This window comes from Euwallacea fornicatus, chromosome 5 (genome assembly GCF_040115645.1).
Source record: "Euwallacea fornicatus isolate EFF26 chromosome 5, ASM4011564v1, whole genome shotgun sequence".
Taxonomy (NCBI): Eukaryota; Metazoa; Arthropoda; class Insecta; order Coleoptera; family Curculionidae; genus Euwallacea; species Euwallacea fornicatus.
In genome coordinates, this window is record NC_089545.1 from 1 (window position 1) to 247404 (window position 247404).

Sequence of the window (247404 nt, forward strand, 5' to 3'; positions counted from 1 at the left end):
TAACCTGAACTAACCTGAACTAACCTGAACTAACCTGAACTAACCTGAACTAACCTGAACTAACCTGAACTAACCTGAACTAACCTGAACTAACCTGAACTAACCTGAAACTAACCTGAACTAACCTGAACTAACCTGAACTAACCTGAACTAACCTGAACTAACCTGAACTAACCTGAACTAACCTGAACTAACCTGAACTATGATAACCTGAACTAACCTGACTAACCTGAACTAACCTGAACTAACCTGAAACTAACCTGAACTAACCTGAACTAACCTGAACTAACCTGAACTAACCTGAACTAACCTGAACTAACCTGAACTAACCTGAACTAACCTGAACTAACCTGAACTAACCTGAACTAACCTGAACTAACCTGAACTAACCTGAACTAACCTGAACTAACCTGAACTAACCTGAACTAACCTGAACTAACCTGAACTAACCTGAACTAACCTGAACTAACCTGAACTAACCTGAACTAACCTGAACTAACCTGAACTAACCTGAACTAACCTGAACTAACCTGAACTAACCTGAACTAACCTGAACTAACCTGAACTAACCTGAACTAACCTGAACTAACCTGAACTAACCTGAACTAACCTGAACTAACCTGAACTAACCTGAACTAACCTGAACTAACCTGAACTAACCTGAACTAACCTGAACTAACCTGAACTAACCTGAACTAACCTGAACTAACCTGAACTAACCTGAACTAACCTGAACTAACCTGAACTAACCTGAACTAACCTGAACTAACCTGAACTAACCTGAACTAACCTGAACTAACCTGAACTAACCTGAACTAACCTGAACTAACCTGAACTAACCTGAACTAACCTGAACTAACCTGAACTAACCTGAACTAACCTGAACTAACCTGAACTAACCTGAACTAACCTGAACTAACCTGAACTAACCTGAACTAACCTGAACTAACCTGAACTAACCTGAACTAACCTGAACTAACCTGAACTAACCTGAACTAACCTGAACTAACCTGAACTAACCTGAACTAACCTGAACTAACCTGAACTAACCTGAACTAACCTGAACTAACCTGAACTAACCTGAACTAACCTGAACTAACCTGAACTAACCTGAACTAACCTGAACTAACCTGAACTAACCTGAACTAACCTGAACTAACCTGAACTAACCTGAACTAACCTGAACTAACCTGAACTAACCTGAACTAACCTGAACTAACCTGAACTAACCTGAACTAACCTGAACTAACCTGAACTAACCTGAACTAACCTGAACTAACCTGAACTAACCTGAACTAACCTGAACTAACCTGAACTAACCTGAACTAACCTGAACTAACCTGAACTAACCTGAACTAACCTGAACTAACCTGAACTAACCTGAACTAACCTGAACTAACCTGAACTAACCTGAACTAACCTGAACTAACCTGAACTAACCTGAACTAACCTGAACTAACCTGAACTAACCTGAACTAACCTGAACTAACCTGAACTAACCTGAACTAACCTGAACTAACCTGAACTAACCTGAACTAACCTGAACTAACCTGAACTAACCTGAACTAACCTGAACTAACCTGAACTAACCTGAACTAACCTGAACTAACCTGAACTAACCTGAACTAACCTGAACTAACCTGAACTAACCTGAACTAACCTGAACTAACCTGAACTAACCTGAACTAACCTGAACTAACCTGAACTAACCTGAACTAACCTGAACTAACCTGAACTAACCTGAACTAACCTGAACTAACCTGAACTAACCTGAACTAACCTGAACTAACCTGAACTAACCTGAACTAACCTGAACTAACCTGAACTAACCTGAACTAACCTGAACTAACCTGAACTAACCTGAACTAACCTGAACTAACCTGAACTAACCTGAACTAACCTGAACTAACCTGAACTAACCTGAACTAACCTGAACTAACCTGAACTAACCTGAACTAACCTGAACTAACCTGAACTAACCTGAACTAACCTGAACTAACCTGAACTAACCTGAACTAACCTGAACTAACCTGAACTAACCTGAACTAACCTGAACTAACCTGAACTAACCTGAACTAACCTGAACTAACCTGAACTAACCTGAACTAACCTGAACTAACCTGAACTAACCTGAACTAACCTGAACTAACCTGAACTAACCTGAACTAACCTGAACTAACCTGAACTAACCTGAACTAACCTGAACTAACCTGAACTAACCTGAACTAACCTGAACTAACCTGAACTAACCTGAACTAACCTGAACTAACCTGAACTAACCTGAACTAACCTGAACTAACCTGAACTAACCTGAACTAACCTGAACTAACCTGAACTAACCTGAACTAACCTGAACTAACCTGAACTAACCTGAACTAACCTGAACTAACCTGAACTAACCTGAACTAACCTGAACTAACCTGAACTAACCTGAACTAACCTGAACTAACCTGAACTAACCTGAACTAACCTGAACTAACCTGAACTAACCTGAACTAACCTGAACTAACCTGAACTAACCTGAACTAACCTGAACTAACCTGAACTAACCTGAACTAACCTGAACTAACCTGAACTAACCTGAACTAACCTGAACTAACCTGAACTAACCTGAACTAACCTGAACTAACCTGAACTAACCTGAACTAACCTGAACTAACCTGAACTAACCTGAACTAACCTGAACTAACCTGAACTAACCTGAACTAACCTGAACTAACCTGAACTAACCTGAACTAACCTGAACTAACCTGAACTAACCTGAACTAACCTGAACTAACCTGAACTAACCTGAACTAACCTGAACTAACCTGAACTAACCTGAACTAACCTGAACTAACCTGAACTAACCTGAACTAACCTGAACTAACCTGAACTAACCTGAACTAACCTGAACTAACCTGAACTAACCTGAACTAACCTGAACTAACCTGAACTAACCTGAACTAACCTGAACTAACCTGAACTAACCTGAACTAACCTGAACTAACCTGAACTAACCTGAACTAACCTGAACTAACCTGAACTAACCTGAACTAACCTGAACTAACCTGAACTAACCTGAACTAACCTGAACTAACCTGAACTAACCTGAACTAACCTGAACTAACCTGAACTAACCTGAACTAACCTGAACTAACCTGAACTAACCTGAACTAACCTGAACTAACCTGAACTAACCTGAACTAACCTGAACTAACCTGAACTAACCTGAACTAACCTGAACTAACCTGAACTAACCTGAACTAACCTGAACTAACCTGAACTAACCTGAACTAGTATATTTTGTAAATTATTCTATCAGTTAGAGTTTTCAAAATATTTCTCATTTTTTGGGCGTGGATTTCCCTCTATTTTCAGTTTTTCTGAACTAACCCGGGTTGTTTATTGTTTGTTTTTCTGAACTAACCTGACTTGTTTTCTTTTTGTTTTTTCTTACCAACCCGGGTTCTTAATACTAAGTAAAACAACTGGAGGTATTTTTTCTTTGTTTCTTATTGCAAAAATACAATTCCACAAACATACAACAAAATAGCAATAATTAAACAAATAACAATTAAAAAAAACTTATAATAAAAAGAATAAATAAAAGAAAAGAAATATAACAAAAAGAACAATAAAGATAAAATTAAAATAAATAAAAGAATAATAAAGAAAAAATGATAAAGATAACGAAAGAATAAAAAGAATTAAAGAAAGAATGTTAAAAATATAAATAAAGAAGAAATTAAAATGAAAAGTAATATGAATTAAAAAAAACAATTAAACAAACAAAAATGATGAAAGAAAAAGAATAAAAAGTACAGAAAATAAAATAATAAAAATTAAGAAATGAAATAATCAATTAAAAACATAAAAGAAAAAAAATGATTTAAAAATTTGAATAATAAAATAATTAAGGAACGAAAGTTAGAAATCTAAATAGAGAAAAAAAATTAAATGAATAAAAAACACTGATAATAAAAATTAAGAAAATAATAAGAGAAAGAATAAAAAATAGACAGTAAGAATTAACAAAAGAAAGAATAAAAATTAAGAAAAGAAAATGAACAATGAAAAAAACGAATGAGAATAACAAATAAATGAAGACAGGAACATGAATAATAAGAAAACGAAAGAAAAAAAATGAACAATTAAAAAGGTAAAGAAAAAGATTATAAAAACGAAAGAACAAAATAACAATTAAAAAATGAAAAACGAATGAGAATAACAAATAAAACAATTAAGAATGGAACATGGATAATAAGAAAACGAAATAAAAAAAAAGAATGAATTAAAATAAGAAAATGAGAAAAGCAAAATAAAAAAAAGAATAAAAAATTATGAAAGGAAAATGATAATAAAAAACAAAAAAAAATGAGCAATTAAAAAGGTAAAGAAAAAAAAGATAATAAAAGCGAAAGAACAAAATAAAAATTAAGAAAGGAACATGAATAATAAGAAAACGAAAGAAATAAAAATGAACAATTAAAAAATGAAAAAAGAATAAAATAAAAATTAAGAAAAGAAAATGAACAATGAAAAAAGTAAAGAAGAATAGATAATAAAAACGAAGGCGAAAAATATAAAAATTAAACATTATAAAAAAGAAAGAAAACAAAATTAAAGAAAAATAAATGAATATTAAAAACCAAAGAGAAAAAAATAAAAATATTTAAAATAAAAAGACATGATAAATAAAGAAAAAGAATAAAATATAAAAATTAGAAAGAGGAAAAATTAAGAAAACAATAAGTAGCAACAAATAAAAAATGATCAAGAGAAAACAATAAATTAAAAAACAAAAATGATAATAAAACTGAAAGAGAAAAAATTAAAAATAAAGAAATAAGAATTACAAAATAAAAATAGACAATAAGAATTTTTAAAAAATGATAAAAGAAAGAATTAAAAATAAAGAAAAGAAAATGAATAAATAATTATGTAATACAAATTATACAAATCAAATTTAAAAAATATATATGTGTGTCGGAGATTTGTTAGTTCTTAAGTTTTTAATGTAAAATTTGAGTTAGCAATGAGGCTGAAGAACAGGTTGACAGGTTGACGGGTTTATCGTGGAGATGAAGAGAACGTAGGACGAGGTCACTAGTCACTATTACCGACGCAATTAAGGGCCGTGTGTGAAGTTTCAGTCCGTGGCAAAAACCAGGACGAACGGGTACCTTTCCCTTGAGTCCAGAGGACCACTGGGAATGAGAACTGTGAAGAAGGCAGTAATTAAAAAGAAGGGAAGTGAATTCGTTAGTCTTGCCTTACTATCCATTTACTTAATAAAGCATTAAAATTATCAATGACATATATGTGTCGAAGAAATGTTAGCAATATTCTCCTACGTTGGTAATTTTATGTTTCTATGATATCGATTGATAGTGAGACAAGGCTTACGAATTCGCTACCTTTTCCTTCCCAGTTCCGTTTCCCCATGGTCCTACGACTCCAGGGAATGGCACCTGTTCGTCCTGGTTTTCACGAATGGCCCTTAATGCTAACTCACGTTGTACATTTCCACACTTCAGAACTGATAAATCTCCGAAATATATATATATATGATACAAATTATACAAATCAAAATTAAAAAAAAAAAAATTTCAAGAGTACAGCGTGATTCTAGTTAAGGGGTACAAAAACAGATATCTTGAAATCGGAAGGAGGTCCTTACGACAAAAAAATAGACAGGATGTCCCACAAGTGTTTCATTATATTTCAGTGGGTAATAGTGCATTGAAAAATAATATGACTCCCTATATAAACCATATTCCAATAACGCTTCGTTAAGAAGATACAGGGTGATATGTTCAAAACCGTTTGAGATATGTAAGTGAAATTTGGCATGTTTTGAGAGTTAATGTAGACGCATTTATTTATGCAAAAGGGCTAGTTTTCGTTTCGCCAGTGACGTGCGTACGGACACCTCTCGGCACATTTTTAAAGAAAAACATGGTGCGCCACTGCTTTTTATCAAAATAAAAATTATTTTTAGAAGTTTAATTTCGTTTAGAAGAAAAATGCTCGCTCGACTCTTTTTCGTCCGACGTATCGTTTGCCAGTAAAAAATTGAATACCGTCTATATGCACGATATTCTCTAAATGGTTTTAATAGTTAGTTAATAATAAGTTTGTTTTAAATATTATTAATTTGCTATAACATTATAGAAATTGTTCAAATTGGCGGCCAATTTGTTCAATACATAATTGAGCTCGCCTGTTCATTGATACTCTGATACGTTGAAATATTCCAGGTGTGTTTTAAATTTAACACCCTGTATCTTCTTAATGAAGCATTATTGGAATATGGTTTATATGGGGAGTCGTATTATTTTTCAATGTACTATTACCCACTGAAATATAACGAAACACTTGTGGGACACCCTGTATATCCAGGGTGAGTCGGGAGGATCGTGCCAAACTTCGGGAGCGTGTCGTACGTGAAAAATAAATGTAAAAAAAAATTCTAATGTTATCCGATTTTCGTTTGTTCGTGAGTTATGGCGTAAATCGAATTTTTTAACTAGGATTCTATTTACCATAAACGTACTTTTGGTATTGGTAATGTTGATGTATTAGTTGGCTTTCGAGGTCTCCAGACCTCACGCCGCTACCCAACATTTACTACGATATCCAAACGTTAATTTATAATTTGATTTACGCCGTAACTTGTAAACAAACGAAAATCGGATAACGTTTGAATTTTCTTTTACATTTATTTTTCACGTCTCACGCGCTCCCGAAGTTTGGCACGATCCTCCTGACTCACCCTGTGTGCGATACAAATTATACAAATCGAATAAAAAAAAAAATTCGATGGTATGCGGTGATTCTAGACAAGTGGGGCAAACGGATGTCTTGAAAATCGGAGAGATGTGCGTGCGGAAAAAAATTATTATTTTTTTTAATTTTTAAAAATTTGGAAGTCTTCATTTTCGTTGCCTCAACTTTTTCTAACGTCGTATGAAGAGTACACCGTGATTGTAGACAAGTGGAACGAACCGATTTGTTGAAATCGGAAAGATACGAATGCAAAAAAAAAATAATGACAATTTTAAAAAATGCAAGTCTTCGTTTACGTTGCCTCAACTTTTTATGACGTCGATTAAAAAAAAATCGCCTGCTCTTTCGGTATGATATCCCAAACCCGGCGCTTTCGCCATTTTTAGATATTTGATCTGGTATTAAAAACAAGCTTCCGTAATGATCCTTTTCAAAATTACTTGTATCTGCAGTCTTGAGTTTACATTTAGTTCCTATTTATGTAGGTTATTATTGCAGTAGTAAGGAATGTCGTTCGACATCAAACTCTTTATGATCTAAATAATTTTCAAAGTAATTCAATTTTGTTTGAAAGTACTAGAGTTGACATTCGAAAAATAAATAATACGTTACCTATCGCAAATTAAAGTTATTACCGAATTCAAATAATAAAACTTAATTATTTCGAACCGTGGTTTGGAACGACATGGGTAACTCTGATGATAAGCTTTGATCGAGAATTAAATTTTCTAGTTACGATTGTTTAAAGTTAATATGAATGGTGTTTCGTTTTAAAAAATTCACGTTTACGACTTCGAAAAAAATATATAAATGTTAGGAACGGTACGGTACTGCAATACTAAAACCTATAATTGTCAAGAGTGCGAACTAAAGATTATGCGTTGTATTGACGTTTTGCGAAATGTTTCGTTCGCGTTTACTGTACCTGTGGATATTTGCACAAATTGAAGATTCCTCGTTACGAAGACGCGTTTCTAATTCGACGTTGAATGTTTCAAAAGTGATAAGGAATCTAAGTATGGGACTTTATACCGAAAATGTTACGTAGAATTTAAAAACAAATTAATATACTAGAGACCCCGTTTGAAATAGGCAAGCCAGAACGACTATTTCTTGTTGAATTGAAAATTTGTGTTCGAGTTAACTTAATTTCCAATTTCCAAAATTCCGGATCGATTTTACATTTACGTCCTAATAATCTTTTAACGAACGAGTTGGGCCTATGACCCTGTGTATACGAAGTTCACCATTCGTCCGAGCTCGGCTCGGTTACTGTTATTTTTGTATCGAATGTCAAAATATCGATATGAAAACTTTAGTATTGTACTTCTTTATGTTAGAAAGCTGTGTGATTTAATAAAATTTTCGTTAATGTGGAATGTTCGGTTTTCGCTGAACGGCATTAATTCGTACTTTTTTAAATGACAACCCACAGTTTTTTCCATGTCTGTCTTTCTAATGTAATATTTAATTCTCTCCGATTTGCAATAACATTTTTTTTCAAACGTTACGGTTTTGGAAGTTATCTTATGATGAACCTTCGGAACTCGAAAAATAATTAGTTTTGTAAAAAAATCATTTTAGATGAAAGTCGACGAAGTAGAATACGTGGTGACTATTAATGTGTGATGACTCGATAAATCGAGTTACTTGTTCTTTTGTTAAATAGAAGCAAAGCCTACTAGAATAAATATCTTGATTTACACAATGATGCCTGCTGTGACTGTGAATATCGAATGAAAAGATGTCGTTGCAAATCGTGGATAAATTAAAATAAAAACAATGAGTTGAGGCAACTTGAAAATTTTTCGAGAAATTGCTTTGGTGTGGCAAATGCTTTCGTCGATATAAAATTTGTTTTATGTATTCTTTTCTAAATTGAGTAAATCGAAACTTCTTCGAATGGCGTGACCGAGGACGGATATAAATGGCGAACCCTCTATATATGTACGTGTGGCTAACACGAATAATGGCTAACCGGAACCATGATTAACCCGGAAAATGCTTAATCTAAACTTAAATACTAAATAAAATACAGGGTCGTTCACGCCATATCAGATACTCTGTGGAATGTATTGTAATCGACTTGAACGTTAGAGAGATTAAAGTATTGAAGTTATGTTTTTACAAAATACTATGATGAGTTTTGAAATTACTGGAAAATTATTGTCAAATGGTGTGAACGATCCTGTACCTATGATATTTCTTCTCTGTAGGTGACGTGAATCGGCTGTGAGAAAATCTTCTTTCTGTTCTTGTTTAAATCCTCCTTATCCACTGCAGAGTCTCGAAGCTATGTAACTATGTAACTATGTTGCTACGTTGCTACGTTGCTGTTGTTTTTTGTCTTTGTGCTGCTGCTGCCGTCGTATTCTCCTCCTTCTCCTCCTCCTCCTTCTTCTTTTATATCCTTTGGTTAACCTAAAAAGGCTTGTATTAACATTTGTGCATTTACAAAACAAAAAGAAAAAAAGTAAAGTATTGAAATTATTTCTTAATGCAAACTGTAAATCTACTGGATGTTTCGTGTTTGGTACTTCGATGCAAATATTTAAAGGAATGAAGAAGAGAATTAAAATTATTTTTTGACTGGACGTTTTGGTAATAATTTAGGTGATCTCACCTCCAGAATCAAATGTGTGTATTTACAGTGTGTTTCCTACATAATAATAGGTGAATTAGTAGTTAGGAGTTGGATTGTTCTTTGAGTAATTTTAAGTATTTTGTTCTTCAACAGTTTTAGGAAATTTTAAAATTAATTCATTTTAAATAATCCAGTGAGAAACTGTAGCTGTAAATTTTGATAAATTTCGTATAAAACATTTTCCTTACCTTTAGGAAATACACTGTATTCGAGTATTTAAAAATATATACATGTTGGGTGCAAGTTAAGTGAGATCATTAATTTTAAGAGAAGGTTCCTTCACATATTTTCTCATATTTTATGAAAAAATATTCATTTAAACATGTCCCCTAATTTGCATTAGTTTTATTAATTGTGCGGTTTAGCCCCGATTTTTTTTAAATTATAGAGCTGTATAAACTACACATTTTCATCGAAAATGGAATCGTACCTTTGATAAACTTTTTACGGACTACCTCTGAAACAAATGAGTCAGTGTATGAACGTGTATATGTTTACCAAAACAATAATAATATACAAGTAAAAATTCTCTCTACGTTGAACTTTCTACTGAAATATAGTAAACTATCTACTTGTTGTAAATAATGGTTTTTGTTAAAATAGCTGTGTAAAAAATAAAAGGAAAGATCCTATTGTTTAAAGAAACAATAATATCTATAAAAACTTGAAGTTAAAAAAAATAATTCCTTTTATTTGTCTATATTTTACAGCTTCTTACGTTCCCTATAAAATTAAAAAAAAAACTAAACTAACCTTGAAGATGTTTTATTGTTAAAATGGATGAATGCCTACTTTTTCAATTAAAAAATTCAGTTATTAATGTAATACACACTTTGTATAACTGTTGTATTTTGAATTTTAAATTAGTTCCCTGTATAGAGACACTACTGCTGTATGATAGACTTGTACCTTGTTGGAAATAAGCACTCGATATTCAAATTAAAACCAAATTTCTGTGCTTACCTTGGATATTTTCTTCTCCGACAAGTTCTGCTCTCTGCTCCTTTTTACCTTGCTTACGCCAAATGCACCTTACAAATTTACCCAATGCCATTTCAGCTGCTAAAAAAAAGTTACTAAAAAATTATTAACAAATACCAACTCCCTGTTCCTGCTGAAAGAGTCGATGCCTATGAAACTTCGATGTGTCCCTGGCCCCCCTTGATCTCGTCGTAGAGAACCCTTGTAAAAAACATGTTACGTGTTCAGTGTTTGCTAAAGGGGGCAAACGATGACATCCTGTCTCTTCGTTGGTCACTCAGACTCTTTCGAGTCAAAGTTCTGGTCGAGCTAAACCTACCTACCTATTGAAAATGTATCAAAGTGTGTCTTTTGTAAAAGCTAGATGTGTGAATCGATTGATTAGGAGCGAATTTATGCAAATGTGGAAATTTTTGCCCAAAATTTACCTGTACCCCTTGCTTACTTGCTCGTTAAGGTTCTTCGAGAACCTTAAACTTGAAGTTGGTGGTGCAATCTTCTTTCTAGGTGACCAGGATTTGAGGTGCTGCGTCCTGTGAACCCTACGTTTTACCTATTTTAGCGAGTCGCCCCCTACCGTGTGTAGGTGACACCCTCACTACCTGCAGCCTCGATAACCATATCGAGCCACTTCCCAATGGTGTGCCCCCTTGCTGCTGGTGCCCCCTTGCTGCTGCTGCTGCTAACCTGAACCAAATTTTCCTCTTCTCTGCTCTGTTAGTTTTATTTTGGGTTCTTACCTGATGTACCTTAACGCCCTTTTTCCGATCCTCCGTCTCGGCCCCCATTTTGCCCCCCATCCCATTTTGAACCCCCCGTTCTGTCGACGACGTTTTTGTCATCTTTATTCCCTCTAAACGTTTGAATCTGGATCGTTCCTCTTGAAATAAGTGGATTGATCCGTTTTTGATTCAAGAACAAGGAATTAATCCTTTGTTCGTTACGTTGTGAGGATAGAAGAACGGGTGGTTCCCGACGATTGCGTCGAATTGAATTGCAACGAATTGCCGTCTGGGACCTTCCCTTTCGCTGACTTTCCGACTTGTGACGATCAGCACCAGCTCCCTCTGAGATGGCCCTTCGGTACCGTTCGATTCCTATCGTGGCCGCAGATGGAACCACCGGTAAAAAACCGTCTCCTCGCAAAATCCTAGAACTTAGACTAGTAAAGTTTTCGGTGGCTGTCGCCGTCTTTTCCCTCGGGATCTGGACCAGTTAACGACAGCGGCACTTGTTGCTGCACCTCTTCGGGGGGCGTCGTGAACGAAGGCCTCATCGGTGCTGGCCCCATTGATGATTCCTCCGTTTGCCCGTTCACCGGGGGGCGACTCCGGCTTGTGGTCGTTGTTGTTCTGCCGGATCTAACAATTGGGTTAAGACCCCCAAAGAGGGGTCGGTCGAGAGGCCGACTCCTCGTCAAGGTACCTGGAGGGTTTCTTCTCCACGTATCTTTGCGTTGCGTCCGTTTCTTTGCCGGGCCCTCTTTGGGCCCGGTGTCGTACAGTGTTGCCGGATTGGGCAAGAAATCAAAAAAATAAGGGAATTCTTCCAATGAATGCTTTTCTGAAAATTATTGGGTTTCCTCAGTAATTTTCATCATTGTGGATGTTGGGGGTCAGTTTACATTAACGAATAATGCAAATTAACCCTTCAACATCCCCTTTTTACCCCCCTTTGTACCATCTCTCTCATTCACCTTCTTTTGTTAAATCTTTACCTGTAAATCGATTATTTTACATTAACAAATTCCATTAAACCAGTGCTAAATAAAGCTTCAATTATTAACAAAATATTTTAGTTTTAACAACTTCAAAATCATATTCGGATGTATCTCTGTGTAATGAGTTTAAAGCACTTATCGCTTTGAAAAATGGGAAACGAAATATATTGAGGAATCTATCTTTTCTATCTTTCCCCAATGGCAAATTAAACTTTCTAATACCAAAAACTTCTCGTTTAAATAAAATTAAATGTTTGTTATAACGAGAGAAGGTGAAAATTATTGCAATTTTCGGAGAGAGACAAAAATGGCAACGTCGCCGCCACCGCGGATACAAAGCGAGGTAACGACGATTCTTAGGAAGAATTCCCCGAATGGAATGTTTAAGTGTTTAGTATTCACCTATGATGGATTTCTTTAAATGGCAATTTTTAAAGAAAACCATTGCATGAAATCCTGAAAATAATTAATTATATGTATATTAATTAACACTGTTTCTTTATCTATGACTGTTATATTTTAAGCCACTATTTAAAATGTGTTGTTATGTTACAATTTTCAATTATTAAACTATCACCGAAGGGTTGGTGGATGGTTTCGAAGACACATTGGTGATACAATGTATGAACTGATTTACTATAAAGGAAATTTAAACAAATATTATTGTAATTTTGCTAAAATAAATATTGGTGATATAATGTGTCTTCGTTCATAGAATGTAACTTGGTGATACAACGTATGAACTGATTTACTATAATGGAAATTTAAACAAAGATTATTGTAATTTTGCTAAAATAGATAGTCCCTTCCGATAAACGTTTCTCACATTGTTAATAAAACAATACCCTAAGATAAAATAAGCAAATTTCTCCAGATAAATGCTAAATATAGGAGAACCTTTGAAAGTATAAAATTGGTTGCTTTCGAAAGAGCCAAAATTGACAAATGATTAGGGCTTGAATCACCGAAAAGGCAGGCGCGCCCCATTCACACTTGAAACGCGAGAAAGTCCAATTTTACTTGTTCTAAATTGTAATTGAAAATGATAGACCAAAGTTGACTGTACCTACCTTGGTGAAGACCGTGGAGCCGTGGAAAAGCCCTACTTTCTCGACCATCCCAGAAATTGAGGACCCAACCGATGCTATATCTCGAGAACTCTGAAGGATAATGATAGTTGCTTGCTGTGGTGGGTAGTAGAATTCTTTTCGCTTCGTCGGGGTGGAACGCTTCGGTTTCTGTACTAAAACCAGAGGAATAGTTTTGGGTAATTTCCAATTGCAGGAGCACAAATCGATGAATATAATGTGGTCCTCTACGAAAGGAATGCTACTTTGGGACAATGTCAACGATAAGTTTTGATTGCGTTTGAAGGAGGGGAAATTTTATTATTAGTTCTCATATTTCGGGAATAGAGGAGCCTATACTTTGCAAAACAGGACTTTTTGGAAGATCCTCTAGGAACGGGTTTCCTTTTTTTTTCTTACCTCTTTCGTGGTTCCGTAGATAGTCTTTTAATCTACAGGGAAGATACCCGTTCTTATTATTTGCTTTTCGGTTTTAAATGAGATTATATTTTTATTTCAAGTCTAAAACTTTCAACTAATTTCCACTTTTCGTTTATTGAAAACAAATGAAGAACTTTCGCGGTCCGATTACACTGACGCGCGCATGTCATAATTGTCATTCGAAATGTTCGGATAATTACCGTGAAAACAACTCTGATAGCGTTGACGAGAAACAGGTTTACGGATGGCGCCACACACCAACACCAAAAATCAATAACTCGGAGGAAATTCCGTTGTTTCGTTTAATTATAAAAACGATTCATAAACGATAGCCAAAACCATCCTGTCGTTTTCTTGCAAGAACCATTGTTCCTCCAACAAGCCGTTGAAAATTCAGAATTTTATTCATAACCCGCTTGAGACTTATGAAGGAGAAAATTACATATTTAGATGTGTATATATATTTAAAATTAGTACTTCAAAAATTTAAATGATTGAATTCGGAAAATATCAATGATATTATATTCTAACGAAACATATAAACATTATTTCCCAAAAATTAATAAAATATTAATGAAGTTCTAATTACGATTAAGATGTATTTTTGTAGTTATCAATAAAAAAAAGGCAGTTCAATTATTAAATGGAGACATTATTAACCCTGGAAGAATTTATTTCTATACTTCTACTACTAACATCGAACGAATCGCTTTATACAACGTACAATCTTAAAAAAGGAGCACCATTTTTTTGTCATTTTTCATTCATCCTCTCTAAGAGTATCCTTTGAGTGCAGCAGTGGCATTCGATTCGTGTAACTTCCGAAGATAAAATCGTTCAACTTTATAATTTGTAAAAATAAGTTGTTATCTTAATCCCCTTTTTTTACTAGTTGATTAGAGATACTGCATACAAAACAAAAAAAGTGCGATTGTTGTAGATCCCAGTTCTATCAAATTTTTTTATGTGCTTGAAAATGTATTATATCTCCACTCTATTTTTATTCTATATAATAAACGAAGATGTATAAAATTCGAGTGAATTTCCCGCCATTTCTGATGACACATGTGCCAATTGTTCTGTCAACTTTCAATTTCATTAATAAATAATAAATATAACTCTTATTTCTCGTCGTTTTACTGGTTTTATTTAATTAAAAAGTAGTTTTAAATCTCCTCCATCGAGTTTTAACGATATATTAAATCATATACATCTATCGTTACGATGGATTTCTTAGAATACTCGGACATATCGTCCGAAGTAAAGGGATGCATGGTAAGCAAGTGATTTCTCAATTATACCACATGTTATCTACGGTATACCGACAAATTTTCGATCTTTTAGACCTTGGGAAGATTGAAAATTACCAACCAAAGCATTATTTTCAAGAATAGTAAGACAGGCAAAGTGGATCAAATCTCTTCCTCTGATTTTGATGCTGTTAATTTTCAAAATTTCGCGGGTGCTTGGGGCATCAGAGTGTTCCTGAAAAATGGGTCTTTGCACAGATATGCGGGTTTCAAAGAGTCGGATAAAGAAAAAATAGCCAAATTTTTTTCAAACACCTACAAAATCGATATGTTGGAAAAGGAGCTTTGTCTCAAGGGTTGGAACTGGGGCACTGCCAAGTTCAATGGATCAGTATTAAGTTTTGATATAGGAGAAAAAAGTGCGTTTGAAGTACCACTGAATAATGTTTCACAGTGCATTGCTGGGAAAAATGAAATTACTATGGAATTTCATCAGGTAAGTGTATTTTAAGAGTGACTTTAATGATACCCTAAAGCTGTGTCTTACAGAATGATGATGCCCCAGTAAGCCTTATGGAAATGAGGTTTTTCATACCTGCAAGTGAACTGGCAGGGGATACAGATCCAGTTGAAGCTTTTCAGGAACAAGTTATGTCCAAAGCTAGTGTTATCAGCATATCTGGAGATGCTATTGCCATTTTCAGGGATTTGCTTTGTCTTACTCCTCGGTAAATTTGTAGTAAAAAAACGCACATATACAGATTATTGAAATATTTCTATTATTTTCTCAGTGGCCGCTATGATATCAAATTGTATCAATCTTTCTTTCAACTTCATGGAAAAACATTTGATTACAAAATTCCTATAACGACGGTGCTTCGACTATTTATCTTACCGCATAGAGACGGCAGACAAGTGTTTTTTGTGGTGAGTTTAGATCCACCCATCAAGCAAGGGCAGACTAGATACCATTTTATTGTGTTTCTATTCAATAAAGAGGATGAGACCTCTTTGGAACTTCCTTTTTCTGAGTAAGTATTTTTGCCTATTTTAATATTTTGAGTGATCATCATTTTATAAACTTTTATATTGTATTATGTCTTTTGTGCGTCAGTACTGTACTCATATTATCGTTAACTTATGTGTTAATATCATTATGTCAAAGTGGTAGATGATGAATTGAAGTTCCCCGTTACATAAATTTATTTCAGGCAAGAATTGAAAGAGAAATATGAAGGCAAATTAGAAAAAGAAATGTCCGGTCCAACGTACGAAGTATTAGGGAAAATCATGAAGCACATTGTAGCCAGGAAACTTACTGGCCCTGGAGGTTTCATAGGGTTTGTGCAAGTTGAAATTCTTAAAGGCATAAAAAAATATCTCATGTGTTACGCAGGCATTCTGGCACTGCCGCCGTAGGTTGTTCCTTTAAAGCAGCCGCTGGGTTCTTATATCCTTTAGAAAGAGGGTTTATATACGTTCACAAACCTCCGCTTCACATTCGCTTTGAGGAAATCGCATCGGTGAATTTCGCTAGAGGGGGCGGTAGTACTAGATCTTTCGATTTTGAGATCGAGTTGAAGTCGGGAACCGTACACACTTTTAGTAGTATAGAAAAAGAAGAGTACTCAAAGTTGTATGATTTCATCATGTCCAAGAAACTGAATATTAAAAATAGAGGCAAAGGTGTAAGTAGGAAGTATTGTTCAGGAATATTTCGTTTTTTTTTATATCATACGTATGTATGTTTAATTTAGGATAAAGCTTCCTATAAGGATGACTTTGGAGATTCAGACGAAGAGGCCGCTCCAGACGCGTATCTTGAAAGAGTCAAGGCGGAAGGACAAGAAAGAGATGATGATGATGACGATGACGATGATGATGAGAGTACCGATGAGGACTTCGATCCGAACGCGATTAAAAAGAAAGGCAGCGATGATGAAAGCGGCAGTGGAAGTGAAGTTTCCGAAGAATTCGATAGTAATCCGAGCACAAGTGAAAATGAAGGAGGATCGGGTACGTTTTTTACGCCGAGAAGCCGAAAAAGTTATTTAAAAAAATGTCTAGGTGGTGAAAGGAAAAACAACAAAAAAAAGAAAATGGAGAAAAAAGATAAGAAAAGTTTGGATAAGCCGCCGACTAAACGTAAAGGAAAAAAGGAGAAGGATTCCAATAAGCCCAAAAGAGCTTCGACTGCGTTCATGTTATGGTTGAACGCCACCAGGGATCAAATAAAAAAGGATAACCCCGGAATTAAAGTGACGGAGATTGCCAAAAAAGGAGGGGAAATGTGGAGGGAATTGAAAGATAAGAGTGAATGGGAAGCGAAAGCCGCCAGGGAAAAAGAAGAGTATGTGAAAGCAATGGCAAAATATAAGGAAACTGGAGGAGGCAAGTTGTCCTATATTTAATTGGATTTAATTATGTTTTACTCACGTTAGTTATCTTTATTTCTTTCCTTTTTCTCTTTTTTTTTAGGAGAGTCTGAAGGAAGTAAATTGAAAAAAAGCAGTACCAAAAAGTCAGCTGTGGTCCCTTCTTCTCCCTCCAAATCGGGAGTTTTCAAAAGTAGGGAAATTATCGAGGAGGATGACAGCAGTTCGGACGACGATAAAAAATCGAAGACCGCTACCAACAAATCCAAGAACATCGACTCGGAAGGTGAGGAAACCAAAGGAAAAAGCAGCAAAAGGAAGAAAGACAGTGACGATGAGAAATCTAAAAAGAAAAACAAGAAAACTGAAGACAGTGAAGAGGAAGAAATTCTCAGCAGCCCTGAAGCCAGTGATGAAGATGATGATTAATTTTGAGAAATGTCTCTCAAGTTTAGTTTTTATTTTTTTCTTGTTCTGGAAATTGTCATTTATAATTCCAAAATTATTTCACAGTAGATATTTAATAGGTTGTTAATGATATTTTTGAAAATTAGCTTAAAACAATAAAAATAAATAACTGTTTTTGCCAAAAACTGACGTGGTTGTATGCAAAATGACGTCCAGAACGTAAATAACGAATAAATATACGGTGTGTTCAAATTAACATACGAAAATTGTTTAAGTTGGATATGATTGTGAACATTAGTTTCGGGGAGAGAAATTAAGAAAAAAGTTATAAGCGTACACGCTTTCCCTTTGACGACGATTCAATAGATTGTATGGGAATGTTTTTCGAGATTCGTACCTCGACAGACAAGATTCATGACGGATTCAGTTGAACGTTCCGACCTATAAAAGTACGTGCTACCACAGTGATGAATGTCGAGTATTAGGAATATCTGTATCTTCAAAACACAACTTGTTCGTTTTAGTAATATATTTAAGAAATGAGATAATAAACAAACACTGGATACTTATACAAAAATAAATATCGTGGAAACTAAAGATCACAAGGATGTACAGGACGATCGGATCTGTATAAAAACAAATAGAAGCTGTTAACGTTTTTAAATCCAATAATCAACGAGACCTACACATCACGTTAGTGCAAAATTACATACTTTCTTATGCGTAGCAACACTTAACAACGAACGACGAAATTATAATATACTTTTCGACAATTCTTGTTTGGTATTAAAAATGTTTAGTAGTTATTTTGTGTGTACTTCTGATTGATGGAGAAATGTAGCATGAGAGCTTCGTGAAAAAAACTATGATAGAATAACATAGGTGTTCAAAATTTAAAAATGAATCCCAATCAATTAATTAAATGAGTAGTTCGTGTAAAACGTGTAAGCGCAAAGGCTTAATAGTCTATCGGCCTGTTCGCTTGAAAGTAAGGGATAGAGGCGATTGAAAAATTAAGGTAACCTCGCCTTATACCTGTTACCGAAAAGATGGGTATTTAGATTTTTGCAAGGTTTTACTTCACTGAATTTGAAATTTGAGTTAGTCGACCAGAGAAGCCCGCTTTTAAGGCCCTGTACTCTTAAAAAAACAAAAAAAAAAAAACAAAAAACTATTAGTAGACGATATATATATTAGATGACCTTTTAAAATACAGACACGGCCTCTTTCCAAGAGCTACTAGTTGTCCTTGAAAATTGACCCTATTACGAAACTGATACAAAACTAACGACGGTGCTGTAACTAAAAATTTTCCCTTCCTGTGTGTGTTGAAAATATACCTAATAGCTTTTCTTCAAGTTCCTATATTCCCTAATATGTAAAAAGAAATAAGTTAAAAACTGGACACGCGAGTTCCTCAAAATTGCGTCTGACCTGGTATTCGTACAATTATCTATTTAAATAATAGTAGATTTTCCTCACTTAGAACGAAGCACAAATAATGCGAACGACTTACCTAAACGTATTACACTATTGGGGTACACATTGCATTCCGCGACCGTGGGAATGATCCTCATCATCGCTAGCGTACACCTCGCCTCGATTTGCTGAATCGGAATTCCTTTCGTGAGGATTATATTCCAGTAAATCTACTTCTTCAACGTGCTCGCCATCGGGCACCGTGAAGTCCGGTCTAGGCCCCAAAATCGACTCTAGATTCTTCAAAACCGGTTCCGCCGCAAAATGATTATCGGGAAATTTAATAGTGAAAGTTATATACAATTGTCCCTTTTCAAATGGATTCTTGTACATTGGCATTCCCTCGCCACTAACGACTTTCACATCTCCCGGCTTAATGACCTGACCGGCAGGATGTTTAATTAATAAATCGCGTTTGTCTAAATGATGAACGACGAAAGAAAAACCACAAAGGGCCTCTGTAAGTGAGACGGTATGTTTCATATGCAAGTCGTTGCCGTTCCTCTCGAATCTCTCGTGAGCTTTTTGTTGCAGGACAATCACCACATCGCCAGTTTCGATGTCAGGCTGCTGGTCACCCTCACCTCGTAAAATGATTTTTTGATTATCTTTCATACCCTTGTCCACGTGAACTTCAAGGGTTTTCGTCTCATTGCACACTTTCTTGCCTTTGCAGGTTGTGCACCTGTCTTTTTCTTTTATGATTTCGCCAGATCCTCGACAGTCGCAGCAGGCAGATTGAACCTGGAAATTATTGACCAAACTCAAGAGGCACAATAGATATATATGTTTAGAAAAATTAAATAAAAGGACATTCTGGTTACAATCGTCTATTGATATAGAATAGAATTGAGCATGATTACAAAATAAAATAAATAATTAAAGAGATAAACCAAAAAAATAGATATGATTCAGACCTGAGTGAGTTGAAGTTAACATATACTATAATTTGAATTTTCAGTGCTTTTCACTCACCAAAAAAACTAAAAAATTATTCAGATGTCTAACATGTATTACAACTATTTATTATTAAAACTCTAAATAAATCTTAGGTTGATTTAGGATAGGTGAAATTTTTAAATTTTCAATTGGTCCCAGATTAACTGCAATGAAACATCTGTTAAAACATTGACTCACCTGCTGTACCATGCCTGGACCAATAGCACGATAGGTAATTTTCAAGCCACAGCCATTGCAAGCTGGACATTTTTCAGCAGGTTGTCCATTTTTACTGCCCTTGCCACTGCACTGGCTGCAGACCACATTCTTACTAAGTTGCAATTTGGAAGTCTTTCCGTTGTATAAATCTTCTAGTGTGACTTTCAGTGGGTATACAGTATCTTCACCACGCTGTCTTCTTCTGCTCCCACCTCCACCAAACCCACCAAATCCTCCAAACAGTCCGCCCCCAGAAAATAAGCTGGAGAATAAGTCGTCACCCTCGTGATGCCCACCCTCTTGTAGACCCTTCAACCCCACTCTATCATACAATTGCCTTTTCTTAGGATCTGACAGAATTTCATAGGCATAGCTAATTTCCTTGAATTTCTCTCCCGCTTCCGGATTCTTATCGGGATGAAATTCTTTGGCTAATTTTCGGTATTGCTGAAAATATAAAGCGATTATATTGGATTTTTCTTTGCAAACTCATCTCGGTCTAGCCTTGAAAACTATACATTTAAATGTGGGCTGTGAAGGTAGCATCACGGTTTCTTTTAAAATTTTGGTCGATAATATTGAATAACAATTAGAGGTAGTTACTCACCTTTTTTATTTCGTTATCTCCGGCATTTCTGCTAACACCAAGAATTTCGTAAAGTTTATCGTCTGCCATCTTTCTAAACAAGGAAATGAAGGGAAATGAAAATGCATACGAGGGGCATGGGCTAAGCAATGACGTTTGTTTGATTGCCTGACGTTGACGTACATACTGACATTCCGTACTAAGAAACGTGGATAGAATAGCGTTACTACAAAGGAACTATTCCAATTTTGACATTTGAGAGTAGAAGGAACACCGTACCTTGTACATCGAGTATCGGGGCTTTGATAGTAATTAAGGTTAAGTTAGTAATGGGAAGAGTTTGCCCATCTCCAACATATCTAAAATGCTCTGAAATTATTTTTATCCAGATCCTTACAATTGACAAAAGATCGGCGACCGGCGATAGGCATGGTTGCGACCGAATGAACTAGACCGCTTCGTATCTGATATAATTGAGCAAAATTTTGGAAACAAAATTGCCATTATTGTCATTTTTATTCATCCTAACCTCAACTTTCTCAGTTAGATTTTTTTTGTTTTAATCGTTCATTAATGATTTTAATCTATTTTCGTCAATATTTTAAGCCCTCAGTGCTTGACAATTTTCTCTTGATGCGTCTCATCTGAATTGACCCGCCGACCCAAGTAGATAAAATTATCCAACTCGCTAAATATACACATATTGATATTAGGCTGGATGTTGAAAAAATTTTATGTCGTATTGTTTTATTTTTAAAAGTCTTAAATTCTTCCTGAAAATGTTATTAACAAGAACCTTCCAAAGTGCCGGGATTACTTTTTTAAATAGGTCTTTTACTAAAAGTGCACAGAGACTAGATTATAACAAAAGAGGTCAATATGAAAACCCTTTTTCTCGTACTATTAGGGTGTTAAAGGGGGATGTAGTAAATACTTTCAAGAATATTAAAAAGGGACCTTCGGCTTTGATTCGTGAAGTACCAAGACAAGTTGATATTATAATTATAGGGGGTGGAGCGATTGGGAGTTCCATTGCTTACTGGCTTAAAGAAAAGGCAAATGCTACTTCTTTCGATGTAGCGGTCATTGATAAAGATCTTTCTGTAAGTTACCAAATATGAGTGATTGATTTGTTAATAAGGTATACAAGGTTATTCACCCAATCCATTAAAAATTAAAACATCACTAGGATCTAAAAGTGATATGAATTTGAAAATTTGGAATTAAGTCAATTTTGACATATACTATGTTTAAAAAGTATTTACAACTTCCTGTTTAATGGGAAATATCTGTCAACTTGTTTATTTTAACTGTGCCCCCAACATATTATTTTATTTTTAAATTCTGTCTAATATTTCAGACACATTTTCTGTATAATCTCCCCTATTTAGTCTTTTAGTCTACTATTTTTGTGATACCTTCTTTGACCTTGAACTAATAGCATGGTGGTAATTATTAATTTTAAAATTACACATCTCCACAGTTATTAAAGACATTATTTTCATATTTTGCAGAATGTTAATACAGTCTTAAGTTTACACTTTTGGTATTTATGTGGCTTAATATTGCACAGTGTGTCCAATATGCAACTTTTAGTATTCACATTTTTTAAGTCGCCGAAGTCTATTATTTCAAATGAGATACACACCCTATAACTTCAAGCATTATCAAGTAGAAAATGTAATTCTCGATCAAATTGTATCACACTTACCTGTATTTAATTCAAACCATTTTTGAAATAATTAATTTTTATGTGAAACTAGTAGTATGTATTCATTGTAGTAAATTTTTACTCGTTTCATACTTGATCATGGAAAAATAAATAATGTGTCGCCTATTATAGATGATAGTTATTTAAAAAAAAATTTAAGTTGCTAAAAATTTACTGAAATGAACATGTACATACATACATGTAATACTACTAATTTCACATAATAAAACAAAATTATTACGAAAATGGTTTAGAATAGGCATAGGTAACGTTAATATCGTCCGATAGAGAAGTAAATTCTCTAGTTGTTATTGCTTAAATAGTGTTTCATTAAAACAATTAAAAAAACACTTGCTATTTCAAGAATACGAATGTTAGGAGTTTAATTTTGATTATAATATTACGACATATAAATGGTAAGAGGGCAAATTTAAAACCATGTATTGACATTCTGCGAAATACTAATATTATATCTTTAATACCTGCGGAGATATGCGATTTTAAAATTGATCATTAATGAGGCACGTTTTTAATTCAAGGTCAAATACCTCAAAAACGATAAGGACTAAGTATAGGACAATATACAGAAAAGGTGTCCGAAATATTACGTAGAATTTAAAAATAAAATAATATACTAAAAATCTCGTTTAAATTTAAAGCAAGTTGACAGCTATTTCCGATTAAACCGAATTAATGAACGGGTTCAGTGAACAACCCTGTATAATAAGTTGTACCTAGAATATACTCTATAGAGGTGTCTCCAAGAACTAGCCAAGGAATCTTTTTTACTCAATCTTATAACCATTTTAGTTTTCGAAATGTACCACATCGCTTTCAGTTGGTGGTTTGAGACAACAGTTTTCCCTGCCAGAAAACATTGAAATGTCCCTTTTTGGATATGAATTTATAAGAAATTTGAAGCAAAGATTTGGACCAAATGCCGATGTTGCATTCACACCACATGGATACCTTGTTTTAGCCAGCGAAGAAGGTGTTGAACAATTGATTGAAAATAGTAAATTACAAAATGAGTTAGGTGCTATAAATGTAATTTTGCAAAAGCCGGAACTGAAAGACAGGTAGGTATGGTTTAGATTCTTAGCACATAATCTCATGATTCTTTATCTATTAAGGAAAGTTAATAATTTATTTTGTCTAGTACAGATTTCCTTGGATGAACGTTGATGATGTTGAACTGGGTTGTCTGGGGTTAGAAAAGGAGGGTTGGTTTGACCCTTGGTCACTACTGCACTTGCTTAAGCAAGGGGCTGAGGAAAAAATGACTCATTATATTCAAGGAGAAGTAATTGATTTTGGCTTCCGGGAAAGGCATGATTTAATTATAGAAGGTGTGCATCAGTCTACTATTCATCAGCCAGATTCTGTTGTTGTAAGTTAATGAGCGAAGAATATTGTTAATTAATGTAGTTAAACTCAAAGCTAAATATGACAAATATAAAAATAACGTCTATCTGCAGGTGAAAATGGCCGACGGAACAGAAAATACTATACAGTTTTCGTTATGTGTCATTGCTGCGGGGCCGGATTCCGGGCAAGTAAGTAGGTATCTTAAAATCGGCGAAGGGGACGGAATATTGTCTGTATCATTGCCAATAGAAAGGCGGTAAGTAATGAGAGAATTATTATTAATTGCACACAATTTAAAGAATTTTGTATATTTTTGATATTTCATAATTTTATATTTTAAATGATAACAACAAAAAAAACATTTCCATTCATTGTTTCACAGGCTGTAACGCCTACTTTCATTTTAGAAAACGTTACGTATTTGTCTTCGACTGCGAAAAGAACCCACCAGGTCTGAATACACCGATGACAATCGATCATACCGGAGCTTACTTCAGAAGAGAAGGTTTGGGCGGTAAATTTATCGCTGGAATTTCTCCTGAGCCCCAAAACGAACCGGAAACGACCAACTTGGACGTTAACTTTAATTATTTCGATGATCATTTGTGGCCAACGTTGGCCAATAGGGTGCCTGCGTTTAATGCTGTAAAGGTACGTTAGATCAGTTTGGTGTACTGTAAAAATACGTGTTTTTGGATTAAAGAAATAAAAATTTAATATCGCTGACCTGACATTATTTTTAGAAAACTTTTTCCCGTGAAGTGATTTGGTGTTTGATTTTTCGATTTACATCATTTCAGGTAAGAGGTGCCTGGAGTGGGTTTTACGAATACAATAATTTTGACGAAAACGGAATCGTCGGTCCACATCCGTTTTACTCTAATATTTATATAGCGAGTGGATTTAGCGGACATGGTAAGTTGTTTATCTTATTAAAAGGTTTGTAATCGTCTTGTTAAAAAAAACAATTTATCTTTACAGGAATTCAACAGGCTCCTGCTATTGGGAGGGCAGTGGCAGAAATGATATTAGATGGCAAATTTCAAACTATAGATTTAACCAGGTTTGGGTTCGATAGACTTTTATTAGAGAAACCGTTGATGGAGTCTGCAATTATTTGAGGAATTGTTAAAAATATATTATAATAGGTACATACATAAAGTTAAATATAAATTATAAGATTATTAGATTCTTCATTTTCAGGCACATCCTTTTTTAGTGATAATTAAAAAAAAACTTATAGTAGACAGTAATCTGTAAACGTAAGGCAGAGATCAAGCCACTTGCTATTTATCATTAAATATCTTACGAATTAGAGTTAGAGTGGATGGCTTATACGATTCGGGGTATCGATAAGGAATCCTTGCAGTTTTAGTACTGTTAAATACGGCTATGTAGGCAGGTGGAGAAATCACGCTTATAAATTAAAAATAATTTCGAATCCTCTACTACTCTCGCTTTACATTTTCGCATTAATCAGTCTTTGAGTTGCTGGTGTGGTGATTGGCATTTTAACATGATGGTGCTTAATTTACAGGCAAATGTCTCCCATAGTGTGTAGTATATGTACCCACATAGGTACTCGTTTGGACTGCCTATAACAACCATGGGTATATATGTACAGTATTTTTTTCGTCGCTATGCACATGGAGTTTTAGTAAGTGCAAGCGAAAGGCGATTAGGTAATTACCAAATGCGAAAGAAACAGGCTACCGTTTTCGTTTTTATTATCAACGATCGGCTAGCGTCGTTGGCTCGCAAGCAGTACGCCTTAATTTAAGAATGGAGGCAGACGCAGTTTTACGTGATTTTAAAGAATGCATTTTACGCACATGTATGCAAATTTGAATGCGTTCTTCGAGAACAAATTCTATGATAACTTTTAATATGGCCTTGTCTACAAAAACTAAGATATAAACGGTAATTTCGAACGCATTAATTGAAAAAACAAACTATTTTTGTAGCATAATCCATTTTTGCATTAAGGCGTACTACTTGTGAGTCAACGACGCTAATGGATCGTGGACAATGGAAAGGGGAACGACACCCTATGTCGCTTACACTCAGTAAAGCTCTATGTGCATAGCAGCGAAAAAAGTATTCTATATGAATGACAGAGACGATATATTGCTTCAGTCGTACTAAATTTTACAATAAAATATACAAAACACTGTTGTCAAATTTAATTTCACAGTTTGTTAGATACAGACGGTTATGATCTGTCGGTAAATTTGCCATATTAAAATTTTATCGCATCCTTCAACTTTTTGGTTGGCGCCAGATGAATTGTATATCATTTGGGGAAGTTATCATCTATATACGTTTAGTTTCCATTGTTAAAAATCGTCATGTCTGATTTGCGACAATCTCAAAGTGAAATGGCTCATTACAAACAAAAATCGGCTTTCAATAGTCTGGAGGAATTCGAAAGAGCTTTCAGACAAATAAACACTGAGCTTTGTGTGAAAAGGAAGGAGGTAGAAAAACTGAGATCACAACTAGAGGAAACTCAACGTGAGAATTATAATTTAAAAGAATCATTCGAGAAGTCAAATGGATCCTCAGAAGAAAAACGAATTATTCTTGAAATGTTAAAGGTACAAATTCAAGACTTGGAGCCGAAATTGTCTGAAAAGAGGAATGCATTTGCAAAGCTGGAGATGCAGTATAAAATGGAGATGGTGAAAAACAAAACGCTAAAAGAAGATTCTCTGCGGATTGGCAAGGAACGTGAGGAATTGATCAGGAAAATTGAGGTTTTAGAGGAAAAAGCCAAACATGATAGGATGTATATTAATGATATATCTTACAAATTGAGCCAGTTCAAGAATGTACTTTCGTACGTTAAAGACGACGTGCTGAATATGAAGGAAAATTATCATTCTGTTACATCACTGTCACAAACATTGGACTCGATTAAGGAAAGTTTGAGAAAATATGAAGAATTTTCGAATATTAATGAAAATTTAAAGAAGGAGAAATCAAAACTTGAAGAGCAAGTTATTTGCTATAAAACCAAATTCGAAAAATTCGAATCGTTTGTTAATAGCAATGAATATTCGATAGTTTACAAGAATTTGATGGCAAAAACTTTGTTAGTACGTTGCAAGAAACAAGTCGATCATTACAGTAAAATAATGCAAATGAAAAACGAAATTATTACTAATTTAAATTTCAATCTACAACAAGAGAAAAAGACTAATATAAAACTAATACAGCAAGTCAAAGATGTGTCCAAACAAAATGAACTTTTGACAGTAAATATCTCAGAACTTGAAGCAAAATTATTAAATAAGGGGATGATTAAATAACCAATACAAAATAAAATAAAAAATATATGGCAAATGTTTATTTGAGCTTAAGTAATAAAAAAACCAACGTTGTTTATATTGCAGATAGTCCCTAAAAGACACAATTCAATTATTAACATGATAATTTTACTATTATAGTTTCTGGAAAATGAATGATATAGAGTAACATACATGATATAGTACATGTGAACTAACATTCATGTAGTAAATAAAATATATTTATGTTTTTTTGTCACATAAGGAACGTACATAGGTACCTACTTAAATAACTTGTCGTGTAGGTGGCACCGTTTACAAAGGCAATGTATGAATATTCCTAGGTCTCAAACCTCTTCTTGAGTGTCCCAGTGCCGCAGCTATAATATAAATAGCGGCATCTACAGTCTTTTTCACATCCTGTTCGCTACCAATGAAGGGATTCACTTCTACCAAATCCAAAGCCCCCAAGCGACGAGTTCGATGAACCATTTCCATTAATTGAATCCCTTCTCTGAGGGTCATACCACCCCTAACTAAATGAATTATAAGAAAACCTGAAGGAAAAAGATCATCTAGTTTTACCTGCAGTTCCAGTACTTGGAGCCTCCAAGGAATCCAATGAGTCAATGTCAAAACTTACGTGAATAGATTTCTCTCTTTCAGGGTCAATTTTATTCAAAGCCATGTCCAGAACAGTGCTTATCCCATAATTTTCGATATCTTCCATTCCGAACGCATTGATCCCTATAGGAATCCATTTAGTTTTGAAAATCGGGGTTGGTTTAATTATTTACCTAGTTCGTCAATTATCAGTCTTTCGTATGAATCCACAGATCGCAGCCCGATATAAGCAATATTCCTCAACGAAATGATCGGTCTCTGCCAGTCCATTCCTGGCAAATAAGGCCAGTAATCTGATAGTTCCTTGACTAAAAGAGCCATAGGCATTCCGTGAACATTTCCGGAACTTGAGGTTTTGTTAGTGTTTAGGTCCCCATGAGCATCCACCCACAGAACACAAACGTTTTCATCTTTTGCTTTTATGTGACCGTCTACAGTCCCGAGACCTAAAACAAAGAAATATTTTGAAGTTTTTTTTTCAAGTATAGGTAGGTACTTACCAAGAGAATGGTCCCCTCCTAGTGTTACACATATTCTACCTCTACTCAAGATGGATTTTACTGTTTTAGACACTTCGTAATTGCAGGATGCAATGTGTGCGTATTCCTTCATGTTCGGGATATTTTCATTTTTTAGGTCTGGGGGAATTTTGTAGGAAATATCTCCATAGTCTTTCACATCCAGTTTGTTCTCTGCATTAACTCAGTTGTTAAAAAAAAACAATTCTAAATTGATTCATATAACACGTACCAATTTCTTCAAGCCTTTCGATCAGTCCCATTTGTCTTATTACTGAGGGACCATTAGCGACTCCCTTTTTGGCCTGCCCTTTATCAAAGGGCACCCCCAGTATGCCCACTTTAATGGAACTATCGTTGGTATGCAACTTTCTTTTTAATAGTTCAAACCCTCTGATTAGTTTTGTTTGCATTTTTGTAGTGTAGCAAATTCGTTTCACCACACTAAAGAGCAAGTTTATCAAAAGGTCGAACCTAATAATCGGAGTTTCTTGATAATAATGTAGTTTACCATATCATAAAATTAATTTTATTTGTCAAGATATTTTAAAATGTTGATAATATGTTGATACTGCTATTCATTACCAAACTGATTGGGAATGGCTTGCGTGCATACATTTTTGAATTGCACGATCCTGAATTACTGTAGATGTGGAACCGTACACAAAGCTGGTCATGAATATACTTAATCTCTCATTGATAATTTGAAAACATAAAATTACGTTATTCATGCAATTTATAACAATCTTATAGCCACGGTCTCCTTTTGATGCCTTGAATTTTTTTTTCCTAAAATTGGGTTCACCTACTGTACTGGTCTACAAATTAAAACTAGAAATTGTAAATTACTGTGTATTAACAATTTTTTCGCCAAATATAAAAACAGACAGAAAGCATTTTACAGCTAAAATATTTAACAACAAAATCATAACAAAAAAAAAAACTTCACTTAGGTCCCAGCATTTCTTCGGGTTTCACCCATTCGTCAAACTGCTTTTCTGTCAAGATTCCTAGCTTAATCGCAGTAGCTTTAAGAGTAGAATTCTCTTTATGGGCAGTCTTGGCAATTTGCGCCGCTTTGTCATAGCCAATGTGAGGATTCAGAGCTGTCACTAACATCAAACTCTCGTGCAACAACTTGTCAATCCTGTTTTTATCGGCCTGAATTCCATCGATACAATGCTCGGTGAAGCTCTTGGTGCAATCCCCAATCAAGCGGATTGATCTTAGGACATTCGCGGCCATCATAGGTTTAAAAACGTTTAATTCAAAGTGGCCGTTGGATCCGCCAATGGTAGTGGCTACGTGATTTCCCATAACTTGAGCTGCAACCATAGTGACTGCTTCACATTGAGTAGGATTTACTTTTCCAGGCATTATGGAGCTGCCCGGTTCGTTTTCTGGGAGAATTAGTTCGCCAAGACCGCAACGCGGCCCTGATGCCAAAAATCTGAATATTTATGAGATTTGCCAAATTCCAAAATGTAAGTGGTATGCATTTACCTAATATCATTGGCGATCTTCATGAGGGAGCACGCTAGGACATTAAGAGCTCCCGACACTTCAACTAAAGCATCATGACTTGCTAAGGCCTCAAATTTATTTGGGGCGGTTATGAATGGTAAACCGGTAAGTTCTGAGATTTTAGCCGCGCATTTTTCTGCAAATCCTTTTCTCGTATTCAATCCAGTGCCTACGGCCGTGCCACCTAAAGCTAACATGTAAAGGCGCGGGAGAGTCGCTTTTACTCTAAAATGTGAAAACATTATCAAAAACTTGGAGCTTAAGTCTCGAATGGGGAACGAATCAAAGCTGGGAAAGTTCATATTATGTATTAGTATCAATACATTGCTGTGCCTTATTTTTATATGATTTATTCAAATCTACGGTAATGGGAAATTGATCTTTGATATTTAATCTGTTTAAAAGTAATGAAGCGGGTGGTAAAATCACTATGAATGCAAAACCCAAAATAATTACCTTTCGATTCCAAAAGAGGCTTGAGTAACATATCCGCTAAATTCCTGGCCTAAGCTCAAAGGTACCGCGTCTTGGGTATGTGTGCGACCTATTTTAATTATTTCAGAAAATTCGTTTGCTTTTTTGTTTAGAGAAGCAGTGAGCATCTTCAGTCCTGAAATATATTTTATCAAAAAATTTTAGATTATTCAGGTTATCCGCAAAAATAAAGGTACAACAAAACCTCAAATAGCTTGACTTTCAGGTCGTTACTCTTGAGGCATTTTACATTGTAGGATGATGCTGCATTCAACAAATTTAGGTGTATCCACACTCATTAAACACTGAAATTCAAGTATTTATCAAAGTTTAAGTGATATTCGTTAATTTGCTAATAGTTAATTGGTTAATGAGAGCGGAAAGTAATACTTTACGGCACGCTGACATGAACAAGTTCTAATTTGCACACTGGAGGATCCTTCAGAAATCGCTTTAGATTTTGACACAATATATCACTTGCTGTCAAAAGTGAAAAACAAGAAACTCATATTACAACAGGCGAGAAAATAAATACTTCTCAAAGACCTATTACCTACCAGGCATTAGGGTGTGTTCGATTTCCATTGCGACGGCAATATGCATTGCAGTGGGGAATGTGTCATTGCTGCTTTGACTCTTGTTGACATGGTCATTGGGATGCACTGGTGTCTTTGAACCTAACGTGCCTCCTAAAATTTCTATTGCCCTATTACTGATCACCTAAAAAAATGCTTTCAGTATAGATGACAGACAGATAGATAATCTTGAAACATTTCAAATATGAAATATCAAACACTCAACAAAATTATACTAATGTTGAGTTCACATAGAATTACTCATGTCGACCAGTTCATAAGTCGCCCAGTTTGCTCAATTTTATCCGAAACGATAGCAAGAAGTAAAAGAAATCACTACTTTCTATTTTCTTATCCATTTATAATCAGTTGAGATGATATGGGCTGATATCCATATCTTTAGGAATGCAATTTATCCCACTCACCTTTAATAAGTATCGTCAAGTAAGCACTTCAGAAAATTAATAAAAAATTATACATATTCTTTGCATGGGTAAGACAAGGGTGGTTACAACTAATGAACGTTGATTTTTAACTGACAATTCTTTATTTCTATTCGATATATCACGCGATACTCGAAGTAAGCTTCTAGTAGTTACATCGCTTAGTGTCAAGGCCAAGTAAATTCGGCGGATACAGCGAGACAATGTGTAAAGACACTAATGTTTCTGCAAGCAGAATAATACTTATTTCGCTGTCTAATTAATTTTAAATAATACATGTTACTAATAATTGTGCAATTTGGTGACTATTTTTGCGTGATGGTTTCCAATTTTGCTTATTTTAACTTAATATAACAAAATTTTATGTTTTATTGTATACATTTTATATAAAAGTATGAAATTATAGTTACCTAAAAAATGAATGATACACCAGCAAAAAACACAAAAATCACAAGTGCTTTTGTAGGAACGAATTTAAAAAATGACTGATAAAAATTTCGTAAGTAGAGTGTACAGTAAAACTAGTTAAAATGTTAATCCAGTCATTCCATGGAGCATTTCTAATTAGAAACAGATTAATTAAAGACAAGGTAACCTATATGCTTTTGAATACTTAAAACTTACCCTGCATATAATTTTTTAATTTTTGTTTTATATGCTTTTTTTAAGTAACATTATGCCTTGTTATTGGTCTATGAAATAACTTAATATTTTGGTTAATAAAAAGACATTTCTTACCTCATTTGTGTTCATATTTGTTTGAGTGCCAGAACCAGTCTGCCAAATAACCAAAGGGAAATGATCACAATATAATTTCCCTGAAATCACTTCATCGCAAGCCTTTGAAATTGTTTCTGATATTTTAGGGTCCAATCCATAGTCTTTGTTAACTTCAGCTGCAGCTTTTTTCAATATTCCCATTGCAGTAATAATGGGGTACTGTGAAGTCATAGCAAATGCAGGAAGAAAGAAAACATTATACGAGTGTAGTAAAATACTTTAAAATGGCAATGAAAAAGAAAGTCTTTTAGTTATCAACTGCTTTTTTCTTGTATTTCCCATGTTTCTAAATGTCTCAACTTTGAATGAATTATGCATGAATAACATACTCATAAGTGATTGTCAAGCAGTTGATGAAATAAGTGTTATAAGATAGTTTCCTTATTCTGTGGCAACAGTTAGAGTACAAAGTATAACTTTTTGGAGCATTGAAATACTAACCGGCATCCTCTCAAATTCCCCTCCAATAGCAAAATTAATGGTGGATCGAACTGTTTGGGCTCCATAGTACTTGTTTGAAGGTACTTTTACTTCGCCAAATGTATCTTTTTCAATCCTAAAATCTGCCTACAAATTAAACATGAATTATGTAGTTATTGGGCTTAAAACATTATACTGCACAGTTTGGTAAATGATAATGGTAATTGAAGGTAGTAGTGATATAAGTAATCTTTTTGGATTATCTATGATTCATATCACCTACTAGATGTCGGAATATGATAAAAAAAGTCGGCTAGTTCAGTGGTACCTATATATTAAAAATAACCTAACAAATCAATTATAATAGGCAATAATGCAAAAAATTAATACATCATTAGAATTGACCGGTATTAAATCCTTACAGTTTTTGCCAAAAATGATGACATAACGTCCAAACTTACCATGGTTGCTTTGAAAATTAAGGGTTCTTGGCGAGATTGCAGTAAAACCTTTACGCCTGTCGATGCGCGACTGCCTAGAAATCTAGAGAAAGTCATTGCTGTTGTTATTCTCTTTATCTGCAACCTCGATCCTCCTCGGAATCGAAACTTTGCGTGAAAAAGAATAACGTAATCAAGATGAAAATTGTTGGAAAGCTACAATAAAAACAAAACCCAATTGACATTGACAGTGACTTGTGGAAACTGCGAGTCAATAATACACAAGGTGTTTTTAAATTGTAATAAATCTATTGTTACGGTATAGCTTAAAACGGTTAACAACATGGCTTGAAATTCTTCGTCCTCTGCGATGTGAAACGTTTCTCAGCAAATGAGTATAATTTACAATGAGAGTTATTAGCGTAACTTGCATTAGTTATTTGTTTCACTGACTAAACCTATGCGCACGTTTATTTAGGGGAGGTAGGTGACCCTGCTGCGGTTTCTTGTTCATCGGTGGCGAAAGAATTGGTGCAGGTTTGAGGTTTCGGAAAGGTCGGTATTGGTCTTGAGTCCCCTATCGTTTTTTGTTTATTTTAATGATCGATTCATTATTGATTTATCAAGAAACTTTACAACATTAGTTGTTTTCATGTGATACGCTGTATGTTCTATCATAACAATATCAAAACCTTTTTTTTTCTTAGGAAACAATTTTATTGCTAAAAACAGTTATAAAAATAACTCTACGTAAATATAAATACTTAAATATTAAGTACTTATTGCTTTTCTAATAACAATTTGTAGAAAAGTAATTTACAAGGTAAAATATCAGAGTATCAAGTATCATCTATCGCATATTAGAAGGTTGACAGGGAAGAACACGTTTAGCTCCATTAATGAGGCAAAAACTAGGAATGCTACATACATAATTAGGCAGGCAAAACTTATTTTTCGATCCAATCTGAAACGAAAAAAGAGATTTTCATCATATAAGAAACGCATAACATCGTTGGAAATTATGGAAGGACCAAAATTTGTACAACTTACTTGAACCGGTTAAAGTATATTAACGTATATAATAACACCAGAGTAGTCAGCAAACAGAAAGCGCTGTAGTTAATTCCTTGTGAATTTATAATGATCCAATGCTCTCCCTTTACTTTAGGGTAGTATGCCGATTTAATAAACCACGGTACACCAAGACAGAGTAGTATATCAAATGTGTTTGAACCAATGGAACTACTTATACCCATCGAACCATGTCCTATAAAATTTACGCACAGTGCATTAGGTGTTTTTGAAAGGTGGATAATCCTATCATACCTTGGTTGCTCACTATAACACTTGATACGGCTTCAGGTACACTACTTCCAGCAGCGAGGAAAGTTAGACCTATAACCGAATCAGGAATTTCTAAAGTATCTCCTGAAATCCATCAAATAAAAATATTGTATAATTGAAATGATTCGTATAAATTTATATTTTGTTTACCTATTATGGTAATTAACCATGTTACAATATAGGACACACCTCCAATCCAAATCACGCACATTATAAAGGTAATAATGTACATTTTTGGGTAGTTTTTTGTAGTGGGCGTGGTCATGTATAAAACAAAAGAAATGGGCCATGTAATCGTCCACCAGAACTTTTGTTTCTTGCTGCAATTCTTGTCAGGAAATTGCCAAATATTCACGGACTCCTCTATACAAATAATTATATTTTTACACGTTGAAGAATTCAATATTACATTGGATTCATACCTACTTCTTCAATATCTCGGAGAGTGACATCAGAACTCAGAATTTCTTCAATATCACTATTGTAATGGTTCACTTTTCCGCTAGAATTAAACAGCAAAGGATGATTTTCAGTCGATATTTCTTTATAATACCCCCTCAGATTTACTTTGGCTGCCACTTTGTGAAAATATGCACATATGCTCTCGTTGAATAGCATGGCTGAAAAATCATCAGGTTTCGTATAATATCATTCACTTTTTCATTAACGCACTAACTTATCAAGTAAAATGCATAAAACAGAACTAAAATCAGTGCTTCGTAATAGTAGATTTTGCCATCTTGCAAAAATGCTATAAGTAGAATAACTGAGCACGCATACACCAAGCTGTCCCGAGTAATTGGGTACCACTCTAGATTTAAGACCTAGAATATTCGTGCTTTTTCGGAGCAATGGTTCAAATAGACAACTTACAACACTGGCGAAGAAACCACAGCAGGCCGGAACTGCCAGAATATTAAACACCGCAGAGCCAACGATAGTACCTACTCCTAGGTCTCCTTGAGTAATAAAAGTACCAACACTATTGATGAAGATTTCCGCACTTGAACTTGCTGTTGCCATGAAGGTAGCTCCTGCTATATCTTCCTTTAGATGCAGGACTGCAATAAAAATTACGGTATGTCCTTGTAACGGTCAAAGTTTATTTAAGATTATGACTTAAAGCTATTACGACTCACCATCACACAATTTTTTAATGCAAGGTATGAAATAATCCTCACAAACAATTGCTAAAAATATAAATAAATAGCAAGCTAATGTGACATGTATTATCACCCATCCATGCTTCCGTTCCTCCCTTGTGAAGCCATCGGGGGGAAATTCGTTTATAGCTGCGGGGGTACAGTTTCGGAAAGTCGTCGAATTGCTACGCAAAGAATCCAATGGAATTGAGGTGCGAAGAGTGGTATGAATTGTAGTCTCATTGCTACTTGAAAGAGTTGCGTTTAAGTCTACTGCTAGTAAGTGTCGAGAATGGTAATTATGTCCATTTCCTATGGTAATTGAAACATAGAGTAAGTATTGGAATGAACGATTTGAGGTACTTGATAAATGTTAGTAAAAAAGTATGGTACATTGTGTTTTTATGATATCCGTCAATTTAGCGTCCAATTCTCTAGGCTAATGAATTTAGTGTTGCCACAAAGTTTCGTAATTACAGGCAAATCAACCTGATAAAGTGTATACCTTAGCCCATTATTCACCGCTTAAAAGGTTTTATTTTAATCTTGATTATTGTGTGAACTTCCCATGCGTGAGTTCCTCATCTAGTCTTGTTCCGACGTTATTGCGTCGAACAAAACAACTACTTGGTACTTATCCGAAGCACCCTGTGAATGTGTGGCACTTGCCATTCTTCTCGACAAGAGCCCTTGAAAAATACATGTAATTATTTTTTCCTCATGTTACGTAAACTAACATTTATATAAATAGTCGATAATGTTACGGTAATATTTATTTTTATGATCGCATTGAAACAATACTTGAAGCATAAAATTCTTCGGTGTGTGAAAAGTAAACAATTGATTCATTGTTAGGCGCGTTTAAATCAAAAACATTTTTTATCGCTCAACATTAAAAATTTTGGTTTTGCAACTATAAACTTTCAAATCTCCAAATATTAATAGAAATTGATATCGAAAAATAGCTCGTGAATTACAACACAATCTGAAGTTTAAATAATGAACAATATGGAAATTTTGGATTTCTCTATCTTTCTTAATAGGTCCATTGGAAACCTCCGAGTTCAAGAATTTCAGTCGAAAAATCTGGGTTTAATATAAGATTCATATGTTTCGATAACAGTGAAAAATCCAATCAGAAAAATTTTGATTTTAAAGGAGGATAACTTGCTTAACTTTAGTAATGGAACACAAAGTTTTTCAACCGTCGAGCGTGAAATTTTGAAATATTTCAAATTAATATTTCGACTTACCCAAAGGTATTGTAACATCGAATGGAGCTTTCCTATTGCCAACGGAGAGCAATGCAACAATCAAGTAAGCACAACTGATAAATAATACAGAAGTAATTCTTAAAATTAGAGCTATTTGCGTGTTCTTAGTCCGTAACGATATTCCCATAATGCAGGAACTCTACAAGTATCTTCGCTAAAAGTGTCACATAGGAAATTTAAATTAACAAATCCACTACAAATAGATGTTTGCTTGATTGTCTTCGACCTGTTAGAGCGAATAAAAGTTGAAATAATCTTCTTGATCGAATTTATATACATATTTATTCTTATCTTGACACCTCAAACAAGTGGAAGGAAACCCATTGATAGTGGAAAATTTCATACGATCCGGTGGTATAAATAAGTACATACTCAAATGGTTATCAATATATTCTTGTATTGTGTTTGAGAATGTGCTGGTTTTGAATTATTTACTCATGTGTGTAAATATACCTCAGTGGCGCATGGAGGTGATGTGAGCAGAATCACCGTGAATCAAGTTACTACGGAATCAAAGAACGATTTGCAACGCCTATGATTAACGGTAGTTAAGAAATAGACCTACCGTAAAACAACAATTCTAAAACTAAATCATAATATTTACCTGTTCAAATATAGTCCGAAGTAAATTCTACGACTCTAAAACGCAGCGGGTATATGTATACACAATATTAAGCGTATTACATTACCCATTTAAATTATACTCTAAAATCCATTTTTGCAATAATATTGGTAGTGTTAGTTTAGATTTTGATAACATTGTTCAATTTGGTCTTGAAAAAAAAAATGAATTAACGCACATCATTATGACTAAAGTTTTGCTCAATAAATGGTCTATAAGGTTGTAAGGTGCTATTGAATCACGAATACAGGGTGTTTCAAATTAAAACTGTAAAATTAAAAACTAATTTTTATAATTCAAAAAATACAAACAGAAATGATTTAAAAATTTGTTATTTTCTAAGGATTTCTTTAAAAAGGCGACCCGTTGAAAACATACTGGAAGGCCTAGCTTCTCTATCGACGAGCACCATCTTTATTATTGTCTTCGCTATAATATATCACAATTTCTGTTTTCCTAAATAAGTACTTATTCTTCATTTGATAGCAATAAAACTATGCGAATCTTCATCATCTGTTTACTGTTTTAACCTTCTATGACAGGTTCCCTTAAATAATTTACATACAGACGATCCCCTGACTGAACTCACAATTAATGTGACAAGGCACGGTATCAGCTCTGGTTCCGACAATGAAGGTGCTGATCAAAAAAAATTACCTCGAACAAAGAGTTCGGTTGTTTACGATTGTGTCGGCTCTCGGACAATGAGCCTGTTATAAAAGTACAATAGAGCTGCTTCAGTGGCTGCTAAGCGTTCCATATAAGTGTATAATAGAGCCGATGAGTGATACGGATCCTATTAAGCTCAGGGCGGGGGTTAAAAGTGACTTCAGCACCACCAGAGAACAGAATGGATTTCGGAACTTTGGCAGCAGGTAAGTTTGTATAAATAAACCTGTGTGGATTTATATTTAAATCATATAAATTAAAGCTACATTAACAACCGGTTGAAATTTTTTTTCGTATGGTGTATAATTAAATATATATAGAGGCCAAATGGTTACATGGATAATTGAATCGGAAACGACATTTTCATATAGTTTATTATAGTGGCCGGCGATAAATTAAGCTGTTAAATTCTGTTTACTAAGTGAATGATTGGTCTTACAATAGTCTTTAGCTACACCTAAAAGCAAGCTTGGAAAATGGTTTGATGTATCAGCGAAATTGAGAGCAGTTTTGCTTTTATATATTAAAGTATTATAATATACTAATACAAGTGTATTGTCTTTTTTGAATTCCTTGGAATAAATATCATCTATAACTCAGTAAAAACAATATATCTAACTTAAAAAATACAATTCTCGACCTACGTATATAGTACATGATAATTGCAATATTTTAGAAATTTATTTATATTTGATCTTGATATATAATGATAAATATTTAGAATCCTTAAAGAAGTTACAATCAGTATTGATACTGCTTCCAGATAATTTTTTCATTAAATCTACATAAATAATAGTATGTTATCTCATGTCTCGATTGGTATAATACGTATTATGAAGGTACATGGACATTAAAAATTATATGATTTAAATAAGTTAATAAGATCATTCACCCGGTGGTTTCTCTTCTTGAAAACTAAGATGATTCCCAAGAATTGTGAAAAATCAAATAACTGATTAAAAATTTGAATTAAACCGAAGCTAAACAAATTAGTGTTAAATTAATTAAAAAAATAAAACAGTTCAATTCACGTGATATTGAAAGAATTTATAGATTAAATATTTTTTTAACAGGTTTAAGTAGATCCTACATTTATTACATTTGTTACTAGTTTTTAGAAATGTTTGATTAAGGAAGTTACTAAATATGTTCTGTGAGTTTGAAGTAGAATATTTATTTTTTTAATTTTTGGGAATAACACTTAATATTTTAAACTTGCCGTAGCAGTGTAATTTCTCAGGTAAAACTCATTTAGAATAACACCCGCACTTCAAGAAGCGCTCACATAGACACCCTTATAAATATTTTGGTGACGACTTTATTACCGCGTTTGAAATCAAGAAAAAGGACTAGAAAAAAAAACAGTAAACTAGAGTGTATCATAAGTAAATATTTAAATTATCGGAAGCATTTCTCTTTTTTAGTTACTAATATAAATAATACGATCCGTGTTTGTTTAGAATCGAATAGGTATTTCGCACTTTGAACTAAAAATACTTTTGGCGTTAATAACTTCTTTTCGTATAAACTGAAAAAATGCAAAACAAACTATAAAATTATTTCAGCCTTAGTTGGTTGTTAATTACCTATTAAATTATAAATCGACATCATCCACAAATTTTAAAGTAAATACAGGCTGTACAAACTACATATAAACAAGTTTTAGGTGGAAAGTGTAAAATATTCTCACTTTCAATTTATGAAATTTGCATCCATAACAACCCATTTGTCAGGTTTATTTAACAGCAATTTAATTTGAAAGAACAATTTGATTTATTTTTAATGTATTGTAAAGTACGTTCTTCGGTACGTAGAATTTTAGTGAGTGCAAGCAAAAGAAAATTAAGTGATAGATAAGCGCGAGGGAGACAGGCTATCGTCGTTAACTCGCAACCAGTATGCTGTAATCAGAGGACGGATCATGTTGTAAAAAGGGCTTGTTTTTCAATTGATGTGTTCTAAAAATAGCATTTTTACTGTGATGTTTGTAGAGGTAAGGCTACATTAAAATTTATTGTGGAATTTTTTCTTGAAGAAAGCATTTAATTTTGCATGTACGCACATAATTTACATCCCCCAAAATCACGTAAAATCGCATTCATATTTGGACCAAGAAATACTTCTTGCAAATTAAAAGCGTCAGTCGATCGTTGACAAAGGGAGGGGAAACGGTAGCCTCTTTTCCTCGTACTTATCAATCGCCTAATTGTGTTTTGCTTGCAATCACTAAAAACCCCATGTGCATAGCAACGAAAAAGGTACAGTATATTAATCATATTAAAATATATTTCAATGTATATAAATTAAAAAAATAACACACTGACAATTCAAAATAAAACTTCTTTCAAATTAGGTTTTACGCGACATAATGTCATTGGAAATTCTAAAGTGAATGTATCTTCGTGAAGAGGCTTATTTTGGTGAATCTTCAGCTAATGCTAAAATGTATTTCACTCAAAAACGAAATCTACGCATTCCGGCAATTGCTAATATTTTGATAGCAATTCAAAATAAGCCGAGTTAAAGTAAGTAAATTTTCAGTGGTACACCCTGAATATTGTTAAGAAATTGTGTGAATAAAATTATCATGAATGTCACTCTCTTTGAGAAGATAAAATTTGTTTTAAGTTGAAAATTCTTCTCATAAATTTATTTTAAAACGTTTACTTCACCCCAAAATTTAGTCTGGGCAAAATAATTCACGTTTATGCCAATTTTGCACAAATAAAATTAGTGAAAATTGAGTGCTTCTATTTCGGCGAGATTGGGTTTCGTAGTAGACGTACGATACAGCTTCGATGGGGTTCAGTCCAAATTCGAATCGGACAACTTCGATTTTTGGGTCAAAAAATAGAAGTTGTTGTTGAAGACTAAATCGTGGTAAAAATTCTAAAATTTGAGGCAAACAAATTTTAGTTACTCTGGTTTCAAAATTATTTGCATTCAATAGTTGAAATGTAAACGCTGTCGTTCAGCACTAACCAAATTAATAACTTCTTTTTGAAATTAAAACTCCGGATTATAATATATTTAGAACAAGTCTTCCGCTTGTCAATAACAAAAATTATAATTATAAAAAAATATACACTATAAGTAGTCACGTGAACAATACTAATTTCTGTTACGAGTTGTTTGAAACTTGACGTGGTTGTGTCTACGTATCGCTACGCCAAGTATTGCTAGTTTCGTGTGGCGCCATCTGGGGGTGAATAAGCAAACCAAGTATTGTGCAATAGAAGAAATCGGTCCTTATTTAAAAGCTAATGCTGTGCATGATGTTTAGGTGTTGGTACCAATCAGGACAAAAACGAAGAATGTCACAAGCGATGGTATACTGATGCGCTTTTTCAAAACTTTTTTTGTCTTTAAGAGCTGGGGCTCAATAAAAAAAGATTCATATTTTTAAGATCATCGATAAAAAAATCACTTCGAACAGGCTATTGAACCCTTGGATGCCAAAGAAATGTGTAATTATGATTTTTTATTCGAACTTGTTTCCTTTAATTTCCGCTTATGAAAAAGGAAACGAAAACACACATTTAAAGATAATATACATGTATATATGGAAACAGTTCTGCAGCTTGTAATTAAATTGTTAACTCAATCTAAAACAGTTAGACGCCAGGCAATAACACTCTCCTTAATAGCTTCAATTAAAACCGATTTAATATTTCTCCTATAAAATTTAGTATGTTGGTTGCAAAGAACTATTCGATGGGTCGGGTAAAGATATGAAAAATGTTCAGTTCAAAAAGCGGTAAGTATAAATGTAAAATAATTAAATATTTGTGGGAAAGGTATAAGTTAAAAGTGTATGACAAGTTGGAAAAGCAGTGTGGAATTAAAAGGAAATATCAGTAGTCGTTCATATTGCACTTACAAGAGATTTTAAAAAATTATTATTAGGTACCTACAAATTTCAAAAACTTTATAATATGATTTAAGGAACAGAAACGTAGGATAGATCGCGGATCACGAATTTTAGAGAATGAATTTTGGAGCATTAAAAGAAAATTCTGTACAATTTTAATTCCTGCAAGTTTTGTGCAAATACAATAATAAATGAAACTGTACGATTACAATGAAACTATTATACTCAAAGACCGGTAAACTAAAACGTTTACCATTCCCTTAGGGAATTATAAAAGGCCGCTACCTACAAATTATAATCAATTGATTGTATCGTAAACATATAGATACAACAATAGCACAACATGAACTTGATTTGTGACGCATCTATAGTCTCATCACAACAGAAGTTAGAATTAGATCAATTGAAGATAGGTACTGTTTATATGGCGGCATAATAGACACTTGTGTACCACAAAAAATATTAGAAAGAATGATATAAATAAAAAAGAATTCGTAATTTAAACACACCAGAGGTGAATTTTGTTCAAAAGCTTTTTTCGTTACGGCAACATTCAAATTATACTTATACAGCTATAAATTAATAGATCATTTATTTGCACCATTAAGCACATGTAATTGATGTAATTATTGGCGCTACATAAAATGACTCCGTACCTGCTTACATTCAGTTTTCAATATTCTATTCTGAAATGATACTACTAAGTGCCATTGTGATACAAATGTGGACTACGTTGGAATAATTAAAATGGAACAAAATGTTCGGACGATTTTGCAATATTTAGGTTTGTAGTCAGTTGGAATAATATATATTTTTAAATACACGAACTTTATAACCCTGCATCAACAGCTACCGTTAGTTAGATACTTCAACAGAACTATATTGGCAAATAAACTTCCTAACTAAACAGAGCATGCAATATAAACCTCAATAAAGATTGTTGCGTGATTAATACACCTAATTCTTGGAGTCATGAAGGTCAATTTAAGATTAACAGGTATCGTTCCCTCAGAAAGAATTAGAGTCTTCAATGAAATAGAGCTGAATTTCAAGTGCATCAATGATGGAGGTGATAGGTACATGTTTTACATTAAACTGGATGGATGTAGAATTCAAACTGCTGCTGGAGACATTAATAACATGTTTGCCTTTGTTTCAGGACTTAATTGTACTCCACCGGCCATTGATGATTTTCCTCCGGATTTGTTCACAGAAGGTCAAAGACGAGAAGGAGCCATCTTAGTTCATATAATAGTTTCGTTATATCTATTCGTTGCTTTAGCTGTAGTCTGTGATAATTACTTCGTACCAGCAGTAGAAAAAATCTGCCATGGTAAGTATCTACTTGCCGAGGCTGTAAATTGTTGACGTAGATCATTGATTTTGAAACAGTAATACGTTTTTTTTGCGATTGTTTTATAACGATAAATGTCTTTTTCAGCATTTAACATGTCAGCCGACGTCGCTGGTGCCACTTTCATGGCGGCAGCCACTTCGGCGCCTGAACTCTTCGTCAATGTTATCGGAACCTTCATCACCGAAGGTGACATAGGGGTAGGAACCATAGTAGGATCTGCCGTATTTAATATCCTAGCAGTAGCTGCGTGTTGTGGCGTTAGTGCTGGAATAGTCAGTATTCCCTAAGATATTGATAATTTGGAAATAATAATTTTTCGTTACAGTGTGGAGTCAAAGTGATTCCATTGGACTGGTGGCCATTGACTAGAGACTGTTTAGCGTATGGTATCACAGTTTCTATTCTTATATGCATAATCCACGATGAGAGAATCGAGTGGTACGAGGCTCTGATTTTAGTGTTTCTCTACGTTGTTTACATATTGATAATGTACTTCGATAAGTCCATTCAAAAGTTTGCCAAAGGTGAGTGTCAAAACTTTTCAGACTAGAAAAAACGCAATAGTGAGGCACAAATTTAGGGCACCACTGAGTTTGCAAACTACACCAGGCAGTTCATCGCGGGCTTTCCATCCGTTTGAGTTATCATATTCTCGCAAAATAAATTAGCAGGTCTATTAGAAGCTCATTTCACTTTACAATAATAGTGTTTGAAAAAGTAATAAATGAACCATCTTAGTACGAAACTATTTGATTATATATTCTTGTTTAAAAAATACATATATTTCAGCTTCACTAAAGCACGTACAAAGACTACCAAAATCAGAGAGGAAAAATTCAAACTCGCAGGAAAATAACAGAAATAACAAAGGTGAGCAATGAAAAGAATAAAAAGGAATGAAATTGATTTAAAAAATATGCAGAATACTTCGACGATTGTTCCAAAACTTTCGTTGAACGCGTTATGTACCCAATTTTCCAATTACAAGAAATCATCATGACACATCGATTTTAAGAGGCTGTAAAAAAGTTCCTTCCTTGATTCTGCTGATATTTAAAAATGTCCAACCAGTAATGATAATAACATAATAGATCACGCTTCAGAAATTGAGTCGAACATCAATCCCTCACATCTAAATGGATCATTGAAGGTAGATGCCCTGGAAATTAGTGAATTGAGGGAGGAACCTCCAAAATTGGAATTGAGCAGTAGAGACATTGAGGAGGAATTGCCCTTTTGGAAGTGGCCCAAAGATAAAGGAAGTTTCAGTCAGGTAAACATTTACAAGTGTAGTTAAACTCATATAAATTGCATTAAATACAAACGTGGACATAATTGAATAAATATAATCTGACTAACCATAAAATATTACCTTTGCTTCAAATGGAGTTGATTTCCTATAGTTCTGGAACACACAACTGTCTTTAAAACATGAAATTAACACTTTTAGATCACATGGATTATTACTTGGCCAATTCGCCTCATTTTCTTCTTGACCATACCTGATTGTGAGAAACCCAACTTAAAAAAATGGTTTCCTGTAACATTTCTGATGTGTATCATCTGGATAGGATCGCTGTCTTATATTGTGGCTTGGATGATTACTATTATAGGTACGACAGCTCACAAAATAAGGAAAAATATAATTTTATTTGTTCTTGTTTAGGAGATACCTTACGAATCCCAGATTCGGTAATGGGAATAACTTTCTTGGCAGCTGGAACCAGTGTTCCCGAAGCAGTATCCAGTGTTATCGTAACTAGACAAGGTGATTAAATTCACTTAACGGGTATGAAGTAATGAGGAATATTGGTTAAATTTCAGGTCACGGCTCTATGGGTATAAGCAACTCGATCGGCTCCAACACTTTTGACATCCTGCTATGCTTAGGTCTACCATGGTTCATTAAAGCCACTTTTATGCCCACAATTGCAGGGAAACAATGGGTGATTCTTATTCAACAAGAGTGATTGTAAGTGTAAACTTACTCACATTTTTCAGGTTGGTATCAACTCGGCTGGCATAGAATACAGCGCCATTTCACTGCTCTCCTCCCTGCTTATGCTATACGTGGTGTTTGCCCTTAACAAATTCAGATTGGATAAACGCGTGGGGGTGATTTGCCTGTTGATGTATGCGGTGTTTCTTATTTTAGCGAGTTTGATCGAACTCAACGCATTCTTCAGGGTTAACTTGCCGACATGCGGACGATGAGGAATCATTTATTTAGCAAAGAAACGTTGCAGGCAAGGATTAGAGTATGGTGTTTAATAAGTGCGCGCGGACATTATTGGATTGAGAAATTTTGAAGAAATAAATTGCTCATGAATAGGAATTTGCACTCTCAATTTTCGAGGAATGTAATTAGAAAATAATTGATTGAAAACCTATATTTCCTTCCAATTTGTAATTTTAGCAACAATTAACATGTTTGCAGGTAGTAAACCATAACGCATCATTAAATAATAATTCTTGGACTCGCTATTCTTAAGACTACTGGTCTATACGAGTATACTCGTTAGTCATACTCGTATATTGTTTGATGATGGAGCTGTCCGCATTCGACCAGCACCTATTCCAGCTGCCAGATGTTTGAGAAAGCATTCGAACTCGTTTATAGCGTTTGCAAATTATGACTATAGTGTGGATTATTCTAACCTACGAACAACCAATTTACTATATGATTTATCCTATAAATCTCGCGTAGGTATCGGGATATTTAATAGGCCAGTGTTATTAATCGAAGCGTACTTTTACTTAATTATGTAGCGCATTGTATTTTGCTATAATAATCATTAAATAAGTTTATTGTTTTGGTATTATAGTGATTTGAATGTAGATTGAATATAATATTTAAAGCGAAGATGTTTTAAGTTTTGTACCTACATAAATATAAAAATATTCCTCTAAATACAGGGGTGTTTGTTCCAATTTTGTAAAACTTGGTTATTTGAAGAATTCCAATGTTTGACAATCAAGGGCAAAATTGGGTCATTAGGACTGTAACATAAGTATAACGCTGTTTTATAATTTAATAAATACTTGCTAGTTAAGCATGCATAAAATCAGTGCCTGTGTTATTGGACGAGTAATAATGAAGGCTAACACGACGATTGAAAAGCTTGCGTCGAGAGCAAAACGGACGACACAGTTATCCCCAGGAGATGATGCTCATTATATGTAAATGCAATGGTAAACTTTGTCTACGGCTAAATATCAGCAAATAACCAAAGAAGTCATTGTTATTTATTTTATAATTTTAAAGGCGGATTCAGTGAAAAATACTCTATACATATTGGTATATTTTGGTTTCACTAATGTGAATGAACGGATTCGACTTAATAATATCCTTACACATACATTTTCTCTTAATCGATTATTATTAATATAAAACCATGGTAAAAATTTTACTAAGTTTAAAATACTATTAAGATCTTTAAAATTTTTAATGAATACTCAACAAGACCGAATAGAACCGTCATAATAACCTATTTTCTATACATATAAGTTTATATATGTGTTTACTGAGATTCAAACTGAATTACAATGTATTTAAATTTGAACACAAAGTATGTGTAAATTCTTCAAAATAATTCCTAGTAGGTAGGTAGTAGGTATTCAATCCAATAGTAAAAACATATTACCTACACATTAATCTGTTTTACCTGGGATCTAACTTCAACAAGATAGGGCCATCCGGCGAATTAATCAGTAACGATTTTGAATCTAATATAGACCCACTCCATTCTATTTTATAATTCCTTATGAGCTGAAAATTAAAAACAGGTTATATGTTAAATGCACAAATAAGCCAAAGCCACTCACTTTTAACAATAAAATTAAAATGTTTTGCTCAGCTAAATGTCTTGCTATACAGGTCCTTGGCCCGTATCCGAACGGAATTAAAAGAAAAGGGTGTGACTTTTGATATAAAGGATGATTTTTCAACCATCTTTCAGGTTTAAATTCATGTGAAGATGGAAAATATTTGTCCAATCTGCAAGAAATTTGGTTTTGGCTCACGACAACAGTCTACAATATTTACTAAACTTTAAAAATAATCAAACAAAACAGCATATTAGCATACATCTTGGGGAACTTCATAACCCGAAAATACAGCAGTTTCATCTAGCACTCTGCCAATTCCTACAGATATTGGCCTTAGTCTAAACAACTCTTTTAAAGTGGCTTTTGCATAATAAGCATCGTTCAATACTTGTTCCGTTACAGGACTATTTTTATTGGGCAAAAGTTTATGAGCTTCTTTATATAACTCCATTTGTACCCCTGGTTCCTTACCAATGTGGTACAGCAAAAAGCTGGTTGAGTAAGTGGCCTGAAAGTTATTAAATTATCATTGTTTTATATATGTAACTTTAAAAGCGTTAACTTACAGTATCAATACCGGCAAGAAGAAAGTCACAGATCATGCCAATAATATCCTTGAAATCCAAATCAGGGCAAGACAAATATTGTTCAAGCAATGTCAGATCTTTGTTAATGTTTCTTTCTGAGAACAAGGACATTTTTAATGAGAGAAGATCAATGGCAACACTAAAAATTAGGTGTAGAATATAGTTGAATAATTAAATTTTTATTAAGCACATAAAATGTTTATAAAACCAAGAACACATTTATCATTATATTAGATGAGTTGCTGATTATTAATAATCTTACTCTTCCATATACAGTTGGGCATTTTTCAGTTTTTTATACAGGAAAGTATCGAACTTCCTCCACAATTGAGGACCATTGTCTAGTTTTAATATAATTGAGTTGGTGTCATATGCAGATTTAATCAACCTAGAGGTTCTAGAGTTCTTATTTAGCTCCTCTTTTGAAAAGCTGTTTAATCTCAAGTCTAGAACAGCATCTCCAGTTACTAAAAAATTATTTGTTTTATTTTAAGAATTAACTTAATTTCATTTTAATATAACCCCATATCTTTACTTTTATGAGATACATACATTCTAAGAATAGCCTGCTTAACTCTGGTAAATAATCTACATTCGTTTTTTTCCTCACACATTTCACTCTCTCTAACCATTCGCTAGTTATGCTATTGGATCCTCTTAATAACTTTTTTACTGCCACTGGGCCACTGAGACCTTTTTGAAATATTTTGCGCAATCTAAACCAGTCTGGTCCATTTCTAAAAAGTGTATGGTCGTAAATAAGGGGAATTTCATATATAAGGTAGTTCAATGAGCAGTAGTTGTGACATCTCTTATCTTACAAATCATAAAAGACACAACTAACAACTTACATGGTCAGTTAAATGAGACCAAATGCTGTCAGATTTGATGACAAATGTGCCATGTATTGAAAATCAAGTTGTTTCTGTCTGCTAATAGCTGAGATTACAATTAGAAATGACAGTTATTTTTAGAGCTCAGCTCAATAAGATATTAATACTTACATTGGGAGCAAGCCTCCAGTGTTATAAATGTAAGGTCTATCTAATCTAAATTTTTGCAGTGCTAAATGGCTCCTCCTTTGAGGGTATTTTCCTTCACATCGGAACATCATTTCCATATCATTAGGATCAAAAAGCCAGATGACATTGACTCCAGGCACAATTTCTTCCCTTACAACAGGACCATGCTTTTGATATTTTTTAAGGCCATTGTGGTGAAGTTCACTGAATTTAAATTTACCTAAATTATGAGTTAAAACCATGACATATACAACCTTAATTGAAAGAAATTCACTTACCGATAAGTGGCAAGTAATGGTGTAAAGTACCAATAAAGGGCATTGACTTTGGACCAGGAATCTCCTTAAACGTCTTTAAATATCTCTGAATAGTGATTAACACCCATTTTCGTTTATTTAAAACAGTCATATTAGAGGAAAATTAAATACTTAGTATCACTGAGGAACTGAAGGAGATTTTATCGCCCGAGTGAAGAATACTGCTCAGTTTGAGGTAATGTTTGCTTAATCGTAACGATTTTGAATTAGGTTTATTTAAATTAGATGTATTGAGGAACTGTATTCAATAGACAACAGACAGAAGACCACAATAAATTTGGTATTTTAAAAATCTTGAATGTTCAACTATAGAAGTTTTAACATAATTTTACATATTTCTAGTGTATTAGATGTTCAGTTTTACGCTATTGCCTTTTAATTACTGAATTTCCGTTTTAATAATTTACTGATTAAACAATTAAACTAACGTTTGTCAATAACTATGTAACGATACCATTTCTAGGGAGTGGTAATTAAGTCAGACTAAAATAAAGACGTTTTTATTTGATAGCTTTAATTTTCCCGCCGTTCTTCATTATCTACTCGAATCAGGATTCATATTTATTATTTTAATTCTTTACATAGTCGACATAAGAAGGTGACAATTTACTTATAGCTTTTTTTTTGTCTAAAATGTGTTGTAAAATAAGCTAAATAGTATATTTTCAAATTGAGTCAGTCTTCTAATCATATAATAGTTTCTTGTGTTAAATATTCAGCTAGTAAGTCCGCCTTTAATTCAAATGAATGTATTATTTTATTTATTACAAATACACTTTGCTAGGATAACTAATTGTTACTTTTAAGGAAATTTTCAAGACCCCATGATGAAAGGAATAGAAAGAAATCCAGGATGTGAATTAGGTAGGTAATATAAAGTTTTTTTGCAAAGTTGGATCACTTACCAGCATAAGCTACAGTAACCTCACATTGCCCAAAAGTAAATTGCTATTCTATTCCTGTGGTGATTGAATAAACCCTAGTGATTATCAAAAAAAAAATTATACATATATATAGTTTTTTAACTAACCTAATCCCTTGCATGAGTATTTAATAACTATTAAGCTAGATTTATAGCTCTGCTATTGTTAATCTTAAGCGGTATCAATAAAATTTTGCATTAGCAATAATATTGACAATAATTTTCAATGGTTTATGAATGGCAACAAAATATTGGTTACAGTTATTTTTCCTCCTTATATTTCTTGGATTTTGTTGTTACATCTTATAGCTTGCATTAATCAAATCATAAATTCAACTTTTTATACGCATAAATTGTCACCTTTTACAGAATTCTATGGTTTTAGACTTGGGCTGGTTAAACAATGTAAATATGAATCTAACAGCTATAAATGAATTAGCTAAAAAACTAGCTGTATCAAAAGAGCTAAAAGGTGAATATCGCACTGCTTGGATTTTAAAGGCTGTCACTTGTATTGATCTAACTACATTGGCTGGAGATGACACTTGTAGTAACGTTTCTAGGCTGTGTTTTAAAGTAGGTTACTAGCTTAAGTAATAATTAATTGAGACTTCTAAGAATTTGAGAGGTTTATACGGGGGATCATATTATATACAGGGTGCTAGAAACTCAGAGGAATGTATAAGGATCCTCTATATTGTGAGATAAGAATGATGTGTTGGATTAAATTAACACAATCTAATGGTAATTTAAAATCTGCTTTAAGATTACAAAAAAAATTGGAATAGCTCTGAAAATTCTATAAAAACGTGAATGTTTAAATTTTTTTCTTTTTTAAAGATTATAAGAACTATTTATTTTATGAAAATGAAACTAGGACACTTTTATAATGAATTTAAATATGGTGCAAAATGGATGCTAATGGCTAAAGGTTTATGGAAAACTTCAGATAATCAACTTCAAATTTTGCAGGCAGTAAATTTATTATTTTATCAGCATTGTCTCAGAATTTTTGTGTCAAATCTATTAAAGGATGCGTGCAATCAGTTTTTAAAATTTGGAGTTATCTAGTTTTTTTAGCATTAACTCTCATTAAAATAGGCCACAAAACCGATAGCTGAAGATTTACTCCCAAGATTTGGATTTCAATATGATGAAAATTGTCCCATTCGAACTGCAGCAGTATGTGTGTATCCTTCCAGAGTTGAGGATGCAGTGCAGACTTTAAAAAAACTAGGCTACTATGATAAAATCAGTGTGGCATCAGGTACTACTTATGCTTCATAGACACAAAAGTATTACAATAGATTAATTTTTAAAAATATAGTTGCAACTGGTTTTCCTTGCGGGCAATCACCCTTAAAAACTCGTTTAGAAGAAATCAAATATGCAGTGGAGAAAGGAGCAACAGAAATAGATATTGTAATCAATCGGACTTTAGTTTTAACCGGGCAGTGGGAAGAGCTCTACAGGGAAATTCAGCAAATGAAAGAAGCGTGCTGTACTGCCCATTTAAAATCGATTTTAGCCGCAGGTGAACTGGGTACACTCAATAATGTAATAGAAAAAAAACCCAAATAAATACCTTTATGATAAATTTTGTACTCCGAAGGTGTACAAAGCGTCCCTAGTATCTATGATGGCTGGCTCAGATTTTATTAAGACTTCCACCGGAAAAGAAGCAGTAAATGCCACTCTTCAATTTGGGATTGTCATGTCAAGGGCCATTAAAGAGTACCATCAAAAAATGGGTTATAAGGTTGCAATATTGTGTTACTTAATTACGTTAGTTTTGTTAATAATGTTTCTTAGGTGGGTTTAAAGCCCGCTGGAGGTGTAAGAAACACCAAGGATGCCTTATCTTGGTTGATACTAGTCAAAAAATTGCTTGGCGATGATTGGCTGACTCCCGATTTGTTCAGAATTGGAGCGTCTGATCTTTTGAGTGATTTAGAGCATAACTTATATGAATTTTCAACCAAGAAATATCCAGCTTCTTATGAATTTTCTATGGGATGAAATGAACGTTTATAACTGTATTTACATGTGATATAAAGAAATAAAAGATCGTATTATACGTAAAGAAATATTACTGTTTTTGTTTGCGTCTATAACCTCTAATATTATTCAAATTAAGCAAATTAGTCAAAACTTGCATTTAATTATTTACAATTTAAAATGTTTGCTATCAAAAAGAGCTTTAGCACTAATTCTTTACGTAATCTTCATCAAATTGAAAATCCGATTTCATGGTCAATTAAACAAATCTTGGTGAAGAAGTTGAAAAAGCAATAAGCAATATTGGCATGCTAAAACCCAATTTTTACGTTTTTACTCTTTTACAGAATTGATTTGAGTCAAAATAATTTTTGGTTTTTATAAATGAATGGTTATTGCTAAATCTGAATTCAGGTTGAGTACAGTAAATTTACATCAAAAGTGTTTCGAGATTCTCTAAATTTGATCTTCAGTTAAAATTTCATATTTTATTATTAATTTCGATAGAAGTAGTTGATTCGGATTAAATGTGATGCCAACTAGCCGTTTTTATAAAGCTTAAAAGCATCGATATTACAATGTAACTGCATCAATTATAATATTTAATCTTGTATAAAAAATACTAATTGTGACTTTCTTGCAATTAAAAGTATTTTAAAATGCGTTGCAGATCAGTAATATGTATATTGTGGATATATCCAAATACACTTGTCATGTGTATTCATAAATTGTAAGTTGATGCAGTTACAGAATGTAAGACGAGCAAAAATAAATTCATGTAGGTACGTATAGACAATATTATTTATGATCCATTTGCATCTACATGTACACATGTATATTTTTATGCGGTAAGACTGAGAAGCTTGTTAGTTTTTAACATAAAAAAGAAAACACAGAGCTAATTGATCACATTAAGTTTTTTTGTCTCTATGTGGTGTAGGGTGGTGGTTCATAAAAAGTTTTCAAGGATTGCCGTGATCCAGTTTATTAGAAAATATTTATCAATCACTTAATCGAGATTCCATAGGGATTTAGAAATTAGTAAGAGGTACAGTTGGAAGACTAAATCTATCTTCGAGGAAGCCAATAACATAATCTCTCTTGTTCAATTTGGCACATTCGTAAATTACATAAACTCAGGAAATACTTTCAAATTTCTGATTATGTCGAAACAGGTAAGTACCTTTATACTTACACTCATGATCCATTGTTCTGCGCCGTACTTAAATTAGACGGATTAAAGTGAATTTCCTTTATCTAAACAAACCTGCATATCAATGCTTTGCCGACTCATTTAATGGGTTAACGAGACAAGGTCCAAACACTAAACCTGTGGTTAATTGGATTACTAATGTTAATACTGAAGTTTTGAGGCTCAAACCTGGTACTTAGAGCAGACTTAGAGATTATACAACCCCGATAAATATCTTCTGCGAAAAATTATATACTTAATGACACGACTTAATGTTCTAGTATAATTATTTATTTACAAATTACTTATTTTTGTAAAATATAAAACAAGGTCAAGCGGCATTGTGCCTTCAAATCATGATCTTATTAATATAAAGTATAATAATTTCGTCATTATTAGAGGCCACTTATACTGCTTGAAAGTATTTTTCCTAGAAGATCTCAATTTTGTTTCTATTACGATGTTATTTTTTTCACAAAAGTTAAATTACGGTTTATTTACATTGCAGAAGTCGGATTTAAAACATTTTTACCACAGAAGCGAATAAGAACTTACCGATGACAGTTTTTCCTTCGCGGGGCAATTTTAGTAAAATTACTTAAACCTCAAAAAAATATTACTGTTTGTGGATTAGCTTTGGACAGGAGTTCCCAATAATGGACAAGAAAGTTGGTATTTATCCAATGAAATTAAACCACATCGAAGCATTTTGTTGGTAATAAGTGCTCTTAATGACGACTGGCCAACTCATTGCACAACTGCGTAATAATTGTCAATTAAAACAAAAATGTCAGACAATTTGATAGTTAATATCTATATGAACATGTAAGAAAATGTGCAATTTACGGAATACAAGTTGGTTTTTTTATTTGAGTTTAAGGCCATTTTTTTCGAGATATCCAATCACGGCATCGATAAAAACACATTTTTTTTTTATCATGAAACAATAAAGCTAATTGTTAATCATTGTCGTTAAATTCATATGACCAGTTTACATCTCTTTACTACGTCAAATTGGTCGTTTCTTAAAAGAGGGAAGCAACGTTTCGTGTACTGAAATTTTTTTAAATTATAAATTTTAGGGTTTCAGTATGTAGTGAATCCGCATTACACTCGTTAACTTGAAATTGTGCAAAATGGGGCGAGACTCCAACTCCAAGTTAATTGTTAAAACACATTTTATTAAAAAAAAATTGGTAAATCTATGTCTGTATAAATTAACAAACCTATGAATTATCCTTAACGTACATAGGTATATGAATTTTGATATTTTATAACTGCAGATGGATATGACAAACTTAATTTCACACGATGTTGAGTAAAACAATAAGCTATATAATATCCCAGCCACGCACTTGTAAGATACACGGACTTACTTCAGTTCTGTCTGTACCAAGGAAAGCCGAAGGAGAAATGGTAACGAAATCTATTTAAGCAAGCGTACAACAAATAATGTGTTATTGTTGTATTCTACCAGTGGAGAAGTTTTAGCGAATAAGTTTCCAATAGTTTCTTGCGGTGCTGATCAAAATGAGTTTACCATTTGTACTGGTGAGTGAATGGATTTTTTCGTCTAGTTTAGAAGTGAATTTATGGTTGTTAAGTGCGTAATGGATTTAAAGACACGGATTTAAATTTTAACGACTGAGAGACCATTGATTACTTTTGATGAGCGTACGAAACTAATGGAAATCTGAACATTCTACTTTCTACAAAAATTTTCAGGAATTTATTTTGTCGATAAATTTGTCAACAACTGAATAATTATGCCCTAATTCATTGCATTAAATTGAACCAAGCAAAAACTAAATTATTTCATAATCGACTTTTAAATTTCTTGGCATACATTATGACAAAAAGTGTTTTGTGAAATCAACTTGAAAATTGGGGTTACTTGAAATAGTAAGCATAAAGGCGAATTACACTATGCTTAAACCTAAAGTAACAGCCGCAGGTTTACCAAAAATACATTTAAAATTCTTATCCTTCCGGGTAATAATTCAGAAAAAAATTAATGAATTAAGAAGTTTGTCGCGGTATAGGTACCATACCACTATTGTTCCTTGTATAAATATAATATTTAAAAAAGGTTTGAATGCCTTTTTGGATTGAATTCAAAAAGCTCAATTATAATTACTTTAACCGATTTAACACTTTGCAAATTGCCTAAAGTAAACACAATTCACATAATATCGCCGGTTACTAATTAAAAATTCTTTACACTTGTAGATTTCCTGAATGCTATATCATGTGCACCAAGCGTGAATGAAAAAAATACATCAGAGAAACTGTTCCTAGGAATTAAGTTAAATGAGGGGTGTAGATGTATGTGTAATATGTTATGTAATAAAGAGGGAATATTTCTAGCAAAAAAAAATGGAATACGTGTTAGAAAGTTAGACCTATCGGGATAAACTCAGAATTTGTTACAACTTGGTTTTTAAGAATGCTCTTTAAGACATCGTAAAAGAAAAACCATAAAAACTATCAAATATGTTGAGGAGTTTAATGAGTTTTTAGCTCATAAAATAACACTTACATGGCGAGAAAAACAATTAGTAATAAATCCGACTCGATAATTAAATATGTATTTTTCGAATCATTTGAAGTAATTTTGAGCGCAACATAAATTATAAATATACAACGTGCATATCAGTAAGATGATCTTAGACATGAAGTATTTAGTATTTTCATTTAAATTTTACCAATCATGTGACGGTTGTTTACACAAAATTCCTCCTATGAGACAAACAAAACTGTTCTACAAAATCGGGATATAAAATCTACTGAGTTATATTAATTCCCCTTCTTAACTCGCGAGTTTTTAAAATAGAAAAAAATCATTAACCTCTGATGCATTTAATTACATTATTTTCTACTCCCAAATATTTGTCGAATCAATCTGTTTATCCATATCTTACGTCCACAGAAATAGCAAAACTCTTATAACAATAATGTAACAATGCGGCTCGTTTAGTGCAAGCGATGATACGTCTAATTATCGTCAACATTTTCCTTTCACTTGAGATTGAATATCGAATTTGTTTATTGTTTAGCAGTGAACTTGAAGATAAAAGAAACGTCCACAGTGTGGCATTCAATCATTTTGATCTGCTTTCTCTTCATATTGTTATAAATTACGTCAAAAACTACGTTCGTCGTTATTTTTTGACCGAACAGTGGTCTGGTTTCTCTTTTAGGAATTCTTTATTTTTACAAGTGGAAGGCTGTTCGCTTAAAAGTACCTAATTAAGATGTAATTGTATTTTTTACTGTCTTCTTTAAATTTTTTATTGTCTTAATGTAAAAATATTTTTTGTGGGCGGGTTTTTTTAAGTTTATTGACTTTCACATGGAATTTCTAAAAATTTCAAAAAGTCATCCATAAACATGCAAAAGATACGTTATCTTTAACATTTAATTTTGAAATGAATGCGTACGTCTATTAATTTAGTAAACATATAAATTTAAACGTGTGTAATTAAATAATATTATAGATAGCTAATTTTGTTCACCGTGTCACTCTAGGCAGCTGGCATGTGAAAGTACATATTATATTACCAATACCTCCTAAATGACCCCTTTTTAGCAATAAGTTAGAAGCAATTTCCTTCTTAATGTTATTATTGAATGTGTTTTATAACGACTGAATAATAACGTTAAAACGAAAGTAAATTCAAAAATGTAATGCACTTTACATTATTGTATCATCATTAGTATTCCATTTTGGTTTTATCGATATCTGCGCAGTATTTAACATGCCCGTTTTCCAACGATGAATTAATTACCAATTCTCAAATTGGACGAAAACAATGTTGCGTAGGTGTCTATGGATATCTCAAGCAAAATCGTTTCCTTTGTACCTGTAATTTGCTGCATTAATGCATTATTCATGCATTAATAACGTTAAAACGACCTTCCATTTGGAGACCAAGTTTTCCTGCAATGATTAATCATTCCTTGCGTTATCGCCGATAGCTATAGATCCGCAAATGTGTTTTTACATCAGGTGCGCCGGAATGCGTCCTTTTAAGCGCATTACAATGCATAAAACTCTTATTGAATTTATCTATTCTTTATCCTTGCACTTTTAGAAAAAGGATTAAAATTAATGCTATTTTCAGATATGTACGGTGGCCTTAGCAACGCTTGCCTTATCAGCATCAGTTTCTCAGGCCAAAACTGCAACCGACACTGCCGTCGAAACATTCGACTCGGCTTTAGTGCGTAGCCTGCCCGAACAGTTACCAATGACCATTCAGCTGCCAAAAGAAGAGACCTCACTGCCATTTTATCAAGGGCAGCCGCCTCCGTACTTGAGCGCCTCGCAAATATTACCAAATTACTATCAAGTGCCAGTACCTTCAGAATTCCTTATTGCACCCACAGAAGGTTCCTGGAACCCATACAACGATCCCACTTTGTACTACGAGCTGCCGGCGTCTATAACCAAGGAAGTTCTTCCTACAAACCAATTTCCAAAGAAGTTCAATAAAGATATCCACCTGAAGGGCAAGCCCATATCGACTGTGCCGAAACAAGAAATTACTTTGGAGCCCATTGACGAATCACAATACATCCAGAAAAATAAAGAGTTATATAAGACCATGCAGCAACTGAATAAGAAAGAAAACCAGAGGAATGTTGAAAAGAAAAAGGTACCTAATTATAATCATAATTTAAAGATGCAGGTTAAACAAGCCAGCGAGGCTTTATTGACGAACACTAAATCTCGGCAGACAAAACCGAAAAGTTCAACTTCGCGTAAAAATTTTCCAAAACCGACTACTTTGCGCTCTATTCAAAATCAAAGACCTCACATTGGAACTCACGTTTCAAGAAATATTGACTCGACTGCAGAACAAACTGTCGACACCAATTATGAACATGACACGAATAAATACACAAAAGGACTTTCACCTCAAATTACTGACTCACTGGGAGTTCAAAGCAAGCAAGGTTCAAGAGGGAATGGAAATGACAGGGTGTTGTTTCACATGGTGGGACAAGACGGCCCGATGAGCTACAAATGGGGATATGACACTGGCAGAGGGTAATTTTGGTTCTAGTTTCATTTATTTTCAGTGTACATACATATATGCATCATATTCATTGTATTTCAATGTACATACACATATAAAATTGAAAAAAAAACTACATGATTATAATCAGAATCAAAAATCCTTTCAAATGAAGTGTCATTCGACCTATAGTGTCATTTGACATTTTAAAGTTGAATGCATCACCGCAAAGGGGATTGTTTTAGTGAATCTACATTTAACACTAAAACGTGCCCCCTTTGAAAGCAAAGTTGAAGAGTGCCGACAATTTTTAATATTTTGATCGCAGTTCAAAATAAGCTGGGTGCAAAAATTTCAATGGTACACCCTGTATAAAGTAACAGAATCAGACCGTTCGCACATAATGTTTACTGTTTTGGCACCTGTATCAAGTATTATCACATTACGATTAGTCAAAACTACACTGATCGTTTTATCAGACAACGGCTGTTCGTTACAGTTCAAAAGGTTTTTTTGAAACATAGTTCTTGATAATTTAGCAGGTAAGCTTGATGTGTCTAATATTAGACATAGAATTATTACATTTTTCGTAATACAGAGTAAATTCAGAAAAATACCAATACATGTTTACTGATTTAGTTTCTTAAGTACTCCAGTCTAATATGTACTTTTTATCACAATAATACCTAGTCATTTTCGATATTAAATGTTTCAATATCTGAGCCATCTCAATAATTTGTATTTGCCGTGCAACTTTGCTTTTAATCACAATTTAATCTCCCTCTATATAAACTTCCTACCAAACCCATTCAATAAGTATATAAATTATGAAGTAAATTAATAATCATAACTTTAAGGTTTTTTTTTTTGTTTTAACCATAACCTAAAACGTTTATAATTGCAGTTATGTTTGTGAATATTAACGCTTAAAGTCACTTAGAAGTAACAATTATGGTCGACTGAATTTAAACAAATGAAGATTTCCTACGGAATTTTGTTCCACTACTGTAGAGAACTTATCTTTTTTCAAAGGTAAAACGTATGGGCCCACATCAAGATCTATTTCCAGTTATTTGACTCACCAAACCATTTCAAATTTATAATAGACACCTATTAGTGGAACATAACATAATGTTAATTGTTACAATTTACCTCCTACAATTCTAAATTTATCGATAATATTGTCCTAATTAAAAATGCAACACTACTCGGGTATAAACTTTAAATTTGCTATCAGTCTAATAAAACAAGAAGGAAATATTTATATTCTTCACATGTAAACAAACTTTTTTTCGTATAACGTCATGCACAATTTTTTATGACATTTTTTTAATTTCATTTTAGCCCCAACAGGCAATTCAGGTTTGAAGAGCGAGATAGAGAGGGTGTAGTGAAAGGTCAATACGGCTATTACGATACAAAAGGAAAATTTCGAATGATGAACTACTTTGCACATCCTGAAACCGGCTTTCGCATGGAACCTGCACCCGAGAGCGATATTGACGAATCTTCCGAAGATTAGAAACCGCACAAAAAAGGTGCAACTTAGAAAAACGATTTGCGAATTTATATGAAATTTCGAAGCCTCCATGAAAGATACGTTATAAATTTAAAATAGATGTAACTAGGTACACGCTATTTTTGAAAAGAAAAAAACAAAGACTTGCGATGAAAGTTTATAGCGAAAAGGTAGATTCATATTTAATGCTATTTCTAAGAGTTTCGCTCATGTAATGTTTAGGTTATTTATTAAACAAATTTTATAAGTTCATACGATTTGTCACTATCTGTCTCTGATTGTGTATGGATGAACGAATGTGTTGTAAATATTCTTTTATAAACAAAATGTGGTTTTAAAGCGAAACAGGCTTTAGATAAAAATGTATCCTATTATTATACCTTGGGATGTTACCGATGGCTACTTTTCTAATAACTGTTAACATATAAAAAAATATGATTAAGGGATCATTGTGCAAGGTTTATCAAAACTAATGTTTTAATTACTATATTTTGTTATCAACATTCAATACATTTTTTTATTTTTTGATAGTGCGCTTTATTTTAATCTCCGTGCAAAAAATAGCATGTTCCATCATCAAATAAACAGAAGTTCATCACATGGATGATTCTAAAATCTATATACCGAGATGTAAGTAACAGATGACTTGAGCAAAAATATTGTCATTTACTCCCAGCGATCAATTAGCCTAAACCATTTCACGTAAAACGCACTTTGATACAAAATTGTCATTTCATATATCGGAATTCTAAGATAACTGATAATATTTTATATATGCATAACGTACTTTTCCATTAAGGTTTATTTTATAAAATCAATATATAACAAATGTCTCATTTAACTGCAGATATATTCAAGTCTCCATTTCACTATTTGCACAGCTTATCATTAAACCTTCGTAGGTCCATTTGGGAAATACGCGTTTATACAGATTTAAAAGTACAGTGTCCTGGGACTTTAATTGACCGTCGAATATGCATTTCATGTGTCCATGTGTACCTGAAAAATAAAAATATATGTAGGTACTTGTTTCAATCTTTATTAACATAAACTATAAGCAAAAATGCAAGATTTTAAATTTATTAATTATTACGTGTATTTAAGAAGAAAAGTAACTTGATATATTTTGTAAAAAAGTGGTTTCCAATAAAAGCGACAAATTTAAAATGTATGAGATGAGGAATTAAGAGAGGTGGCCGATTGTACCTCGAAAAATGTCAGAAGAAAAATATTGAAAGCATTAGTTGTTGGTTAATAAAGGATATTTTAAATTTCAAGCATCATGTCTTGAGTCAAAAAATGAAAAATACAATTAAAGATTTGATTGCAAGGTTTCAAAAAAGAACTACTGAGCTTCTTTTTGATGGAAAATTTTTTTCTTCTCTTCAAAATAATAGATAAGTGGATATTCATATACAAATTTCCAACTTTTTTGAGAAAAAATGCTATTATTACACGGTCAATGCATATCAATGATATGTGAATGGCAAAGAGTGAAGATTAGTCGCTGATTTCTTATTTAATCCATTGATCACCTATTTGATGTTAACAATTGAATTTAGTATATAAACTAACTTAAACCAGTCGGGTGCACCAACGTTTTATGCTGCTTGGCATTTCAAAACTCTATAAAATAAACGCTTTTTGTTAAGTTGACTTTCAAGCCCTCTTGTACAAGAAAAAGTATTTTTACCTGAGAAATTTGTGGTACTTTTTTGTTCATGTCTATAAAAAAATAATTAAAAAAATCGTTGCCTTGAGAATACATAGTAATACGGCGCAAATTGTAGATACATTTAATAGATATCTACTTACCTAACGCTTCTTTGATATGTCCAATCCGACCCATTTTTGTGCGGAGCTTGCAAGGTTTAAAATATAAAATGTCCTCTCTATTAAAAAACATAAATCGAATCACTGCAGACCTCTTGTAAATCTTCAATGGATGACCTAAAAACATGAATCCAACCAATTAATTAATAATAATCATATTGAGAAACACACATACCTGAGAGCACAATTCTTTTTATTATAAGCCTGTCCGGATTGCAAGACATCAAACTTCCAGTTGCGACTAAAACTAACGTACCCAATATTTCTTTATAACATAATACCGGTGCAGGAGGAAAAGTAATTGGTGCGTAAAATGTGGCAACGGCTACAGAGCCTGGTTGAAAAAATCGTTCAAACTAAACCAAAATTCGTTGAAATTAATTATAAACATTTATTAGAATTGTACCTTATGTTTTTGCCCGTTCGTATGTTCACTAAATATGGGGTTGACAATAAAACGTCTAAAGCCACATTGGAATATTAATCTTTCTTTAGATTTTATAGCCAATCCGTGATTTTGTGTGCGTTTTAAAACCACATTCATGATGGACATTTTATGCTCATGGGGATAAAGGCCTATAATTACTATGGGAGACTTAGTTCTTTCAAATGTAGACCACATAAGTTGAGACACATTTTTAATGTGAATCGTTATGTACAATCCAGGCTGTAAAGGGATATATGTATTACAATGATCAAAAGTTTGCCATAAAATGGAGTGCTGTGAATTCTGTTATAGGCAAAAAAACAGGAACTAAGAAATAACTAACCATAACTCCACTTTTAGTTTCTTCTTCCTTCAAGACTCTCTTTCTAGATCTGTTAAAATTCTGAAATTGGAATATTCTAGCATAATTACTTGGAAGATTTTCCTTTGGGTCCCAAGGAGAAGTTCTAAAATACAGTAATTTTTTCAGATGTCTGTCAAACCTATAAAGCCAATATTGGTAGCTATTACCTGAAGCTTTCCAATCCTCGGTACTTCAGAAATCTTTCTCTTACAGGAATATTGGCGGGAGTGTCAATTTCATCAGGAAACATCATGTCAGATTTCGACTCTTTTATTTTATTTAATTCGTCTTTTTCCGCATTCAAATCCATTTCTTGGTCATATTTATCGTCATTAATGGCTAATTCTAGACAGATTTAACCTCTTAGAAAATATGTATATGAGTAGTGATTTTATGAGAAAAGCAAATAAATAACGGAAATCATTACATACTCTTATGTTGATGAAAGTCTCGAAGGCTCAACGATCCAATGTTAAATATATATTCATGAAAAGTTTTAACGTTGACACGCATCATTTTATTTGCACGTGATAAAATCACATTATCGTACGTTGGTGTGAAAACAATTAAAATTGTAACATTTGTAATTACCTGATTCCTCCGCAACGGTTTCTAAATCTTGATCTCCATCTTCAGCATTTGAATAACACGAACTTTCATCTGACCTCGCATCCATAAACTCATCATCGTGGCTTTGATCACCATCACTAAATGCATCTTCCTGAAATCCTACGTCATCATCGGGAATCCACGCAGCTTGATAATCTGACCAGCCTTTTGGAACTGTTTTTGCTTTCCTCAACTAAAGTTATGAATTTTTCAATACTTTAGATGATCAACAGCATTATTTAGCAGCTCAAAGTAACAGGTTTACCTGTAGGTCTTTTTCTGCCATCTCATAGTCTTCGTTTGTAGGCCATGTTTGCTCAGCGTCCATTAGATCTACTGCATTCTCAGAATCCAAAGATTCTTGCTTAGAAGGATCACATTGCTCTAATACTTTTATTGTGATATTTTCATCATGCAGTGATGTAGAATCTTTCTTTCTATATATTGTTAACAAGAAAAAGAGAAACAAATTAATATCCACCTCTTCCCTAATTTTGTATAATAAATTTAATTAAAATTCTTTCATAAGTTAATATTTAATATTCTGATATACAAAATTAATCTTTGAACAAATTGGCAAACTTTCAAATAAATCCACAATATATTCAGGAAGTGTTTGCCATAAATACTTACCTAGTTTTATCAACCTTGTTAGGATCAGACACAGCATCAATTTGCAACATCTGAAAATCTCCCAATCCAGGAATATGAACCAACTGATTTACAGATAACACTGAACCTCTAAGGTAACCAGTAACTTTTAATGTTCCCATGGGTCCTAAGTTTTATTTATTAAAAAGATTTAGTTGAAAACTTGTTTTAAATTAATGAAAACTACTAAACCTTTAATATCTGGAACATATTCTACCTCCTCCCCATATATATATGGACGTTTGTCTCTATAGAAAACATGCTTCCTTTTTTGATTACCAATTCTCCTTAAAATATTTATAGCATCTGCATTTTTATCTAAAACCATAAGTTTTTCATCTGGCAACCATTGATTGACTATTTTTTGAACATTTTGTTTAAATTCGTTGCGCTTTTTTGGAGTTATGCTGTCAAGATCTGTGAGAATCACTACTGGAGTCGGCAAACCCTAATTGAAATATTTCATTAATAACAAGGAAACAATTATTCAAATAAAGACCACCTGTGCCAAACACGACATTAACAATTTGTTTCCCCATTTATCAACAATTTCTTCAATATATTCAGCTCCATTAACTGAAGACAACAAAAATACAACAACATCTGACACTTTTAATGAATCCAAGACATCTAATTCATTGTCGTTTGCAGGGACAATTAATGAGAACCTCTTTTTAAATCTCGGCACGCTGAAATTATTTTCTCAATAAACAAAACTAACCCTTCCGATGAAAAAAAAAACCAAATATGTGTTACTCCTGCAGATGTTCTCCTTACTACTGCCTCATCATCACACTGAGTCAATATGGAGATGGTAGAAGTAGAATCAAAATCCTTGTTTAATGGAATCACAGAGACCAAAAAAGGGGCAAAATCAAGCCCACCCAATGAGCGTTTTTTTGCCAAAACTTCGTCCTTTTTTTTCTGGCGAATCTGTGCTGATTGATGACGTCTCTGATCCCGGTTTAATTCTCGTTTATTTGTTTTTGAAATCTTTTTAACTGACACTTTCCCTAAGATTAAATGAAAATGAAGAGGTTAACATAAATTAAACTAAAACTTACCTTTCGCGGCTATACTAATAGAGCTCTTGGATCTATGCCTTCCATGTTTGTGTTCCTTATTTGTTTGTTTATATGGTCCAGGTCTGTGCACCTGGGTTTTATTAGATGACATTTTACGAATTTCAAAATGTGAACTACAACTTTGAGTTACGTTAAAATTCTGAATTTTAGAAAAAGCTTTATCCTGATGAAGAAAATAAATAATTTGTTTCTAACCTCAAATTGAGCACGTTTTTTTGACGTTTATTAATTGTGGCAATTTCGTTTCCACATCTGGTTCAAATTACTTTATCTACATTGTGAAAAATATAAAAAGATTATTTTCACAAAGGTACATATATTTTAAACTGTGAAATAAACATTTATTGAGAAAAACACACAGTGTTATTGGATCACATGAACTACAAGGCTTTGAGCAAAGTAGATGTACCAACTAAATCCACGTTTTTTTCTTTGAGGTTATGCTATACCGCATATTTTGATGTTAGAATTGGGTAGAAATTTGTAATTGCTTCCCGTTTTTTTCTTACTATTTTCCTCAATTATTGGAAATTTTAAGGATAAAGAAATTCAGAACCAATTAAAAATGGAGGACTTATCAGAATTGTTTCAAAAATTGGGGAACTTTTGCAAAATCAATGAACAATTCAATATATTCTTTAAGGTAATCTTGAGTTTCTCATCTAACAACTTCTTATTTCTAAATTCAAAAACTATTTCTTCAGGATCTAGATTCAAAAAAGAACCTAAACAACGAGACGAGGGTTAATTTAATGTTGGTTTATATTGCCAAAGAAATAATAATCATTCCTCAATATTTTGAAAAAGTTTTGGAGCATTTTGCTAAAGAAACTCCAAAGCTGCTCATAGAAGCTGTTGCCTTTTCAAAAGACTTTCCCTTTAGTCAACCCAGGCACATTATAAATTGCATATTACTATCTAAGATTACTAAAGCCAGACCAGATTTGAAAAGGTAAGTATATTATTAAATTTGTTTATTGAGCTTGTGAGAGTTTAAAAGTATGGACTTACTTAGTAGATATATACTTAGCAAAGTTATGTCTTTCTTGCAGTTATGCCCAAAAATATTTTCAACAATATGCATCTCCATTTGAAGAAGATTTGACAAGTTCGTCAAAAGCTAAAAAATGTCGAATTACATTGCCTTATAATATCTACTTAAAAGATTTAAATATTGTTGAAGCCTGCTATTTTTTATTAAAAAGTGATGCAAAGTTTTATAGGCGAAAGTGGAAGTGGAGCATATTTATTAAAAAGTATTCTTTGCACACTGATTATAAAGTGTCTTGGTAAGTATGTCCAACATTGAAATTTGTTCTGTTAATAAGAAAATTTTGTATTTTTTTATCAGTTAAATGTTGTTTTCTCTTATTAATAATTGTTTGCAGGTTAGCCTGCCAAACAATAGCAATTATCTTAGGTCTCAATGAATCCAGTTTAAAATCGTTAATATCTCAACGATTATCTGAAGACTTAAATTTAAAACTCACTATTGAATTTGACAAGCATGAAAGTTTCACCAAAAACCTAAAAGATATTAACACATTAGACCAACATCCACTTATGCCTCGAGATTGTAAAAAAGCTCAAGAAGTTGTCAACATCTCTGGAATTTACATCTTAGCCCTGAGCAAACCAAAAAGGCCACTTTTGATAGAAGTTCCTTCAACTCATAATAATCTAAGAAAAATTGCTATTAGTTTATCTTGTGGCAAAGCCTTTTGTCTTCAAGGGCCTGTTGGGTCTGGAAAAACTGGACTTATAGAGCATTTGGCTGCATGCTCAGGCAGGGAATTGGGGGATACTTTCATTAAAGTACAGTTAGGTGATCAAACTGATAGTAAAATGTTATTAGGCACTTATAGATGTTCTGAAATTCCTGGGGAATTTGTTTGGCAACCTGGAGTTTTAACTCAGGTTTGTTTTAAGTCACTTATTAAAATAATTGGAAGAAATTTTTTTGGTTTCTCTTTAGGCAGTAATTGAGGGCAACTGGTTGCTTTTAGAGGATATAGACTTAGTGTCTATGGACATAGCTTCAGTTCTTGCCAGCTTATTGGAAAACAATGCTCTTACTGTACCAGGATATAGAGATTTAGTCCCAGTTACTCCTGGGTTTCAGTTGTTTTTAACTCAAAGGTACTTAATTTTAGATAAAAATTAAGTTTTAAGTTATTTATTTTTTTGCTATTTATCAGGCTTATCATCTCATCTTCTGGACAACACAAGCGTCATTCAAATGCCATGTACCTTCTTGAAAAACATGTTCTGCAAATAACTATTGATCCATTGACTGTTGCAGAGCTAAGGCATATTTTACATGTCAAATACCCTCAATTTGATACAATTGCTGAAAGGTTGAATAATGTGTTTGCATTATTCTGCTCAAGTAGAAATGATGAAAGTTATTTGGTCAAAAGGCCCAGCAGACTCATATCAATCCGAGATTTCTTTAAATGGTGCTCTAGAGCAGCCATTAATTATAATGTTAAAAGTCCAGAAAGTGCTTTGAGGGTTCTACAGGATGCCATTGATGTGTTTTGTTGTTCTATTCCAAGTGTAGATGAGGCACTTGGTTTGGCTAAAGAAATAAGCACTCAGTTGGGTATAATTAACCAAAAAGCTGAATACTTTTTCAGCAATTACAAACCTACAATGAAACTTACGTCAGACAGTTTCCAATCAGACAGAGTTAGTTTAAATAGAGAACATTCCATTTACAGCAAACAAACCAGGTTTTGTTTTACCCGTCCCTCTGCTGTTTTATTAGAGAGAATAATGTGTTGCGTAAATTTAAAAGAACCTGTATTGTTGGTAGGAGAAACTGGTACTGGGAAAACCTCTTCTGTCCAATACCTAGCCCATACTCTTGGCAAAAAACTCACTGTGATTAACATGAATCAGCAATCCGATTCTGTTGATCTTTTGGGCGGGTTCAAACCTGTAGATCTAAGAATCATACTAGCTCCCATTCGAACAGAGTTTGAGGCTGTGTTTAAGGATTTTTTTAACACCGAGTCAAACAAGGAATTCCTCAATAAAATTGCATTTGCGTTTAACAAGCAAAAAGTCCTTCATTTGATTTCAATGATGCAGAAAAGTACGGTCGCAGCTTTAAAACGATTGTCTACTTCACTAGAAGCCGTCAATGAATCAAGAAAAAAGAAAAAGGATCAAGATTTTTGCGCGAGATGGCAGAGTATCAATGAAAAGTTGAAGAAGGTGGAAGTCCAGTTGAAGCAAGGGAATGCTTTGTACTTTGCGTTTATAGAGGGAAGCTTGGTGAAAGCTGTGCAGGAGGGTTCGTGGGTTCTCTTAGATGAGATTAATCTCGCCACTGCTGAGACGTTGGAATGCTTATCGGGTATGGTTTGATGTTTTGAACAGTTGGTTGTAGTGATTTTTAAAGCTGTTTTTTTTTTATATAAAATACTAATAGTAACAATTTCAAAGGAATTTCTTTGTAGTTTAATAGACTAAATTATCTCTACTAAAAGTAAAAAAGTAAATAACTTCCTAAGTAATCAAAAAAATAGAGCGCAATTATTAAGGAGGTTTTCCATAATTTCAGGTCTCTTAGAAAATACATGTGGATCTGTATGCCTATTAGAAAGAGGTGATAAAACCCCTATAAAACGACACCAAAATTTTACCCTTTTCGCCTGTATGAATCCTGCAACAAATGTGGGTAAAAAGGACCTCCCGACTGGACTCCGAAATCGTTTTACTGAATTTTATGTGGACGAACTTACTGAAAAATCAGATCTAATATTGTTGGTCAGCAGCTACCTTGAAGCTATGGCTTTAGATGATCGAGAAGTGTCGAAAATCGTAGATTTTTATTTGCGTATCAGGAAAGAAATGAATTTGTCACTCTGCGATGGTATGGGGCACAAACCGCATTTTTCCTTGAGGTCTTTATGTAGAGCCTTGATGACTGCTTCAAAAAATCCGTGTGGAACTTTCAAAAGAAGTTTATATGAAGCGTTTTGTCTTAGTTTTTTAACTCAGTTAGATGCACGTTCATATGATATGGTGCAAGGATTGGTAGGAAGGTAAAAAAATTATGAAGTGATTCAGTTTCTGCATAAAATTGTTTTTTACTGTTATTTGAATTATGATTATACTTTTATTTCGTTTTTTCAGTTATTTGATTGGCGATGAAAAAAAAGTAAGAGCAATCCTTAAAAAAGGCATGCCAGAACCTAAAGAATCAGGAAATATTTTTCTTGAGTTTGAAGGCTACTGGATCAAAAAGGGCAACTTAGAACCCATATCACCTGATAATTATATATTAACTTCTTCTGTTAGAAAAAATTTAAAAGATTTAGCTCGAGTGGTGTCTATAGGCAAATTGCCAGTTTTACTTCAGGTAAACCTTTTTTCTAAAATTCTTAATTTAAGTTAAAATATGTAAACTTAAAAACATTTTTACAGGGCGATACTTCAGTAGGTAAAACTAGCTTGATAACTTACCTAGCCAAATCTAGCGGCAATAAGTGCGTGCGAATTAACAATCATGAGCACACAGATCTTCAAGAATACATAGGCTCATATGTGGCCGATTCCAGTGGAAAACTGGTTTTTAGAGAAGGCGTTTTAGTGGACGCCATGCGAAATGGCAATTGGATAATTCTGGATGAACTTAATCTGGCTCCTACCGATGTGTTGGAAGCGTTAAATAGGGTTTTGGATGACAATCGGGAACTGTTCATACCAGAAACTCAGGACACTGTAAAAGCTGACCCTAATTTTATGCTCTTCGCCACTCAGAATCCTCCAGGAGTTTATGGAGGGAGGAAGATGCTTTCTCGGGCTTTCAGAAATCGCTTTGTAGAGTTACATTTCAATGAAATTCCGCCTTCGGAGCTAGAGTCTATATTGCATCAAAGATGCGCAATGCCACTGTCTTATGCAAAAAAAATGATTATTGTGATGACTGATCTTCAGGTGAGAAAATGTTTTTTACATGACTTGATGATGTATTAAAATTCAATAATTGTATGGATTTATTATCTTCGACTTCTAATCCAATTTAGGTTCCGTTTTTTATATACAGCGTAGTTACAAAAAAATATTCGAATGGAATGTAAATATGTGTAGATGTGTAGAGTACCTTCTTTGCTGCAATGCACATGTAGTTTTAGTGAATGTTTCCAGGTACGACGTAGAGGTTCCGCAGCTTTTGCAGGAAAACAAGGATTCATTACCTTGAGGGATTTGTTTAGATGGGGTGAAAGATATCGTCTTGCTCAAAACTCTGCAAAACTTTATGATTGGGACCAACATCTGGCAGATGAAGGATATTTGGTTCTTGCTGGAAAAGTGAGAAAAAACAACGAGAAAAAGGAAATCGTGGACGTATTGCAAAAGCACTGGCGTAGAAAAGTTATATTAGAACGTTTGTTCTCCCGTGAGTTTTGGTCTTAAAATTTTACATAGAAATTAAAAATCTTTGTTGCAGTAAACGATAAAACTTCTACAGTTACTAAGCACATTTTGCAAAAATTCTACAATAATAGTGCTCGCTATCCAAACATAGTGTGGACATTCAACATGCGTAAATTGGCTGTTTTGATAGGGAAAGCTTTGGAGTTTAAAGAGCCCGTTTTATTAGTGGGTGAAACAGGGGGAGGCAAAACGACAATGTGCCAGTTAATAGCAGAAATTAATGGGCAGGAACTTACAGCTGTTAACTGTCATATGCACACTGAAAGCAGTGACTTTATAGGTGGTTTGAGGCCTGTTAGGGAACATTCAAAAGACGTAATGCGCATTGGAATTTTCTGAATCATGAATTCTTGTTAAATCAGTAAACGTTTTTAGAACAATTCTCTGTTTGAATGGGTAGATGGTCCTTTATTGAACGCCATGCGAAAAGGCAGTGTTTTCCTGGCTGATGAAATCTCGTTGGCCGACGACAGTGTTTTAGAGAGATTAAATTCACTTTTAGGTAACAATTCTCATAAAACTTTAGAGTTTAAAATAATTCAAATATTCTAGAGCCTGAACGAACTCTTTTGCTGTCCGAAAAGGGTATCGATCTTAATAACCCAAATAACTCTGAAACCTTAGTGGCACACCAAAATTTCATATTCATTGGCACGATGAATCCTGGCGGTGATTTTGGAAAGAAAGAGCTCTCCCCGGCTTTGAGAAATCGTTTTACTGAAGTTTGGTGCGAGTTGTGCACTGACCGAGATGACCTAGTGGCGATTATTAATAAAAATTTGCAAATTAACCCTGAATTTAATTTTGGGGAAAAGATGATTGAATTTATTGATTGGTTTAGGAATACTGAAATTGGAAAAAGGTGCGCTTTTGCCGTAGCAAATATGACTAAGTAGGATATATTTATGATTTTAGGTATACAGTGAGTATACGAGACATTTTGACGTGGGTGAATTTTATCAATCAGTGCACTGCGAAAATGTGTTCTGATAATGCTTACATACATGGTGCTCATTTAGTGTTTTTGGATAGTTTGGGATCTGGGGTCAGCAGTAATGAAAGGTAAGATCATACTATGTTCATGCAACTTAATAGTATCTTCTTTGATTTAATTATTTTAGTCTTCCTGTCTTGGAAACATTCAAAACCCAGTGCCTAAAATTTCTTAATACCCAATTCAGAAACTCTAAAGCTTCAAATTCACTCTCCATTTCTTTGAAAATTGTTAGTACCGACTTGCATTTTGGTATTGAGCCCTTTTACGTCACTATGGGTGAAGAAAAATCGGCATCAGAGATGTTTTCCTTTGACGCACCTACTACAATATCGAATACGCGTAATCTGCTCAGAGGAATGCAGTTGAATAAGGCCATTTTACTGGAGGGTAGCCCTGGTGTTGGAAAAACAAGCCTCATTACTGTATTAGCGAAATTGACTAGACACAAGATTTTTCGCGTAAATTTGTCCGACCAGACGGTAAGATGTATTGTTGATTGTTTTTTCTCAATAAAGTTTGGAAACTACATAAAAACCTTTCCCCACCTCTCAACTTTTTGTAATTTAAGGACATTTCTGATCTGTTCGGAGCCGATCTCCCACTAGAGGGTGGCACTGGCGGCCAGTTCACTTGGAGAGATGGTCCACTTTTACAAGCTTTAAGAGAGGGATGTTGGATATTGCTAGATGAACTTAATCTGGCATCTCAATCAGTTCTAGAAGGGCTCAATGCTTGCCTGGATCACAGGGGAGAGATATTTATACCAGAATTGGCGAAAACTTTCCATGTCCGGCCAGGTAAAACGATTAAGTGATATACAGTGTATCTTGGTAGAACATAGACAAAGGGGTACCAGAAATTCCTCAGGTAAAAATTAAGGCCGGATATCAATATCATAGCAAAAATCTTATTGTTCGTCATTTTTAACCGACTTCATATCTCTCACAGTTTTCGATATCTTCATGTAGTGCATCTTAATCTGGTAGACACTGTGTAAAAAAAAATATTTTTAGATTAATTTTCAAGCCCCCTACCGCCAAATCAAAACAATTTGTTGAATGTGTGATAAATCAGCCTTCTTCTCTTGACAAATTTGTGGCATTCTTTTGTCCATGTTTTTCAATAACACTTCGCGATCTAATTTTAATCGCTCTATATCTTTTTGAAATAGATTTTTTCTACCTTTTTAAACAGAAAATATTTAAGGATGTAATTACCAATATTTGTCTTATAGGAACCCGCTTCTTCGCCTGTCAAAACCCGATGAAAGAAGGTGGTTCTAGAAGAGGTCTCCCTAAGTCATTCCTCAACCGATTTATACAAGTATACATCAGTGCTTTCTCATTTCACGATATGGAAATAATCCTCACAAATCAATTCCCCTCAATACCTGATGAAATACTTAAGAAAATGATCGACTTCAATTACAAATTGGCAACGAGGCTTAACGAGCGTTCGTTCGGAAACAAAGGTTCCCCGTGGGAGTGCAATTTGCGCGATTTAATCCGGTGGTGCCAGGCTACATTACGCCATTTCGAAAGCAATCCATCTTCAGCCAAAAGATTAAGTCCTGAATACACTGCCCAGCTAATATACATCGACAGAATGCGTAGCATTGCCGATAAAAAACAGGTTGAGGAGTTGTACAAGGAAGTTATGGGCTGTGCTATCAAAGGATCGAACCCTGTAGGCTATATTGAAGAAGATCAAGTGCATTTCGGGGAGGTTTGTCTGAAGAGAGGTCAAGACAAGCTGAATGACAGCGTTTTGAAGCAAGGCGAAGGACATTTGATTTTGAGGGGACAACAGGGGGTCTTGCGAAGCTTGACGTATTGCGTGAACCAGAATTGGATGGCCATTTTGGTAAGGCGTTTTTTTCGCTTAAAGTAAATGGCAATTTCATGTTCCAAAATCATCTGCACAACTTTTTAGAAGTTTTTCTTTCAAATGTATAGAACACACTAACCTTTCAGAACTTTACTAAAACTATTAAAAGAATGCAAAAGTTTTTTTCGTTTCAGGTTGGAAACTCAGGCGTGGGCAAGAGCAGCGTGGTTAAAACTTTGGCCAATCTCGCCGGAAAAAGTTTAAGAACTTTGCCGGTGACTTCAGCGATGGATACTACTGATATCCTCGGCGGTTTCGAACAGGTAAGTGGGTTATTATAGTTTTCGGTTCAAGCTATGAAGTGTATCGTGAACATATGTTGTCACCGGTCCCATTGTTCAAATTTCTATTTCAAACATATAGAAATGAAAATTCATGTTGTCAATTTAATATTTTTATTCACATATTTCTCATATTTCTTCAACATTTTACAATAACTTACTTATTCTGTCATTTACACAGATTATTTATTTATAACAAAATTCCCTGGTTTTAAATTCTGTTAAATTATAAAATTTGCTATTAAGCCGATTTGCAATGTTCCCTTATTTGATTCATTTTATTGCAAGATATGTTACACTTTTTATATCTGGTGTTTCCGGAAGAACGTTTGATATATCTTTTTTTATTCGATTAATAGTTCTAATTATTTGTTATATTTACATTGACAAATGTCTCTTGTTTTTCACCAAACGGGACTGAGTTTTTGTATTAGTATTAAATATCGTCCATCGCAATTGAAGTCGTTATAAAAATTGTGATCATGCGAAACAAAACTCAGAAATTTTGTTAATTTAGCTGCAAATCTCCGCAAAAAAGCCAAATATAGTATTAAATCAGTATGTGGTGACGCCAGTTAGTATTTAACAAAATTAACTAAATATTCATAAAGAATGTAATAATGAATAAAGTAAAAAATGCAATTCAAACAAAATTTCTTCGAGTTAATATCTGCCATTTTGGAGGTATGGCATTCAGCTGAAAAAAATCTGTGAAAGTTTCTCTTGAGAAGTTTAAATGTTAAGATTGGCGTCTTATGAGATTCAAATCGATGTTTCCACAGACACCCTTTTTTACGATAAAAAATAATTATTGGGGGATCTCCTTCCAGAAACATCCAGTGCATCTAACGTATTAAGTTTATCGTGGTTGTAAAATGCACGTTAACTTATTAATTGCACTAAAGCAAAAAAAATGCGGTATTTTAATTGACAGAATTGGACAGTTCATAACATTAATTTAATAGAATGTTTTTCTTATAACTTTACATTTTTATTTACATTAATAACTTTCCAGTTTCATTTCGTTTGAGTTTAAATGTACTGACATTTTAGGCACATCGTTTGAGTTTTCTTAATTTATTAAGAAAAAGATTTGTTGATCGAGGATTGTGTTTGATTAATAGGTATTTTTTAGAATTTCTTCGTGGGAACAATACGAATTTATTGCTTCTTAAGTTGGTTTTTGTAACTATATAAATCTAGAAAATTCAGTGTTTCTTGAACCGTGCAATTAGATGAACTTTCAATTCACCTTTATTGAGTCAAAACTTTAGTTGCATTTTTTTTAATGAAAACACACTTATTAAGTTTTATGTCTTGCGATTTTTATTCGTAAATGTGGGTAAAATATAATTTGCAGTGCGCGTCAATGAAAATTCACTTAAACCTATTGAAGATCACAGAAATTGTATGGAACTAGATACGTGAATCAATCTCTAGCAAAACTAGTATTTATCATAGTGCATAACTTCCAGATTTTTTTCCACACTGTTTAAGTGTAACTAGTTGTGGACAAACTGTAAGAAATCTAATAATGATTATTGCCACTGCCATCAAGTGGATAACTAACAGATAAATAATAGTCATTCTTAAATGTTCGTTAATAGGATAAGTACTCTATTCTCTGCCTTTAAAGTTAATATTATAGTCAATTCCTTCCCGTACATAGTGCTTTTTGATTTGTTTAAAATAATTATTCCTATATTAGTCGTTTGTGTCTTAAAGTTTCATAAGTTGCATAGTTTCTTCTCCTTTAAATAAACTCTGAAATAACGAACGTATTGCAGAACTTATCCATGATTGTAATAATCCTGCTCGTTTTGTTCGCATTGTAATTAGTTATATTTTTGTTGAGCGATTCCAATCCGGCTTGTCCTTAACTTCATTATCTGTCGGTGATCCAAATCCGAATCTCTCCAAATCCGGACTGGCAAAGCGAGGTATTTCAATGTCTCCATTTAGGGGATCCAGGGGCAGTACCGAATCGGTGGTACTATCCGGCGACCAAAGACTCAAATCGGTGTTTCCCTGAAATTGCCACAACTGAACTTTTTAAATACATTTTTCCATAAAATCCAGTAATCTCCATTAAAACTTAAACTTAAAGTCGGTTAAAGCACACGAGAGCTTAAATAAGTAACGATTAGCCTGGCTTTAAACTCTTAAAGAAATTATTACCTACCAGCACAAAACCCCAAAAGTTTGATAAATTATTTAGCCTTCTTAACATAAGCATCCGCCTAACTCGAAACACAGCGAGTATCTAAAGTTTAAAAGCTTTTAAATGAAGTAAGAGGACAAAAGCAAGTATCTATAAAATATCTTGGGTAAGGGCTGTAAAGGAAGGAAGAGCTGCATAACTTAAATTTTCATATTGTTAAAGGGCGGCCTTAAGGAATCAGAATTTCAGGCATGTTTACTATTTCGTTCGTGTGCAAATTATAGACAAAAAATCAGTGGAGCAATTAATAAATTGCTAAGAATTCCTTGGCCAGTCGAAATGCATTTCCAAAAATTTATCGTATATGGTGTCTTTCGTTTACATTAGTGGAGGACGTAATCGAAATTCCTTCAAAGAGTTGACACACTCTTTTCAGAGAAATCCATACAAAATTTGATGTATTCTTTAGCCAAGAACGGCAATTTTCACAAGAATAATCAAGTTATTCCATTAAAACTTGTCACCATATGTTTTTAGTGGAGAAGCAGTTTATATGAACAAATCTATGTGGTTCAGTAGTGAACAACTACTTTATGGTGATCTTTGAAAAGAATATTTTGGACACCGCTATGAAAAAATCGAAGTACTTGATATGTGGATGACTTTTGTGTCATTTGAAGTCATGAGAAAAACACCAGGAAAACTAACTTGGAAATTTTTTAACATATACTTCAGTCTCACATATCGAAACATCAGTTTTGCAATGAAAATGCAGAAAGATAAACTGTTGTCTTTTTTAGATGTTCCTCTATGTAGACCAAATGAAAAATTAAGACTCACGGTTACCCAATAGAAACACATTTCGAAAACACAAGGTATAAACCACAGGTTTAATCATTTATCGAAAAGAGCTAACTTGAACAAAAAACAAAAAAATTAAAACGAGTAAAGATAAATTGTGAACCGTGGGAACTAAAAAAAGAATTAATAACGATTAAAAAGAGCTGGAATGAATATGGAACACATTATTTCTAAACAAACAATTCGTTCTATGAATTCTGAAGTTAGTGGAGGGAGTAAACACGAACTCAGACGTTATTTCTCTGACTCCTTTTTTGAATCCGATGTTATTTTAACTATCGTTCAAATGGTGACCAGTGAGAACAATTGGATGCGCTAACAAATTTCCTAGTTAGTTTGCTCCGTACCTCCAAAAAGGAAAAAATGTAATCACCATACAGAGAGAATACGCCACTTCTTCAGAAACGATGATTAAGGTGTTACGTTTTTAAAGTTAAAAAACTACGTGAAACCTAATGCTACCATCTAAGGCTTACCAGAGAGATCGTTAAAACCGCTTAGAAGTTTGGCAAATATTTCCAATTGTAGTGTGACAATAATCGAGTGATGCAGGATATACTATTGAAACATGTAGCTACACATGCAGCGCATTTTGTTACACCACTTACATATAATATTTAATTACCATTGCACTGTCGGGATGGGCGGGCATGGGTGGTTTGAGGCAGGCGATTTCGGGCACAGTCGTGCGTCTGGGCGGATCAGGTGGCGTGGGAACGGGCGGAGGACCTAACCAAATCGGAACCCACCCGCAGCAGGCATCAAGAGCGGCCCTTCGTAATCCTCGGTGCAGAACCAGGAACAACGTGGGATTCACGATTGCGTGTACATAGGATATGTGAAGGGTTATCTGTGTTACGAAAAAAAAAATTTACGTTTATGTCTAAAAATATATATATATCTAAAAGGTCAAAACTTGTATTGAATTTTATACGGGAACTCCTGAAACTTGATGCAGCATTTTACCGCAGACAACACTTGAACTGATATTATCTTGTGCTTGCAGTAAGTTTAATTGAAGTGGAGTTCTAGAAGGTTTGAATGTCGCTGCTTATTTGAGTGAGCTATATTTAGAAAATTAGTAGGCCGCGTAAATTGACTGAATAGAACAGCGAGACTATTTAAATGCACTATTCTGGGGCAAAAGCTTCATTAAGCTCTGTTAATGGTAAAGTGTATTATTTAAGAGAACTTTGCCTATAGCTGAATTAGGCATATGTTAATGAGAAGAAAAACGGAAATTTAGATTAGCATTTGTCTCCACTATAAGGTTGACAGTCGTAATTATTTAGCAGGGAAGAAAACTCTACTTTGCAGGCACATGTGCCTGATGGTTATGTTACATCTTTCATTTTCTCTTTGAACGCTTTATTCTTTTTATGATCTCGTTACTAATTTTTTTGACATTATTTTTTTTTTACTTCAACGCGTTTAACAAGCTGCAAGATCATCGAGTTTCACATAATAATTAGGTTTCCTTGTCAAGTATAAATCTGCACCCTACATCAACCAAACTAGTATAAATATTCATAATTATGTATTAGCGGTTCGTAAATTTTCCCCTAAGGTATTGCTTAATAATTAAATTGGCCCTACTGGTCAAAGGGCGCTCATCATCTCGCGCTAACTAATTATTATTATGACATGCCGACATTCTGAGGAAATTGACGAATTTCGTAAGGCGCCCGTTCTGCTTACCTCGTGCCCCAAAGGGTTGCTCCCGACAATGGGATGATTAATGAGGGTAACAATGAATAACGGTCCCCAAAACAAGACGTAGGCTGCTGTAATGACCAGGAACATTTTGACTCTTTGCACCCCTTCCCTCTCCATTTTTCTTAAATACTCCCTCATCCGCCTCTGTTCTTCTACCGCTCCGTTACTAGCCTAAAACGAACCACAAAATAATGTAAATACCCATTCAACAAACATAAATATACAAATTAAATCTTATTCTTCTTGCTTTTTTTTTGATAAATTGCTTTAATTTTGCAATTATACTTTTTCCGGTGCATATTCGCACATGAAAATAAATAAGGAAAGAACAATATGTAGCAATATCACAGACATGCCTCTATTCTTTGTTGTAATGCGTTAAATAGTTTTTCAATAAATGTATACTGCACAAAGAAGTCTTCGGTTTTTGCTTGGGCAATCAAAGAGGATTTTAAACTAATCCAGCAATAATTAAGAGACCTTGAAAGAACTCATTTAGAGCAGTGCAATTAATGCCATATGCAGCAAATGCACCAGAGCATAGCGTTTCGCCTTGGCAAACTGGGTTAAAAGGATTCTTGTTGACTAGCAGATACAACTTCAGGGGGATTAAATTAGTTTTTGTCATTTAATCGATATCTGATAATAGCTGGAGCCCTATATTGTAGCCGCGGAACAAATAAAACTCTATATCAATGATAATTTATAAGTGGCAAAGTTTCTCTATTACATCAAAAACGAGATAATGGGGGTTTTCTTTGGGATAAGTATCAAAAACAAATAAATGTATTTGGTTAGAAATTAACAGTGGAGGTGATGAGGTAGGTTTTTTAAAATATTTTGTTAGTACGATTATATACATTTCAAGGATATTAATTTATCAATACCTGTTTTGAGACAAGATAATTCAAATCTTTACGTAAGCCAAGTTGTTTTTTAGGATAATCTTACCTGGATATGTCATCAGATTTTAGTTGGTTTCAATTAAGACATAAAAAAAATAGAATTGAGACAAAATACAAACATATTTCAGTAGAGAACGATGTCAAGAGAAATTTCTGAAGTATCTGATTGGTCCAAAAGGAGGAAAAATACCTCCGTTCACTCCCGATTTGATTTAATCACGAACCGTAACAGCAGAGATGGCAATGTAAAGCTGGCATTTTTCGGAAACCATTTTCGAAAAATAAAGAAATTGCGGATCGATGATTTCGCTAAAAAGTTTCAAGTCTTTGTATAAAGAAAGAACAATTTTCAGCTTTTGGCTCTTTAAGTTGCTCCTTCTGTAATTTTTACGTAGTGTATCGATCTTTTCAACTTCTGATTAAAGCACCGGATTTTCATTTTGTGAAAGAATATTTGACTTGCCTACTCGAAACCTAACAAATATTCTCCAAATTTAGATGAGTTAGCAAAAATACAACAACAAATTTCGCTGAAGAAATTAAACAATATGCTTCCAGTATTCGTTGATCCGGGAACCCTTTTGTGAAGTTCTGTTCTGCGAGATGTGATATTAAATTAAAAGCTAAGCTTCCTAAATGTTTCATATTTCCAGCACGAGAAGTGATTAATCTTTCTTACTAGCACCATTAAATCATTACTAATTTCGACTTCACTCGTTTATGCAGTTTACACAATTATTTACTGTAGAAATCGACTGAAATTTGTTCTTAGTTATTGTTAATTTCATTAATTGTTACTAATTTCTATACAAATGGTGAGAGAAGAGCAATTTGCCCGTAATATATTAAAACTATGTATCGGCTTGTTTAACAACATTTTTCTTGAACTTATCACTGCTCTTTTGAACTTTTCCGGCGAATAAGCCCCTTGAGGTAGGTTTTTAACTGCACGCCTCATTCTTGGACTTTTAAACAAGCAATTTTATAAACTTTCTTTAAAACTTTCTTAATATTTTGCAATACTTTTCATGAAAAGTTACGTCATAGTTTAGAAAACTTTATCATTTCCAGGAACATAGAAGGTTTCAAGGTTTTCTCTAACATGAAATTTTTATCAACATCAGTGTTTTATTTTGTTCAGCAGGCGGAATTACATTTAAGTCTACTTGAAATTATTTATTTAAAAGATGAGATGAAGCAAAACAAATGCTCCCTTTTCTGCCTTTATCTGTATCAAGGAAGTGAAATATTTGAGGTAATTAACTTTTAACGTTACCTTCCTCTGCGCTTTGGAAGATGAAACGAGGGCAATTAGCTATAAAAAAGTAATTGTATTAAACAGCTTATCTCAATTTCAATGTTTTTGGGTTCGTTGCTGCCTGTACCTGGGAAAGAAATATCCAATTTCACATATAATTATTAAGACATTATTTTACTCACAGTGTGATAAAAGAAAAACTTTATTATTTATTTATAAAGTTTTATTAACTCATGCAAGACCAATTTTACGAATAAATTAGCAAATTTTACAGAACAAACTAATTTTGTTCAAGCACCCTTTGCCGACAACTTAACTCCTAAGTGCAAAACTTCGTTGGAGTCATTAAGAGTATCGTGATCAAGATGTAAATGTGTCCACCACATGGAAGTTTACCTCTCAGAATTGTGTAGTAAATTTTATTAAAGAATTACTATTCGTGCCACATGTTAAAAGAATGCATCGACTCATTTCTTTTCGTTTTTTTTTCATATCTATCGAGCAATTTCCATAAAATAGATAATCGATCAAGGAAGTAGGTAATTGCACGTTCAATATTAATCTGCTTATGAGAATAAATTTCCTCCATCCAGATCGATTCCATAATACTCTCTTTTTAAACCATTTATTTTCGAGTATAATAATGACGGGGAAAACAGACGCCTGACTTTTATATGATACGCTCAAACCAAATGGGATTATTATCTTTTGCGTCGGAAATATATTAAATTTTCCATGAAAAATGTTACCGAGGAAAAAAATTGGTGTTATTAATCATATATGTGGAATATTCACCGAATTTTCTGGACAAGCATTTTATTTAAACGCAAAAGATTTTTTGTATAGAAAAATATGTTCAAGTAGTCGCCATTGGGAAATCTTCTCACACTTTCGGAGGAAAAATTTAAATTTTATTTGAGTTTATAAGCATAAAAGAACCATGAAATCTGTGGCTCTTGTGGTTATGGACAATTCTGGAAAATAGTGAAATCACTCATAAATCTCATTCCAGATGGTCATATATGCAAATTGAATTTGGATACCTAATTCAAGCTTTTTGCTTATGTATTCGATTTATTATAATAGAGTTGACCTTTACTACTTGAACATCTAACGTAATATCTAACTGTTTTTAATCATTTGCATTTGAGAAGGTGTATTTTATCGTCGTGCAATTGAAGTATTCTTTGTCGACATTTGTTAATGGAATACCATGAATGATTTTTACCATGAATGTTTATGTAACACAGGGTTTTACACATACAGGATATCGATACAGGGCCAGGCTGAATGGGACTCGAATGAATTCGGACCTGAACGTAAATATTAAAAATATCCCCCATAGATCGGTACTAATGGAATTCAAAAATGTTTATTTGTGGGTATTATTTGATGGTGGACTGATGTGGATAGGGAGTTTTCTAACGTCATTTAATAATTTATGTTTTTTTCACTTTTGAATGTACCTTTATGGTAAATTTGTAAACTAAATAGTGTCGTACTGACATACGTATATTGTATTATATCTTAAAAATAATCAATTTTTAAATAAATCTGATAAAAATCCAATACAAAAAACGAGCACTAAATATATAACGAAAAGATCATTGATATGCGGATTCTGTTTTGTTTGCTGTAATATCAAAGTTGGTGTCTCCTGATATATCATTCCACACGAGAAACGATAGCCTACGACATTTTATCGATTGGAAAGCTAGAGTACGAGATAAATGTTTATTTTCTATATCGATAAAGGGAACTTTGATAGGCTCCTGCCCTAAAAATCCCCACAAGACGATAAAACGTTTTTATTTTGAAAAATCGACGTGCTCTAAGAAATCTAAGATTACTCTTTGGTCTTGCGTGTTATCGAGAGCCCAATAAAAGGTGTCTGGTGGTTTATTTCTACGTCGTTGAGTCCAGCAAAGGTTTTGTACTCTTTGTGATAATTAACGATTAGGGGATAAAATATTCGGGTCACTTTTGTTAGCATTAGCATTAAAACTTTTTGTCGCAGAATACGTCATTATTTTATCTAATTGAATGAGTCCTAACCTCAAAATTGAAACAATAACAAAAGGAAAATTTAATTCATTCCGTAACACCCAAGAAACGCTAAGACTGTCTAATTAGGTTTTTGTTCAAAGCATTTCTCGCTTTTTGGGAGGGTTAAATTAGATTCTATCCGTTCCGAATTTCTAATTAGCCCGATTTTAAATTTGTTTACCAAGAATTGAGGAATATGAACAAGAGATCTTGTGTATTGGCGTTGGGTTTTCGTCAAGAAAGAAGAAAAATCATTTCTCAACTAACATTGCACGTACAACACAAATATTGATTATGATATTATATCGGTTAATTTAGGTTTCAATGGGGATTATTTAGTAGACAACAGAGCTGAAAAAAATAGAAAGATAAGTTCAATTGAACTTGTATTGATTTAAGACCGTTCAACTTTGAAGATTCTTTTTGCTCTTTATTTACAGCTTCTATAATTTTTGAGATGTTCAAATCAAAATTTAAGTGTTTCACGTTGGTCACATCGTCACACTCAAATTTCATTAAACAAAAATTTGATACACTTGAATCATCCTGAATACTTACCGAATGATCGACAGAGTTAATCTGATTGGAACCACCGGTGGCGTTTACCAAGGTCGTTACCAACCCAGCCACTCTAACCGCCTCTACATTAGCTTTTGTTAAATCTCTATGTAATTTCCTTAGATGGAAAAGAGTCAGGGTCACACACACTAAGTTTACTGCTATCCATAACGCATTTAGGATGTAGTGCCTTAATGGTCCGTATATTAAGGGGCACGATGGGTGTTTATGGCCGGCTTCACCTTGTGCCGCTAGTGCACCTAAAATGAGAAAAATAAGTTTAATATAAGCACGAGTGACATCTTATCTCGCGTTTTTTTATGGGTTATGGGTTACGATTTTATGGAATTTAGCTCAATTATTCATCAAAATTTATAACTTGTAAATATAGTAAAGTGCGGCAATAGCAAACTAAAGTTTTTATAAGTAGTTGAAGGGTTAACGCCATTCGACTGGACTTATAAGTCAAAATTGGAAGTTTTGCATCAAAATAACAATTTAATTAAATAAAAGTATTTATGTTTGAAAATTTTAACATTTTGGTAAATGTCCAAATTTCACAGTTTAAATTTTTTTTGTTTTTTTTTTTGTAAAAAGTTCACAACTTTTTTTTAAGTATTAGTCAATGCCCCACATTTATCAATTGCTGCAATTTATTTTTAAGCTAATTTTCAAATATAAAGAATTTTTCAAGAAGATCCTTACCGGATAAAAACGTAGGCCCCAAGTTAATGGTAATTGATGCAAACCAAATCATCGAGGTACCAAAAAGTACACATTGAGGGGAATCCATGAGTAGAGGTGCCTCTGAAAACATCCTTCCCGCATCTTCATCATCTGGAAACACTGGAGAATCGTTCAGTACCGTAGTGAGCATATTTACAGTGGCTACAGTGACAAGAAGTAGGAACGCCGTTTCGACTAGTGAACATTTATGAACCGGTTGGCAGTGAAGTATTGAAGCCCCTAAAGGGAGGAGAAGGGCCGCTCTGGCGCAATCCACCGCCCCTTGATGGAACAGAAGGCCCTGCGACCATCTGAAAACAAAATTGCTACTCCAACCAGATGGTAATTCAAAAACTAATGCTAATATAAATCATTTGTGTGGTTTAGGTTAATGTAATTAAATTAGCTGGCATTATTTTAACATAATCTGGGCGATTAATTGTGAGGTCGTAAAGTATCTTTGCCGGGCAAACAGATAAGGTAATCCACGTAACCATTGGACAATGTATACATTAAATATTGCGTCCCCTAAATTTACGGGGGATCGGGAAATCGGCTGTAAACCCTCTCGTTTAGAACTGATGCAAAGTTACTGCTGGAACAAATTAATTTGAAAGGTGTTTTTTCGAGCCCGAAGAAGAATTCATTAAACGTGTCTCGGCTGGTAAAGGCTACAAGGAAATACTTTTTATTAAGCTTACAATGGTGCGATAGGCGACGATGAGTTTTTTTTCTGAAAGTTCATAACAACTTTATCCTTAAATAATTTTAAAGAATTGAATATTAGACTTCTCGTTATTTTTAATGCTCTAAAAATCTGTCTAAAACCTCCATCATTTACAAGAAATTGAGTTGAAAGTATGTTTCCATTGAGACAGTTTGGAAACCGGTTAAACTCATAAACTTGGCAGGATTTTAAAAGCTATTAAGGATTTTTAAATGATTTAGTGCTAAACTTTTTATGCCCCCATTGAAGTTCATTGGGTATGAACTTGATTTTTGAGAAGTAAACTCAAGAATCTTTGCTTTGCAGACCTATCTCTACATAATGCTTGTCTTTTTAATTTAATATAAATTTTCCTTCATTTAATGTGGGAATTTCTACAACAAACTACAGAACTGAACCTCTTAATTCATGTTGACATTATTTTAATATCCTAACAGTCAGCAAAAACGGACATTTCCGAGGCCTAAGGCGAATCAAAGACAAAGCGTTGGTCAAATTGATCATTCGTCATTTCACCTGCACTGACACATAACAAACTACCTTCCCACTGATTGGGAATTGCTTTCATTTTGTCAAATTATCTGGCAATTTACTTTCGTTTAAACGTTTCCATTTTGTGTGACGATAAATCATTTACCAAATTATTCCCCTGACACCCTACATTGTAGAACAGCCCTTATCTTTCCCGTGTAATTAACAGAAAGTGGTGTATACCACGGATATTAATGGGTATCGCGATAAGGAGACGGTGCACATTACTTTCAAAGTCCGATGAAAATTCTCGTGTTTACCCTTACGTTCTTGTGCCAGCCAAAATGATGGTGTGGAAAATCAATTATTATCACATCGTACAACGAAAATATGCAACAATAACCAAAATAGACATCGACTCTATAATAATAGCATTTAGACACTCCTAGGAGACTAGCAGATAACATGGGAATATGCAGAGTTCCTTACATTAAACTACGCACTTTAAAAGTCATATAAAAACTTTCTAATAATAGTAAAAAAAAGCTTTTGTTGTACTAATATAGAGGATGTTTAGAAAAGACGCGGCAATATTTAAGGGGGTAATTTCTCAGGTCATTTTATGAAAAAAAGCTTCTATAAACATGGGTCCGGAAATGTATTATTTCCATATTACAGAATGTAATTTTTTTTTTAATAAATCATATTAGCGATTTTTTTAGAACAAATCTTTGCAAGCCACTGGATTGACCACCTCTCAAAACTAGGCTGTACAAAATTTTATCGAAAAATTTTGAGTAATAACGATTTTGTAGAAGAATTAAAAATGCATCCTCAGTATTTGTTTATTTTCAAAAATTTATAGTGGGCTATGGAGAATAAGTGAAGCATTTAGCTGTCAAACAAACGCAACAAACACCAACATCGATATTAGAATTTATTTGTACTTGATTTCTTAAAATTTCGCTCCTAGAAACTGTCATAGTAGGCTTTGAATTTTATATCAATCAGGCCATTTTTGCTGAAAATGTGCACTTTATCAAGCTTTAGAATGGAAAAATATCCGGGCTAAATCGCACAATCAATAAACTTTTTATAGACTGACCCCAAAACAAATGGGTCACACTGTATGTTAATAGGAAAGTTTTTCCATAAAATTAGCTGAGAAATCACTTTATTAAATATTGCCGTGCCTTTTTTATACACCCCGTATGACTAATTCTATGCGATTTGTTATTAATTTAGATAACTATTGAACATTTAGAAGACATAGTTCCAGCGTTTAATTTAAAAAAAATTATCTGACATTTAAAGTGCATAATCTAATATGAGGAAACCTGTATGTATAACAAACATATCACAAATTCCCAAATTCTTTAAGTCTCTATTTCTAACTCAATGTGTTGATAAGATTTTCCCTAAATGAACGACATCCCTTATAATAATTCGGAACCGAATAATAAATATATTAAAACATCGTCCCTTCACTTATATTACTTCAGGTCTGTTAAGCGTCAGTGTTACGTGCGAGACAAGGAAATGTAAGGTCACCCCGAATTATCCGGTTTCATTTTACTGATTTCTTAGAGGAGAATTTAAATTTCTATTGGTGCTTTAGAGCAATGCATTTTGTGAGTCTTTTTTGTTTTAGTTCTTCGTTTTGAACTTAAAAAAATAATAATACACTATAGAGAAGGGGCTGGGTTTTAAAATAATTACACATTCTTCTGGTTAACATGGTGAAGGCAACTTTTTTTTTTGGATGACGTGGTGAATGATTTTTTATGAGGCAGTTGCAACTAAATAGACTTTGTGAAATGTAAATTTTACATTAAAATTATATTTAGGCACATTCTCATTAAAGTACTGTTTGAGAGCTGACCCAATTTCCAATCTCGCGAATTCTGCTTCGACGTAAGGCAATCATCTTTTCTTCTCCCACAATAAAGCCTCTCTTTAAAATGTCGGCAAGAATATTCGATTATATTAGAGCTCTCGTTCCTCGCCTAAAGACCTGAATCGAATGCGGCCACCGAAGATCCATCGCCGCAAAAATGATAAAAGGCAATACGAGTTTTTGTCTGAGCCCGGATAAGCGAGATCTATTGACAATAGACGGCAATAGAATATCTATGTACTTAGAAATGAGCACCTGTATCTGATCAAGAAACCCAATCGTCTATTTATTTAACTACACTTTTTTTATGTGGAAAATTATGCTATACGGGGTGTTTCGGAATAATATGTAATAAATTTAAGGGGTGATTCTATGAGTGATTTTGAGAAAAAAAGTTTATATGAATCTAGGTCCGTTTTCGCTTTCTGTCTGAAATACGGGGTGTTAAAATTTTCTATATTTTCTTGTTTTTTTTTAATAAGTCCGGATTTGCATTCAATATTTTTATCAAATTTAATGGACGTAAGTTAGGTGTAGAAACACATCTTTTAAGAGAAAAACAAATTTTTAAATGCAAGCAGTGACGTCCCCAAGGCCATGACCCAGATTATTTTTTGTGAAAAATATGTTACGCCTCTGCTTTTTCAAAAAATAAAAATTGTAAATTCATATAAACATTTTTTCTCAACATCACCCATAGAATCACCCTTTAAATTTATGACATACTATTCTAAAACACCCTGTATACTAGGTATGAACCAAATGAATGAACATCATGATGATGAAACCATATACTGTCACATAAGAATAAATAGCAGAGATTCTTAGAAATAATCATGCATATGCAAGGTTGATTACTTGGGGGAGAAGTTGCGCATTTTAGAACTTAATGGAATACAAATATCAATATTTGTTTGCTTTTGGTTTTTGAAAACATTTAGCTTTAAATTTATATTGAATATTATGTGAAATTAACGAACGCGTCAGATAATTAAACATGGCGTACCTAATCGCAAATCTATTGACTTTATTGTGATATTGGACAAAAATTTATTAAATTGAAAAAATAGCCCTTTGATGTGATTGGATATATTTCAAGTGCGGTAAAAATTAATTCCTAATTTTTATTTGCTTGAGATAGGATTAAAGTTTCGATACGATGAAACTATTTGGTTGCCATGGCGAACCTAGAATTTTTTTCGGTTGAAATAAGATACTATAACACAAATAACTAACCAACACTAACCTATTTGTTTCATCCATCGCTTAATTTTTGTCAATTTATCGATCATCGTGACACAGTTAGTATTAATAATGATTCCTGAGAAATCTAAATAAAGCCCTTAAAATTCCATGACGGTAAAAGAGTCTGACGTATGTATACTCTGGAAGTTGTTGGCATTTTACCAAATAACACCAGTGAATTGTCAGTGTGGTATGCGGATAAGCACAAAAATCCGGAAGTCAAAAATTTTGCTCTTAGAGAAAAACGTTGGCTTTGTGGCAACTGGAAAACTAATGGGTTTGGTGTAATAACATTGCGGCATTATAAAGTAAAACCACACTCGATTTTTATTTATATTTTTTTTATTATTTAGTTTTATTTTAACCTACAAATGTCTTGGTTATGATGGATTTTGAAGGCTCCCATGTATCAATTGAAATATCAATGAAAATCCGAAACTACGCATTAAAAATAATCTGCCTCGTTCCTCTACCTTCTATTCTTAAACGCGTTACGTGCGCCGTAATCATGGCTATTTTGAAACAACAGAGCGATGTATTGTTATTACTTTTTTGTGGATTATTCATTTAATTATAAATAAATTTGAATCAGGAACTTAGCTTAGAACTTAAATCATACAAAATCATAATACTCTCAAAAAGATCTGAAGGATAAGAGTCATGATATCAACATTATGCTATAATACGTCCATGCTCCAAATACAAGAATAATAACAATCCAGTTTTAAATCCAAAACTGTTCATCTATGCATAAAAGTAATAATTTTGAAATTATAATTAATAGTATGTTTAGGATTTATTATCGTATTGCTACGGATATTACGTGCGTGCGGTTATTAAATATTAAAAGTGGTTTACATATGCCTATTAAATGATAATTCAGGACAGAAATTATGTGCGGTTTCACGTTCGTATAATCTGTAAATTAGGAGTATAGATTAACCAAAACCGTGTAAATGTGGCTGGCTGAAATGCCTGAAACCATATTACCGTTATTAACAGCTATTTACCACAGTTTTTGGCAAGTAAGGCTATTTAGTGGCAAATATGGGAAAGTTTTAATAATGCTTTAGCCATAGAGCAATTGTAAATCTCGAAATTGGAGCTCTTCATGATTGTACCGAGTTGCGCGCCTTTAAAAAGCAATTCCTATTTCTACCCGACATGTAGAAAATTGATGACATCGACGTCTGCGGCACAGTAAACATAATTTTGCAAAAGACATGAAAAAAATTATTAACAGACATCCTACAACAAGAACACCATATATTATTAACATTTTGCGAACGTCGAACAGTTTGTGTTAAGTAAACCTCATTTCGTGGATGGGATCTTAAGCCTAAAACTTATCAAGCTTAATCGATCAATCCTTTATACGACAGTCACTGATTCGAGAAAATATTCTTTTTCCTTTAACTCAGATTAAATAGAATCCGTTTTATGTTTTATTACATCTTCATTAACAAAATGGATTTATCGTTAAATTTTTCAAAGGAAAAATCTTATAAGCATGTCATAGTGTTTGGAGACTTTAAGTGGACTAGATTTGGACTCAAGGGCGATTTAATGCCAAGGTTTAATTATTTGGTGACAAACTTCGAATAAGATTGAATTTTAAGTCCAATATAAGTTTTTCTAATTTGATATTATCTCCCTATTTTTAGGGATTATCTCAAGATAATGATGTGAAACAACAGTGTTGTTTGTCAGGTCAAAGAGAAATCTCATCTTCATAAACAATTATTAATTTTGTCAAAAAAATTACAACACCTTCGAATTTTTGGTACAAAAAGGGTCATCCATCACCAGGGTTATTGTTTTCCGAGCAACACGATAGTAAAGTACGGTGAAAAGACGCGCTAATTAATTAAAGTTATCCTTTTTCACGTCCCCTTCCCTCTCCTCGAGCTCATTATTTAACAGGCTCTTTATATTCACCAGGGAAACCCATTTGTTCCACAACAGACACCGGACGGAACTCCTAAAATTTTATTATTTATGATAAGCTTTTTATCGTTTTGTATGAGTATGTCGTCAGGTCTTAATGTGCTGGAATCCATTGTTTTTTGGACAATAAATATCTCCTCTACTTTACCATCAGAAATTTCATTAATTCGGTCATTTGTAAATGATGGTGCATACATCCCATATTTCACATGAATCAAGCGAACCATAAATAGTTCATTGTCCTCTTGCCATTATGACGTAACTCCCTTTTTGAGCATTAGCAGGCGATTTTTATAAAGGAGATTGGAAGCAGAAACTTCAGAAGAAAATCGCATCATCAGGGAACAATAAAAGCAAACAGTCTGGCTTGTAAAAACCCAGAGAACTGTATTCAGTGACCTGTTCACGGAAATAATTTGGGTCTGGTGCAACGTCAGCGGAGAATTATTTTTATTATTTTCTTAGGGAAAGTAGTAGCCCAATCTCCTTAGAGGGAAAAATATTCCGGCAGCTGTTCTTGAACTTATTACAATGAAATTCCATTTACCTTTTACAATTGAGGATGATTTGCATAAAAGGAAAAGGTTTTATTTCTTTTTTTGTTGCTAATATCTGTCTTCATCAAATCGTAAACCTCTAGCGCCACTTTGCTACACAGGCGTATCCGCCTCAGGTCGAGTTATGCAGTCGCAGTTAATAAGTTTAAATCTGCTGAAGAACCTGGACATAATTGAATACAATTTATATAATTATAATTTTGATATATTGATACACTGCTTATTATATTACGGTAGATCTGCAAAAGTAGCCAGAATGCGATATATACATAGATAGGTTAAAATTTCGAAGCATCGTTTTAATTAACCTTGTTTCGCTAGTCGTTTATGACATTCTCCATAGTGGACATCTTTATCTTGAATACAATATATATATTATTTCAAAACTTTAGCGAGGGAATATAACCCTTAAAGTTTTAAAAGGGGAGAAACTCGAATGATACATCCTTGAAGGCTTTTCAATTATCTTTCGGGTCGTACAGGGCGTACCGTATTTTTGTACCGGAGGTGTTAAAATGATTAAATTAAAAAGAGAAATTATTGCTCCATCTTAGATAATACCAACTCAAACGTCGGTTTTTGGTAAATTTTATGATCTTAGATTATTGTTTGTCTATCTTAGAACTTCCTAAATTAATAATTTTATTAACGTGTAGACAAAACATGAAAGCAGCAAAAAGAAGCTTTCCTCAAAGACACAGAAAAAGTCGGTCTGTCCCTGCCTTCCCATGCCTTAGCCTTCGTGCCAATGAACAATCTGAACTTATCTATTCTCATTATTATTCATATTCTAATTTTCCGGCAAACCCTAGTTCAACTTACATATTACAAAGGGAATGAACGATGTAACAAGATAACAAACATACATTGTCCTTAGGAGCATATTTTTAGAGCTTCCTTTGTGTTTCTTTATTTAGATTTTTTCACGCATAAAAGGACATTTTGTATTTACATATATTTTATGAAAAGAATCTCCCCTATTTCACACTCGACAATAAAACATTTTTACTGACACTTAACGTGAAACATGAATATAAATGGAATACGAATGACGTATTTGCCAGGACTGTGTTATATTTCATGATTTGTCTTCGTTGATTCCAAAAAAGAAAACTATAGTTTTGCAACTGCACTACAATGTGTATGTGCCCCGAAATGAATGCTTTTGTCGCAAGAAATTGTGAAAGCTCTGCTGTGGAAACACGTTCTTCTCGTGCATACATATGACCGCATTATTCAAGTGCCCTTCGCGCAGTTTTCGTGTGGTATGGGGTTAAAATAAACTGCTGGCCAAATCAACCGCATAATTGCTAATTTTACCGCATGCTCATATTTAATTGAACTTACTGAAAACAACAAATTTGACATACATGTGCTTGTGGGAAAAATATTGTTCCTAACACGTGCCGATGTGCCATTGCTGGTTGAATTCGGTTTCGCGTTTCTCCTGCAATCGGCGTGTTTTAGTATCATTTTTGGTGCGAGTTAGATAAATGATCGTTTTCTATTGATATCGGACAGTTATAATAAAAATTTAAAAGAAATTATAAATTTGACACATCTAGTAATTCTAAGAGTGTCAAAAATTAGGTTGATAGTACTACGGGAAAATATTTGACACTTTCGAGCGGTACTGTCAATCAAACAATTGTTTTGAATTAGAAAAATTAAATACCCATCAGCGTATATTTTTAACACAGTCGATATGACCGGCACGGTTCGTTTGTTTAATTATAGTCATTCGGCCATTTTGTGCTTTTTGAAATAAAGAAGTTTCAAATTAAATTGTTTGATTCTACTAGATCGGCCGGATGATTTTGTTCAATTTTTCCATTATTGTAATTGAACAAATTCTAATTTTATTCTATTAAATTTCAGTTGTTACAAAAATGGGATACAAAACATGTATAAAATAATTTTGCAAGTTGTTTAACAATATCACCAAGAGATGTCACTTTGAGGGAACTTTTGTAAGTAGGCGTTTCTCTTCTTTTGACCATAAATATCAATTAAAAAATAAATACCTTCTAAGTTGTCTATTCGACAATATGACTCCCATCAAGGCCAGATTGGCAGCCATCCCCAATGTCCCTAATGCGAAGATCAATGCCGCTTCGGCCGTCCCTCCAGGATGGCACTGAAAGACCCTCGTCACGTTAGAAGTAGCATTCGCACTACTGCTTCCGAAGCGCAGATTCGCCCCTATCATTGCCACTGCCGAACCTAAAATTTTAATTTTTTTTATTAACATTAGTTCCTTTCGAATCGGCAAGAATAAAGTAAAATGACGATAAGCTACAGTGCAATTTTTTAATACAGGTTAAAAATTAAGCATATATCAGTATGTCAAGAATATCGCATTATTGGCTAAACAAAATCTTAATATTGCCTATTGTCGTATTGTGAGGAACCCTTCTTGCTACTTGATTCACTCATAAATTCTATTTAATGTTTTCCCACATAGTTGATGTCTTTAATTCATCCCTAGTTTATGCCCCGCAATTTCGTAGCTCATTTTCGAATAAAATCAAACCCATGAAAATTTCGATCAGTCCATCAATAAATGCCAGCTCATCCCCTAGAAAAACACATAAAACCTCCGAAACCATTATTGACCATTCCTTTACGGTCCTTCAAATGGACAATCCTTTACGGCATCGGGATATCAATCTTTACCGGCATTAAGCGGTGCAGATTCTTTACCGGTTCTCGATAAATGTCGTTCGCGAAAAGCAAAAAACACTATTTTTTTATTGGAAATCTTGTAAAGACATAACATTCGGCATTGAGGAATTTTCGGAAATGATCGTATGAATAAGGATTATTTTTAAGACTGACACTTAGCGGATAATTTTGATTCAAAATTGCGTCTTTATTTAAAATAAATCAGTCAAATTCCATCCAATTTAGGATGATAGCTTTATTTAAAATTTTAAATTCCATTAAGTGATAGGAAAGGAAGTTCATAATCCATAGCGTTAAATTGAGAATTATCTCTACATCTCGGTTATTGCCTCTGTTAGAAAGCGGAAGCCTTAAAAGTTTGAATCACTATCTCGCTTAATTCTCTTGATTTGACATTTACTGCCATGGTATTTATATTGCTTGCTTCTTAGGTCGAATTTTTTGAATTTTCAAATGAGTTTACTAAAAGTTTTGAATATGTTATAGAGTAGAGATGTAAGTTAAGCTGGAGCGATAATTAAGACACGATTTAAAAGAGAAAAAGTGAACATAAACAAATATGAAGCAGCTTTCACATCAAAACGTTATTTCTTTCGTAAATGTTTCTCCACCTTTTTTCCATGATTTCCTAAAAGCGAAATAAAGTTAAAACGTTTTCGGTTTACGTCACAAAAGGGAAAAAAAGTCGAAACATAATACGCCAAAGAGGACAAATAAATCCGGGGCACGTACACGACGTTTGGGGCAGGGAATAAAAATTACTTTCGCTTGCTGAAGCGGGCATATCATTATGAAACCTCTTGGTGACAGTGTCATTGGAAAAAAGAAAACGACATTGTAATGCTTTAGAAAATTGCCTGATGTTAACCATTGCAATAAGTGCCGACTAACTTTACATTTTTGTTCTAGATGTGTTTAAGAAGGAAATTATTGCATGTTTATTATTGGGTAATTTATAACAAAAACTGTAGCTTTTAACAGAAAATATTGAAGTGCTTGTCTAAAAAAATTATATTCCCTATTATTTGTTGTATGTGTAATGTCCTTTTATTAAGGATCTATGTCAAGTTCAGCGAAAAAAAAAAGCCGTACGGAGAAAATCTTCATTCAATAGATAATTTAATAAGTTAACCAGCTACATTTTTACAGCGTAAATTAGAAACAAAAATTAATGAAAACATTGTGTTGTTGACCTACAAGGCTAACGAGCAAATGAAAATGAATCAAAAATTGATCTTTCGTGACACAAATGCAATTGCTTAAATAGAATGTTTTCTCAATTTGGAAAGTTGCCATCCCCAGTTTTGCTCTAATAAATCCAATAAAAACCTAGACACGTCAATAGCTATATCTAAGAAGTTTCTGCACTTGCCTTATTGTCATGTTTCGCCGTTTGAGTTTGTCTTGTGTAAAAGCTTAATTTCTTCCTTCCATGATATATGACTGTTTTCACTTAAGTTCAATTTAAATTCCCCGATTGTGTTTCTAATCTAAAAACCTGTTATATAGAGCGGAATAGATAGACACGTAATTCCGCTGAGACTGAAAGAGTACTCGATCTTCCTCCGTGATTAATAACTCTAAGCTCGGCGGAGATCTAGGGACTACATATAGAATGGAACGATGGACGTCATAAATTTCTTTTATACGAACGTGTAGTCATAGAAAGATCATAACAGGTTGTTTTTCAGAAATTCCAAATTCTTATCGTTCAAACTAAAACGCAAATGCCCAGAGTTGAATATAAGAAATGTGAAGTTGCAGTGTAGAGGTAATTCGGCATTAAGGCACATTTCCATAAGAACGAGGAACAAAGACGGTGGATCCGGATACAATTTAAAGTAAGGCATTTTAACCCTCAGAAAGATAAATGACCTCTCTTTCTTTTTCTTGTTCAGGCGGAAATCCGTCTTTTCGACGATGCTTATCAGCAGCTTGACGAGTAGTTGGAGGAAGAAATACTTTTAACAGGGTGGCATTGTAGTTTTAATGCACCTTATTGTACTGTTCGTGATGGCTGGGTTTAGTGTTTGTCTTGCACTTTGAGTTGGACACACTAAACGCCCCCTTCCTTGCATAGACAGAAAGTTTTCGCTATAAAATTGTCAGGAAATAAAGTGTGCTATTTTGAAATAAAACCTCAACCGGTCAATACACTTATAAAATCCATGGAGTTTTGACTGTTTTTGGGTTTATCCAAAATTTTCGGTGGTACGTAAAGAATAAATATCCACACAAATATATATAGAATAAATCATTATTGATGGGTAAATAAATCATCCCACTAAGATAAAACATTGTCATGAATGATATCCGTTTTTTCTGAAAATTCGTTAATATCCATATATTGAAAACGTTCGACCTTTCAAATGCCGATTAACCACGGAAAAATTTATGATTTTGAGTTACGATAAAAAAATCTTGAAAGAACATTTTTATTTATTGCCTTTCGACGCACATCCCACATTGTTCTAGTTTCACAGTTTCCATGAATATGAAATGAAAAACATGGAAGAATTGGAGAAAAGAAAGGAGTTGTGTAAAGAAAATATCCCCCAACTACCATGCAAATGCTACAGTATTGTATGAAAGCCTAATTGCCAAAAGCCCATCTGTGAGCCCATCAGGGTTTTGTGCAAACTAATTTGAGTATTCTAATGTGATGAAGACGAATAAGTCCATTCATTTCCAAGCTTTAAGCGTGGATCTAAAACTATTTGAAATTTAAATTTACCCTTCTGGAGCGGTGTTTTAATCATTATCTTGTGCCACGTGTGTTCTAAGCTACTGCGTTGTTAATTAGATTTTGCTTACCTTTGACCGATGGTACTGAAAAAGAAAGAGGAGAGTGGATTAAAACCAGGAATCTATGTTATAAATTTGCAAATATATGGGATATCAGAACGTGCTAATATAGAAATTTTTTAATAAATAAATTAAGTTTTAAAATCAAATAAAAATTGTAATTGAAGGTAAATCAAGTCGGGTTTGTTAAGTACATTATTATTTCCCCTGCCCACCGATTGGTCTTGAGGGGATTAATAAAATGCATTTCTTTGTTTGTTCTTGATTGTAGTTTTAAAATAGTTCTGTTTTCCTTTACTCAGAATTCTGAAAGTTGGTAATAATCTGAAAACATATTTAAATTAACATCTTCTTAAATTAATGATTTAATCAAAAATTTCGGTTTGGTTTCTATCATAGTTTTTATCATCCATCAATTTATCCAATCTCTTGTTGTCTCTTCTCTCCTTTTTCCCCTCGCCTTGTTCAATTTATTCTAAAAGCCATTTTTAACGAATTCTCACACTGTCCTAACTGAGGCTTACTAAATCCCTATCGTTAGTAACAATAACATTTCAAGGAAAAAACCAAACTGTTATTTATTAAAGATTCTCCTCTGAACTTAAACTCGAGAGAAGCACGATTTCAAGGGAACTTTTCATATTTATGACACCTAGGGGCGCAATAAGAAACCATTGTTCTTTGTCGTTTGTTTTTCGCCCTATTCAAACTCTTGTTTGAAATGTGGGTCCGACCGAACGGGAGAAGCTCGAGGTCCCTTGTAATGATCTGTAGAACAAAAACCAGCATTGACCTGTCTGGGTTAAGCCCCCCTGGGCATGATGGGTAAAAGGATTTATTAAACGGGAAGGATGGTATAGGTTTTGAATACAAAGATTCAGTTATTTGGTTTTTCCATTTCACGGCAGAATATAACGAAAAAGTTTATTCGAGAGACGTTCTCAGTGTAAGACCAAACCAACAAGATTTACAATATTTCATGAAATGATTTCTAAATTGTTTATTTTGGATGCAAATAAGAACCTCTAGCAGTTTTACTTACCCGCTGACATGAGGGCAGTGTTCTCACCACTGGGAATCTTCTTTTCTACAGCAGTAATTTCTCTCCCAATGTCCCATTGGCGTCGGTCGTTTCGTCTTCCATTTCCCAAAATTAGCACATTTCGGCCAGACTAAACTGTATTTTGTCTCTGTTTTCTCCTGAAAGAAAGAAGGTTTTTTCTCATATCTGGCCTTTTTTTATTACATTCTTTGTGTTTCTAAACACAAAAAAGAATTGGAGGAATTGTGTTGTTGATACGTGTTTTTATGAGCTTATATGCCCGCTGGAAGTGATCTTGAGGGAAATATTAATGTTTTCAAGGTACTGCCTCCTGAAAACGAATCATTGGGTGGAATTAATGTCTTAGCTTTATGGTGAACGTTTTTTTTCCCGAATCAATGCCTAATCAATCTCAAGATGTTCTATTTGAATCGATTTTTGGTACAATTCTCATTAAAGTTGAAAATGCAATAAAGTAATCTGAAAGCGCAAAAAGGCCCTTGAAATTATCTAGGGCGTAAAATTATAATATAAAGTTTTTCCACGGTGGTATTTAATTACATAGGACTGAGTTTCAATTGCGGTTTGTTGAAACTGGAAATTGAAACTCATTAAGTTTTAATGAGATATTGATTAGAATGCTGCAGAGCCTTTTGTGTGACGTTGTGAAAGTACAAATTCATTACTGGAAATTTTTCTGATTTAAAATATTCAGCCCTTATTTTTTTAAGCCACCTCATGAGGATTTCGAGATTTAGCCCTGCTTTTAATGAAGATAAATAACGATGTAGTCAACTTTTTGTCTCTTGCGTGACGAATATAACAGTTCCGGCTTTTGTGGATTTGGAACGTGCTAATTAAAGTACAAATTAATGCCTCCTGTTTCATTTTTTCTTGTTAAAATTAAATTGGTAAGCGGATCACAGCAGGTTTCGACGTATGCTGTTGCACCGAAAGCTTTATGTATTTTTATAATGCTGATTCTTTATTAACAAGCTGTAATCACAGCTGCTCATTCTAGTCCTCGTTCGGGGGGTAAGGTTTGGGGCGAGGTTTCGTCGCTTGCAGTCACTCGATGATTTGTCAGTTTCTAATAATGTTTTATGAATAATGAATTTTTAGGAAAAGTGCACTCAAAATTTGCTGTTTGCGAATCTAGTTATTCAGGATTTACCTAAAAAGTTATATTCTACCACCTAGTGTAAAGTTTTTAATAAGGGAACATACACATTGAGCCACGAAGGCGAATTTCAATTTTTCGACTGATCTGATGTAAAACTTTTTCCGAGACATTCCCATTATTGACCTCCATTTCATTCCCGTCTTAACAGACCACATACAAAGCTTATTTTTCTGAAACTGAACGTATTGAAGTCGCAAAAACACTTTGCCTCTTGTCGGCGCAAAAGGTGTTTAACAATTTCAAGAAACTGCTCTGTCTCCATCTATCAATAACGTGAATTTTGTTCTCGAGGGGCGGTTTGCTAGGGTAAGGGATATTATGTTGCTATCGCATATTTGCTCGCTCCTTCAGATGAAATAATTTAAGTAATTCGCAATTCGACAATGGCTTTCCTACAAACTTGACCTACTTCCAAATTTGTTCAGTTATCTGCAATAGAGTGGGATGTTCGTCTAATTGCGGTGTCAAAAAAGCAATAGAGAGTAATTCATTTTATCCAATTTTGCGTTCTTGCACAATTTTTCGAACAGAAAGGGTCGTCGCAACTCTTTTGTGTAACCTAAATAGGTCCGTACAAAACAGTAGCTCTTAACGCCTGAGGTTCCAATTTTCGCCACACGTTGCCAGAAGGGCCTTTTCAATTTTTTACGCCCATATAACCTGATAAATGGTGCTGGTATCCGAACTGCTCACGCCATTACCGTAAGTGGTTTCAAGGGTGGTTCTTCTATGCCCTCGTTCATAATTTCATTATACGAGTATAGGGACCAAAATGTTCTTTCGTGTAACTCCCGTTGACCATCTCTGTATACGATTGTAAAGACTATTATGTGGGGATTAGGTGTCAGTCACCGATAAACAGTAACACTGTTCTTAAATTACGCTTTCAATTGCCAACTGCTCCGTTAACGCTTACTCGGCTACCTCCTCTTTGCGCCATTAATTTTATCGAATGCTAGGTCTTCACTCTATAATTTCAGGCGTTTTATTGCTTTTTTATTTTCAAGCGAGCTACAAATTTAATTAAGTAGTTCTGTATTTAAAAATAAACTCGTTTAACTACGTTGTATATAATGAAACTGAAAGGTGAAATGGTCAGTTTTTGTGATCCGTTGAAAAGGGCGATAATGAAAATATGCACAAAACCAATATATTCTTAAGTAAACGAACGCATTTGTATGAACATTATTTTTAAACTGCTTTATTATACAGGGTAGTCCTCCAGGAAGTTTCTCGATCGATTGCGAGAAAACCATAATTTGGAAAAATCCGAAAATGGGGGAGTATACCTAAGTCTTTGGGGGAAATACGTTAAAAATATTTTCAAAGTAGCGGCACTTCCGGTTATACCAGAAGTAGATGTCGATTCGCTTATTTTAAATGGAACGCCCTATATTTTATTGCATCTTTTGACTCTACGATGAATTATGAACACCTTTTATATGAAGTGTTTTACGTTTATTCTTAACCGTTATGGAGATATTTCAGGTTAAAAAATATCCGTCATACAGTTTCAAGAACACATTATTGGTGAGCCCCTTGATTTCTATAGAAATTATCTTGTAAATAAAATAGCTCATTCTTTTATCTGTTGCCCATTAGACTATCTATAATCACGAATGGATCCATTAATCCAAGCGATGAATTCGCGAATCTTATCAATGCAGAAAGTGGCGGTTAGGCTTAACTTTATAATCAGTTTGCCATGCCAACAATTTCCGGAGCTAATTACGATGTTACATGAAGTTTATTATCGAAATTGAGTTTCTCAGCGCTAAAATACATCCAGGGATTTAGTACAGTACCTTCATACGTTCATGTTTATCAATACACTAGTAATATGAAACTGATCATTTTAAAACTGATTTAACTAAAAGGATATCACTGCATTCGATTCTTCGAAGAGACTATATCGTACTCGCTTTTAACTAAGAGAAATCATATCGATTTTCCTCATTCTTCTGCATTTCGAGATAAAATAAACAGTTGAATTGTCAGGAAATTAATATTTTCACGTTGAACTTAGCAATAAAATCTTAGTCCGCGAAATTTTGTGTTTTTTAAATGATTCAGTTCATTCAGAAGTAAATTGCCCAAAGCGTGACGTATAGTGCATCTGATAAACGTCTTGCAAGTCTCACGAAATTGATGAGTGTTGGAAATATATTTATTTAATGGTGCAAATAATTTACAAGTAATGCAACAACAGAAAACTCCAGAAATACAACTATTTATATCAATCAAATATGACAACTACTGCCAACAAACGCTCACGCCACCCAGTCCACCAGGCTCTCTTAACTGCAGCACCATTCATCTACGGGTGCCCACAATATACACGGACGTTGCTCAAATATTTCAAAAAGCGTTCTTTCCAACAATAGGATTAATATAAGTAAATTATATGGAATATTTTTCTGATATTTTCAAATATCGATTTCATTAATCTTTGTCGATATAGTTGAATTTTTTTATTTGGTATCGTTTACGCTGTAAATTATTCGGACTTCATTCTACAGTACTCGTTAACGAATAAAACTGTTTACGTAAAAAGGCTTTTCTCGATGCAAAGCAATGTAATTTTTCCCACGTAGTCTTGCAAGAAAGGGAGCTGTAACTCGAACGACGTGGGTTAACGAATGCAAATGAGAAATCCCAAAATTATAAATGCTCAACCCATTTTCCTACTGTCTGAAGCTGCTCCTGGAAACTTTTAAGACCATTATAAATAATTCAACGTTGAAATGATGAAAGATTCTTTTTGTTATCAATCTTTTATTCGTTTTCTTGCAAGGTTGTTTTTTTTCTACATGGCGACGAGTTTAACGTAATATTTTTTGCCTTGCATATACGTAACCCGTCGCAAGAGATAAATATCGTTCATTTGGCGTTTTGGCCGGTTTTGAGGCAGATAAATCTACAGAAATAAAAGTGACAATAAATCACTGGATTATCTACTTGCTTTTTTAACGAATACAAGCCTCTGTGGTCTAATGACGGATGAGCTTAGAATATATAAGAATTGAAGTTTTATTCCGTGTGTTTTTGTCCAGATAATTAATTTCGTTTACAATACAGTGTTATATACCTTCTTATCCTTAAAACTAAGCATCCTGTTACGCTTATGGATCTAGTTCCCCCATACATTGTTCCTATTTGATTTTTCATGAAAACCCAATGGTAACGTTACAGCGCAATTAGAGTGCTGGTTTATTTAAGAAACGTCATCCCTTTGTCTGATACGACAAAACTTAATCAAAGGTTAATTTAGACCAAAGGTCTAAGATCTGTTTAAATTACTACTAAAATACTAACCTTAACGATGTGCTCTAGATAAATTCATGTTATCAGTTGTACGCCCATGGTTTCACAGTTGAATAAGTAGTCAAGAACCTTTCATTCTACAGATATTCAAAAAGACATTCCTATTCATATTCCAGATTCATAGAAATTCCATTATTCAAGACTCATTCAAATTATTAGTAGATTATTAAATATTGTTGCTGAATCTCTTGTATTCTAAATACTCGTACTATTTTTCCCTATTGGAAACACTAGTGAAGTAAAAAATTGTTAGTGAGTTAGTGAGTTGCCTCAATCCTGACAAATCTACATCGTGGTGTCGACCACGTATAAAATACCGGCTGGTGTCACAACAGATCTATGAACATCGTACACTATTCCTTTATTAAAGTTAATAATTATGAATGGCGATCGCAGTTTATTAATGCTAATGTAAAAATATGTAGAGAGGCTCTAAATCGCGAGATCTTCGGTTAAATTTTAATCATTTTTTCTAAGAGCGAGAACTTTTCCTCCGACTTTGTTCAGCCCACACCACAAAATACTTGTTGAGATTTCGGAAAATGTCTACCTTTTTTCGTAATCAATTATAGCAGCCATTTGTAGAACTCAAGAACAAAATCTTTTATTATTAGATTTTGGCTTTGTCCAAACTCCAAAAATCTCATGTTTCTATCAAATTTATAACGTTCTAACTCTTAGCATGGATGTTAAATACTCCCGTTATGGAAAACGCCTCTGTATATAACCTATTTCCCTGCTTCCGAGTTTGCCCTAGAACAATATAAGTTAATCGGATTAAGTTTCAAATTGAACGGGCACAATCGCGTTAACTTCACGGCACACTGGCCAGTTTGAGCAGGATTGTACGATATCAAGAAGTTTCATATATATATATATATATATGTATGTATATACATGTATCAGAGTTCTCGCTATTTTGGTATTTTTCGGCAGATATATTACATTTCCAACCAAAACCTAACAGATCTTCGTAATCTACAACCAAAATACCAGAATGGCCTGACTAATAAATCGAATTGTACAAAGGGCTTTAACGGACCAGAGTTACTTCAAACTTCCAAATGGAGCCTCTTAATTCCCGATTAAATGATAGGCATCTATCTAAACGAGGACTTGACCGATATATAGAGATGCTAATAATTGGAAATTCCAGAGGCAATAATTGAATACCTTTGGCAGGATTTGCCTCGCTTAATGAGACTACTTTGACTCACTGAAAATATGCAGCGTGGGTAGAGTTAGTCGAGGTTTTTCTAGGAAGATAATTTTTAGGGAAAAATTCAATAAATTTATGAGGCTCAAATTTTTAAAAGAGCTGAAATAAGTTTGGAAGTGCTCAATTTTTCGATACGAAAAATAAAGTGTTTCACTGATGTTTCCTAAGAGCCACATTCATCGTTCTTCTCTGAAATAACTTGTTCAAATAATTTATTTTTAAGCTTGACTGGCTCATCGCCTCAAAGTACACACGTGTGAATGAGATTCAACAACATTTTTGACACACAATGTATTTTGTTCAGTCAATAAATCCGATTTACTGTAAAATCAGTTATACCAGTTAAAACAGAATTAGTGTTCCTTTGGCAGCAAATGATTTTCAATTCAAACGCTAACAACCAATAAGCACATAATTAGCGTAAAAGCCCGTTAAATATTTAGAGATCTATTGGATGGTAATCCCAATGTCATGCATGAGTTTATAATTACCGACATTTTGGTATTGATTTTTGAGAATTTTTTCAGCTTCATTGCATTACTGATTATGTAATGATTTTAATCTTAATGAGTTAAAGTTGCGATTTTATATTTATAATCTTAAAACGCAAATGGAGTGTCAAGCAACGGTTTCGTTTTAGGTTTTTATGTTTAGATACACGTTTTCTTTACTTACAAAGCAAAGTTGGGTGGGTCTTTCCCTAAAACTCCCTGTTTACTTCAGTCCCATGATTAATCGACTTCCCATTATATTAATCTAAAACTTCCACATCGACTCGAGAACTTTTAAGAATATTTTAGCATAACATCAAAAGGTCATTAAGAACTGGAGAGTCTTTCTTGAAATATTAAAAAACCCTGAGACTTCCGACATATTTCACTAAGGCCAGGGCGTCACTGTTCCCGATGGAAGAAAAAGTATTTTCGATTAAACATTCCTGCGGGGGCGCATAACACTTTACAGAACCCTTCGTGACTAAAAGTGAGCCTCCCGAGTCTGGATATCCCGATGGTGAAACGGCGTTCGACGGAGTTCCAGATGATACTGCAATCCTGGATGCTGAACGCCACGCCGGAGTGCGCTCTTTCCAGTTTTCCCACTCCGGGGTTGGGTTAGTCCGCTCCGGAGGCTTGCCACTTCGCAGTGTTAAATTCGAAACACGTGTTTTGAATATCAAGTGCCATAACATCTGGTTATTGTCGTTGGCGGGTTTGTTCTGGTGCGGTTGATATTTTCCCTTTCGTTTTTGACAAGATAGCAGAATCATGGTAATGAAGCAAGAAAAATCAAATTAATTTAAGATTTTTAATTCGTTTATATTAACGGTTATTCTAACCGTTGTGTAAATAAAGTTGCAGAGTAACCTTTACATATTTTATAACCCTTAATATATGTACATGTTTTCAAACCAGTATCGACTCTTAGTGGTCGTTTTTTGAGGATTTTTGTAAATTCACTGAAATACAACAAACATGATTTTCAAGTCGAAGATGCAGTGCAGTACTGCCATTTTTACTATAAATTTCAAACGTTTTCCTCGATAACATTAATTTTTTTTTATTTATGGCGAGCGATTAACTTTTTTCCTACAAATCTGTAGTAAAGTGAGTTTACAACATGTGTTTGCAAGATTTACAAAAAGTTCAAAAAGAAAGTTCAAACCGTGCCTCAAATGCATGTTTGCGTCAATGTCCACTTACCTACACAAAGTTACCTACCTGTTACAACGATTCAGAGAGGGAGGTGGTATCAGGCATTCTTCTTTAACACGGAAAAGGTTATACAGAGTAGTTAATTAAAAATGGGACTTCTGGCTGTGGGCCACTGGGATAACAACGTCACAATTGTTTTTGAAGATTTGAAATGGTACAAAGCAAACTAACTTATGAGCAAAAATCTTATAAACGAAGAGACATATAGAGATTTCGTTCTATTGAATAGCATTTGATCTTAGTTGAACTCATAAAAAAATATGACCAAATATATTGAAACGGTGAGTTGTACCTAGTGCCCTCTAGCAGCTACATAAACATTAGATCAAAATTTTTACTTGACATCTTACAAAACCTGAGTATACCAATTTTGGTGTTGATGCTACGGAAACACAAAAAACTGTTAAGAAATTTGAAAATAAAATTTCAACCTTTAACACCATATAAATCTAAAACACGCCACATCGATATAAGAATTATTGGGTCCAATCGTCGTATTTTGGAGTCCTCTATCTCAAGTTTCGCTACGTCTTATTCCTAACGAATCACCCTGTATATATATATATATATATATATACAGGGTGATTCGTTCGTATATATATATCACATATATATATATATATATATATATATATATATATATATATATATATATAAGTCATGTAATATACGTTTAGGCGGCATTTTGTTGCAAGTACAGAAATTATAAAAATAGTTCGTTAGGCTATTATCTTTCTTTGTCATTATTAAATGAACCCTTCAATTTCAATCTAATTAAAGTATCGGAAATTAACATATAACTCCGTACCTAGACCTTTTAATAACCAGAGCAGATTTCAAATTAAATGATGCCAATGTTCCTGCCCTGAGCCCTGACTCAACACCGGCTTTGAACATATTTTGCTCCCTTGAACAACTGAGGTAGTACAGTTAAACTTTAAGGCCTAGGATTATCATAAATTTGTCCAAATATTACACAGACTGGTTCTGGATTCAAATATTCCTCTCTTTAAGTCTTTTAATTTATTATTTTAGTTGTTATTTTGTGATGTCGACCTAAATGAGTTTTATAAAACTCCAAAATGTAAAAAAACGTAACTGTAACGGCAAAGTTTAAAATTAAAAGTATCCGAGATCGTTCCAAATGAAAATTTACTTTTAGAGACACCATGAATATGATAGTACTAATAAATAGCCAAAAAATCTTCGAGTTCGGTCTTATACGGTGTGTTATTTTCATCAAAATTATGACATCTTAATAATTAAAATTTAAGCAATTGAAGGAAACAATAGTACTTATTTTTTTATTTAATTTAATAATTTAATCTGAAAATCCCGAATTTCCGTTACCCCGAAGAGTAATAAACATAATCCAAAGCTTGGTAACTTAATAATTTTTGTACTTTCTATTTTATCATCCCTAAAAGTTTAACTAATCGGCCAAAACTACCATACTTCTACCCTAAAAGACATTTTCTTCGAAATTTCTCATCTAACGAAATCTATCTTGTGAAACGATTTTTTGCAAAATTGAAACTGCAAGACTTTTTAAATTGTGTGTCAATTAGGAAGTTGTTTTCAAAGATTAGTTTTACTTTTACACTAAATAATAAATGGAAAATGTATTTTCAAATAAACTCAAAATGTAATAAAAACGATTTTTCAAAATATTTTATTTTTTTGGCTACAAAATAGCGCCTCTGCATCTCTTGTGGTTGCCGACATATGGTAAGGTAGGAAAACGAACTACAGGCACGAGACACTTTTCAATGATAATATGGTAATAAATAGTCGGCAAAGGAAATGTAATTTGGATACGCTATCCAGAGACCTCTAAATTAATTTCAAGTATATTTTCCCTCTTTCCAGATGTTCAGATTTTGCGCAAGTCTAAATGTAACTGGTATCAAATGGTAAAGTAATGGATTTCCTATGTTAACTTTTTTGTCGGATGATAATGGAGTTTTTATGCATGTTGCAACTACATTAGCCGTCTAGTAAGATCCGCTTTCCAGATCGATCATTTACTAAAACTTGGAAAACTGACACCATAACAAACTTTAAATTTACGATTTTCTATTAATATATTAAACACGAAGCTATGAGTAATATCTCATATACAGTGTGACCCATTTGTTTTGGGGTCAATCTGTAAAAAGTTTATTGATTGTACGACTTAGCTTAGATTTTTAAAAAATTATCGAGCTCGATAAACTGCACGTTTTCAACAAAAATGGCCTGATTTATATAAAATTCAAGGCCTACTATGACAGTTTTTAGGAGCGAAATTTTAAGAAATCATATTAGCAATTATTAAACAAAAAATATGTGCACGCCACTGGGATTAACCACCTCTCAGAACTGGCCTGCACAAAATTCTATCGAAAAATTTTGAGTAATAACGATTTTGTAGAAGAATTAAAAATGCATCCTCAGTATTTGTTTATTTTCAAAAATTTATAGTGGGCTATGGAGAATAAGTGAAGCATTTAGCTGTCAAACAAACGCAACAAACACCAACATCGATATTAGAATTTGTTTGGACTTAAAATAAATTAAATTATCAATCATTATAATGATGGAAAATTTAAGTGTTAGAGAAAAAACAGAAATTGTTCGTCTTGTTGGCGATAACGTGCGCTCGGCAACAGAAGCTGCGGCAGAATTCAAAATTCAGCATCAGACATCTAGATAGACCGGTAAGTCGAAGTAACGAGGCAAAGTTGACGTCGGGAACTTTTCCAAATAACAACCAAATTTTGCAATATTTTAACATCAATTCCCGAAATAATATTAAAATAGCTAGTTTGGACCTTAATATACCCAGAGAAAGTATAAAAAGAAGTAAGTACCCAGTGTGCATTTTTAATTCTTCTACAAAATCGTTATTTCTCAAAATTTTTCATTAAAATTTTGTACAAGCCCTTTTTGAGCGGTGGTCAATCCAGTGGAATGCACAGATTTTTTCTTTAAAAATCGCTAATATTATTTAGTAAAATTTTACTCTTAGAAACTATCATATTAGGCCTTGAATTTCATATCAATCAGGCCATTTTTGCTAAAAATGTGCAATTTGTCGATATCTATAATTAAAAAAATTCAGGCTAAATCGCACAATCGATAAACTTTTTACAGACTGACTCTAAAACAAATGAATCACACTGTATGTATATTAGCGATATCCCTGTAAAATTATAACAAATTTCCTAAAAAATAGATTTAAAACCCTAACTGAATAACAGCGACCATTAGAGAATTGAAAATTTTATTGCCATTTCTGTGACATGTACCCCAAGAAAATTGTTATAATTGCAGATAATTTGGTAACACTTTAGGTTAAAATTTATCTCAATCAATCAAATGAGGCAGTTTAGAGACGAATTGATTTCCATTATAATCAATAAAAACTTCGGATATAATATGAACGTCTCGATTCCTATGAATGGTCATAAAGTGACAATAAATTATACCCTTGACGGGATTGAAATCTCTGAATCGAAAATACAAGCTTAATAAATAAACCCCGCATCGACAGATATGCCCGTTAATTGAAGTCGAGTCTGGCGAAATCAATTTCGTGAACGACAAATTTGTTAAATATCCAATCTGTACGACACATTTATTTAAAACTGGAAGGTTTCATCTCTATTCGAAAAAGTTACGTACTCCTACCTACTTCACCAAGCAGAGTTGATCTAAGGTCTTCTACAAAAAGTAACGGATGAACATTAGAATTTTCCATCTAATATCTAGCCAGGAAATTTATCTTTCCAGACGTATATCAAACGGTTAATACAGTGTAGGCAATAGTGATTAATAGGTTTACTTACCAGGAAGATTGCTACTCCGATCCGAACTGGATTTGATCGAGCAATTTATTATATTAAATTATTAATTTTGGGGTTAATTTATTGATTGTTGTTTAACTAGAATTTACCGTTTTCGTCGTCACTTTTAGAAATAATTAACAGTGGCAGATCAGTTTGTGACTAATTTTGTTTATTTCCTAGTGCTTCCAAATTCACTATCTGATATCCTGTCAAACTAGACCTCATTCATATCAATTTAACAATCTTCACATTTCCTGATATTCTTAATTAAAGAGGTTTGTTTGATGTTGTGTAACCAAGCAAGATCGTATAATCTTGCCTATTAGGAAATGAATCTAGCCCGATGATATTATTTAGTCGCTAATAAAGTACTGATAATTCAATGTAGAGTTGCTTTTATGTAGTGTTTAGTAATCACAAATTATCAAATCGTTATTGTAAAAACGTTAATCATGAGAAGTTTCAAAGGCAGTTCCTTCCCTGCTTATCTTTTCAAACTTTCCATTTATTATTATGCCCTTAGCATTAAAATAACACCGATAAGGAGCGTTTAGCGCCCGAGGGAGCAGATGCCTTATAGTTATTCATTAGACACATACAAATTGAAGGAGAAACTTTCATCACGTAAGCGGTTTAGTATTACCGTTTCCCGTTTTGAGTTATTGTTACGAATGTTGATAACGTTACTAATGAATCTCATAAAGGAACACATTATTACGAAGTCAACTCTATTCTGAACAAGACCATCGAGGGCATTTAAAAAATTCAACATCTCAGAAACTGCAGATTCTCGATTGACGCTGTGCGTCTTTTAATGATAGCTGTTTTGTTAAAAAGTACTACCACGACGCCTATAAATAAATTTAAAAAAAAGTGTAACGTTTCACTACAATTACCTCATTCCAACTAGTGCTATAAATTTATGCATATGACGGTAATCTAGTTTGGAATTTAATGCTGCCATTTTCAGGATCCTGGATAAGGAAACACTGCTTTTGAACTTTCCCGAGACAATGAGTTCTTGATGGCGGTGCAAGTACACATAAGACGGAAGGAGGAGAGTGATAAATTTTGCATGACATGCAAACACACCCTTTCTACGTTTTTACTTTTATCTAAAAAGGATTTTTTGAGATCAAAACACTTGATTCTTGCGCCCTTTTTATGGTAATTGTTTACATGACATGAGGAGTAGGGAGTAAAAGCAGCCATACCTAACCCTTTTACAGAGATTCGGAACCTTCAATCGCGAATAAAATACCATGAAGAACGTAGAAAATTGTACATAAAGTCTTAATTGATTAAAATTAGGACTGGTTTATGGCAATATAGAAATGAATGAACACTTCACAATTAATTCTGGAAAAGGACGAGAAAGGAACTTTCGTAGAGAAAGAGAAATACGCCCATAAATAAACACACGGCTTATCTTTAATTAGCAATTAATTCTAAGGCAAAGCCTCAGTGTTAACTCAAAGCTTTACATATTAGCAAAAATTGTTCCTTCACTATAATTTTTATGGAAAAATTGAAAGTTTTCTCAATTTTCATTTCAATGATCTTTTTCGTTAAGTACAAATACTAGTGGTTTATTACAAAATTGCAAATCGCTCAATCTTTTCGATGCATAACTCCTCAAATTCTTGTTTTCATTAAACTTCTCTCACAGTCTACTGGAAATTCTCCCAACTCTCTCGAAGTATCCCAATTCTGAGCGCTAAGCCCAAGATTAATTTTCAGGGCGTTTTTCGGTAATTAAGAAAGTTCGTTGTTGTTTGTCCTAAAAACTTGACCCATTTCTAACTATTATTGATGCCTAGATTCGCTTCATGCGCGAGTCTGGAGTAAATATTTCAGCTCCTCAAATAGTGGTTTTTGAGAATGACTTTCAATTTTCGCATGATTTTGATAGTGCTCTTTTGTATTTACGAAATAATAGTGCAGTTCCATAATGCACTGAAGAAAACTCGCGTTTTTTATTGCGAATTGCTTAAGATACCCTCTTGCTTGGAGTGTTGTCTAAGAAGCGATTGTTTATAATAGACGGTCATAAATCATCTCTGACTTTATCTTCTGCGCCTTACCACCCCTAAGTGTTCGTAATAGTTGCTGAGCTGTCTTACAGAATGCACATCTATGCCAGAACTGATAACTATTGATTATTCTTATTTTTAGACCAATTACAGTCGACACCTAGAAGAAATTGCCAAAGAAGTGGAACGGTTAACATTGACCATAGTTCAAGATCTGTTGATCGAGGAACAGCTCAACAAGGCAGTGTTCTTGTTGGAATATTGGGAGGAATATTTAAGTATATCCGGTGAGTACCGAATTACAAAAATTTCATTAAAACAAGAACGATGATGAGAATTATTAATGGCACAAAGCAAAATCGATAATATCTAAACAATGCAGGTTCACTTTGTGAATCCTATTAATTTTTCCAAAACAAATAATAGACACATCCGTGATATATACCGCAATGGGGGATAGTGGATTTACAATAAACTGGCAACCGAGTGCGAAATGTTCAGTTTTGCCAGAGGTAAATTAAATTCCCATGAAAGTTGCATCTCGCCCCACAGTGAATTAATAATTACCGTAATGAGAATGTGTTGATTTCGAATTTGTTAGAGAATTTGCCGGTATTGCATTTAAATATAATTATTTGCTTTTCAAATTGCTCGTATTCTGGTGCGATATGTCAAGTGCAGTAAATGTCGAGGGAGTGTGAAATTGGGATTTACATCATGGTGCCACACACATCAGGCGTATGTCCGATTCGATTGTAAAAGGAATTAATTTTGAAAAAATGTTTATCCTTCATTACTGAGCAAACCAAAGCGTTACTTTTGTACAGGAATTAAAACTTTGGAGACCGATGTCAATAAATTATTAGAATGTAAAGATAATAGTAAAATCATCATTGCGAAAACCAAACGAAAACAAAAACAAATATACAAGTTGTTTCAGAATAGTATGTCATAAATTTAAGAAATGATTCTATGAGTGATTTTGAGAAAAAAAGTTTATATGAACTTACAGTAATTTTTATTTTTTGAAAAAGCAGAGGCGCAACATATTTTTCACAAAAAATAATCAGTCATGGCTTTAGAGGCGCCACTGCTTGCATTTAAAAATTTTCTCTTAAAAGATGTGTTTCTACACCTAACTTATGGTCACCAAGTTTGATAAAAATATTTAATGGAGGTCCGGACTTATTAACAAAAAAAAAACAAAAAAATATAGCAAATCTTAACACCCCGTATTTCAGACAGAAAGCGAAAACGGACTTAGGTTCACATAAACTTTTTTTCTCAAAATCACTCATAGAATCACCCTTTAAATTTATTACATACTATTCTGAAACACCCTGTAGAAGCATATTTGATTATTTTACAGATTCATCTACGTTAACTATGAAGGACGAAGTTCAGCTTTTCACTCGAAAATTAGCAAAGCTCGAAGGAGTGCTGAAAGAACTGTACATGAAATGCAACAGCTCTGAAGAAGGCAACGTTACTCTAGAATTGCTAAACAAATGCTCAAAAATATTTCAGGCAGTCAATCATGACAAGTCTTTAAACGCAGGAGGGCGATTTGAATGGGTGGATTCAGTATTAGTGAAGGTAAATTGTATTTATTATTAATAAAAAGTATATCGTAATATCCGAAATTCCTTTTAGTGTCTGCAAGAAGGATCCTGGCTCGTAGTGGATAACGTAAATTTATGCAGTGCTGCCGTTTTGGATCGACTAAATGGACTTTTGGAACCGAACGGCGTTTTAACGGTATCAGAAAGAGGAGTAGACGAAAACGGCAAAATGTTTGTGGTAGAGCCGCATAAAGACTTCCGAATATTTTTAACTATGGATCCAAAAAATGGAGAAATATCACGGTGAGAACTCTCTTTGCCAGGAACGATAACTTAATATTAATAATAAAATATTTTTGCAGAGCCATGAGGAATAGGGGTGTGGAAATTTACATGCTGAACGACTCAGAACTAGCCACCGCAAATAATTTCGATCTTCTGAGTTTGATAGACTTAAAAGGATTATCGAATCCAAAACTTATTAAAACTCTGCTAAAAGTCCATGAATTCATCTCAAACCTGATTCTGAGTGAGAAACCCAAGATTATCGACATAATACAATGTTCCGCATTAATTTCCCAACAAATGCGCCATGGCATCGATATTTTCCAAGCGTTTTCTAGCGCCTGCATTGAAATTTATTGTAAAACGAGAAATCCTTGCGAGTTTAACTGCAACAACGTTCTAGAGGTCATGCAATCTAACATTCGAAGATGTCTAGATACATTGGAGTGCGACGCCGATTTATTCTGCAGTAATGTTACGTTGAATACCAACTGCCTGGAAAGATGGTCAAATTTGGAAAAGGTCAAGCACCAGGCGTCGCTTTATGTCAAAGCAATAAAAGTTTTTGAGGACGTGGTTCAAGATGTTTCAAACACAGCACAAGAAAATGTCCGGAAGTTTGTAAACCGGATGGGTAAAGTAGACTCAAAGAAGGGCAAGAAAGATGTGTCTATTTGGAGCGACATTGAAAGCATTAAAATTCAAAATGAGTTTGTCGAGAAGTCAAACCTGTACATGCTGGCAAACCTATTGTCTATTAGCTTCACATTAACTTCGAAAAAAGATCTCGATTATGGGGTGTCATATCTTCGTTCAGCAATCAATCAACCCCAGTGGCTAGGAGCCATAGAGAGGTTCAATAAAGTGGTTTCAATGTTTGTGTGCAAAGATCCAAATCTGCCTCACGACGATAGATGGATTAACGATAGCTGCGTTAATGACTGCACCTGTAACGCAATTAACTACGCCTTACAACTCGAGGTATTCACCTTCACCGACAGCTTACAACACAAATTATCTCCAAACAACTCTCTATACAACTATCTGTTAGCGGTTAGAAACAAAGAAGTACCGAAGTCGGTCAACAATCCGATATGCGAGAACTACTTAGACCTTCGCACGAACCATTTTAGATTCATGAAAAAAATGGTGTCATACTTTGCAACAGATAGTACTGATTTTGGAAAGAAAGTTTTTGAACTTCTAGAATTGCTAAGTTGGCGTCTGGCTCTTCATGGTTATCTGACTTGCGTTCGCATGCCACAGCAACAGCTGAAAGGTCCATCTGCGTTGGAAGGGCGGATGGATTTATTGACGTTGTACTATAAATGGTTCTATAAGCATTCCGTTGAAAGGGTGGCCAAACTTTATGGGGTTCGGGTAAGTGTCGTTTGTGTATGTGCACGGTGATTCGCCATAAGATAACCAATTATTACCCCTACTAATGCATGAATGTTCGTCATTACAAAATGTCTAAGTTAGTAAAATTGTTGCAAATTCTCTGAACCGTTGGAATTTCAAGATCCCCATGTTTAATCACAAACTCATGGCTCCTTGCAAAAAGGCTTTGATTTTCGAATAATTGCAAACTTCTCAAGTTAATTGTTCGTTTGCAATTTTCGTAGCGGAAATATAAAAATATACCACTCTCTTTTCAGATCCCGAAGACTCTGCGAACAATTCTAGATAATATTAACAAAAAAATCGAAGAAGAGTTTTCGATTACCTTTAAATTGGCCAGTAATTATAAGAAACTTAACGAAGTCCCAGATTTCTACACCTCAGAGACCCAACTTGTAGTATTAGACTTAATCCAATCCTACGATTTGTTTAGTCCAAAAAATAACCTTCAGGAAATTGTAGCCTTATTTAAATCAAGCCCTGAATACAGACAATCACTTATAAACCTAAAATTACATCTACATTCGGGCAAAGATACAAAAGATGAACTTTCAGAATTGCAAAACGTTTCTGTTAAAAAAAACGGTCAAATATTGAAAGAGCAGATAACTCAAGTACTACCTCTGGTAGACTTCCTGATGCAAATGCTAGTGATGGGAATAATTAAAACTATTAAATCCAAAACTTTCGGTAATCTGTCCAATATAAATCGCCACATTCTGTTAAATGTGGACTTCAACGGCGTTTTAATGGCGTACAAGGAAACTGGGGATGCGAGACTGCTTCATGAAATAAAAAAAGGATTTTATTGGGCAGCTGGAAATTCACCATCTACGTGCCCACACAAATTTATACATGGAATTGATAATGGCGATATGGGCGTGTCAATTGCTGGAGCTGAGCCACTCTATTTGAAAGCTATGGTTCCATTAGTGGTTAGTTTGGACGACAAAAGCGTAGTATTGGGAAATTACATGGATGTCCACAGTCAACGCCATTATTTAAGGGCGCTTTTGTGGGACAATATACACGCCCTGTGTGAAGATAAGTTTGATTTTGTGTAAGTATTGCAAGTAGAAAATGAAAACAATACAAAGTGATCATTGCGCCTTTTAGGTCTGTTCAAAAGGAAATTTTAGATTTTAACGTAAAAACCTTCCTTGACCGCATTCAATCGGCGCTAAACTCCTCAATTTCAAATCAAATTAGTAACTCGGTCCTCCATGCACTTGTGGCAAATATTGAAGCTCAGTATCAGAAATTAATTAAATATTTCAGGTCTCTTGAGAATAGAGACTTTCTTTTGTCTTGTTTAGCAGACATTCATTTGAATTTGGGCTTTGCAGAGTTGTACTTAAACTCTCTGCTGCCTCGAATTGATCCATTAGCTAAGAAAGCAATGAAAAAGAATCACTTAGTGTCAGTTGTGAGCATGTTCGAACAAATGCAGAAGAGCTTTGAATTGCAAAGTAGCGTCTTCAGCAAAGAGGAGGGGTGTCGCCATCCTTATTATAACGTAATCCTTGAGCTAATTACAAATTTGAAGTTAAAAGTGGATAAATATGGGGACAACACTAATGCTGGTGTGAAGACGTATGCTTACAGTTATGTTGTGCAGGTATTTTATAAGTTTTTTGTTTTTTTGAATTTGTATTAACGTTTTTTTAGCAAATAAAATACGCCTCTAGTAATGTTTTCAAAACTTCAATACTTGAAGACATCAACACCTGCACTGGTTTATTAAATGACATTAAATCTACCTACAGTGACTCAATAAGGGACAAAATCCAACGCTTTATAGACATATTCCAAACGAGCATAACGAATTACGATAAAATCTTCCAAGACTGGCAACAATACCGAGGCTCATACCCGGATATTGTCGAGCCGCTGTTAGCCAATATTTGCCAATTCATTTATGGCTTCAAATTGAAACTTTTCTGGATCAAAAGAGAGCTCATAAAAGTAGAGTACGAAGCGAAGTTTAAATTTGACCTGGAGACTGAATTATTAAGACTAGTTGCATTACCCTCGTTAAGTAAAGACGTTCCCAGTCTTAATATTCTCGTAGACCATTATACCGCACAAAGGAATGGTCCATTTTCTAGTTATGTTTTACGCCCGGAACAAGCGTCTTACATTAAAAACGACGCAGACGTGAGGTTGGTATTTTTCCTTGTTCCCGTACGTGATGCTAATTTCAAGCGTCGCTTTTAGGTTGTTGAAATGCGAAATACAAGAAAGTTTTAATCAATGTATTGTGGAGGCCAAGGGGACTCAAAGATTGGATGAAGCTTCTCTTGAAAATTTCAATAAGTTAGTAGATGCTTTCATTAACTTGTGGAATGAACAGGAACGAGCCAAGGAGAAGGAAAATACAGAGGCTGAAAACTTATATAAAACAAGGTAAAAGTCTAGTACTATACAGTAATATTAATATCTTACCTAAGGAATATATAATTTAAGGACAAAATGCGATGAAAAGCCGGAAGAGGAACAAATAGAAGACGACCTTAACGAACTTTTCCCCAATTACCATGTTCTAGATTTCGCCGACTTTCAAGAAAAACAGTTTGCAGATTCTACAATCCCCACACAACAACACGAAACTTCGTCGGTTTCTCAAATTACAGAAAACGATCTAAAATTCGTCATAGAGCTGCATTCGAAACTTTACAGAAACTTCACTAGGACCGAATGGCTCTCTCCGGAAGTTAATAAGAATATTCAGGTTGATTACGTTAGTCCCTTAATGGAAAAGTACAAACTTGTACGACAGATAATAGAAGGTCATCCGCACTATTTCCAATATAAATTGGATTCGGAATTGTGCGCAAGTTTGTCCGTTTTATTAGAAGTTTCAATGAAGTACGGGTGTAATGATTCAGGTGAGTAAAAATATTTGAAAACTATATGTTTTCAACTCATGTTTTTTTTTTGGGGGGGGGGGTTTCAGTCACGGAGTTTTCATCACCAAGAATAAGCAAGAAACAAACTAAAGGTTTTTACAAAAACCCGGATATTGGGGAAGTTAAAACGTGTTTACCCGTGTTGGATAATTTGGGGAACAAAATTAGGAAGCTTCTGCAGGAATGGCCTGATCAGCCTACGTTAAAATCGGTGAGTAATTACTAGTATCTAAACTTTCTACTTTGTTTAGTCTGACGATGTCTGGTGCGTTTAAAGTTTTTATAGTATTACTGCAATTCGGTTCTTTTTCTACAGATTTTGACGGTGATCGAAAGAGTATTAAATTTCGATATTAGAAGCCCAATTTCACGGTATTTAACGGGCCTAGACATTTTGCTCAGTAAATGCCACGAATGGGAACAAGTCGCGCATAGTGGTGTTAGCCTTATAAACGAAATTCCGGAGCTGGTGGAAAAGATTATTGAGTGGAGAAAAATGGAGCTGAATCAATGGAAAGAGTTGCTTAATACTACCTATACGGAGTAAGTCAAACTTAAATTTTTTAAAATAAATATGTCACGAGTGGCAATGTAGCAAAGTTCTTTTGCTAAGTTGTCACAAAAGTCCCTAATGCTACTTCGCGGCCGTCGTTACGCACAGTAAAAAAACAATATTACCAGACTATGATAAAAATAATAAATATCTACTGTAAAATCTAAAAACTATTTTTAAATGCATTTAACTTGGACATAAATTTATTTTTTCTTTTCCAGCCTAACTAAACCATTAAATAATTGGTGGTTAAAAATTTACAACATTCTAAAGCAATACACCTCTGAGGCTCAAATCTCTGAAAGTGACTTAGTCGATACCTTACAAAAGTTCATCACAAAATCCCCGTTGGTAGAATTCCAAGGTCGTCTGGAATTGCTCATGGATTTTCACTGCTATGCAATTATATTACCCAAAACACCACAAACCGAATCCTTCACTAACATACTCTGGAATATTTACAATTATTTCAATCAGTTCTCCTCCGTTATCGGCAACAAAATTAAGGATTTACGCTCTCCAATTGAAAGAAAGTTAAAGGATTATGTGAAAATTGCTAGATGGAAGGATGTTAATTATTGGTCTGTGAAGGATACTGTCGAAAAAACTCACAAAGCGTTGCATAAATTTGTTAGAGAATACAGAGTGCGTGGCTAATTATTGATATATTAATGCTTAAATAACTATTGGAATAAATTCTTAGGCACTCCTGCTACAACCAGTGGTGCCACATTTAAACGGTCAGGGATCGGACAACGTAATGGAGAGTGTGGGAATTTGGGATCGTCCTCAAAGGCAAAATCCAAAAGCCCACCATTATACACTCGACGCCGACACGTATATAGTGAAAGCATCGGTCAAAGACTCGCCGTATATGTCTAAAGCCCGAAAACTTTGCAAGGAAACAATTATGGGGACAGACTATCCTAATTTGGTGAAGTCATTAGACGCGTTTGCAACTGACATAATTGAGACTAGCTCTTACCTAAATAAACTTGAAGTAAGTTTTAATTTTTGGACTCAAGTATAGTCTAAAAATGGTGTAAAGTTTTTAAAATGCATTTTGTATCATAAAATACTGCCAAATGTCGATATGATTGTTTTTTTTTCCAAAATTTACACAAAAAGTAAAGAATTTGGACAATCCTCTATGTATATACAATAGATTTTAGAAAGTTGTTACTTTGATTTTACCTTTAGTTAGATACGACTCTTCCCAAGGAAAAGCAAAGATCTCAAGCCAAAAACATACTCAACCAGAAACACAGAGCGTTGGCCGACCTGTTCCAAGCCCTATCGAAAAGTGGAGTTTCCTTCAGAACGGGAATCATGGACCGTAGATTAAAGAACCTCGCTGAAGACTTTAGAATGCAGCCTATAAATTTGACTGCTAGTTTCGGCTCTTTCGGCCTTCATCGCATTGACGACAAAATTCTTATCATCTGGGACTCATGTGAATTGTATTACTACCGATCCTTGCTGAGATACGATATTCTGGAGACAGCCCTCATAACTCCTTCCCAAGATTTTGGGGTGCAGAACGTTGAGAGATGTAGAGGCTTTGCGGCCCATCTACTGTGCATTTGCCAAGATCAGAAGAGAAATTTAATCAAGGCTACAAGACTTCACTATAAGCTGCGCAGAAAGGCTAAAGTAATGCGCGAAACCTGTGAAAACGAATTTTTCATCTCTGCTGAAGCACTATTGAATATTAAAAAAGTTCTAAGCTCAACTTCGGTCGTCTTAAGTCAAGTGCAAATTATCCTAAATTCTTGCCCTGACGACGCAACTTTGGTTGATAATAGTTACCTTGAAATTCCTTTGCTCGAATCGGACAAGAGTGTAATGAAAAGAAAAGAAGATGAGCATTGGAAGAAAACTAAGAAGTTAATCGATAATGTAGAATCTTTGCTTGGAAAACTTCAAAGTCACACTCAAAAAATTCAGTATAAGAAAACTGGGTTTATTCCTTTTGCGGTTAAAGACTGTTTTTTTGAGGACTTTCAAAAATTAGCTACATTAATTGATACTTTGCAACAGCAATTTCAACCAATAAAAGTATCACAAAGCTTAAATTGGTTGGCCACCTCTATTAGGTCACTAGTTAATGAATATTCTCATATCCAAGTTGAGTCAGCTCCTCATGTCAACTATGAGAATTTATTAGATAAATTTACCAAATCTTTGCTGATAGTAATTCAAAACATCTACAAGAAATACCGAGGATTGGCACCTTCCTCTAAGCAGAGTTCTGAAATTGATCCCTCAGAGGAAACTCCTCTTCAAGACGATCATTTAAAAGTCCTTCTCAGCGGCAATTTGCAAGCGGATTTATCAAATTTTGAAGCCAGCAATGTATTAAATAACACAGAACTTGTTTTGGAGACTCTTTTGGAAGGTTCAAATTACCCAAATGAGGAAGAGCGAAGTCTCACTGCTCAATGTCTGCCGTTATTCGACCAAGTATTGCACTTATCCGAGTACTTTATTACTCAGCAAGTCGCCGCCTACAGGACTACTTGTAAATTGACTTCAATTTTGCTTAATATTTTTATTGACCTTGCTTCAAAGGTAAAGATTTTTTGAGGGTGAAGCGAAGCACTATACTTACAAATTTTTAAGGGATTTTGCATTCCTCCTGAGCTGTCAGATGAATTGGATAAACAAGGTAATCCTTCGGAAGGTTTGGGCTTGGGTGAAGGGCAAGGGGAGCGAAACGTATCGGATAAAATCGAGTCAGAAGATCAACTAGATGACACACAGCCGGCTGGACAAGAGAAGAAGAATGAAGATTCGGACTGCAAAGAGGAGGATAATGGTATTGAAATGAGTGAGGATTTCGACAGTAAATTACAGGTAAGTTTCCGTATTAATAACCCAAAAAGTTTTCTCTAGTAAATGATCCAGAAAAATTTTAATATGGAACCTACATTGGAATTTTTTTCTATATGCACATACCTACTTTGTGTCAGCAAATTACGTTGTCCCATCATCTATCTTTTTCCTCATCCGATTGTATTCTTTATTTTATGATGGTTAGGACAAGAAGTCTGCCGGTGAGGACGATGAGGAGCAGAGCGACGATTCCGACGTAGAAGAACAAGCAGGCGAAACTGAAAAAGGAGCTGACGAATTAGATCAAGAAATTTGGGGGGACGACAAAGATGAAAAAGAAGATCAAGAAGGTACTACTTGTGTATATTTGAGATATTTCGTTTTCTTGAAATTAATATTATTTTCAAAGAAAATGATCAAACGAAGGAAGAAGGAACTGGCGGAGAAAGAGATGGTGAAGACCAAATGGAGGCCAGAGACGACTCTACAAAAAAATCGAAAAACGATGACCTTTCTCAAAGCCAAAAGGATAACTCTGAACAAAATAAACCAGAAATTAACGAGATAAATGAGTCAGACTTTGATGACGAACAAATCGATCCTTATCATGGCAATCAACCTGAGCCACCGGAACCGGAACCCATGGATCTACCTGATGATTTTCATCTAGATGAAGGCAAGTGCATCATTATGTATTTACAAAAATTCGAATGTTATTTCCTAGGCGAAGAAAAAAATGAGGAGCAACCAGAAAATAATCCCTTCGACATCGATGAGATGAAAGAGCACAACATTTCTGAATCCGAACTTGAACAACCCGAAATTCCGAAGGAACAGCAACACGATGAAGAAAAATGCTTTAGCAGTGATGACGAAGAAGTCACAATAGGTAAAGATGTCGAAAAAAGTGAAGGTGAGAACGATGACAAAAATGAAGAAGAAAATTCTGGACAAGACAATACGGAAGAACCGGTCATTCCTCAAAAAGAAAATGATAAGGAAGATACCGTGGGCGATTCTGACAAAGACGAAAGTGCTTTGGATCAAACTCAATCTAACCAGGAAAACGTGGAAGCTATGGAAGTGAATGAGGCTGATGCAGCTGACAAGGTAAAATAAGTAATAGCCAGTAATGTTTTTTTTTCTTGATTAAATGTTTTCATGTAGACCCAAGCTACGCAAAGTGAGAACCTGAAATCAGAACAAGCCCTCGAGGAAATCATGGAAGAAGATAAACCAGACAAAGAGGGAGTTGGACAGTCGCAAATGGAAGAAAATGTGTCCGGACATTCTGTACAGGCAAACGTATCTCAGGATCTACAAAGCTCCAGCGAAAACCAAGAGAATGAGAAGAAAAGGAAAGAACGACCAGGGGAGTCTGATTTAAAGCGCAGTTTAGGTAAGAGAATTTTTAAATAGAATTTAGATGTTCGACAGACGTCCTATAGTAGATTATTATTAATTTTTAGGGGATATAAATCAACCAGTGCAGAAAAAATTGAAAGCTATGGAGGCCCATGAAAGCGCATCTTCTGAACAACAACAAGACTCTGAGAAGCAAAAAGCGGACATGTATGAGCATATTAAAGAGGCCACTGAAGAACCAACCACTCAGGTACACTTACCTTAAAAATCTTATTTTACCCATCTTACCAGTCGTATTATAGATTTTGGACGTCGCCACTAAAGAGCAGGCAGAAGAACAGAGAAAGAAAATTGCTCATGAAGAAAACGTTGAAAACGATGAGAAAACTAAGGAAGACGAAGAAACTTCTTCAAATATACCTGCAGAGGAAGAAGAAGAAATGGATATAAATGATCTTGATACTCAAAATCAAAAATCAGTTAAACAAGATGGTAACAAGGATAAATCTAAACACTCAAACCAACATTCAGCAGGTATGAACATAATTTTTTTTTCTAATTTTGAGTTTGAATACTTGCATTTTAGGTGAAATACTTGAGGAAATCCAAGACACTGAAATCGAAGGCGACACAATAAAAACTTCAACGGTTTCCCGTCCTGCCGATTCCCAGCACTACACCCAATTTCACCTTCTCCAAGACAATGCAAGCACAAAGTTAAATCAAGAGCAAATAAATGCTGTCCGAAATCAAGTGAAACACGAACTATCTTCTTGGAAATCGCGCCCTACATCCGCAGAAGCAGAGCAAACATGGCAAAAAATTTCCTCTGTTACTTCAAATTTAGCACAAGATTTATCAGAACAACTTCGCCTTGTACTGGAACCCACTCAAGCTAGCCATTTGAAAGGAGATTACCGCACGGGCAGGAGAATAAATATGCGTAAAATTATCCCGTACATTGCGTCTCAATTCAGGAAGGATAAAATATGGCTGCGGCGTACCAAACCTTCAAAACGAGAGTATCAAATAGTCCTGGCAATTGATGATTCTTCTAGCATGGCAGATAATCATTCAAAGGAGTTGGCATTTGAGAGTGTTGCTTTGATATCGAAGGCTCTATCCTTGCTTGAAAGCGGGCAATTAGCTGTGGTAAGTTTCGGAGAAAACATCGAAATACTCCATAAATTGAGCGATCCCTTCACGGATATGAGTGGGATGCAGTTGTTGCAAAGCTTCCAATTCGGACAGCAAAAGACTTATATTGGGAAACTTATGGATTTTGTTACGGAGATGTTCGAGGAAAACAATGTGAGAGCATCAATTCCTAATGCTAAATTGTTGCTAATTGTGAGCGACGGCCGAGGGGTGTTTTCGGAGGGAGAAAATTACGTCTGTCAAGCAGTGAGACGCACCAAGCTCTCTGATATCTTTACAGTGTTTGTCATTATAGACAGTCCAGAAAATAAGAGTTCCATATTGGATATACGAAGTACCACTTTTTCTAAAGACGGAAAACTATTAGGCTTCTGTAATTACATGGACGAATTTCCATTTCCCTTCTATATTGTTTTAAGGGATATTAATTCGTTGCCAGGTGTGTTAAGCGACGCGTTGATGCAATGGTTTGAAATGGTTACCTCTCAGTCGTAATTTTTTTCATGATTATACCGTATAATGACTGTTATTTATTTATATTAAGATGTGCATAATATTTTGCACTCATATTTGAAGGTTTTCGGGTACTTATTATTAGTTGTTTTTGTGAATAAAGATATCTTTTCTTGAAATAAAAAATGTTCTTTATTTAGAAAGAAAAAAAAGAAGGAAAATAAGAAAAAAAGAAAAGACACAAAAAAGAAGGAAAATAAGAAAAAAAAGAAAAGACCCCAAAAAGAGGAAAAAACATTAAAGAAGGAAAATAATAAAAAAAAGAAAAGACACAAAAAAGAAGGAAAAAACATATTAAAAAAGGAAAATAAGAAAAAAAAGAAAAACACAAAAAAGAAGGAGAAAACATATTAAGGAAGGAAAATAAGAAAAAAAAGAAAAGACACAAAAAAGAAGGAAAAAACATATTAAAAAAGGAAAATAAGAAAAAAAAGAAAAGACACAAAAAAGAAGAAAAAACATATTAAAGAAGGAAAATAAGAAAAAAAAGAAAAGACACAAAAAAGAAGGAAAAAAATATTAAAGAAGGAAAATAAGAAAAAAAACAAAAAAGAAGGAAAAAACATTAAAGAAGGAAAATAAGAAAAAAAAGAAAAGACCCAAAAAAAAGGAAAAAACATTAAAGAAGGAAAATAATAAAAAAAAGAAAAGACAAAAAAGAAGGAAAAAACATATTAAAAAAGGAAAATAAGAAAAAAACAAAAAAGAAGGAAAAAACATTAAAGAAGGAAAATAAGAAAAAAAAGAAAAGATGCAAAAAAGAAGGAAAAAACATATTAAAGAAGGAAAATAAGAAAAAAAAGAAAAGACACAAAAAAGAAGAAAAAACATATTAAAGAAGGAAAATAATAAAAAAAAGAAAAGGCACAAAAAAGAAAGAAAAAAATATTAAAGAAGGAAAATAATAAAAAAAAGAAAAGACACAAAAAAGAAGGAAAAAAATATTAAAGAAGGAAAATAAGAAAAAAAAGAAAAGACACAAAAAAGGAGGAAAAAAACATATTAAAGAAGGAAAATAAGAAAAAAAAAGAAAAGACACAAAAAAGAAGAAAAAACATATTAAAGAAGGAAAATAAGAAAAAAAAGAAAAGACGCAAAAAAGAAGGAAAAAAATATTAAAGAAGGAAAATAAGAAAAAAAACAAAAAAGAAGGAAAAAACATTAAAGAAGGAAAATAAGAAAAAAAAGAAAAGACCCAAAAAAAAGGAAAAAACATTAAAGAAGGAAAATAATAAAAAAAAGAAAAGACAAAAAAGAAGGAAAAAACATATTAAAAAAGGAAAATAAGAAAAAAAACAAAAAAGAAGGAAAAAACATTAAAGAAGGAAAATAAGAAAAAAAAGAAAAGATGCAAAAAAGAAGGAAAAAACATATTAAAGAAGGAAAATAAGAAAAAAAAGAAAAGACACAAAAAAGAAGAAAAAACATATTAAAGAAGGAAAATAATAAAAAAAAGAAAAGGCACAAAAAAGAAAGAAAAAAATATTAAAGAAGGAAAATAATAAAAAAAAGAAAAGACACAAAAAAGAAGGAAAAAAATATTAAAGAAGGAAAATAAGAAAAAAAAGAAAAGACACAAAAAAGGAGGAAAAAAACATATTAAAGAAGGAAAATAAGAAAAAAAAAGAAAAGACACAAAAAAGAAGAAAAAACATATTAAAGAAGGAAAATAAGAAAAAAAAGAAAAGACGCAAAAAAGAAGGAAAAAACATATTAAAGAAGGAAAATAATTAAAAAAAGAAAAGACGCAAAAAAGAAGGAAAAAACATATTAAAGAAGGAAAATAATAAAAAAAAAGAAAAGACACAAAAAAGAAGGAAAAAACATATTAAAGAAGGAAAATAAGAAAAAAAAGAAAAGACACAAAAAAGAAGGAAAAAAATATTAAAGAAGGAAAATAAGAAAAAAAAGAAAAGACACAAAAAAGAAGAAAAAACATATTAAAGAAGGAAAATAATAAAAAAAAGAAAAGACGCAAAAAAGAAGGAAAAAACATATTAAAGAAGGAAAAAACATTAAAGAAGGAAAATAATAAAAAAAAGAAAAGACGCAAAAAAGAAGGAAAAAACATATTAAAGAAGGAAAATAAGAAAAAAAAGAAAAACACAAAAAAGAAGGAGAAAACATATTAAGGAAGGAAAATAAGAAAAAAAGAAAAGACACAAAAAAGAAGGAAAAAACATATTAAAAAAGGAAAATAAGAAAAAAAACAAAAAAGAAGGAAAAAACATTAAAGAAGGAAAATAAGAAAAAAAAGAAAAGATGCAAAAAAGAAGGAAAAAACATATTAAAGAAGGAAAATAAGAAAAAAAAGAAAAGACACAAAAAAGAAGAAAAAACATATTAAAGAAGGAAAATAATAAAAAAAAGAAAAGGCACAAAAAAGAAAGAAAAAAATATTAAAGAAGGAAAATAATAAAAAAAAGAAAAGACACAAAAAAGAAGGAAAAAAATATTAAAGGAAAATAAGAAAAAAAAGAAAAGACACAAAAAAGAAGAAAAAACATATTAAAGAAGGAAAATAAGAAAAAAAAGAAAAGACACAAAAAAGAAGGAGAAAACATATTAAAGAAGGAAAATAAGAAAAAAAAGAAAAGACACAAAAAAGAAGGAAAAAACATATTAAAGAAGGAAAATATGAAAAAAAAGAAAAGATACAAAAAAGAAGGAAAAAAATATTAAAGAAGGAAAATAAGAAAAAAAAGAAAAGACACAAAAAAGAAGGAAAAAAATATTAAAGAAGGAAAATAAGAAAAAAAAGAAAAGACACAAAAAAGAAGGAAAAAAATATTAAAGAAGGAAAATAAGAAAAAAAAGAAAAGACACAAAAAAGAAGGAAAAAACATATTAAAAAAGGAAAATAAGAAAAAAAACAAAAAAGAAGGAAAAAACATTAAAGAAGGAAAATAAGAAAAAAAAGAAAAGATGCAAAAAAGAAGGAAAAAACATATTAAAGAAGGAAAATAAGAAAAAAAAGAAAAGACACAAAAAAGAAGAAAAAACATATTAAAGAAGGAAAATAATAAAAAAAAGAAAAGGCACAAAAAAGAAAGAAAAAAATATTAAAGAAGGAAAATAATAAAAAAAAGAAAAGACACAAAAAAGAAGGAAAAAAATATTAAAGGAAAATAAGAAAAAAAAGAAAAGACACAAAAAAGAAGAAAAAACATATTAAAGAAGGAAAATAAGAAAAAAAAGAAAAGACACAAAAAAGAAGGAGAAAACATATTAAAGAAGGAAAATAAGAAAAAAAAGAAAAGACACAAAAAAGAAGGAAAAAACATATTAAAGAAGGAAAATATGAAAAAAAAGAAAAGATACAAAAAAGAAGGAAAAAAATATTAAAGAAGGAAAATAAGAAAAAAAAGAAAAGACACAAAAAAGGAGGAAAAAAACATATTAAAGAAGGAAAATAAGAAAAAAAAAGAAAAGACACAAAAAAGAAGAAAAAACATATTAAAGAAGGAAAATAAGAAAAAAAAGAAAAGACGCAAAAAAGAAGGAAAAAAATATTAAAGAAGGAAAATAAGAAAAAAAACAAAAAAGAAGGAAAAAACATTAAAGAAGGAAAATAAGAAAAAAAAGAAAAGACCCAAAAAAAAGGAAAAAACATTAAAGAAGGAAAATAATAAAAAAAAGAAAAGACAAAAAAGAAGGAAAAAACATATTAAAAAAGGAAAATAAGAAAAAAAACAAAAAAGAAGGAAAAAACATTAAAGAAGGAAAATAAGAAAAAAAAGAAAAGATGCAAAAAAGAAGGAAAAAACATATTAAAGAAGGAAAATAAGAAAAAAAAGAAAAGACACAAAAAAGAAGAAAAAACATATTAAAGAAGGAAAATAATAAAAAAAAGAAAAGGCACAAAAAAGAAAGAAAAAAATATTAAAGAAGGAAAATAATAAAAAAAAGAAAAGACACAAAAAAGAAGGAAAAAAATATTAAAGAAGGAAAATAAGAAAAAAAAGAAAAGACACAAAAAAGGAGGAAAAAAACATATTAAAGAAGGAAAATAAGAAAAAAAAAGAAAAGACACAAAAAAGAAGAAAAAACATATTAAAGAAGGAAAATAAGAAAAAAAAGAAAAGACGCAAAAAAGAAGGAAAAAACATATTAAAGAAGGAAAATAATTAAAAAAAGAAAAGACGCAAAAAAGAAGGAAAAAACATATTAAAGAAGGAAAATAATAAAAAAAAAGAAAAGACACAAAAAAGAAGGAAAAAACATATTAAAGAAGGAAAATAAGAAAAAAAAGAAAAGACACAAAAAAGGAGGAAAAAAATATTAAAGAAGGAAAATAAGAAAAAAAAGAAAAACACAAAAAAGAAGGAGAAAACATATTAAGGAAGGAAAATAAGAAAAAAAGAAAAGACACAAAAAAGAAGAAAAAACATATTAAAGAAGGAAAATAATAAAAAAAAGAAAAGACGCAAAAAAGAAGGAAAAAACATATTAAAGAAGGAAAATAATAAAAAAAAAGAAAAGACGCAAAAAAGAAGGAAAAAACATATTAATGAAGGAAAATAATAAAAAAAAGAAAAGACACAAAAAAGAAGGAAAATAAGAAAAAAAAGAAAAGACCCCAAAAAGAGGAAAAAACATTAAAGAAGGAAAATAATAAAAAAAAGAAAAGACACAAAAAAGAAGGAAAAAACATATTAAAAAAGGAAAATAAGAAAAAAAAGAAAAGACGCAAAAAAGAAGGAAAAAACATATTAAAGAAGGAAAATAAGAAAAAAAAGAAAAGACACAAAAAAGAAGGAAAAAACATATTAAAGAAGGAAAATAAGAAAAAAAAGAAAAGACACAAAAAAGAAGAAAAAACATATTAAAGAAGGAAAATAATAAAAAAAAGAAAAGGCACAAAAAAGAAAGAAAAAAATATTAAAGAAGGAAAATAATAAAAAAAAGAAAAGACACAAAAAAGAAGGAAAAAAATATTAAAGGAAAATAAGAAAAAAAAGAAAAGACACAAAAAAGAAGAAAAAACATATTAAAGAAGGAAAATAAGAAAAAAAAGAAAAGACACAAAAAAGAAGGAGAAAACATATTAAAGAAGGAAAATAAGAAAAAAAAGAAAAGACACAAAAAAGAAGGAAAAAACATATTAAAGAAGGAAAATATGAAAAAAAAGAAAAGATACAAAAAAGAAGGAAAAAAATATTAAAGAAGGAAAATAAGAAAAAAAAGAAAAGACACAAAAAAGAAGGAAAAAAATATTAAAGAAGGAAAATAAGAAAAAAAAGAAAAGACACAAAAAAGAAGGAAAAAAATATTAAAGAAGGAAAATAAGAAAAAAAAGAAAAGACACAAAAAAGAAGGAAAAAAATATTAAAGAAGGAAAATAAGAAAAAAAGAAAAGACACAAAAAAGGAGGAAAAAAATATTAAAGAAGGAAAATAAGAAAAAAAAGAAAAACACAAAAAAGAAGGAGAAAACATATTAAGGAAGGAAAATAAGAAAAAAAAGAAAAGACACAAAAAAGAAGAAAAAACATATTAAAGAAGGAAAATAATAAAAAAAAGAAAAGACGCAAAAAAGAAGGAAAAAACATATTAAAGAAGGAAAATAATAAAAAAAAAGAAAAGACGCAAAAAAGAAGGAAAAAACATATTAATGAAGGAAAATAATAAAAAAAAGAAAAGACGCAAAAAAGAAGGAAAAAACATATTAAAGAAGGAAAATAAGAAAAAAAAGAAAAGACACAAAAAAGAAGGAAAAAAATATTAAAGAAGGAAAATAAGAAAAAAAAGAAAAGACACAAAAAAGAAGGAAAAAAATATTAAAGAAGGAAAATAAGAAAAAAAAGAAAAGACACAAAAAAGAAGGAAAAAAATATTAAAGAAGGAAAATAAGAAAAAAAAAGAAAAACACAAAAAAGAAGGAAAAAACATATTAAAGAAGGAAAATAAGAAAAAAAAAAAGACACAAAAAAGAAGAAAAAACATATTAAAGAAGGAAAATAAGAAAAAAAAGAAAAGACACAAAAAAGAAGGAGAAAACATATTAAGGAAGGAAAATAAGAAAAAATAGAAAAGACGCAAAAAAGAAGGAAAAAATTAATAAAAAACCAAAATAACAAAAAAAAGAAGACATAAAAGAAAGAAAAAAATCTCAATTCAATTTAATTCCTTCAGAATGTTTCTTTCTTTTTATTGCCCATGTCGATGATGTATTTGTTTGAAGTTTGAAATTTAGCTGTTTTTTTATCTAGATTTTTTATTCCTTAAAAAAAATAATTTTTAAAAATGTATTTTAATGAACATAATAGTTTGATGTCACTATTAACTGATTTAATATGGTTTAAAAAATTGAAGAACTAAGCAAATTTATCAAGAAAACTGGATTTATGAGTAAAAAAGATCTGCATAATTTGTTGTAGCTCCAAAAAACTGAAATACACTGTAATACATGTACATTTCTATGTTCCTGTAATCGCGCATCGGTATATCCTAACGAGACGAAATAAGAGGATCTTTTTTACTGAAAAATATTTGCGAATCAGTAATTTGATTTCAAAAATAAATAATCGTCACAAGCAAAAAAAAATTAAGGCAATATTTATGTAGAAGACCCCCTGTACATGATGACACTGACTAAAATTTGCAATTATTAAAACAAAGAAAGTTTTCCCATTTCAACTTATTAAAGTGTACCGAATTTCGTAGTTTTAATACAAAACATTTTGAAAATATTGCGAAAATAACATCTTCAGATGTCCTCCTTTAAAGAGTTCTAGTCCTTTTAAGAAGAAATTTTTGGGGTATGTTTATAAAAAAATTTTTTATTATTTTAACCTCTAGAATCACTTTCTAAAATATTTGAACGTTACATCCGGTCACCCCGTATATCATTCGGCACCACCACAACAATGTCGCGACAACTTTAACAAGATAGTATTCATGAAAACAACATATAAAGTATGGGGCAATTCCGTAGTTTCTTTAAAAATTGTGTTCCAGATAAAGTTGCCAATACATTTACCCAGCGTATCACAACCTAGTCAAATATTACAATATTATGGTAAATCAACAGGTAGTATTTAGTACTAATATCATTTAGTTTTAAACAAAATCATTCGATAATTTTAATTCCGTAATTATCCACATCACCCCCTTTAAACCCAGAAAATCGATCTTAAAGTACGGCGTTCTGTTCATTTACATGTCATGCTCGCCACACAAAAATTTCCTAAAATAATCGATATCTGCGTTGTTTATATCCATTTGTTGGCAAGGGTTGAAAACTAGTACAGGACCGTCCATCACGTATGCGAGGCGTGCTATTCGGCTTAATCGATTGCTTTTTACCGACCAACACTGATTTTAAAAGTATTTGCAAGTACTCACGTGATATGACGTTATCGTGTAACAAACAAATTTACAATAAAGATGGAGTTTAAAAATTTTACACATAAATCAAAAGATGCCAATGACTTCCATTCACCGTACCAGGAAATTTCATCGAGGAAGACAAGTGCCGAAATTATTAACGAAGCACGTTTGGCAATAAAAGGTAAAAGATAATTCATAAGTTAGTAGTAATCTCCTAAAAGGACAGATTTTAAAATCAGTTTTAAATTTTCGGAAGGTGTTAAAAGTTAAATTTAAAAATTAACGATGAATGTTAATCAGTTTACATGATATTACAAAGAGGACATTTAATAACTCCGTTATTGATTTGTTTGCTGTTCTTAAGAGTTTCTGGAGATTTTATGTAATAACACGCACATGCTTCTTTCCTATCCTCACGCAAATTTACTTAATGCTACTTTTCAGAATCACAAAATGTAGACACAAATTTTGCTCCGTCTGCAATTAAACCGCTTCAAACTCAACGACCTTTTACTCCGCGAGATAAGGAGCGACATCTCTTTGGAAACAAGAAACCCAAAGCTGACAGACCACCCAGCTCCTTCAGGTAAGAACCAGCGAAACATTCGCCCACTTAACGTGGAATCTAATGAAAGAAGGGCTCATACGAGTCTTTTAAAAATAAACATCGATATTAAGTGTCCAATACTGCGACTCGAACAAAAGGGCTTTGGCGTGTGGCACGTTGGCATTTGGAATACTGATGCGTATCCTCTTACCCACTTTTTGAAAACATTCAATGCTATAGCAATCCATCAATGTCATGTTAAATAGGTATAACAAATGGTGTGTCCATTATTAAATTGAGTATGAAATGTTCGATCGATTGGTGGTTCTGCTTCCAGCAAACACAATTGCCGAAATTTTAAATTGTTGAGATAAAATTGCGTTTACGTGTTAATATTTTTGAAGTTCAAAACTGAATCGTTTAAACCATTTCCGAAACCGAAACGCACTACGTGCACCCACTTTCGGATAATTAAGTAAAAGTTTCTAGACACAGACACAAGAAGGCACGTGGAAGGAATTATGTATATTTTAAATTCAGGAAATACTTCGTCGTTTGAGAACTCGAGCTGTATGTACAGAAAGAGACAATTCCGTATATTGATTTTTAGTTCAATTTTAGCTAGCTAGCTTTCTTAAGGTTTGATGGCTTGAAATGCAAGCTAATTGTTGGAAATTATGAGTACATTTAGTGGGAATTGGGATTAACAAAACAAGAATCCAGTAACCGACTTAACTTTACGACTATAAATGGCAAAAATACCACTGCAGTACGTGCATTGTGAAAGATTACAAGAAATATTTCTCTTTTTATATACACGTGAATCATTTTGGTGCGTACACAATATGAGTCAACCATGCCGAAATTATTATTTATCTATTACTATTAAGATTCTAGTTTTATACATAAATTTGTAATTTAACAAATTTAACACTAATAATGTACTACTAAAAGTACTACACCATCAACATTTTTAGGACCATTAGATCAAAGTACCTGCTGGAAACCTTTTTGCTCGAATGCTCGAACACAATTTCGACAGAGATTAACTCATTTTTTTTTCTCTTAGCTTAAGATACTTACAATATGAACAGGACCCACCAATCACTCCTCCTGATAGCAGACTCTTTGCCCCTTCCACCTATCACATCTCAAAACAACCCTCAACCCCCAGAATCGACGAACTTAAAAAATTCTACAAGTCTCCATCTTTAACAGAATTGAGTGGCAATATCTTCAAAATTGGAATTAAAGAACCATGTAAAATTCGACTTCCGTCATTAGAAAATCGACCCATGCAGAAAAGAAAAATTTTTACCAATGCGACTTCGCTGGATAACTGTATGTGCATAAAGTGCATTTGTTGATTAAACTATTAGAGAAATAAAATTTTAGTGCCCGAGGAAACCGAGTTGAAATCTGAGAAAACAAACATCGAATCAAGAAACGCGTTTAGCTCGCCCCAAGAAAGAACCACTTTTGACAATAATTCAAACTCAAACGGTTCCCCATTTGGGCGCTCATCAGCAAAACAACATAACTTATCGGAATGTCTACTTTTGGGACCGCAAAACTTGAAAAAAATATTCGATAACAGACACATAATTGAACATTCCGAAACCCTTTTTACCAGCACAGGTTACCTCACTAATCAACATTTTCTGCACGAACAAGATCACTTAAATCAAAGGATTTTAGTTGATGGTAAACAGTCAAGAACCATTGATGATATTTTACGAGATCTGAACAAAACCGATTCTCAAAACTATAACGATGATATCGTGAGGAATCTGTTGGAAGAGTTATATGGGTTTATGGATAAGGAGGGAATGTTGAATTCTAAAGTTAGTTCCAAGTTGAAAATTGTGATATTGAAAACTTTGTATAGATTCGTGGAGTCCAAGAGTGAGGACATTTTAATTGGTATTGCGCAAATTATTTTGATCGTAAGTTGCCAGATTTGGGTCTGGATCGACTTGATTTAGAAAATTTGCGGTGTTTCAGGTTAAAGTGACAGGGAACAATTTGAGTGGGGTGTGCAAATTGATATTCAAAATATCGAAAAATGATGAGAACGACCATTTGTTCATGAGAAAAAATTTGCTGGGTAAGTATATAATCCGTTCTTCCATAGACGAAGAGGAATTATCATTCGACGAATAATCCTCTTCTCGCTTAAATTTTCATTCCGCCATTACCTATCTCATTGTTCGTTCAACCCTCCCTATTTAACGGAATTTATTTATTCATAAAAAAATGAATTTACCCAAGCCGTGATATACATAAAAGACTATGCTAACCTTGTATGCAATCTCACTAAAATTACACTTTAGAATTATTTTTGGATGCTCTCGGTCGCTCCAGTCCTGTCGACGATGCTGAGGCATGTGTTTATGCATACGGTGCCCTAAAATTTTTAACTATGAACCCAAAGATTCTTCACAAAGTACTGGACCTAGGAATTTTACCACTTATGGTGTTGCATATGAAGCTTATCAATAGTACTGTAAGGATACCCTTTCGATTAATCGAGTTATCATTTGATTCATTAATATCACAGAAAACTGAGAAAACTCCTCTACCGAAACAGACCAACCACGTCCTCTTTCAACTTACAGGGACATTAAGGAATGTTGTCTCAGAAGAGCATGTTTACGACAGTTTCGTGTTTTGTGGCACTGTACTACAGCTTTGCCAAGCACTACATTTGTTTTCTAGCGACGGTGATATTATTGCAAACATATCACGAACTTTGAGTACCATTTCGACAAATGAGATATGTTGTGACAGTCTTGTTGAAGTCGAAAGTATCTACAGGACGTTTATAAAATTGTTCAATGTCCACGAAGAAAATGAGGAAATTGTGGTCCGTCTCACTTACACTTTAGGAAACATCGTGGCCAAAATTGATAATAGTCGGGTTAAAGTAAGAGCATTCAATAGAAAAAAAATATAAAAAAGCTAAATCTTATGTTGCATTACAGTTCTTTCAAGAAGAGAATTCCATTGGCAGTCTGTTAAAATTATGGAAATCATATTTGGAGAGAACACTTCAATTTTGCTCTTTGAAAGTCGAAAGCAGTAACATTCATAGCAATAGTTCTAGTGAGGATGTTATGATTAAGGTGACACAATCTATAAAATAACATGCATTTTCCTTCGAATTAATTGTAACTGCAGGTGATTCGAGTGATAGCTAACATTGTAATTAATCCGGAAATTGGCAAGGCAATAAACGAACAATATGGCAACAAGCTTATAGACGAGTTCCTCAAAGTACTAATCAGCAATCCCTTCAAGAAAAACCAGGAACTGGTGTTATCGATTTTGAGCACATTAAACAATCTTTCGTATTATTATTCAACCGATTTAGAATTGGATGTCTTCCACGTGAAACAAATCAATATTGCAGAAGGTAGGTTGAAATTCAAAGCATTTGCTTAGACACATTAAGGTAATAAAGTAACTATTCTCCAGCAATTATAGAATATTCTAAATCTAGGAATAACGATTGTGTGGTGGAGACGATGCGTATTTTAGGAAATTTATCGCGTTCGAAAATTACTAGGAATTACATTGCTGAAACTGAAATATTCAACACCCTAGTTCGTTTGCTTGATACAGGTTTGTGTATAGTTATAAATATATTGATTTATAAAGCAAACATGTTTTAGCTGAGCCAACCCTCTTAAAAACCACTATCGGTGTGTTTGTCAATGTCATGTCTGACATCAGAGCTCGAAAATTGTTTAAAACATCTGGAGGAATTAAAAAACTTGTGTTTATACTAACCAAATACTGTGAAAGTGACTGGTTGCTGGGATGCTTGGTGTGTCAAGTGCTTTGGAATTACTGTATTGACACTACTGACTTGTATGAGCTATTTAGTAATGACGAAATTAATGAACTATTGATCCTTTTAGCTGATTATTTAGGTTTAAAACATTCTCTATGAATTGGGACATGCCCAGTACATATCTTTATTTCCAGATGAAGAAAAATTATTCGGCATTAACGAAACCACTGGAGACACTGAAATATTTGTGACTCAGGAGTACCTGATATGGGAGGAATTCGCAAATGTTGCAACCAATTTATTGGAGAAAATTGAGTATTTTCTTGACACTTTTGACCAGATTCAAATTGGTGTTGATAAAGAACCATCATCCTATACCAAGGAGTCTAGCGCAAATATTGCCTTTTCAGCTTGGTAGAATATAGATGAATATAGTGATATATTGTTTCTTATTTTTAAAGATATATTTAAATATTATATACCAAACTTGGAGAAAAGTATATGTGACTGTTTTCTTTTTTTTTAAAGAAATGTTGATTTATCAAAATTAGAGAGGTCTCTGTGCTTGTCTTTGCAACCAATACTCAATAAAGTACTTAAAAGACTTTTTAGGTAGTTTTAATATATTCTTTAAAATTAATTTGGCTTTTCAATATACCAGGTGATTCAAACTCAAGAAAAAAAATTAAACAACAGTTCCAGTTTGACATTTTGGTTAAAAAAATGTGAAATAAAATTTTTGCAAATAGGCCTTTGGTTCCTAGTTATTACACTTCAAAGTTTCTGCATTTTATCATTTTGTATTATGAATGATTAAACAATAAAGATAATAAAATAATTATGTTTAAAAATATCACCATAGTTGTAGACCTAAACTTGGTAACATGAAATAAGTGAATCATATGCTGATTGTATATTTTCTCTATTTGAAACATATTAGACTGCTTTCATTATTTTTGTAGTAATCATTCATGGCTATCAATTTCTACTTCATAAAAACTGTTTTGAAGGCCTCATACAAAATAACCAAAAGAATTCAATTCAGGTAATCTCACAGTCTATAACACTTGACCATGCCAACTAACCCATTTCCTATTAAAACTTTCATTTAGCCAAATGACAACAAAACTGCAAATATTTATCAAAAGAAACTTTTGAAAGTTCAAATATCATTTCCTTTGTCATTTCTGACATTCTTATCAGTTGTTTCATGGCTTATTATTTATTAAAATAATAAAAAATGATAACTTGCAGAAATTTTGAAGTGTAATGACTTAGAAACAAATGTCTGCCAGTAAAAATTTTATTTTACATTTTTTAACCAAAATATCAAACTATATATTTATTTATTTTTCATCTTGAATTTTGAATTGTACTGTATTTTAGAATAAGATTTATTTATTCATAAGGCATTAACAAGAAATACAATAAAAAGAAGATCTTCATATATTTTACCTTATAATACTTAATATTAAAAGATTTCCTACTCAAATTCCTCAGGCATTAAACACATAATGTTCTTAATCTTCTCCAAAACAATAGTGTTACTGCATATACAATTATCTAACCCATAAGGGGGCATTATTAACAAATTATCATCAATTTTCAAATAATCACCAATCTCATCCGTATTAATATACATTTTCTGCAGCCATTTTTTCAATCTTTGTTTCTCACGAGTTGTCTCGTCTGTTATTACTCTTGGTCTCTCCTTCGTTAGGTAGCTCTCTTTAATTGGCTGGGATAACACTTCAAGACTTTGAATTGCAACATAAAGAATCAACACAGTGTCATGCTTATCAGGTGAAGTTTCTTTAGTGTGCAACACCAATGTTTTGTATATGGGATCTATGACATAGACAACACCTGTGTATACTTCATTTTTTATTGTTCTTACATGCACTGTTTTTCCTATGAGACTCTTCATGTAAGTAGGATCATTTCGGAAAATTTTGTCTTCGAAAAGATCCATGAATAAATACGTACCACAGTTTGTAAATTAAATTGGTTTTAAGTAGATAATTCTGATAACACTTATTAAAATATTCGCAATGTTACTGCAGATTTCTCTAGGTAATTTCCAAGGGTTTCAGGGTTATTTTTATAGAAGAAATGATATATAGACAGAAAGCAGCAAAAAATATAGAAAAAACCATAAGTTAAAAAAAAAAACAATATTTCAATTACAACTGCAACATCTATTAGTAAAAAAACAGATAGTGACAGGTGACAACAGTAATCATACATGAGCAAGCCATTATTGACTGAATATGAAATTAAGAGAAGAAAAATGTGGCAACACTAACAAAGGTTCCATCCACTGTAAATCTTTTTCTTTGCATTACACTTCATGAAATCAAAAATTTTATGAGATTTCGCAGTGGTTGAATTCGTAATCCAAATTTTTGTTGAACATGCGTCTTAAGTATATTGACTCATGTAAGTTCAATAAAACATGAACATGTTGTACGATTAATGCACGTACATTTATAGTTAAAAGCTTTTTGCAGCCAGGAAATTCCAAGTGTATGTAGGGTATTAAAAAAGTTTTTTTGATGACAATCTGGATCAGATTGATTGAAAATCAATCGATACGGGTCAATTGAATCCAAACTTTTCGAAAAGACCTAAAAAATAAGGGTGTGGCTTGCTTGTGTCATCCGTCGATGAGTCATTATAACTACGATTTATTTACTGTCGTGTTTTTATGTTGGAATATTTCAGATTCCAACGCTATCATTAGAATTTGACGAAGAATCTAACCATGAATACATTTGCAACCTTCGGTCTCTATAGGAATGTGGGACAAATACTAGAAGATTTGTCAAAGGTAAAATCTGTCCAAGGGGCAGATTGTTTAGATATTTAACTGTACACATATCCTTGAAGTACTTTAATTTAATAAAATATAATGTACAAATATTAATCAAGGATCTACTACTTGCCTTTAATTAACAGTTTGTACAGGCATTGTTTTTCCTAAGCAACAATCATAAAAAAAAACTTTTAAAATAGAAATTAATTCTCAAATTCTGAACAAAAACAAATAGTAGAATTTCATTATTATCATATTTGCTATATACCTTGTAGTATGAAAATTTGAAGCCAGTTCAACAGCTCATTCAGGTTTACAATGAAGCTAAAACCAAATGCAATGAGAAAAAAAAATGTGCTAGATATCCTTTAATAGTACTGGAGGGGCTTGATGGCTCTGGTAAGACAATCTTTAAATATTCAGATGTGCAAGTCAAAATTGCAAAAAAATATTGTGACAATCTGCTAAGGGACAAGATAATTTGGTCTTAAAATTTTTAAGTTCGAATAGAAATACATAGGTCTGTTTTTAAGGTATAGAGTGCCTTAACATACCACATTCCTCTATTTGACAAAACACAAAATTGTTAGAAAAATCTAAGCAAGAAGCTTCATAGCCCTTATAAAGATTATGTTAGCAACTTCAAGTCAAATTTTAGAATTGAAATGCATATTACTTATTTGATATCTATATAAAATTTAGCATTACATTATGAGACTGTGTACAGGTGTTATAAAGGCTGATTTAAAGGATATCTGAATTTAAACCTAGGATTATCCTGATAAACCTAATTCTATTTAAGAAACAAGGAAAATTTTTGAAATATTTCTGTATACATAGTTGTATTTCAAAGATATTACTCATTTTTCCTAGGTAATCCCAATTTTCCCCAAATTTTAAATTTACCTGTAAAATTAGAAGTATTGTATGATTTGCTAGGCAAGACTTCAATGTCACAGAAGCTAGCAAAAGAATGGGGAGCCCAGAAGTGGTTAACTCCGCCAGAATCAATAAGGTTTTTGAGAGACTACTTTGACAGAAATATTGAATTGAAATCAGCATACTACTCTCTAGGCAATTACATTGCTGCATTGGAAGTTTCCTACCAATTGAATAAGAAACCAGTGTTACTGGATAGGTGAATGTCTAAACACTATTATGTACCTTGTGTTTTGTTCTGCATATTTATTTTTTGTGCCTAAAATGTAGTTGTAAAATATTGCTCAATTTTGCTTCATGCAATAAAATCTAAGAAGATTCATACTATAGTGTTACTGGGTGTCTCAGAAATATTGGTCTAAATGAGTATAGCGTGCTAGCAGATGAAAGAGTAGAGTGATTCAACTAAATATGCCTTATAAAAAAGTTGTTTATGCCGTTGTACAGACCGTGGTAAGTTTTTCTAATTCTATAAACTGAGAATGAATCTCACAGTTTTTTTTTACCAACTTGAAATTCCTCTTTGCAACCGTTCTGGGTATGATAAATCAAAAACTGCGATTTATTTCCAATTCACATCTCAAAAAAATTTATTTAACTCCTTGTAATATGCAAACTAACAACTTTACATACATGCATATAAGATATGTTTAACAGAATCATTCTATTTGTTTGACCCTCTATCATCCAATATTTATTTCTACCGTTGTGTCTGGGACATCCCGTATACAGGTTTTGGCACTCGACGACAGCGTACGCCCTTGCTCAAGCTGTAGCAAATGAGCCTCAACGTCTTAAACTACCAGACGCGGAGGACGAAATTTACAAATGGCCTGCAGATTTACTGAAACCACAAAAAGTCATTTTCCTCAATGTGAGCGAGCAAGTAAGGCTTGAACGGCATTCCAAAAGAAACGCAAATTTGGTTACTACACAAGAAAAACTCTTAAAGATCAACAAGAAATTCAGGCAAGAGTAAGTACTTAATGAAACTTCCCTTTAAGAAGTCGATGAATGATTTCGATAAAAATACTATTTTAGTATAATTCAGGCATATAATAATATGCGGGAACCTAAGGTTGACATTGTGAATGGAGATGGGTCATTTGTAAAAACAATTTTCTTGGTAAACAGCATTGTCCAGCCATTACTGCCACTTCGCAGTTAGAATAAAACTTCTTATAGTATTATATTTACATATGTCCAAAAATGTGTTTCAGAATAAAAATGTTAAGGGAATAATTTATAAGGGTTCAAAATACGGTTGGGGTCTAGCAATCTCTTCAGTTCGGTCATCAAATGATAGGATCCAGGGCTGTTGGCCATAGGTAAATACTTTCTTTTAAGGAATCCCAAACCATGTTCTGCACTCATGCTTCCACGAAGGTGTAACACTCTTTTAGTTAAAAAATTTTCCAAGTCTTTATCCAAACGCTTGTCGTATTTTTTTGCCATTACGTTCAAATGTATATTGCCATCACCTGTCAATAAAATGTCTATTTTGTGGTAATTCTGACAAATATGACGTACCTAAATGTCCGAAACCAAATACGGCCTCTACTCGATTTTTCAAATATGCCCTCGTTTCGTCCACTAATGTATAAAATTCCGTGACAGGCAATGATAAATCGTATAGTCCGACCCATCCATGGTCTTTAAAACCTTCAGGAAGTTTTTCTCTTATCGCCCATATAGACTGTGAAAATCGTTGTCATCCCAAAATGATTAATTCCTGATTCTCAATAACCTACTTGAATTTTCGAAGGTTCTGCGGCAACAATACCATTCAGAATATAATTTCCAAACAATGCTGATTCGAGAAACGAATTTATTTTTAAAGTATCATGCTCTTCGTTACTGCCCGAAGTTTCAATTAGCAAGTAATACGGATATTTATCTAATGGTGATTTGAATTTTATGTGTTCTTCACCCCAGTCCATGGTAATGGCATCCATAACCTCGATTGCAGACAGTATTTCACCAAGCTCGCCCCTAGCTTTCTTTAATGTTTTTAAAACTTTGTCATACGACTGTAAGCCTACAAACATTCAATATAATAACACACCTAAATTATTATTTATATATATATATATATATATATTTACTTGCCTAAAAACGCTACATGGTTGCTTTTAGGCCTTGGTGGGCAATGCAGAGCGACTTTGGTGATAACTCCTAAAGTGCCTTCAGATCCGATAAATATGTTCTTTATGTGTAAACCGCTATTGTCTTTTCTCATCGTTTTTAAGCAGTCTAAGACTTCTCCGTTAGCTTTAACCTAGTTAAAAATCGACATTTATTAGAGCCAATACTTTATTGCATCAACTTACCGTTTCCAAACCTAGAACATTACCGTGCATGTTTCCGTATCTCAACAACCGCATGCCTCCAGCATTTGTAGCAATATTTCCTCCTATTTGACATGACCCTTTTGACCCCAAATCAAGAGGCACCATTAGACCCTTTTCAGCCAAAGCACTGTCGAGTGTTTCTAATACCACTCCGGCCTGGCAGAGAATTATGCCTAAAATTTTCGAACTACTCAATGTCAATTGAAATGAAACGTTCTTTTTATTTGCCTGCATGTTCATCAATTTCGAGAATTTCATTCATTAACTCAGTGGAGAGAACTATTTCGTCGAAAACCGGTACTCCGCCCGCCGAACATCCAGTATTTCCCCCTTGAATGCATAATGCAAGTTTATTGGAGTTGCAATAATCAAGAATTAATGACACCTCTTGAGTTGTTTTCGGTTTTAGAACCACAGTACTTAAGCCTAAAATCATCAATTAAAGCTTAAGGAATATTACGATCCTTTTGTAACTCTATGTTTTTTTAATAGAGTAAAAACTAAATATGTAAAGATTAGATAAAATTACCCCTGGCTTGTAAATACCAGTCTACATTGTATTTTTCCAAATCACTCAAATTGGTTAAAACCCGTTCTCCATCTCCTAAAAGATCTTCGAAGAACTTTAAATGGTGTTCTTGCAAATAATTGTAGAAACCTCTCTCCACTTGATATGTATTCTGAAGAAATCACCAGTACTCACAAAGAAATAAATCTAACGAATCGTTTACATTCCCTACCTTGGTAAAGTCAGGTATGTTTTTAAACCCTCTACAACTGTTTTTAGTCAGTTGAATAATGTTAAGCTGAATAAGTTTCTTAGAAAACATTTTTAGAAAGAAACGTTTGATAACTGGCTATAACCTTTGAATATATTTACAGTAATTTCGAGTCTTATCTAATCGGTGCAAACTCTTATGACAATAAACAGTTGTTCGTAATATAAGAGATTAAACTTTAATTGATTATGGTTTTGGTATGTACGTATATATATTAAATAAGCAAATAGTCCTAAGCATTGTCATAATACATAGACCGGGCACCATAAAGGTTAATAAATTTATTCATAGGTTTCGTAGATACCGTATACATTTCATTTGTTGATTAAAGTGAAATATACTTAACATTTTTTTTTTCATAAAACTTCAAAGGATTGAATCGAACAAGTAAAGAACATTTCAGAAAATGATTATTCTCAATACTGCAAAAAACGTATTAAATAAAAGTTTAGAACAATCTTTAACGAACTCCAATAAGTATATGTCAGAAAATTGTTTTAAGGGTAATGGAGGAGGGTGAAATAAAGCACAAGTCTTGGCAGTACTTCTTTACTTCCCTGAGATCGGGGGTCGAATGCCCCCCCACACAATGTATCCGAGTCACCCTGGGTGCACCTGTTCTTTTTCACCAGAACCGGCACCCAGGCCTCCACATTCTTCCCACGCTCGCATCCCTGAATCACTCCCTTCACACTTCCATATATTTTTGGCGAGATTATAAACAGGCCCTATTTATCTTTTATCACCGATAATCTATTTAACTATTACAGGCTAAGTCCATTTCTAAAATGTGATAAGACAGTAACAAGTGTTCGTAACATTGTCCTTATGCCTAAGGCCAGGTTATAGCACTATCTTTATGAGACAACATGTATTTTCACACTCACATTAGGCGAATCAATAAACACCCTTGTATTACTTTCTTCATAAAAGCTCACATATAGTTTGGGAAGAAATGTTTTCTTTTTTATCATGTAATAAAATATGTCGTAATAAATTTTGAGAACTTTGCCCTAGCTAGGTCTAAAGAGAAATTACCCGGTATTTTGTTATCTATAGTCCGGCTACAAAAAAAATACATCCATGTAAACAAATACATGCCATGTTCGCATGATCCATTTAAAATGAGAGTATTGAATAGAACCGTAGTCGTATTACTGTTACCCTTAAAGAGTGTTTTAAACAAGCTTTTCCAACAAATTATGTGTCTCAACGACTACTAAAACTAAAGCCTAGTGCACCAGAAGGGTATTATCAACTAAATTACTATCCATCTTGTAATATTTGTCAGAAATACTCTTCATGAAAATTAAACAAGTTCAACCTTGTGAAACATTGGTCATTCAGATGACACAATCAGCAACCTGGGAATAATTTTAAGGATAGATCATGAACGTAATGAAAAACAATTATTTATTTAAAAATAATTTATTATTTAACGAATTACGATCTATATACGTTAAATTAATCCGGCAACTATTCAAGACTTAAGAACTGCCTATACTAATTGGATCTCCTCTTTATATAAAAAATATGCTATCGTTAGCAAAAGCAAGGAATCTGTTAGGCTATGTTAGGATTGTAATAAATAAGCATATATGAAATTGGAATTACTTTCGGCATATTTAATGTTAGTTTAAGACCTTTATGGTTTTCTAAACGCACCGTTCAGGCGATAGATTTGTGTGTTTACTTTGCCAGCATTATTTTAATGATTGCCACTCATAAATGGCCATATAATTAATTCATGCGTTGGTTTGTTAACATGGAAATTTTATATTCGTAAGATCGAATACAGTAGCAATAACACTAGTAACCTCGTTCGATAGTACTTCATCGCAGGATGGCCTAACCGTTTGTGCGTGGCTATCCTATCACCAACCCTAAAACCATGATACCAAAAATTTATAATCTACTAAATCTACAATAAATATAAATTTTTAAACCTAAAATACAAAAGCGATAAAGGTCTTTCTTCTTCGATAGCCCTCGGTTTAATTCTAACTTAAGTTCGTTTTCCGTGATATTTTGGAAGATGAGCGATACATCTGTTATTTGGTGTTAGCTTCTAACACGATTTTCTCAAATTAGATTTTCTGTCTTTGTTTCTTCGAAGGATTTTGCAATTCGAATTCGTCCATGATTTTCAGATTGTCAATGTCAATCGTTAATTTTCTGAGGTTACAATTTTTTGTTATGTTTCATGTTTATAATTGTTTTAAAAATTTGATCTTCAATTTTTATTATTCGAATATATGTTTAAAAGGAAAATTTAAAAATGTCCAGAAACAATCTTTTGCGTGTAACACAAATGAACGCAATTTATTTGGATCGCGAGATAGAGAAGTCTTTCCAGCAAATAATTGAAGATACAATTAAGCATCTTCCTGTAAGTAGGTGTTTTTTTATCCATAATTCGTTTATGCTATAATTTGTATCATTTCAGCCGAGTATGGTTTCCCCTGTTCATACCGAAATAAATCTATTGATTCGCTTAGGACTTCTTAAGTATTCTGTCTTTGACAAAGGCTCAACATTTGGACAGCAATTGTTAAATATCAAATACCAAGATATCTCTGCCTTTAAAAAAAGTCTTTACTTAATTTTTAGTAGCTTAGAGTATGTTAAATGTAGATGTGAATTGTGGAATCCTTCACACAGCATAAACAAAATTTTTCTTAAATGGCATATTCTAATAAAAATACTGGATCTTATTAACACAGCCATATTCTTAAGGCACGGTGTAAAACCATTGTTAATTGAAAGGGTGTTGGGGCTGAACCAAATATACTCATCTCAAAAATCTGCTAGGACTTTTGAGTCCAAATATCTTGCCAGGGAACTACTTTGGAATGGATTTATTGTAAGTCACAAGTTTCTTTATTTAAGTTTTCATGAAGGTGAGGATATTCTGGTTTAGGAAATACTAGTTTATATTTTACCATTAATTAACTACTACAAATTAAAAAGGTTAATTAAAGATTATAATCCATTCGGTGGGAGAAGCGTAAAGAATTATGTGCTTCCTAATAGAGAGATGAATGCAAGCACGAAATGTGCACATTGTGGCCAACGGCCTATATTACCTCATCATATGGGTTGTATTCATATTTTCTGCTATATTTGCTTAAAGGTAAATATTCTGTGATTGTTCATTATTACCAAACAGGCTAAGTGGGTAACAGAAAAGACTTTTTAAATGTAAAATTGATTCAATAAATCTTTTGATATTTCAGGGAAATCAAGCTGCAGATTCAAAATATGAGTGTCCAATATGTGAATACAGTAATCCAAACTCATTATGTGATGAAGTTAATGTTTGACCAATAAAGCAGTTGTTATTAAAAAACTTTAATAAGTGTTTGTTTTGCCCAAAATCTTTAAATGAAACTTGCAACAATAGTTTGTAACATACTTTTAAATGCATTGCACTGTGTTCTAAATCTATAAATAACAATATAAAATGTTTAATAATATTTAGGTTGTCAAACAAAATTGATTAAAGCTCAGTAATCATTTTTTAAGGCATGGGGTATATTTTCTTTTGTCTTTGAGGTGGCACTGTATCCGATCAGCTCTGGACAAGGCTTGGTTCCTTTCTGAATATCCCTGAGCGTCTTCAGAAGGTCATAATTAATGATTTCAGATACTACAGAGTCGTACCTGTAAATCCAAAATTGATTATGTAATAATTGAAAAAAAAAATCGCAAAACTCCTACTTATAATCTGGATGTTCAGTTACAAACTTCCTAATGAAAGAGGCAGTTGTAAAGAGTTCCCCTGAGGCTCTTTTTTGGATGAACTTCAAATATTGCTGAATGGTGCAGTGGGTATCCGCATCCACGTCCATGCCATTGAGATAACTATTGATCAAAGGAATTAGTCCTGGAAAATCACCAGCCTGCAACGTATTGAATTAGTAAAACAGTCAGTGAATCGAATATTGAGAAACATACTTTGCCGTTAACAATTTCATTCACAGTCATTAACCCTACTAAATCGCACTCCTTGGGTTCACAGCTCGTGCCCGCGCAACACCGATTCGCTTCAGGAGGGCTTATGTCTGTAGTTATGTCCTTTCTGAACCAAAATTTTTGCTCTTTGCAAGCGTTGCGCTTTTGAGCGTTTTGCATGTTTTTATCTACCTAAGTTTGGAAAGACTTAAAAAAAGGCCAACAATTGCATTTTGAATATTACACCTTGCTTATAGGAATGAGGAAATTTAGTTGATAAGACAGGATAACTCTGGTTAATAAAACAACAAAACATACAATTGCTGCATTTTCGAAATCGGTTACTTGCACTTCACAGGGCCTGAACTCTACTCTCCAACCGATAGTCGAGTGAGGAGGCGGCGGTTTGAAGCGCATTGTTTGCCAGTTTGTAGACTGAATATTCTGTAAATAATTGTTAAAAATATTAAAACAATTATGGAATAAAAATAGCTACTTCAAAATGATCAGTATCTTCCTCGTCGTTCTGGTTAATTTTCTCGGAGAAAAGCGACACAGTATCCCTAATGAACAAATGAGCGATATGTTGCGCCAGCAAATGATCAATGCCATTGTCTCTAAGCTTCTTATAATCTTCTTCGTTGTATAATACTGCAAGGTCATTGTATTTCTCCCCTTGAAGTGAGAGATACGAGTCTATCGAATCGTAGCGGGATTTTTTTATCACAAATTTATTCTCCTTCAGTGGTTTAAGGCCCCTTTCTTCTTCTGTACGGCAATCCACCGATCCAGATATCACATTCCAGCGGCAATCTACGTCTGTTAAAAATCCGCGGTGAACTGGAGAGGCAGCTGTAAATGCCAACTAGAAAGAACAAATTATTCCGAATTAAATAAAAATTTTAATAAATTACCATTATAGGACACAATGGTGTAAGTTGGTCATACAAAACTCTGGCTTCATCTATATTGCAAGCCTGAAATGTCAATTGCAAACAACAGCACCCCATACCAAAACCCATGGCGTCTAAATACACACAGTCCGGCTTAGCGGCTTTTCGCAAAGAATGCGAGTCATCTACTGGAATTTTCGTATTTTTATCGCTAAAAACTTTTATATTTTGGTAAAGTACCCACTTCAGCGATTTATTATTCAGATATAGAAAAAATATATATTTTTTAAATTATCATTACTTGGCAAGTTAATGGCCACATGTTCACCCCTTCGTTTCCTGATGTTTCGAACCAGGTTCATGAACCTGGGATGCCCATGGAATACTGCTTTATCAGGGAAAAAGAGCGATTTTGTTCCACCTTCATTGGGCGTTGGTTTTGTCGGTGGATCAGTGAAATCTGGACAACCTAATCTGTAATTTCATTTCATAGCACCTTACAAGCAATATCTTCAATTAATGAGAAAATCCAATAAAAATATATACCACATTATCAAGCAATATAAATTGTTAGGAAGGTGTTTTGTTTCTTTTATTACTGCCAAAGAACAGAATGCACAACAAAAAACCTAATAATATAAGTGTTTTTTGTAAATGCATTAAAAGTCTATAAGACATATAATCAAATCACAAAAACCTCAAGGTCTTTCCAAAAATAATTGTTAATTTTTGTTAACCAAACCTGATTACTGCAATTCATATAATTACAGCTTTTGTGAAGATTATCCCTTTAGAGTAAACATTACTCAATGGTAAAATTTCTATATTTTATTGTGCCAAACACAATAATGCATCCACAATAACCTTGAGAATTTCATAATAATACCAGTATGAGACAATCAATTTGTATGTAATTATTAACATTCTAGTTAATTTTAAGTGTGACTTAAATTAAACCATGTATTTTATGTATATCTAGAAAAAAATGTAATAACAATAAATCTATATTTACTCAATAAACATTAGTGGTTTTACCATTGTCAGGTTTTAAAAAGAAAGTTTTTGAAGAAGCAACAACATGTAATGAAGCATAGATGACAAATATTGTATCACAGATAAGCATGTCTTCACCTTTAAACATTTTTTTTCTAATAAATAAAGTAATAAAAGGTCAACAGAAAAAAACAAAATAAGCAATTGGACAATCTATTAACCATTGGAAAAAAAATTATTTGCCTGTGATCTCAATTTAATCATTAAATATTTTTGCACAACTGCAGATTTTAGAAAACAGTACTATATACCCAATAAAAAAAACTTCCACAACTTACCTAGGAAAACTTGTAAGTGACATCAAACATTCCTCAGCCTTCAACAACTCAGTAGCTTCATGCCTTCTCATCCTCATATTAGCTTCCACCACATTGAAGTGGGCAAGTGTGCCTTCATATGGCTTCCCTGGTGTCCCTTCAATCATATAAGCGGCAAATTCTGGTCTCCACAAATATTTTACAGTGTCTGGGTTTTGGTGCTCTCTTTCATTCAATATAGTCAGCAACTCCTCAGCTTTGAGACTTACCTTGGCTTCTTTCTTCTGATTATCGAATTTAACCACAATATACTCAATTTCATCACCCCATTTGAGTACATCACCTTTTCTTTCTTTAAGCTTTTTATAAATGTTGATAAACTGATTGATGCCATGTTCCCGCACGTGGGGCACTAGTTTCTTGGTTTCTTCCCATGTTAATGGAGTACCTTCAGTAAGTAGACCCATGTTTAGATGACTTGAAGACGGGGTACTTAATCCCACAGGGTTAGCAATAAATGTACGAAAGTTCTGAAGTGAACTATTTATATGAGCTAGTGACTATACAAACAGACGTTGCGCAATTAAATGTGACATTGCATAATTTATATCTAAATGAAACCGGAAAAATTATTATTCAGTATTGTCTGAAGAGATTACAAACAAAAAATTAAACTTTTTTTTTAATGGGCGCTCAAATAAGACAACTGATTGACGTAGATGACAGTTTGCCTTTTCGGTTTTGGTGGGTGTAAATAAAGTGATACATGCGATGGTACAACTGCACAATTAACCGCATTCGAATCCATTTCACATTAACTAAGTTTTTGATACTCGTAACTCGTGTTTGAATGTTCTATTGGTTAGCTTGACGACTCGAGATTTATCAATTTTTAAATAAATGAGTTGGTTTCAATTAATTAATTGCCAGCTGAAGATATCTATAATCAGACAATTTTTCTAATTTAAGAATTATTATTTTCTGCAAGTCAGAATAGCAACGTGAAACTTGACTACAGAATGGGATTTTACGACTTTGTAAATTTTGTTGTATATGATAACCCAGTTTCAAAAACGGTAACATCAATGGTTTTCGTAAGTGCCTTGTGTATTCTCACCCCCTGCTCAATGAATGATTGTATTACTTTGCAGAGAAGTAAAACCAGTTTGCCTCCTGTTCCAAATGTAACAGTGATAACTGAGAAAATACCCTTATGGAAACTGGCATCTGAAGGGGGACCGTTTATTCGAATAGCAGCTTTGCTGGGAGCCTCAGCAGTTGCTTTAGGGGCATATGGGGCACACAGAACATTTCCAAAAGACCGAGAAGTTGAACTAAAGCTTATATATAACACAGCAAATCAATATCATTTTTTTCATTCCTTGGCACTACTTGGTGTTCCTTTGTGTCAAAATCCTAAAATTGTATGTATTATGTTGAAATAATAGACCTTTAATTGACCTTCTTTTGAATTTCCAGGCTGGTATCTTAATCTTATCAGGAACTATTTTATTTTCTGGCACATTGTATTATCATGCCCTCACTACTGAGAACAAATTTGGAAAATTGGCTCCTCTTGGAGGAACACTTTTAATTTTGGGATGGCTATCCATGGTTATTTAAATTAAGTTCTTTAAGTTTGAGAATTAAACATAGTATTAAACTTTTCTTCTAAGTGATAATGACCATCAATGATATGTTGTTTAATTTTCATATAAAGTAGCTATGTCCAATAAGTACATTATGTGATTGTTTTAATATTATTAGTCATATTCAGATATTGTATAGCAGGAGTGGCAACTTATTAAACTTGATATAGTAAAGACTATAATAGTATAATTTATGTTTTTGTGAACAATTTAAAGTTTATTCTGTATGTATTAATTTTACTTTTGCAGCAGGTTGTTGAAATTTATTTTTCAGGGAAGCAGGAAATTTTTAATATATTGAATTTTCATAAACAGAAAAATTCACTGTTCATGTCATTGATAGGAGAAGGAATAAAAATTAGGCTTTTTTATGCTGGAATATATTTCAATAATATTGAATTAAAACATCGACATTGAGTATAGCTAGACAAATATGCTAAGATAATCCACTAGCAATAGAAATAAATAATTCCAACAACACAAAGTAATAAACATCTAAATATTAACCAATTTGAATTCCTTTATTTAACAGCATGTGTTGGGATACAAAGGCATAGAAAAACCAGGCTTTGTTTCAGCACACTTCTGTTTCACCAAATAAATGCTCAAAAGTTCAGCTACTTGACGAGGTTGGTCTTCATGTACTGCATGTCCTGTTTTTGCCAACACTTGCAACTGAAATTTCCCCTGCATTTGACCCACTGTCAATTTGGTGTCAAGTCCAAAAATATTTGCCAAAATCAGTATTTTTGGACAGGAAGTGCCCAAAAATTTTTCAGATAAACCTTGAAACCATTGCTGCCAATAAGTTTCAGTCTGGCTTAAGTCTATTCTCCACAAATAAGGATCCTCATTTGAGACACTTTCTGTAGTTTTTGGACGTTTAAATGCTGTCTCATCCACGTTGGAAGCACTAGGTCCTAATTTACTTCCCTCTTGTTCTGAAATTGTCTCTTCATCAATTTCTTTGATACTGGTTTCTGACACAGTCAGCTGTTTCTCAATAGGGTTGGACAAGTTGATACCATCAATTTTGTCAAAATCCCGCCATTCATCGCAAGCCAACTGTCTAGTTTTTGCATTAATTATTTGACCTGGCATGGAAATTCTTGCTGCCTCCAAATTATGACATTGTCCCCCTTTATAACACCATCTAATAGCATGTGGAATACTTTTAAAGGAAGTGGGACGACCTCTTAAGATGCTTTGCATTGACGATAAGGCATCTAAAGCAGTACCTTCTACTACATCTATCACACAAAGTCCTATTAGCAACTGAATTTTGTAAGAAGCACTGACTGCAATAGCACCCCCCATACTATGGCCCACTAATATAATCTTAGCATTTTCTCTCTCAGCTAGATTATTTGCAATTTCAGCCACATCCTCACTTAAAGTCTCTAAAGACAAATCATTATCATCATTAGTTTTGGTGTTCCCATGTCCTCGGAAATCAATAGCTACTACTTGACATTCTATATTTTCATGTATTTCTTTTGCAAAAAGAGACCATGTTAGACCATTATAACCACCACCATGCAAACACAGTACCAATGGGCCAGATGATCCTTTAATATACACATGATGCTTCCCTGATTCAGTTTCAATGTATTCTTCTTTATCAAAATAATACTGCCATTTTAAAGGGGAAAAGTTTGATTTTGCGATTCCAAGGTTTACTTGGGGGAGCTTTTTGTAGGGTAGGCCTAACACTGTCTTCCTTAGATCAGTCATAATTAGGTTTACAATGAGTTGCTTTCAATAGTTAACAAAGATAATTTGGCTTACTACACTTTGTTGGACTGTGTAATTAATCAAATGCTGAAGGGACCTGCATCAACAAAACAAGTTTTTCTTTGCAAATTTTTTTACATGGAAGAAAGAGTCTTTTTGCTTACCTAATATGGATGGAAACTTTTGTCTTTTCGTTCCTGCTGGTGTTTATAATGATTCCCTCGTCTGTAATCTCTGCTCCTATCGTTAAATGAATTGCCCTGATATCTACTTGAGCCAGGTCTATTGCGATTGTGATAGTTTGATTGCTGTTCCCATGGGTATTCTATGGGAGGTGAAAGAATCCCTTGTTCGAAGACTGCCTTATATTCCGGGTCTTCGTCGGAGAATCTGTTTGAGAATTCTTCTTCACACTCTTCCAAAAATTGTAACTGTGCATCAGTTAAAGTCATTCTTCACTGAGCCACACCAGTCTCATTGAGCAACTGAATGGAGAATTTAACATTTAATAATTGCCATTGAGAATGAAAATAGATTGGTTTAAGCAAAAGATATATACACACTACCATTTCATTTCAGACACAGTCAATGCTTTTGTCGTTCTTTGCGTCACTTGAATTGACTTTACAATTTCTAACGGCCTTTGTAGAGTCAAGTCATAAAATTGAACATGCGGCAACGTCGGAAGTTGGGCGTTCCTTCTCATATTAATACTTAAATATGAATATAACTCAACATGCAAGAGAGTATTCTTATGTAGAAAATAAAAATAATCCTTGTTTTCGAAGGCAGAAAAAACAAAACGAACTTGCGGGAGATATACCTCTTAAAAAGGGGGAAAAGGAATTTGAAAAAATTCATCAAATCTTATTAGGAAAAAGCTCGGCCTGCTATAAGTGTTACAATTATTTGAATTGTAAAATTATGTGATAGACCTTAAAAAAATGATTGTTTATATATCAAAGATCAGCTTTATTATCAAAAGGTAAATTCTATATGAATTTCTGAAATGTGTAAAAGTGAAAAAAACACAATTCATACCCTGTTGCTTCCCAAATAATAAGGAAATGGGATACGTTTACACCAGTATACACTGCTAAATCAATACGTTAATATCGTTATGGCAACAAATTCCCACTAGGGACAAATTCTATATTTTACTAGCCAAATCTCTCCGATCGTTAGTTTGTCGTGTATCTTCACCAAACAATGAATCGCACAAGCAAAACCGGCCTTGCTGCAAGCCCCACAAAATCAGTTCCAAAATTCATAAAAACACAAAATATTCAGTTAAGAGCTATCGCGAAACCTGCCCCCTACAAGCTAAAACCGTATTCCGGGCTTTACAATCCTTACCCTAGCGGATGCTCATTGCTCTGCAATCATCCCATGGACAAGCAAGCAAAAGAACTATTTCAAAAGGTTAAGGAAAATTGGACCAATGATGAGCGATGCAATAGCCTGCTCGCCGAGGAAATTGATGCCATTAAGGCCAGTTTAAGCAAGTTTAGTTGCGGGGAAAGGCACTTAATCACTCAGATTGATAGTGTTCCTGAGGAGCTATTCCGGAGGTACACAGACACCGATTCACGTCCGTTAACCCCCGCACCAACTTTGGCAAGTGGCGCTACCAGAGCTTCTGGCTCTAGAAGATGTGTGACTCCCGAGGCAGGTGGTGTTAGACCGAAGGCGCAGTTAGTATTGGATTTGAGGAGAACTCACAGTCAAGAGACTATATCATATAACGCATCTCTTCAAGACCCCCCAATAGCTCGAGCTCAAAATGCACTAACCAAGGCTACCAGTTTGGAGGAAATCCCCTGTAATCGAAAATCTGCCACCATAAATAATTTATTGGTGCCATCCCCTAGGAAAGCCAAGACTGCGATTATTAACACCAAAAAACTTAATTTTAGTACTGTCACAATTGAGCCTACCAAGGAAAACCCTGAAGAAAAAATGGCGGGAATCTCACCGAGCAACAAGAAAGAAGAAGATTATGTCAAGCGTAGAGGCAAAAGACGAAAGAAAAAGGAAAGAGACCCGTTCAGGGGACCTCCAGCTTTTCAGGTTCCGATAGACCCAGAAACCCAAGTGGCAGCCATTGCGACTGACTCTCCATGCTTAGATGCACGAACGTCGTGTGCACCAAATCAAAGTCAAGACGGATTGTTAAAAAAGAGTTCAAGTCAAAAAGGCTCAAAGCTGCTATGTGATGAGAGTTTTGCGATTGAATCTTATCTAAATACAGAAATATTGAAACAGCTTAGACGCGAATTAAACGAGGATTTGGTGGATAGTGAATTGAACTTGAACAGAAGGAAAGCCCTCGAAGAAGCACTTAAAGGCATGCCCAAGGACAAAACACGCTGCAGGGAGTTACTGGAACTGCAAGACGAACTGAAAATACCCAAATTAAATGAACATTTGTGGATATATTTGCCTAGGACCTTCACAAGGTCTAGTGCCAGATTCGAGTTACCTATGAACAGTATATCCCTATCTAAAATGACCCCTATAGAATATCTGCAAGAAAACGTTAGCATTTCCTCAGAGAGAAAACTATTGTTCAACTGCATTTTCAACAAATTCAAAACGGACATCGATTCAAAGGTGGAAAGAAAAATGTCGAGTCACGTATTGCAGGAAGCGTTAGATCTTCTAATGGGTAGACCAATGATGCCCGAAGAAGCAACTCGATTTCGAAATTTGGTCGGATGGGGGGATTCGGTGGATTTTAAGACGTTTTGCGGAATTGCTGCTTTGTGCGAAAGGATCATGGCTCCCTCGTATTTCAAAAGGCTTACCGATCGGAAAATTGATCCTTCTCATGAAATCGAGATGGCAGACTTCGAACTTTTGGCCCGCAAGATCAATAAACAATTAGTGGATAAACGACTAATTCAGATATTATGTGATATTCAAACTCTTTAACGCTATAATTATTCGTGAACACTACCAATTATTGCATCGCAATAATCATTCCTATTTTTTAATAACTCTCTTGAAAAGTGGTTAAATTAGGTAGAATTTAAGTAGATTTAGTTTGCTGGGAACTATATCATATGGAAAATTCATACTAATTCGAAGCATACCCACCGATATTTCTATCGACTAATATCATTCTCTAAGTACGTTGTGGGAAAACTGTTCTGGGATCAAAAAATATTGGGTAAGAAAAAGTGTGTACCAACTTCAAGCATCTATAGTTTTATTCATATATCGGCAATCTGAAGCTCAAAATATCTTTATACGTACTAGCAATTTGCATATTTTGAAGAAACAAAAAGTACTGCTTTGATGTGACTAAACCAAATTTAAAAATCAGATGATCACGAGTAGCATTTCGAGACAATTCTAATAAACTAGGTAACTGGCAAAGTTTTTTCAAGTCTGCTTTGTACTCCTCGTTTAAATGTATATTATGAACGTGCGTTAATCGCGGAAATCTAAAGAACTGGACAAAGCTATTTAGGCAAAGCATTGGAAAATTTTCGAGTCCACCAGCTAATATGCTTCCAAATCGTTTGGTAGGTAATCTAGTGTCGTATAAAAACCTGGCAAAACTGACGACACTGTTATTCAAGAGATCAAGGTCCATGTGAAGACAGACGTATAATAAATCGGTATAACCGTACATCGTGAACAACTGCCCAACAATGTCACCACTCAAAGAATACCCGTCGCTCGCATATAGAAATAGAAGCTCATGGATTATGTCATACCAAGCTCCCTTATCGATTACAACACAAGTTACAAAGTTATATAGAGGGAAAAAATCGAAATCTACAAACAACGGAGCTAAATTATTGCTATTTATGATAACGCGTAGGTACGTGTAAATTTCATTTTCCTCCAGCGTATTGATAATTTGTTCTACATAAGACAAGTTCGAATGTAACTTTTGATATTTAAAATGTTTCCAGACAAGAGTAAAGTTATCCACATTGGGAACACGTAAACACATAAAAAAAGTATTTAAGTACTCATCTTCGTAATTAATGTCGGCTCCCCTATCGATGATTTCCTGTACGTAGGGGCAGAAATGAGTTAGGGCTAAATTCAGTAACGTCATGCCGTCCTTGGTGACAGCATTAAAGTCAGTCACGTAATCAAATAAAGCAGCTTGAAGATCTACTTTTTCAAGAATTATAGCTTTCATGAATGGGGTAATACCATTGTTACAGGGAACGTTAGGATCTGCCCCATAATACAATAGCATGCAAAGGGTTTCCAAGTTTTGCTGATTTATTGCCTCGTGCAGAACAGTTTCTTCACTATAATCTGTTGCGTTCATTTCTGCCCCGTTTAGAATAAGTTTCTTCACAATTTCGGGATACTTCACCGATATGTGCAATGGCGTCGTGTCCTCCAAAGTGGGCAAGTTAACGTCACAACCTGCCTTGATTAGAATTTCGACCAAATTCAAATATCCGCGTTTTCCTGCCAGAAATAAAGCAGTTTCCCCATAAAAATTCTGACAGTTAACGTTGATATCGTCGCAAGTTAATAAGAAATCGGCTATTTCGGATCTAGAAAATAACATATTACTTATTTACAGAACTTCCTCAAGAAGCTAATGCAACTTACAAGTTGTTAATAACCGCTACGTGTAGTGGAGTATTTCCATGGTTGTCGATAATATTTGCCGACCTTCCCGCTATTACTAACGTTTTAACTTTGCTTAAATCTGCCTGTATAACGGCTTGGATAACCCCAGTTGCTAGCAAGGGATCGTCGTAAACGAAGACCGTTGACGCATTATGGGTATACTGCAACGAAAACAAGACCCGTTAGGTGAAGATATGAATACTGTGCTTGGTGACAATGGAACATTTTTAAAAACAGGACAATGTAGAATATTTGGTAGGAACAAGTATTTGAGCGAAAAGGTTTTTTACTACTCAAAAATGCGTAATATCTATATTTCATTATTTGCCGGGTGTCTCATTTTTGTCTTAATATACTAATTTCATACTGTTTATCGATTCACTATTAATTAAATATTACCTGTATCAATACAAAAATTGGTTATTTCCCATTTGTGCGAACCTACAGTGAAGCTGTGACTACATAAATAGCTATTATTCATTGTTTTCGCAAGCTGTCGTCGAGGCGCCTAAAAGGGTCAACAATGGAAAAAAAAACCAACTACCCGACTGCATTTTATTGCGAAAATTATATAAATTCGATTCTACATCATCGACATCTTGTTAGATAAACAAAACATGGATTATAGTTGCGGTCATGTTTACGGCATATTTTCGATGGTTAGCGTGGTCGTAGAATCTTGTTTTTTCATTATTACTTTTTTTGAACAGTACTCTGATCGACTAGATATGTACTTGCGAAGATTAAGTGCTTCGCGTTTGCCTCTTCGAAGTCTATAAACTCGGTAATCCTTGAAGTCTAAATGACGAAGAGATAGTATACCAGCAGCAAAGAAAAAAAAATCACAATACGCGAAAAAGCGGCTGTTTGGAATTCCAACGCAAAATTTAACTTTTTTCTGAATGCAAGTGAACGGGGCTAGCCTTAAGTATAAATTATGACGAACACTGATTTACTGTTGCAAAAGCGTGTTAAAAATAAAAGACTAAAATGACCTCTAGTTCAATGAACAGCTTGTTACCAGAAGTACGCCATGTTTTGTAACTAACTTTAGGAACAATTACAGAAACGTCATAAACGAAACAAGTATTAATGCCTGAACACATATTGGGAACCCAAACCAGCGATTTCTTTAAAACACATCACCTTTTTTATAAACACTAATACCGCTTCAGGTCAGGCCGTTCGACTGAAGATGCGATCGCTGCATATTATGGCTAAAAATGAGAATAGGAAGTGTCGTTTTGACCGCATCTCACGCTAACTCGTTATAGAAAATCTAAGATATTGCAAGTTCAGCAAAGTAGCTTACGCGTGAAACAAGTTAAAAACTAACAAAAAGGATCTCTAATTGAAGTCGCAAAAAGTGCTTATGCCAAATTGCTAGGTCAAATTCACTTAGAGCCGAAACTAAAACGGCCTTCTTACGTCAGTAGATATGAAATTTTTGTTTTTTAATGTGTGATCCGATGTTTATCCTGTAATCTCTTAAATAAGAACCAAGCTCCGGCAGCATCAAAGGTATATGGCCTGTAATATACAGGAAATATCCTAAAAAATAAAATCTCTTTTTTTACAGATTTATTACTTATTATTTTCTAAAATTATTAACATTTTCCTTAGGGTACTTGTTTAATCATTGCAAGAAAATAATTTTATATGTTAGATTTGATGTGTCGTTTTTCAGATACTCTCTACTTATTTTTCGCTTTTGAGTAAAATTTTCACTTTTAAAAACTAGTGGTGTAATATTTTTCATTCAATTTTGACAAATAATTTTACGAAGTATCTTAAAAAATCCAAGAAAGGCCGGACACCGAAAGCCACCGTGACACGCAATACAAAATACTTAAAAAGAGAATTGGAACCCAACGTAAAAATCCATTTTACGCCGATGAGCAGTACACGTTTGATATCTCCGCTTGTACGTGATGTCGGCCTACTTTTTACCTAGCTCAATGCAAGAACCTATAATTTTTCATTAATATATCGACTCTCTGAAGCTCAAAACATTTTTGTAAATATTAACAACTTGCGCATTTTAAATAAACAAAAGGTACTATTTAGATGTGAATAGATCAAATTTAAAAATCGGGTAATCACGAGTATTATTTCGAGAAAATTCTAATAAGTTAAGAAACTGGCAGAGTGTTTTAACTCTTCTTTGGTTGTTCTGTCAAATGCATACCGCGAAAAGTAATTCGAGGAAATCTGAAAAACCGGATGAAATCGCGTAAACAAAGCACTGCAAAGTTCTCCAGTCCGTCGGTAAGTACGTTTCCAAACCGCTTGGTGGGTAGTCTTGTATCACATAAAAATCTGGCAAAATTGACGTAACTGTTAGGCAAGGGTTCAGGGTCCATATGAAGATGAACGTTTAATAAATCGGTATAACCGTACATCTCGTACTGTTTAACAATGTCGCCACTCAAAGAAGACCCGTGACTCACATACCGAAAAAAAAGTTTGTTGACTACATCGAACCAAGCTTCTTTATAGACTGCAACATTGTTTACAAAATTGTATATGGTGGAAAAAGTCGAAATCTTCAAATAACGTAACTAAATTATTGCTATTTACAATAACGCGCACGTACATGTTTACTTCATTTTCGTCCACTGTAGTAATAATCTGTTTTACGAAAGACAAGTGAGTACAATTTCTGGTACTAAAAGTTTCATGAAAAACATTTATCCCCTTGAATCTAAGAAATAAAGCAGCATTTTTCCTAAAATCGTAAAAGGACAAAAAATTCCTAAAATTATTCAGGGAGTAGCCCCTTAAATTTTTGCCCAACATTTAGGAAACATACCGTATATAAAGGGGCGTTTTCATATTTGTCGTTAATATTTACCGCTCCTCTTGCGCTCCTTGCGAATATTAATGCTTTAGCTTTGCTTAAATTTGCCTTATATAAATATACCTTGCCTTATAAAACCTGTCATGGCCCCATTTACTACTAAAGGGTTATTATAAACGAGCGCCATTGGTGAGTTTAAGTGGTAATGCAACGAAAAGAGGATCTCTTAGGTGATGATGAGAATAATGCTTCGTGAGAAAAAGAACATACCACAAAAACCGGACTATATAGAGCACAAGCACTGGACGACGCGAAGTATTTGACAAAGACACAAATGTCGGTAAAAAAAACATTTTGAATAAAACGTGTCTCGCGAGTTTAAAATGTGAAGGGTCAAGAGTGTGTGAGATTTCGTTTATGTTTGCCGAGTATTTCTTTTATTGTTGAAAATACAAAAATACATTTTTCGCCAAATATTGCTACTTACTAGTTAACGTAAGAAGCCACAAATTTATTTTTTCTACTGTATGAGACACTTCTTAACGTTAAACAAGATACAAAAAGCAAAAACACCATTGATATTATTAGATGTATAAATTAATTCTCGGCCCTTAGATAAAATTGGTTAAAACACCTCTCTGAATTTACAATTTTTTTTAACTATATAGTCCGTTTTGAAGCTCCATCTGTGAGCTATCAAACCACTTAATTTGATAATTTAAGCACGAAGAACATTACAAAATAAAATGTCGTCTGACAAGCAGCGCTTAAGGCGCTCTCGTCTTTTCACTTTTCAACTTAAAAAAAATGCTGCAGAAGCGCAAGACATGATTTGTTCAACCTTGGGAGAGAATGCTGTATTTTATAGTACGTGTAAAAAATGATTTCAAAAGTTTCGAAATGGAAATTTTGATCTTGAAGATGAAATACGCCCCAGTCAACCAAAAAAAGGTTAACGATGAAGAGTTGGAGAACTTACTCAATGAAAATCCCTGCTAAACACAAAAAGAGTTTGCTGATGCACTTGGAATGACTCAACCAGCTATTTCGAAACGTTTGAAAAAATCAAGAAAGATACAAAAGGACGGTCACTGGATACCTCATGATCTTAGCCCAGAAAACAAAAATCGATGCTGCGAAAATGCAATGTGTCTACTGACGCGATTCGGAAAAAAAAACTTTTTAAGTAAAACTGTTACTGGAGATGAAAAATGGATATTGTATGACAAACCGTAGAGAAAAAAATCGTTGGTTTATCCGGGAGAACCATCAGCAAGTACTGCAAAACCAAACATCCACGGAAAAAAAATGTTATTGAGTATTTGGTGGGATTCCAAAGGTGTAATTTATTATGAGACACTTAAACCAAGAGAAACTATTACTGCTAACCGTTGTCAAGACCAATTAATAAAATTGAGGGTTGCTATTGAGGAAAAAAGACCTTTTAATGGTAGTGGAACAAGGCAAGTCATTTTGTTGCACGACAACGCGCGACCACGCACGGCAAAAGACACCATTGACATTATCTCCGCGTTGGGCTGGGAAGTTCTCTCTCATGCGGCGTATTCACCAGATCTTGCACCTTCTGATTATTACCTTTTCCGAGCATTACAATATCACCTGGTTGATACACACTTTCAATGTCTCGAAGAAGTCCACCAAACAATGGAAGATTTTATCCAATCAAAATCACCATCTTTCTTCCGAGATGGGATTCGAAAATTACCTGATAAATGGCAGAAATGCATTGAAAATAAGGACAATTATTTTGATGATTAAGTCGTAGTTCTTTTTTTTATAAATAAAAATCTAAATTGTTAAAAAAAAGGCCGTGAATTAATTTATACACCTGATACAGCAGAAACACATTTCCTTTTAAAATTAAAGGAACAACTAACAAATGATTCCAATTGAAAACATTCTTCATTCATTTCAGTCTAAATAAAACAAATATCACCTAAGAACCCAAATTAGAATAATGCTAAATTTAGGAATATAATATAATAAATACTGAAACATATGTTAAAATTACAATTAGGTAGATGTGAATGGATATACAAGTAGAGTCTGGGAAGACATGATAAAAATGAAAGAAGTTTTGTATCACTTCCCAATTAAATCAATATCATTTTAATGATTTTTACAAAACAATTTTCCAGCAATTATGCTTTGCTAGACCACTCTACACCTGTCAAAATAAAATAACTAAGGTAAGTCTTTTGAAACTGTAATTCCATTAATCTGATTTCTACGAACTCTTATAAATTTCTCTTTAATTGAATACTCAATCATACATCAATTTTCTTTCCTTGCTCTATTACTTATCTCTCATATCTTTGTACTAGTCTTTGAAGCACTGGGAGATTCTTGGATTCGGCTTAAAATCACTCTCAATTGTTTCTCTGGGCGCGTCTGTACATCTGGCTGATACGTAAAAGTAGTTTTAGAAATATTTCTACAAGAAACTATTCTACTACTACGCGTCCTATATATTCTTCTCACTATGACCTCCGATTCGTCAGAAACATTATTCATATCTTCTGATGATTTTGAGATTAAATTCAGGGATTTCAAAAATTCGCCTTGCTGCACGGAATTTCCTCTCGTCAATTCTGTGGGGGAATTAGTTTTATGGCCATCGTGGTCATGTTGATTCAGTCCAATCAAACTGTCCGTTTTTCTAGTTGATATATCACTGTCAGGTTCTCCTAATGTGAAGTATACACTTGAGGAAGGTCGAGGAGAACTGTCTAAAATATCCGATTCAGTTTGAATGTTGTTTATATTTTCATGAATATTATCGTTATCAGAGATGGAACCCACCAGTTCCGGAATTTCAACAAAGATTGAACTACTTTTATCGTTTAGTTTCTGTTGTTTAGCTTTGACTCCTTTACTTTTGTTTCGCCTCTTTTTCGAACTGTTATGTGAATTCGTATTTGGGTCGTGGTAACTTTCAGGTTCAGGAGATGTATTCAAATCAGCATCATTGTTATTTAATATGGATATATCCAACGAGTTCTCTTTTGTTATTGGACGACCGGAGTAATCACTTAAAACCGTGTCATCACTCGACTCATTTACTGAAGTAAACCCCTCGATTTCTAAGGACCTGCATGTTTCAAGAAATTTACTGAGCAAATTTCCGGGCACCGTAGTCTCTCCGGTGTACATATACTCTAAAAAACATGACGCTTCCTCTGCAGTAACATCTTTTAAGATAATAATAATATGCTGTTCCAGTGGAGCATCTTTCAAAATTTTTTTAAAATAAGTAGAACACACCGACAAGACCAGTTTGTGAGCTTTAAAAGTAAAATTTGTGTTTGTAAGAGTGACATCACAAAGCGTTTCCTCTTTCAAAAACTCGTCAAAAACGTGTTCAAAAAATTTCGGATGTTTACGTGCTCGCACGCAAAACTTCTGGTATTTTGTACCCATTAATTTTAAATGTTTCACTAGGCCCTAGTAGATCTGATGATTCCACTGCAGTTACGGCTGAAAAAAGACACCGTGATGAAATTCTAAGAAGTTTGTATGATGAGACATGTAGCATAGTAGATACAGTATAGATATATTTTTCACAATATTTAAACATATAAGAAACTAATTTCTGATTGGATAGTGACCATTTATCTGCTTAAATTTTTACATAAATACACTGTAATTTGCCTAGTAAAAGTAAATGCCTTGGCTAGTCGATAGGGTGAGAAATCACAGGTGGCCCAGTGATTATTTACTCCATGGCACTATGAGGATTATTCTAATAATATTGGTCAAATAAAAAAGTTTTCAAGGTATTTCCTAGATATTTAAAAGGTACTTTTGGTGTACACACTTCATTAGGTTTTTTATATTTCCAATATTCTCCTGACACTGGCCTTATATTTTGAGTAAAAAATTTTTAACTTAGGAAAATTATTTCATAATTTGCAACAAAAAAGGAGGCAAGTTCATTGAAATCTATTATATCTCAAGCTTTGGAATTTTATATAAAATTAAATTTTAAAAGTTGGGTAACTAAGGACATTTTTGAGAAATAGAGAATAGAGCAAGTACTTATAAAGTTTTATCAGAAAGTTACTTATGTCACTTACTCGAGTACTTAGTTATTAGACCTGGTTTATGCAACTACTTAATTCTTCATTCTTAATTGCCAATCCTTAAAAAGCTGGTATCCTATTGTGACTGTTTGTATTGTTGTAAGAAAGGAGGTGTCTTGTCATTTGGGGGTTAACATTTATTTCAAAAATTATTTCAAATAATGCTTTGAAAAATTATTTTCCAAAAAATAACTGTGAAAAAACTGCCAATTAACTATCAATATCATATTCTTAAGAATTCTAAATCACCTTTAATAAGCATTATGAATTAACAATTAATAACAAATTAAGAAATTGATGGTTGAAATTGAGATAAATCTGGTTTTAGTAATTTCATGTTACTCAGTTCTATTGAATTTGAAATATGAAACATAGAAACTTTCCAAGGGAACCCTTAGCCACTAGTATCCAAAGAACATGAAATAGTTTCATAAATGGTCCTATTTCCAAATTCTATTGCCATGTGCCAAGTTTGTGTACTTACAATATCATGTAATTCCTGGTCAGAGTCTGATGAATGTTCGGCCATGGAAAAATTCCGCCACACGATACAGAGAAGCTTCTATTCTACACTTATTGTGAAAACGTGCACGTTCTAGTTGGCTTAATTATATAAATTATATATGAGCATCTGCAGTATATAGAGTAACAGTAGGAAAGGATCCAAAAAGTTAAATGCTCTTATTCATTTCATGGGAGATTTAGATTTTAATATAGACACACCATTAATCCGTATTCCATCGTTTCTACTTCACACTATTCTTTTTTTTATAATTCTATTTCACTTCACTACCTCAGGACATACACAACGCAGCTTTGCTATTGAATTTTCAGACACAACAACGCCTGAGACAACAACGCGTGCAATTCAAGATTCCCCGATTACTCTTCTAACAAGACCTTCATACAAGACCTAAGAACTGTGTTACAATTGAAAATTTATTAGTTAAAAGAAGTTTTATTGGTGCTTGTAAATCCCAGATTAGAAGTAAGTATAGTTAATACATTATTATTTAAATAGGAAACGTTCAACATACAAAAATTAAAATTTGACAAAATGGCCGTAAACTGCGACGTTGTCGTAATATCACTATTGCCGCTTATTAAATTGAATGAGTGAATACAATCTGACGTTGAAAATTTTTATTTGACCTTTTGTTGTCCAAACAAACGGATATTGAGAATATTTTAGAATTATTTCCAATTCTCTTCATATTTCAATAATTTTTTTAGTGATTTTGCCATTTTATATAAAGAAAGCATTCAATTTCTAGTCTCTATACATTATAATTGCAGCTATTTAACTGCCATTGTGCTGATCTTAAGTAAATTGCCCAGACCTACATATATCAACCCAGATATATTCTTTATAATCATTAGGAATAAAAACAAATTTAGGCCCCTCTTTGATCTTTCCAAAAATGGGTAAATACATTAGTCAACCTTGGTTTGACCATACTGATTAACAATTAAATTTTAGCTTTTAAATTGCGTTACAGTTTTGAAGGCAATTTGAAAACAAAACCCGAGCAAAATTTATCTGGGGCTAGTACTAAATTATCTAGAGATCTACTAATTCAGAAAACTCACGAGGAACGACGTAAAAGACAGGTATGTAAGTGTAGGACAGATTGTAAGGCCATTCAATGTTTTTTCTTTTTGTTTTAAAGGAACAAAGGCTAAAGTTGCAAAGTGCTGAACTTTTGCAATCACATATTCGCAGTTATCTAGTGAGAACGCACGTGAAAAATTATCAAAGGCAGGAGTATGTTGTGTCAGAAAATATTTTGGGTATTGAGGATAAATTGAAAAGGCTTTTGTTCTTTTATCATCCAAGGAAAGATTTTGATAAACTTGTAAGTTGGTCTCATAAGAAGTTAATAAGTGAGAAATAATATTTTAAAATAATTTGCAGAGCAAATTAGTACAACAACTACTAGATCATAAAACAGAATTTCTCAAAATAATAAACTTAAATCCTCAGACTTGTTGGACTGTTAAAAGGCTGCTTGTTTTATGTTTGAAACATTGTTCCCAAAATGAAAATCAAAATCTAATGCTCCAAGTTATTAATACATTTAATGACAATCATGGAATTGTATTTCACCTAATTAGAAAAGGTAGTCAAATATGCTAAATTTCAGTCTGTAATACTAACAGCAATTTTTCTAGGCTATTTTGGGTACCTTCGAATATTGCTAGATGCAGCATCTGGATTGGTACTTTCATTGATAATGCATCTTATTCACAGGCCATTTAAATTTTTAAATGAATTTGGGCCGTCACAAGATTTAGTTTTCTCAGAATTTTGCAATCATTTCTTAAAGCCCCCTCTGACTTATAATATAAAGATTTATCTTATTCCATATTTTAAAACAAAAATGGACTCTTCTTTCTATGACAAATTAATAAGATATTTAAATAGTATTTATTATCTTATTCAGAGCAATAGCTTGTTCTATTGTATGTTAGCACTTGAACCTGCAGATTATGGTAAGCATTAACCCAATACATTAGCATCATAGTCATTAAAACTGTTATTTTAGAACCAGGTTATGACAGCATCCACGTATTTTCCTTACTTAGTAAAGAGTTACATTCTTTAAAACCCTCATCAGATCTCAGTGAGGATAGCGATTATGAGGATGATGAAGATGTTGAAATGTCTGAAGAAGAAGTGTTGTTATCACACTATCTGAATATACTTAATAATTCAAATGAAGTAAGAAAACTATTGAATTTTTTAGAAAATAACTGTGACGACGAGTTAGTACTGACAGCATTTGTAAATTTTGCTCAAAACTTACTTCTTGTATATAAGGATTCAATTAGAAAATATTTGTAAGTTTAATAAACGAGGTTTTGCAAAAGAATCAAATTTCATGTTGCAGGTTACTATATAAACTGGGATTAAATAGTATCTTTTTAAAAAAACTTTGGTCGTCAATGTCTAAGAAGCACTATTCGGAACTTCAAATAAATGGAGCTTTGTTGGTCTCCTGGAGGGACTGTCATACAAAACTTTCAGTGTTCTGTGATATGTTTACATTTTACACTGAAACTTTAACTGATAAAGGTATGTTAAAGTTGTACCAGGTTAGTGCAACTTCAAAGTTTTAAATTTTAGAAAATTCGGACACTAGTGAAACTTTTACTCAAGATGATTTACATACAATGTCGACGTTGCTCAAAAGTGTAGCCATTGATTTGGTGGAAATTGCGTTTCCTTTGTGTAGAGCTAGTTCAGTATGTCGGCAAGAAGTTAATAGTAAATAAAACAACATAATACAGTCGGATTTCAGGTAATTGTAACGCCGGAAATTATTCATTTGTACCGGTCTTGCTTAAGTTGTTTGAAAATGCTACACACACTGGATATGAGGAGGCAGTTTTGTCCTGCAGGATTCTGGACAGCCAGGAAGATACCGATCTCGCCAGATTTGGCAAAAAAAAATTATTTGTCTAAAAAGATTGTGCCTTTTGGAGGCACCATATCTAATAGTGAAGGTTAGCATCCCTGTTTACTGTTATTTACTAAATTCACAATGATCTTATTCTTTCATCAGATGATGAACATTTGCCTCCTTTATCAACGATAGAACAAAGATCCCTGGCAATTTTACAAGAGTTACCTTTCTTAATTATTTTCAATACACGTGTTCAGTTGCTCAGAGATTTTTGCCGATTTAGTTTAGGTGAAAATGAATATCAGCGAATGCATCACGAGTTGACCCATGATAATTCGGTAGTAATCAGAAGAAACTACTTGTATGAAGATGCTTTTGAGAAGATTTCTACTAAAAGCGGTAAAATTTATTATTCGTATCATAGACCCAAGACATTTTAAATAACATATTTCAGAATCGGATTTAAAGCACAGGGTTAGGATTCAGTTTATAAATAATGTGGGTTTGGAAGAGGCAGGAATTGATGGGGGAGGTATTTTTAAAGAGTTTATAAACGAGGTTTTGAAGACGGCCTTCGATCCAAACAGAGGTTTTTTTTTAATGACAGGCGATAACGCTCTTTATCCCAACCCTAATGTTCATCTTATAGTGGAAAACTATACGGAACACTATAAATTTATAGGGCGTTTAGTTGGAAAGGTATTTTATTTAAGAAAAATAATGTCTGAAAAATCTAAGTAATATTGTTTTAGGCAATATTCGAAAACATTTTAGTGGACCTTCCTTTAGCAGAATTCTTTTTAGCCAAATTATTAGTAGAAAGGGCTAGCACGTGTTACCTCAAATCATTAGACCCAGTACTCTACAGAAACTTATTGTATCTACGAGACTATACTGGTGACGTCAGTGATTTAGGTCTAGATTTTTCCACTGTTAACAACGATCTAGGAGAAACCAGGGTATACATTTCATCTATTGATATTTAGCAGTTTCCTATATTTTTATTATTATTAGGTAATGGACTTAAAACCAAATGGTAGAGAAATTTCTGTAACAAACGAAAATAGATTAGAATATATTCAAAGACTGGCGGATTTGAAATTAAATGTTCAATTGAAGAAGCAGTGTGCAGCATTTTGTGAAGGGTTAAACAGTGTGGTGCCGGTTTTATGGCTTAAACTGTTCAATCACAAAGAACTTCAAGTCATTATTGGCGGAGACACGCAAGAAGTTGATCTCGGCGATATGAGGGCACATACTGTTTATTCCGGTAATATTTTATGTGCTCATAGTACTATTAGCATAATTTTTATGTTTTTAGGTGATTTTACAGCAGATCATCCAACAATACTCTTATTTTGGAAAATTCTATATAGTTTTAATGACATTCAAAAGAGACAGCTTTTAAAGTTTGTGACTAGTTGCTCGCGGCCGCCGCTCTTAGGGTTTAAGGTACTTTTTCCTAATTTTGTTATTGGTGAACTTGAAAAAAAATCTTCTTTTAGGAATTAAATCCTCCTTTCTGTATACAATCATCTGGAGTAGATAATCGTATGCCTACAGCCAGTACGTGTCTGAATCTTCTGAAAATACCGATTATTAAGGAAGAAGACGTACTTCGCTCAAAACTGTTAGCAGCTATAGAGCAACAAGCTGGTTTTGAACTGTCTTAAAGTGTTTTTGTGATAAAACTATTGTTATTTAATTATATATACGTAATAAGATTGTTTCTTTTCATCATAGGGAATAAGTATATGGGCGGAGAACGCATTAAAAACGTATCAATTTTATTCAAATTTAAACCTTTTTCGTGCATATTGTGTGTTATAAGTTAAGTGATATTAATTAAATCATATTACAACACGAGCATTTTATTATTTTTTTTTAATAACTATAATTCTACAAATTGGTGATAGATGGTTAGTGGTGAACTGATTTTCCCATATGGAGATTGATCTCTAAACATTTCAAACATTAGACAAAAAAATCATTTTGAATTGGTAGTAATTGAGGTGACAATAAAAGAGACGCTAGAAATCAGTAAAAAAGCAATGTTACATCCATGTCTTCTACATTGTTGCTAGACTAATGCTAGTCATTATTGCCAAACTTCATTCAATTTCAGCAATTTTAGGACCTTTTTAAATGATCATAATTAATTGAAAAAACCAGCATTTCTTTACTAATTTATTGACTATATACAATATATGCTCTAATCATAAATAACATGGATCTTAAAATAAATATTCAAAGTTGAGCACTTTTAAGTAATCCTTTTACTTGCTGGCTGCTATCTTCGATTTTTCAAAATCTTCCTTCACTTTTGAATGCCAATCCAGGTTCATTTTCTCTATAGTAATGCCAGCTTCAGCATCTTTCTTACCAAGGTAGATCATGACAAAACATCCTAAAATTGTGGCTCCCATCATATAATTGGCAATTTTAATTCTCATTCGATTCCTAGCTCTTTCCATTACACTTTGAGATACAAAATCTGGCACTTCTGCTACAGTTTTGAATTTGCCAGTCCATACCAAAAAGCGTTTTTCTAAATTGTCAACCTTGTGACATGATGTCAGTTTCTCTGTGTCTGAGCTGTTGTGTCTTATTATGGGTGTGTTTTGAAGCCATCTCTGGACTGGTAGTAGTCTTCGAAATATGGAATAACCCATATCCTGCATCATGACAAATTGGATATTTTTTACTGAGGGAAATGAATTAAAATTGTAGGTAAAAGACAAGGTTTAAGGTTACTAAACATGATGACTCCCCTATGAATCATGTATCATTTATTTGTAAGCCTGTAAAGTTGGTAGTGATATCTTGGTAAACTTTAATATATGGGTGTCTAAATAAAGGGTGCATTTATGAGATTTTGTATAACATGGTGACATTTAACTATCCACAATTCCAGAAAATGTCAAAATTTGTTCATAGAAAATAATAAATATAACAAAACTACTTTACAGTGACAGTTATCATGTTAAATGAATCTTTAAAAAGAATAACAGCAGAAAGAATATGGCATCTTTCACAAAAGTGAAGAATCATAAGTCACACTCTTAAATTCAAGTAATTATATAAAATAAAGAAATAGTTTTAGGACTGAATATTTAGAATTTCACACAATGGATACATTTGAATTCAGAGTTTGAAAAGAAGGAAGAAAAACTTGAAAAAAATATGTCTTACCTAATTACTACTAATACGGCCTAAATATTTCAATATTTAATTAGATATTATCAAAAAACTGAAAATATTTCAGAATAAAAAAGCTATAACCTCAAACAAAAGTCAAAAACTGCAAAATGTCAAAATTATCATTACTGTATTAACAAATGTTAATGACAAACTCTACTGCGTATTGAAAAGCGGCAACGTTGTAAATTGTGTGACATACCCTTTTTTTCTATATTTAATGCGTAAGATATATCTGTATATAGTTAATCTGATCAATTAACACAAAGTCGTAGCACATTCGGTAAAATATATATATATATATATATATATATATATATATATATATATTATTGTCTACCAAACCTAAATTTTGGAGTCTGATTTTTTTACCTTGTGTAACTTTTGAAATCTATCTCTGTATCTTTGTCTGCACTATAATGTTCTTACTGTCATAACCAGTTAAATTATTAAAAAATTAAAAATTTAGGTGCATATTATTACACGTAATTTGAGATAAAAATATACTTGATTTTGAAAAGATAAATCATAAATATTCCAAACTTTTGCAAATCCGGTAAATCCTAAGAGAAAATGGCGTACCCGTGTTTCTTTCCCAACGTTGCGACATTTGACAAGTTCCTGTTGTAATTAAAACAAATTCTACCGCAAGATGTCTCTTGGTGATTTCAAAGCATGATATAGCACATAACCGTACCTTTTGACCGAATTTTTCTTTTCAAGTTCTAAGTCCGTGTGTTTGTTCTCTTTGAGCTAAAGCCTTTATTTTCGGCGACTTACACACAAATTTAATCATAAAAATGACATCAAACGCTGAATTAGCTTGCGTGTACTCTGCTCTTATTCTGGCCGACGACGATATTGCCGTTACTGTAAGTGAAAACATATTTTGTAATAAGTAGCTCCCGCATTTATACAGGAAAATCTAAAAAATAATCACGCTATATCTTCTTTAAACAGATCCATCAGTGCCCAAATTTAATTTATTACCTTTAGGTGAACTCCGATATTTCTTGTTTTGATTGTATTATGTTCTGTAAAGGTTTTTAAATCAATGAAAACATGATTTTCTCTTCTGCTTCATAATATACTATTAAATATTTGATATTGCATCATAATCCCTAAGTAAGTTTTAGAAAGCTTACTTAGGACCTGTAGAATTACAAATAAATAGAGCAAAAACAGCAGAACCCCACTGGTCTCATTGTTTTATTCAGTATGAATCCAGAGAGGTTTGTTTTTTTTGTCCAGAATTTCATCAAAGATTTTTAAATTTTCTACAGAATTTCAAAGAATAAAAATTAATAAATAAATCTTATTTTTAGGGCGAAAAAATTCAAACTATCCTCAAAGCTGCCAATGTTGATGTAGAGCCTTATTGGCCAGGTTTGTTCTCCAAGGCATTAGAAGGAGTCAATATTAAAGAACTAATAACGAATATTGGCTCTGGAGCAGGAGCTGCTCCCGCAACTGGTGCTCCCGCTGCCGGAGGCGCTGCACCAGCTGCAGCTGCTGCTGCCCCTGAAAAGAAGAAAGAGTCTGAGCCAGAAGAAGAGTCTGATGAAGACATGGGACTTGGGTTCTTCGACTAATATTATTATATATATATAAAACATAATTGAATTTTAATATTATTATTAAAATTCAATTATGTTTTGAATAAAATAAAAGCAGTTTTTTTAACAACTTTGTCATTATGTGTTTTTATTAACCCATATGATCCCATTGTACTTATTTGAGTACGGCTTACAAAAGTGATCAGTGGCAACATCTAGTGCCTTAAATGTGCCAATACGACACATGATAAGTTTTAGTAGGAAATATTGTCTATAATTTCAGACACATGATAAAAGATAGTTCTGCAGATATTTGGTAAATCCCCTGTTTGTTTTGATGGAATACACGTTCACGTGGTGATATTTATAATGTTTTTAGGGCGATTTGATAACTAGAAAATTGTATTTGTAATCATACATAAATTGAAAGGTATGTATATAAATGAATTACGACTAATTATGCATGCTGCTTACATTTAGATATACGGTTGGCGATAAATTTGATGTACTCATATGAGTACACTGGGCACTTTTGTAGGTGAAAATATAAAGTGTACTATTTTGTTACAGTATCGCAACCCCAGCTGTTTTCGAAGTATAACGCTTCTATGGGAGGTGTCGACTTATTAGATCAAGCAGTGAATAATTACAGAATTACTATCCAGGGTAAAAAATGGTGGTGGCCTATTTTTACCCATATAGTGAATACAACACTTGTAAATACATGGAGAATTCATTCTTTGAACATAGAAAAAAGAGTTAATCTGTGAGATGTTATTCGGAGCATTGCAAGGCACTATCTTAGGTGCTATATTAAATCAACTTATTTAAAAGCAAAACCATCTGCGTCTGTTGCCAGAAGTATCGGAGATTGTGAAGGTGGTCATTTTCCGGGAAAATTAGAAAAACAATTACGCTGTGCTCAATGTCATCTAAGATCTCGGTGGAAATGTATAAAATGTAATGTAATATTATGTATTGAAAAAAATTGTTTTATCCTGTTCCGCAGCGGCTAACGTACGTTCACATTCATATTTTGTTCTTTAAAATATCCAAAATGAAGCTCAGTTGGTATTCATAAGCTAGTGAGACGATAATAAATGTTTATTTTTACTTCAAAACAAAATTATTTTGATTACCCATTTTAAGTAAGTAGATACTACACATATGCCCAGTGTACCTATATGAGTACACCTACGTATTTTCTTTAACTCTTTAAAAAATATTAAGATATTTTTTTATTTATAAGTACTGAGCATCCTTTGCATTATAAATACTAATTAAATGACAATTACATAAAAAAAAATGTTTTAAGCACAAATGGGTTAAGAGGCTTAGTGAAATGTCCTTTTTTGTAAAGATAAAATGCTTATCAATTCATTTCAACTGCAACTCGAGTCAGAGAGGTAAGATTGAACATAACCTGAAAAATTTGAATAAGATTGGACTTCCAAAGATCCACAAACCTTTTCCTGTTGTTATTTTTGTGTATTGACCAAATGGAACAAATTAAAAATTTATTGGGACCAGATGCATATTGCGCTCTTTTAAATGGTAGGACTAGTTAATATACTTAAATATTCTTGGTTCATTGTTATAAATAATTATTTCCCATATAATACCATAGAAAACATTAATAATATCAATCAATTCATAATGGCCAATCCCAAATTGCTCCAAAGAATTACTAATGCCTCTGCAGAAGCAATAAAAGAGATGGTTTTTATAGCAAGTGAAGACATTATAAAAGGGAAATTTTCTTCAGCTTATGATATAGAACCAAAAGCACGCATTAGCACTGGTTGCGAAAAACTGGATGAAATGCTATTAGGGGGCATTCCCACAATTGGAATATCTGAACTGTATGGTTGTAGTGGGGTAGGCAAAACACAATTCTGCTTGCAATTATCAATACAACACCAGCTATCAAATATTGGGAAGAGTAGGTATCAAACTTGAAGAAATTTAAATAAAAAAATTTAATTAATTACAGCTGAAGTAGTTTATATATGTAGCGAAGACATTTTTCCCTCAAAAAGAATGAAGCAGCTCACTAATGAATACAGCAAAAAGTTCAAAGTTGACCCAAATTTTGAGGATCACATTTATATCAAACATGTAGCAGACTTTCAGGAACTGCAAAAATGCCTTTCAACAGATTTGCCAAAACTCTTACTTATAACAAATGTAGGTCTTATTATAATCGACTCTATAGCAGGGATATTTAGAAGCAGTAACTGTAACCCTGATTATGTGGCTCGAAGTAATGATTTAACAAAAATATGCACTGCCTTAAATGAGTTGCAGGATAAGCATAATTGTGCCATATTTATGGTTAATCAGGTAATAATAAATCTTATTATTTTTTTCTTCAAATTATATTTATATGTTTAAGGTAACTGACAATGTAGTGCTTGAAACACATGAACCATGTCTAGGTCTATCTTGGGCAAACAATGTTACTCACAGGTTCTGCTTAAGCAGGATAAGTGACAATCCTGAAAGGGAATTCAAAATAATTTTCTCCCCTGAATTACCTCCAATTTCAACAAACATACTTCTCACTGTTAAAGGGTTGACAGATGCCCAATAAAATTATTTTTATTATCTTCTTTAATAATATGGTTTATTTACATATAAAAGCTACCAAAATTACAATGAAACTACCACATAGCTCTTTGTATACCAGCTAACTTATTATAGTCAGCAAGGTGTCTGAAAACAATTCGACTAAGTCTCCAGTCTGGCACTGTACCTCTAGGTCTAGATGTTATAACACAACGCCGCATCATATGGCCTTTTATTGAGTCTCTTGGAAGAGCGGCTATTTCAGCATTTGCTATTTCCTGAAGTTCTGGAGGCAAAATATCATTTTTCCTAAGGGAATTGATTCGTAATCTGGTGGGTGCATATTCCACTACCGCCTTTCTTCTCTTAACATCCCTAATCATCCAACGATTAACCCATTTGTGTCTCACTTGTTGGAGCTGGAATATCCTTTGTTGTCCCCTCTTTGTCATATTTTCTTGACATACTTACCCTTTGGGTTGTGTGAGTAAAGAGTAAGTTTGAGAGGTTTCTTGTAAAGTTCATTGTTTTAACTTATAACTTAATATGAACTGGAAAATCGATTATGGCAACTTCCTTAACTTTAATTTTAACGTCCATAACCTAGCTTTCATAAATACCAGCAACGTCACTTTTTGCCATCCTTATATTTAAAGAAAATATGATAATGTGGCAACCTCGAGAATGATAAACTAGGCGCCATTTTAATTGTAAAACCATACTCAGGATAAGGCGTACAGCTTGCGAGTCAACGATGCTCGTCGATAGTTGACAATCGAAGGAGAAACGGTATCCTGTCTCCCTCGCACTTATTAATCGCCTAATTGCTTTTTGTTTGCACTCACTAAAACTGCATGTGCAAAACAGCAAAAGATACTGTAGATACATACTATAATATTTCGTTAAGAAATTTTGTGAATAAAATTACATTTAATGCCACTGTCTTTGTAATGACAAATTGATCGGCAAAATTTTTAGCAAAAACATTTTCATATGTACGCTTCACCCAAAATTTAGTCTTATTGTAGAATACTGTGAGTACGGCCTTTCTATTCGAATTAGTTTCCTTTAACTTCCGACGATGGAAATTGAAATACAAACACACATTTAAAGCTAATATATGAATAGGTTTCAATTGGTTGACTAACATCAGTATCACAAATATTTTTACAACTAAAATCTACAAGCTCAGACTAATACTTAACACAGAACTATCTCTTTTCAATAAAATATTAAATTAGCAACAACAAAAACCAAAGTAAGAAATAAGTAAATAAAAGGGTGTTCATGAATTCTTTGTTGTGCGAAGAAAATTACGTTTTAAACATGGTAAGAACTTCAAAGTCAAATAATAACAGTCAATTCTAAAAATACATTGTAGGTAATGAGTATTTTTATTGATTATATTTTAAAGATAAAGGGCATTTATGCACTATAGATGAATTTTTTCCCTTAATTAGTAATTAAAATTATTATTATCGCAAGGAAATATTACTTTAAAAATATTGTTAAATTTCCTTAAAGAAGTATTTAGCATTCTAGGTGTTTTTGCAAATATTAACTTAACAAAACATCTTTAAAATTCCCTGTCTCGAAGGATTACTGGGGCTACCAAGGTCCAACCATATAAAGCCAAACATAACCAGCTTGATATTTCCTTCACCCACATGGAGGCAACGTTGTAATGGAATTCCGCAAAGTTGGAATTCGGCCTGAAAGTTTATTGTTGCAGTAAGATGTGAACGATACACAATGAATCAAACGTTAAATAAAATACCTAAGGTGTCTAATCACTAAGCGAACAAACGCCAAACGAATCGTAACAAAGAAATTCGTTTGAAGCTCGTTCCGACGGAAGAAAACACCAGGATAGTCAACGTCAAAAATTTACTAAAATGGATAGCATTTTGTATTTAATCCGCTACTACAGATTTTGAAGTACAAATCCACAAGAAATTCGGTCAACGGAGCAAATATTTTGATATTACCGCCTTCGGAGCGAATGAACTACGAAAAATCGAACACAAAATTCTTATTTAATTTCCCTTCGCGTAATCGTATCAATGCGACTTTACATTTGTTACTCAAAGTTTGAAGTTCGTTTGTTTAGTGAACGCACATCTTAATTTGGACAAACAAAAAAAACCCGTAGAATATGAAAACAGACGAACAAATCCAAAGCGAACTAAGCACTTTGGTAATACTAATTTTGACTTACTTGTACCAGTTGGTCAACGTCATCATAACATAAAGAGTGGCTAGTGCAAACATAACATGGAAGAAACTCCAGCTGTACGCCACAGAGTCGTCTTCATTGTCCCAGACTTTTTTTCCATCTCCACTTTCGCCCCCATCGTTACCTGTGATAGGGGTATAGCTACCTTCACATTTATAAAATAAACAAAAAGATTAAGGAGATAATTGAAAGCTAAAGAGGAACCAAGGCATTATGGTGATTGATGTAATAAACATTCTTTTATCATTTTGCTATCACAACAAAAGGGGACCTTTTCATTTAAATGCTTTCAAAACAGACTAAATTTGAAATAAGTAGCATTAAAAGAGTGAGACTTTATATGCCTTTGGTCTGTACAATCATCTTTAAATTTAGATTTTTCCTAACTGTAAAAAGTTCTCTGCATGTTTCTATTTCATTTTTTTTTTGGAAAATATGGTATAATTGATTAAGAAATTATAACACAAAACATAAATAAAAAGATCCCGCTAATGTAAAATATATATTAAAACTAAGGGGCCATATAACATACCTTCATTGACGACTAGATTGTCCGATCCAGATCCCTTTACTACATAAAAAAGACAATGTTAAAAATGCATCTTAAAACGACAGAAACCACTAAGAGTTAACATCAACCAATATTTCACATATCTTATACTAGATTTCAACAACAGGTATAACTATTATTATGTTGCTTGTTGCAGAATTTGAAAAATTATTATATTTCAAATTAAATGTAAAAACTCGGGACACAGAGTATGTATTAAACTAATATGCACATACATTAATAAAAACTGCAATCAAACTCACTACATAATGCCATGGCTCTAAGCGCCCCCCCCCCCCCTTTTCCCTCCCCTCAAATATCAAGAAGCTAGACAAGAAACTGAAAGCTACAAAGCAAAAAAGGATCTAATATTTACCTGCTCCATTGTCGTGAGTCAACATATTTTCAGACATAGTCAATTTCGACGATTTGCTAGCGGATCTTAAAGAGGAATACAAGACGCAACACATCCATATTATAAGACCGATAATATCAAAATCGCTGCTGCTCGACTTCCCGCCAAATATTCCCCATAAACCTGGGTTACATTCCTCTGAAAACGATACGATAAATATCCTCAATCTTTGAATTATAAATGTATCAAAAAACTAAAAAAAAACCCACTTGGTGAATTGGAAACTGCAGACCAAGTAAGGTAAGTAACATACAGGGTAACTACTGAAGATTGCAATAATCCAGATCTAGGTAATTTTTCTTGAACTGCTGGTAGCACTGAAAGCACACTGACAATAATAGAGAAGATCAAGTTTATAGAAATAAAGAATTTATTCAAATCACAGGATGACTCATCAGACTGAAAAAGAAGAATAATTTAAGAGATTTATTTCTTATATAAATACACAAAACTTACCTTGGTAAAAAACACAAATAACAAGACAATTCCAGTCAGGCTTAATGCATAACATAAAAATGTGATACCTAGCAGAGCATAGTACCATCCTTTTGACTCTGTTTCCTCATAGTTTCCCACCCATGCTTCAGCCCAAGAATGAGCAAAATCAATAATCAATATTAACTGAATGAGAATGAAAAGAAATCCTCCTATTATGCCAAACCACATCCAAGTGATACCAAAGGAGCCTTCTGGTATGAAAAAGGCGCCAATGATACCTCCAATTACAAGTAGATATTTTATTCCCCAAAATCTAAAATTTACTTTTTACTCAAATATTGTCAGTAAAAATGTTTGATAACTCTTACCCATTTTGAATCCCAGCACGAGGGTCTCTAGATGATTTTACACCAATCATTATTAGAGCAAACAATGCAAAGAAACATGTTAAAATGAAACAAATTCTATAAACTGCCAAATACCCTACTGCCTCATTGCAATCAAAAGTAACTGATGATGAGACAGCCATTGCCACTGTGCTTGAACTATTTTTACAAAATGGAACCTAAGGAGAAATAATGTAATATTGTATGTACATACTGTTCTAATGCTATACTAATAAACCTTTTTTAATGCATCTTGCAACCCTGGGGACAAAGTGATACAAGCTGCTATCGTTCCAAGGAGTAACAACAGTGCATACATGATTCGTGATGAAGTAGAGTTCTTGCATGATGGACAGCTTGAGCAGCAAAGGGAACAGGCTGTGCTTCCACAGCAACAAGCCAGCTGTTCATAATAATTATTTCAATAACATATAGTATTATGACAGCACCAGACTTATAGTAATGAAACAAACAAAAGTATTGAAAACAATGTTAAGACAAATCATTATTTTTTTTATCATGTATTATGGTTATATGAAATAGAAGAACAAATAGCTCAATCTTTCAAAAATGACAACCACCGGGGCATTTCTAAATTTTAATTATCACATGTTTATTTTTAGGTATAGTAATATTGAGCCACCATGAGAGAAGAATAAACATTATAGGTATTTACTTATAACATCTTACCTGAGCTGCGGAACAAAGGCCTAAAACTGCACCCATATTGTATTAATGAATCACTACTCGATAATGGATCGTTTATTTAATGCAATTTTAGAAGTACAATTTTATTAAATCTTGAATATGCGAGTCTTTATATATAATTCTTAGTAAAAGAACTCGAAGGTTGGATATTTTTGTGAATTTCAGAATAAAAACAATTCAAAATACATCAAATATGCCAAAATGGCTGCAAACGTCAAAGTAATTAAAGGAATGACAATGGAAAAAAATTATTTGACAAATGGTGGTAACGACATTGATGTTTGGGAGTGTAGCGGGCACCCAAAGTAAATGGCTAATTGAAAAGACCTTAGTTTAATTTTATCCAAAAAATAAATGTCAACGCCACGTGCGTTATGACGTCATTTCAAATTGCGATTGCGACACCTACGATACGAGTAATAAAAATTTAATTTGATATAAACAACAAATTTGGATACTGGACACCGCTTTGCGCAAAATTTATTCGGTATGTAGATAGCAAGAAAAATCCACGTAAAAGAGGTAATAAGTGATAAATATAATATAAAGTCGATAATATTTTATGGGAAAATATAGATTGCAGAAGAGAACTGTGTTAAATCGTGTTCTAGTTCTGCGAATTCCTGCTGAGCTATAAAAATAGGAAAACATAAAACCGTTTCGTTTTCAGTAGGGAGACACTACAAATCGTCCTGAAAGGAGGTTCGAGGTGACTTTTTAAACTGTCCAAATTTGCATATTTAATTCAATGGTCAAAAGTGGAATGGGAGATAGAGATTGGCGACCTTTTGTTTATGGAGGCCTCGCAAGCTGCATAGCTGAATTTGGTGAATATACTATTTTATTATGTATACATATAGTTAAAATTTAATTTTACCTAATTTAAAAATTGTTGATAAATATTTTTCTGCATATCAATTAAAGGAAGCATATAAAAATTTCTCTGTTTGATAGTACATGTGTTTATTCAGTGATTGCTGTTGGTTATATTTTTGGAGATTTGCCATAAATTTTGAGATAAAACACATTTTAAAAAAATACGTTTTACAAGGTCTTAAAGGCATTAAATTCAAAGAAGAAAATACCTTCTGGTATTTAACCTGTTTACCCATATTCTTATTTCATATCCTTTATTCCTCATTATTTGTGGTAGGTACATTTCCAATTGATACAACCAAAACTCGTTTACAAATCCAAGGCCAGAAAATTGACAAAAAACATTCAGCATTACGGTATAATGGGATGGTAGATTGCTTCCTTAAAATTGCAAAACAAGAAGGATTTCCGTCGTTATATTCAGGGTAAGGCTTTATATACAAATAACCTTCTATATTTTTATGGTCTAAAGACTATTATAGATGTAGTTTTACAAATTTCATTATTGAAAAAACCATGTTTTATTAATAAATATCTCATAGGCAAGTATGTCATTACTTCACAATCTTAACATCATATTTAAATGTTTCTTTAATTTTTATATGATTAGAGGATCTTCTAAACTTAAAGGTGAGAAAAGTGAGATATTTTCTCATCCTAGAGTTTGATAGGAAACTACAAAAGGTTTTAATCTAGTAGTTTTTCTTCGTAGATACAGACCTGATTGAAATTTCCTAATAAGGGTGTATAGCCCTTAAGCGGTATGTACGTAATTGTCGTCTCATTTTAACCGTGATGTCTGTTTCTCGACACGTTTCAGTATTTGGCCGGCAGTATTACGTCAAGCGACTTATGGAACTATTAAGTTTGGTACCTACTATTCCTTGAAAAGTATAATACTAGAGCATAACAAGGGGAAAGAGAGCGTGAGCATTAACATTATCTGTGCTGTGATTGCCGGGGCCTTTTCCAGCGCCATTGCCAATCCTACTGATGTCCTTAAGGTTCGCATGCAAGTACGAGGAACCGCAGGAAATGTGGGTTTAGTTGATTGTTTTAAAGATGTTTATACGCACGAAGGAATTTCAGGGTTGTGGAGAGTGAGTAGAAGGCATCTACGATTTATGATTTTCAATACGACTATTTGTTTTTGGTTTTAGGGTGTGAATCCGACGGCACAAAGAGCAGCAGTGATCGCGGCTGTCGAATTACCAGTATATGATTCTTTTAAAAGTTATCTTATGAATGTTCTTGGTGACAATGCCTCCAACCACTTTCTGTAAGTAGTTTTACACCCTAGTGGAAACTGCTATAAATGATACAAATAATTACTGAAAATTATGTTTTTATTTGATCATATTTTTTAGATCTAGCCTTTTTGCCAGTGTAGGAAGTGCTATAGCCTCAACACCTATTGATGTTGTAAGGGTATGTATTAATCAATGCGGTTAACGTGAAATAGGTGTATGTTAAAAAAATTGTTCTTCTCTAGACACGTTTGATGAACCAGAGAAAACTAAAAAAAGCAGGAGTTACTGTATCCTATAGAATCTATAAAGGGACACTTGATTGTTTTGTCCAAACTTTTAAGCACGAAGGTTTTTGGGCCTTTTATAAAGGTTTTGTGCCCACACTGTTTAGAATGGGACCTTGGAATATTATATTCTTTGTAACTTATGAGCAGTTAAAAACCATTTACTAGTTGTTTTATATTTTGACACATTAATATTCACTTAAAGTATTGATATAAGTATCTGCACATTTTACGAGTTTACTTATTTATTTTTAGCTCTAATATGTATATAATGTGTGTATTAAGGTTAGTAAATAAATATTTAAATTGTGTATTTATGGGTTTATGTATACAGGGTATCTCATATAAGAATAAACCACAGTTTTAAAGGATGCAAATTTACAATCACCATAATATCAAGAATTGTTATTGACATTTATTTAAATACTGTTTGTTCCAAAAGACAGTTAGGAGCTTATCATTATTAAATCTTCCAATAAATTAAAGATTTTTGAATAAAATTTAAAAAATTTGAAGACACTACACTTATATATCTCTCTTACGAAGAAGTAATGAGTCTTTTTATGAGGTGTAGTAGAATTATTACAAAGTAAGAAATAAAAGTTCTGGATCATCAGGAATATGCTGTAAACAACTGATCGCGACTCCTCCCGCATATTATCGATGATTCATGATTAGTTTTCTTTTCTGTGGTAACAAAACTGTAAGCTATATTTTTGGAAATTACAAATTAACCTAAAAATTGAAGTAGTTATCCTGCTAGTGACCTTCCCCTGTGGGAAAACGTGTAGAAAGATGGGATATTTCTGAAAGTATCCCATGACTTGTTATCTAAATCTGCCGATGCTTTTATTTCCTTAAAATCCCCTGCTACATTGAGCACCCCATACATGATTACTAAAAAACTTGCTATTGTTTGGATAATTATCTAAAAAGAAATTTCAAATTTTTAGAACTCTAGTAGTACAGAATGATTTTTTTGCTTGTATAATACTTACATCTACAGGTAGTTGTTTGAAATCTAATTCATTCAGTCGCAAGTAAGATCGATCTTAAAATGAAAAAAATGGCAATTACGCTAAAATAGGAATTTCATCATTGTGCTACTGAAGTCACAGGTTTATTAAAAAATTCTTAGCCAAGGTTGCTCTGGAAAGTTTTATAACTCTGACTTGAATATAGTAGCTTAATTCATTATTTCAAGGGAAAATTCATCAGGGTTGATGCCTACTTTCCTCTCTTTTTTATTTCCCCCCATTCCTGTTCTTTCCAAGCTACACGCACCTGTGCGTAATTTTTTGATATAACCTTTATAATATATTGACTACTTACGCTGGGCTGCAGAATAGGTAGAATAAAATATTGACACAAATCCAACAATTAAAACAAGTTTATGGAATGTTGCCATAATATTTAGCCGGCCTGAATGTTGAGATAAAAATTCAAACCCAGGGAAATGTGGACTCAATGTAAATTGACTGGAATTGGTCTCACAGTCCAAGCTGAAAGAAAGTCGATACAGTTGTAATGGAACTCTATAAATGAGGTATGTAACGTATTACGTTCTATTTACCTAACAGATTTGCAAGAGAATAGGATTGCTGTTCAACGTGCGCTACCAAGTGAATGACTATCAGGTTAGCAAAATAAAATATGTTTTATTTCGATTAAAATTGAAGTTCCTTTAACCTCACAAAATAACAACAAACAGAAATGTCATTATCAGCTGTGATTCCATTATCCAGGCCGCGGAAAAGGAATCATGAGTATGGATGACGGTACATTGGTGTCAATCCTGAACTTACACTTATAGTACTGTATAGGGTTTTTTTTTTAGAAATTCGAATCATAAACATTTACTATGTTAGCCTGTCAAATCTTTTGGGCTGTTGCTAGACGTCATAACAAGGGTGTCCGGAAATATTGTGTAATTACCAGGTGTTTGTGAATTGTGGCGCAGAACTGAAATGGCTCCACTATATCAAAAAATAAAAAGCAATTCCGTAATTTGCACGATAGAGCCTGTCAATAACAAAACGTTTACGACTTCATGTTTAAGTGACACTTTTTCCACGTACATTCACATTACGGGACGGTAATTTATTCTAGAATGATTGCCCTCGGAATCAAACTCTCGAACACTAAGAAATCTCGTGCTAAACGTTGTCCTAGTTAGACCATCTCTTCGCCTTTTCTTTATCAAAGTTTGCCATTCAAAAGTGTTCCAAGTTCTCAACGAAAAAGTTCTGTTTGAAACTTGGAATTGGAAATTTCGATTTGGGATTTGCGTTTCCGTTTATCGTCCTTGGATTTTTGTGATTGCGATTGCGTGACTTCTTCGGTCGTTTTGCGTCAATCAATCGTTGAATTGCGGAGTGCGGGGGGCTATAGGGAGTAGACGTTAGTATTTACGTAAATGTAATTAAATTACTTTTTATCATGAAGATATGAAAATTTTCCATACCAACAACGTGGGGTTCTGCGTTTTGTCTAAGACGTTAGTTCTGGCTTTGCTTCGTCTTCCCATCAAAACCTAAGATCGTTCTTTATTTCCTGAAATTTTTATTAATAACTAGCAGCAACAGTTGATTCGTGTGAAGAAGTTATTCGGGCTCTCAGGCAGAACCTCCTATCCTGTGATTCTGTGGTATTCGCTGAATTCCTAAGTAAAGTTTCTACGATATCATACTGATTACGGGAATTTGGAACAATGAATTAGCTTTTGTTTTTATTTCGGTCAGTGTTGTTGACATCCAGGTGCCCTAGCTAATTCCTGTGCTCAAGTAAGCAATTGCTGTGCCACTATTTATTCATTAGTATTTAAACTTTACAGCAAGTTAATATAAGACATGATTTCTCCCAAGTCAGAAAAGCATTACACAAACACAATTTTACAATTTTTCCACAAATGATAAACTTCAAATCAAATTTTATACCAGACCTAATGGCTTATTTTCTAGAAACATGGAATCTATTGTCTTTTTTTGAAATGGGAGGTTCTGTCAGTCAAGTTTTCCAGTCTGGAAGTGCCTTGCTGACTAACGGACATGGGCATAAGGTGTCAGAGTCAACTAGGCAAAAAATACAAACCATCTTTGATGCTCTTACAGCAAATCCAAAGATAGGTGTTCAGAGATTAGAAGGATTGTTTCTTCAAATTCCTAAAGTAAATCGTATTTCAATCAATTCTATTATTTTACTTATATATTTCATTGCATCTAGTTGGATAAACTTCTGGTAAATTAATCTACACATTTGAATCTTGTAGAATGAAAATATCTTAGCTATACATGATGAGAGTGGTTACAATCTCTTACAAAAGTGTGTAGGAGCTAACAATGTAGATCTAGTCAGATGGTTACTAGCCAGACACAGTGCAGCTGATGTAAATAGGTTTCCTTGTAGTTTACCTCTTCACATCGCTTGTCTAAAAGGGTATGTTAATAATTTTATTGAAACTTCTCTTTGTGGACTCATAGTAATGTGTTAATATTATTTCAGTCATGAAGAGTGTGTAGAACTTCTTCTTAAACATGGGGCAAAAATTGATGTTGAAGCCAGAATGTGTTGGCCAGGACCTCACAGCAGTAACTGCGAGGAAAGAGGAAAGTTCTGTAAGTGAATATTTGTATATAACTATTGGTATATGATGAGCGGTTGTAAGTTTTAATTTGAACATTGAGGAAACCTTTTTTAATTCTTAGGTACTTTACTACAACAAGAAGAAAATTGCATGGAGAGGGAATCCCGTGATAATAGACCTCCTAGCAAATTGCAATCAGCCATCTATTACGCGCTAGATGGTGACCAAGTCAATACTTTAATAATGTTGGCGCAAAGAACTGAAGACCCATGGGTAGGTAGATCCATAACTATGTTAAAAAGATATTCTAATAATATTTTATATATGTCACTTAATTAACTTGAAATTAATATTATGCACACTTCTAAAAGATGCGACATTTGAAGTCATCATATTTCTTGCCATTTCCAGTTCCAATGTTTTTAGTTAGAAAAAGCCATGTTAACTTTTTTTATTTTGCCTAAAGGAAGGCTTTTAATTATTGTTAACTATAATTTTAGCTCATTTTGAAATCAAATAGCTTCAAATATCGTTCACTGACCCAAGAATCTCATATGTCACCTTTTTATTGGAGTAATTTTGCACCTACGTAAGATAAACAAATTACTTCTTTTTTTTTAATAGAATGGCATCTTTCGTACACGTAAACCGCTCCTTCATGCTGCTTGTGAGCGGAAAGCGTGGAATTGTACTGAGTACTTAGTTCAGGAAAGAACAGAGGAAATACATATTTTGAAGGATGAATATTATCCCATTCACTACGCTGCCTCAAATGATCTCAAATTTCTAGAACTGCTTATAGATGCCGGAGCAGATACCACAGTAAGAACTTGTACTCAGCAGATGACTTTGTTGCACGTTGGTAAGTAATAAAATTGAAATGTATGTCTCAAGTCTTTGTCTTGAAACATTACTATTCTTTTAGTACTACTTGTGGCCCATAAATCAGCCGAAGACACCATAGCGACCATTCGACTCTTGCTTGAAAACGGTTGCAAAGAATTGATAAATGTCCCTGATAGTTTAGGCAATACTCCCCTTCACGCCCTCATAGTCAGGTACGCATTGGAGGAGGCTCAATACGGCTACGACAAGTGGAATAAATGGGACGTGCTCCATTTGGTACGATATTTGATTCAGTCGGGAGCAAAGCACTCCATCAACCATACTGGCAATTCCGCTGTGGCCTGCGTTTTGAGACATGTGAGGGACTGGGACGTATGCTACGAGTTGCTTAACATGTTACTTCATGAAGGTGGTAAGAAATCAATCATGTTTTTGTTAATTTAAACAGCAAGTTTATTTGTTCAACTATCGTGCTCAATCGGCATTTTCTCACAAGAGCACAAGCCCTGTAGATTTTGAGCTAAAAAGTTGTATAATTTTCAGGCAATCCAAACGAAGTAGGTCGCGATGGATCAGTGCCTTTAATGGTCTGCCTAGTTCCTTTGATCAACAAAGATCCCCTACATCATTTCACTCATAATATGAAGGTGATCTTGATCTAATCCTTGCACACGTATTTTTCCAAGAATATCGTTTTCTTTTTCAGGTGTGCTACCTGAATTGTATTCGCATCCTCTTGGAATACGGTGCAAATCCGAACTGTAGTTACCGCGCGAATCTTACTCCCTTACACGTGCTGGTGTTCACAGTATCAGAAAATATTACCTTAAACTGTGATGTGCAAAAGCAAATAAACTTCGAATTCATCAAAAATTTACTCATTTTGCTTTTGACTCACGAACTGGATCCGAACGTGAGAGTCAGCGCAAGGACGCAACATATTCTTCAGTCATGCATGGATATGATTCAGAACGTTCGGGACTGTAAAGACATTCACTACGTGTATGATTTAACTCTTACTTTGATCCAATACGGTGCCAATCCGGACTTGATACTGAGCATGTCCGAAGCAATAAAAAACCACTGTATCCACCCTCAGAGTGTTTGGAAAAATAAGATGAACTACATCCTGTATTATTACATAATGTTAATATCCCGAAAGGAGAATCTTATTACTGATCCCAATATGTTGTTTTCGAAAATAATTATGTTATTGTATTTTGTAATGCAACATAAGCCTTTGTTTGAATGTTTAAGAATACTGCATACTCAACAGTTGAGTCTGGTGCCAGGGAAAATGACCGAACCCTTAACGTATATCATCAGAGATTTGTATAGCAGGCCGAGATCTTTGAAACAAATATGTAGAGTTAAAATACATAATTGCCTGAGTCGTCGACCGGGATTGTATATTAATAAGTTGAATTTACCCAACCAATTGAAGGAATACGTTCTAAACTTCGACCCTTAAAACGCTTGATTTGAGGAACGTTTTCTTTTTTTTGGCAGACTCGAGTTTGGGTAAATTAAAGGAAACAGATGATGAAAGAATTGTTAAATACTGAACTGTTAATGTTATTGTTATATAATTTTTTTATACTTGTGATATTTAATATAAAGTGTATATTGGAAAATTTGTTTTATTTTAGTGGTAAAACACAGACGCTCAAATTGTCCAACGAGCATATGTGATTTGTTCCAAACTGACATTCCGTGTACTGAGGTCTAGGAAACTTCAAAGACAATTTTCGCGCCAAAATAAAACTAAGAGATATTTATTTTAGCCCTTTTTATTAAATAATATATGAAACGTGTTTATTTTATACGAGTTAATTAACAACTAAATCAATTAATAAAAATAAAAGTCGAAATTAACAGTACAATATGAGGCAACGACAAGAATGCTGCCATCTACTTTTGCCCAAATAGGACTTTCCTAACAGCAAATAATCTGCAATAGGGAGGTCCACAAAAAAATTTAATTTTAGAAAATTGGTCATATAATTAAAAAATCACATAGATTGTTCTACGGGAAAGAAGTCTAAAAGAAATATTAGAATTTTCACGAACGCGCGGAACTTGCCGCCATGACCGCACATAGCTACCTTCTCGACTTTAACCAGATAGTCTTCCATGCAATGAATTGGAGATTATGGGAGAAATTAGGCTTCTCCAAAGCTACATTTTATTACCTGGAATAACCACTTTTTGAGCGCAAATTTTACGGCAATGCGTTTGCCGCAAAGACAAAGTCAGTTTTCACATATATATTACTTAAAGAATATTCTTACTTTGTTAGGTTGAAAGGTAGACCTGTCGACATGGTTCTTGTGTCACATTTATGTTTGATTTATTTGGGACAAAAATAAAGCATTTTCATCGTTTTAAAGCTTGGTATGTGATTGTATGACCTCCGAACCTACAATAAGTAAAAAAGAGTAGAACTTATTAAATAAACTTATACTAAATTATCCGGTGAACCAATAATTTTAAATAAACCGCCTCTATTACCTAAGTCGAAGTTTGAAGAGCGGACAAATAATCTTAGATTGAACAATTAAAAAATAGTAAAAGAAATTGCTTATTCTAAGGCTTTCTACCTAAACAACATTTCCATAACAAATTTGATTCAAAAATGTTATTCAGACATAAAGCCGCTTTATATGGGGGCTAAAAAAAGAAATTCTAAATACTTACAAATATAGCGCGTACCAACAAAAAGTTGCACAAGTCTTAAACTAAATAAGTCGTGATATTTAATAAATAAAACACAAATAGAGACATATTTTGTATTACTCAGAGAGGCGGAAACTAATTATTTGTTTTTTATTTTCTGTTTTGAGTATTGTAACTGTTTTACAAGGAAAGTGTTGAAAACGGGCTTCGGCCACTCTGGGTTCAGTTTAAACTGTGTGAAGATTATGGCAATATAGAGGGTAAATTGCTAGTCCAACTCCACGGTTTACCGTTACTGAAGAGCTCTGATAATATAGAATCAACATAAAGACAAAATTCCAAAATTCACAGCTTTCAAGAAATCAGTCTCTGACAGTAGCGGCTCGTGGTCATTATGACAGCACAGTGGTGATAAAGCAAGAGCATTAAAACACATAGGCATGTTACACTTTATCAAGGTTGAAGAGATATACAATATTTTTGAAATAATTAATTGTAAATTTAAAAATGAACGAAATAACAAATCATAGTTTTTAATTCGGTTTAAATTCTTTATTTTTAACGGATTTCGTAACGATTAAATAGGAGTTATAACAGGAGCATTTTAACGTGAATTAAAAGGTCAATATGAAGTTCAACTTTCATTTTATAATGACCTCAAAAATTTGTAAAACAGGTATAGCGTTTTTCTATTTAATTTTTTAATTATTTTGGGGGGAGGGGGTCATTGCTCGATTGATCCCATATGAAGAACCTTATATTGGCCACTGGAAAATTTTTGAATGCGTTCTAACTGGAGGCATTATTAAAACTGGTGTCACATCTTCGTGTGACAGAATATCATAGAAATCTATATATTCTGCACCATGTTTGGACGGAGATAGATATGTTGCGCAAACATGATTCAGAATCGAGTAAGATTACTATAACTTTTTATTTAAAAACCGAAATTCGAATTTTTTTTTTTTGAGTAAAATGTCATAAAACCAAGAGATCATAGATGCAAAAAAATGTTCGCTTACAACAGCAGCTATACTTGAAAAGCGTCTATAGTACTGTTTTACCCTTATCGACGACTTACGCACCGGAACTGGTAGTTTCGTACAAATAAAAATACCTACCTAGTTATTAATAATCTTGCCTTTAATTATATTATAGGCTTTACTTACACTCTATAAGAGGCAAACGTTCGAGAGAACCGTTTGAGGGACTATGGTTTAACATGTAACATTAAACTGACAAAACCAGCCTAAAAAAATGTTGAAATGTTCTTTAATAATCCATTAAGTCTCCCAAACAGCAGGAATTAAATATCTCCAACGGCTACTCAGTTCGTCTGTAAAATAACCTTAAATTCTATGGTACGTACGAGTAAACACTACGTAATATTTTCACGATTTCTCGGTGGTAGGAGAACACGTAACTTCGTGGTCTGAATCTGCAGCTTGAAAATATATCACATCCAAGCATTCTCAAAATTACACGTTTAAGAGAAAAGAAACAATATTTACAAAAGTAACACCGTATATATTATACTTCAATTCCTATCAGAATTAGAAAATAAATATAATTTTTAATATATATGTATATATACATACATATACATATATATATATACATATATATATATATATATATATATATATATACACACATATATATACATACATATATATATATATATAAAACGCCAGCAATGATTAAGGTTATATTCTAAGGCATCTTGACATGCGACTGTTTGTTTCCTCGTTCGGCTGTATGTATGTGTTGAAACATTTGAATAATTCCGGTTCTAGCGAGCATAACAACGCTCTATCGTAATTGATGAAACACCTTAAGATAAATCTGAAAAAAGAAACACGAAGAACGTGTCTTTACTGTGGCCATTTCGAAATTCAAAACAAAAAAAGATTAACGGTACATACAACTTGGTGCGGTTTGGCTATTGTAATTTCTGTGGATTTGATCATAGGTGAATTTGACGAAGGCCTCATATTGTTCGGCAAGCTTTGCAGTCAAAACATTATCATATTCTTCTCTTATCTCAGATTCTCGTTCTCGAAGCATCCTTTCGCAAATTATTCCAACCTACACGGCACGTTAAAATACATATCATAAAAACGTTAAAGTATTAAAAAATTGTCAATATAAAATTGCTATAGTATAGTTTTCATTTTTATTAGATTTAGGGTGAACTGGTTCCAGATTTATGGCCGGAAAAACAATGTGATCTGTCATTTAAAGCATTTAAAATTCTTCTAAAATATAGGCTCCAAATGTATTTCAGTTGCTTTCAAAAATATGTTTACAAAATTTTTCGGAAAAGTAAATAATATGAATATGGATCTTTGAAATGTTGTAAATTTTGGAAAGGCAACTGAAATGTATTGTTTAAATTTCATAGACTTTAAGAAAAACTATCACACATACAAACTTGCAGGTTCTATAAATTTAAAAAATTAACAATTAAAAAGCAATTTTAAAATTTTAAAATTTACCTGTTTGAATGTAAATAATGGTTTCTCAGAGCGTGATGGAGAAATATCACCAATCCCTTCACTTCCACTGCTGTCAGAGTTATCCATGGTGCATTGAAGTTGTTTACGTCTCTGGAATCTTTTCAACTCGGCTTTGATATTTTCAGCCATGTATTCTAAGAAACAAAATTACATTAAAAACTAACTGTTTGGAGAAACTTATACTTAACAGACACAATCAAAAATAGCACAAATAAAAATTGTTAAATGAGAATAACCTGAAATAGCAGCCAGTTATAATGGCACTAAAGAGTAATATAATAGTAAAGATTTCTAAACTGACTAAATAAAATGTATAAGTCCAACTTTTGATTAAAAACCGTGGTATTTCAATATGGTATGAAAATGTAATAATCATTAGTCATAATCACAAATATTGTATAAAAGGGCTATATTTTTTACAGCAGTCTCTAAATAAACATGTTAATAATGTAAACTTTTTATTCAGATAAATTTGCAACTTATCCAAAAAAATTATTTATACTTTTTTTAATCCACTTACCTGGAGAGATTTTACTTCCAAGTACATCTGGAAAAACGGAAGGTTGGGGGCTGCACATGGCACTAGAACTGGGACTGCCTGGTGAAGACCCTCCATATCTCTCCCGTTGAGTGGGACTAGTACATAAAGGGGCACACCGCCTCCTCTTGGTCGGCCTGCCTCCTCCAAGGAGTACTGAATCCCAATCTAGCGTTCTCTTCAGTGTTGCACACGCCATTTTTAGTAGGGTTTACGGCGGTTAGAAACGGATACCTAAACCGTGACTTCACTTATTTTACTGCAGCGGCGAAATGAAGGGATTACTGAGTTTGAGTCTTTTTGGAACTACTATAGTTAATTTTAACAATTTTTTTTTAGGAAGTTTTTCTTAACTCCAATATGGCGAAAGGATATCAGAGAACACTAAAAATGACAAAACAAACAACCAAACAATCATCGGACATTTTGGAAACAGATGAAAGTAGGTGGCAGGTGGCGTCGATGTCGAAAATGCGCACGCGCCTTGATAAAAGCGTTTCAGAATAGTTTTCCAAAGCACGGAGTGCTGAGAGTACTCTAGTTGACAGAAGAATGCGTGTTTCATATTTCGCTGCAACATGTGTTCTAATATATAAAAAATTCGGTATAGAACATTTATTTCGGTCCTTTCTCTTTATTGGCAGTTATATAAGTTTCCGGATAATGTACATTAGTAGAAAAAAGGAATATAAAATATGAGCTTTGCTAAAATACACTGAAAAAGAAAATCTATGAAAAATTTATTTAGTAGTTAATTAGGTTTCCCGTTACCGAACATCAATATAAAGTGACTTACAATGTACATTTTTCCCAAGAAAACTATTCTACCCCATTAAAATCTCACGTAAACTCGAATGACAGTTCTTTTGAAGAGACTATTACCAGATATACCGATGGGCGATCATTAAAAAATCCTGGCAGTAGGAGGTAAATTATGAACGCAGAACGTTGATTAAATCGTTAAATATTTACCATCAAATATATGATATTTCAAAGCTAATTTGACTTTTTAAAGATCACCGTCATTTACATTTTCTATTTGGTTATGTAAATTTTAGACGTTTTCAGTTTGATTGTTCATTCAGGATCGATCCCCTACAAGGGAAAACATTTTTAAGCTGTTGCATTTCTGTGTTAAAATAAACATGTTACATTATATTGAAAACATTTATAACATATTTAAGACTACTGCCACTAGATCAATGTATGGAACACTTTACTTGTAGATATCTTACGTGGATATTATCTTCTTGGTAAAGTTTTCAAAAGTTTAAATTTCATGACTAGTTGTAGATTCTTGTTTATCCTGAAAATAAATTACTGAACAATTTTCATTCATCTAAGCAATATTGAAGCCTTATTACGTTCTTATTACTGCAATTTTTCCTTCTTAACTTTCTCTGTAGCATTCCAATAATAAATTAACTGAAATACCAACAATGCATTAACTGAAGTACTGGCAACATATGTTGCAATTGTGATTGGATCTCCTGTTTCTTGTATAGATGTAAAAATCCTTGCTGAAGATCCAGCCAATAACAAAATAAGAGTTGCTGCAGATAGTTGACCAGTGTGTCCATTTGCATAGTTAGTTCTTGCTTGTAACAACTTACTTACTACAACAATTATTATGTTAACAGATGTTAGCATCAAAAGAATATTAATTGGAGTAAGGCCGCTCATAAGGATAAAGCAAACTATGAGAACTGAAATAACATACAGAACTGACATAGTTATTTTGCCTGAATAAATTAGAACTAATGTTGCAATGACCAAAGTCTGTACCCCAACAAAGAAAGTGTCTCCCCATGAATTAAATGGAAAGCCCTTGACAAAGTTGTAGGACATATAAATAACTATTGCCGATATTTCTAAGGTAACACTCCAAATGTTTATTCCTTGTCCACTTCTATTATTGATTATCTTGAGGATCTGAGGTACTTTCACCAGTGTTGAACCAAGGATTAATCCAAGACTTAAGCCTGTGCTTAATGTTGATTTGAAGCAGACCACTAAAATATGAGTTTGAATATCATTGTACAGTGGTTTTATGGATTTTGGTTACTTACCATCAGTGAAATTTAAATCTGCGAAATAATTTTCAAAACATTGTGGCGTAAACAGAAGCAGAGCCACTCGACGAAACAGGTCTGATGCAATCATATTCAATAAATAGGAAATATGTTTAGAAATACAAAATTTTGAACATAAAAATTGTTATATTCTATCAATTGAGTTTTATTATTTTTAATTGACTTTTTATAGGGCTTATATTTTATATTTTTTACAACTTTTTTCACTACTTGAGACTTTAGTAAGTACTTCAAGTCTGGCTTAATATCATATTATTATTCTATTATTTAATGAAATAAATTATTTATGTATTTAATTTCGTTAAACCTTACATCTATTAATGTTGTTATATACAGCTGTCAACTAAGACAATTGGACGTCATCCATCCATCATTTCAGTAGTCATCTCGAGAAAGTGTGAACCTTAAGAGCTGACAGTGACAGGAGAGTAACGAGAATAGGCTTTTCTTTGGCGTGTACTACTATGGAAATATTAAAGTCAACCGTTACATGATTGTTTCCGACATCTGCTACAAGATGGTGCTTCTTGGCTCGATTAGGAGATAACCTCAACAACCTCTGCCAAGTGTCAAAGGACTTTGTAGAACCGGTCGTTCCAGAAAATTCCAGGTCCCAAATCTCCACGCCGTAAAATTAATAAAGCGTTTTAAGACACATCTTGTCAGTTTTAATTACGTTCAAGTAAAGACAACGTCTAAATATGGTAAGTAAAGTTGATATTTTATCGTAATTTCATTATTCTAGAGTAGCACATGGTTTTCTAATGTCTCTACTCAACGTAGCTTTGAGGAATTCATCTTTGAGGGTTTTTGCTAATGGTTCTGATAAATAAATGTGTTTTTCTGATAGTTTAAGTTAGAATTTTGAAGGGTTCTAAGTGTTTATGCCTCCATGAGGAGATAGACACGGACTTTGACACAGAGGTTTTTTTAAAGAGAATTTGTGCAAGAATTTATTCCTGAATCAGTATAATGAGGGGTGGAAATATACAATCTTGATTATATTTCATCCAGACATACATTCTGAAAGGCTCATCCACATTCTTTCAAAATCACAAAAGCATAAATATTCAAAATTAACCAATATTGACTTGAGAAGATTAAGGTTTATTCTAGTCCTGCATTTAAATTATTTGAATACCCTGTCGATCATACTGGCAGAAAGCATTGAAGCAATGTGTAAATATGCAGTTTAGTTGTAAATGTTCAAGTTCTGCTTATGTTGACATTGGTTTATTGCTCTGTTTCATTGAAAATAATAATTTGGTTAAATTTATCAGTACCTAAATAACTTTTCCTTAAGGCCCGGCGTCTTAAACTCCTGGTAGTTAGGCTAGTAAAATTTCCGCACTTACGATGAAAGTAAAGCATACCTTTTTTTCATTTTTCCATGGTAATGTAAACTGTTTTGCTGACAATGTTACTAGGAGTATGAAAAACCAGATTTGAAGTTTTCAATGAGAGATTAAAATTTTTCAGTAAATGCTTTTTAAGTTTGTGAAAAATATTTTAAACATTTTTTCTTAATATAGAGTGGAGCTATTAAACGTTTAGTCCCTCTTTTCGACCGTGTTCTAATAAAAAAAGCTGAAGCTATTACCAAGACGAAAGGTGGGATTGTTATACCTGAAAAAGCACAAGGCAAAATACTGCAAGGGACTGTTGTTGCTGTGGGGCCTGGTCAGAGGAAAGATGTAAGACCAAATTACTTAATTGGTATCTGTATAGTAGAATTTTATTTAAATGGTGTAAATTTTCTTTTATAGGATGGTAGCCACATTCCCTTAGCCGTAAAGGTAGGCGAAACCGTCCTTTTACCTGAATATGGCGGCACTAAAGTAGAGATTGAAGAAAACGTTGAATATCACCTTTACAGAGAAACCGATATTTTGGGGAAACTTAGCGCCTAGATGCAACAAATTCGTAGAACCTAATGATTCCAAAATTTATGGTAAAAACATTATGCATTTGAGTATTTTTTTAATGTATAGGGTTGATCCCAAGAACAAGATCTGTAGCTATAAACAGTTCACTCGAGGTTTCGAATATGTGAGTGTTTTTATAAAACAGTGATGAAACTTTAACTTTTTGGCTGTGCTTCTGACTGCTTATTATATTACTTGCAGTGGGAGCGGTAGTCACTCTTAGGGTTTATCGAGTAGTAATGTTGCTGTTAGTTTCTATTTGATCTATATTATAAGGTTGTTTGTACAAAATATATTGAGTTTTATTTATATAATGGTTGTGTAAGGAAAGATATGGAAGAGAAAACTCGGAGGTCTAAAAATTTTCCTTAGGCATCTTCATAAAAGTAATTGGGAAAATATACAAACATGCAAACGTAATTATTATTATTATTGCCGTAACTCAGATTCACAGTAAAATTTTGTTCATTGCGTGCTTCATTAACGTTGCGTAGAGATGCCATGCTTGAGATGACCATAATATAACAAAATACGTATCAGCCTAGTTGGTGGATAGAAATATATATAGGGGGTACTTACTTATTGTTTGTCATAAAGTGTATGACTGCTTCTACAGTACCTTTATTAAATCAATATTCTTAGCTCCAGCAGTTCTATTATTATACCTTCTTGTGTAAATTATTATCACTCATGTATAGATACCGTAATATTCGCATGCATGTAATCTAACGTAACAATTCATAGAAATTGCAATTCGCGTACGGCACGCCATTAAACTCATTCGTAGAGCGTCTTCGTTATGCACCGTTAATTTGATCCGAACAACAGGTGCATTGTACTCTTTGATTTCACCCTTGAGCTACCAAGCGAGTCACCCCTGTACTTTATTAACTGGGGTGATGCTTCTGAGTGTATTTTTTTGGATCGTTCAGTGCCAGCCTACTGATTTTTTCGAATTATTACATAGATTTAATAATCTAATATAATCATTGACCTGAAACGGATTTAATTTTGTTATGCCAATTTGGTGGACAATTACTGAGTTACAACAAATGCAAAAAGGCAAATGGTGCTGCATCAACCCATTTGAGAAGTAGGTAGGTATTATATATCTTATTATTAGAGAATATACGTCGTGTGTGTTTGCGAAATTATGTATTATTAACATTAATGAACAGTTCGAAATGTTCTCATTGTCAGGAAGGATAATATTAATTAGCTGGTAGCAGAACATAGAAAGGAAACAATCTTTCTCACCTTAGTATGTTAAATTTGCACATAAAGAAAAAATGAGCATAAGACTACTAAGAATTATGAATCAATTTTAATGATTATTGTCCTAAACAATATAATTTAAAAAGAAGCAAAATCGGTTGGGCGTCTTTAGCAGTACGTGGTGCAAAAATGTACAGGATGTTTGATGTAAAATAAGAAAGGGACTATCCATTTTCGTGATACTTCCTACAATTTTTCGCCGTTACTTGCGAGGTTTTTCTAACCAAGTGATTGCTACTACCAAACAGCCCCATTTTGTTCACATAATCTACTCTACGTGTTCCGTTCCATTGCACTCCAAACGAGCCAATGCGAATGAACAATAGACAACCCAGTGTCCTATTCAATCAAACAAAATTAATTGCCTAAAATGACAACAGCATTTTTTCCTCCGCTATGCAGTCATTGAAAAATTATTCCACACATCCTCTTGGGGGCCCCACGAAGATGACGGTCTGTTGCGTGCATTATCAGATAGCGATCTGCAGGTCCCTGGGCATCGCTCCCTCCTCCACCGAACCGTATCTCCGTCTTTGAGCTCATTACCTTCGAAAATTACGTCGGCGAAGATGTTCTTCTGACTTTTTTACCTCAAGGAGGGAATATTGTTGGTCGAAAAATCTGAAAAGCACTCTTCTTGTACAATATTGTTGTAGTTTGTTCCGGTACGTGATTTGATGGACGATAGTGGACTGGGCACGAGCTTGTCAGGTTGTGTAAATATCTACATTCTTATGTGTTCTTTGGGTGTAGGACACTATTGATGAATTCGTTGTTGATGCAAGTTCGGGTGGATGAAATGTGATAATATTAGAAGTGGAGATAGTTGCCATTCTAAATCGGACTCCATCACTGGTTTTTTAATAGTTCTTTGCTTTTTTCAATCTGTATTCCTGCTTGGCCTCTCAATTTTTCATTTTCGTTTACTTTTTGTTTTTGTTGTTTCTCTTTAGATTTTCTATCGTGAAGTTCGTTTCATACTTGTTATTAATTAATCTTAATAAAAAAATACTACTGTCGATTTACGTAACTTCACAGACAAATACGATCTAAATAATAATACACGTGTCATTTACCACGTGGTCAGCCGCTGATTGGTCCACAGCTGTAGTTGATGACGACTTGTTTTACAGGGTTGCAATTAGTTTCATTTTCTTTGCTTTTGTACTTACCCACATACGTCTTATTAACTATTGTTTACTGTTTGTATTTTGTTGGCATCTTCATGTAGATCAAACGTTCAGTTTATTAAATTGTTTTAGCAATAAGCTCTAACATTGTCCCTTATTACGTTTAAAGAGAGCCCGAGTGCGGCCCTGTTCAATAGTTTTGCGGTGCTTTGGCTTGTTTCGATCGCGTCTACCTTGACGATAGGTAGACTTTAGTTTTAATTTTTTCACCAATTCCTATTTCTGAGCGGTCCATCGTCTTAAAATAAGGTATATGCTCGTACGACTTAAGCAGGACTTCTCGAGTATAATGCACCTGCTACACTTAACACTAACTGTGATCCAGCAATTGCTCATGTTCTCTTTCCTAAAATATCTAACAAGTTAATGGTTTTAAGTTAATTAACCAAAGAATTATGCCTCCGTTATGTCATAACTAGTTCCCATTAAACAAGTCTGAGCATAACGGAAGGATGAAATCTGAATTTAGCAGTAGTTAGGAGCTCAAGAAATCGGCCGAGCAAAAAGATAATTTAGAAGTTTTCTCATCGTTTGTCTTTCGGAATTAACGAAACAAAGCGGGAGCAAACCGGTGTTGCGGTGACGAAAAATACAGAAATAAAACCGCTGTTTGCTACCGTGGCAGAGTCTCTTTCACACATCGCTGACTTTTGGACGATTTCTCGTTTAAGCACAGGAAATTATGAAAAAAAATCAGTTTTATGTAATTTCCTATTTAATGAAACAAATAACAAGTTACATAGTTATAGCTGAAAAAAAAACCTAAAACCGACGTGATTCTTTTTAGTTTGATTCGACCAATAAATTCCCGATACGAAAAATTTAAGTGCTGAAGCTTGAAAAGCACACGACGTCTTTCTTATTCATATACGGATTAGTCAAAGTAATTTCCTATCGAATCAAATCGTTCGGAACGGGATGTGGCACGTTGCATAATTTTCTTCGTTTACAAGATAAAACATCAAGTTTGAAAATAATAAAGTATGATCATTTATGAAATGCGTAAATAATATTCTTTCGGTATTAATATCCGCGATGGCGGCAATTTATGGCCTATAGAGCGCACTGCTTTATCGCCTCTCTAATGCTTATAATCACAGGATATTTGTAATGTACAACACATCCGATCTGATACTATTTGTTCAGTTGTGTTACTGAATCATCGAATAATAATTATTGTAATGACTACTTTCTTTTAGTTGTACTTCCTTTAGCCTTTAGCCAACTGTAGGGATCTCGATGACCGCAAAAGGTGATTGCAGTTCCAGAATGTACTGTTTTATAATTTAGAAAGATCCGATGATCCGGACGCGTTCGAAAAACTGACATTTTTGAAAAATGTATTTATTTTCAAGAGAAAAAACTAGAGGATCTTGAGCCACCATTTGAAATCATTGCATTATGCTTAGTGAGAAAAAGAATGTTTAAAGTGGACAGGCACTGCCTGGATAGGGACTTACTTATTTTGAAATTAGAAAAATATGGAATCAGGAAAATATAAATGGAAGAGGAAAAAGAGAGGGGTCTCACTAATGATATCGGTACTGGTCGAGGCATCACACTGGGCCTGCTGCAATTCTTAATTGAATACAAGATTCGTTTTTCTATGGGGAAGAGTCTCAGCTTGAGGATTGCTCGGGCTTTGTGTTTTCCCAATATTTTCAATATACGAGAATCTTGGAATTTCATGAAAATACAGTAAAAATTACAAATGGAGTTTTCGTGAAAGTACTCTATTTGCTGCAAAAACTGCACCCTTTTGAAATCGAAATCTATGGTTCTCATGGTGCCTAAACCAGAACTAGCCTCTCGAGTTCTCATGCCGTCTTTAAAGCCATAATCTTAAAACAAACACAACCCAACCTACCGAAATTTCACACGCTCTGTAACCTTTTGTGCATTACAATAATTAAAAAATACATTATTTCGAATTGGCCTCAGCTTGGCCGTAAATCCGTTGTATTTCGAGTATGTGGATGGCTTGAACCGTGTTTTACTACTGAATTGCTCAAAATTTTTTCGTAATTTAGATGGAATTTGTCGGGCAACGGCCTTTTCCTTCTGACCTTTGATCCCGAGCAACTTCTGTATTTTATAGAGCGTAGATTTCGTATTTTGGGTGTTTATAATGTTTTAACAGCTTTCCAACAAAACATAATGCGGTAAACTGTGGCAAAGAGCAAAAACCTCTTACGTGGGTTCTCAAGCTCATCGAGGAAATAAAAATCGCTTACTCTTGATTTTAAATGGAACGCTTCGTAGCATAGGAAGGAGGAGGAAAAGTACCATTGAAAAAAAAACTGTAGCAGCGAATGGGATGGTGGTTTAACTAGAAATTCTTCCTTCTATTGTGTTTTAACGCGGTCCCACCACTGTTTTTCTTATAGCGGAGGAACAATAGTGCGGTTCTTCTTTCATATAGTTGAGTCGATGAATGTGTGTGATGGTTCTCTACCAGGTGTACCCGACACCTGTCTCACATGGTTGATTAAGGTAACATAATACAAACGCAATTATAGATAGCGATATTTGGAAGCAAAAGGTAGGAACTCAAATAAGTGTAATACATCTATGCGTCTATGTGTACTTGCCAATGAAACAATTCTATTTTAATTTGCGTTACCTTGGCTGATTCAAGACCTATCTTTAAAAGAGAATAAATGTAGCTGCGGTTCAAGGTAGTTGAACGTTTAGCTAAGGAGGTTCTCAAAAGTTCATAAGAAAATGAAACCTTCTGCTCACACTTAATCCTTTCAAGCTCTATTTTTCGGATTATCTCGTGGAAAATTGCCCAAAGCATTTAGTAGTATTTCATTTTTGAGTGTTTAAGATGAATAATTTGATTTTTTCCATACGTTCTTTGCTGCCCTAAGATCACCTGGGTCCTTTGCAAGCTTTTAATTGTGGGTGCACGTAGGTTAAGTGATTCTACAGAATGGCTTCCGCAAACTGTGGCCACCTTGTAAGTCCAGATTGAAGAATCCAACTATACTTCGACCGAAGGTTCCGAGTCAGTTGTCACAACCAGTGAGCTCCGACTATGACTAATAGCTGCCCATCAGAGCACTGTCACGGTTCTACAGGTGCAAAGACCTCTAGCGAGGTAGGGGTACTACCTGTCGACGAGTACCGTCCATGTCCATGGTTCGCAGTTCGAGTTCAGTCGTGTAATCGAAGTGCACGCGAATCTCGGTACCGGCGGCGGTACCCGGACGAGAATAAGGTACTTGATCTGGCTTTGTTTGATGTGCTTTCCAGTTACTGTTTTACCGGTTCTGATGAGTTGTTCAATTTGTTTGGTACACACTATAGCCGGCTTCAGTACCGGTCTACGACATGATATTTCATCGATATTATTGCTCTGGTACTATTACGTGTACGTATTTTATGTTTGCCGTAAGTATCGTTAGACGGCTTAGGCCGTAAAAATGAATGTCAATGTTATACGATGAAGAATTATTTACGGTGAACTGAGATTTATGCATAAATTGTGAAATTTTTAGGTTTTAGCACTACAATTTTGGTAATTTCACATATGCTCATTATGATGTGTGGAGTGGTTAAATTACTAATAAATTGCTTATTTCTCCAATTATGGCGTCAGTAGATAATTCCGGTGTAGACTGATGAGTGACGCTAATTTTAACGATTTCGAGGCGCGGGTAGTAGGATATTTTCGCGATTTTTTAGAAATAAAAATGTGGGAATTCTCAAACTCTTCACCTGTAGTTTCTAAATTGGAGCAAAAAATTTACAACACCTCTAATCGATAATAAAAAAAAAAAAACAATCACAAATACCGGTAAAAAACCGTATTAATGAATCAAATACGTGTTAATGGTTTTTGTTCTAAACCAAAGCAGTTACTTTATATTTCTTTCTGAGAATTTATCACAATAATTGCTAATTATTTCAGCCGTTGGTGCATTCTTGAGTTATGGAACCATTATGCTTCGAACGAAATTTACTCACAGACATCATAAAGTAAATACAATAGTAATACCATCGGTGTGCATGTATTATGGTTAGGGTGTGATTATACCATAAGACCGTGTCTCAATCATTCTACATTTCGTCGTATTCGCACGGGACTCCTTGGAGAGTCCCCAAAGTGGAAAAATTAGTTAGAACACTGAACGCGGCTTGTGGAAAATTCTGAGAAAACTGCTAAACCCTCCAGAGCTCGAACAAAAATCCCCCAAAAGTCTCAAAAATCGTCAGATGTGAAAATATCTATCGTAGTACCCGTCTGAGCAATCAGGAAAAACTTCCATTGAAGGTCCTGACACACGTCAGAATTTTTTGAACTCAAGAAGAGACTTAACCGAGGTTCTCATAACTTTCGAAATCTGAAAATCACCGTCAGGGGTGGATTTAATCGAGTTTAGTCATATGAAAGTTCCACAAATAAAATAAAGTCGTCCCTGCGATGTGACCATCAGTTTGGCGTTGCACTATCGCGACGCGGACGGTTAGTTTGCCAAACTACTTTTATTCCTAGGCCATAAAGCGGCGCTTTATGAGCATGTTCTGGGGTGAACAATGTTGCACTTTAAGGCCGTTTGGTGTGGAAAGTAAAGTGCCAAAAAAAATTTGTGGCACTCAACTTCCGACGTACCATTATGTAGTTGGTGCTACTTGGAAGTGGTAACTACAACTTGGTGTTCACAATAGGTTGTGTCTGGTAGTTGCCACGAGCATTTATCTATTTTAAAACATAAAAATTAAACGCGGTACAATTTACCACACGTGTTTTAAGTAAAAACAAGAACATAATCATTCATTCATCCATTCAAATTTTTAGTGCTTGTGTTTTGAAGATTAGATAGAATATACCGGGTGTACTTTTAAAAACTTGGCATCCTCTATGTTGCTAGAAGTGTAAACTCAACTTGAGACAGAGAGAGAGAGAGAGAGAGAGAGAGAGAGAGAGAGAGACACATTGACTTTCGAATGGAGGGAGAAGATGATGAATAAATGAAGTTCTAACCCATGATCGACAATATCGTGCGAGTGGCAACTCTTTCGTTTTTTTTTTTGTTTTTTTTAATAGGGACCATAGGTCAAGTGATACACCATTTTAAAGGTCGTCCGATTCTCCAAACAACCGTGACAAAATTTTGGTTTTTAAATTCAAATTTAGTTGAAAAAATGAGCCATTCCGTGTAATTATTAAAAGAAGACGGATTAGGAATGGATACCGAATGTTGGACGAGGGTTTATTACATTTCCGGCAAGATGGTGCCTCTTCACATTATGTTTTACCGGTTCGACAGTTTCTTAACGATAATTTTCCTGATAGGTGGATCGGCAGAAGAGGTACAGTCGAGTGGCCAGCTAGACCTCCCGACCTTACATCACTCGACTTCTTCCTTTGAGGATACCTTAAAAGCGTGGTTTGTGCGACTTCTGTACGGGATCTTCAAGCATTACGTCGAAGAATCGTAGAAGCTTGTCGTAACGTTCTACGATAGATGTTTGAAGAAGTACCACGAGAGTTTGAAGACCGTTTGTATCATTGCACGAAGAAGAATGGAATGCGTTTCGACCGTTTCTCGAAAAATTGAGAATTATGCAAAACATTTAATTAAAGAAACCAAAATTTTAGCACGGTCGTTTAGAGAGTGGGAAGAGTCTTAAAAGGATGTGTCACTTGACTCGCGTTCACTATTTAAAAACACGAAGGGTCGCCTCTTCTGCGATATTGTCCGTTGGGGGTGAGAACATTTTCGTTTTTCGTCGCCCCCCTCTAGTCAAAGTCCGACGCGTCTCGGCACATTTATCTTTAACTCGTACTTCTAGAAATTTGGGGGGAGGGGCAAGATTTTAAAATTGCACCTGATACGTAGATATTAAGGAAAACTATAAATGTTTAAGATACGTTGGACACGCAGGAAATGGTTATTATCGTTGTGGAGGCTCGAAAAGGTAAGTTAACAGTTGCTTAATTAAAGGTGCGCTTTAAAAAGAGTTGGTCAATCTCGTAAGTTTCCTTATCATAATTTGTAACAAATCCAATCGTCGTCGCAATAAAATATTTCTAAAAATATGACTTCGTATAACGGCGGTTTACTACACGCAAAACATGAAGTGTCGATTTGTTTACGCTGATAAAAATCGTTTATTTGTGTTTATTAATTACGCAATAACATACGCAAGCTATCATTAACGGGAAACATTTGTTTAAATCCGCGTAAGTACTTATCAATAAAAATAATAATCCTTTTCTTAAAAAAGCATTTGCCTAATTTTGTATTTGCACGGCAATGGATAGTACAAGCAAAAAGAAGCGATAAAAGGCACATCTCTAAGTCGAATGATTCCACGACGGCGACTTAGTAGTAACCATTTTAAGTAAGCAATTCGAAACTGGAACTTAAACTTCTACTCACAAGTATGTTCATATAAATTGAGCCACACACGTTATTTGGACTATTTGCGTACTATTTAAGATATCTTGTGCAAATGCCATGTAAAGCAATACCGGAACGCATACGATTTATTTTTGAAGTATTTAGCCTTCAAAAGAACAAGAAGTGGTACTAAGCTCGCCATTTACGTGTGTATGAGTAAACAAAAATGTTTGCTGTTTATCTTGAGAAGAAGTAGTAAACTATCGAGATAAATAGGCAAACAGAAGAAATATCTACGAGTCTGACTCATCGACCTGTGAATGGCACTAGAAGAATTCACGGGTTATTTTGGATCCCGTGTTCTTTCGGTGCCATCCCTGGGGAAGATGGCATCATCGAAGGCACTGAAGAAACGTCGACAGTGTGCGAACTGTGACTTATCAAAGCAGTTTCGCCCTTGTCAGCATGAAAACATTATGAGCATCTTCCTGAATTGCTTCGAAGTATTCACCGATTTGTTTATGCAAAGAGAGAACCAAGTCTATTTCTTGGCGACTAGTCTTTTATGGCAATTACAAGGGCATTGAGGAAAAATCGCATTAGTCACACTATTCAGTTTTATTTTTTTTTAATTATAAGCTGCGCTGCAAAGGGAAATTCCTCGCCGACTTATTGATAAGAAATTAAATTGATTTCGGTATTACGGATTCAGGTATTGTTGGTGCAGGGACCTCTGAAGAAAATTAATTACGTGGGCTGTTAAATCGAAAGTTGATTTCTTGGCTTCCTTGTTTTAGATGGTAATTAGCATGTGATCACGATATGCAATAACATTCTTCCTCCAAGAATGACGCGACGTAACAGTTACTCCAAACAAATTTTTGGCTCGTTCATAAATTCATCGCGTATTTTTCCATCGAGGAAATTTAACCGTCTCAACATGTTGTTGAAACCGTTTGTTTGCTACTGATTCAAAAAGGGAAAATGATAATAAACATTTTCGATACATTTTGTTATACTACATCGGCAAAGGACCAAACGCGTGACAGAATCATCATAAAAATTTATGCGATGTGCACGGTCAGGCTTACGATAACACAATAAAGGCTTTGCCGAAATCAAATCGTCGATTAACCACCGTACAGGAGATTGCTGGCGGTGTAAACGCATCTAAGGCAAGCGTTAGAAACCGTCCGAAACAAATTGAGCACGTTAATAAGCTCGATGTATGTGTACTACATGAACTCGAGACACTCTGTAAACGAGAAGAAATTGAGTTGTTTTTGAGACGTACGATAATAGGTGACGACAAATCGTCGCCAATCCAAAACATTCCACAAACGGGTGTTCCCCCGAAGAAAAATTATGCTATCTATCTGGAGGAATTACAAAGATGTCATCAAGTGGATAAATCGAGGGGCGGAATGAAGGAAAAGCGCTCAGGGCCGGTAAATCGCACCCGGCAAAAATTGCTATAACTTGGATGGTATGTTTTGCCACGTCCATCATATTCTCCGGACCTAGACGATAATCTGTTTTGATCGTTGCAAAATGCCCTTAGTGAAAAACCTTCGCAACTGCTGATGATGTAATTGTGCTAGTTATTGCCAGAAAGGGTAAGATTTTTATCAGCGCGGTATCCAGAAATTGTCCGAAAAATAGGGAAACGTTGAATTGAATAAAAAAAAATCACATCTACGCAATTCTCCAAACAACTCTCTATCGTCAATAACAGCAAATTGTTTGAGTTAAACGGTTTTTGAGAATTTTTGAAAAATCCCAATTCACTTTAAGAGCGAGATTGTATACGTCCCGATATGTTTGAGACATTATAGAGAATGAATAGATTAAAACTTTAATTTGAGCGACAGAGAAATAAATTTTCTTGCGATAGTTTAGTAGTTTCACGCATCTACGTTTCATTGTATCTAGGCGCACTTGCCTTGTTGCAGGAAATCCTGACCTTATAACTACCAGACTTCTACTGATAATAAAAATTATCGAGTCGTTCAGAAAAAAATACCAATGATAACCGATAAATAATAATCGTTCCCCAAAATTTTACAATTCTCTTTCTAATTGAAATCACCTGTGATTGCATCACAATTCGCAGAAATTGGTAGGTGAATGCACCATGGGGTTTCGCAGTGCCGGTTTGGTACTAACATTAAGCGTACCAACTAGATTTAAAGGTTGGTTGTACCTTTCTTAATTGGTAATGTTTGGAATTTTCAGTTTTTATCGCCACTTTTCGTCTGGTGATACCTAGTATTACATCACACCGTGTCAACGACATCCTAAAATGCCAAACTAGGGTCGGGTAGGTCGCAATATAACAAAGTTATTGTTTTACAGCCGAGTGAATGTCAGTGTAATATCCTGACATGAAATTCAATGCTTACATTTATAGGTTCCTTAGTACACGTTATCGGTTAGTCCAGGTTAGGGTCAGGTTATGCTTAAAAGGGTCCGTTTTATTGGTACGTGCACGAAAATCTGAGGATTACAGTAAGTAATCATGCGATTAGAAGTGGGAGTTCCCTCCCAACATGAAAAGGAATGCCATTAACGATGCCGACTAGTATGTATACAGGGTGTCGAGGAAACGTTAACGATGTCAAAGCTGTTAGGTTTGTCAGAAAATTATGTCCATTTCGCAGAAGTATATTCTATGTGAGAAAATGCACAGCGTGACCTAGGTAAGAATGTCCAACATGGGGGTCTCGGAAATAGTAATAGGTGCAGATCTGATTACAGGGATCGATTGAAATTAATCACTTTTCCATTGCAGTTTTTCACGTTTCAACAAGTTTTGGTCTTAATCCACGACGTTGGGTTTGTCGAGGATGGTAGTCAACTTATTTTTCTAAATACAGCCTTGGAAGTTTTGTGTTGTTTTTCTATAGATATTTTTAATAGTTTTGATTTTATGAAACGCCCCCCGTAACTCTTCGATCAAGACAAATTAGAAATGATACCGCCTATACTAGTAGAAGCAAATGCCTCTAAGGTGTAAGTTATTGGCTCTCGGCTACGCCATGCCCTTTCCCGTTCTTTATTCAATTTATTCACGATTTTTTTCAGCTCGATTCACAAGTGTAACCCTACAACTCGTAGTCTTCGACTACGTTGCTACCGGGAGTGAAAGTCCCGAATGAATTTGAAGAAGTTCATTGGTACGATGTGTGTGAAGCGCCTTCGAACTGGTATAGAAAGACATTTATTTTCGATTTTAAGCTCTACAAAATTTCAACCGAAAACAATAAATTCTTACTCATATTATTATTTGTTTATCAACTATTAACATTTTTATTGCTACTCGCCTTATTTGAAAGTCTAATCGTTGTGCCTTTTTTGTGCGCGTTGCATTATTCATGTTGAAAATTTGGATGGAAGCACCGTGACGTTACAACTATATCAATGAGTTTAATACACTTTTATCATATGGAGAGCTTAGGTAAATAGGTTCATGATTTTCAGAACTTGATAGCCCGCAAGTGCGGACGTTTGATTGCGCTGCGGAGGAATGGCCCGTGCATCGGCAAACGATGTGTTCGTGAATTTTCGTGTAAATTAAGTTTTGTTCAAATAGAGAGAACAAAATTGTTCACAGTTTTTTTTTTTTTTTCGATACCAAAAGCACCAAAATAAACAGAGAAAAAGAAAAACTCCATTAATTTGAGTTCACGCACTCTCATCTCGGTTTAAAATCAAATCAAATCCATCATCCTTGATAAATAAAATAAAACAAAGAAGGAAAGTCATTTACCCACCTCAGCGGCCTCTATACCGTACGATCCAAATAGGTCGGTATGCAAGCGAAACAAAAACGACGTCGGAAGAGTGGTAGTACCCACCGCATCAGCGGCTAGTACCATCGATAGTCTGCATGGTTCATCAGCTATAAATAATTTATTAGGTAGTACCATGGCAAAAGCAAAATCGCTCTTTGCTCTAGCCCAGAAAGAACGTTCACCTTTAACCAGTTGGAAGCATTATTTTGTGTAAAGGCTTCGGGAAAACGTGCAATAGTCAAGAAGAGTGATTGGATTGCTTTTAAGTTCTTTTCCTATCTAATGGTTGTGGTAATGTTCTTCCTCGGCCCTGTAGATGAGTTTTACGGCACTTAAATGGAAATTGTGAGCTTCACTGAATCTTAATGACAAGCAGTTTCAACAATTTTGCATATTATCTTAGACAAAACCATCTCCGAGCATATTTTATTCGGAACCAGTATTTTCATAAGATACTTTGGCCAGATTCTAAAATACTACACTCCCTTTCTTCTTTCGATCTTAGCAGATTAAATCTCGGGCACGATTCTTCTATCTGTCTTCCTTAATGCCTCTCTTGCGATGTTGTAACAATGATGGACAACGGACACGGTCCGGTATATAACTTGACGAGTCCAATTGTTTTTATTTCGAATGGTTGATAATAATTATTCCCAAGATCATAATTGTTTTGTGGTAGCCGAATACCATTTGCAGTTTTTTCGATAATGTTGCCCGTCAAGGCGGTAATCTTCTTACGAAGATTGATAGCGGAGCAGCAGATGAGTGGGCATCAAATTTCTTCGATCATGGCAAAGAGCTAGAGAAAGTATGTCCGTTCCTTCTTCTCACTTCACTTTAACGCTTTATGGAAGAATGTTGATTGCAAGATGAGGAATTTTGTAATTGATCGGGTGCAATGGGTGTCAATCAGTCAAGACAATCTGATAGAATATTTGTTTGATATAACCTGAACGTGAGGCAGCGTCCGTCCAAGACGGTGGTTGATCATTATCAGGATCATGACCAAGATTTCTCCCTTCCTGTTGTGTGCGTTGAACGCATGGAGTTTCTAGGAATGTTTCTTTGTTCAATGGCCAATTAGTCTATTTTATTTTGCAAAAAACTGAGACCCCTGCGAGAAGTGTTGCAGTTCTCTCAGAATTTTCACCGCTTTAGATAGGTCTAAAAGTTGAGTTGGGGCACGGTCGGGTCTCCCAAAGCCAAGGGGAAAAGCTCGGGTTTGAAGCGCCACGCGGACTAACGCGGCTTTACATGAACCTAGCGAGGGAAGGCGCTTTTCGCGATCTTGAGACTTTAAGGACGTGGCCGGTGATGGAAGAGGAAAAGCTTGTGGTTTAAAGATGAATGACACAGATCTTCTAACTTAGCATTTCCGATTCGAGTAGTAATATTCGAATTTTTTGAAACGCGGAAAATACAGTTTCGAGATCCATATATGGAATAGTTCGTTTTGTAGAGCAACGAGTTAAAAAAAAAACTTAATAAAATATGCATTCGAAACGAACAAAAAGCGCTGGTAATAAGCCGTTTCCTGTTGGTCACAGAAAATCGAAAAGCTACGCCAATGGCAGCGGTTTGAAAACCCGACCATTGCGTGTCTAATGAATTTGTAATTACAGTTTAGAAACCGGTAAATAATATTTTTCCCAGCTTTAATTCCAGTACCAGCGGTAATTTTACTCGTTTTCGACACCGAACACAATGTAGAAAATAAAACTGTTTCGTATTGTACCCGGTAAAAAATGTAATAGGAAAATCTTTTTAGACGCTGGTACGGGCATTATTCATGGTTTGAATCGCAACAATCTTAGTGGTAAATCAATTAATGACTTTGAAATTAACTATGGCCCCATGATGATGCGGACGTTTCTGGCCGGTTCTCTCTGTCTCGCTTTGGCTCTATGAAAATCGCCAGGAGAGTGCATTTCGTCCATCATCATTGATAAAAGGTGCAACGACCCCATTACTCGACGTGATGGGAAATACGTACCAGGAAAAAATGTCAGATTATCTAATTTTTTCTTTGCCAATATTTCATTATGTTTAACATCAATCGGCAAAATTTCACGGTAAAATCAGGCAATTCGTGTCTTTGATCAAACACAACGGAGAAGAACTTTCACGTGTCCCATAACATGACATGATAATTTGAAAGTTCATAGATTTAAGTTTGCAGGAACTTGCCGTTTACTATCATCATCCATACAAATTCGGACCGAAACTCGTTTCTGCTGACGTCCCATTTCCTCCGCTGTTATTATGTTGAAAATTACATGTAATATTTTATTGTTGGAATTATTTCAAGGTCTAAATTAATTAAAAAAATATGAATCTCGACCTGGCAGTTCGTAGACAGCGATATCTGTTGATTAAGATGTTATTTTCCTTCCACTGACTTAGCACAGTAATCTTGTTGCAAAATTTTTGTCTAACTGCCATTGTGTTCCCCCGAAAATAAAACCTGCTGCCATGTTAATTTTTACCGCAAAAGACGTACTAAGGCTTTATCTGAGGGGGGATGTCTTATTTTCCATGCACAATGTCAATGCTTGTTCGAGTGCGAGAAACATGTTTATTTATTATTTGTAAAGAAAGCCATGTCGTCTTCTGCGACATTTCCATGAATTTCTAAACCTCGATTTCAGCCCGAATTTGTTGCATTTTCGCTTCGTCTAAGGCCATTGGCCCCAAACTTTCATATTGAGCAATAGCGCTCTCCTCAAATGAGTTCTTCTTGTCCCAGTAGCGGCCATTGACGACACAGTTGTCTGTTATTTTATTTCATGAATTCTTCCTCCAAGTAACGTCTCATCATTGATTACTACACGTAAACGATCATTTAATGATTTATTTGTGCAAGCAAGTTCGTCACGGTTTTAGTGCGATGAACGCTGGCAGATTTTCAGTTTTTCTCCTTCAAGACCGTAAATCTTCCTTACCCTTAGAGATGGTTAGACAAGGTACTTTCTTTTCGGCTATACGAATTGGCAAAATAAATGTAATGCGTTCGCAATGGTAAGTACTCGAGGAAATGCAGATCGCAGGAGTACCATTGACCCATAAACACTGCAGTTTCCCGTCAGTGGAAACATAGAGAAGTCGACAATTACTTCACTATCTTCTGGCGGTGTGTTTAGCCGTGGTGCCATTGCAAGAGCAAACGCTTAAATGTCAGCCATACGAAGAACCGAATACTTTGCTCTTCTGTCAGCGATCCATTCAAACATGATTTGTTATAATTTAGGCAATAATGGTCGTCGACCTGACCTACATTTACGGTTTGCAGCATTTCCTTAATTTCTTTTCGTTACATAAAATTGTGAGATTTTTGTTACTAAAACAGCGTATGAATGCACCATTCACCACTGACTGGCACGTAGGCTGAGAGAGAAGAATCCCCGAGTCGCCTGGTTGACAAATTTAACTAGGACTTGCTGGGACTTTAGCTAGGAGTCGGGTTTACGTAAGGAATACGTCGGAAGAATCATGGTATGGCTTCTTTTTTTGCGAGGTCCCATTTTCGGGGAAACACCGTACCTCTGTTGCCATTTGGTTAGTTTCTTTAATAGAACCTTTCGAATACGAAACGGGCCCATACGAATTTGTAGAATAGGGACCCTCAAGAACTGAAATTTTGAGGTAACGTGGAAGACGAATTTTCAAAAATGTTGGACCGAACGAAAGAAAAGTAATTTTCTAGCATGTTATCTCTGCAAATCGCGTTCTTCCTTCAAACGACTTTGCGTAGGTGATCCACTTCTTCGAAAATGTGACGATTGTTTCTGCGCGCGGCCCCAAATTTCAAAACCGTACTATAAATAAAACAAACAATAATTTTTAATAACATTAAGTCCGTTGATCCGCAACGACGAGGAATTCACGGAAAAACTCATTTCGTGTTTAGTAGATGAAACCTATTTCATAGTTTCGTTGTAAAAAAGGCCGAAAAAATCACGGCAATCTACGTGAAATCAATTTCTCGTCAAGAAGCGATAAAAAGTAAAAAAGACACGCCGAACGAAATTAGTAACAGGATTCGTGAAGAGCTTTTTTAAAGAATAATGACTTTGCGATCGAGCTCTTGCTTCAGTTTAAGCTCGTTCTTGGCTCTAGACTATTTCCTAGTCACCACAATTGCAGTGGCGTACTTCATGTTAAATCGAGACTTGTCTCGCAAAAAAAAATGCAATTTCTAATTGACTTGTATCTTGTTCAGACGAAAATCTCTTCAGAAGAAGGATGTGGGAAATGACAGGTGTTGACGGTTAATGGTTATTTTCCGCCTCGGCTTAAATATGAAAATTATATGCCTGCATAATCCTGACTGCATAAGTAAAATCAGCAAGTTAATCACACACACGCACAAAAGTTCATACATCAGCAGTTAGAAATGCAGCAAAACTTCAAAAACCGCTAATTTAAAATGCGTTCTCCTGCGATGTAAACTGCTAGCAGCTATTTATGTTTCCCTGTATGCTGATATATTAGGTTGTCGGTAGCAAAAGATATGGTCTCTTCTCGGGTTGGTCTTAGATCCGATACTAGAATATGTTCCAGAATTTAACTACTTCCTTTCTTTGAACGAATGAACCTCTAATAATAATTGTTCGAATAAATCCAGATCAGGTTTAACAAACACACAACACAGGAAAAGCATGACCTTCCCGAATCTACATAGATATCCAAACGGAAATGCGTGCTCTCGGGAGCTTACTTGAACCTATTGAAAAATACAGTTAATCCTGATTATGATTTATAGCACACGAGGCAAGAGGACCTGTTTGGAATCTTGTTTTCAGTGTCAGAGGGTCAGAGGTTTAGTATTGCCTTCTATATGATGGTGTGTTCATTCGTTTACACAGTCACATAGCATTAGAAGTTTTTTTTAATACCTCATTATCGTGAGCATGAGAAATTGCTTTTATAGGCTCAATAAGAACATTAAGAAATTTGTTGTCTCCGCTCCTTCTTGTTGCCTAGGTTGGCGGCCAAGATGGCAATAAAATCGGAACCGTATTATCATCTTTGTAAGGTTATTAAACGAGTTAAAAAGAGAAAATGCTCAAAATTTACTGTGCCTGAGGATGGCTCTATTTTAGGTTCAAAACGTCGACAATTACAGTAATTTACATATTGAGGTCGTTACACATGATTGGTACCAAACTAACTTCATTACAAAATATGTTGTAATTTGTATTTTTGTTTACATCGGTTCAAAATATCGTAGATAAAAGAAGTTGAACTTACCCCACTAACTTACACATTTTAATTATCCTTTGCTAGTTTACGGTGAATTTTTTTGCTTTATTTCACTTTGTCAACTAAATACTCATTTATTATAACAGTTTCCGCAATTGCTAAGGGTTCTAACCCACATGGGGTAGATAAAGGCAAACACGATTACATGTAGTTTTCGTTGTTGATAAACCACATTCAATATATGTATGTATACTATTTCAGAAAGTGTTCCAAGTGTTTGTGTCGAGTGTACTGAAACGTATGAGGGTACTATTTCCACGTTTATACTTCTGCTCATAGAGGTTTTTTATTTTTATTATTTTATTCTGAATGAGACAACTCCGACGACTCTCCTAGCCCAAAATTTGTATGGAAAGTTTAACTATCACCTCCTCCTTCTAATGTAACAGTACACCGATTTATAACTTATCTCAGCTATATCTATCTAATCTGTTTCTTGAAAAGTAATTATTGTTCGTAAATCACGTATTTGCAATTAAACATTGTCTATGATTTAATGCCCGATATTAATTAGTCCAACGATTAATTAGCGTGTTTCTTTTGAGTTAACAAGTGCCAAGAATCACATATTTTGGAATCATTATTCACGTCATATTATTAAGGAAGTCCGTGGCATTGGAACAGCTGGTGAGTGTAATTCGAAAAAAAATTCAGAAGTTTCAACAATGCTTAGAAACGTACTTCGATAATTAGGGAACCATGCATGAAGGTCGTACTTGAAAAATAGATAATTATTGAGCGTAAAAATTTTTGGAGTAAGAAACGGTAACGGCTCTACGAGTGGAATCGAGGGGTTTGTGTTTGTTACATATGTAATTAGTTGCGGATGATATACCGTTTCACGTAAATCACATCACTTGTTGTGTCATGTTTAGTCAAACAAACTCCAGATTGGTCAAGAAAAGCTTGAATAAAATAATTACAATACAACCACTAATTAGGCGCTAGTTCTCTAGGTGGGATACTTGTTTCGTGTTGATTGTAGCAGTGCAATAAATGGTAAATGGTAGTGGGAAATATTCAGGGTTCAGTTAAAGGACTCTTTGGACAATAAGGGCCGTTATTTCCTATGTTCCAGTTCTATGTTCTATGTTCTGTTTTCTTGATTCCAATGTATCCGTTCTTTGCACCGCTACAGTCGATTTTGACGATTATTTAAAGTGAGGGGTAACGCAAAACGGCGACGGTCGGAAATCAGTTCAAAACTCCTTATCCTGCGGTAAATAGTTCGAATCCCAATTGGTTTTCCATACTAAGCAAACCACTGATCCGCCAGCGTCCTCGGCGAGACGAATCTATCTCTTAGGACCGTAATTGGAAGGCGGCGATCTTGGCGTTCTGTAGTTCCTCGAGATCGTCCAGTACCTCTCCTTCTAGCTATTTGCTCTTCTTGGTACCATGCCTGACAACATCTCACTATAGTGTTTACACTACGATTCGATCTAGTGGCGATTTATCTAAATGACCTCAGCCTCTCGTAGACCCACTGTTCGACCGACCTCCATTAAGCTCGCACAATTCATGAAAATTTTGCTGCATTCTGCGTCTGGGCATATTTGATTAAACTAAAAGCACTTTCTAAGCACACTATACACCAATAAATGATATTTTGCAGTTATCTTGTTGATATTTTATTGCGATTTTCATAGTAAAAATAAAAACTAAAAATCCTGATAACTCGTAAATAAAATGATAAATGTGGCTGAAATTTTAATCGTTTTTTGTGCTCCCATATACAAACATGCACGGCAAAAATTATTGAAATAAAATCAACCATTTTTAGGTGCGTTCTTTTTTCCATGTCGCGCAGGGTAGTTCTTTAAAGTCGATCCGACATCAACACTCAACACATCATCCAGATGTACAAAATCGACATGATGTAAACACCTAAAACAATTACAAATACATGACGAGTCATAAGAATTCGTTTGTCACGTATTTTCTGACTATATTTGGTGCGTCCTACATTGAGTCTCTGTTCAATGGCCATTGTCTGCTTATGAAAGAGTGCGACAGTAATATTAAGAATTATAAAGCAATAAGAGTTCTGTTTTAATTACCCAAGCTGTGATCTGCTGCCTAGTCTATTAATTTATGCTAATTAGGTAGATATGAGTAAGTTGATGTTGACGGCCTGATGGCAGCAATTTAGTGGGTTTATGAGGAGATGTGTTGGGAAAGTTGTTTCAAGAAAAATTGTTTATGATTGCTAAAGTTTCCCATCCATCACGTTTGAAATAACTTGATTGAAATAAGTTTTTGCAAGGCTCACAGGTAGGGGTTATGGTACATAATATAAGAAGATTTCAGAGCATATTGTAATAGCTACTGCACCTGAGGCAAATTTAGTGTTAAATCTGAGCTGTTTCCACCAGGTCCAAACCAGAAGGGGCATCCTTGCGGAACAGGGTTTTCACGCTCGGCTTCCTTCAACGGCAGGTTGTCGGATATTATTTCCCGGACGTGGCAACTTTTATATAAGCTCTCTTAGTTAACTAACTGATAGAGTAACGAGTAATAAAATCAGACATTTCTCAATTTGTCTCCCTTTTGCAATCTGTCACAATGATCTCCCAATAGCATCGATTATGCCAGATAGAAGTATTTTTCCTCCTTTGTCTATTCGACCACTCAACGACGTACCATCACCGGCAAAGCGCCCTGCTAATGAACAGTTTTCTTCGGTTCCAAAGAGAAAGTACGAACCACATCGTCGTGTTTTAGGTCGGAGCAAAGAGCGATGGTACCAATCCGAGGCGATGCGATGGTTAAAGTGCTGGGTCATGGGAGAAACGCGCCATAAAAACCCCAAGTGGAAATGAAATACATGAGGCAGGACGACTAATCTATTGCTCATTCTACGGGTTCAATTTGATGGAGTATTGAAATCACCCATTGAAACTGAATTTCAATGCTTGCGGTCGATGTTGCGGTTTAACTATAACTTCTATTGTTTATTTTTAACTTGGGTTGGAAAAAATTCTAATAACGCACTTTCAGCTAAATGTCTTTGCAATACAACAAAAAATATTGGGTTTTTATGCACAATCAATTATTGCTTTTTATCTCTAGGAAAGTTATCGACGAACCTACTTTGTTATGTAGCAGTTTGGGCAAAGAGTAGAATGTTTACGGAGAACTTTTTTTCGTCTCTATTAAACTTATTCTTTTGAACTCTATTTCTTTTCTCGCTCCTCAACTACCTTATTCAGGCGATTGCCAATTTAAGTGTGGCTTAAATTGACAATTTTGCATGTTGAAGTCGAAGTGGAAAGTGCAAGGCGCAAACGTGTGTATTCTTTTTCTCTAAAGACTCTACTGAATCATAAACGTTATGGATGAATTTTTCGATGATGAGAATGCTCTATTATTTGAAATTGTCTCTTCCTATCCATAACACAACCAAGTGCTTTTTGCCTGTTAGAGTGAACACTTGAGTGCCTGCAGATGAGGTCTCGATTTAATCGCAACAACTCTCCGTTAGAAATCGTATCATTTGTCCGTGTGTTAGAGTACCACGCTCTGCAGGCTTCACCTAATCTAAAATTGATTATTTTTCATTAGCATTTCGTCTTGCGATAATGTTCTACATACGTATAAATTTTCAAGAAACACTTCATGCCAAAGAATAGGCACTCAGTAGAAACCACTATACTTTGCAAATTAAATAATAGATACCTTTTATTGCTCTTACATTGCCTAACGATGCAATAGGTATACACTTATAAAATCAGCGACATTCCATCATCATAATATCCATCTAGGAGTCCTCAACGTCTCAATTAACTGCTGCTAATGCATTTGTAGTTTCCATATTTTTCGCATTCTTGTGGCTTGCAGAGTGGTGCAAGTACACGAAGCGACCGGCTGGTAGCGTCAGCTGGCCTGGGTCCTTCCTATAGACAAGATGGTCTTCTCTCTTTGCGACGCTAACGGCATAATCGAAGATAGAAGAATGTACCCGTTCGCCATTGCTTTGCTGCTGCAGCTGCAGTTGCTTTAGCAAATTTTAGATGAGAGTGCCTTTGGTTAACATGAGCCATATGGATGTCTTCTTGCCGATTCTTTGTTAGAAGATTAACGAGGAAATTAAGTTTGTTTTGAGGAGAATAATAACGACGCGAATATAATAAAATTGTCTTTAAAAGTGTTTGAATCATCAGTAAATCTCATCAAGATAACCAACCGATAGATAACTAATTAGGAAGCAGTTATAAAAAAAACCTGTCGCCCACTGGAAGTAGGCTGCTATAACGAATGTATTAATTGAAAGCAATCATTTTAATTGCTTTACTGATAAATAAATTAATTGCAGCAGTGGGGTCGATCATGTTACGGGACTCCGGTGCACTTTGTCATTTTATATAATCAAAAGCGATTTAGTTGGTTTATTTGATATAAAAGTAATTGGGGCATACATATAGACCTCGAGGATGGCAATATGGCACGAAAGAGGTTTAAGTTAAAACATATTTTGGCTTTAATTTTTACTTCTCTCGGGAAACATAATTTCAATATAAATTGATAGATACATGCATATAGAAATACACATGTGTCTGTCCAAGTAAATGTAACCTAATTATTTACTCAAGAAATCTCGGCTTTAATTGTCATTAAAATGCCCTGCAAGATGTAAGGCGTTATGCATAGTTGTTTGAAGAAACAATCTAATTTTACTAAGTGCATTATATTGGTACCATAATTAGGAAATTAATTTTTGTGTAACTTAGCATTTGTATTAAACCTCATAGTTTGTCAGTTATCAATTATAGACATTTTTGACACATCTACTGAACTACACTCACAGAATCCGCAGTGTTCTGTGTAATTCGAAAGTCCTTAAAAACCTTGAATGTCAAAAACAGCTGATAATTTGACTTTGAAAGAGGTTGACGCTCAAATATTCCATTGTATACGTTAAAAAACATTGACGTGGTCCTATAAAATACCCTATTTACCGAAAACATCCAATTAAAAACAGTATTTTCCACTAATTAATATATATTATGGCTCCTAAAGAGGGCGATTCAAAAGGGAAAGAGGAGAAAGTAAGTAGCTATAAGTTCAGGTTTGATGTTCAAGAGGAAACATGGAATGGTTGCTTTGAAATATTCTTTGCACATTTTCTAGATTTGTAGTTAGATCATTTTTAACAAAAACATGTTTTAGGAGTCAGTTAAAATTAACAAATGGGACAGTTCAGCTGTGAAGAACTCACTGGATGATGCAGTAAAAGAGGTTTGTGTATAGAAATATAAAAATTTCTGTTAAACTCGCTAGTTCATTAAGCAGCATATGACAGATTTATTTTGTTTTCGGCCATGTCTCAGTGCATGACTAGGAAAAGGGAATCTCAATTTTTTCTATAATTATTGTGAAACACTTTAAGAATGTTCTTTTAATAGGTTTACTAGGAGCTGACGTTTTCCAGAGCTTTTGGAAAATGTTCTTTGCATTTTTAACTTCTTGATACTTTCAAATATTTGTTAAAATTTTTAACTAAATTGCATAATAACATGAATAATACTGTCTATATAGAGTGATTTCTTTAGGTGCAAACTTGCTACTGCAGCATAAGTATATCTGATTGTTTTTTCTAATCTTTAGGTCCTCACTAAGAAATTCAATTATGTAGAAAATTTCGGCCTTATGGATGGCAGATTAGCCATTTGCACAATCGCAGTAGGTGTGGCCACATTTGCCTTGCTCTGGGATTATTTTTATCCATTCCCACAATCAAGGTAGGTAATTTTTCAGAAAGGAACTTTCGCCTCTGCATTTTAACCTGTTCAATTATATATATTTTAGGCCAATTCTAATATTCAGTGTTGCAACTTATTTCTTCATGATGGCCATCTTAACTCTCTACACCACATACAAAGAAAAGGGCATTTTTGCTGTATGCACTCAAAAGGAAGGACAAAAAAAGGGAACTGTGTGGATTGCAAGTTCTGCTATGGAAAAGTAATGCTGTGATTAAAACTTATTTCATTTGCCCTGCTCTAAAATACTCTTATTGCTCACAGGTATGATGATAAATATGAGCTTCTGCTTATCATAAAAGACCCCAAATCTGGAGCAGTGAAGAGCATTGAATCAAGAAAAAGTTGTGCCAATTTCATCACTGTAGATGGGGTTATTTGTCAGGATCTGGTGGAAGCCGAGGTGACAAGATTACACAATTCACTCTTGAATGAACGTAAAGAGAAATAGAGAAATATTATCATTTTTTTATGTCCATTTTGTTTATATAATAATTTATAAGAATTCTGTTTTGAGTCAAAAATGGTTTGTCAGGTTTGTGTGGAATATGTAATTAAGCTGATCAATATGTTGAATAAAAAGTGTATTCAGGAGTCCTGGGTTTTTTTATTGTCTACTCGTTCTAATTTTTTTCCATATTTTTGGAGGAGATCGAAATTTCAATAATTACTTAGAAAAGGCATGGGTATACGTAATAATTTTTAAGAAATAGTTTTTCTCAGTTCCACCTTATGGACGTGTTGTTACTCACGATATTAGTTTATAAGCTCTGTTGAGAGTATGAACCGATATAAAAACCATAATAGAAATATGTAATCCAAACGCGTTGTACTGGTGAGAGATAACCTAACACTGTATGCATGGTAACACGGGTTCAATTTATTTCTCATAACCTATTAGTCAAATCTACAGGGTGATGCTCAGGACATTATTCCGCTAATCACGAAATAAAACATGAGAAAAATTACGGGTACGACACAAAAAAATAACCCAAACCTCCAGACGATCACGTGACAACATACATTTGTCTTGTTGGTTGCCTGAATCTAGGCGTGGCACTATGCACATATGCGCCACTAAATAAAATACTCCTCTGTAGTTTTCTGTAGTGCCATCTAGGGACGAGTAGCTAAAGCGAGCATAATGCAACGGAAGCAATCTGTCTCTGTTTAGATAGGTGGTGTGCCTGGTGTCTAGATTGCGCCACCAGTCGGAATAAACTGAAGTGACATCACAAAAAACTGACACATAAATTCTAAAAAACCGATGCACTTTTTTAGGTTTTATTTTCATCTTTAAGAGCAGAGACTCAACAAAAACGATTGTTTATATTTTTTGAGATAATTGATAAAAAAGACCATGCCGAACATGCTCTTGGACCCTTGCCTGCTAAAAAACTATGCGAGGACTGCTTTTTCATTCGAACTGCTATCCTTGAATTTTCGATCATGGAGATGGAAATCAAAATATATTTAAACCTAATATGTACATATGCTTTTTGACTTTCCTCCACAAAATCTGATGAATCCCCTCTCAAAATCCATTTAGTGCTTTTTCGTCTCCCAGAACAGCACCTCGAAATTAACAACTTTCTCTGATTTATTGCGAACGCCGCAAAATACTTGCCCCAACAAAGAGCAGACTTCGACACCAACTCGTGGAAACTTCGTCGGCATGATAATCAAACGGTTTCCCCCTGCTCGGAGCAGAACTCGCCATTTGGGAAACTCCTCGAAACTCCTTCCCGAGCGATCCGCAACTTTGTGCTCCGCTTGCCGGCACCCCAGACTCGGCTAAGCAACTTCCAAACTTCCGAAAGTTGGACTCTCGGGATGTTCAGCCACGTGGAGCTAGTTGTTTATTAAAAAATTTCGGCGCGCAGTTTAGGAAACTTTGGGTTTTAAAGGTTATGGCGACTGCCAATCTTAGGGAGTCGGTTGATCATGGAGAAACGTAATAATTTTTTTTTAGCTTCTCGTCTACATATAGAGAATATGTCGGTGTTGGTGAGTATTTCTTCAAAGAAGGACTAATCCGATAAGATCTAATAGATGGGTACATAAATATAGCTTTTTATTTCAAACAAACGAGCCGCTAATCTCTGAATCTTCCATTCATTTTACACTTCCACGGAGCTTATTTCAGTATTATCTCCATTCACTCTCAAAAATCAAAAGAAGTAAATGTAGAAAAACATATTTGTAAATTTTTCGTCTTGTGCGGAATTATTTAAAGATGCAATAATATACAGACTATTTCATTCGAAAAATAAAGATTTCCGTCTCCGGGTGGGAAGAAATAGACTTTCAAGCTCACTTCAGTTATCGTTACCTCCATTTACTCGTGAATATCCCTAAAACCGAAAGAGATTCGCAGAGGGCAATACATTGGTAATTGGTCGTTTAGAGCGGTAAAATTTAGATATGTAATACCATACTGGATCTGTCTTTCGAAAATATGGGAATGAGCGATCAAGTTCATTCGAGTGTTTCTTCAGGTTTCTCAAATATGTCGAAATCTGGAATAAGAACGGTAAAGTAGAAGAATCGAGAGATATAAATAAACTCTCCGTGGTAGTTAATTTTAACAAATTTTATTAGTTTTGACATCAAATTACGGTCAGAAGAACAATTTAATATATTAGTTATTTTACTATTTACAGATAAAAATGCAACATTTGAAAAACTAAGTAAAAAATTTCTAGTTCTATTTTGTAATGTTTATAATAGTGAATCCTTGGTGGTGCATTACAAAATTTAATGCTCGTTTTAGTCCTTAATGGTTAATAAACTAATTAAAGTTTGACCTATATGTATATATATTATATATATATGTATATATAATATTTATAAAGCCTAGAACATACTATCACATTACCTTAAGAAACGTACGAGCGGGAAACAAAATAATAAATTGTAGTATTGCACTAATTGCATGAAAGGTCTGTTTCAATTGAGAACTCATCACTAGAAGTTAAAAACTAATTAAAAATGGTGATCTTTTTATTAGAACATCAATTGGATGTCGAAATCAAAACCTCCTTCTCATCACTTTCTTTGATATTTTTCCGCACTCGGATGGTTTACCATGGCCTCCACATGCTCTCCATCTGCTCGTTACCCCTACTATAATCGAGAGGCTTCTCGATCTTCACTTGCACTTCCTCACCGTCCCCGCTGGCCTCTCCAGAAGGTCCAGGACTGGGCGTTCTATCAGCCGCCTGCCGAAGATTAACTCCCAGAGCATTGGCCAATTGCACGTAATGCTCTGGAAGCAACAAAACAAAGTTGCCATCGTAGTTTTTGATAGCTTTCGGATCTTCGCTCTTCACCTCCAGTCTACTAGAGTTGCTATTACTATTATTGGTATTATTATTGACTTCTTCTAAGGTAGAGGAGTCTGCGGGATGTTGGAGCCGTTCTTCCACGGCCGGAGCGATGTTGAGAGCTTGCCTCAGATCCACGTCGACCTCAGATACACAATTGTCCAAGTGTCTCAGCAGCCTCTGTCTCACTCCCGAATCCATGACCGTCATGGTTTGAGCATCAGGTGTCTCCAAGTATCTTTGGATTTCCCTAACGCAGTCCGAATATCCGGCTTTATATTGATTAATGCCCTTCACGTCCAAGCTCCGGTGTCTCTGGAAATGTCGCACGGTCAGCTCGAGAATGTCGGCCTTTTCCAATTTGGAATGTTTCGTATTGTCAGCCTTGGCTGAATCCAGAATTAGGGTTTTCAAGGCGGCCAGACTTTGATTGATGCGGGCTCGACGTCGTTTCTCCATCAGCGGCTTGTTGGCTCTTCTTATTGGTTCAGCGCCGGCGAGCCGTTTGGCTTTTGCTGTCATTATTGGGTCATGGACGTCAGTTGAACTGTCGTCTGCAAAGGGAATAGGAACGATGTAATGCGTTGGTAAATGGAGAAGACTCATTTGTATGAGCAAGCGAAATTACAGATAATTCCTGTCAGCCAGTTGTGGCATTCTCTCAGCCTTATTGCAAATTTGAGCATGCAAAAAGTGACTTTTTATCCGTTTTGTGAAATGCCACACTGTCGCGTTCAACTTTTGCAGACAATAGTGCAGCAATGAATGCGCACGTTTTGGATGCCCGAATTCGCCATTAGCTCCTATCTTTCCGGATTTTTACAATTAAAGTGAGTAAAAGGTTAGTTGCCCAATTACGATTTAAGCTCGATTCCGGGAACCGTTACATTTTCGTTCTAACACGCCCCTCTTTTTCATTGAACTAAGTAGACGCATTAGAGGGTAATATATCGTACGTATATGAGTTGGCTTCAATATTTTAGCTCTATTTACGAAATCGCTCTCTTAGTCGAGGTTTTAATATTCTCGTAAACTGCTCCATCACAATTGGATCTGACATTCTTCTGTCTCTCAGTCAGTCAAGTGGGACACTTTTACGATCGTTGAAACTAGTTAAAAGGTGCTCTATAAAACTTAACTTTTATGTATTGCTCTATTTAGATTCACGTTAGTTCAAGTACCTATTTTCCGCTTAGGTAAAAGCATCGAGGATTTTAGGGAAAGACGGGCAATTCTCCACTTTCGATAATTGATTCTTCAACAATCCTCTTTTTTAGAGAAGTCAACCGTTCACTTTACGCACGTTCTCTAACACGGAAAGGCGTAATTCCAAATGGGTGCCAAATGTGAATAAGGAATAAAAAACCATGGAAACACGAGTAGATACAATAAAAGGTGAAGTTATTGCCTGTTATTAAACACTATGAAAATAGAAATGTTTACCTTCTACTTGGGAATTTAAAGGGGCTAGATAATGGTTATTTACGAAGATTAAAAAAAATTCTTGTGACTACAAAACTAGGATATAATGTACGTAGGTCCGGATCCGTCTCTACTTTATCATTTCTATGGAAATTACCCTCTCAGAAAAGTTGCCCCCAATTGATTTATCGGGTCTTAAAATATCTTATCGTAAACTTCATTAGTCACTTACCCTTCGCTGTTACTACTTCCGTAATGTTTGTAAGTTATTCTCCCAAAAAAACCGAGTTTTCGCTTTTCGACCGTCCAACTAAAACTTCGTAAGACAATACGGGCTCAACTATCCCAATTTTCGACAACTGCCATATAATGATTAACAATTCAAAGTAAAAGTTACTTTCAGGTAACTTTCGGGACACTTATTCGTACGAGTTTCGCACGTAGATGAGTTTGTGGTATTATTAGTTGCGCGACGCGGATCGTATTAATATGACGTGCCGTGAGTTTCGTCCTTTCGTAAGCGTCACTTTCTGGGCAATGAGGCGTCGAGTGAGCGTCGCCGACGTCGGGGCGGCCAAGGGGATGCGCGGCAGGGGGGATCTTTGGTCGCGTGCCGACACCGCCACAGAGCGCTGACGGCGAGGGGCACGGTGCACGGGGATATCTAGCTGTGAAAACTGGAATTTTCAAAATGTTTTAGATATCGAAAGTTCTACTGGCCGGGCGTTTCTCTCTTGAAATCGAGAGGGAGTTTTGAATTGAAATTGTTTATACTTCGATTGTTTTCGGTCCAAGACAACAGTTAAGATTTTTAACACCAAAGAGGACTTTTGCCGGTCCGACGAGTTTTGATCTACGGCGCCATCTGTTGCGGTCGCCGAGACCTTTGAGCCAGTTCGCGACGTGAAAAGCGACGCGTCTGTCATCCACAAGGAGAAATTCTACTCTTAACGAGTCTTATTAGTTACGACGCATATTGCGTTTCTGGAAACATTTTGATGTTCACGGGATATTGGGGATTCAGGGGGCGGACGGGACGGTGCTTGTTAGGCACGAGACGCGTCAGACACGCGCCGCAGCCGCCGCCGTGTCCACGCCACCGCCGCAGCCGCGACGCGACGCCAACGCCGATATGGCGTCGCGTTTGATGGACCATAAAAGTCCTTTGTCCCTGTCCTGCGATTAATGTCAACCGAAATTGACAATCAATATAACGTCAAAATGGAGGTGAAAACGCAATTGGGGACTTTCAGAGCGAATGGGTATCATCCAGCTATTTCGGACTACAAGAACCCACGGAAATTAATTAATTGTAATTTTTTCGTTCGGAAAATGGCGCCACAGTTTAAATTAGATTTGCGGTGTCTGACCGTCGTAAATTCCTAGAATCCGCCCAATGTTAGTACGCTTCCAAAGGGTTTCCGATTGGAATTGACTAAATCTATAGCCATAAAAATAAATAACGCAATTAACGACGCGAAGCGATTGCAGACCAATTAAACATACCTATGAACGAAATATTTTGTGATTTACGCGTGTTCGCTTGATCTTCCACTTGCACTAGTTCGCGATCTCCGATTCTCAGGTTGTTCTCTACAGACCGACTTTTTATTTACATCCAAATTCCCGCGATATCGCCCGAACGTTATGGTGCAACTGATGAGTCCCTACGGCAGTGGGCGATTCGGCTGCTGCCTCCTCTGGCCGGCTTTATTACTGCTCATTTACCGGCCAACCTGTTCTGCCCCCGTGAGCCCTCGCCGCCCCCAGGCCCCGCCAACGGATCGGATGAGGCAATAAGTGTGGGTAGCTGAGGGTGGCGGTCGTTTAGCACTTTCGGAAAAAACCTAATGGCCTTTGTGGAGAACCAATATTAACTGATCGTTACTAGTTCGATTATTTCTGCCCAAAAAGACTACGGGACTACGCGGTCTCATCGCATTTTTCCCGAAAAAACTATAAAGTTTTTTATTTGATAAGGTTGGTCGATCTAGGCAGTGCTAACGAACCTCAAGGCTTTGTCAGGCCAAAGCTTCCTTTCTTAGATATTTTTATAAAAAAAATAAAAAATTTGAAATAAGTGTTTATTTGCCAAAAACCAAGTAATACAGAGCGTTGCATCTATTATTTATTGCCAAGTGTGCATTCATAGTAGAAAAGAGGATTGTATAATGTCTTTGTGATGGGCCAAAACTGAGATGCAATGAAGGAAATTTTCACAACTTCGAACAGCCTGTAATCAGGCAAAATCAAAATAGACCTGCTACGAACCTTTTTTTCAGCATGCCATACTGACAGGTGTATCGAACCAAATCAAACAATTAGGAAATAAGTTCGATGTTCGAACAGTTTTTAGGACCGAAAACGCACTACGTTCCAAAAGCACAAAGACAAAACAGAACCGCTAAAAAAATGAGAAATTTTATATAGGCGAAGTACCTAGACCTTCAAAAAGGAGAACCACGTCCCCATATGAAGCAGGACCCCGCCGCACCTACCCTACGCATTTTCGTTTCTCAAATATTCCTCATATCATCGTGCGTTTGTGCACGCACAATGACAAGTCGCTCGAATTCGGAAAATTGTCATTTCTTAAAGATTTCGCTTTTCTTCTCCCGCAGCTATCGTAATCATCTTTGTCACTTCTCGTTTCGTTAGTAATTGCGTTTTCTTCACCATCGAACACATTGTGTTCCTACCTCGTCCTAAAGCTGTCCCATCGACGTCGTCAAATTCGTAGACAGCACTGCTTTAATTATTAACACTGCATAGAAATTATTTAGAGGCTCTATGCAAAAACTCTACAATACCAGAGCCATCGCCTGCTCTGCGGCATAGGGCGTTTGCCCAGGGCTTTATGTGGTCGCTACAATTTTATGTTTGTCCGGTTTCATGCGGTGCTGAGCTGCTCAACAATACCGGGCATGATACGCAGTTTTTACTGCCATCGGATCACATATTGCGGATGCAATTTCAAACGATCAATTCTCTGGAAAGTTCTCTATTTTACTCCCTTCTGTAGTATCCTACTCTGTAGGAATATTGTCAGTCACAAAATTACCCATCGGAAGATAAGTAATTTTACGTTTAATTACATTTATCCGGTGGCGAATGCTCCCTATGGAGTGCTTACATATTTTATTGCGACCCGTCCCTTAGAGGTCCTGGAGTCCTCTAAATCTATCTTTAAACCCTCTTTCGCCGTCCCAGGTAGGGAATAATAAATATTCAGTTACACGTTTAATCCTCCTTTTACCTTTCGAGTTTATTCGTTTCTAGGGACAATTTGCAATTCTCTTCCTGCATATTCTGTTGCACGCAAATGTAACACCCAAAAAACTGCTGATACGTATTTTCTCCATTCAAGAATCAACCCACATCAGAAATAAATCTAAATATCAAATACCCCTGGAGGCGAATCATTTTGTTCCCGCATTACCCCATATGCTCGAAGGGATTCCCACCAGGGCCGAAGGCCACGTCGCGCCTTTCGTTGTCACGTGCTTATTATTTCTTTAATATTTAAGGGCGCGGGGGTGCCCTGTGCCCTGCAGTCCCATAATCTGGCCGCCCTCCTGCCAGGGGCGCAGCATTCGCTCGAAAATTGAACGCAGCGTCGAGTTCCCCCGTTGCCAATTTTGATTGAATTACTAATTGAGGGCATCGCAAATTACATAGGGTGTGAATGTGAAATATTTAATTGTTCTTTAACTCGAGAATGCAATGGGCGTGGTTCGGTTTAAAAAGTTACGGGCGAATCCATCTCTCTTCACTGCCGAATGGTGCAGGTAGACGATTTACTCACTTCTCTAATTTATAAAAGAGTTCCAAATGAAGCGATCAGAGATTTAGTTAGAGCTGACGTTGCGGTAACTGCTCGAAGAAAAGTGTGCAATAAAATTCTGACACAGTGAAATTACGAATATCATATTCATCTTGTAGAAGATTCAAAGAGGAAATTGGAATTGGAAACTAAGTTTATAAATATTCTTGAGGGGATATCTCGAAAGGGAGCCATGTGTGGTGTTCCAACGCCGTGAGGTTGAGTTACAATTTAAAAATTTGTTATGAAGTAGGGATACTTCGAATGAAGGAGTCGTCATGCAGCAGATGAGAGGACGTCGGAAAAGAATTGAGAACTCACAAGCGCTACATTTATCACCGCCGTCTTCACCGGAAAACGTCAGGAAAGAGACTCATGGTGGAGGATCTCTTCCAAGGAAGAAGTTCCTCTGTGTTCCATTTTTCCAGGCGAAGCCTCACCAACCAGCCCAAAAACGTAGAATGGGTTGGACCAACGTTAGACTCTCCCCATATTCCATATCCTATTTTTCTTAGCATTTTCCTCACCTCAGCCCTCATAAATTACGACCTCTCATCACAGAACTACACACACTTACCCTCGTTCAAACGCGAGGCGGCGGCGTGTCATAAAATCCCGCCATCGCCACTGCCGCCACCGTCGTTTTACTCGCCCGCCATAAAGTGGAGTTTTTACCACATCCTTCGGTATTAGAACTTCTTTGTCTTCAAGCAAAAAAGCGTTAAAGTATTGAAAGATTTATGTTTTCTCGCGAGGTACATGTTTTATTACGTCATCATCTCAGGAAAATAAGTCGTCAACCGAGTATGGATTAATGTATCTAACATTGAGGAAGTGAGGGTGAAGTCGAGACTTCACTCTCGCTTTCTCAATATTAGGTACCCCTGACGTATAAGCGATGTGCGAATGTTGATCGTGGACTTCGACGAGACACCTGCGTCGGGTGGGCAGCCAAAAAGCTAAACCTGTCTCGAACCCGACCCTTACTTCGATACTTACCGGATCCTGCAGTATTTAATCGGCAGTCCTGAGACCGTATTCCCCGGCATCGCTCAAAAATCTGGTTTTCCGTCACTAAACTCTCAATCTTCATGAAGCCAATATTTTCTCCTCCGCAGTTGTTTTCACCCCGAAAACGCGAAATATCTCCGAGGGCAGATCAAGGGAGGAATCATGCATTCCATAAGTGCACGCGAGTGTCGGTAAATATGCGCCATTAGAATGGCAAAGAGCGAACATCGCAGCCTGAAACCGGCGATGTCACGCTTTTAAATCTGACATCAAAACGGTTTGTTCCTTTTCTGGAACAACAAAGGGATGGGAGAACTCCCCGAGAAGGGGATTTGCCAATAACAGACATATAGCGCCTCGTCTACTACTGCTCTGCGTTATATGGGTGCGGCGTGGAATGGGACGATTTCAAGCAATTTATCCGTTAATCTATTGGAACTGAACGGCGAACTGTTCACACATCATTTCGGTAATATTCTTTTAATTTATAGATTTCTGCTTTTCTAGCGCAGAAAAATTGTCGACGTGCGTCGAATCGGGAGGACGCGGAGGCCGCGGCATATGCAAATCTCACCTGCATAACGTAATCGGAAAGATATCACCTCCCATTGTTTATGCGACAGTACTAAGCGCATTCACACACACGCGTAATTCTAATCAGAACCCCCCCTAAAGCTAATCATCCACATCTAACGCTTTCCCTCCGGCTATTTTGTTTACACGTCTTTCTAATCCAGGGAGATAAGCGGCAGTTATCCCTTTCTGGCGTCTCGGTCGGCAGCAGTTTTCACTTAATTACCCCAGGGCCCGAAAGCGTCCACCGGACCGCCCTTATGCAGGAGATCCGCACCCTTTATCACGCTTGACGTCGCCCTCGTTTGTTTGCCAGCTCTGTTCCCTTCTTCTAATATCTGGCCTAAATTATGTTGCTGCTCGGCACTCCCGTATCGCGGTATTAATAGCCCCAACACCAGACTGTTCACAGGTGGGAACCAGGATCTTCTTTTCGAGCTGTTGTTGTAACAGTTAGCAGGAGGCATCTTGCTAAAATTATACCTGACGGATAGGGGCAGGGCTGGAGCGGATCGAACAAAAAACTTAGCAGAACTGTAAAACGCTACTTTTACTCGCACGTGGAAATTCTAAAATTGTTATGGTCAATATTGTAGTTATTACGAGCAGTTATCCATCGTGTCCGGGAACTTTGAATTGGAATCGGAGTGGTGCTGCAGGCAACGACCAAAACCACCTTTTTCGCTTCTTTGCTGAAAATTTCCGACGGCGTCCCTCTCCAGGGGAGGCATGTCTGGGAGGGTAAAATGGACGGAAGGATGGAATTAAGATGAGATTTTAAGTTGCTCTGGCTGAATATTACGATTATCGCAAACGGTTATTCGGTGTATCGAGGTATTTTGAATTGGTAGCGCATCACTGCCGCAGCCGATAACCGAAACAAACCTTTTTATTTGCAATATTTTAAGTGAAATAACTGCGCTTAACGGCAATTCGGCTTGATAATCGAAAAAACCATTTCCATGTAGGACAAAATTAAAATATAGAATTCCAGTTGGTGGAAAATTATTATTGACCGGCTGCGAGCACTTTATTGTTTTCGATATACACACGTTTGATTCCCACGGTCACATCTAGGAATTCGAACTTTTTAACACTCGACGCAATATCCAGTTTATGAGATTTTTGGGAAGGGAACGCTTCTCCAGTTAAAAATCTCTTGGAAGGTGTTACGGAACAAAATTGGGATATCTCTCTGGATGGAAATGAAACCGTAGATTAAATCGTCGGCGTTTTTTGCAGGATCCTGGATCTAAATACGACTCTTTTGAGTTAGCCAGCCGTCATTTGGCATCGGTGGCATATCCCGATTTAAATTCGGCTCGTCAGCCGGCGACCCAACGGACGCTCCGATCTGGGACACGCTTTCCACAGGATTAGAAACAACGAACTCGGACATCTGGATTTCGTCTATAAATGTTTCGAATCGTTAGCATTTTGGACGCGTTACGAAACACTTAATGCAGGAAAAAATGACATGTCAATAGTAAAGGAGGACTGCGAAAGTTTTGATGCTGAAAAGCCTCGATAACAGTATGCTGATTAAAGCGCCTTTAAACGTGGCCTTACTCTTATCAAGAGCGAAGAAAACCCTTGGGGACGGGTTTGGTGCACGAGCCTGGATTGGTCCGCTAATGTGCTTCCATTTCCATGAGTTATGCCTAATATTTAGAGTGAAACGAAAGCAGTGAATTTTTGACTCCACATTGCCGACGACGTTATCATTGCGCGATCGAATTTACCATGGATCTGGAATATGACCGTGGCCGTAAACTTCTCTTTTTTCGAATTATCCTCTAGTCGCTAGACGTTGCTTAGGTGCAATCTCCATTTCGTCGTATCTCGTTGCGCGGTAACATCGTTTGCCGGAAACCGATACGAAAAGCGGAAAATTTATGCCCGGGCGCCCTTTTTACGGGCAGCAGCGCGGTGACGAGAGGACGTAGATTGTCACTCCCTAGGGACGTAAAATTCCGTGAAACTGCCAAGTCGAGGAGGGATTATGGAGGAGGTTAAAAGTCAGGGGCCATACGAATTTATGACAATAGCGAAAGTTGGATTGTGATCGACAAGAGCTGGGCTTTCATTGTATTGGAATATTCTCATCAGCGATCATACTTGTTATGTTTCGGCTTAAAATCGGAGCATTCTAATTTGCTCACCGATGTTACCGTTGCCAAATGACTGGCCCTTTCCAAAAACCCCATGTTACCCATCCAGCTGCTATCAAAATACCCTAAGCCATTACGAAGGGATTTTTTGTTCCCAGCTGCATCCAGCAAATCCATCAAGCCAGGATACGTAACGGGCTCCCAATACGACCCTGAAAAGGCCTTCGAAGGCCTGACGAACCCTTCGAGCACAAGGGACTAATCAATTTCATGGCCCCGCACCACTCGTTAGCGATCCGACAATCTCGGCTGAAGCGTGGGCCCCTTTTTACACGCTCTCGATCAGTCCGGACCCCTTCAACTGGAAAATCGCCGTCTTAATTTATGGATACTCCTTTTCTTCGGAATGATGTCTAGGGGACGATCGTGCCTTTTATGTCTTTATTTGGCCAAGTAGCGATGCCGTGACGAAATGTTAATGGGGCTCATGATGTGCGTCTTATTTTCGAAAGAGTTTTAATGATGGTGGGAGTGGGTTTTATTTTAAGCCTGGAACAATGCGAGCTTTAGGAAAAACATGATGATATAAGAACGTACCTAACAATGGACGAAAGTGCAATGGAATTCATTACGGTTTAGGTCGGTACTGAAAAGGTTCAAATGGCGCTGCGTTCCTTGCTGTGCCGCATGATCGATCTGTCACCTGTAGATGGGTATGTTTTTCTCTCGTTCGCTGCTAAATAACGAGTTTTTTCCTAAAGTTATTACTTATGCTGCAGATTTTTTACACACAATTTTTCGTTCATTTTATCTTCTGTCGAAGGTTTCGGAAACAATTCTTTCACTCGATTCATTAACATTTCGGTGACAGACTTGGTGTTGGATCCATTGGATCGATGTGTGGCCGCCTTCAGAGCCAAGGAAAAAAGAGCGAAGAAACCGAAATAAGCGGTGAAAAAAATATAATACATAGCTCAAATTGTGTGAAACGCCCTAAAATTCCCATCCAAATGGTCGGTATGGGATAAATGGTTGGTCCTCACTGATTGAGCTTAGTGAAACCTATTTTTTTTTGACAGTCCTCAGTCTGAAACATATAGACCACATTTCCTAGAATTTTGCTCTAAAATTCATATTCCATACCCCAAGAACCATTTGGCTCATGCTCTGTAAAATTCGAACAAAACTCGGCACGTTACTCCAAAATATCGTTTTTAGATTATCGTTTCCGGGGTGGCTTCCCTACATCGTCACGTTTCCAAACATGTTTTTGTCACATATAAATTTTATAGCAGCTAGCCCTCAATCATTACGGTATCTAACGGCCATCCCGGCCTGTGCCCCCCTTTAGACCCCCCCAACACGCGTTTGGTCCTTTGAGTATATCCCTTCTGTTCCGGCTGGCTGTCATCCCTCGGGTTAGATAAGGACGCTGACGCTCAAGTACTACAACTTCGAGCAGAGAATAGGGAATATGCGGGAAAGCTCGGTGGAGATAAATCCGAAAGGTCGCGATCAACTCGACTGGTTTTCTGAAAAGCCTCTCGAATTTACACGCGTATTTGAACAAATTTGGGAATTTGCGTTAATGCAACTTTTTTGAAATAGATTGAATTAGCAAAGCAGTTTTATAACGAAGAGTTTGTCAATATTTTGCACGAATCTGGCGAAACTCTTAAATAGTACTCATAGAATACATGAGTTTTAAAAAGGTTTTAAAGGAACACGTCATAAAATAATTTTGGATATATGTATTTATCTTCTTTTTGACGTCAACAAAACTGGAATTTCCAGTCTCTTTTGTCCGATTCTTTATTAATTCTAAATCATGGAATCTCTATTTGATATCCATTATACTACGAACGGAAAGGGTTGTTATAGGATTTGATCATCGGCCCAAGGCGAACTTCGGATGAGGTTTTGTTAGCAACGAGAGTTTCCAGGCATTATGGTTTATGAGGGATGTTATTTTTTAAAACGTTCCGTTGTTAAACCAGACATATGTGGAATTTTCCATTGCCCATTCAGAACATTATCCAGAAGCAGCAGGCGAGGCGGCGGCGGCGGCCTGGCATCAGGCGGCGTTGAGCGTGAACGTGACGAGCATGAAGCGTTGCGGTGGCGGTGGGGGGACGGCCGGGGGGCGGCTGGCGTCACTCGGACCGATCCGATCGGGGCACGATGCCAACCCCATGGGTTCAGCGGTTGTTTGGGACCGATTTGCCGCCCCCACGGTGGGTGGTTTAGGGTGGAAAAATCTTTGGGGCTATGTTATCACACCGGATTATTATGGGTTGGTGGGCGATTGTTTTCTTGTCGGTTATAGGTGTTGGGGGGATGATTAAATGTCAGCGAAATCGAGTGCTTAACAAAATTTAGAATGTCTGGATTAAAGATGGGATTTAACGATATTTGTGAAAGATATTTCTGAACGAATGATCACTGTAACCATGCATCTCCTAATAGTTTGGAATTACCATGTAAGGGGATATATGAGCGATTCTGTAATTTATCATGGAAAAGAGAATTAAAGGAATTAAATGTGTTGGAATACGGAAATCTGCTTGCGAGGGGCGATTCTATACACAGTGTATCAAACTATTTTTGATTTGATGTCATTGCCTTCCGCATGAGCCCATAACATATTCAAATCCTAGCAAATATTATCGTCCCTATGGGTTTTGCAACTTTAATTGTTGTGGGAGTCGGTCACGGCAATATCTTCATACGGGGCCCGTTCCATATTCGAAATAATAATGATCATAGCATTCACAGTGATTAGATTTTCATGTGAGTGTTAGGAACGATTTTGACGTTTGAGTTAAAGTATTCCGCTAGTGTTCAAGTAAGGAAATTAGTTTACTTTGCGGCTCTTTTTTAATTAAAAACTGTTTCTTTTCGACATTTTTGCCGATGATTTCGCCGTAGGACTAATACGTCGGTCTAGCTGGAGCCGATCAATGATAAGGTAAGAGTGATCAGTCGAGGATAACAAGTTTCAAGAAGTAAAGTTCATTTCTCAGGAATGACAAAATCAATAAAAGGTTTGTACGAAACCGGGACTCGGATATACCTCACTGTTATTTCTTGCATCTTAATTAGAATATCATGTACATGAGATTCTGACGGCAGCTACGTGGCTGAATCATCACGAAAGGGTGCTGAGCTGCCGAATTAACCTGAATAATTGGGATGCCAACTCTTCGAAATCGAACGGAAATGTGTCTTCTTCAAAGATAACTTATGTCCAGACGTGCGTGTCCGGATGCTACGTAAGGGCAAAATAGAAGAGCCGGAAAGGATAAATACCGTATTAGCAATATTTTTAAAGCGTAGTCCGGTCCTGTGGGTGCCCGGGGCGCGTGGGAGGCCACCTGTCTGTGGCAAATGTCTCGGTTAGCGCCTCGCGGCCGCCACTCGCCCGTTTGATGGATATATCCCGGCGAGGCGAGCGCCGCTGCTAATGGGAGCAGAGCCGGACCAGCGGCCTCCGCCCGTCGGCTAAACGGTTTAGCGAAGTGGGAATATAATCATCCAGACGCGGTGGGCACGAAATGATCGGCCCGACGCTGCACCTGACGGGACGCTAATCTGCTGCTGATCTATTAATACGCCCGCTGTTGCAAATTAAAATAAGGCTCGCTTTTTCGGGCTCTGCTACGCAGTTTTTAGAGAGAGAGAAAATGAATTGTCAGTTAATAGAGACCTAGGAGAATTTAGGGCTTCAGGAAGGACGCCTTAAATCGGTAATTATAGATTTTTTTTGTTTTTTTGTTTGTTTTTTTTTTTAAGCGGGAGCTTATCCAAATTTGAAGCAATGACCCAATTTAAATTGATATTCCTAATCATGTTGATGGGCACAAATATCTCAGACCACGCTTTTATGGGTTTCGTGCGTCTCGCCACTCATCAGACTGTCGGAGGCGAGAACGCTTTTTTTTCCATTTTTCGGACGAAATTACATTGTAATTAATGTAGAACTTGTTAAATTTCAAGTATTTCCCACAACAAGTCACCGACAGAAGCGGCGTAGTTGAATGATGATAGGCGTATCAGGCGCCACACTAGCTTCTTTCCGGTTTTTCTCTTTATCGCGGTTCGTGACGAAGATAATGATGAGGATGTTAATAATTACGATGACGAATCTGAGGAAATCTGACAAAACTGAAAGTGGGGAAATTCAAATAGAATAATATAACATCTCGATTGTCTTCATGAAGGTGGAAAAGGACAACAGAATCGCAGAGTTCAAATGAAACTCTGCGACAACTTCAGTCCTACGGCCTGACCTAATCTCTTCGAAACTGAATTTGAAGATTCCTGAAACGGCCTAAAACAACACTTAGTTTCATTACATTCGACAAGGTGGGCAGAGGACCTTAGATCCTGGTTTTCTCGGCAGATCCGCAGGGCTCTAAAACGACACCGAAATCATGCTCGTGGTCATTATTCTTCATGGTTTTTAAGGCCATTTCGATATATTTGGTCATATAAGGATGTGCGAGAGATATGTACATATGGTGTGTTATCCGACGCACGAAATTCTTCGGTAATTCTTTTGAGAATGAGCAGAATTTTTCCTGGATTGGAAATCATGTTTATAAATTTTCCTTTGAACAAATTAAGGTGATGTGATTATTTATCACGCATTTAGGAGCGACATTGCATAAATGAACCTGGAATGGTCGGGAAAGGCAATAACAGCTGGTCTTCTTCTCGCCTTTTAACTCGCACGCTAGTTAAATATGTTCCCAGCGTTGATTCAAATCTCAATATAATAATTCCAATTCCACAATGAATATAAATATTGAATCGCCCAAGGGCCCCAACAACATCTGTCGGGCCGCTTTCCAGAAAACTTTAATCCATTTTCCACTTTTTTTTTGATACATTGCCAGCTACTTCCGCCCCTTACTAAAAAACAAAAACCTGGACATGGAGGACTAATTTTTGCGGAATGGATAATTTTTCCCAAAGATAATATCGCGGCATAGCGACACAACACGGCGCTTATTAATAATTTTAAAGCTGACGGTCTGGACGCCGTTCTGGATATCGGGCTATCCCCTTCAAGCTGGATGGAAAGCAAGCAACCGGGCTATGTTGGCTCATGGCGACCAGAGGCGGATTGGGGCATATTTATTCCGTTTTATAAAAAATTCAAGTCGTGAAATATATTCGTAGCGCCGTATGAAATTCGCTGGTTCAAGTGAGGATTTTTGTGTCTCGAACTTGGAAAATTTAGGATTATAGGTGGGAACGTAAATAAAACAGTGATTGTGGGAAGAGAAGAACGGGCGCATTCAGGTAATTTGCAGCGGCCGAAGAGTGCAGCAGTTGAAACTTAAAATGGTTGATTGCGTTTTACTTGATAATTTGATTTAATAAGTAGCTGTTAATGCGTTTTGTGCAATTTCAAGCTTCAAGAGCAGTAAAATTTAGAATAAATTAAGTTTTTCATTAAAGCACGTGTAGCCGCTTTAATAAAACATCGCAATTCTGCTGATCCGTGAGTGCGCCTAATGATATTTTTTGTAATCTAAATAGCCATAAAATTCTTTTGACTTGCCTCTTTCAGCATCGTTTCTCCCAAAACTGGAAATACATATATATATATATATATATACATAGAGACCATATCTAAATTCTTATTTTCGTCGCGTATATTCTTTCGTAAATATGTATATTAGGTACCCACCATCTCTGATGTTTGAGTTTGCTCATATTTTTTTGCACACGATCTTGAAGATCCATTCATCCTGTTTTTTTTTATCTTTTTAACATCGACTCAAGCCATATAACCATTTTCTTATTTTCAATGTACTAAAATCGTAATTTCTGAGCGTTTGATAGATCTTAGGGGCCATTCGGGCCCTATCACCCGATAGAGATCCTTCGATATCAGAAGGCAGGTTCACGGTGGCGTAATCTTAAATCGTCGTCGTGTGTGCTTTTGACGCCGCGACGCTGCCGCCAATGCCGAGATCTCATCGCATGACTACCGTTACCGACGACATCCTATTTTTTCTTTTAATTCTAGGAGCTACGGCTCTTATCTACTTCCTTTTGGTCTAAGTTTTGTCAATTTCCTAAAAGAAATTGAGTTGAATGTCTAACCATAGTTTCAAATTGTTGATGCCTTCAATGTCTATTAGTTTGGACTCAGTCAGTTGCTTATTCCTTATTCTCTAAATTTTTGTCTAACGTTAAAATTTGTTAATCGAGTCAATGGCCCTCACCCATTAGTATTTCCTAAGACATTCATAATATCGTCGTTGATATTTTTTACATTTACATGTATATGACATTTTCGCCAGCCATTCCCGATGCCCATCACGAGGGGTTGCCCATGACAACCCTCCGGATTTTCCGATCTCTTTTTTCGATGCCTCCTTACGGTAACGATTTTAGATTGCTTCAAGTAATTTTTTATTAATGGCCTTTATGACATTTCCGTGAGAACATTCTATAAATTTCACGGTCGGTCCTGTCGTAGCTCTGGAACATTTTCCACTCGAATCTGCCTGCTGCGGTCCGTTCCCGTTCTTCTTTTTTCCTCTACGCCCCGGTCTCGGTGGTCGTTTTGCAGGCCGCCGTGCTCGCTTCGGGTTAATGACGACGGCACACGTCCTGGGGGAGCTGCTTTGACGGGCGTCCACCACCCTTTGCCATGCCCTTCCTTCTACGGCGAGATTTCGATCTGCAAATCGTCTCCGAGAACAAAAGTAGGAATAAACGAGTTGTGAAACTGCTAATTAGAGCCCCGCTACGAGAAATTCCGTTATATGTTAAGATCTACTTGTTAGTTAAATTACAAAAATATTTTAATGACTGACTGAAATGTGTTTATATCGATTAAGTACAATTATAGTATTACCACTTAAGGCACCGTATTCAACTCCGTGAAAACGGAGAAGTACGTGGGAATACGACTAGCATATGTGCCCAACAACTGTTGTTTCCAATCAAGACCTCAATCCCTGAGGTTTTCATGAAATTCTAGGCGTTAATTTTTGAATTAATTCAGCTTAATTTGGGCCTTAGGGTCAATTCTTTGTATATGAATATTGCGAAACTTCAGTTTAAAGAACTATTTTATTCCCTTTTAGAAACACAGGCGGAATTTTTAAAAAGTCCGTCGTGTATCTGCCAACTGAACTAACCTGAACTGATTTAAACTAAATTGTGATTAAATCGAAAATCTTCTATAAGTCGCAAAAACACGTGTTCATGATCATCGGAATATTTGAACAGGTTTGCCTTAATAATCTAAGTTAAGGCAAACCATTTCATATATCAGTGGTAATAGGCTGGGTCCGGTTTAGCATAGAGACTGATAGGTCTCGGCAGTGCTGCTATCTGGGTTCCGTGCAAGGAGCTTTCTAAACCCCACAAGGAAGGTAGTTCCGGAATGATTGGATTTGTACTAACCTCGAACTTCCGTTAAATAACTCTTCGTTTGAATTATTTCCGATTAGGTTTATTCTAAAGCGAATTGCGGTTTCGGTGAGTTCGGATCCCCCATATAAACGCAATAATCGAGAGTGGGCGTCGGGACGCGCGTGCCTGCGATATCAGTGATTGACATGCACATTCCCGCCGCCCTCGCTGCCGCCCCTGTCCGCCGACGGCACCGATAAAAACACGCGATAAATTCGACGCTGCCACCGGTTTTTCGCTTCGATGGATTGATAATTGGGACCCTTTTTTATGCCCTAATTTACCGGCTTTGTTCGCTTCTCCATCGATTGGGACGAATCGGAAAGCGATTCATCATCCAGAGTTTCCGGTTAATGTTTTCGCTAATAATCGGTTCAGATTTAAATTAGAGTTTTGAGTTTAGAGGGAAAAGATAAACGTGTGAGTTGCATTTTGGTAAATTATGGACGAAACATTAGAGAACTTTTAAATTGAGTTTTCTAACGGCGAGTTTAGTACAGAACCGGGGTGTTGCGTTACTCCTTAACTGGTACACTTTGAAAAGGATTTTTTCGTGAAATTTCGGAAAAAATACTGCCGATTTATGATTCAAGAGTTTGCGACATAAACAAAAACCAGGTGCACATTGTGACTGCCTGATCGATAACTTCGCGACTATTGGCATCACGTGTCTGTTTTACGCGTGTCAAATAAACATAACTATACCTGTACGGTCTTAACAATATTTTTTTCTTAAGTTTTACAGCGAAAGCACATTTCAGGGCAAAGGCAATTATACAGATTTCGAGATATGAATATTAACGTGAATCACACCGAAGGGAATATTTGGAACGAGTTAACACATGCATTTTATTTACAGATGGGGATTGCATTTAACCTAATCGTTAAGTAAATCTTATGAATCTAATGTGATTTCCCGCAATTTCCCTACATTTTCAGCACTTTTGAAGTCCAAAATCGCAGTTTAAACCGGGACAAAGTGTGATTTATTCTGTAGCGGATACGTGATTTGGCGTCAGCTCAACTTGTCGGCACGATTTGAATTGCTAACAATCCAACAATATGTTTACAAAGTGGGTTTCGGCTAGAAAGTTTTTTACTTGATGGATTGCGTCATTATAACGTGTGTTTCGAAAGATTTATAAATTGGCGTTATTGTTGAAAATTTTAAAAATTCGGAAGATTTTTTAGCACTTCGAAACAGGGACGGTGCAAACTGCACCGTTGAGTCTCACACCGAACTCAACGGAATCCGGAAACGCGCTAATGTAGCTGGCGTTCCGTTTGAAATACTGCATTGGCTATGACTGAGGGATGTTTGTGGCACCTATTGTGTCTATCGCCCCCGAACCGGGCACGCGGCACAATCAGGAGAGTTCGACCATGTCCAGTGATTTGCCGTGGCTACTTTTACCCGTCAATTTTTCTTCTTCCGACACCGGACCACCGACGCCTTTCGAGATCGCGCCGGAGAGCTCCGTTGTTTGTATGTCCGGCGTTCGCAACTTATTATTTGACTCGTGAAAATTTCACCCGTCTTGCAAAAATTTAATCCCCTCCCTATAAATCCATGTCTAATTTAAATCCCTCGCTAAAATCTAAATTAAAAAAAAAATCAAAATCAAATAAAAAAAAAAAAAACCCTCTTTGTGTCTATCGGTTCTTTCCTTTCATTAGCGCCATACGTCGTGTTGCGGCCCGCCAATGCACATTGAACGTCGCCAACAAAAAAGCGACCTAATTTAATCAGCACGTTCATCGGCACGTCCTTCGCCCGGTTGAATCCCAAAGGTCCCAGAAAAGCCCCGGGGTCCTCGGAGGGGCGTCTCGGCCTCGTCGTATCGGTAATTAAGCCCCCGGGGCGGACAGGCCAGACCGAAAGGCACGAGGAATGGGAACACGAGAGGATTTTCCAGTGGGACAGGCTCGTATTGACGGAAATTGATGTCGGGAACAGCACAAAGGCACATCCAATCAGTATCTATTTTCTACAGCAATCCACTTTCCGGGATTCATTTCTTCCACAATGCTGTTGCAGGAGAAAAGCTGGAATTGGTATATGAAAAATTCCGGCAAGGGTTGCCGTCGTGCGGGTTTCCCTTTTCCTTCGTTTCAGTTAATTAATTCTCCTGCAGCATTTTCAATGGGGAAATTTCGCCACGCGCGCCGCTGGGGAGCCGTGGAGGGGGTCTATTTTTTTGTTTTTTTACATAAAAAATGTAATTATCGGTAAGTGAAACTGGTCGACGGCGGGGTCGTTACTTTTAGAATGTTTTCTTTTGAAAAAACTTATATTCCCCCTCTGCATCCATTCCTCCCATCCAGAGACCGTCAACGTACGTTCCGGGCGCTCTTCCCGGATTTATCATTCGACGTATTTTTTGTTTCCGGTGGCGCTGCTGGCGGCAAAGCCGCCTTTGACTTATTGCGGCGCGGCTCCACTCTGATAATTTATTTACGACTTGTGACATAGACTTTTGTCACGCCTCGAACTCCCTGCGACTTTACGACGAGGCGTAGCGAGAGCAACGACGAGTATGTATGTAAGTCGGGGATTTAATTTGTTTCTCTCGCTTTGCCTCTAGGGAGTTTTCCCGCTCCATTCAAGTACAGGTTGTGTTTGTGTCTTCAGCACTGAGCTTTAGATGATTAAGAAATTGATTCTAGAAGACCTGATCGCAGAACTTCCTAACGAGGAAACGGGCTTCACTGAGGAGCCGGCCAGTACCGACGCATTTCCCGACCGAACAATTCCTACTTTCACCACGGCCAATATGCATTTTTCCACCATCTCCACGGCAATCGCTTCATTCGCGGTTCTCCTCTGTCTCCTGGCCCTCCGTATTTACTTGTTCCGTTTCGGGCGGTCCCCAGTTTTAAATGCACAACTCATTATTTATTCAAAGTAATCCTTCTCTTTATAAGCGCCACACCCTTCCACTTTCTAATGATTTCCTTTGTCATAAATTTTGTCACGTAGACTGATATCATCAGGTCCATCATAAGCATATTCAGGTGAGATACACGTACCTGACGATTTGCTAGATCTGCATTTATCAACTTGGTTTCATTTCGGGTAGCTGATCATAGAATCTATGTTGTGCGACGACGAGGGTTATCTCAACATGGGGTTCTGCAAACCATATTGGAGAGGCAGAGTTAGTTAGGTAAACGCTAAGTTTTGACCTAACGACAAAAACAGACAGGGTGTTGAAGATGATTTTTGATGGTATGATGAGGCGTTGAAAAGTGCTCAGCTTGAAATGATAAAGAATTTACGATGGCAAGAGCCTATTACCTAATTGGTGACGGAAGGAACCATTTTCGAATAAATTTGACTGCTTGACGACTCTCTTACATTTTATCGTGTCATCTTGAGCGTCGAGAAAAGATTACAATCAATTGCCGTGTTATATATATATCTAATTCTAGTCAGTCTTTATCCAGTTTGACATATTACGCGTGAATTATTGCGATTCGATTGAGATTCTCTGTATAAACACAGTAAAATCGTAACGACGGCAGCAGGTCAACTCGAGCTTCGGCGTGGCGTGCGTCCCCGTGATCCCCGGGGAGCCACCCGACCTCGCACGACCCCACCACAGTCTGCTGATTACCGAGCCACCCCCTGCGGCATACAGCCGACACCCTTGGAGAACCTATTACGTTCATCATACAGGCCGGAGTTTTTTGCATGAAGTAACGCATTTGATGCCTTATTACTATCATGTGAACTGAAGACGATGTAAAATGCTTGAAGGTAAAAATTCGTAAAATATTGAAATTCACTTGACACGTTTGAAATATTAAAATAGAAATTGCTAAGCGAACAAAACATTTTCGATCTCTGACGCGTAAAAGTAAGGGGATCGGCGTAAAAACTAGAACATAAATATACAAGCCGTTGATATACTGCGGACACGTTCTGAGGGCAATGGCAACTGACAAAACTGAACAATAGAACACATTGCACCATACCTGAGGTATCTGACGGATTACCATACGAACTTACACACATGATAAGAATAACTGGAACACAGCAATAACTTCAGCCAAGATGGAAATACAATCGTCACGACTCTATCATTGCAAATTTTCTTTGCTTTACCAGACAAACAAGACAACCTCGCGTCCCCTTTCCTTCAACCACTCTGTTGGAACATTTCCAAATGTATTAGAAAATAACTAAAACCCTGTATCACTTCGATACTAAAACTTTTATATACGCCTACATTGAGTCATGATTTGAACATACGTTGATTTCATATCGAACCATGTAACACACTTAAGAGGGCTCAGATTAAATTGAAGTATGCACTTCTTGCATAATTTGAGACTCGCATCATACGATTTCAGAATTTTTCAATTTTCATGAATCGTTCTCATCGGCGACGATAAACTTAAAAGTTGTAAAACTCGGACCTTTCATCGCTCTAAAATCAACCGTTGCCCGCATTTGTCGAATCTCGCAAATTGCTTGTTGTGGACGTTTCAAGTCCCAAGTAAAACTTAAGTTTGCCGGTGCTTCAATTTCGACTAAAGATGTGTGGATGTTTCGCGAGATTCACGAGATCTTCCTTTCCATGTGGTAAAATGCTGGAATTCCGGCCTGCGAGTTCAATATAGTTGGTTTTGCCCCCGGCCGGCGTTCGTACCATTTTAACCGACACCCAAGCTGCTTGCCATCATACCACAGGCCCTAATACCCACGACTGCAGACGGGACGGTGTTTACGACGATCCGGGGACCCAGGGGAGCTAAACCGCTCGAGGCTTCAAAAAGGAAATTAATTTTTAGGATCCTTATTAAAATTTCACTGAACTCAGATGATCGGCGACGTTTTATAATGTGCTTTGGTTTGGGTGGGTATTCTACATAAACTTAAGGATCGTAAAATAGAAGATAAGACGGACTGAGAGATATGGAGAAAACAAACAGAGACATTTTACCCTTAAAATGTGTTCAATTTCAAAAGTCGATTCACTTGAAACTGCTCCTTTCCGTCATTTTTAAATTAAGTCCTCATCTGGTCGCATTATTCGAGAATGGGCCTACAAATGGCGTTGTGACTTGGGTCGGCCTGAAGGAGAGCTCGTGCGTGTGCGCATATAGTCTCTTTCATGTTTTCTTATTTTTATATCTTGTTCTCATTAATTTAATATGTTAGTGTAGGGTTCCATCGACAAGTGAGCATTTAGACGTGGAGCAAATAGAACAGCTCATAAATAAATCTTGAGAAGTATCGAGGAAATTATTAATTAGATTACGTCTTTTGAACTTTGTGTTGTTGAGCAGTTATGTTATTAGTAAAAACGCGTTTTTCCGTAAACATCTTACATTAAATCTTTGCTTATTAAATTAGTTCCACTTAAACCATCCTGCTATATAATTTATTTTGATGATACAAATTGGATAATTATAGTGAAAGCCAAAACATATATTTAGGTTTGTATTGGAAAGCCTAATTTCTGTTTATTTAAATGAAACAAAACTTCATTATTTTATTTACAATATTTCTCACTGTGCACGTAATACTGATATATAAATTTATTAAAATTGATCATAAAATATTCAAGTCCCGAATGCTGACATTCTGCCGAAGATCTCCTTCACCATCTCGTCCACAAATCAGAGCTGAGGCGTTTATTTTCCAGCGCTATCACATGATATAGATTTTAAGTGTGCTTGATGTTGCCAGAAAACAGAAAATCATATTGACCACATCTTTCCAGGCGCCCTTACACTTTTAAACTCGTAAGAAGCTGAAGTCCATGAACCACAAAGTTAAACTAAATATCTATGCGAAACCTTGGAACAATCGCCATCACCTTACCTCTTTAAACCTTTATGTAAACGTCGAAGCCTTAGCTCGACACATCAAAGTTAAAAGTGGAAATATTCCCTAATCCAATTACACGGAGCGTTTTTCTCAGTTTTCCTTCACCCGTGGGTTGCTTCAATTTGTCCAAGATCCTCGTAATCAGCTTGAATTGGTATTTTGCAACATGGCGGAGTGGCTGAAAATTCAATACAACATCAACGTGAGAAGCAACGTCTTCAATATGTCCATGGTGAGAAAGATATTCAATAGGAGCGTCGAGCTGGAAAAGGACGAGTGTTTGATTAGTGGTCACTCAAAACCTCCGAAAGTGAGAGCAGTGGGCAGTTTTACTATGAAAGAAGTTGAGGGAGGAGAGAAGCCAATTTGGAAGAGGTTGAGTTTCCAAGGGTCCAAGAAGAGGAGGCAAAGGAAGTTAGAGGAAAGGGCTAAACCTATGTTACCTCAAGTATTGCGCACATACGACAAGAGAGGCTTGATTGTTGTGAGGAGTAACGAGTGGTTATAAAATTTTAAGTTGCAAGCTACAAGACTGAATGTTTTAATGTTACGCTTTATAAGAAAGAGTTTCGATCTGTTTAAACTGTGTACCTTAGTACAACTTAATGCAATAAAATTGAAGCACGTATATTAGCCCCAGACAGTTTTATTTGAAAGGCAACAGTGGGGACAGCCCACAAGAAACGCGGCTTATAAAATTATTATCTGAAACCTGTCATCATAAGAATATTAGCAATTTTTGTCGGGAACATCATGAACTGAATTCAAAGCAAATTTTCCTTCCAATTTGTCCGCTATAAAAGGCAAATCCCAAGAACAAAAGTGCAGTTGCTGGTCTTAGTCTCTCCGTTGAACATCACCGAGAAGAGGTAGGTGAATCGTAACTTTGTTTTGTAAATATTACATTAATTTTGATTTTTTAGAATGAAAATGAGAAATATTTTTACGAGTTCGTTCCTGATAGTAGCAATATGTTTGCTTTCATTTTATAACATTGAACATATCTTCGCCTTACCGTCGAGTAACAGTGCGGAAATTGCAAGAAATAGGGCCAGAACTGTTTCCAGATATAGACCAAGGATTAGTTACGGAAGACTGAAAACTGAAGGATTCGGTAATGAATTAGGTGGTAAGTTTTAGAAATTTGATTGTGACAGATGGGTGGTTTCTGCTAAACCATTCCTCGAAAAAATTCTCTCAAGTTCTGATTTTTTTGGTCGCATTCTGTGAAATAGCGCGTTATTCAAAATCGTTCTAATTCTAGATGAGGAAGATATATTTGATCTTTCAAAACGCCAACAGACAAATTCCGACGATTACGGACATCTCAGGTTTGGCAAAAGAGACGAACAGTTTGACGATTACGGCCACATGAGATTTGGGAGAAATGGAATAGAGAAGAAGTAACAACCGAGAATACTGCGACCTTTAACATATCCAAGTTATGGCCTGTATAAGATGTTTTGTGGCAAATTCCTTAATTACGTTTAAAATAGATAATAGAAAATAAATAAATCACATAAGGTCCTTCGCTACTTCACTATTTCGAATGTCAATAAAAATTGACTAGACCCTGCTTTTGTTTATTGTTATTTAATCATTAATACTTTATAATATTGAATTATGATGGAACAGAATTAAAATCAATGTTAAAAACTATATGCTACACTATAGTATTATTTAGTATTCTTCCCGTTCTATAGCCGTAATAGCCTCTCCAAAACTCTCTCATTCCTATAGGCAATGATCCCCTTTTCATTGCATTTGGACCCGTCATTACTACAATTATAAAGTATGGAATTGTTTTGTCCATGGGCTGCTGCAGCCCATTCGACGATACCCCCACCTAGAGCCGACAGAATGGCATGAGGTCCGCAAGTGTCCCACAGGAATGTAGTACCCTTCGACAAGACATACGCATCTGCTATTCCTAGAAGAAATTTAAAAAAATTTCTTTCCGACAATTTATCAAAAACTTACCCAAAACAACCGTCAATAACTTATATCCAGCCCCTCTGCTAATCACCAGATTGTACCCATCATTCTTTAACGATTGCCTTATTGCCTCGTTTTCATTTTCACCCAGGCAAACATTGTTGGTTTCCTTCCAATCTTCGACATCACACGAAGACACCCATGATGATTTGTTACTTGTGTTCGGACACACTCCCCAATGACATTGAAATCTGTGAATCAGCATTTAAAGGGGACATTTTAAAAGGAACATTTTTAATACCCCAGATCAACTTCGGCTTCCAAAAATGGTTGATTTATGACCCCCATTACGGGTCGCCCTTGAGTGTTGAAGACTCCAATAAGGACTGTGACACATTTTAGTCCTTTACTATAAAATTTGCCGGTGGTGTTCTGTTCGTACCCGCCCTTCACGTATTCATTGGTACCATCTTGAAGTTTAAGAAAAATGACTTTCTAAATAAGAGTTGCCTTGATATTACCTATAGGATCTATCCAAATGCTTAAATGTTCCACATCAATGCCACCAATCACTCCATGAGGAACATGCTTCGTGTTAATATCTTCTAATTTTACTTCTCTATGAACCTCGTCTGCTAGTAGATTTGCCGCCTCTCTGTCATTATTCATCAGCTCAGCTAATAAATCCGAAGTTTCTTCTTTGCTCCCCTTTACTTTCACAACAATTTCTTTGCCCAATTCTACGCTAAAGAAGTGGTTGTTTTCCTCGCCGTAAACTCTATCATGAATTTCTGGAAACTGAGAGATTGCTTGAATCTCTGAGGATATTCTAACAGACTTACCTTCAATCCCACATCGTGTTTGACCATCTCCTGTATCAACACATCTGCTAAAGTCTTGAAGTCCTCCTGGAACCTGGGATTCGCCTCAGCTGAAGACTTCTGTTCCACTAACTTCTCAAACAATTTATCGTTCTTGCGAAGAAGCCTTGCAATGTTTGCAGCCTTTTCCGAGGCTATAATGAGCGTTTTCAAGAGATCCATCACTACACGTTGCACTTTCCTAGATGCTTAAAATAGATGCAAGAGCCATTTCGATTCAGCTTTATTTGGATTGAATATAAATATAGAGAAGACGAGAGTTGCATCGTGAAGTGCTTTCTTAAAATAGGGAATTGGAGCTATAATTGGAAAGCGTCCAGGATTGGGAAATGCGTAATAAAGATTTTCGGGCGTTGGGTGGGGACGTTAAGAGATGGCGCCTTTGGCATATTCTGGAACGCGAAGCAATATCGATTGGGTGAAAGGGGCATTTATAGGGAGCTGTAGGAAAAAAATTTTTTTGGTGGCATACCGTGGATCAATAGGAAGGAAAGGTGTCCTGGATTTTATCGCTTTGCGGAGTCTTGAGAGTTCACTCGAAGATTGAGCTAACAGTTCCAAAAATTATGATAAGTAGGGTCTGCTTGAAGTTTAATTTAAGTAGGGATTCAGGATACATTTTTCAAGAATCATTTAATTCGCATTAAGAGAAATTACTAAACATTTTTTCTCGTACTCTGTTTCGCCGCGAGCTAAAGTTCTCCTTCAAGCTAATCGAGTGTTGATTACAATTTTGTGTTCAAACTGGATGAGTTATTGAGGATTTTCTAGGAGAACCAAGACTCATGTAAAATGAAGATAAATCGAAAAAAGAAATGTCGCTTACAATTTATTCGTTTTGCTCGAGGCCTGAGTGCAGAATTATAGACCATTTGTAAGCGCAGATTTAGCGGAAATTGAACTCAAAAACGACGAAAACATATACAATATTTAAATAATC

General features: G+C 34.7%; 40 protein-coding genes across 82 annotated transcripts; 20 read left to right on the forward strand and 20 right to left on the reverse strand.

Moving 5' to 3' along the window:
- Positions 1-14716: 14716 nt before the first annotated feature.
- On the forward strand, positions 14717-17913 carry Ssrp (structure specific recognition protein). Its single transcript, XM_066282477.1, has 9 exons — positions 14717-14899; positions 14969-15370; positions 15424-15602; positions 15666-15905; positions 16086-16214; positions 16271-16562; positions 16632-16890; positions 16942-17265; positions 17353-17913. The coding sequence occupies exons 1-9, from the start codon at positions 14849-14851 to the stop codon at positions 17676-17678; spliced, it is 2202 nt and encodes a 733-aa protein (XP_066138574.1). The 5' UTR covers positions 14717-14848; the 3' UTR covers positions 17679-17913.
- Positions 17914-18829: 916 nt separating this feature from the next.
- LOC136339340 (dnaJ homolog subfamily A member 2-like) lies at positions 18830-21062 on the reverse strand. The gene is made up of 3 exons (XM_066282497.1): positions 20902-21062; positions 20274-20741; positions 18830-19880 (listed from the first exon to the last, which is right to left on the reverse strand). The coding sequence occupies exons 1-3, from the start codon at positions 20968-20970 to the stop codon at positions 19188-19190; spliced, it is 1230 nt and encodes a 409-aa protein (XP_066138594.1). The 5' UTR covers positions 20971-21062; the 3' UTR covers positions 18830-19187.
- Positions 21063-21187: 125 nt separating this feature from the next.
- LOC136339335 (FAD-dependent oxidoreductase domain-containing protein 1-like) lies at positions 21188-25407 on the forward strand. The gene is made up of 8 exons (XM_066282481.1): positions 21188-21983; positions 23402-23670; positions 23756-23981; positions 24070-24215; positions 24367-24610; positions 24760-24874; positions 24941-25107; positions 25163-25407. The coding sequence occupies exons 1-7, from the start codon at positions 21615-21617 to the stop codon at positions 25078-25080; spliced, it is 1509 nt and encodes a 502-aa protein (XP_066138578.1). The 5' UTR covers positions 21188-21614; the 3' UTR covers positions 25081-25107; positions 25163-25407.
- A 102-nt stretch (positions 25408-25509) lies between these two features.
- Positions 25510-27303, forward strand: LOC136339344 (uncharacterized). The gene has a single exon (XM_066282502.1). The coding sequence runs from the start codon at positions 26308-26310 to the stop codon at positions 27268-27270; it is 963 nt and encodes a 320-aa protein (XP_066138599.1). The 5' UTR covers positions 25510-26307; the 3' UTR covers positions 27271-27303.
- Positions 27294-28897, reverse strand: arg (arginase). The gene is made up of 5 exons (XM_066282498.1): positions 28621-28897; positions 28371-28562; positions 28044-28316; positions 27832-27993; positions 27294-27782 (listed from the first exon to the last, which is right to left on the reverse strand). The coding sequence occupies exons 1-5, from the start codon at positions 28799-28801 to the stop codon at positions 27562-27564; spliced, it is 1029 nt and encodes a 342-aa protein (XP_066138595.1). The 5' UTR covers positions 28802-28897; the 3' UTR covers positions 27294-27561.
- Positions 28898-29226: 329 nt separating this feature from the next.
- LOC136339336 (fumarate hydratase, mitochondrial-like) lies at positions 29227-33434 on the reverse strand. Of its 2 annotated transcripts, XM_066282483.1 has the most exons (8): positions 33190-33433; positions 33066-33147; positions 32626-32751; positions 32143-32343; positions 30944-31106; positions 30369-30522; positions 29892-30137; positions 29227-29838 (listed from the first exon to the last, which is right to left on the reverse strand). In XM_066282483.1, exons 2-8 carry the CDS (start codon positions 33066-33068, stop codon positions 29334-29336), a joined length of 1398 nt encoding a protein of 465 aa, XP_066138580.1. In that variant the 5' UTR covers positions 33069-33147; positions 33190-33433; the 3' UTR covers positions 29227-29333. The 2 variants fall into 2 exon arrangements, with proteins under 2 accessions (XP_066138580.1, XP_066138579.1); XM_066282482.1 differs by having other exon boundaries at positions 33066-33434.
- Positions 33435-33815: 381 nt separating this feature from the next.
- Positions 33816-37351, reverse strand: LOC136339334 (sodium/potassium/calcium exchanger 5-like). Of its 2 annotated transcripts, none has more exons than XM_066282480.1 (9): positions 36784-37351; positions 35528-35842; positions 35262-35449; positions 35065-35212; positions 34811-35008; positions 34539-34751; positions 34371-34439; positions 34095-34311; positions 33816-34008 (listed from the first exon to the last, which is right to left on the reverse strand). In XM_066282480.1, exons 1-9 carry the CDS (start codon positions 36929-36931, stop codon positions 33891-33893), a joined length of 1614 nt encoding a protein of 537 aa, XP_066138577.1. In that variant the 5' UTR covers positions 36932-37351; the 3' UTR covers positions 33816-33890. The 2 variants fall into 2 exon arrangements, with proteins under 2 accessions (XP_066138577.1, XP_066138576.1); XM_066282479.1 differs by having other exon boundaries at positions 34371-34472; positions 36784-37346.
- zyd (zydeco) lies at positions 35336-46186 on the forward strand. 8 transcript variants are annotated; one of them, XM_066282490.1, is made up of 10 exons: positions 35336-35466; positions 43126-43299; positions 43408-43595; positions 43649-43847; positions 44113-44193; positions 44415-44596; positions 44774-44936; positions 44990-45091; positions 45148-45269; positions 45325-46186. In XM_066282490.1, exons 1-10 carry the CDS (start codon positions 35442-35444, stop codon positions 45535-45537), a joined length of 1449 nt encoding a protein of 482 aa, XP_066138587.1. In that variant the 5' UTR covers positions 35336-35441; the 3' UTR covers positions 45538-46186. The 8 variants fall into 8 exon arrangements, with proteins under 8 accessions (XP_066138587.1, XP_066138586.1, XP_066138592.1 ...); XM_066282489.1 differs by lacking the exon at positions 35336-35466 and adding an exon at positions 38000-38301; XM_066282495.1 differs by lacking the exon at positions 35336-35466 and adding an exon at positions 40295-40353.
- Positions 46187-46547: 361 nt separating this feature from the next.
- On the reverse strand, positions 46548-50386 carry LOC136339337 (cytochrome P450 302a1, mitochondrial-like). 4 transcript variants are annotated; one of them, XM_066282485.1, is made up of 9 exons: positions 49983-50386; positions 49039-49123; positions 48743-48980; positions 48291-48475; positions 48001-48205; positions 47718-47877; positions 47411-47659; positions 47149-47355; positions 46548-47092 (listed from the first exon to the last, which is right to left on the reverse strand). In XM_066282485.1, exons 1-9 carry the CDS (start codon positions 49986-49988, stop codon positions 46985-46987), a joined length of 1443 nt encoding a protein of 480 aa, XP_066138582.1. In that variant the 5' UTR covers positions 49989-50386; the 3' UTR covers positions 46548-46984. The 4 variants fall into 4 exon arrangements, with proteins under 4 accessions (XP_066138582.1, XP_066138581.1, XP_066138584.1 ...); XM_066282484.1 differs by lacking the exon at positions 49983-50386 and having other exon boundaries at positions 49039-49569; XM_066282487.1 differs by lacking the exons at positions 46548-47092; positions 49983-50386 and having other exon boundaries at positions 47241-47367; positions 49039-49569.
- On the forward strand, positions 49667-52086 carry Dera (deoxyribose-phosphate aldolase). Of its 3 annotated transcripts, none has more exons than XM_066282500.1 (7): positions 49667-49799; positions 49885-49941; positions 50385-50575; positions 51101-51266; positions 51327-51556; positions 51612-51758; positions 51812-52086. In XM_066282500.1, the coding sequence occupies exons 2-7, from the start codon at positions 49902-49904 to the stop codon at positions 52016-52018; spliced, it is 981 nt and encodes a 326-aa protein (XP_066138597.1). In that variant the 5' UTR covers positions 49667-49799; positions 49885-49901; the 3' UTR covers positions 52019-52086. The 3 variants fall into 3 exon arrangements, with proteins under 3 accessions (XP_066138597.1, XP_066138596.1, XP_066138598.1); XM_066282499.1 differs by having other exon boundaries at positions 49677-49799; positions 49862-49941; XM_066282501.1 differs by having other exon boundaries at positions 49682-49826.
- A 2492-nt stretch (positions 52087-54578) lies between these two features.
- LOC136339102 (uncharacterized) lies at positions 54579-60257 on the forward strand. The gene is made up of 3 exons (XM_066282082.1): positions 54579-54740; positions 57314-58242; positions 59555-60257. The coding sequence occupies exons 1-3, from the start codon at positions 54720-54722 to the stop codon at positions 59730-59732; spliced, it is 1128 nt and encodes a 375-aa protein (XP_066138179.1). The 5' UTR covers positions 54579-54719; the 3' UTR covers positions 59733-60257.
- Positions 60258-60513: 256 nt separating this feature from the next.
- On the reverse strand, positions 60514-64924 carry Tsr1 (Tsr1 ribosome assembly factor). Of its 2 annotated transcripts, XM_066282073.1 has the most exons (13): positions 64678-64924; positions 64356-64626; positions 64116-64302; positions 63806-64061; positions 63596-63740; positions 63228-63399; positions 62945-63155; positions 62521-62698; positions 62333-62456; positions 61969-62229; positions 61738-61918; positions 61545-61679; positions 60514-60728 (listed from the first exon to the last, which is right to left on the reverse strand). In XM_066282073.1, exons 1-13 carry the CDS (start codon positions 64787-64789, stop codon positions 60583-60585), a joined length of 2379 nt encoding a protein of 792 aa, XP_066138170.1. In that variant the 5' UTR covers positions 64790-64924; the 3' UTR covers positions 60514-60582. The 2 variants fall into 2 exon arrangements, with proteins under 2 accessions (XP_066138170.1, XP_066138171.1); XM_066282074.1 differs by lacking the exons at positions 60514-60728; positions 61545-61679 and having other exon boundaries at positions 61762-61896.
- A 7-nt stretch (positions 64925-64931) lies between these two features.
- On the forward strand, positions 64932-122929 carry LOC136339095 (midasin). Of its 3 annotated transcripts, none has more exons than XM_066282068.1 (41): positions 64932-65008; positions 65237-65341; positions 65403-65650; positions 65751-65987; positions 66087-66615; positions 66674-66837; positions 66897-68062; positions 68270-68753; positions 68845-69070; positions 69136-69648; positions 69859-70111; positions 70163-70464; positions 70525-70651; positions 70702-71011; positions 71065-71211; positions 71271-71625; positions 71715-71943; positions 72381-73009; positions 73168-73296; positions 110365-110509; positions 111592-111818; positions 111876-112087; positions 112147-113449; positions 113728-114530; positions 114587-115088; positions 115139-115632; positions 115688-115876; positions 115937-116358; positions 116427-116590; positions 116696-116922; positions 117154-117577; positions 117636-117932; positions 118133-119503; positions 119555-119788; positions 119973-120117; positions 120177-120443; positions 120492-120877; positions 120935-121166; positions 121237-121382; positions 121435-121666; positions 121719-122929. In XM_066282068.1, exons 2-41 carry the CDS (start codon positions 65264-65266, stop codon positions 122783-122785), a joined length of 15615 nt encoding a protein of 5204 aa, XP_066138165.1. In that variant the 5' UTR covers positions 64932-65008; positions 65237-65263; the 3' UTR covers positions 122786-122929. The 3 variants fall into 3 exon arrangements, with proteins under 3 accessions (XP_066138165.1, XP_066138163.1, XP_066138164.1); XM_066282066.1 differs by having other exon boundaries at positions 64953-65008; positions 65136-65341; XM_066282067.1 differs by lacking the exon at positions 64932-65008 and adding an exon at positions 65066-65181.
- On the reverse strand, positions 73433-103893 carry LOC136339100 (uncharacterized). 3 transcript variants are annotated; one of them, XM_066282077.1, is made up of 9 exons: positions 103323-103890; positions 96922-97079; positions 95889-95903; positions 92414-92612; positions 83525-83856; positions 82820-83079; positions 78035-78223; positions 76962-77186; positions 73433-75342 (listed from the first exon to the last, which is right to left on the reverse strand). In XM_066282077.1, the coding sequence occupies exons 2-9, from the start codon at positions 96929-96931 to the stop codon at positions 75154-75156; spliced, it is 1419 nt and encodes a 472-aa protein (XP_066138174.1). In that variant the 5' UTR covers positions 96932-97079; positions 103323-103890; the 3' UTR covers positions 73433-75153. The 3 variants fall into 3 exon arrangements, with proteins under 3 accessions (XP_066138174.1, XP_066138175.1, XP_066138177.1); XM_066282080.1 differs by having other exon boundaries at positions 75186-75342; positions 76945-77186; positions 103323-103893; XM_066282078.1 differs by lacking the exon at positions 95889-95903.
- Positions 122930-129108: 6179 nt separating the features above from the next.
- Positions 129109-135082, forward strand: LOC136339096 (armadillo repeat-containing protein 2). Of its 3 annotated transcripts, none has more exons than XM_066282072.1 (12): positions 129110-130315; positions 130579-130720; positions 131751-132022; positions 132077-132319; positions 132380-132627; positions 132686-132788; positions 133015-133607; positions 133666-133806; positions 133862-134096; positions 134159-134305; positions 134356-134616; positions 134672-135082. In XM_066282072.1, exons 1-12 carry the CDS (start codon positions 130192-130194, stop codon positions 134893-134895), a joined length of 2733 nt encoding a protein of 910 aa, XP_066138169.1. In that variant the 5' UTR covers positions 129110-130191; the 3' UTR covers positions 134896-135082. The 3 variants fall into 3 exon arrangements, with proteins under 3 accessions (XP_066138166.1, XP_066138169.1, XP_066138168.1); XM_066282071.1 differs by having other exon boundaries at positions 129113-130315; positions 132077-132627; positions 133015-133187; positions 133242-133607; XM_066282069.1 differs by having other exon boundaries at positions 129109-130315; positions 132077-132627.
- Positions 135083-135905: 823 nt separating this feature from the next.
- On the reverse strand, positions 135906-136972 carry LOC136339108 (gem-associated protein 6-like). Its single transcript, XM_066282093.1, has one exon. The coding sequence runs from the start codon at positions 136447-136449 to the stop codon at positions 135961-135963; it is 489 nt and encodes a 162-aa protein (XP_066138190.1). The 5' UTR covers positions 136450-136972; the 3' UTR covers positions 135906-135960.
- A 149-nt stretch (positions 136973-137121) lies between these two features.
- Positions 137122-141718, forward strand: LOC136339104 (UMP-CMP kinase 2, mitochondrial-like). The gene is made up of 5 exons (XM_066282086.1): positions 137122-137307; positions 137568-137691; positions 138232-138430; positions 138964-139206; positions 139273-141718. Exons 1-5 carry the CDS (start codon positions 137242-137244, stop codon positions 139397-139399), a joined length of 759 nt encoding a protein of 252 aa, XP_066138183.1. The 5' UTR covers positions 137122-137241; the 3' UTR covers positions 139400-141718.
- LOC136339099 (D-2-hydroxyglutarate dehydrogenase, mitochondrial-like) lies at positions 138793-141438 on the reverse strand. The gene is made up of 8 exons (XM_066282076.1): positions 141323-141438; positions 141112-141262; positions 140811-141008; positions 140562-140755; positions 140341-140509; positions 139983-140269; positions 139762-139927; positions 138793-139712 (listed from the first exon to the last, which is right to left on the reverse strand). Exons 1-8 carry the CDS (start codon positions 141410-141412, stop codon positions 139462-139464), a joined length of 1506 nt encoding a protein of 501 aa, XP_066138173.1. The 5' UTR covers positions 141413-141438; the 3' UTR covers positions 138793-139461.
- A 1745-nt stretch (positions 141719-143463) lies between the features above and the next one.
- On the forward strand, positions 143464-144719 carry LOC136339103 (peroxisome biogenesis factor 2-like). Of its 3 annotated transcripts, none has more exons than XM_066282084.1 (4): positions 143464-143754; positions 143808-144224; positions 144282-144494; positions 144598-144719. In XM_066282084.1, exons 2-4 carry the CDS (start codon positions 143814-143816, stop codon positions 144682-144684), a joined length of 711 nt encoding a protein of 236 aa, XP_066138181.1. In that variant the 5' UTR covers positions 143464-143754; positions 143808-143813; the 3' UTR covers positions 144685-144719. The 3 variants fall into 3 exon arrangements, with proteins under 3 accessions (XP_066138181.1, XP_066138180.1, XP_066138182.1); XM_066282083.1 differs by having other exon boundaries at positions 143464-143750; XM_066282085.1 differs by lacking the exon at positions 144598-144719 and having other exon boundaries at positions 143464-143750; positions 144395-144591.
- On the reverse strand, positions 144697-148167 carry Gclc (glutamate--cysteine ligase). The gene is made up of 8 exons (XM_066282075.1): positions 147540-148167; positions 146510-146682; positions 146230-146426; positions 145812-146180; positions 145562-145759; positions 145319-145507; positions 145082-145263; positions 144697-145024 (listed from the first exon to the last, which is right to left on the reverse strand). Exons 1-8 carry the CDS (start codon positions 147983-147985, stop codon positions 144868-144870), a joined length of 1911 nt encoding a protein of 636 aa, XP_066138172.1. The 5' UTR covers positions 147986-148167; the 3' UTR covers positions 144697-144867.
- Positions 148168-148354: 187 nt separating this feature from the next.
- Positions 148355-149677, forward strand: LOC136339106 (transmembrane protein 256 homolog). 2 transcript variants are annotated; one of them, XM_066282091.1, is made up of 3 exons: positions 148368-148612; positions 148670-148942; positions 148998-149677. In XM_066282091.1, exons 1-3 carry the CDS (start codon positions 148538-148540, stop codon positions 149139-149141), a joined length of 492 nt encoding a protein of 163 aa, XP_066138188.1. In that variant the 5' UTR covers positions 148368-148537; the 3' UTR covers positions 149142-149677. The 2 variants fall into 2 exon arrangements, with proteins under 2 accessions (XP_066138187.1, XP_066138188.1); XM_066282090.1 differs by having other exon boundaries at positions 148355-148942.
- Positions 149668-151205, reverse strand: LOC136339101 (protein phosphatase methylesterase 1). The gene is made up of 2 exons (XM_066282081.1): positions 151066-151205; positions 149668-150998 (listed from the first exon to the last, which is right to left on the reverse strand). Exon 2 carries the CDS (start codon positions 150899-150901, stop codon positions 149693-149695), a length of 1209 nt encoding a protein of 402 aa, XP_066138178.1. The 5' UTR covers positions 150902-150998; positions 151066-151205; the 3' UTR covers positions 149668-149692.
- Positions 151206-152023: 818 nt separating this feature from the next.
- LOC136339392 (uncharacterized) lies at positions 152024-155674 on the forward strand. Of its 2 annotated transcripts, none has more exons than XM_066282615.1 (2): positions 152024-154083; positions 155463-155674. In XM_066282615.1, exon 1 carries the CDS (start codon positions 152111-152113, stop codon positions 153833-153835), a length of 1725 nt encoding a protein of 574 aa, XP_066138712.1. In that variant the 5' UTR covers positions 152024-152110; the 3' UTR covers positions 153836-154083; positions 155463-155674. The 2 variants fall into 2 exon arrangements, with proteins under 2 accessions (XP_066138712.1, XP_066138711.1); XM_066282614.1 differs by having other exon boundaries at positions 152024-154073.
- Positions 154096-163385, reverse strand: LOC136339393 (ankyrin-2-like). The gene is made up of 3 exons (XM_066282616.1): positions 162900-163385; positions 155492-155673; positions 154096-155433 (listed from the first exon to the last, which is right to left on the reverse strand). The coding sequence occupies exons 1-3, from the start codon at positions 162942-162944 to the stop codon at positions 154113-154115; spliced, it is 1548 nt and encodes a 515-aa protein (XP_066138713.1). The 5' UTR covers positions 162945-163385; the 3' UTR covers positions 154096-154112.
- LOC136339391 (ubiquitin-protein ligase E3C) lies at positions 158094-167546 on the forward strand. Of its 2 annotated transcripts, none has more exons than XM_066282611.1 (15): positions 158094-158161; positions 163915-164026; positions 164086-164271; positions 164331-164535; positions 164588-164908; positions 164962-165256; positions 165307-165491; positions 165543-165661; positions 165718-165922; positions 165982-166221; positions 166277-166521; positions 166575-166781; positions 166837-167092; positions 167144-167274; positions 167328-167546. In XM_066282611.1, exons 1-15 carry the CDS (start codon positions 158109-158111, stop codon positions 167493-167495), a joined length of 2928 nt encoding a protein of 975 aa, XP_066138708.1. In that variant the 5' UTR covers positions 158094-158108; the 3' UTR covers positions 167496-167546. The 2 variants fall into 2 exon arrangements, with proteins under 2 accessions (XP_066138708.1, XP_066138710.1); XM_066282613.1 differs by lacking the exon at positions 158094-158161 and adding an exon at positions 163565-163840 and having other exon boundaries at positions 163896-164026.
- Positions 167547-167995: 449 nt separating this feature from the next.
- Positions 167996-169144, reverse strand: LOC136339394 (UPF0389 protein CG9231). The gene is made up of 2 exons (XM_066282617.1): positions 169015-169144; positions 167996-168497 (listed from the first exon to the last, which is right to left on the reverse strand). The coding sequence occupies exon 2, from the start codon at positions 168492-168494 to the stop codon at positions 168099-168101; it is 396 nt and encodes a 131-aa protein (XP_066138714.1). The 5' UTR covers positions 168495-168497; positions 169015-169144; the 3' UTR covers positions 167996-168098.
- Positions 169145-169688: 544 nt separating this feature from the next.
- Positions 169689-170714, forward strand: RpLP1 (Ribosomal protein LP1). Its single transcript, XM_066282636.1, has 2 exons — positions 169689-169892; positions 170346-170714. Exons 1-2 carry the CDS (start codon positions 169821-169823, stop codon positions 170610-170612), a joined length of 339 nt encoding a protein of 112 aa, XP_066138733.1. The 5' UTR covers positions 169689-169820; the 3' UTR covers positions 170613-170714.
- An 885-nt stretch (positions 170715-171599) lies between these two features.
- spn-B (spindle B) lies at positions 171600-173196 on the forward strand. Of its 5 annotated transcripts, none has more exons than XM_066282628.1 (4): positions 171600-171724; positions 172342-172518; positions 172570-172919; positions 172972-173196. In XM_066282628.1, the coding sequence occupies exons 2-4, from the start codon at positions 172398-172400 to the stop codon at positions 173167-173169; spliced, it is 669 nt and encodes a 222-aa protein (XP_066138725.1). In that variant the 5' UTR covers positions 171600-171724; positions 172342-172397; the 3' UTR covers positions 173170-173196. The 5 variants fall into 5 exon arrangements, with proteins under 5 accessions (XP_066138725.1, XP_066138724.1, XP_066138721.1 ...); XM_066282627.1 differs by lacking the exon at positions 171600-171724 and adding an exon at positions 171762-171982; XM_066282624.1 differs by lacking the exon at positions 171600-171724 and adding an exon at positions 171763-171982 and having other exon boundaries at positions 172306-172518.
- Positions 173162-173799, reverse strand: mRpS14 (mitochondrial ribosomal protein S14). The gene is made up of 2 exons (XM_066282634.1): positions 173616-173799; positions 173162-173563 (listed from the first exon to the last, which is right to left on the reverse strand). Exons 1-2 carry the CDS (start codon positions 173667-173669, stop codon positions 173240-173242), a joined length of 378 nt encoding a protein of 125 aa, XP_066138731.1. The 5' UTR covers positions 173670-173799; the 3' UTR covers positions 173162-173239.
- Positions 173800-174667: 868 nt separating this feature from the next.
- On the reverse strand, positions 174668-178101 carry TMS1 (serine incorporator TMS1). Of its 4 annotated transcripts, none has more exons than XM_066282620.1 (9): positions 177860-178101; positions 177408-177572; positions 177152-177348; positions 176802-177096; positions 176555-176744; positions 176307-176483; positions 175913-175951; positions 175363-175504; positions 174668-174856 (listed from the first exon to the last, which is right to left on the reverse strand). In XM_066282620.1, the coding sequence occupies exons 1-9, from the start codon at positions 177893-177895 to the stop codon at positions 174721-174723; spliced, it is 1377 nt and encodes a 458-aa protein (XP_066138717.1). In that variant the 5' UTR covers positions 177896-178101; the 3' UTR covers positions 174668-174720. The 4 variants fall into 4 exon arrangements, with proteins under 4 accessions (XP_066138717.1, XP_066138716.1, XP_066138718.1 ...); XM_066282619.1 differs by having other exon boundaries at positions 175363-175525; XM_066282621.1 differs by lacking the exon at positions 175913-175951 and having other exon boundaries at positions 175363-175525.
- Positions 178102-178200: 99 nt separating this feature from the next.
- Positions 178201-180598, forward strand: Bmcp (uncoupling protein Bmcp mitochondrial). 5 transcript variants are annotated; one of them, XM_066282629.1, is made up of 7 exons: positions 178201-178399; positions 178454-178704; positions 179031-179178; positions 179574-179853; positions 179914-180032; positions 180121-180181; positions 180246-180598. In XM_066282629.1, exons 2-7 carry the CDS (start codon positions 178626-178628, stop codon positions 180453-180455), a joined length of 897 nt encoding a protein of 298 aa, XP_066138726.1. In that variant the 5' UTR covers positions 178201-178399; positions 178454-178625; the 3' UTR covers positions 180456-180598. The 5 variants fall into 5 exon arrangements, with proteins under 5 accessions (XP_066138726.1, XP_066138728.1, XP_066138730.1 ...); XM_066282631.1 differs by having other exon boundaries at positions 178489-178704; XM_066282633.1 differs by having other exon boundaries at positions 178548-178704.
- EMC5 (ER membrane protein complex subunit 5) lies at positions 180448-181990 on the reverse strand. 2 transcript variants are annotated; one of them, XM_066282637.1, is made up of 4 exons: positions 181850-181990; positions 181620-181789; positions 181286-181338; positions 180448-181215 (listed from the first exon to the last, which is right to left on the reverse strand). In XM_066282637.1, the coding sequence occupies exons 2-4, from the start codon at positions 181693-181695 to the stop codon at positions 181039-181041; spliced, it is 306 nt and encodes a 101-aa protein (XP_066138734.1). In that variant the 5' UTR covers positions 181696-181789; positions 181850-181990; the 3' UTR covers positions 180448-181038. The 2 variants fall into 2 exon arrangements, with proteins under 2 accessions (XP_066138734.1, XP_066138735.1); XM_066282638.1 differs by having other exon boundaries at positions 181861-181985.
- A 142-nt stretch (positions 181991-182132) lies between these two features.
- Positions 182133-186350, forward strand: LOC136339395 (ankyrin-3). The gene is made up of 9 exons (XM_066282618.1): positions 182133-183070; positions 183248-183453; positions 183556-183722; positions 183789-183901; positions 183992-184143; positions 184495-184732; positions 184796-185128; positions 185260-185363; positions 185423-186350. Exons 2-9 carry the CDS (start codon positions 183277-183279, stop codon positions 186185-186187), a joined length of 2049 nt encoding a protein of 682 aa, XP_066138715.1. The 5' UTR covers positions 182133-183070; positions 183248-183276; the 3' UTR covers positions 186188-186350.
- A 140-nt stretch (positions 186351-186490) lies between these two features.
- akirin lies at positions 186491-191167 on the reverse strand. The gene is made up of 4 exons (XM_066282092.1): positions 190432-191167; positions 189891-190045; positions 189318-189480; positions 186491-189237 (listed from the first exon to the last, which is right to left on the reverse strand). Exons 1-4 carry the CDS (start codon positions 190646-190648, stop codon positions 189227-189229), a joined length of 546 nt encoding a protein of 181 aa, XP_066138189.1. The 5' UTR covers positions 190649-191167; the 3' UTR covers positions 186491-189226.
- Positions 191168-191575: 408 nt separating this feature from the next.
- Positions 191576-192848, reverse strand: LOC136339105 (mannose-P-dolichol utilization defect 1 protein homolog). 2 transcript variants are annotated; one of them, XM_066282089.1, is made up of 3 exons: positions 192519-192848; positions 191814-192461; positions 191576-191755 (listed from the first exon to the last, which is right to left on the reverse strand). In XM_066282089.1, the coding sequence occupies exons 1-2, from the start codon at positions 192610-192612 to the stop codon at positions 191821-191823; spliced, it is 735 nt and encodes a 244-aa protein (XP_066138186.1). In that variant the 5' UTR covers positions 192613-192848; the 3' UTR covers positions 191576-191755; positions 191814-191820. The 2 variants fall into 2 exon arrangements, with proteins under 2 accessions (XP_066138186.1, XP_066138185.1); XM_066282088.1 differs by having other exon boundaries at positions 191576-192461.
- Positions 192849-193081: 233 nt separating this feature from the next.
- On the forward strand, positions 193082-194758 carry LOC136339109 (10 kDa heat shock protein, mitochondrial-like). The gene is made up of 3 exons (XM_066282094.1): positions 193082-193246; positions 194075-194236; positions 194309-194758. The coding sequence occupies exons 1-3, from the start codon at positions 193244-193246 to the stop codon at positions 194450-194452; spliced, it is 309 nt and encodes a 102-aa protein (XP_066138191.1). The 5' UTR covers positions 193082-193243; the 3' UTR covers positions 194453-194758.
- Positions 194759-217235: 22477 nt separating this feature from the next.
- Spase25 (Signal peptidase complex subunit Spase25) lies at positions 217236-218697 on the forward strand. The gene is made up of 5 exons (XM_066282295.1): positions 217236-217389; positions 217511-217579; positions 217949-218082; positions 218150-218305; positions 218368-218697. Exons 1-5 carry the CDS (start codon positions 217348-217350, stop codon positions 218552-218554), a joined length of 588 nt encoding a protein of 195 aa, XP_066138392.1. The 5' UTR covers positions 217236-217347; the 3' UTR covers positions 218555-218697.
- Positions 218698-220681: 1984 nt separating this feature from the next.
- Sidpn (similar to Deadpan) lies at positions 220682-228659 on the reverse strand. Of its 3 annotated transcripts, none has more exons than XM_066282248.1 (2): positions 227674-228659; positions 220682-221983 (listed from the first exon to the last, which is right to left on the reverse strand). In XM_066282248.1, the coding sequence occupies exons 1-2, from the start codon at positions 227765-227767 to the stop codon at positions 221187-221189; spliced, it is 891 nt and encodes a 296-aa protein (XP_066138345.1). In that variant the 5' UTR covers positions 227768-228659; the 3' UTR covers positions 220682-221186. The 3 variants fall into 3 exon arrangements, with proteins under 3 accessions (XP_066138345.1, XP_066138347.1, XP_066138346.1); XM_066282250.1 differs by lacking the exon at positions 227674-228659 and adding an exon at positions 224358-224549; XM_066282249.1 differs by lacking the exon at positions 227674-228659 and adding an exon at positions 223084-223440.
- A 14671-nt stretch (positions 228660-243330) lies between these two features.
- Dsk (Drosulfakinin) lies at positions 243331-245309 on the forward strand. The gene is made up of 3 exons (XM_066282215.1): positions 243331-244517; positions 244572-244777; positions 244913-245309. Exons 2-3 carry the CDS (start codon positions 244573-244575, stop codon positions 245053-245055), a joined length of 348 nt encoding a protein of 115 aa, XP_066138312.1. The 5' UTR covers positions 243331-244517; position 244572; the 3' UTR covers positions 245056-245309.
- On the reverse strand, positions 245224-246805 carry Ipp (inositol polyphosphate 1-phosphatase). 2 transcript variants are annotated; one of them, XM_066282214.1, is made up of 5 exons: positions 246426-246805; positions 246105-246381; positions 245885-246053; positions 245629-245834; positions 245224-245569 (listed from the first exon to the last, which is right to left on the reverse strand). In XM_066282214.1, exons 1-5 carry the CDS (start codon positions 246624-246626, stop codon positions 245346-245348), a joined length of 1077 nt encoding a protein of 358 aa, XP_066138311.1. In that variant the 5' UTR covers positions 246627-246805; the 3' UTR covers positions 245224-245345. The 2 variants fall into 2 exon arrangements, with proteins under 2 accessions (XP_066138311.1, XP_066138310.1); XM_066282213.1 differs by having other exon boundaries at positions 245224-245578; positions 246426-246802.
- Between the last annotated feature and the right edge of the window lie 599 nt (positions 246806-247404).

What these genes read in the sequence shown, in the direction of transcription:
- Bmcp (XM_066282629.1), top strand. Translation starts at nt 178,626, where the DNA reads ATGGTCAAAAGTGGAATGGGAGATAGAGATTGGCGACCTTTTGTTTAT. An exon ending in GAATTTCAGGGTTGTGGAGA is followed by an intron (nt 179,854 to 179,913) that starts GTGAGTAGAAGG and finishes TTTTGGTTTTAG; the next exon opens with GGTGTGAATCCGACGGCACA. An exon ending in CACCTATTGATGTTGTAAGG is followed by an intron (nt 180,182 to 180,245) that starts GTATGTATTAAT and finishes GTTCTTCTCTAG; the next exon opens with ACACGTTTGATGAACCAGAG.
- LOC136339344 (XM_066282502.1), top strand. Translation starts at nt 26,308, where the DNA reads ATGTCTGATTTGCGACAATCTCAAAGTGAAATGGCTCATTACAAACAA.
- mRpS14 (XM_066282634.1), bottom strand. Translation starts at nt 173,669, where the DNA reads ATGAACTTTACAAGAAACCTCTCAAACTTACTCTTTACTCACACAACC. An exon ending in TTACTCACACAACCCAAAGG is followed by an intron (nt 173,564 to 173,615) that starts GTAAGTATGTCA and finishes AGGATATTCCAG; the next exon opens with CTCCAACAAGTGAGACACAA.
- LOC136339105 (XM_066282089.1), bottom strand. Translation starts at nt 192,612, where the DNA reads ATGATTGCATCAGACCTGTTTCGTCGAGTGGCTCTGCTTCTGTTTACG. An exon ending in AGATTTAAATTTCACTGATG is followed by an intron (nt 192,462 to 192,518) that starts GTAAGTAACCAA and finishes CTCATATTTTAG; the next exon opens with TGGTCTGCTTCAAATCAACA.
- LOC136339101 (XM_066282081.1), bottom strand. Translation starts at nt 150,901, where the DNA reads ATGACTGATCTAAGGAAGACAGTGTTAGGCCTACCCTACAAAAAGCTC.
- LOC136339395 (XM_066282618.1), top strand. Translation starts at nt 183,277, where the DNA reads ATGGGAGGTTCTGTCAGTCAAGTTTTCCAGTCTGGAAGTGCCTTGCTG. An exon ending in AAAGAACTGAAGACCCATGG is followed by an intron (nt 184,144 to 184,494) that starts GTAGGTAGATCC and finishes TTTTTTTAATAG; the next exon opens with AATGGCATCTTTCGTACACG. An exon ending in ATTTCACTCATAATATGAAG is followed by an intron (nt 185,364 to 185,422) that starts GTGATCTTGATC and finishes TTTCTTTTTCAG; the next exon opens with GTGTGCTACCTGAATTGTAT.
- akirin (XM_066282092.1), bottom strand. Translation starts at nt 190,648, where the DNA reads ATGGCGTGTGCAACACTGAAGAGAACGCTAGATTGGGATTCAGTACTC. An exon ending in TGGAAGTAAAATCTCTCCAG is followed by an intron (nt 190,046 to 190,431) that starts GTAAGTGGATTA and finishes TTTGTTTCTTAG; the next exon opens with AATACATGGCTGAAAATATC. An exon ending in CATTATTTACATTCAAACAG is followed by an intron (nt 189,481 to 189,890) that starts GTAAATTTTAAA and finishes CGTGCCGTGTAG; the next exon opens with GTTGGAATAATTTGCGAAAG.
- LOC136339102 (XM_066282082.1), top strand. Translation starts at nt 54,720, where the DNA reads ATGAGTTTACCATTTGTACTG. An exon ending in TGAGTTTACCATTTGTACTG is followed by an intron (nt 54,741 to 57,313) that starts GTGAGTGAATGG and finishes TGCTATTTTCAG; the next exon opens with ATATGTACGGTGGCCTTAGC. An exon ending in GGATATGACACTGGCAGAGG is followed by an intron (nt 58,243 to 59,554) that starts GTAATTTTGGTT and finishes ATTTCATTTTAG; the next exon opens with CCCCAACAGGCAATTCAGGT.
- LOC136339100 (XM_066282077.1), bottom strand. An exon ending in TCGAATAGACAACTTAGAAG is followed by an intron (nt 83,857 to 92,413) that starts GTATTTATTTTT and finishes TTTTGTTTTCAG; the next exon opens with ATGGTCGCAGGGCCTTCTGT. An exon ending in TTAACTCTGTCGATCATTCG is followed by an intron (nt 78,224 to 82,819) that starts GTAAGTATTCAG and finishes GGTTCGTTTTAG; the next exon opens with GCTAGTAACGGAGCGGTAGA.
- LOC136339109 (XM_066282094.1), top strand. An exon ending in GGCCTGGTCAGAGGAAAGAT is followed by an intron (nt 194,237 to 194,308) that starts GTAAGACCAAAT and finishes TTTCTTTTATAG; the next exon opens with GATGGTAGCCACATTCCCTT.
- LOC136339340 (XM_066282497.1), bottom strand. Translation starts at nt 20,970, where the DNA reads ATGGCAGACGATAAACTTTACGAAATTCTTGGTGTTAGCAGAAATGCC. An exon ending in GAGATAACGAAATAAAAAAG is followed by an intron (nt 20,742 to 20,901) that starts GTGAGTAACTAC and finishes TTATATTTTCAG; the next exon opens with CAATACCGAAAATTAGCCAA. An exon ending in GTCCAGGCATGGTACAGCAG is followed by an intron (nt 19,881 to 20,273) that starts GTGAGTCAATGT and finishes AATAATTTCCAG; the next exon opens with GTTCAATCTGCCTGCTGCGA.
- Gclc (XM_066282075.1), bottom strand. Translation starts at nt 147,985, where the DNA reads ATGGGTCTACTTACTGAAGGTACTCCATTAACATGGGAAGAAACCAAG. An exon ending in TCACTTACAAGTTTTCCTAG is followed by an intron (nt 146,683 to 147,539) that starts GTAAGTTGTGGA and finishes ATGAAATTACAG; the next exon opens with ATTAGGTTGTCCAGATTTCA. An exon ending in TCCTCATTCCTATAAGCAAG is followed by an intron (nt 145,508 to 145,561) that starts GTGTAATATTCA and finishes TTCCAAACTTAG; the next exon opens with GTAGATAAAAACATGCAAAA.
- spn-B (XM_066282623.1), top strand. Translation starts at nt 172,076, where the DNA reads ATGGAACAAATTAAAAATTTATTGGGACCAGATGCATATTGCGCTCTT. An exon ending in GCTATCAAATATTGGGAAGA is followed by an intron (nt 172,519 to 172,569) that starts GTAGGTATCAAA and finishes AATTAATTACAG; the next exon opens with CTGAAGTAGTTTATATATGT. An exon ending in CCATATTTATGGTTAATCAG is followed by an intron (nt 172,920 to 172,971) that starts GTAATAATAAAT and finishes TATATGTTTAAG; the next exon opens with GTAACTGACAATGTAGTGCT.
- Ipp (XM_066282213.1), bottom strand. Translation starts at nt 246,626, where the DNA reads ATGGATCTCTTGAAAACGCTCATTATAGCCTCGGAAAAGGCTGCAAAC. An exon ending in AACACGATGTGGGATTGAAG is followed by an intron (nt 246,382 to 246,425) that starts GTAAGTCTGTTA and finishes GCAATCTCTCAG; the next exon opens with TTTCCAGAAATTCATGATAG. An exon ending in GTTATTGACGGTTGTTTTGG is followed by an intron (nt 245,579 to 245,628) that starts GTAAGTTTTTGA and finishes AATTTCTTCTAG; the next exon opens with GAATAGCAGATGCGTATGTC.
- LOC136339104 (XM_066282086.1), top strand. Translation starts at nt 137,242, where the DNA reads ATGAATACATTTGCAACCTTCGGTCTCTATAGGAATGTGGGACAAATA. An exon ending in AAACCAGTGTTACTGGATAG is followed by an intron (nt 138,431 to 138,963) that starts GTGAATGTCTAA and finishes TCCCGTATACAG; the next exon opens with GTTTTGGCACTCGACGACAG. An exon ending in AACAAGAAATTCAGGCAAGA is followed by an intron (nt 139,207 to 139,272) that starts GTAAGTACTTAA and finishes ATACTATTTTAG; the next exon opens with TATAATTCAGGCATATAATA.
- LOC136339392 (XM_066282615.1), top strand. Translation starts at nt 152,111, where the DNA reads ATGAATCGCACAAGCAAAACCGGCCTTGCTGCAAGCCCCACAAAATCA.
- EMC5 (XM_066282637.1), bottom strand. Translation starts at nt 181,695, where the DNA reads ATGGCAACATTCCATAAACTTGTTTTAATTGTTGGATTTGTGTCAATA. An exon ending in TACCTATTCTGCAGCCCAGC is followed by an intron (nt 181,339 to 181,619) that starts GTAAGTAGTCAA and finishes TTTCATTTTAAG; the next exon opens with ATCGATCTTACTTGCGACTG. An exon ending in TCAAACAACTACCTGTAGAT is followed by an intron (nt 181,216 to 181,285) that starts GTAAGTATTATA and finishes ATTTCTTTTTAG; the next exon opens with ATAATTATCCAAACAATAGC.
- LOC136339099 (XM_066282076.1), bottom strand. Translation starts at nt 141,412, where the DNA reads ATGTTTTCTAAGAAACTTATTCAGCTTAACATTATTCAACTGACTAAA. An exon ending in CTGGTATTTACAAGCCAGGG is followed by an intron (nt 141,009 to 141,111) that starts GTAATTTTATCT and finishes TGATGATTTTAG; the next exon opens with GCTTAAGTACTGTGGTTCTA. An exon ending in ATTTGGTTTCGGACATTTAG is followed by an intron (nt 139,713 to 139,761) that starts GTACGTCATATT and finishes TTTTATTGACAG; the next exon opens with GTGATGGCAATATACATTTG.
- Sidpn (XM_066282248.1), bottom strand. Translation starts at nt 227,767, where the DNA reads ATGAAGATTGAGAGTTTAGTGACGGAAAACCAGATTTTTGAGCGATGC. An exon ending in ATTAAATACTGCAGGATCCG is followed by an intron (nt 221,984 to 227,673) that starts GTAAGTATCGAA and finishes TTCCCTTTGCAG; the next exon opens with ACGACAGTTCAACTGACGTC.
- TMS1 (XM_066282619.1), bottom strand. Translation starts at nt 177,895, where the DNA reads ATGGGTGCAGTTTTAGGCCTTTGTTCCGCAGCTCAG. An exon ending in CGTGCTGGGATTCAAAATGG is followed by an intron (nt 177,097 to 177,151) that starts GTAAGAGTTATC and finishes AGTAAATTTTAG; the next exon opens with ATTTTGGGGAATAAAATATC. An exon ending in ACGTTGACCAACTGGTACAA is followed by an intron (nt 174,857 to 175,362) that starts GTAAGTCAAAAT and finishes ATAAACTTTCAG; the next exon opens with GCCGAATTCCAACTTTGCGG.
- Dera (XM_066282500.1), top strand. Translation starts at nt 49,902, where the DNA reads ATGATGAAAGGAATAGAAAGAAATCCAGGATGTGAATTAG. An exon ending in TTTCTAGGCTGTGTTTTAAA is followed by an intron (nt 50,576 to 51,100) that starts GTAGGTTACTAG and finishes TCATTAAAATAG; the next exon opens with GCCACAAAACCGATAGCTGA. An exon ending in ATCAAAAAATGGGTTATAAG is followed by an intron (nt 51,759 to 51,811) that starts GTTGCAATATTG and finishes AATGTTTCTTAG; the next exon opens with GTGGGTTTAAAGCCCGCTGG.
- Spase25 (XM_066282295.1), top strand. Translation starts at nt 217,348, where the DNA reads ATGGCTCCTAAAGAGGGCGATTCAAAAGGGAAAGAGGAGAAA. An exon ending in TGGATGATGCAGTAAAAGAG is followed by an intron (nt 217,580 to 217,948) that starts GTTTGTGTATAG and finishes TCTAATCTTTAG; the next exon opens with GTCCTCACTAAGAAATTCAA. An exon ending in TATCCATTCCCACAATCAAG is followed by an intron (nt 218,083 to 218,149) that starts GTAGGTAATTTT and finishes TATATATTTTAG; the next exon opens with GCCAATTCTAATATTCAGTG.
- LOC136339394 (XM_066282617.1), bottom strand. Translation starts at nt 168,494, where the DNA reads ATGGGTTATTCCATATTTCGAAGACTACTACCAGTCCAGAGATGGCTT.
- LOC136339096 (XM_066282069.1), top strand. Translation starts at nt 130,192, where the DNA reads ATGGAGTTTAAAAATTTTACACATAAATCAAAAGATGCCAATGACTTC. An exon ending in TGCGACTTCGCTGGATAACT is followed by an intron (nt 132,023 to 132,076) that starts GTATGTGCATAA and finishes ATAAAATTTTAG; the next exon opens with TGCCCGAGGAAACCGAGTTG. An exon ending in ACAAATCAATATTGCAGAAG is followed by an intron (nt 134,097 to 134,158) that starts GTAGGTTGAAAT and finishes ACTATTCTCCAG; the next exon opens with CAATTATAGAATATTCTAAA.
- LOC136339393 (XM_066282616.1), bottom strand. Translation starts at nt 162,944, where the DNA reads ATGGCCGAACATTCATCAGACTCTGACCAGGAATTACATGATATT. An exon ending in ACCAGGAATTACATGATATT is followed by an intron (nt 155,674 to 162,899) that starts GTAAGTACACAA and finishes TTTTCGTTGCAG; the next exon opens with TATACCCATAATGCGTCAAC. An exon ending in GTAGCGGTTATTAACAACTT is followed by an intron (nt 155,434 to 155,491) that starts GTAAGTTGCATT and finishes GTTATTTTCTAG; the next exon opens with ATCCGAAATAGCCGATTTCT.
- RpLP1 (XM_066282636.1), top strand. Translation starts at nt 169,821, where the DNA reads ATGACATCAAACGCTGAATTAGCTTGCGTGTACTCTGCTCTTATTCTG. An exon ending in ACGACGATATTGCCGTTACT is followed by an intron (nt 169,893 to 170,345) that starts GTAAGTGAAAAC and finishes TCTTATTTTTAG; the next exon opens with GGCGAAAAAATTCAAACTAT.
- LOC136339336 (XM_066282482.1), bottom strand. Translation starts at nt 33,161, where the DNA reads ATGACTTTCTCTAGATTTCTAGGCAGTCGCGCATCGACAGGCGTAAAG. An exon ending in TAATTTTCAAAGCAACCATG is followed by an intron (nt 32,752 to 33,065) that starts GTAAGTTTGGAC and finishes TTTAATTTGTAG; the next exon opens with GCAGATTTTAGGATTGAAAA. An exon ending in GCCTCTTTTGGAATCGAAAG is followed by an intron (nt 30,138 to 30,368) that starts GTAATTATTTTG and finishes TTCACATTTTAG; the next exon opens with AGTAAAAGCGACTCTCCCGC.
- LOC136339335 (XM_066282481.1), top strand. Translation starts at nt 21,615, where the DNA reads ATGTCGTATTGTTTTATTTTTAAAAGTCTTAAATTCTTCCTGAAAATG. An exon ending in AAGCCGGAACTGAAAGACAG is followed by an intron (nt 23,671 to 23,755) that starts GTAGGTATGGTT and finishes TGTCTAGTACAG; the next exon opens with ATTTCCTTGGATGAACGTTG. An exon ending in GAGTGGATTTAGCGGACATG is followed by an intron (nt 24,875 to 24,940) that starts GTAAGTTGTTTA and finishes TTATCTTTACAG; the next exon opens with GAATTCAACAGGCTCCTGCT.
- LOC136339391 (XM_066282611.1), top strand. Translation starts at nt 158,109, where the DNA reads ATGTTTACTTCATTTTCGTCCACTGTAGTAATAATCTGTTTTACGAAA. An exon ending in CTTTGTGTAGAGCTAGTTCA is followed by an intron (nt 165,662 to 165,717) that starts GTATGTCGGCAA and finishes GTCGGATTTCAG; the next exon opens with GTAATTGTAACGCCGGAAAT. An exon ending in GAAGATTTCTACTAAAAGCG is followed by an intron (nt 166,222 to 166,276) that starts GTAAAATTTATT and finishes AACATATTTCAG; the next exon opens with AATCGGATTTAAAGCACAGG.
- LOC136339337 (XM_066282484.1), bottom strand. Translation starts at nt 49,168, where the DNA reads ATGACTGTTTTAAATAAACGAAAATGGGTGTTAATCACTATTCAGAGA. An exon ending in AAGCAGGCTATTCTTAGAAT is followed by an intron (nt 48,206 to 48,290) that starts GTATGTATCTCA and finishes ATAATTTTTTAG; the next exon opens with TAACTGGAGATGCTGTTCTA. An exon ending in TTCTTGCCGGTATTGATACT is followed by an intron (nt 47,660 to 47,717) that starts GTAAGTTAACGC and finishes AATAACTTTCAG; the next exon opens with GCCACTTACTCAACCAGCTT.
- Tsr1 (XM_066282073.1), bottom strand. Translation starts at nt 64,789, where the DNA reads ATGTCATCTAATAAAACCCAGGTGCACAGACCTGGACCATATAAACAA. An exon ending in AACAAGGTTGATAAAACTAG is followed by an intron (nt 63,400 to 63,595) that starts GTAAGTATTTAT and finishes AACAATATATAG; the next exon opens with AAAGAAAGATTCTACATCAC. An exon ending in AAAAAGAATTGTGCTCTCAG is followed by an intron (nt 61,680 to 61,737) that starts GTATGTGTGTTT and finishes TCATGTTTTTAG; the next exon opens with GTCATCCATTGAAGATTTAC.
- LOC136339108 (XM_066282093.1), bottom strand. Translation starts at nt 136,449, where the DNA reads ATGGATCTTTTCGAAGACAAAATTTTCCGAAATGATCCTACTTACATG.
- Ssrp (XM_066282477.1), top strand. Translation starts at nt 14,849, where the DNA reads ATGGATTTCTTAGAATACTCGGACATATCGTCCGAAGTAAAGGGATGC. An exon ending in TTACTATGGAATTTCATCAG is followed by an intron (nt 15,371 to 15,423) that starts GTAAGTGTATTT and finishes TGTGTCTTACAG; the next exon opens with AATGATGATGCCCCAGTAAG. An exon ending in TTAAAAATAGAGGCAAAGGT is followed by an intron (nt 16,563 to 16,631) that starts GTAAGTAGGAAG and finishes TGTTTAATTTAG; the next exon opens with GATAAAGCTTCCTATAAGGA.
- Dsk (XM_066282215.1), top strand. Translation starts at nt 244,573, where the DNA reads ATGAAAATGAGAAATATTTTTACGAGTTCGTTCCTGATAGTAGCAATA. An exon ending in ATTCGGTAATGAATTAGGTG is followed by an intron (nt 244,778 to 244,912) that starts GTAAGTTTTAGA and finishes TTCTAATTCTAG; the next exon opens with ATGAGGAAGATATATTTGAT.
- LOC136339106 (XM_066282090.1), top strand. Translation starts at nt 148,538, where the DNA reads ATGGGATTTTACGACTTTGTAAATTTTGTTGTATATGATAACCCAGTT. An exon ending in TGTGTCAAAATCCTAAAATT is followed by an intron (nt 148,943 to 148,997) that starts GTATGTATTATG and finishes TTGAATTTCCAG; the next exon opens with GCTGGTATCTTAATCTTATC.
- arg (XM_066282498.1), bottom strand. Translation starts at nt 28,801, where the DNA reads ATGCAAACAAAACTAATCAGAGGGTTTGAACTATTAAAAAGAAAGTTG. An exon ending in AGGAGGGGACCATTCTCTTG is followed by an intron (nt 28,317 to 28,370) that starts GTAAGTACCTAC and finishes TCTTTGTTTTAG; the next exon opens with GTCTCGGGACTGTAGACGGT. An exon ending in TCCAAGTACTGGAACTGCAG is followed by an intron (nt 27,783 to 27,831) that starts GTAAAACTAGAT and finishes TAATTCATTTAG; the next exon opens with TTAGGGGTGGTATGACCCTC.
- LOC136339334 (XM_066282479.1), bottom strand. Translation starts at nt 36,931, where the DNA reads ATGGGAATATCGTTACGGACTAAGAACACGCAAATAGCTCTAATTTTA. An exon ending in GTGGTTTCTTCGCCAGTGTT is followed by an intron (nt 35,213 to 35,261) that starts GTAAGTTGTCTA and finishes CGAATATTCTAG; the next exon opens with GTCTTAAATCTAGAGTGGTA. An exon ending in TGTTATAGTGAGCAACCAAG is followed by an intron (nt 34,312 to 34,370) that starts GTATGATAGGAT and finishes TAAATTTTATAG; the next exon opens with GACATGGTTCGATGGGTATA.
- zyd (XM_066282488.1), top strand. Translation starts at nt 42,714, where the DNA reads ATGGAACAAAATGTTCGGACGATTTTGCAATATTTAG. An exon ending in AGTAGAAAAAATCTGCCATG is followed by an intron (nt 43,300 to 43,407) that starts GTAAGTATCTAC and finishes TGTCTTTTTCAG; the next exon opens with CATTTAACATGTCAGCCGAC. An exon ending in CAATTGCAGGGAAACAATGG is followed by an intron (nt 45,270 to 45,324) that starts GTGATTCTTATT and finishes CACATTTTTCAG; the next exon opens with GTTGGTATCAACTCGGCTGG.
- LOC136339103 (XM_066282083.1), top strand. Translation starts at nt 143,640, where the DNA reads ATGTCCAGAAACAATCTTTTGCGTGTAACACAAATGAACGCAATTTAT. An exon ending in TACTTTGGAATGGATTTATT is followed by an intron (nt 144,225 to 144,281) that starts GTAAGTCACAAG and finishes ATTCTGGTTTAG; the next exon opens with GAAATACTAGTTTATATTTT. An exon ending in TCTGCTATATTTGCTTAAAG is followed by an intron (nt 144,495 to 144,597) that starts GTAAATATTCTG and finishes TTGATATTTCAG; the next exon opens with GGAAATCAAGCTGCAGATTC.
- LOC136339095 (XM_066282068.1), top strand. Translation starts at nt 65,264, where the DNA reads ATGGAGGACTTATCAGAATTGTTTCAAAAATTGGGGAACTTTTGCAAA. An exon ending in GGGGTCAGCAGTAATGAAAG is followed by an intron (nt 71,212 to 71,270) that starts GTAAGATCATAC and finishes TAATTATTTTAG; the next exon opens with TCTTCCTGTCTTGGAAACAT. An exon ending in TTATTGACCTTGCTTCAAAG is followed by an intron (nt 119,504 to 119,554) that starts GTAAAGATTTTT and finishes CAAATTTTTAAG; the next exon opens with GGATTTTGCATTCCTCCTGA.